This window comes from Enoplosus armatus, chromosome 22 (genome assembly GCF_043641665.1).
Source record: "Enoplosus armatus isolate fEnoArm2 chromosome 22, fEnoArm2.hap1, whole genome shotgun sequence".
Classification (NCBI taxonomy): Eukaryota; Metazoa; Chordata; class Actinopteri; order Centrarchiformes; family Enoplosidae; genus Enoplosus; species Enoplosus armatus.
The window spans coordinates 17,311,831-17,600,188 of NC_092201.1; the positions used below are offsets into that span (position 1 = coordinate 17,311,831).

Consider the following 288,358-nt stretch of genomic DNA (forward strand, 5'->3'; position numbering starts at 1 on the left):
CAACAAGTCAGTTGCGACCCCTAAAAGCAATGTAACAGCAGCAGCAGGCTCAAACCGACACCTCTTCGACACGCTTCACAAGGAGGTTGCATCGGATTGCACCCGGCCGTTTGACTCGGCTCTCATGTTTGCTTACCTAGAGAGAGAGATGGGGGGGAGGGTGGCCTGAGGGCAGACAGCACAGAGTCCGTCGACAACATGCTGAACATCTGGTGTGTCCCCTTGCGGCCCGACCAACTCGTTGCGACTCCTGTTGCGCCGAGGCCAGCTGGTCACGGGGGTTGCTCTGGCCTGCTGCTCCTGAAGCAGAGCCCGTCTCGAGTCTGAGCCGTTGTGCCCGGGCACACCGCAAACAGCTGCTCACAGCCCAAAAAAAACAAACACAAACTGACCTTCTCCCTTCGCAGCAGGCTGAGAGACGAAAGTGAGGTCAGTCGCATGTTCGTGTGCGACCACGACCGCGTGTAAACGTGAGAGGCCCCTGCAGCCAAACAGAGCCCTTTGGCCCTCTTTGAACACATTGTTTTGGCTTTGCAGCACATTTATCGTTGCAAGGGTCGGTCTTTTTTTTCCTAGCAGTAGACCTTTTGAATTTTTCTCAGTGATTCAGTCAGCGGAAAACGCGTCAGTTTTGACATTTACGACGGCGTCACCTTGAATCAGCGCAACGAGACAAAAACCAGACCGGAAGGCGAGTCCTTCTAGCCCACAGCGGACCGGGACGAAGTAATAGCTGATCCTACGGGCGCGTTTATCGCAGAATTTAAGCACGTGGTTGAAGTGCTTGAGCCCCCTCTACGATGCGCCTTCGGTGGGCATGTTGGTCAGTCTGCTGTTCCTGCCCTGTTAGTTAATCAGGAATTATCAACAGGTCAGAGTCTTATGAATTATGGCCAATGAGCCGCTGTTGAATGTTTACATTTTTCAAAATAAATGGCTTTTTTTTTTCCCTGCTGTACCGAAAACATAGCAAACCGTGACCCCCAAAACCGAGGTACAGACCGAAACTGTGAATTTTGTGCACCATTACACCCCCTAGTGTGGGGGGGATGGCCTAGAAAAATCATGCCTTGTCGTATTTAATATCTTAATGTTAACGTCACACATCTTATTTTAACTCACAATTGTAGATGGGCTATGGGTTTGTTAGTTCTTCAAGTGTGTGTGAGAGAACTTCACTGTTGACATCCCATAGTGTGTGTGTGTGTGTGTGTGTGTGTGTGTGTGTGTGTGTGTGAAGCCGAGAGTGACTGGTCGTAGCAGACGGGTCAGCAAGTACATGAGGGGCACTGGAGCGATACAGGCAGACAGACCGCCTGCTGTCCATGACTGTGCTCTGCACACACACACACCTTTTTTTTCGTTCCTATCTCTATTGTCTTTCTTTTTCTTTCTGTCTCTCACACACACTCAAGGCGGTGTTTATGTGTTGGAGCTGTGTTGTGTGCAAGTGTACGAGGTGGGAACTGGGGAAAAAAAAAAAGAGAGGAAGGAGAGCGGAGGGTGTTTTCTCCAGGGGAAGTCAGATGAGAGCAGCAGCAGCAGAGAGACAGGGTGGAGGAAGACATGAAAGCGCAGACCAGCGGCCTTCAACGCTCTTCTCCCCTCCTTTCATCTCCTTACGCTCTCCCCATCATCTGGCCTGTTGCACTTCGCCCGGCTTTCCTCATCAGTGCCACTGTTAGGGTTGAAACCCACTCTGCTCTCTTCCGGCCCAGGGTCGCGTTTCCCCCTCAGCTGGCGCGGAGAAACACCGGCAGCCGGGTAGAACTTAATCAGGCTCTCTCGCCTGCGCCACACAGGCTCTGTAATCACCTCATCAGGCATTCAGAGCTCGGTATGAATCACCAGAGACCCGGGGAGGGAGAAAAATTAAAACACCTGCTCTTTCGGTCTCCATCTCTCTCTCTCGGCTTCCTGCTGAGCTACAAGGGGGAACTGCCGGGAGGAACTATTCACCATCAGCTGTTTGAAATGTGAGCGATCCCACCAGAGCCGATTTCTGCATTTGTTGAGAGTGTTTTTTGTTTTGTTTTTTGGTGCTTTCAACGTCTCATGTTACAGCAGCTAAACACTGCTAGAAACCGGAGGAACACTGAAAGTGCTTGTTCCCTGAAAGATGACAAGATGGAACAAATGCCTCAATGCATACAGTATTGAAATAAAAAAAAACTATAAAGTTAAAAGGTGTTCAGTCACTCTCTCTCTCTGGTGACTCAGCTCAGCTGTAATTACTTCCTGGTTGAAAGCTCACAGAGAGAGCAAAAGCCACGGAACACAATCATGGTGCGACAACTCTGTTGCATTGTTGCCTCATAAAAACAGTGCTTCCATTTAATTCAGTTCAATTCAATTCAACAGGCTTTAGTGTGCCAATATAAACTATATGCAGTGTCGAATGTGTCCGCGCGACAAACAGCGATGCGATCACTTACAGATTTGGAGAGTTGACGGTGGGGACCTGAGGAAAAGACACTGCATGAGGCAATAGGCACGAGTGCATGCAAGTGTTACAACAGGAGGTTAGTTAGTAGGTAGTTTGGTCCGCTGATAATCCTAACCCCTCACCTGTCACCGTTATCCTTCTGGCGGGTCGGTTTCTCTTTTATGTGTCTTGTTGAAATTAGAAATTTTATATATATATATATAATTACCATTTTATCTAGCCCTAGGCATGGCCATCAATAATTTAATGAAAGTGTTTTTTTGTAAATGCTATACTTCATTTTGGATTTAACTTACATAAATGACAGTTAACTACTATGGCTGGAAGGAAGCGAACAAGCAGGTGTCCTCCACTGTGGTGTCATTATTACAGCTGGCTGGCTGATTGCCACTAAACGGCGATGGCACTCGTTATGGTGCGGCCTGCCATCCCGAGCATAGGGGGCTTGTTAAATATTACCCGCAGTGCTATAGGTTGAATAGGCCATTAGAGGCGAGGGTGATTAGAGTGGCACTCGGCTATGAAGAGCACAGAGACGCCTGCACTTGTCGAGCCCCTCAGGGATACAGCATAAGGGGGGCAGGCAGTCAAAGCCGCTGGACGAGGAAGACTGACAATATGCAATCGCACGGAGTGATTAAACAAGGCTAATGCAATTAAGTGCTACATGAAGCAGGCCGCTAAGGAGATGACCACTTTGTAAAATGATTAAAGCAAGCCATTACGAGGTGGAGATGGTCAATAAAGTTAGGGCCAAAGAGGCATTGTTTATAACGGCCACCCAAGGGTTTCGTCGCTTCCGTTTTTAAAGGACTAAAACGAGTGCAGATTTAAGAGCTAAGACAAATTCATGAGCTCGCAGATCTGATTTATGAAACTGCCACACAGCATCGAAATGAGCCCTGCTTTGATCACTGATTAGAGGCATTACGGCTGACTTACTTACTTTTGATGCTTCAGTGCGCCGGGCCCTTGGAGGAGAGCATATCTTCAAACTGCGTGCTGATATGTTTGCAGACACAGATGAATGGTTGTTTTTCGCGGCTTTAGATTGCATGCTTATATGGTATTATTGGGGCGTTAATTATGGGAATTCACAATTATCACAGCCGCAGGCGGAATTACACATGGTTTAGACAGTTATCTGAAGTTAGGAGTGTTTGCTGAATCTGACATGGCGCACTCGTACGAGCCCACCGTACGAAGAGAGAGTTAAGATAAGAAAATGTTCTTGCATGAGGCCCATTGTATACCGTTACTTATATACATATGTTATACAAAGGTAGTGGTCTGGTTCCATGTCATTTATTTTGGAAGATGAGGCGAAGTTGAGGAAGCTCACAGCCAGAGGAAAGAAGCTGCTCTGAAGTCTGGTGGTACAGCAGCAACATACTTCTGTATCGCTTGTCAGGCGGCAGCAGGGTGAACAGGCTGTGGCTGGGCGGGTATTGTCTCTTAGTATCCTTTGCTCGGCGCAGGCACCTCACCTCTCCAATTTCACTGATTCTTGAGGGCAGCGTACCAATGTTCTGGGCGGTTTTAATCACCCGCTGCAGAGCCCTCCAGTCCTGGGCCTGTGCATGTAATGTTTTCAGTCAGGGTGCCTTCTATTGCTCCTCTGTAACAGTCAACAAGAACTTGGCGTGGGAATCTTGCCGTTTTAAGTTTCCTTACCAGTGTGGAGATGTGTGATGTCCATGACAGAGTCTCTGTGATGCTGATTCCCAGGAACCTGAAACAAGACCATACTCTTTATAATATTATTTACAGAGACCCAACAGTTCCCACCATGAGCAAGCACTTGGCAACAGCGGCAAGGAAGAGCGTCCGTGTGTGTCTCTGTCTCCTTTTTCTTAAAATCAACGATCAGCTCCTTGTCAGCAGACACCTCACCGATTGTGTGGGGAATCCCCTACAGCTCACATCCACTGGGAACAACCAGGCCTGCCCGCCTTTGTCCCTGCAGTCATTCACCAGCTGCTGGTATTTGCTGGTCTTCCTTCTGTTGACCTGAGATTACCACATCTGGCCTCAGGGTGGTGGACAGAACAATTTCGAGGGTGTTGGAGCCTCCTCTTAGCAGGAAAGATATGTGGTATAGCTTCTGCTTCCACAGGTCGGTCCATGTGAGGTGTCTTTTAGGGAGGTCCCACCTTGTCCAGACTCCTTGAGAACCAAGCTCGACAGCTCTGGCTCTCCTCGCTTCCTCCTTCAGGTTCCTCACTTCTTCCTGGACAATGGTTCTTCGCTCCCTTGGACTCGCCTTCACCCACTGCTGGTGAGATGTTGCGAGGCCTTGTCTCCTTGGGCAAGGGTTTCCAATTAGTCTGCACTTGGGGGAGTTGTACCCAAAACGGATTCCAATTATCCTGAGGGAATGCTGGGCCTGTTGGTGTTGGTTGCCCATTTACGCCTCTTTGACATGGTCAGGAGTCCCTGTATGTCATTGTGAGTCTGCACTTGGGGGAGTTGTAGCTGGCCAGATCTTATAAACAGCCAAATTGATGTGAAGCTTGCAGGGATTCCCAAGCACCTAAGATGGTATTTGTTGATCTTACTCTCCACTCCCTCCACAGTTGTTATGGGTACCTCGTACACCGTCAGCCACATAAATCTTGGCAGCAGGCCATGTTAAAAGCAAGCCACACTTCTGGGTCTTTCTCAGCCAGTTCTCTGTTTGTTTTTTTAAGGTGCTGGGGATGTTGTTCCTATCTGAGAGGGAGTTGTCACCACTTTCCCAGGCACGTGATGGGATTTTTCTCAGTTGATGGAATTGTTTCCCCTTGAACAAGCAGCTTGAACCTGTTGGGTCGCTTTCCTGTCTCTGATCACCAGACTCCGCAATTTCATGGGCTTGAAAGTCATCTTGAAGTGGCCATTAGGTCAAGCTGTGCCAGAACCCATCTTGCTTGGACGTGTTGAAGTAGTGATGGTGAAATCGTCCATGAATCCCCTGATTGTAATGAAGACAATCAATCAAATGACTGTGTAATTTGAAAAGGTGTTGCTCATAGGGATTAACCCACAGGAATTATCACCAACTTTGCAGTTCACCCTCAGCTCTACGGAGCTTTTAACCTCTTTTAGGTCATTGATTTGGTTTTCCATCCCACAAGCTCCCACAGTTAGCGACTCACTGGTGAGCATACCGGAGCATTTAGCAGCTGAAGAGCCAGATATTTTGTTGGTGGAGACCAAAACAGAGCCAAAAAGGAGAGTGCATATTGGACTTACATTCATCAGGTGGCCAGAAACACTACCCCAAATGAAAGCTGATATTGAGTTGTGTTTGGGGAATGTGTGTGGGCAATTCTTTTGTTTTTAACTGGTTATGAATACTGATACCTCTATATGACCTACATAAGTAAACGAGACCATCAGCGAGAAGATTGGAAGAAGATTTCTATTTCTATATATTCTTAATGCCTGTCCTCATATCCATTTCTCCAAGACATCAGACGATTTACGGCATGCAGACCGGAAGCCTATGTTTACAGTTTTACAATTTTTTTTTTACAGTTTTGCAGTGTACATTAGCCAGTTAAAAGGAAACAGGAGGAGATTTTTCTTGTGGTTATCACTGGTAATGGGGAAGGAACAAAAAAAAAAAAGCTAGAAAAGGAGAGTGATAGAGCACGGGCGAAACAACGCGAGTCAACCTTGGTCGGTCATTCAACAGATGGAGGGAATTGTGGGATTTGAAAGTGAGGTGGTGGTGGTGCACATTAGAAATGGAGACTTCATTCCGGGGAAATACTACTGCTTTTATCCTGATGGGACGCCAACATCAACACAAAATGAAAGCTCCTGGTAGTTGCTTTAAGGTGGGTCAGATGTGTTTTTAATCTTGCTCATCTGCCCCATAGTGGCCAAAATGTATTAATCCAGCTTTAATTCTAAAATAATCTGCTAAAATGACGAGCTGTTTGGATTTTACATGCAACTATTACAGCTGTTAATGGAAGGATTTGTAGCTCGGTGCTTTTGAAAAAGGAATAATCAAGGAAAGAAACATCAGTAAAATGGAAAGTAATGCCGTGCTGTAACATGGAGGAGACGTCGATAGTTATTAATCAGGTGCTGCTTTAGAGTGTCACTGGGAGTGTCAAAGTTCCATTCAATAGCTTAATAAATTTTTTCCATTAGCCTTAATTAGAATGAAGTCAGTGATGATTGTTGCTAGGATGGCACAGGGACAGTTTCTTTCCACAGGCCATCACTCTGATGTTACAGCAGTGACATAGTGTAATAACCCTGTAACACGAAACATCCACTGTACCCACAAATTATTGTTTATTATCATCATCATCATTGCCAAGTATAAATCTAAGCGTGCTGTATATACTGTCATATCCACCTACTTCATGTATATAAAGTAGCCCGTTACATTAATCATTCTATATTTGTTCCAGCACTCTTTGCACTCTGCACCATTGCACTATTGTATTATTGTTTACAATTTACAGAAATAGTTTTACTTGTATATGGAAATTGTATGTTGTTCATTGTTGCTTTCATATATATATATATACACACACACATTTTTATCTTTTAAATCTCTTTTATATCTTTTTAAATTTAGAAATTGTATGTTGTTGTTCATTGTTGCTTTCATATATATATACATATACATATATGCATACATACATATCTACATATATACACACACACACACACTCATTTTTATCTTTTTTACTTCTATGTATATAATACTCAAATGTTTTTCAGTCAAATTCCTTGTATGTGTACTTGGCCAATAAAGCTGATAAATAAATGTTTTACTGACTATTTAGATATATTGTGGGTACTTGTTGTCATTGTTGTTTTTATCATCATTGGTAGTTTTTAAAAAAAAAATGTATTGTTGATTAGTTGTTTCTTTGGTTTTTTTCGTTCCCTTGTGCCTTGGATTTTTAATTACATAATTGTGTTACATTTTGATGTAATGTTTACTTCGTGGATCCCAGGAAGAGCAGTTGCCACCTTGGTAGTGGCTCATGAGGGATCCAAATAAATGCATTAATAAAAAAAAAAACAGCTAAAAATAATCAGAGGCCAAATCAAAACGATTGCAAGTAGAACACAGCAGGGAAGGATTTTTCTGTGCCGTGTTTTGGGGATGCTAAATAATTCTGCAGCGCTGTCAAAACATGTGGAATCACTTGAGCGAGAGTAGTACGTCGATTCACTGGGAGAGTAAAAAAAAAAACAGTCTCTAAAATTGGCCTGCTTCTCCACCTGTGCGCCCTAAGCCATCCATCCATCCATGTATGTGGGTCGTTGCCTCTGACAGACGCACCTCTCAGCTGAGACAGCCACGCGGCATAAACAGTACATCACATAGCTTCACTGTCACGGTGAGGGCTTGTTATGCTTCAGCTGTGCTCTCCTTAGACTTTCGCTGCTGTCCATATCTGCCTCTCCACAAAATCCCCCCGAAAAATGTCTCATTTCAAAAAAGGCTGTGACGGGCTCCCTGTTGCGTCTCTCTATCGAGGGGGTGCCGTCTTGTGCTCTCCTGCCGTCTCTCCCCTCCTCTTTTCCATACATAACATCAGTCACCGACTTTATTTTGCTTGCACAGTGTAAAACATTTTAAGCTAATTTAACTTAAAAACACTTTAAAGCTGGAGTGCGGGACTTTTCCGTATAAATGGACGTCCTTTATGTTCAAGCCGCTGCCAAACAACTTCAAAAGACGCTAATTGAGATCACCGCCGGGTAAATCTCTGTATTTCGCAGTGTACGGATTCTTTAAATCTGGTGTCTGTGGCGACATTCCCACACTGGTGCACCAGTGGTGATGCGTTTTACCTCCAGCACCAGCAATGATTGGTTTGCCAGAGCCAGGTCCTAGACTGTACTCTATCACAGAGTTAACTGAACAAAACTGCCAAAAAAATCGCGTTAAACTTGAAACATTAATTGAATCAAGCACAGCCGTACTGACTGGCACTATGGTCCATTTTTTCCTTTTCTAGGTCCACTCATTGCTAACCATAAATTGGCTGTGTGACAAATCATGGATGGGCCATTTTCAGTTTACTTTGTGAGCTAAACTTTTGTGAAAAGGTAATGGGAACTGTTAGCTTCCTTGAAGGTACAGTAGGGAAAAAAAAGCATACTACCTTCTTTTTTTGTTACAAGGAAATTAAAGCCAATGGCTGCCTTGAAGGTAGTAAAAAGTATACTGCAGTAACTTTTGTGAAAAGGTAATGAAAACAAATAGCTTTCTTGAAGGTACAGTAGAAAAAAGGGTACTACCTTCATTTTTTTGTGTGAAAAGGTAATGAAAACCAATGGCTGCCTTGGAGGTAGGAAGAACTATACTATCTTCATCGATTGTCAAAAGTAATGTCTACATTGAAGATATAATACAGTAGCATAAAGGGAAAGGGGTTGAAGTTGATGCTATCTCATGTTTAAGTGTCAGTAAAGAAAATCTGCAGAGTTTCAGCCATCATGCAATGCCTGCTGGGAAGTACGAAAAATCCAGTAGGCCATTCATCCACCTCTTCATCTCAAGTCACACGAACCCATGATTATAAAGTTCTAAAATGGGTCTAAAAATGATATCTAGAACTTGATTTGAAATAATCCTCCTCATTGGGTATAAGAAGCCAAAGAGACCCTCTCATTAATCGCCATCGCAGCTATATGTGGCCGATTCTGAACCAAGGACGAATCCAACTTTTTTTACGACTCCATGCATCACCCAAACCAGTGCGCCATGAGAGACTGAGAGTGGTGCCGCAAATCGACTCAACCCTCAGTGCTTGCGTTGGATGTGGTGGGGTTTTTTTTGTTTTTCTTTTCTTTACTTTGCCCTCTGCAACTCTCTTCTTGATAACACCCACTGTGTTTCTTCCTCCTGCCCTCCCCTCTTGGCATGGGAATGCTCATTACTGCTGCAGCAGCATCCTCACTTGGCCTAGATATGTCAGCCAAAAAAAAAAAAAAAACCCATCTTCCTTTTACCAGCCGGTGTCATTCGCATGCAGGACAAATGATTACAAAGCTTGCAGAGAGAGAGAGAGATGGGGAGGCAGAGACAGAAAACTAATGAAGGAAAAACAGATTCCACCACTGCAGGAGTGGATTTCCTGCAGTGCCATCATGGCCAAGGAGCCACAGAGTGGGAATGTACACAAACACCAATAAAGAAACCCTCTGTTGACAACCCCACATCCCTAAACCCCGGGACAGTTCCTCTGTGCTTGGCTGCTCTTTGTTGTCCAGCACATACGCTCACACAGGGATGAAGAAAAGAAGCATTACAATGCACAAGCTGCAACAGAACACACACAGGGAATACCAACTCAGAGGGAGGAAAGGAGGCCAGAGGAGCGACTGCATAAGAAAGAGACTGTGTACACAATTTGGAGAATGAAAGAAGAACAACTTACCATCGGACGCCATGACTAACTTTTTGGGCGCTGAAATCCTTCCCGTCTCACAGCTCTGCAACATTGTTAAAGGACCATGCGGTGTATGTTTTAGCTCCTAAACTTCAAATCATGTTATACTTTTTCCTACCTTCAACACAGCCATTGTTTTCTTAAAATTGTATAAGTAATCACACTGAGCATAGTCTGTATTATATCTTCAATGTAGACATTACTCTTGACAATCGAAGGTAGTATAGTTCTTCCTACCTTCGAGGCAGCCATTGGTTTTCATTTCCTTGTAACAAAAAAGATTAATGTGGTATAAGGTTTTCTACTTTACCTTGGAGGCAGCCATTGGTTTCCATCACCTTGTCATCATCATTATCATTTTTAGACCCATTTTAGAACTTTATAATCATGGGTTTGTGTGATTTGAGATGAGAAGAGGTGGATGAATGGCCTACTTGGTTTTCGTACTTCCCAGCAGGTATTGCATGAGGGCTGAAACTCAGCAGATAGTTTTCTTTACTGACACTTAAACATGAGATACACTTAAACACTGCGAACCATGATGTTAGCATCAACTTCAACCACTTCCCTTCATGCTACTGTATTATATCTTCAATGTAGACATTACTTTTGACAATCGATGAAGGTAGTATAGTTCTTCCTACCTCCAAGGCAGCCATTGGTCTTAATTTCCTTGTAACAAAAAAACTTATGTGGCATAAGGGTTTCTACTTTACATTGGTTTCCATTGGTTTCCATTACCTTGTCATAAAAAATGAAGGTAGTCTAGTTTCCCCTACCTTCAAGGCAGCCATTGGTTTCCATTACCTTTTCACCAACAAATTAAGGTACTGTAGTACACCTTCAAGGCAGCCATTGGCTTTAATTGGCTTTAGTGTAATTTCCCCCTCGGGGATCAATCAAGTATTTCTGATTCTGATTCTAATTTCCTTGTAACAAAAAAACAAGGTACTATTCTTCTATCTACTGTACTTTCAAGGTAGCCATTGGCTTTCATTTCCTTGTACCAAAAAAAAAAATGAAGGTAGTATCCTTTTTTCTACTGTACCTTCAAGGAAGCTATTGGTTTCCATTCATTCTCCTATGAAAAATCTACACCTGCATTACCTCGCAATGGAAATTAAGGAAGTATACTACTTCCAATCTTCCAGGCAGCCATTGGCTTTAATTTCCTTGTAACTTAAAAATGAAGGTAGTATGCTTTTTTCTACTGTAGCTTCAAGGAAGCGAACGGCTTCCATTACCTTTTCCAAAAAGGTACTATAGTATATTTTTTACTACCTTCAAAGTAGCCATTGTTTTCCATTACCTCATTGTGGAAATGAAGGTTGTATAATTTTTCCTAACTTCAAGGCAGCTGTTTCGTACAGAACCACTGGGAGTTCGAGCGTGGTAAATAGTGATAAAACAGTGTGAGTACCCAACGAGCAGTGCGAGCCCCTTGTTTCTCCGTTGTAAGGTGAATACGCTTTGAAGACGCATTGAAATATCTCAACAACTGTAAGATGGATTGCCGTGAAATTATGTACAGACATTGTTACCCACGGGATGAATTGTAACAACTTCAGTGATCCTCTTGACTTTTCATCTTGCGCCATCAGGTTAAAATTTGAAATTGGTTGGCTTTATGATGAAAATATGTGCAAAACTAATGACGATCCCATCAGCCTCAGCTGTACTTTGTGTTTAGTGCTCATTAAACAAGAATCTGTGGCAACACAGGTAGCTCTCCTCGGAGCTAAACGCCAACATCAGCACGCTAACGTGCTAAAAATTACATGCTCAGAAGCTGATTTGCCAATAAGAAGCTAAAACACCAAAAGCACTGTTTAGTAAAAGGTAGGATGGAATAACAAGAACAACTCAGAAAAATGTTACATGAACTTTTATGATTTTCTTAAATTAGTAAGACAAAAAAAAACAAAAAAAACCTGCTCCTCCCGAGATCCCCCTCTCATTTGACATTTCATATTTCATATGACTTAACAATGGGATGGTACAAGTCTTTGACCATGACCTACTCGTCCATCCGCAGTCTGTATACAAGGCACCCTGACAGAAATCGGGCTCTTCTTGCTCCTCCCTACGCCCCTCGCTTCATGGGATGATAAAAAAAAAGTGTTCAACTATAGAGTGATAAAGACGAGCGCTTACGGTGCGTACGAACACACACTCCGCTGTGGTTTTATTTCTTACAGTTTCTCAAGAGACGCGCGCAAACACAGTTACTTAGTCACAGACCAAAAGACTGCACTGTACAAGAATTAAACGAATTTTGCTGGTCAATGACAGTTATATTCATAATGCAGACCTTTCTCTGGAGTCCACACACACACACACACACACACACACACACACAATCACAGCAGTCCTGTCCTGGTGATAGGAATAGTTCCAGTAGGGGCTCTTTGCAGTGCACAGGGTCCCAAACTGACATAATGCCAACCCCAGCCCCTGCTACTCCCATCCAGTTCTGATGGCACCCTGGGACCTGGTTTTGGTGGGATCCATCAAGTCTGATATGGTCTGATCTGGACTGAGATCATTCAGATTCGGCTCAAATCCACTTCAGGTCAGGTCAGGTCAGGTCAGGACCAGCTCCTCTCTCCTTCGCCCCCCCCCCTCACCTGTCCTCTGATTCTGCAGTCCGTCGGCCTCGCCAGCGCTCTGAAAACACAATGAGATTCAGTTGAACTTGGGACAAGTTTTTAAAGGCTTCTCTAGCCATTCTGTTGCTGGTGGTCATTCTAGTCTCCCACATTTACATGGGTACAGTACAACTATAATATATATATAAATACATTATAGTGCACACTGCCTCTAACGCTTTAATTCAACGCGTTTTAAGATTTACTTTAAGGAAAAAGAGTGGCCTCTAGAGAGTGATCTCATGTCTGTGTGTTAAGAGAGCTGGAGTGGCTAGCCTAGCATGGAATAAAGACTGGAAGCAGGGGGGGAAACAGCAAGCAAGGCTCGGCTCTCTTGCTCCATATCTTATGAAAAAAAAAAACACAAACATTTATAATAACCCTATTGGTCTTTTTCTTTTTTTTTTTTAAATGGGTCACAGACACTCGTCCATTCCAAGTAGCACATTTTAATCTTGTCGGTTAGCGGTTAATGATCGGTTAACAAGGGTCGGCTATTGGTCAGAAAAAAGTTGGAAATCTCCACTTAATACTATGAAAACTGTGACAAAAAAAAAACAACCTTCAGGCCAATGTTCCAATCATGAAACATCTCTAAATGAATGTATCCAGCATCCACCCCCCTCCTCTGTCTGTGTCCCTGTATCTCCCTCTCTGTATTCTGCAGTGGTGGTGTTGCCTCTCACCACTGTCCCTTGGTGGCAGTGCTCCTCCTCTGCTGTGAGATGCTGTAGATCTCCTGCAGCTGTTTCTTCTGGTCATCGCTGAGCGCAGCTGTTAAACACTGGTACCAGGCTGCATCGGTGTTCTGGACCCCTAACACACACACACACATACACACACAGAGGGCCAAAGAGAAAGGTTACAATGTGAGTGGTGTTTTCACGCAGCTACAGTCGCGATATGCAAGGATGAGTAAATTAACTGATTAGTTGACAGAAAGAAGACTCAAGAGCAAAAATGCCAAACATCCTCTGGTTCCAGCCTCTTAAATGTGAGGAATTGCTGTGAGACAACTGTGCCAGTGTTAGCATAAGGTCCAGGTCGAGTGAAAAAGGGTACTCTGAGCCTTATTATAATAAAATATTGATGGGAACTACGGGTCCCATAATACTTTGGAGGACGTATACAGGAAGCAAATGCTGCCATGGATTCGGTGAGTTAGCTGTGGGCTATAACTTGAGCCCCGCTGACATGATGATTCTCAGAAAAAAAAAAAAAAGGCAGCTTCTTATAACTTGCCGTGACTTCTATGCAGATTTATGGACGTTTCTTCGCGATGGACATCAGAGCAAATGATATCCTCAAAAAAGTGTTAATTCCCACTGAATCTAAAACTAAGTGCATCTTATGCTTTATGCGATTTTTCCAAGTATCTTAATTGCCTCCATGAGCTGTGTGGTCGCGCACATCTGTCTCTTTCAACAGGTCTGTATGACCTAACCTTAATTTTTTATTATTAATTATTACTTTAGTTGACCCCTCTCGTCTCTGTGTTTGTGTTCGGGGTGTGGAGAAATGGGGAAAATCGGCGAAGTTTCCCGATTTAGATCAGGAAATATCCGATCAAAGAATAAGGTGGATGTCATGCTTCAAAAGCAAACCAGCCTTAAAAGATAGCTGGGAAAAGGAACGAAAGGACATGGGACATTGACATTTGCGTGATGACTTACGGAGGAGGGCGGAGGTGAAGAACCGATACTCGTCCTCCCCGTTGTCGTAGTCCAGAGGCGTGCTGTACTCCTCCAGGGGCGTTCCCTCGAAGCCGTCGTCGTCCCAGTAGTCATCGTCGTCTTCGTCGTCATCCTCGCCCCCCTGGCCCCCCTGGCCCGTCGGCATGCTGGACTGCTGCTGCATGGAGTTGCGGTTCTCGTTCACCTCGTCCTCGTCGCTGGGAATCTCCTCTGTCCATACGGTGAAAAAAATAAAAAATAAAGCCATTAGGACCAAAGGCTTCTTCAGAATGCCAATTCTCTTTGGCCGTTTTTGAAGGAGAAGGAAGCTCCTGGACGAGCACACGGGTGCACAGGATACAGATATTTATCTGCTTACAGATTCCCAAGAGAAAAACCTATTCAAATAAAGAGGGGAAAGACATAAATCAAAATTTGACATCAGTATGCTGGACTCAAACGCTAGGTACCTTACTGGCAGCGAAGCTAGGCTAGCTACCGAACTTGACTGCTGTCAGGTCAGTCTTTGTGGTCCTTGTTATCTTTTGATTTTTCAGATGGCGGTCTTATAATTGATGGCTTAGTGCAAAAACAAAAAAAGATTGTTTTTTTGTTTTTTTTAGTGCTTCAGATTTTACAGATCTACGGTAACTTTTCTCAATGTGAATTTAAAGGAGTTAAAACAAGTGCTGATGACTGGGGCTGAACAATATGGGGGGGGGGGGGCAAATTATTTTTGCGATTATTCTGACAAATATTGCGATTTTTTCACTGACAAAATGATAAAAATGATGATGACGTGATTTTTGCTGGGGGTCTGCACGAAACAAGCACCTCTGTAGCACCACAACGCTTCGTCTACAATGATGCGTTGTGACACATTTTTTACCCTTTATCACAAAAATTGCAGCTCCTGCGATTTGGATATTGCACTATTGAGATTTCGATAATATTTCGATTGATTGTTCAGCCCTACTGACAACAGTGGCTACGCTGAAGCTTGTTATGGTTTGGAACATTTTGTTCTGAACACGAATACACCATTCTGAGCCATTTAATGCGGTGAAATCAATGCATTTTTAATACCAGGCCGCAGGAGAAACCCTTAGCCGTCACCGTAGCGCTAAGTTAATTTATCAGTCTGCCCCACAAGCAGTAGACAAGGTTTCGGAATCTAATTCCTTTACGCTTGACTTAAGCAAAGTAGAGCCAGTGGGGGGGTGAGAAAGTAAATGTGGTGCGGCTAATTTGCGCTCAGGGCTGAATCAAGATTTGAGCAGTGGAAGATCCGATGTTGGCAAAAATGAAGAATCTCGTTACTATTGCCAATTTCTTTCCCTCCTGCCCTTATTTTACATTATTGATTCTACGTTAGTTCCTCCACCTCCGTCCTACACTCCGTCTCGCCACTTTCTTCCATTCATCTTTTTTACTTTCCTTAAAAATCGCCCTCGTCCTGATCTTTTCTCACCATTCTGGTCTTCATCCTGTGCCCCTGTGCGGGCCAGCAGGTCTGGTTTGTTGATGAGGCGGGAGGCGTAGAGGTGTTTGAGGCCCAGAAACAGGAGCAGGATGGAGGGGACGATCTGGGCGGCGACTCCCTCCAGCACCGCTGGCCGGCCGGGCAGCTCCATGACCACGCTCAGGCCAATGATGCACATCTTGCGGTCGTGGAGCCTGCGGAGTGGATCAGAGGGAAGACTGAGAAGGAGGGCAACTGAACGGATAAAGTCCTAAAAGACTCTTTAAAGAATCCACAAAAACTTTACTGTTTAGTTGCAAGGTATTTACAGGCATTAAAAGAGACACATTTGTATTATTTAATTTAACAACCAAAATGAAGACACAAATCTGACAAAAAAAATGTCTGTTTCCAAATTAAAACAGCTAATGAATAACTGGAAATAATGAATTGGCGACTTAAAAATAACAGTAAAAAAGGTTTTGATGTGTATTTAGTTGTATTAAGCACATGAATATTGCCTTTATATTACAGTACAAGCACTTATATAATAATTTTGGGGGAATGCGCTAATTTGCCTTCTTTCTGACAGTTAGGTAAGAAGATTGATACCACTCATGTCCGTGTTTAAAGTACAGAGCTGGAGTCAGGACATGGTTCGCCTAGCTTAGCATAAAGCAGGGGGGAAACAGAGAGCGTGGTTCTGTCCAACAATTACAAATACACATACCAACACCTCTAAAGCTTTGTTCGACCTGTACACAAACAGAAATGTAAAAAAAGACAACTTCTGGTTAGACCTTGCCACATGTCTCTGGGATTACCCTCCTGGAAATTGTAGTTCCACTTTCTTCCCGTAATCCCTTTTTTGCTTCTTTTACTGCTCTTCTGACATTGTAGGCTCCCGTTTTACAATTGTCCTTGTTGCCAGACTGCAGCTCTAAGTTCAAGGATGCAGTGCGTGTGTTTATGGCATCTCAGATGGTTCCGGTAATCCACGGTTTCTGGGTGTGGAATGATTTAACTGTAGTTTTGGGTACAAGTTTTGTTTTACAAATTAAATCCACCACAGACTCAGTGAATCCATTGATGTCATCTGTAACGTGCTCCAGACTATGTCATGTAGTGCAGACTGTAGGGCGGCTTCCGATTGACCTGACATTTCCTGACCTCTCGCGTCGTAGTTTGTTCACATACTTTGCGGGCAGTGATTCTGCTCTGTAGCCATTTTGAACGGCGTGTCGCAGTGTTTAGTCGCCTTGTGGCGCCGTCAATATGTTGATGGAAGTCAGGCATGACCTTCTTAAGGTTAGCCTTATTTAAGTCTCCAGTAACAATGCCGGAGTCCTCCGTTCTCTCAGATAGGTATACAGAAAAAGAGTCACCTGATTGAATGGCACTGTCCGGTACTCCAGGAATAAGCCAAGTTTTGGCGAAGCCAAGGACATTACATTTCCTGATATGCCGTGGGAGACTGATGCGGGTACGGAGGTCGTCCAGTTCAGTATCCCGCGCCTGTACATTGGCTAGCAGGATGCTGGGGAAGAGCAGGTCCGTGTGGCCAGGATCGCAGCCGGTGTTTAATCCCTCCACGCTTCCCTCTGGGTTTCCTCCGATGTTGAGATGGATGCGGAGAAGGACGCAGGTATGGTCTTGTTTGTCTGTGTGGTTGGAATTGCAGCAGGTGTTTATCCCCTCCACTTCCCCCTCAATGTTTACATTTGAAAATCTCAACCAGCCAAGTAGCAGAGTCAGCAAAGGGGGGGGGGGGGGTTGCAAAGCGGAGAGTTGACCTTTTCCCTATGCTCTACTCTGTTCAACAGCTAAAGAGCCAGATATTTTTGGTGAGGCGTTGGTGGAGACCCAAATAAAGAAGGAGGGTGAGGACTGGGCTTGGTGTTGCTCTGTGTCAAAAGGCAACTGTTTGCTACCAAAATAGCAGGAACTACCTTTTAGGCACCATTCAAAGCAGGGAGCTTTCTCGAAGAGTTCAACTCTGGTGAACTCTGACATGCAAATTTGTGCCACTGACCAATTGCAAACTGTCCTGACATTGTTGACCTTTGAAGGAACAGAGAACCATAGATTCCAAAATGAAGGAAGCTATTAGTAGTGTCGCACCATCCAATTATGACCTACCAATTATAAAATATGTCTCTTTTGAATCAAGTGTTTAACGAACAGTCTGGTTAGTGACTGAGAGCACAAGTAGTCACTCTGTCACCAAGCTTTCAGCAGCAGCTATTTCATGTCGACACGCAAATTCATTTTGTCGCATCACTTTCTAGTCAGACTGGGCAAAATCAGTCTACCCGAACTAATTAAAAAAACAACCGAAGCTTCCCCCTCACCCCAGGAAGAACTCTGTGTCGTTCATCCACTGGTTGATGAAGTGGGCAGTGATGGGCTGTGGGCTGTGTTGGAAGTGCATGTTGTCCAGAGTGTGGATGAGCAGGGCCGGGTTGTAGTACAGAGCAGCGATGGCCACCTGCAGGCACATGGTCCTCAGCTCGCTGGACTTCACCCCCCGCATCAAACGCTCCAGAACTGCCTCCACAAACAGAGGGATGCACTGCAGGTAGGAAACACAGAGAGATCAGGTTGCCGTTACTCTTACAGTCCAACTATTGGTGGGTCAAACCGTAGTGAGAACTTTTACTTTGCATTTTGTTTTAGGTTCACGCTGTTCCGTTACAAGCAGCTGGTAAGCAACAGTCACAGAGACCTCCAACTTCATGTAACGTCACAAAACCAAGTAAGAGATTTCAGAATCGGATTCTAGTCACTGTAACTTTAGCCAAGTGTAAAGGATTTGCCTGTGTGTTTACCATCTTTCATTTTCAAACCAGTTAAGAATACATGAAATAATACTGAATACTAAAGTACCAAGACCTGCATCTGGCTATTATGGTACCACCAATATATGAATGGCATTGTTTTCACCAGGAGAATAAGATCAGGATTAGGTGCAGGTCAACTAGAATATAAAGTAGAGTATAAAGTTTTTTGCACGCTTCTCCTTGAAATATTGGTGAATAAAATAAAGTAGTGGTGCGAGTGCTGGTCTTGCTGTAATATTATTCTAACTGCATCCGCTTTAAGACTTCTTCTCTCCTTCTTTCAAATCTTACGCTTTGCCTGTTACTCATGCAGTGAAATTGGTGTGCTCCATCGCCCACCAGGTCTTCTCGGGGAATTCTTGGAGGAATTAAAACATCTTACTCTCAAACATCCCTGAAGATGGCCACCCTGCTTGTACTTCTCAGTGACTTCAACATCCAGACAGACAAGTTAACGTCTGACTTATTACTTTTACTTCTTGTTTCTCACTCTCACCCTCCCCCCCTACCCACAAAGCTGGTAACAACTTGACCTTATATTCACCAGGAACTGCTTTACCACTGATCTCTCTGTAACTCCTCTTCATGTCTCTGATCAGTTCGTCATCTCCTCCTCCCTCCCCGTCTCAAACTCTCAAACCTCTCTCTTCTACACATTCAGTCCCTGTCCAGCACAACCTTCTCTCTCCTCTACTCTGTCCTCTTCTCTGGACTCTTTCTGTCCTCGCAGCTCTCAGCAGGCTTGCCCGACCCCTCGGTTCAGTAGTGGTCTGACTTGGTGCTGACCAAACCGCCCTGTGGGCAGTTGAAAGAAAATGGTAGAAATCCAAGCACTCTGAGGACCTCCTTGCCTATCAGTCTCTTCTATCCTCCTCATCTGCAGCTAAAAGCTCTTTCTTTCAATCTAAAATTCAATCATCCTTCTCCAACTCTCAAAACTCCTTCTACCAAGCAACCCACCTGCTGACACCACCTGTCCTTCATCCACCTCTTCATCTCCTATTCTAACCTCCTTTTCACCGCTCTTTCCCAACGAGGTACGAACCCTGGTTACCTCCCATCCCCCAACAATCTGCCCTCTTGACCCTATCCCCTCTCACCTTCTTCAGTCTACTGCTCCTGACCTCCTTCCTTTCCTCACCCACTTCATCAATACCTCTTAGACGACTGGTCATTTTCCAAACACTCTAAAAGCTGAGAGAACCCTCTTTTAAAGAAACCCACTCTCAACCCTTTTGATGTAAAGAATTACAAACCTGACCTCTCTTCTTCTTCTTAAACACTTGAGCGTGCTGTCTTCACTCAACTCTCTGCATATCTTCACCAGAACAACCTTCTTGACCCCCAACAGTCTGCTTTCAAGGCCGGCCACTCAACTGAGACTGCCCTCCTTTCTGACACAGAGGCTAGAGCAGCCTCCCTCTCCTCCATGGTTGTCCAGCTGGAACTTTGGGCAACAAATCTGTCTGATATCTCTCAGTGGATGTCTTCACACCACCTGAAGCTCAACCTAGACCAGACGGACTCTGTGGTGTCCTCGTCTCAGACTGCAAGGAACCTGGGTGTGACACTGCTGACCAGCTGTCCTTCGTTGCCGACATCATCCGGAACATCCCGCTCCTCCAGGTCCTAACCTTTCTTCCTAAGAGTCTTCCTGAGACTACGAACCCTGAACCATACACCCCAGCCCGTCCACTGCGCTCTGCTACTGCCAATTGGCTTGCTGCTCCCTCACTACGAGGACCCACCTACTGCTCGACAAAAGCACGCCTGTTTGCGGTCCTGGCTCCACAACAATGGAACGAGCTCCCCATTGACATCATAAGTGAACCTGATGAAGCCAGGTGGTGAAACATAATAACAAATATGCCTTCCAAATATATGCAACTTCAAATTCTTTTCTTAGTCATTAGTCCTAGTCATTTCTTAGGTAATATCATTCTGGTTTGTGTACGTGTAAAATCAGTGATTTCCAACCGGGGGTACTTCTGCAGTTGCCAGGGGGTGCCATTATTTAATTAGCAATGTTCAAAAGCATCCAGTTTAAAATTAGCTCAAATAAATACATTTGGAACATGACTGCTCATGTCAATGAAGGAGTGCTTCAGAGTTCATCTGACAGGACGGTTGGTGTACGTCAGACAAAAAAAGGTTAGGAACCACTGAGTTAAATGTGTGATGGATTGATGGTGGTCAGATGGTGACTGATTACATAGAAATGAAGGTCTGTACTGTGTGGGGCTGTTTCTGACCTGGTCGATGCCTCTGCCTCTGCACTGCAGGATGATGACCTCCAACAGTTTGGCAGCGTGACACTCTGCGTCCTCACCTGCATCTATGGTCAGCACCTACAGCAGGTCAAAAAGAGTTGACCAGTCAAGACTCAGCAGCAACACTGAGAAAACAGGATCCCTGTTCACATTTTATGTAACTGTGAGCAGCAGGTGAAGACATTTACAGCCTGACCTTTTTGCACATGCTGTAGATGACTTCTAAGTGCTTTGGGTTGGACAGAAGCATGTCTGTATCCACGGTAACATAGTTGTGCAAAAGAGGCATCATATCTGTAAATCAAACACAGACCAACATTAACATGATCACCATTTTTTCTAGATTGGTGAATCAACACGCAAACAGCAATATTTATCTTATAGGCACACTGCAGTTGTGGCACAATAGGCTATGTGTGGGTTATTAGACAGAATAACTTATAATAATATAATAATATAATAACTTTACTTATATAGTGCTTTTCAACCTTAACGGTTCCCAAAGCGCTTTACAGTTCAGGTCTCATTCACCCATTCACACACCGATGGCGACCACCATGCAAGGTGCTGGCCTCCATCGGGAGCAACTTGGGGTTCAGTGTCTTGCTCCAGGACACTTCGACGTGACGGGGGGAGCCAGGGATTGGACCCCCAACCTGCTCTACCCTGCTCTACCTCCCGTACGACACCCATGGTGGTGCAACTTACATTGTCGGGTGTAATGTAAGTTGAGAGAGTTTTATAAAGGTTTCCTACGTGTGTATTTGTGTTTATGGGAAGAAGTGTTTATTATAGTTAGAATTTAAAGGTACAATGTTATTCATCGCCAGTGTCATTGTTATGCAGTAGCACCAGTGAATCGCCAGTAGGTGTCAGTGTCACTAAGCAAGCAGTATATGGGAGTCAGATAAGGAGAATCTCTGTGTAAAATGCTGTGTAGCGATGTGTGTGAACCCAAAGTGATATTTTTGCATTTTGCAGATAAGCTGGTGATGTTATTTAGGTGTCCTGCGCCAGTAATGTGTTTGCACTTCTGTGGCACTGTGTTTTGTTCTGTAAGTGTTTGTTAGCAACTGTATTAACTGCATAAGTTAGTAGTGGTAGTAGTGGTGGCTAGTTAGCAGCTAATGGGAGGTTTAACGCCCGCTATTGTAGTAAGAGCGCAGAGCAGTAGTCTTGACAACAAGCCCTCATGTGAGAGAACCCCCATCGCTCATATTAGCATTAATTATGACTGTCTACTATTGTTATGTTTACTATGATGTTAAGAAATATGGTGTTATTCAGTGCGAAGATCATTTGAAGGGAGATGGATGAGACACATCACCCTTGAAAGAGTTGAGAGGTGGTATAATCTTTCATTTTTTGTGCATTGGTGGTATTTTGTTATTGTTTATCGTGAGCGAGTCAGACAAGGAGAATCTCTGGTGGTTTACATTGACACTGCAGCAGACTTTGTGTACCAGAATCAGAATCAGAAATATGTTATTGGTTCCCCCCGGGGGGGAAATTACAGAAATCAACAGAGTGTCTCCTGGAATACTTGAAAGTGTTAACGAGTGAGCGAGTGAGCATGTGAGCGCATTCACGCGAGACACACCTGTGAAGTAGTCGAAGCAGTCGTGCTGGAAGACCTCATACAGGACGCCCAGGAGCTGCCACATCTGGGGGGAGATGGTCTGACAGGTGAGGCCAAACGCCAGCGACAGGATCTCCTCGTAGAACTCTGCAGAGGACGGGGGAAAGGACTGTTAATGAATCTCAAGCAAGCACGCACACACATCCACAGCGCATCCTGTAGGTGGGGCAAGTGCAATAGGTGTTCCGAGTTTCAATTCTTTTGAAATAAGAAACATGACATAGTACCAGGACCAGGGGTTATCTTTGTCAAGAGAAAGAAGCGACACAACGGGACGACGGGTGCACGGAAGGTACACACAACGGAAGCGGCAGTCAGCGACAGTGATGATTTGAGCAAAACATTTTCCATCAAGAGAAATAAGTACATGATGACCGCATGTGGACAAGTCAAAAGGCAGTTGTACTTTATGTTCATCTCAAGTTGTATTTTGTATTCTGACATTAAAGAGAGGAACCAGGATAAAAAAAAAAAAACATTTGCTGCCATGTACAGATAGAAAACGTCTTTCATTGCCAGACGTGTCTCCACACTGCAGAGCTGAGCTGTTTGTTTCCCCTGTTTGCTGACACAAACGGTGGACGGTAGCAGTTGTAAAGAAGCTGTAACACCACTGAGGAAGATCTTCAGTGTGATTATGAGGAATGCGCTGGTGTGTTCAGCTCCTCCTCCCCTACCTTGGGGATTCGTACAATAAAGTAAAGGGGTAAAGAGCACAGCTGTGTGTCTGCATGTGAGTGTGGTATAGATTTCCCAGAGAAAAATTGTCTTTATCTTTCATTTTGGTCATTATGACCATCACCTGCTGCGTTATCTGCCTCTGCATGAACACAGCTTTCCATTCTGGCAGCAGGGGGTTATCAGTTAATCCATTCATTAAACTGAGTGGGGAAGGATCCAATCCTCTGCAAGGCGAAAGTGCTCCAATTACCAGGGCCATACACACACACACGCTTTAATATACATCCACACACACACGTTGAACCTGGTATTACAAACACACTTAGTCCTGTAAATACGTTTTTGGTACGTCACTGCAGTGTTGCTTTGTTTGTATATTTGCGTCCTGCACAATAAGCCACAACACCCAAGTAAACAAAGAAATAACAGTGAGCAAAACTCAGAACAGCGGCAAGCTGCACTTAAGAGTGACAGGCAACAGAGCAATCTAATTTAGAATCCTTTTGGCTCCGTCAAGCGCTACCAAGACAACCAAGACAATAAAACCTAACCTTGGGGACATTACACAGACTTACATTCACTTCCCGGAGACTTACCCTAACCGTAACCTTAACTACTGACCCAAAAACCTGCTTTTTAACCAAAATGAAATAATAACAAAATAACAGCAAGTTAGCTCACTAATGCCCCTCTCAAGGAGACCAGCACATACATTTGCTAGCATGTTTATTTCCAGAAAACAAACACTGGCAGTGCCAGATATCATTCAAAATGACGATTTACTGTCTTTTGCTCGACAAGAACAAGAATTTGAGGGAAAATTCTGTAACATTCTGTCGAACTTTTGGTTGTGAGGGAAAGTTAGTTGGTTGGTTTCTTGATGGACAGATGGCTTTTACTTGTCGCTAAAGTGATCTCTAACAGCTGCTAACTCTGGCTGCCTTTTCCTAGTTAGCTCAGTTCTCCGTGCAGCTGTGCTAGCGGTACTAAAACACCAAAACTCCACTGGTGCTCTGAGCTCCCGGCCCGGGCAGAGTCGGCTAAGCTAATGGGACCGCTAGCTGCACGGCTAACTGGTTAACGGCAGCAACAGTTAGCAGCTGTTAGCCATTACTTTAAAGCTATCTCTCCATCAGGAAGCTCACAGAGAGTTGAGGCAGAGCAGGCCGGAGGACACCAGAGGGAACACCAGAAAACAATTTCTCCATGAAATATGATCCAGTTTCACCAAAAATCAGTGAATAAAGTTATAAAAGTTCTGTGTTTTTGTACAGTAATCAGCGAGGTCCATGGTATGGCTAGTCGACCCATGCTACGGCTAGTCGACTCATCTAATGGTAAGTTAGCAAGTTATGTTAGCCGACGTTACTTGCGTCCTTTCCATTCAAATGAAATGACATAACGTGACTAAACGTAACGTGAATAAAACTTTCAATACATTCCCTTGCACGTGGACATGACTTCTGCGTCACGTCAGATAGATTTTTCACCAGCGATGGTGGTTGTTTAACAATGAGGACAACAACTCCCATGATCCCGCGCTACCTCGCGGCATCATCAAACTACGCCTTTGGTTATAGTTTTGATTGAGAGAATACTAAATGCTAAATACAAATGCAGAGAAATGCAGCTGGTTGATTAACTGTAGAGTTTTAAAAAGTAGCCTTCTGTCACATGACCACAGCTTTGCACTCAGTAGCTTCCCCCTGAGACTCTTCCCCCCCACTGCCAGACATGGGATCATCTGGCTCTACAAATGGTGGCAGTGTGCAAAACTCAAACGTTTTGCAAATGTCACCGTAGAAGCTGAATGAGAGTAGGCGGGTGTGTGTGTGTGTGTGTGTGTGTGTGTGTGTGTGTGTGTGTGTGTGTGTGTGTAAGTGAGTGTGTTCGCGTAAACACACTGTACCGCCCGCGCGCACACACCTGCCATACCTATGATGGGCTTCTGCAAGACCAGGCCGATCACCTGCAAACAGATCCCCTCCAGCTGCTGAGTGATCTGAGAGGGAGAATGAAAAAAAAGATACGGTGTCAAATATCACGTTGCAATACTGTGACAGCGAGTTCAAGTATTTTCTGTGTGTGTGTGTCTGATACCTCCTTGTGGTCCTCCATAACGGTGAGGATGGTGTCGATGGTGCTGAGGATGCCCAGGGCCATGACAGTCTTGTCCTCGTTCTCCTCATACTCCTCACTCTGAAGGACCCTGGTGAAGATCTCCGCCTACCAACACACACACACACACACACACACACACACACTCTCAGGGGTTACACACACTTCAGAACAACAGTACATTACATCCTCTGCAGTAACAGACAAGAGACGTCGAGATCACGAGATAGAAACACAGAGCATCTGGCAAGTTTCAGTGAGCCTACTGAAGGCTATCTGTCACACACGAAATCATACGAAATGTGTGTGTGTGTGTGTTGCGTTCCCACCAGGTTCTGCGTCATGTCCACAGCGATGGCGGCCACCTCCTGGTTGTACTCGCAGATCATCTTCTGGATGACGTTGGTCAGGTCGTCGTTCTCCGTCTCTTTCACCACGTGCAGCAGCTCCTGCATGACCGGCCGAATGTACGGCCTGATGTACAGCTTGGCTACACACACACACACACACACACACACACACACGTAAAATCCTCTTATTACAGTAAATTGAATTTTATATTATAATACAATATCAAGGCCGCACTGAGAAGTGCATGAGATTAACATCAGTCGCCTCAAGTGTGTTTCGCAAAGGCTACTCCTTTAAGCGTGTACGCATTTCATTGTCATATTTGCACTTTTTTTGCATTAGCCCTCATATTCATCCAGTAGCTTGCATCATCCTTTCACAAGTTTTTTTCACGGCAGAATCCCACAGCAGTATCAGCCAATTGGAAAGGTTTTGATATTTGGTATCAACTTCAAAAATCACTGCAAAAACACCCTCATTCCCCCCACGGACCTTGCTCCTGGTTGCTGACCAGCGTCTGCAGAGCGATGGCGGCTTCCACCTTGACGGGCATCTCTTTGTCATCGATCAGATCTTGTTTGACCAACTCCACGGCGTTCCGCAGCACCAGCTCATCGTGGAAGCGCAGCGGGCTGAAGCAGTGGAGCACCCAGCACGACTGCCGAAACACAGCAGAGGAAAGCACAGATTCAAAGTCAAAAAAAGTCCATCCATGGTGTTTTTTTTTTTTTCTCACAGTGTCCACTGCTGCCGTCTGCGACCCCCCCCCCCCCCCCCCCCCGGGTGTGTCAGTGCGGTTTACGATACATCTGTGGTGCTGGAGAGATTGAAACACTGACTCACATTGACTGAATGGACCACCCAGCAGGACTGTAGGGGGAGGAGAGCCGGTGGAAGAGTTAAAGCAATAAGAAAATGTATTTTAGCAACAAAAACAGCACAAAATAAAAACAAAATGCTCCACGTGTACACTCCCCCCCCCCACACACACATACAGTAGAGGCAGCCTTCGGCAAGCTGTGCACCAAGGGCTCATGGTGGCACTTGAGGGCACCCCTTACTGGAATGTAAATGTGGACATTAGGACCATGTATCTATTGGCCATGCCACGATTAAGAATGTCATTTCTTCAGCAGCAGTGTGGCGCCACCTGCTGCAAACAACACAGCACTAGCTCAAGTCAAGTCTAACTTGTTACACGTCGAACGCCCCCCACCCCCCCTCCATGATACCTGTCTTTATGCTCACTGACTGTCAAATAAAAAGGCAAAATGGCAAACAAAAAAAAATCTGGGAAAAACAAGAAAGAAAGACATAAAAACACTGTGTGAGACGTTGTAAGGGGGGGGGGGGGTTTAAGCACTTAAAGCAGTGTCAACTGCGAGAACAAATGAGATTTCAGTTTAAGTTGAAGAACTCGATTTCAGTAACAAAACGATCCAATCCTGAAAAGGAGATTTTAAAACAACACAACAAAAGTATAAAGTAATTGCAGCACTTTGCAGTGTCGATATGTCGAATTTGTTTAAATGAATGATGAACCGAATAGCACTTCTTTATATCTCACTCAGCAAAATAAAATGCAATTAGTCAATAACAATTACAAAGATATTAGGGCCAGGCATAAGGCTTTTTTTTTTTTTGTATAAAGTCGAAATGTCAAGACTAAAAAGAACAATTCAAGATTAAAGTAGAGAGAATAAGTCAATACTAGCCTTTGCGTAAACATAATGGAATAGGTTGCTTTCAGTCACATAGGCCTACTTATAGGTTGATAGGTTGGGTATAGGTATAGGTCGACTCCATGTGCATGTTTTAGCTGCTGCTATTCTACACATGTGGAAACAGTGTGACGTGTCCTCTGTTTTTGCGTGTTTTCAAACAGTTAGTCTCTGGTTTTCAGTCCCCCAAACGGGGGGTTTGTCATACGGTATGAGTGGGACACCACCGCATCATCAGAGATTCTGGCTGCCTTTCATATCATTTGCACGAAGCCCACTGAGCTTTAAATTACTTTCTGATGCCGTAACCATAATGTCGACTTTATTCTTGAAATGCAAAAAAAAAAAAAACAGAGTACAAAGAGATATATGATGATTAGTCACAGTTATTAAACCTCAAAAGCTCAAATATCTCAACAGTAAACTGCGTCATAACGGCAAAACTAAAAACTGATATTTCCATTTTTGTCACTTGTCGCTTACTGTGTGTGTGTGTGTGTGGGGGGGGGGGGGCGGGTTCAGGGTCAGGTCAGGACTTTTCTGCATCAAACGCATTCAATGGCCAGTGTGAGGAAATAAACACCAGTGCCCACAGTTACACTGCCCTCCACCACAGCACCAGCAGAGGAACCACACTCAAGTCAGTTCTTGGGATGTATGCATGTACGCTATCTGGGTTTAAGCCCAGGGGAGGGATGGGATGAGATGGGAGGGTTCGCTCACCCTGGCTCGCAGGTAACCCATAGGGGAGTTGAGTAGAGGGAAGACGTAGTTTTGCAGCATCAGCTCCATCTGTTCCCTGTACATCCGCTTCTGTGGGACGAGACATGTGCGCACACAGATGATGAAAAACACATGAGAGGCAGTCAGATGATGACTATAACTTTAAAAGGCTCTTTTCCGAGTGTTTTCCAAGTAACACGCACACACACACACACACACACACACTGGTGTATATGTGGATGTGGGCACCTTCAGTAAGAGCTCAGCCAGGGCTCCGATGCAGTGCAGTGCCCCGTCCTTCCTGCGGGGGTCAGCAGAGGGGTCCATCAGTATCTGGTGGCAGAACTCCATCATCTGAGGAAGGACCTGCCAAGAGGAGCGCACAAAAAAGGTGACATGTAGAAAAAGGTTGAGGCAGAACTCGAAGCTTGTTGAAGCGGACTCCTGTCCGGGGGAACCCACCAAAGCCCTGGACAGGCTCCATTGTGCAATGTGCAAAACTCAAGCTGCCAGAGTTCTTACCCGCACCAAGCCCTGGCAGCACATCACCCCCCAACCCTCATCTGCCTCCACTGGCTACCGATCAGGTCCCGACATCTCATAGAAAATCCTCCTTCTCACCTACAAATCCCTCCACACCCTTCCCCCTGCACCAGTACCTGTCAGACCTCCTCCACCCCTATACCCTGTCCAGGAACCAAGCGCCTTTCAGGGGACCCAAGGACATTTTACATTGCCTAAAAGGTGCTATACAAATGCGAGCTATTATTGTTATTATCATTATTATTATTATTACTTGAGTCTTTGTGGCTGAATGGAACAAGCTGAAAACAAAACATCCGACACATCATCGCCTTAGAACAGAGGTGTTTTTAAGTAAGTCTCAGGTCTTGGCTATGAAGTCCAGAGTCAAGTTTCAAGTCCTAAATGTGGCAGCTTTAGGCTAACATTACTGTTGGCCACGCTTCATTCACAGACAGCTAACATTAGACATTTCAGATTGGTTGCTGATTATTAATTTTTTTTTTTTTAAAGACAAAAGCATTTAGGCGATCCAATCCTGGACGCAAAGACTTTTGACGTACAGCTCTGCGCGTCGCCTCAAACACCGGACGAAGTCGGCAAGGTTTTGCACGTCGACATCCACTTGTTTTTTTTTAGCATATTCTTTCTACCTGAACACGACGACCTGGAGTGCCCGTCGGTCCGCACTGCCTAAACACAGCCTTCCCTCCCACTGGCGCAACGCGATTGGCTGATTGTCCTGATTGTGATTTTGTCAATTCAAGTCCAAAGTCACCAAACTCTCAACTGGAGTCAGGTTGGAGTCCAAGACTAGTCCAATATTCACTCTCTTTTAGCCCCGTTTTAGTCTCCACTGTCTACTGAGGGAATTATCTGGCTTTTTTAGCCACTAAATGCTCTATTATGCTCTACTCTAAACTAATTTCGCCTGCTGTTCGCCTCCTGTGTAAAGCTCGGCAGAGAGCGTACAGTGGGTTTATCAGAGCTTCTCCTGCAAAACACAGCTGCATGCTGCGCGCTGGAAACAGAAGCTGGTGAGAGGGTCGTTTTGCAGGCCAAAGAGAGTGCCAAAACAATGAGCTAAAAAAAAAAAGAGGCTAAAAAGCTCCATGGACCTGAGGAGAACTGCAGAGTTCCACCTTTCACATTACACTTAGGAATCGGATCATTTGCTAATAGAAAAAAATACTGATTAGAGCAGCTTTTAATATAATATAGAGGAATAAGCATTAAAAGTAAAGAAGATTGGCGTAAAAAGCACTGTGGTAAAAAGGTCAAATCATAAACCCAATGTAGTGGTGTAAAAGTATATACTCCTCCTCACCTCCTTCCTCTTGCGGGCAGCTTTACACAGGAGGCTCTGGGCAGCGGTGGCTGGCAGGGCGTGGTCATCATAGAGGTCTGCAACAGAGACAAAGCCCACACTGACAAAACTCGGGACAAAACAACACGGGGTCAAACAACATCCTTTCCCCACCGCCAAATACATCGGCAATGATGCAGCTGAAAGGCATTTAGTAAACAAAAGCCCATTCACTTTCTGTGAGTCTTTCCTGTACTCCAACTTAAGTTATATAATAAAATAATAATGTTTGGTGTCTTTTTTTTTTTCCAGCACAACATCACCTATATGACCTGACAACTTTTACCACTTTGGCATACTGTACCAGCATGTTGGACCTCAAAAACACACCAAACAAATACAAAATCGGATTTGAAAAATGTTTTTTTTAACTGTCAAAACCACAAACATGCTCAGTGAGGCATTTCAAAGGTTGCAAACCTTTTTTTGGAGGGGGGGGTTGCCTTTATTATATCGAGACAGCTGAAAACAGTCAGGAAAGGTGTGTATAAAGGGTATAATATCACACACGGGAGCGTTGGGGGGTACTCACTGAACTTCATGCGGATGTACTCATAGGGGTCTTCCTGCCATAGCTTCTCATCCTCGTCTTTGTAACACATGAGGGGGAAGATGACCTCCTGGCATATGGCCTGTGAGGGACGAAGGTCGAAATAAGCTCAGGAGGAAAACTGTGGCGGCTCCAAATGACAATCAGCGACAACGAGAGCAGCGCAACACACAACGACGTGACGCTGCATTCGCATGGACTCGGGCAGACGGTGGACGGGTAACACCTTCTGGACGGCGCGGGGAAAAACAAACAAACAGTCCGACGGAACGACAGGGCAGCAAAGCGAAAACACAAAAAAAAAATCAACAGATCAATAGATAATGAAAATAATCACAAAATAATCTTAATCAACAAGAAGAGTTTTCATGAAAAAGAGTGAAGGTAAACGTAATTTTTAAGTGTGCCATATGAACTCCTTCAAAACTTGTCAGCTTGTCAGGTTTTAGAACAGTTCCAGGAACTAGAGGAACTCCACTCGAGAGCTAAACAGGGAACTAAAAGTCCCCCCTTTGCACAATCCCGTCTGCATTTCCACCACATGAAAAGACATGTTTCGTGGCGCAGTTTTCACACACACACATGGGCCGGCGTTCCTTCTTCTTTGTGTTCACTGTGGCTGTGACTCTGATGCAACTAAATCTAGTCCCTGGTTCTTTGGGGTCCAAACGCAGGTTGAGGCCCCGAGTTCTTGGGTTTCCTGCGGTTGGAAACGCCCTAACAGTCGATACACCCTGAGACCTGATGAGAGGGAACTGACAGAACCTGAGCCAGAAGGAATTAGAACCTCGCCCAACCTTAATCCCATTAGGTCTGGTCTGAACAGGTTCCCAGATACTCAGATGCAAAATGATCTTCTCGATATAGTTATCCATCAAGAACTGAAATTGTCATTACCCGCCATGCCTGCCCTACCTGCATGTGTGGCTTCATCTGCTTCCAGGTCAGTGAGTGCGACAGGCCCTGGTTGAGGTAGTTGAGGCACTGCTGCAGGACGCGGGGAGTAATGTACTGCTTCTGCCGGTGCTGGTCCACCACCTTCAGCAGGACCTGGACAATACAAACACAGCCGACGCCGGGACAACAGTGAAACTCAAAACCGGTCTACCAACATGGACACGCGAATCCATTTTCAGTGGCCCATGAAGAGCCCCCCCCCTACATGAGGTTGGTAATAAAACAGTTTAAAATAGCAGATTAATTACATGTTGCATCTGCATTTACAAAAAAACAATAGCAGCGCACAATTCGTGCTGAGAGGTCCTCGCGCTGCCGCACAACAGCGCAGGTGTCGTGACCAGTAACAAACAGAATCGTGCAAGGGGAGGTGTCCTTTTTGAAACTGAGCATGGGGAAAAACAAAGACGAGTCCGATACAGCCGAGTACCGTGTACCTCCAAAAACTCCAGACGCTCACAGAGGCGTTCATGCTTAACGGGTGATCTGTTGGCCGTACTCTCCAAAACGCCCGTGGAGGATCGTCATGAACCAACATGGCTGCGCTCTGCACTAGAGCTTGTTGTTGCTGAGGAAGAATGTATCCTTTTTTTTTTTTTATCTGTTAAATGTGGTGGCGGTCTCGCTCCATGAGTTCAGGATCACATGGCTGTCCCTGTGGTCTCTCGTGGAAGGGCCGTAGAGGTAACGATGACGTAATTTTGGGCGACCATAAATCCACCTGCATCACGATGTGGTGTCGTATGCGTAAGTTTGCCGATCCCTGATCTAAACCAGCATCTTCGAGTGTCGGTGACTCATGCTTACCTGCTGTATGCCCATTGCATATGTCTTCAGGAAAAAGTCTGCAAACTCGAAGTACTCCTTCGTCACATTGCCAGGGCTCCCATACCTGTGATTCAGAGCAGAGGTGCGTGAGCCGGCTGGTGACGTCGCCACGCTAGCCGCGAATCCGCTAGTCTGGCAGCGTGACTTACCGTTCAAACAGTCTGGTGATGATGCGTAAAGCCCACTTCTTACACTTCCACCACGCCAACTCAGGACGGTCATCCTCATCAACTTCCAGTGTCTCCTAACACACACACACACACACACACACTTTATGTTCAGTTTTAGAGCTTGTGAATCCAGCAAAAGAACAAAAAAAATCCAAATTTACCAAAGTACCAAAGTTGAATGAATTACCAAAGTAACATTTTAGGTTATTCAGTTCGCTACATAGATAGAAACATAGGCATAAAGCCTCATGAACTAAATGCACATTTAAGAGCACCATCATCCCTACTGTCAGTTACTGTATCTGGCCATCGACGGTATATAAAGATGGCCAACGCGTCACCACTTCCTCCCCACCGTACAAAGATGAAGCCAAACTCCCCCGGAATACGGCCGCTGGCGTCTTGCTCTGGTGACGCCATTTAGAGCCAGAGTCTGCGCAGTGGTGATCGGAGGGCAGAGCCACGAGGTCAAGGTCCCACCCATACACCCGCCCGACCCAATCGCAAGAACACCGCAGTCAAACTCAGCTGTCAATCGTGACGTCTCACCCCGTTTTTATAGCATCAAATAACTAATTAAAACCAAACTGATCAGAAAAATGAACACTTGAATAAACATCAGCTTGATGAGACCTAAAATGACGTGTACTTTGATTTTTTTAATGTGGCCCATGTCCCATCCACTAACATGGAGGGGGGGTAGATCCTCCATTCTTGTCAGACACTTTAACATCTGCGGCCCGTTATACCAACACTGCACTGACCGGTAACGTGGCCTGGTCATTGATCACTGATACCAAATCCACACACAAATCCATAGGCGCACAAACAAAAACATACATACAGACATAATCCATAAAAGAAAACAAAAAAAAAACCCGGCCACATGTCTATGTCGTGACGGGACATGTATTATATATTCTTTAACATAAAATTAATGTTAAATCCCCTCCAAGACGTGAGGTCATTCATTCATTTCCAACACGGACAAAGAGACGCTTTTAGCTTCTCGTTGTCCACATCGCCCACGTTTTCCCCTCGTCCGAGTTTGTTTTAATGACATAACGAAGATGTTTTGTGATACAACAAGATGAAGTGATATGTTGTAAAAAACGGAATCGTTTGGTATGTAGCAATAGCAAGAAAATATGTCATAATAACATTTCTCTTTATAATGACAGACTGAGCTATGTATTTTTTTTTTTTTGTCAAGGTGGCAGCAAAACACTGCTGTAGGTAATCGTAACGTCTTTTGATGCCAGTTCAGACAGGATGCGCTATAAAAATTGTTAGTAGATTGCAGATTCAAGAACAGGGAAACATCCCCTAATCCCCTGATGTAACCTCTGCAATCCCAAAAACAATATTCCTTTCTACTGGTTTGTTAAAGGTTTGTTCTTAACAGTAAGAAGTCACTGTAATTCACTGACGTGTGTGTGTGTGTGTGTGTGTGTGCGTGTGTCTTACAGCGGGGACGTCTCGGTCCATTATGGCTCGGAGGATCTCCATCCACTGAGTCATCACTGTGTTGCTGATCAGCTGGAGAGGCAGCGAGTACTGCAGGACAGCAACGAGGTTAATGCTGTCGTCATGACACACACAAAGACCTTTACAGGAAGAACATCAATGCCCTGATATTATATAATAACATTATAAAGAGGACGGTCTATATGTAAAATTGATGATATCAAGAAACTAAAGTACTTTCTGTTCTCTCGCAGGCTACATTACTGATGGACTTTTTAAGGGTCCCATGTCATGCTCGTTTCAGCTCTATGTTTTTATTCTGGGACTCCACTAGAGTAGCTTTGCATGACTCACAGTTGAAAAAAGTCCTTTTTCTCTTTTCCTGGCCCTTTCTGCAGCCCCTCAGTTCCCCCACTCTGTCTGAAACAAGCCGTTTGAGACAAACTGAACAACCTCCTAACACTTGAAGAGTAGATCCTGAGCAGAGTGCTCCGATAACTTAAGACAGACTGAGCGGGTGGATGAGCTCGTCCCTGTACTTGGTGGGTGGTGCTGTGCCTGGATCAGACGACCTGCTGAGGTCGGCAACTGTATAGTTGTGACATCACAAGCTTACAGTAAGTACTGATGATTTGTTTTAAAAGGCGCAGTTTCTTAATACTGGCTGTGTTTCATTTCTCCGTGGACTGAGCTTTTTTTTGATCCTTTCACAGTATTTATACAGCACCCAGACCTGCTGTATAATCAAACAAGGACATGGAACCCACTTTTAACAATCTCCTCAGCATCTTAAAATTGGCTCATTCACAGTGTTACCGTTTCACTTATTAGTTATCTTAAGAAAGTCGACCGAGCAATTGACTTTTACACAATAAGTGACTTAGGTTGCTTATTTAGACCTGAGATCTACTTCTTCATAAAGATATTATGAAGAAACATATAGTAAAACAAAAACATGCAGGAGGAATGTGAGGCAGATTTTCTTACTTATACACTTATACTTAAATTGACTCTAAACTGTTATGTCAACAACAGTAGCGAGTCAGTTTGGCATTGGACATTCTGTTTAAAGCAGTGGTCTCTCTCGCTCCCTCTCTCTCTCTCTCTCCTCCTATTTGGAGGTTTCTGCCTCCACTTCTGCTCCAACATTACTGGATCCTGCAGTCACTGTTCCTGGCTTTCATCATGTGCTCACACACACACACACACACACACACACACACACACACACACACACCTGTACGAGAGCATGGAAGATCTTGAGGATCTGTTTCTGGATGAGGACAGAGAAGATGGTTGCGTCGGCCAGCAGCTGGCTGATTAGCTGCTGAATCCTCGGCAGGAAGATCTGCATGGCTGCCAGTAACGGCTCCCTCTCGTCTGCCTTCCTGTACCTGAGGTGCGCGCACACACACACACACACACACACACACACACACACACACACACACACAGAATGAAATGACATAGAAGTATCTTAGAGATAGTTACATAAAGAGCTACTGGAAGGAAATACGCTTCAGTGCTTCCTTCCTGATCCTCCTTTAAGATAGGATTCAACAGCACACCTACCAACAGTAGCTACCAAACTGTTCCTTTAGTGCTTTGGTTATTTTGGCAAAACATGTTACGCTTTAATCTGAAACTACAGTCTACTTTAGACCTGGGTCCTGTTTGGCAACAGATGGCTTATGCCATAGACTCACAATGGGACTAAGATAATGTGCGGTTGTGATGCGAGGGCTTATAGCTCCCCGGGAGGGACGTTCAGAGTGGTGAGGTGGAACAGAGGAACACGAACAAGTCACTCACTCGTATGTTTTGACCAGCTGGTAGAGAGCCAGCAGGCTGCCGTACCAGCTGCCGCTGTTCTGAGACTGCAGGTACATGCCGATCTTGTCCACTACAGCGGTCCAGCGGCCGGGGAAGTCGTGCTTGATGATGGCTCGCAGACACATCGTCAGCTGGGCGCTGCAGACGGTGCAAAAGAAAAAAAACAAAACATGTGTTATTGTATCAGCCAGTTACCATGGTTATTCATTCGGTGTCTGCATGTCATTCAGGATCCCAAGTTTGCATCTAAGTTCAAATCTAAGTAAGGTGCTCAATTTAGATTTTTAAAGCTGGGAGGCAGTTTACAGGTTTTAATGATGCTCGGCTAAAGAGATAAACAGGCTGACGCATTACAAAAAGCCAAAGCATCATACTTTGTCGAAACAGGGGCAGTAAAAAAGGAGCTGCAGTTATTAGAAATGGAAACAGATTCGTCCTGAATGACAGGGTGGTGTGTGTGTGTGTGTGTGTGTGTTATGTGTGTGTTTTCAGTCTACGTACCGTATGGACTCTGGACAGCGGATGATGCCCTCCACTATGTGGTCTCTGATCTGCTGCCGGTCGTTCTCGTGGATGTTGAAGGGAAAGACGACCTCACCCAGAGACGGCTCCCTGTCCTGCCAGTACTGGCTCACCATGTTCTTCAAGTAGATGGCCGCTACACACACACACACACACACACACAAGCAAATGTCTTGAAAAGTCTAAAAGCCAACAGTGAACGTATCACAGCCTGATGTATCTTCTTCCTTTGCGGCATAGAAAGCTATTAAAAACACATCAATGAGCCCTGGCTGACATGTTCCTTCATTACCACGAACACACACTCTGTAGTTTATTTTGACTCAACCACACACACACACACACACACACACACACACACACACACACACACACACACACACAGACACACACACACACACACACACCTGCTGCCCCAAAAACTCACTAGAGCGCCAAATGTGTATTAATCCGCAACTGAAAATAGTCCCCAATAACTGCACCATTTCCTCCTGTTTGAGTAACTTTTGTTAACATTAACAAGAAATAGAGAATAACACCAGGCATTTCCTTTAATGGAGGTGACAGCACATGACGCTGTAAATGTGCTGAATTTAGTTATTATAAGATATCCCACTACAGAGACTGATATAGTAATAAAAAATAATCTGTGTCCTACCTGCCTGGCGAACAGGAAACTCCACCTGCTCCGACACAATGATCTGGAGCAGGGTCGGGGCGAAGTTGATGATCTTGTAGGACTGAAAAGACGCAGAGCAGACTCAGTGGCGCAAACATGACACAAATAACGTCTCTGATCATCTGTTATCGAGACAAAAAAAACACGTGCTGAGGGCCCACATAGTGACATCATGTAACACTAGTCACACTACCCATCACGTAACGTATCTTTTTTTTATTTTTATGAATCTGTCAAATCAGATCACCTGCTAGAGACCAGAAAAGAGATGAGAGAGAGAGAGAGGATGAAGACACTGTTTCATTTTTTTTTTTTTTTTAAAAGAAAAATCATTTAAGTATTCTCTTTCCCCACCTGCAGCACCTTGAGACAATACATAAAAAAAAACCCTCATTAGGTAGATATGCTGGAAGATAAGGTTTGTCTGTTTTATATTTGTAAGGGTGTCCATTTAGAAAAAAAAAGACATTTGAAAAAAAATCTTCAAGCAGGTTTGAATCACTGCCACACTGTCTCAAGCTTACAAACATTTTATAATGTAAAAAAAGGTACACTTGGTGTTTCCTTAAAGATAGACACCAGTTTCTTTTTATTTGGTGCCTATAAATTTTTATATATTTTCAGGCCAAGAAATATATAAATGAATAAATACAACTGATCCAAATATTTTCTACGCTACCAACTTAATTCCTGATGGAACGTGGGATGTTCCTCTTAGTAAACTGCTTTCAGGACAAGTGGTTCCCAACCTTTTTCTTAAGGGAGCCTATTTTACCATTATACGGTGACGACCCCCCATGTAACAGCATAGAACAATTAACTGTATGATGAACCCAAATAGTGAACGCAACACCTGCAGGAAGTGTGTGTAAAACCCGCAACTTACATAAAATTCTGAATAGCTATTTCAGACGACTTTTTCCTCACATTTTTAGGAACACAATTCTATGTCCGCATTATGATTTTCTTTTTAATTTCACAATCATACATACGTTTTAATAGTCCAAGCAGTCTGGCTTTGTAATAAACAAATAAATAAAAGACATAAACTTCTAAAGTAACCCTTAAATGTAGTTGCCTTCTCCACAGAAATTAATTAAATGCATGTATATTATAGTTTATAGATATAAAAATTCATACACCCTTTGGCGACCCCCAGGTTGGGAACCACTGTTTTAGACCATCATGTAGGAAAACATCTGGAACAGTAGATTTCTGACAAAAATCGGTTATCATCAGTTATTTAGTCTTTTTTTTTTTATTTAGCCTATTCTGATCCTCTGTTGTATTGGCGGCGTACATGCTTTCAAACGCAGCGTTTCTGTGAATACACTGTTGACGTGAGAAAGTTTGGGGACGTTACGTTACGTCACGTTACGTTACCACAGCTCCTGACGGTCCGTGATGGCTGTCAAATCTGACTCCTATTGTCTTCGACGCAGCCGCCTGAGTCAGTGTTTTGGGGGGGGGGGGGGGGGGGGGGGGGGGTTAGTCAAACTGCTGATCTCGGGCCTGATATTAAACTCCCAAACCAGGGCTTGACGAATCACCAGGCCGAAGCCGAGCTAACAAGATCACCGAAACACGACATGCCACCCCCCCCCCCCCTCCCTCCTTCCACAAACACCGGCACCATGTCTGGCCCAAAACGGTCCATGATGCCTCCCCCTCCGATGAAAAAAAAAAGAAGACAAACAAAAACAGCCAACTACTTTAGCTCACCCACCTGATTGAGTTCATTCTCCGCCGCTATCCTCAGATTAGGGTCGATGGTCCCCTTCAGAGCCTGGATTATCCGGTTGGGATCCATCTGTGTTCAATTCCACGGTTCCTTCTGTGTTTTCAGTGTCACACACATGTAGCGTTAGCTTGCGTTTCTGCTTTTAACGTTATATTCAGCCAGGCGTTTACGGCTCTGCCTTCAGCTGTGTCCAAACCTCCAAATCTCCCCAAAACTTCCGGCCGCTGCCTTCAAAATACAATGCTCACCAGCGGGGGGATCATCACAAACGTGCCGGTGGCGGCGATGCGTTTATTTTGAAAGGCAGAGCAGCTTTTTGTTTTCCCTCCTTTAGCACTCCGGCTAGCTTGGCGGAGGACCGTGGCCCTGCCCCGTTTTACCGGCAACCAACTGTCGGTGGACGTAAAGCAATGTAAACAGACAATTTACGTTTTGTTTTTTTTCGATTCTTCTTTGTCGACACGGCCGTCGGGAATCTTGGAATCCTGCTGCCGCCTTGAGTGCTGGCGCCGTCACTGCTAGGAACTCGTCGGGATACTGATAACGGGTACATTAAAGATTGAGGCCTACTAGCTATCGATTTTGATTTTATAAATGGAACCTTGGTTAAAATGTCTTCTGAACAGCAATACCTTTTGGTTTCATATCCACACAGATATGTTTAAGAAATTCCACCCCACATTAATACACCAATATGGAATAATAGATACATTACGGTTAAAAACAAGTCACTGCCACAGATCAAACTGTCTCAAGCTTACAAACATTTTATAATGTTAAAGGTACCAGTTTCTTTTAATTCTCTGCCAATAGATTTGACTATTTTCAGGCCAAGAAAAATGAAGAAATATATAAATGAATAAATAACTACGAATCCAAATATCTTCTACACTACCAGCTTGATTCCTGATGGAATGTTGAATGTTGCTCTTAGTAAGCTGCTTTGGACCATCACGTAGGAAACATCTGGGACATGCAATTGATTTTGAATGAAAATAAGAGTGACATAAATATGGAAATAATATGCTAATTGATAAGGGTACGACATAGAACCCAAACTGCTGTGTGAGGTTAGATAGACAGCTTAAAGAGAGACGTATTTCTGAATGACTCATCAGTTAACGTGTGAAGAACAAATGATGGTTCAGTAAATCCGTCACATTTTATTAATCAGTTATTTAGGGGCCATGCTCGTCTTATTTAGCTCTTTTTTTCACCAGCAGGTCATTTTGTATTGGAAACTCTGATAGTCACAATTCCACCCTTCATTAATACACCGGTATGGAATAATAGAGACATTACGGTTAAAAACAAATCATTGTATAACAAGAATGGAGAAAGGCATTTGGTTGGTGATTTGCTTAGTCGATAATAGTGGTTGTATCCTATCATAAGAGAATTTCTGCCTCAGATATGGTTTAATTGGCAATCGTAACATATTTAAACCTATAACTAAAGCCTATTATACGTTTAATTCAAGGAATCTTAACCTCTACTCCGATCACCCCCTTGTCTTCCACAACTTTTTGTTGGTGGCTGTGACTTTAATGAAGTCAAATTCCCGTACAAAACAATTCGAAATTAGTTTAAATGCATCTCATACCCTTACAGAAACGCAAACTCGCAGCAGGTGAGCCCTGTTGTCACAGAGGCAGCATGGTTCAGGTCTTTTATCCAGCAGAATCAAACAGGACTTGTTTAAAAGCTTGCAGGCTTTTTAAATGAGAGTTAATCTGGAACTTTCACTGCTTTCACCTGCAGGACTGAAGTTAAATGACGTGGAGTCTTTCTTTCTGAGGGTTAGTATTAGCATTTTCTTTTTTTAAATGAATATTTTATTTATTACATATGGCCAAGATCTGAGACCAGCACCGTGGCCAGTGCTTAATGTGTAAACCAGGAGTCCAGGATCACGGAGAGGGTGCTGGTCCGGCGGGTCACGGAGTGCATCAAAGATCCACAGAGCCTGGAGCACATTGGACAACGCCTCTGTGCTAGCTGTTCAAACTAAACTGTCCGGTTGCGGCAGGATCCGGCACAAATGAAGTCCTGGGTCAGGCCGATTAGCAGCAGGTACCCCACGCAGGTGAGAGCTTCTGGCAGGATTCGAAAATAAAAACATGACAATACAAAAATTAATAATGGACTATTATTAGCCTATAATTATTAAAAGGGCTATTATCCTAGTTTCATTGATTGATGGAAAAATAGACATGACTAAACACAAAGTTCTGTTTACATTAGTTCATAATGTCACAGCTGCATTATGATTTAATTAATTAGGTCAACTAGTTAAAGTAGATCAACTCTGTGTGTGTGTTTTTTGACAGTGTTTAGCTCAAAACTCCACTGTGTTCTGTCTCACAGGAGCCACCAACAAGGCTATAGGTTAGAAGCTTTCATTTTCAATGAAAATGTTGGTTAATGCTCCGTGAGCATAAGGAGTAGTTGTTTCAGCAATGTGCAATTTAGGTTATAGGCCAGAAACTAGGGTTAAGCCCCAGAATATCACGTTGAGCCATAATTTTGACAAAAATGGCTTCTATTGCAGTTTGGGAAATTGGGAGAGGTTATCCCAGATTTCAGATAGATTTTCTATTTAGCTGTGCAGCCCTGTCACAAGGGGTGGACAGGTGAAAAGGCCTACAGCCCTAGTGCCTGGAAAATTATGCTGTAGACAGTTGCACGTCTAATTTAAACGAGACATCCATCCGTAATTGTAAAAAGCATGACAAATCAAGATGAAGGACCCAAACTTCACTGCTCATCTTTTATTTAGGCACGTCAAGGGACCACTTCCATCTCTCCAAAGTAGTCCGTTAGTGCAACAGTTTGGCCTCAAGTGTTCAACACCATACCCACCACCAAGAACACAATCTTTCCTTCCTCAGCCACACACACAGCAAGGTGAGACTGAATGCATAGGAGCCCAGCATCACATAAAGTGCTGATAGTAGAGTCAATAATAATAATTCATCCATTCATTCACTAGCTGTTTAACATCTGGTCAGTCATCCAAAGCCATTCAGAGAACAAGGCACAAATTCATAACATTGCATTGAGAGTTCTCACTGAAATCAGTGACCTGTGGGCAGAACAGGTGATGTGCTACAGTAGGATTAACAGCATGACGACATGTTATCAAGGCCCAGTTGTACTAGTATCACAGTAAGGGAGCACCACCATCATGAACTACACATTAATGGGGAATCAAGTACATTTGGTTTAGGTCAGTCACCATTTCAAATGTTGAAGCTGTGAGAACAGATCATACCATTTGGCCATTGACACTTTGTTATGAATGGGCTTTATGGTGAAAAAAGGGCACTGGCATGCAGCCTGACCACGATACTGAAGTGTCAGTTTGATCACCATGTATTACAACGCAAACAGTCCACACAGAAGAGGGCCGTTTGATCGACAACACTTCAATCCTGGTACAGCAGGAAGCCAGAGAAGGTGCTGTACTTCCAGGTGCTGCCATAGATGGCGCCACGATGCAGCCGGAGCCACACCTGGTCTCCTTGGAAGAGAGGCAAGATGGCGTGGTTGCTGGCCGTCTCATGATCTGGGGCTCCGTCGTTGGCGTACGCAGACACCATCACCTCCTCGTTGCGCATGAGGTTAATGTAGAGCGGCACGTTGATGGCGAGCTTCAGGATGTGGAAGATGAAGACGTAGGTTCCATTGACGGGGCAGGTGAAGCGGCCGATGTGGGTGTCGTACATCTCCCCCAGGTTGCTGTGCAGCTGGTCGAACACAATGGGCTGGTCAAGGTTGCCCGGGGCGAAGTTGGCTGTACGAGAGGCGGTGAAGGCCACTCGCAGTGGCTGGGATAGTGGGTAGAGTTGCATTGGAAGCAGGGCGGTGTGATGGTGGCTGTGGGGAGTGAGAGGGACCTCCACGGTGGAGACAGACAGAGAATCCCCATGACCCGAGTCCACAAGTGTAAAGGCTCCTTCTCGGTCTGGGCTGCTCACCTGGGAAGAGTCACTCCAGGCTGCTGCAGAGTAGAGATAAAAAAAAAAAAAGTAAAAAAAAAAATACACCAAACAGTAATTCAGGATTCAACTGGACTAAACACCACAAGTTTGAAAACACCCTGTTAGTTTTCCATCTTGACCCTTTTAGCTTGAGCAGATCTTAGTCCGCTGTTGGCCAAAACAACTACACAGAGACCCTTTAGGGGAAGTGCTCTTGGTCCACTCACTAACAAATTCTGGAGCGGTTCGTTTGAGGTGGGAACATGACTCAACCTCTGAACCAACTACAAGGGTACGCTAGGCTTGAGCCAAATGGCTCCTGTAGCCAGGTGCACTTTGCATACTGGGATACAGCTGCTAGCAGCTTGCTGGAGAATGACTCAAAATCTGATCTGGATTAGCAACGAAGTAAATTGCCTTCTTGATATCTGGGCAGATAGGACCTTCTTCCTCTGCAACTCATCCAGAATGCAGAAGCTCACTTGGCTTACCTTTAACCTACCCTGGTTCTCCCACACTACACCGCTCCTTTGCATCTTGCACTGGCTGCTCAAATCCGATTCAGGCCCATCCTACATCCAGGATATGGTCAAACCATACACCCCAGCTACTGCCTCACTACGAGGGGGGCCAAGCTACCGCGCACAACCGTTTGTGGTCTTGTCCACATGGTTAAATGCACTTATTGTAAATCGCTTTGGATAAAAGCGTCAAATAAATGTAATGATGACATGCAAAGCAGCACTCCACTCTCATGACGGAGGCAATCCCTTCCAGCTCTCATTCTTAGGAGAACTTGGGAAGGAGCTCTTGCTGCAAACACCTGCTTTAGGGATAGATTACCATTTGGAACTTTGGAGTTAGAGCTTGTGTTCTTACCACTTGAGTTATGCCTCCCTCCTCCACGTCTATAGCCGTGTTGGTATCCAGAATCCTGAGAAAATACCAGAGGGACTATAAAACCTATACAGACAACGAAAGCAAGTCAGCACTGGACTTGAACACAGGGCTGCTTGCAAGCATCCTAAATCGCAGCAATCGTACTTGGCTGTAGCATGCTAAGATACATGACGAACCAATGAACCAGTATTTTATGATAATTTGCTTAATTACAACTGGGGCTTTATTTGTGGTTTTGGCCATCATTAATACCGGTTATGATAACCTTGTACTGACCAAAATAAATGCTGTGACTTAGGAGTCCGTAGACTGTAAAGCAGTCAGGTGACCAGACAGATTGTAAAACAAGTTTAGCCAGATGATCTAAACCACTTTTATTTGGAGGTAAAACTGAAAGAGTATACCCGACATGTTGCCAATAATCCCTCACTGCACAAAAATCAGTATGTGGATAATTATGTTGCCAGTCGAAGCAAAAATTCAATCTGTAAATGGTGATGGATATTTACAGTGGAGTAATAATTTTGCCGTTTGCCTTCGTTTTCTCTCCTCTCATTGCTTGTGTTCCATGTCCTTTTCAATGTTATGTCACACTCTCTGCTTTACTCTATTACAGATAGGAACTGTGGCCAAAACGACAAAAATGCAAAGTTGTAAGAAATGAGCATTCTTCAATGTAGTTATGAAGTTGTGCACGAGTCTATATGCCAGCCAGACTGAGTAGTGATAGGTTCTCAGCTCGTGTTGTAATGTGTGATTGATCTGGGTTGGGATACTCCATTCAGCAGATCAGAGGAAAAAATACATTAGCGCCAAAGGTTTCGCCTTCAGATAAAAACAACCAAACACAAAATCTGACACCCAAGCCCTCAGGAATGGAATTGGCCTTGTGTGGAGATTTTTGCATAGTGGCCACAGTCTGTATTGAAAGTCACATGACACCCAATATACCGTTCTCTAAATATATCCATGGACATTAACCCTAAATGTCCGGTTCCCTGGGCCTGGTCCTCTGGGCTACTGAACCAGGGACAACTTACAAACAGCCTATTCTAATGTCTGACTGGATTCCCTGATAGCCTCTTTGATCTATAATCCAACATAGTTAAAAAATTGATTTTAATATACTAGTCACAATACTTCATGAGTCCCAGAGGCAATGAGGCCATTACATACAGAATAAAAAGGGATTTACTTACTCTAACGGCATAAAGGAGAGGGCCAGAGTCCCTGAAATGACTCTGGGGGATATAGGATCCTCCTGAGGAGTAGAAATCAGTGTTTAGCTTCCGAAAGATTAATTTCAGCCCAAGATTTAGCCAGGATGTGACACGCCTACAACACCTGATCCTGAACAGATGTCCAGCAAAAAGGAGGGGAGGGAAATGCAGGAGTGGGGAAAACCCAAAAGAGGACAGGAGAGCTGAGGATAGATACCTCGATGCCAACCAGAAGAGCGAAAGGTTTGTGCCAGTCCCTTGCCACCACGTGCCATACCTCTCGCAGATCCTCTGGTGTAGTATGTTTGGCCATGTCGACCAGTGCTTCCGCCCGACTGGCCAGGAGACAGGAAGATCTGACCACCATTACCCACCGTATAATCTGACTGGTACGCTGGAGAGATGACACAGCACGAAACGGGTCTCAGACAACTAGCTGTTGACCATACAGTCCATGTGGGTTTAGAGTTTAGAAACACAAAAATGTGATCAACATACCCGGCTGTGGTTCGTCCTCTGAGGGAGCAAACTCAGGTGGTGTTTGGGTACTGGCAGTGCTGTACCTGGGCTCAGCGAAAACTGCAGAATCTGGTTTGTAGTTCAGTTCCCCATTCTGAGGTAAGGAGGTATTCACCTTGAAGATCTACAGTAAGAAGAAAATAGACACCAAAAGAAGCTTGTAGAAAGTGTTCAAGATTCAGATCTAGACATAGTGGTTAAGATTGTGTCTGGATCTAAATAAGACAGACTGTAGTTCACATCTGCCAGAATGTATTCTTGACTTCATTGTGCTTCTGTGCTCACATTTGGTTTGTTCGGTTTGCAAACATGCAAAGTAGCATTTCCTTTCAGGTACGGACTTCAAAAACGTGTCTTACTCGATCTGCACAGGAACATTTGGGACGTTTGTCATGCTGTAACTGTAGTATGCGCTCCTTCGATGATTGAAAGCATTTGCATTTACACTGACATGACACATTTGCTGACCACCACCAAATGTGGCACAAGCAGTTAGAACCCAATTTACCCCATTTACACTCCATGTGTCTTAGCGGATCAGATAGCTATCCAATATCAAAATAGACGGGTGTAAATGCAACAAAGTAGCATTAGAGTCCGACTGAAATTCGATTGAAAAGACATACATGTATTAGCAAAAGTTATTATTCTTAGCTATGAATGGCATAAGGTACATTTCCATCCCCTATGGGCTGAAGTAACCCTGATTTGCATGTTTTGCTCCATTTGTCATTTCAAGGGTCTCATATCCGCATAATCTGTTAGAGTGGATGCTTCAATGCCTGGACCCCCAAGTCTGCAATCTAGCAAAATGCCATTGAGAAGCAAACATGCAAGTTCTCAATACAACCAAAGAGAATACCAGCAAGCTACACCAAAAGATCCCATTTCTACCTGGTGTTAACATGCAATCCGTTACTGATGAAGGAAAAATACAGGTTAATGACGGCATCTAGGAGACGGTCTAGTAAATGCAATCTGCAGCAAAATAAGAATTTGCACATCATGTTAGAATACGCCAATCTCCGCCTCTCCCAGATCTCAAGCTGCCCAGCGACAGGCTACAAACAATGCTTTCTGGTTAAAAAGGAAAAATACCCACACCCAGGGAAAGCTATGACGTGCAAGATAAGGGTCACATGACCCAGTGGAGTAGCCAAGCTAGCACAAATGCTAGAAGGCTTCTCCACTGGTGTCGATTAACTGACCCTCGCACGATGTACCAATCCCTTGAGTGCATCCCGCATCGCTTCCCTTGACCTGAGATGCACCATGTTTCTCCACCTACCCGGAAGTCAGTGGATCCAGATACACATACTGCTGTAGTAGGAATTGAACCTACAGATTGTTGGGCCTTGATAGCATAAACCCCAAAAGAGAATGACGTATAGTTTTGGTAAGACTTACTGACTGGATGCTCTGAAACTGCGCAGGCGTCAGAGTTTGCCTACTGGGGGGTGTAGAGAAAGTCTGTCCCTGAGGTGGGGTGGAGGTGCAAGATGCCACCCCGGCACAGGGGGACTGCTTCCCTGACTCAGTTACTGGCGTCTGGAGCACAAAAAGGTTAAGAGTTACATTACAAGCATAGACAAACACTTCATATCAACTTAAGTGCTTTTTGTCTGTTGACATGGCCAAGAATGCTCATTTACACGAGGGCGGCTCTTCTCCTCCAGACTGACAGAGATGGTCGACTCCCTGCGGTACAGCGGCGGTGAAGGAAACCTCTTTTTTTCCGCCAACTGCAGTGGCTCCTGCAGAGACAACATACCTTTAACTGCTTAGAAATGCAGGGTTATTATGTTGCATCTCGTAGTCAATGTGCAGCGGCTTACATGAGGTAGGTCCTTTGGGGAAAGCTCCAGGTCACAGGTCTCCAGGCACTGATCCCCATTTGTTAGACTGGCTTTGCACTCCATAAGCCTGATAGGCAGTGGGGTGGACTGAGTGGGGGGGGGGGGGGATGAAGTGATGACAAGTCCAAGTGATTTTTATTTAAGTCACAACTGGCTTATCACAGATAGAAAATGGAGCTTACATGCATTGCTTTGGGCAGGACATCAACTGGGCTCCTCAAGTCTGTATGAGCTGGTTAGTTGGGGGGAAAAAAACAAAAAAAAAGATGATCAAGATATTACACAAGTCAAATTTTCATATCAATTTAAATGCTTGAGTGCATTTGCTGTCCATACCCAGTACCTTGATGGTTTCCAAACAATGTTTACATTCAGTGCTTCTTACCAAAACACATTGGGTGCGAGTTCCAAACAAGACAAAGAATTGACAGCAATGCAAGCAGCTCTATTTAGGCACAGCAGTGCTTTGAGCTAAATGCATTGGTACTCAAACATGCTCATAATGACAATGCTAACATGCTACGGTTATCGCCATCTTCGTTTAGCATGTTAGCATTAGCCAATTACCATCAGCCAAAACTAAGTGCTGTTGAGGCTGACAATGCCATTAGTTTTACCAGGTATTTAGTCACAAAACAAGTGACAGTCCCAGTTTGTCTGAGAGTGTCCCGGTTTCGAGCAGGGTGTCCCGAGTCCCGACAAATAACATAACACTAAAATGTCACGGTTTTCACCAAAATGAAAATAATTACAATACTGTACTTGTTTGCAGCGATTTGTCTGTATTTGTGTTAATGTCTCGTTGTCACGGCTGTTGCTAGGCTATGAGTAATTGACAAGCGCTTGTTGGTCTTCCTGAAGATATGGTCAACCTATGTATGTAGCCTATGTAAGAGCATTTTTGCCACCAACTGTCGATCAGTTGAATAACGTGAAACCTTCGGTAAAATATATATTTCCATCACACGGATGCTCCTCTGTGTGCACGCGTGTGTCAAACATTGTATTGCATTAAAGCTTGCAGTGGAAAAGATGACATATGACACAGGGCCTGTGCCACAAAGTGAGATTAGTTAGATCAGGCTTTCTGGTCTCACGAAGCTACCCACTTTTTAAACCGGGAGGTAGACCACCACGGTGACCTACAATGTGCGAGCAGGTTAACTTCAGATGATCAGATCAAGACCTGTCAACAGCCTGACCTCTGGAAAAACCAAGCTGTCATTCCTACAGGATCTCCACACGGACAAAAAGAGTTTAGAGTAAAGTGACAAATAAAGCGCAAAAGGTATTTTTAGGTATTTAAGAATAATTTCGCTGCGGCAGGCTTTCCGTGTGTCCTCTCTGGTTTTAAAAAACAGAGCTTCTGGCAAACAGGGATTACCCCAATAAATAAAATGACAATTATAGCTGCCTTTTAATTTTAAAGTTTAAAGTCTCTGTAGTGTCAACGCTTTTACACGTTTTTCCCCCAATCACTGTAGCTCAGAACATTAGGAGACTTTGTGATAGTTGGAAATAAAAACTAAACCCTCTGTTGTCCATTAGAAAAAAGTTATCCACGCACTGATAATTCGCTCCCGTGATTAAAGAAAGTAACATTTCAGTCAGATCTTATTCTGTTCTAGTACTGGGATTATCGTGTTTACATTTCACCTCCATTGTTAGTCTGGCTCTCTTGGCGTAAGCACCAAGATGAAATCGCTTTGTGATACAGGTCCATGGTCTTCCTCAGCAGATGGGTCACAATTTCAGATCCATTTCCAGCTGATGAAGACCATGTGATATGGTTTAAAGCTCGAGAAAAAAAAAAAAGTCAGTAAGTGGACCCGAGTTGGGATCGTCAAGCTTGTTGACCTCCAAGTTACCCAGAGGAGAGGGAGATCCAGACGGCCGTCTCTTCAGTCTGGGGTGGCCATTAGTGGGGGAGCTCTCACCATCCAGAAGAGAGTCCTGAACAGGACAGGATCATTTTAAACCCTCTTCAACCAATCTGACTAAATACTTAAACCAGTTCCATCTTGTACTGGGTGGTAAATATGTTTGTGTAAAAAAAACAAAAAACAGCCCAACTCCACCTGCATGAAACTGAAGGAGCCGTGGATCTTTGTCATGAGGTCCTCTAGGTGCTGCTTCCTCAGGACGGGGTCTTTGGGTAAGGCAGATGGAGAGTTGAAAACCTCCACAGGCATATCCATGTGAACTGCCTGCCAGGAATCACAAAAAGGAGAGTTCACAAGTCGTTTAGAGAGGTCCATCAAATTTTAAAAAACTTTCACCGTTTTGTACTCACCAACTTGCCATGTTGCTCTCCTTTGGCTCGCCTCTCTTTTCTCTGGGGAGAATATGTATTAATTATTAGCCTTCCTGATAAATCCTGAGCTCCATCAGAGCAGTCTTTAAAAAAAAAATAAAAAATTATATATATATATATATATATATACTAAAATTTTCCTCTGTCCTGTCGGTACGGTTTTCAGTAGACCGGAGACAATTCTTACTGGCATGTGTCAACCGGTACTTTGTATTTTTTTCCCCCCTCAAATAACACATTAAAAAACACTATGTTCAGTCATTGTTGTCGCGCTAACATTACATTGCCTGGCTGAAGGCAGCTCGGGAAGGTCTGCGCGTCACGTTGCCTACAACTTACTTAAAAATAGTTCCATTGTAATCATTCCGCCCAGGCCCATTACTGGCCACCTGCCTGGTGTAGACACATGCATTTGAATCGATACAGACTACAAAGTATGCATTCATCACAGTATTATTATTATCTTTGGCTAGTAAACGCCATCTGAAATTGCACAAATTATAAAAAGATGCAATACAACTTTGAGGAATCCAAAAACAAACAAAATAAATTTAAAAAAGTGATGTACTATGTGCAAGTGTCTTTATTACTCCTACCACCACCACTAGGAGGAGCTAAAGTCAGGAATTGGCTACACCCCAAATCCTACAGATAGGGGCTTTAAGTTGAATTCATTGTGGACGCCAAAATCATGAATGTGATAATACAAATCGGCCACGCAGCCTACACATCAAGTTATCTCATATCCATCCATCAACACAATTGCAATGTCCAGTCCAGGGCCCAAGTCTGATGATACCACACCTGTTTGCAGTCAGCAGATTGTTTCTTGGTGGTGACTGGGACTTTGGGGATGAAGGCGGCAGCTCCTCTCCATGGTTTGTGGACCGCGGCTTGGGGCGAAGCGGGTCCGTCCGAGAACTCCGTATCCCAGCTGTCAGGAGGCTCCCGCTCCCTCATGGCCTGGAAGTCCTCCTTCCAGTTCTGAGTGGTCGGGGTCTCCACGTCAGTCAGGTACAGTCTGTTGAAAAACTGCCATATCACCAATAGAGCATCAGTGGATCCTGGAGCATGCTTACTGTCACACACACACAGTACTGAAATAAAGCTTAAAAAAAAACAAAAAACGATTGATATCAGTCTTACCTCCTTCTTGGGAACTTGATTTGGTTTTGAGGCTGACCGGAGCAAAAAAAGAAAAAAAAAGAAAAAGAAATATGAATCTGCAATTCACCATATTCAGACGAGGGAAGTGGTAGAACACCCGTAGGTCGTTTAGTCACACAGTAAATGTTAGCATCATCTTCTTACTGCTGTGGCTGGTCGAGCTCAGCAACACCTCTGGAGACTTGTTGGGTGGAGGCGGCAGACAGCTGAAGTACTTGCAGTTCAGCAGCCTGGTGAGCTCCTCTTTCCACAGCTCAACTGAAAAAATTAAAGAGTCAATTAGGAAGATTGCACTTCATTACAAAAGTTGGTCCTCCAAGTTTTTTCCTTCCCTTTTTTAGCAACGTCATGGAATTCTGAAGTCTCAGCGTTATTCCGGTTATTAGTGCAACGGGCCTCATTCACGATGTTTGCACACAAATCCGGGACGAATTTAGAATCGCCCCAGACCATGAGTACGCAGAAATGATGAAGGCCCGGCTGTTTCCAAAAACTTAAAAACACCTTTTAACTAAAATGCAAAGCATATTAAAAACGCAAATAGCGAGCACGCACCCGTCAATTGAGAATGATTCTGATTCGCTGACATCTGCATGGTGGGAACGACTAAATTGGCTTTTTTTTTTGCGCAAATTAAGTACTTTTCTTCCGACATATTGAGTGAATTAGGCCCAATGTTTTCGTAGCTGATGGGTTTTAATCCTCTCGGCTCCAAGTCATAGCAAAACCGTTGCTTTGCAACTCCTCTTCAGATTTAAAAACAGTCCCCCTTAGAGAGATCAATGAGATGACTAACTTTACATTTTCACAAAGTGTCTATTAAACTATTCATGCAGACTTGAAACTGGAAACCATTACATTGCATCACTTAAAGATGGAGATTTGTTTAATTCTTCAAAATTGAGCGAGTCTCATAATGGACAGGTCATTTAATACATTTGATTAAATGACTCACTGCTCTGGACAATTTCATACAATTCAAATAATAAAATGTGAATTAAGTTAGCCCTTTTTAAAGCACCACCCTCAAAAATGTAAAAAGAGCACATAGTTATGCCCAAGATAACTACATCCAAAAAACTGACTACATTTGCCATCTGCCTTTGAAAAGCTGAAGTCAGCTGCATGTTTAACAGAAGTCATATTGGCCTGGCTCCACAAAATGACATACCAAGTATGGGCTCAGACGTCCATACTTTTTTTTTTTTTTTTTTTTTTTTTAAATACTCACACGTGGATCCAGCCGCAGGCTTGTCTTTGCCCTCCAGCAGGTCCATGTAGGCCAGAGCCGCTTGTTCCATCTGCTCCTCTAAACTGCAAAACACAGCGCAGAGAGAGAGAGAGAGCTGAGGTCATCGAGGAGCCCAGAGCCCATGGTGTGACAAGAGGCTCCCTTTAAGTCATTAAGTCAAATTATATGTATATAGCACCAAATCACAACAAAGATCTCATGACACTTTAAATATAGAGCAGGTCTAGGCCATACGCTTTAAAAGTTCCATTTAACTGTTAGATGGTATGTTGTTGTTTTTTTAGCTCATTAACTAAATTTTGCATACACCTGGCCCTTCATGCAGGCCCTCAGTTCACCTGAAACAAGCCGTTTGAGCTCCTGTCTCTTTAAGCCCCCCCCCAGTCTGTGCCTGGAGCAGAGATACCATATAAGGACATCCATGCCTGTCTGACATCAGATAGACAAGGCAGTTGGAAAAAAAACTGAAACGGAACGTTCAGAGCAGTCTAAAGCCTGAGCTTTTGGCTCACAGGGATTACGTTTACATACGTTTACCTCATTGTTTGGAAACTTTGGCCACGTTTAGTATGAATATCCGACATGACAGAAAATAAGGAAAAACATAATAGGTCCTCTTTAAAAAAAATAGTACAGCTGTCAGACCTGTATTACACTCAGGGCCAGGTCCAACACAAAAATGTAGATCATATTTACACTTAGCCACTTCATCTGGTCAGGTGGTTAAGAGTAAATGCAACCAATAAAGCACTAGGAGATGGACTGAAATCTTATTGCACACAGCACAGATGAGCCGATTCAGAAGCAACACACTGTGCCAGTTTTCACTGAGATCGTCTTTTCTACAAAAAAAAAAAAAAGTATGCCATCAGAATAACTTGAATATATTCAAATTGATGGAAAACAAAACAAAAATACAGTAACGAGATAGGAGCGCAGCACAATTTTTGCTCAGTTATTTACTTTTGGCAGAGCTGGCGGCTCTTAAGCCTCTGCTGCTAAAACACTGTTGGTTTTGGTTGTTTGTAGAATCATCCTCAGTCATGCAAAAAAAATGACTGGGCAGAAAGTATAATTGCTGAGTCACTGTATAGTTGAAAAAAAAATAGACCTCATCAGCTCTCTGAAGATATTATGGTCACTGTAACACAGGGTGCTACAATGACCCCGTCCCCACGCCCCCCCACCCCACCTCAGTCGGTTATCCCTCTCGACTCCCAGCAGGGCAGCGAGCTGACTCAGGCTATGCAGCTTCTGGGCGGGGATGTGGGGCGCCTGGTTTTGTCCAGCCAGCAGGTCTCTCCGGACACGCTCCTGCTGCAGGCTGCGGAGGAGGTGCTGCACCTGGAGCACGGTGCTCAGGCGCCTCCTCTCCGCCTCCGCCTTCGCCACCTGCTCCTTCTTCACCACCTTTTTCTGGGCTCTCAGCAACTGCAGCAGCAGGAGGAGGAGGAGGAGGGGGGGATTGAAAAACATTCCACAATTAAGAGTTTCAAACTACGAGGTTGTTCATGCAATGCTTTCAAAAAAGATCCATCATCAACTGCACAAATGTAAAGTTTAAGACTTTTCATATAGTGCTGAAACTGAAACTACTGCTAACTAACAAAGTAGAAATCTTGGGCTATGACGCTATTTAAATAAATATCGCAACAAATGTATAAATATTCAGATATTTCATTTTTTTTTATTACATTTGATACACATTCATGTGATCCTTTTGAAAAGGAATAGTCCGACCACAGGATTATTTCCTTTCTTGCCCAGAATTGGTCGAGAAAATAGTCTGCATCTATGGAGCTCGAGCCTTGAGTTGATTAGCTTAGCATAAGGGACTGGAGTTCAAAAATACAAAACACATCTAAAAAGCTCACATATTCGCACGTCGTCTTTTTAGTTAAACTGTCAGAATTCAATCTTAAAGTCAAGTTATGCCGTTTAAATTTTTTTTATTTTTTTTTTTAAAAGCACACCATCAACGAAGGCAACTTACAATAACTTGTTTTCATTTTTTGATTAATCTGATGACAAAGTTCCTCATAATCGTTCAACGGGCCCCAAACCACGAAGCTGGTGCTAGTAGTGGCTGCAACTAACGATTAATCTTCTGGTTATGGTCACGATTAAAAAAATAGATGAATCTTTTAAAATGTCAAAAAATAAATACATAAATAAATTGTGAGAAATGCTTGTCATATTTTCAGAGAGAGGCCAAAGTGACGCCTTCTTCAAAATTGCTTCTTTTGTCCAACCAACGGTCTAAAACCCCAAAGACTCGTTATTTTACTGACAAAGCAGATGCTCACATTTAAGAAGCTGGAGCGAGCAAACGTTTCAGTCAACACCAAAAGTGTAAAAGTGTAACCATAAGTGCTAATTTTCTTTCGATCGAATAATCGATTTCAAGTAATCATTGCAGCTCCAGGTGCTAGACAACTAGTTCCAAGCACTGCCTCAACATGGATGAATACAGTGCAGTTTAATGCCGTGCATTCCAGAAACCTAAATACTTCATTGCAGATTTCAAATAATCAGGGTCTTTGTTCCAGGTCGCACATTCATGGCTACATTTCATGTCTGACAGTGTCCGGGAACACTGACGGGGACAGTAGTCCACCACAGTCCTTACATTCTGAGTCAAGGCGTCCAGGGTTTTGTGCAGCTCCTGTGCGAATGCCAGGTTATGCAGCACCTCGTCATATTTCTCCACAGCCGCCTGGGAAAACGAAAGACAAATGGGCAAAAACCTTGGACCACCAACCAACCCCCCCCCCCCTTCATCCCCCACCACACACACATCATTTGAACAGATCATATCTTTGTTCAGGTCTTACCATCTGATCCTTGTTTAGTGCCTCGCCCTGGTTCAGCCTCTTCTTGTAGTCTTCTAGTTTCATCTGGGGGGGGCACACACACAAGATACAATCACTAAAATCCAGCTTCCCTACCCGTCACCCACTCTGCCCCGTCACCCTTCCCACCTTCTTTTTCTCCAAGTTGCGGACTTTGTGTTTGAGGCAGATAAGACCGTCCTCTATGTAGGTTTCGTAGCCGTGGTAGGCGGTGCAGGCCTCCAGGCTGAGCTGCAGGGCTTGCAGGCCAACAGGCGAGCCCACGTTCGGGCAGCCGGCCGCCGCCGCCGCCGCCGGGTCCTCCCGTCTTTCCTCCGCCTCCTCCGAGCGCTCGGGCGGAGGAGTGACGTCCAGGGCAAGGGAAGGAGACAGCTGCACCATGTTGAGCTCCACACTGCAACACAAGGGAGATGGGGACACATTTGGGTGAGCCGAGCCGCTGCTGCTGCTGAGCGCCCCCCCCTCCCTGCAGCTGCAACACAGGAGAGATGCTGCTCGTACCGGGGCTGAGTGCTTCCACAGTAGATGGGGATGGACTCAGCCCAGTTTGGGCGGCAGCCAACCCCGTGACACTGCATTTACAGCGGCCACGGCGCAGCGTGCTCTCTCTGGATGAATCATGAACGCATAAAAAAAATAAAAAATAACACACACACCACGGACGAACAGAGGAGCTTCTTTGGACAATCTTACGACCCTGCGTGCATGTGATCCCCCCCCACCACCTCCTCCACCTCAAGAGTCATACCTCCACTGACGGCTGGGTGAGAGATTCATCATTGGGTATTTAAGCAGGATATCATGAGCAACGGAAGCTCCGGCATCATGCTGCAATCAAGTCTCGATGCCATGCAGACTGATGCAGTCGATTCAACCGCAAATAATTAAACTTAAAAACACCCAAACTTTGCATCAAATGTGCTTTGAAAACCCCCCCAAAAACAAAGACAGAAGGGCTCGAAACTTTCGCTCCATATTTGACCGCATTTCGCCGCACGCGCGTCAGCATTTCCAATAAAAAACAAACAAACAAACAAACAGCTGACCCACCTCGTGTCTTTTTCTTCTTTTTTTTTTGACTCGTGGCACGTTAAATCCCCTCACATCAGGAGGAGCAGCTGGACGCGTCCCGGAAGGCAGTCCCCGAAGCCGAGCGACCCCCCCCCACTTTTTTTTTTCTTTTTTTTTTTTTCAACCCACCCCCCCAACAAAAAAAAAAGCCGTGATGTTTTTTCGCTCGCAGAGGCCACGCCGGCGTCAGCGCATACCTTTATATACCCGCACCACGGGCCGGGCACCCCGTGTCGGGGGGGGGGGGGGGCACAGGGCGCAGGCACGCTGACAATCCACAACGATCACATCCGGTTCTGGCACCTATTATAATCAGCGGGGGGGCATTCAAATCCAAAACAGTGTTAACACGTACACAGTTATTGGTTTACCACTTTGTTCATACAGTATACATACAAATGACGCATTTGGCAAATTATAGCTGACCTCGGTTCTCCGTGTGTACACAAACATGAGGGAGACACACACACACACACACACACACACACACACACCTGCTCCCATCAGGGGCCCACGCGGGTGTTAAGTCCACTGGTGTAATGGGAGTGTGTGTGTGTGTGTGTGTGTGTGTGTGAGCTCACCATGGGTGTGACTCTAAATGCCACACAAATGCACACACAGATTTAAATTATTTTTTTGTTTGTTTTGTTTGACTTTATTCAGCTTCCCAGGTCTGATTCTCCTGCTGTGCCCTCATGTGGTGGAGGACTGCCACTACACCAAGAAGTGACCTTCCTGCACTGCTGCTGTCAAACAACTAAAGCCACGCGGTTAGATAGTAAGGCGAAAGGTTGGTGGCGCAACATTCATGACATTCATGAGTGTACAATGCATTGAAAGTGACACATGGTGACTCTGGGGGCCCCTGGGGGGGCTGAGGCCCTGGAGCAGTGGTGCAAGAAGTATGCAGATTTACTTTAAGTAAAGTCCTACATTCAAAATATTACTTAAGTAAAAATACATGTATTAACAGCTAAATGTACTTAAAGTACAAAGCTGTGCTCCATCTTTCATCCACCTGAAAACCAAACATCCACCTTAAGCCTCTGCCTGCCAGCCTGTCCCACCCACCACTTATAGCCCCTTTCACTCAGCTGCAGATCCAACCTCTGCCTCCACCCTACAGGCGCCATCTGCTGCCTCCAGCCTCTGTCAGCAGCTTTTACCAGCCAACCACTGCCCTAGCCCCCAGATTCAGCTACGTCCTGAACCTCCACCTGTCAGCCCCTGCCAGCAACTACAGCCTCCACCTGCAAATTCTGACAGACAGCTGCAGCCCAAACATCCACCTACAGCCCCTGCCAGCAACCTACAGCCTCCACCTGCTGATTTTGGCCACTGCCAGCAACCTACAGCCTCCACCTGCAGATTCTGGCAGACAGCTGCAGCCCGAACATCCACCTACAGCCTCTGCCAGCAACCTACAGCCTCCACCTGCAGATTCTGGCAGACAGCTGCAGCCTTTTACCACCCAACCTCTGCCCTAGCCTCCACCTGCAGATTCAGCTACGTCCTGAACCTCCACCTGTCAGTCCCTGCCAGCAACTACAGCCTCCACCTGCAAATTCTGACAGAAAGCTGCAGCCCAAACATCCACCTACAGCCCCTGCCAGCAACCTACAGCCTCCACCTGCAGATTCTGACAGACAGCTGCAGCCCAAACATCCACCTACAGCCTCTGCCAGCAACAACAGCCTCCACCTGCAAATTCTGACAGACAGCTGCAGCCCAAACATCCACCTACAGCCTCAGCCAGCAACCTACAGCCTCCACCTGCAGATTCTGGCAGACAGCTGCAGCCGGAACATCCACCTATATAGCCCCTGCCATTAACCTACAACCTCCACCTGCAAATTCTGACAGACAGCTGCAGCCCAAACATCCACCTACAGCCTCTGCCAGCAACAACAGCCTCCACCTGCAAATTCTGGCAGACAGCTGCAGCCTTAACATCCACCTGTGTCTATCTGATGTCAGAGAGGCATGGATGTCCTTATATGGTATCTCTGCTCCAGGCACAGACGAGATGTTTATGTTTATGTCAAGGTTGCTGGATAACATTAGGTTTACAGTTTGCCTTTGGAAATTCTTCCAAAGACTTCCGGAACTTGGCCGGGCCAATCAAAAGAAAGTGTGGGGGGGGGGCTTACAGAGACAGGAGCTCAAACGGCTTGTTTCAGACAGAGGGTGAACTAAGGGGGCTGCATGAAGGGCCAGTAGAAGATAAATCAGGACTTTTTTGAATGTGAATCAGGCAAAGCTACTCCAGTGGAATCCCAAAATGAAAATATAGAGCTGGAAATGAGCATAATAGGTCCCCTTTAAACAACAAAATACGTCATTTGTTCTTGCCATACAAGTGTTCTGTCATCTGATCCCCCCTATCAGAGGGGCCTTACAAAACTGTTGCAAATCTCTGTTGAAAAACGCATCTGTTTTATGATGTGAAAAAACACTCTGGTTAGGTTTAGGCACGAAGAATGACTTGGTTAGGGAGAGATCATGGTTTGGGTTAAAATAAGTTAAGGTTGGGGGACCTTTGTCGTTATGGTTACAATAAGAAACCCTTGGCTAAGGTCTAGGTATAGTCCGATGTTTATGTTCACCATTATAGGATTTTAAAAAGTACTCCACCAACTTACCATTACAGTCCCATAACAGTCGGACTCACAACAGTTATAAACCCCCCCCCCCCCCCCCAAAAGGCTCAAAATTGATGCTGCAGAACCAGAGATTTTTATTCCATGCATTCTTCGTCCATGTCAAAACCTGGTGCCTACATTACCCACAATGCAACTCGACCACTGGTTGTGGATTCAGGTGTGTTATGCTAGTAGTGCGCTAAATGTAGCCTGCAGCAGAGGGGGCTACTGGTGGTCTGGTCAGCTCACTTCTTTCTAACTCTTTCGCCCCAACGGATTTCATTCATCTTCAGACTTATAGTCCCCCAAACCGACGCCATCACTTTCAGGACATTTCATCAGACTTCACACAGCTCCCTCTGCAGATGCCAAAGCTTTTATACCTCTACATTAAAACACATGCGGCCATACTCCCCAACACCTGGAAACAAACTTCGATGTGTAAAATCAGTGTTCTCATATAAGACTCAACACCTTTCCTATCTAATTCAACATGCAAGCATAGAACTACCAATCCTGTTTGTCTTTTTTAATCTCAATTCTCTTTTTTTTTTGGCAAAAACATGAAAAGAAAACGGTCCTTTATGAACTCAGCCCGCCCCCCCCATCATACACATATATTTGTTATCCTTTTTAAACTCTTTTTCATGGACAAAGTGAAGGAACTGGCGGGATAACATTTCACCGTGATTGCACCTCATATGACCAATAAACTTGACTGAACAGGAAGGACTTCATAAAAACGACGCTGGCTGGCAGGCAGTAGGAGGTGGAGCATAGCTGGAAATGTTACAGGATCACATTCTTCGGGTATAACTGAAAGTAAGAGGAAATTCGCCGGAGTTCAACATTCACTGGTGAGTACAGTCCACTATATTTGCTGTTTAAACACGCTGAGTGAACAGTATATATACTGTAGGTGATGTAGATGTTTCTGTTGTTTCATTTTGTGTTGACACTTCATGTACAAAGATTTAAGTGAAATACCACAATGTAATTCAGAATAAACTAATATTCTAATACTGACGTTGTTAAGATACTCATGTTACACGTTTTTGTTATTTCACATTTTTATATTGGTCTCATATCTAGATATATAATATGGCAGCTGCCAGCAGTCTCCTCTCTGAAGAGCAGTTTCTGTGTTGCATCTGTCTGGATGTGTTCAATCATCCAGTCACCATACCATGTGGACACAACTTCTGCAGAGACTGCATCGCGCAAGAGTGGGACGTTAACGGGAAATACCAGTGTCCCATGTGTAAAGAGCTTCTCTACAGGAGACCTGAGCTGCGGGTCAACACCGTCTTATCTGAGATGGCCAATCAGTTCAGGGAGTTAGCTCAAAAGAAAGCCAGCAGTGTCGAGCAAACCCGAGCCAAGGCAGGAGATGTTCCCTGCGACGTCTGCACTGAACTCAAACTGAAGGCCCTGAAGTCCTGCCTGATGTGTCTGACCTCCTACTGCGAGACTCACCTGGAGCTTCATCATAGACTCCCAGGCCTGAATAGACATAAGCTGATTGATCCCGTGAAGAGCTTGGAAGACAGAATGTGTAAGAGGCATGACAAACCCCTGGAGGTGTTCTGCAAGACCGACCAGATGTTTGTGTGTCGGATGTGCATCGGGACGAATCACAAGAGGCATCACTTTTCCCCTTTGAAAAAAGAATACGAGCAAAAGAGGGCTACGCTGGAGAGGAATGAAGCCAAGCTTCAGCAGATGATCGGGGAGAGGCGACTGAGGATTCAGCAGATCAAACAGTCGGTGGAGTGCAGCAAGGAAGATACAGACAGAGAGACAGCAGGCAGTGTGCAGGTCTTCACTGCTCTGATCCGGTCTGCTGAGAGAAGCCTGGCTCAGCTCATTGACATGATTGAAGAGAAGCAGAAAACAACGGAGAAACGGGCTGAAGGCTTCATCAAAGAGCTGGAAGAGGAAATATCTGAGCTGACGAAGAGAAGCGCTGAGGTGGAGCAGCTCTCACGCATTGAAGACCACCTCAAGTTCCTCCAGAGCTTCCCATCCCTGAACCCACTAAATCCACCCACTAAAGACTGGACAGAGGTCCGAGTTCACTTGTCACGCCAGGAGTCTGTGATGAGAGCCATGGCTCAGCTGGAAGACACGCTCAGCAAAGAGATGGAGAAGCTGCGTGCTGACGTCAAGCTGAGGAGAGTCCAGCTGCACGGAGTGGATGTCACTCTTGACCCCGATACAGCACATCCAGCTCTCGTCCTGTCTGAGAATAAGAAACGTGTCAGTTGCGGCGATGTGAAGAAGACTCTCCCAGACAATCCAGAGAGATTTTCCTCAAGTCCCTGTGTCTTAGGAAACCAGGGTTTCTCTTCAGGCAGATTTTACTACGAAGTTCAGGTTAAAGAGAAAAATAAATGGGATTTAGGAGTGGCCAGAGAGTCGATCATCAGGAAGGGACATATTGCAGCTAGCCCCACGACAGGCCTTTGGGTTATATGGCTGAAGAATGGAAATGAGTACCGAGCTCTTGATGAGCCTGGTGTGTCCCTCTCCCTGAAGTCGAAGCCTCAGAAGGTGGGGGTGTTTGTGGATTATGAGGAGGGTCTGGTCTCCTTTTATGACGCAGCTCACATCTACTCCTTTACCGGCTGTAACTTCACTGAGAAACTCTTCCCGTTCTTTGGTCCTTGTACTAATGATGGGGGTAAAAACTCCGCCCCTCTGATCATCTCTCCTGTCAATCATGCCAATTAGACTTTTGTTTTGATTTCCACAAGGCCAGACGCTGTAAGATTATAGAGTGACGTATTTTTGCAGGCAAACCCGGAAATTAGCTTCGCCGCTGGTTCCCTCGACACAAACACGACGAGATTTTTCCATCCAGAAAATAATCTCTGTGGCAAAACAAAAGTTTATGGTACTTACACATTTTGTTCAGCAAGATAATGTTCACTAATGAGCACCACTTTTATGATTTTTGAAGCATAAATGGAATCGCCAGAAGTATAAAGCTAACATTAGGCTACAAACGAACTACACCCCGGTCGCATAACTTCAATGTCACCACCACTAAGCTTCACTTTTAAGAGAATACAGATAGATATAGATATATAGACAGATAGATATAGAGTATAAACGCAACAAGGCTGTAAAGGGGGACTAGTGAGTAGATGACTTTCCGTGTTCGGCACGAAGACGTTTAATGTCTGCGACAACCTCTGTAGTCTCATTTAGCCGCTTGTTAGCAACCGCCTTTTTTAAATCGCATAAAAGCTTCCAAATTCACGAGTGGGGTATCTACTGGCGTATTTTATGTCGTAGAACAAAACGTTGAGGCTTATGATAACCACAGACCTTATTTCAGGCATCTAACCAAAAACCCACTGACTTCCAGACGAGGGAACCGGAAGTGTAAAAATGCTGACTAATTTCCGGGTTTTAGGACGCCTTCCTGCGGCACTCCTCATTCCTGTTTTCTTTATCCCTTAGTACTGCATATCCCATTACATGTTTCTTTAATGTGTCCTATTACTTCCACAATATCAATTTCCAAATCATTATTTTGATCTAATGTGTTGACTTTATTGTCATGGCATATCAAGATTTGATCAAATAAATAATCAGTAAAAGGAAAAGGCTAAGTCATTTTGGGTTTGGGTCTGTCCCTCTATCTTTAAATGGTTTGGAATGTGACTGTTTGACTCTAAATCCCAGCAACACAGAGTTCCTGTGTCAATCTAGTTCATGAAGAATGATTTCTTTTAGGATTGGTCAAACTGAGCTCTAGATACAGCTGCATTTGCAGATACAAAGGTATGTCAACATATAACAAGACAACAGTCAAACATGACAAATTACATTTATTGAGTAGAGTAGAAGTAGAAATTACAAGCATGTATAAAAATACAAACTTTACTTTTAGAAATCTCTCTGCAAAATTAACCATATATATATATATATATATAGAGAGAGACAGACTACTAAAACATCTTCTCTAGTTTAAGTGCAGACCTACATCACATGCTAATGTAACTAAAGAGAAAAAAAAAAAAGGGACAAGAATCTCTCTACTAGAACATTTAAATACAATGTTTTAGAGAACTAAAGCGGAGTTTTAATACAATCATATCCACTGTGTTCTGGCTATATGGCAGCATTGTACAGACAATGTATTTCTGTCCACAGAAAGCAATGGATTTCAGTGTAGTGAGAAATAAAATATTTTAAAGGATAAGTTAATAAAGACCCACATTTGAAGCAACACTTAAAATTAAATATGAAAATAGTGTCCGACAGAGTAAAAGCTCTTGATGCCGTTACAAAAGCTGCTGTTGGTCTGTGGTACTACAGGCAATTTTGTTGAATAGACTAAATTAATAAAGTTGTTCAGCATCTGTGCTGCTCCTCAACAACCGAGGGGGCAGCACTGAAAATACAGTTACGCTTCAGTTAACAGGGCACTTACTGATAGTGAGTACATGGTTTGCTGGCATACCTGAATCTCGGAAATGTCACCTTCTGGCAGGAAATACTACAAAGTTTCAGAAACGTCTTGGTATCTTTAAAAAAAAAAAAAATGAAGAATGTCGACAAATTATTTTAAAACAAAAAGTCCAAGAAAATGCATAAAAAAAAAAATAATAAAAAAAAAAACCCCACGCTTCTGGTATCCCTGAAGTCTGATTGGCACAGCAGCACAAGATACAGCTCTACCTGACATTTCCTTTATGTAAATTATTCAAAGTTCCACAACACGGTTCAAATGGAGGACATGGAATCTGTTACTGGACAGATACTTGTTTCCATTTATTACAAAAATATATATTCAAGCTGTACAACAAATCACATCAACAAGGCAAATTTAGCCCAAAAAAAAACAAAAAAGGAGGCGTGGTAAAGCTCATGCAAATTACTCCTAACTTCAAGTAAAGTGAGCCGCAGAACACAAATCAAACATTCCTCTGAAGGCCTCAAACTAATAAAATATAAAATTGAAGGCCAGATCCTCACAGCTTTTTTTGGTATATGGGAAAAGACAAAACAAAAAAAAAACAGGGCTTATTTTTATGATATCGTGAGAATATAAATAGCTCCTGAGCCCCTTCCAAAAAACGTGACAAGAAAAGCTGCTGAAAAAGGTGGCAACAACGCCGCAGGGAGTGCCTAACGCCGTGTTTCGTTTCGTGTTGTTGCCACAAATCTTCCTGAGGCGTTTATTTTAGCTTATAATGGTTCACTAGACAGTTTCAAAACAGCTGCAATGTGGACTGGTGCTGAGAGCTGGACGCCCTCCCTGAATATTTGTTTGTGCTTTTCTTTTCTTTTTTTTTATGATGTATGTGCACCATAAATCTATCCTTTGTAACAACGATTCAAAAAAAAAAAATATATATATATATTATTTACACTTAACAAGGACATGAGCACTATGTACAACAGGGAAACTTCATTACTTTTTGGGTAAAGATGCACTATTAATCTACTTCTATTGGCCAGTATCCACTTTAAAAAAAAGTGTGTATATATATATATACACACACACACACACACACATACATATACACACACACACTTTTTTTTTTAAGTATATATATATATATATTTTAGTGTAATATATTTTTACTGCTTATATTTAGCCAATTGTGTTCTTTTTGAGGAGTGCATCACATGATTAATGTCAAACCAGCAATAGAAGCTTCTCTGTCTTAAAACAAACAAACAAAATAAATAAACCTAAACCTCAACTTGACGCCCGGTCACAACAGCATTGACAGCGGCAACATTTTGGATTGAAATCGCTGCAATTGAGTTTCTTTGCAATGCACATGGAGCTTCGGCGTGGACTGTTTTGACAGTTGCTGACAGTGGCTGTAATTTTTGTCACTATTCAAACTACTGTTCAAATGTTGGGGGGACAAAAAAAAAAAAAAAAAAAAAAAAAAAGATATTCTACCGGCAATATGTTCAAATTCAAAACTTCACACTCTCTATTAAGTCTCTAATGGAAGGGTGTTCCTAAAATGCACTGCACCTCTGACCCACTGTTTGCCTTGTTACTTAATCTGTAAACTAAGCTATTGTTTGAGAAAAGTAATACCCACTTTTCATTTTTTTGGATTCAACTCCATAAATGGGGGGGGGGGGGGGGGGGGGATATCATGGATGGAGGTTAGGCTGACTTTGGGAAATACAATTTACGTTAGCTTACCGCTTATTGAGGCAGTGGAGGCACCACGACTGAATGTGACAACGTGAACTATAGTTTGATTTATTTTTTTGAATGTTTGCATGAATAACTTGCATGTTAGTCCTCATTTGTTAGGACTAAAATGTTTTGAAGTGACAGCCCTATCGTTTGATTAGCGCCTGATGGGGTATTATGGCTGTGCCAGTGCTAGCATGTTGCCAGTTAGCTCTCCAGCCGCAGTAGCTTGCTACGCTTCCAGAGTTTTGTTGTTGTTGTTTTTTTGGGGCAAAGATACGCAAATTAACTTTTGCTGTGCCACTTTCTGGTCTGACCGGGTTCTTGATCCGTCTCATACCTTGTGCTTTCTCCTCTCACAATGCATGCTGGTATTGGTCAATGCGCAAATTCAGATCCTTTTTGAGAGAACGAAGTCGAAAACTTTACGGAGAGCTTGTTGAGTCAAGGAAAGGAAAGGCAAGGAGTGAAAGGCTGCTTACCAGTTCATGGCTCCATCCTAAGAGGAAAAAGGGGTGAATTCCAGAGGTCTCCAGTTTTCCAGGCAGCATTCATTGATCCAGCATTTCACACAGAAAGCAAAATAAAAGTATTTACAAAAAAAAAAAAAGACTATCTCATAGCAAGCCAAGACACTGAAAGCAGAACCAGTCCGAGGATCCAGTCCGGGTGCTATCAGAAGATATTAAGAAAGTCTGGAAGGGTTGCAGCAGTTTGTAAAAGATGAACAACTACAGTGGGGCTTTGTTTCGGACCATTTGTGTTGGTGTATGTGGTTACTGTTACTGTTTGTCTGCCCGTGGAGGAAGACTGCGCCAACCCTGCGCTGCCATCGCTGTGCTTTGTCACCCAGCTTCCTCCTCCTCCTCCTCCTCCTCCTCCTCGTCTTGTTTGGGTATGGGGTGTGGCGACATGCTCACCGAGTCCTTTCCTGTCGCCTGCTCTGCCTCCTCCATCTCCTCCATCTCCCCACCTTCTTCCTGTTGCTGGTGCAGTTTTGGTTTCCTCTGACAGCAGGGCTTGTACAGGTGGGGATCGATGATGACTTCTCCGTAACGTCCCTTGTACACAATCCCACAGCACACCTTCTGTCTGAAATATCAAAACACGCTGTCAGTATATAGAAGTCTGCATAGCCTGCAATACAAGCACCTTTGGAATAAAAAAGATGCTTCAGTTAAGAGTCCTTGGAGGGAGAATGTTACCTTTTCCAGTAGGTGCGGTCCAGGAAGGAGAAGGCCTGGGAAGGGGCAGAGCCAGGCGAAAGTTCCATGTCAGAGCCCTCGTCCGATTGGTTGCTGTAGCTGGGAGACTGAGCGGGCGAGGCACTGGAGGTGGTGCTGTGGGCGTCTGAGTCTGAGAGTGACACAGACAGCGCTGATCAGGACACTTTCGACTTACATTAAGAGACACACGGTAGCAGTCCATCTACCCAGAGGTGTTAGAGGCCTCAATAGTTGTGTCAACACTGGACTGTACACAATGATATTAACATTTCCATCTACTGGTGAAATAAGTGGTGCTGCAAATACACTGGCACCTAAAATCATCATCAATAATCACGATCATTTTTATCAATATTGAGATCACAATTATTTGTTGATTTTAAACATTTTTTATTGCACTTTCACATTCAAATAAACAGAGTACTTCTGTCACTTCCATGTTGCGCTACATTCCTGCTTATGTACAAATCTCTGCATCAAAATAAGATGGGTCCTTAATCACGGTGCATCTCCTGGAAGCAAAATGTAAATCATTTTGTACCAGTGCCGTTTATGGTGACGTGCTGTTCAGCGTCGCTGGTATGGAGTTGACGCTGGACGAGAACAGGGATTGAGTGAGGTAACGCTAGCGTACCGCAGTTTGCGGTGTTTTGCACTCTTTGCATAGGATTTGTTCTTGCGGATGATGAATGCGCTTGGTTTGATGTGCATTTACATTTAATTGTGGGAAGCCAAAAGTGTAGTGCTGTGGTGTAGTTCAAAAAAAGGCCCACACAGAGGAACACTAATTCAGTTCAAAGTTGAGGTTGATAATGTTAGGACAGAAAATCACCTAAAAATCAATCCAAAAGAAATGTAGTAAGGATAAAGGGACAAGTCTTGTTTTCAGACAAGGGTTCATATGATTTCTGGAGATGGTTCATGACAGTTGTATAGGCTTTATCTCCAATGATACAATCTTGTATGCACATGGCTTCTCAAACTCAAGCCGTGTCTATATTACAATCTGCCTTGAACGCTCTTAAGACATCTCTGCAGAACCTCAAACTTGTACTGAATGGTGATGAGACAAAATGAGCCCATCATTCTATTTTACATTTTCCTGATATCCATACACATAATGGTTCTGAAACTGAATTTGTACCATCTTAAAAATGATATTACATGGGGAAATGTGGAATAACTGGCGCAGAATCTAAGTTTTTTTTACATCAGAATAAATGAAGTACAAGATAGAGCTTAAATAAAGTCCATAATTATAAAAACAGTCGTGTGTTAACAATGTTATACTACAATCCTTCACACTACACCAGCACTAAATTGGCTTCTTACTGTTTCTCTTCAGCTCACTCTGCACCCGACTAGTCTTGCTTGGCCTCAGCTTCTTCTTCAGCTTCTTCGTCCTAAGTGTGGCCTTCATGCTCGACCCAGCTTTCGCGTCGACCACCTGAAACCACACAGGAGACCTCTATCTAGCCAAATAATGTAACCAAAACACTCAGAAATGCTCAATATAAAAAGCGACATAAAAAAGGTCTACAAGTGTAGTGGCGCTGGATGCGTCCTTACATGATTCCAGTTCTTCTTGGATCCCGCTGGAAGTTTTTTCCATCGCTTGACCAGGAGGACACAGGCGTTACAGATGTCCCCACAACGCACCTCACCCAACCTGCAGGGACAAGATGAGAAGAAAGATTCCAGATGTTATACACCTTGCTTGTATTTCAGCCAGACTGCATATAAAGATGGACGACACGTCTCCGCTTCCTCCTGCTGTACAAAAATCAAGCCAAACTCTCTCGGATATGGAGACAACCAGAGTTCTGGTTGTTAAAAAACAACCAGAGTTGACAAAACAATAGCGAGTAAAAGACATCAGTGATAAATAGTAATTAAATAAAATGTCACAATAAAAACAGCAAACGATAATGATGTCCACACATGTAAAACAGAATAAAAACTTGCAAGATCAATTTATAAAATAAGATTATAAAAAATACTAACATATTAAAAGATTGAGACCACTATGAGCAACCAAAGGCCAGTGAAAACATGTATGTTTTGAGTTATGACTGAGAAGTATTTTAGTATCTTAATTGTCTCCATGAGCTGTGTCACTGCCACTGCTGCAACTGCTTACAAACTACGATAACTGACTTCCTGCTTTGTTCAGAATAAAAGCATGGTACCTGTCCCTCTGGTTTCACTGATCAACAACACGCCCCAAGTCGACCACCTGGACCTGCGGAAGATACTGTGGACTCACCCGAAGCAGGTCTTGAAGTTGGTCTCGTAGCGTTTGCTGTCGGTGAAGCGGGAGCTGGACGACTTGGCTCTGCAGATGCAGCAGCCGTCTATGCTCCGGTACATCTTTGGCCTGTGGAAGCCAAACATCTACGGCGACACAGGGAGAGAAAAACATACAGTTAAAGGGGATCTATTATACTAATTTCCAGCTCTATATTTTCATTTTGTGATTCCACTAGAGTAGCTTTGCATGGTTCACAGTTCAAAAAAGTCCTGATTTATCTTCTACTGGCCCTTCACTTCACCCTGTGTCTGAAACAAGCCGTTTGAGCTCCTGTCTCTTTAAGGCTCCCCTCCCTAAAAGCCCACTTTCTTCTGATTGGCCGGCCAAGTTCCGGAAGGCAAACTGTAAACCTAATGTTATCCAGCAACGTTGACATAAACATAAACATCTGGTCTGTGCCTGGAGCAGAGATGCCATATAAGGACATCCGTGCCTATATGACATCAGAAAGACACGGCGGTTGAAAAAACTGAAACGCAGCATTCAGAGCAGTCTGAAGCCTGAGCTTTGAGCTCACACATACACACACACACACACACACACACACACACACACACACATATACATACATATGACAGAAAATAAGGAGAAGCGTAATCGGTCCTTTTTAAACAAAAGAGGATGCCGCCGTTTCTAAAACTAGAGCTACCAACTTGACAACTCCAACGGAAAGATTGGCCAATTTCATCCTTTAAGAACAGATAAACAACAGGGCTGCAACTGACCATTATTTTCACAAATCGAGGAATCTTCTGATTATTTCTTCCCATTGAATCGATTAATCGTTTGGCTTACAAAATGAATGTCCATCACAATTTCTGTAAGCCAAAAATGATGTCTTCAACTGTCCTGTTTGTTTGTTTGACCAACAGTTGAAAACCCACAGATATTCAGTTACTATCACAAGAGGGAAAGAAAAGCAGCGCATTTTGACAAAAGCTTGTCTGTGTGGGTATTATGCGCGTTTACGTCATATGCCATTTAAGCCCCCCCCCCCCCGCTCCTGCGGACATGGGGGAGAGGAGGAGAGGTGTGTGTGTGTGTGAGAGAGAGACAGGGTATCAGGCTGAGCATCAACGAGGAGAGAACAGCGCGGCCCAGCTGCCTCTTACGCAACCGTGGTGCTGATGCAACTGGAGGGCTCGACATGTGGGAGCTGAACATCAGCTCCCTCATCAAGAAAGCCCAACAGAGGATGTACTTCCTGAGGCAGCTGAGGAAGTTTAACCTGCCACAAACAATGCTGGTTCACTTCTACACTGCCATCATAGAGTCCATCCTCACCTCCTCCATCACTGTCTGGTACGCTGCTGCCTCCACCAAGGACAGACGCAGACTGCAGCGTATCATCCACTCTGCAGAGAGGGTGATCGGCTGCAACCTCCCATCTCTTCAGGACCTGTACTCCTCCAGGACCCTGAGGAGAGCAGGGAAGATCGCTGCCGACCCCTCCCACCCCGGACACCATCTGTTCGACCCCCTCCCCTCTGGCAGGAGGCTGCGGTCCATCAGGACCAAAACCTCCCGCCACAAAAACAGTTTCTTCCCCTCTGCAGTCAACCTGACAAACTCACACTGACACACACCCCCCCCCCCCAGAACACAAACACAAGTTATACGTTATATTACGTACATCACCCCTGTCCCCCCTGCGTTACATTAACGCACCCACCCCCTACTGGACACTTTACTTTATTCTGGTCACTGCACTGTTTGTTATTTATCTTATTTTTATTCTTATTTTACCTTTTAAATTCTACTTATTTGTTATCGAAACAATAACACCTTCAGACCACGGCGAATTCCTTGTAATGTATGTTACTTGGCAATAAACAGTTTCTGATTCTGATGTGGCCGGGATGGATGTTGAGGCGAGGTGATCGACCTTCCACCACCGAACACATCCACTCTAAATCGATAACGTGCAGGTTTAAAAACACGTATTTTACTTCAGAACTACAGAAATGTTCAAATAAAAACAGTTCAGGGAGGTATCTGTGGTGTTAACTGGAATGTGGCATCGAGTTGGGCTGTGACATCGTTTAAAAGATCTCATGCGCGGCGCCGTGCGGTGATGCCGGCAGCGGTTGTGTAATCCTGTCCCGACCACAGCCTGGCACGTGGCCAGGAGGATGGACGCGGGAGGCGACGCGATGCTCTGCAGGCTGCCCATCCTCCAGACTGACGTGAATACCGTCGGTTACCGCACATGGACAATGTTGCTACGCACAATCACCTACGACGTAACGTTAAAAAAAAAAAAGGGAGAACGTGACTATGTAGTTAATACGATTGGGGTTTATTGTGCTTGCTTAGGCCCACTCTTCCTCAGGTCGCAACGTGGAAGCAGCACTCCATTATCGGACATTGCTTTTACTGCTAAATGTTATGACTGGGGGTCGCCCCTACGCAGCCAGTCCACTATACTCAAACATGTAATAACCCAAAACCTCTTCCGCCTTGTTTCAGGGGACTTAAAAATGATGGTGGACTCGTGTTTGGTGAACAGGTCGCTGTGGAAGAAGCGGGAAATTATGCCAAAACAATGAAAGTATATGGGATTATCCGGGCGCGTTCGGTGTTGGGCCGCGAGAGCCGGACTCCACGCGAACACACGGGGTCTTTGTGTTTGAACAAAACGAGACCAGATATATAGTCACAGCGCGGCAGAACTGACGGCCGTTGGGTCAGGACATGCATTCGACACTTTATGACGCCACTCTGTTTGAAATGTTCCCTCAGAAGGAGGGCTGGACGCCTGACGCAGGAAACACACCCACCACCCCGACAACAGAGTCGAGCCCAGCTTTAACACATACACAGCAACGTTTAGCTACACGCTTTCATGAAACGTTCATATGCGTTTAGCAACTTTGACATTTAAACTGAATTCGTTTGGAGCAGGTAACTTAACAGTTAGGCATATCCGGACAGTCAGTCGGTCTTGTCCGCCCCGGCAGAGTAACGTGTGCATGGCGTATGAAAAGCACAATAAAGTTAGCTTATAGCGAAGTGTCTTGAGTTGAAGTAATGTTTTCTTAACTAACCGAGCAACTAGCTAACGTTACCCCGCTAACGATACGAGCATCGTCAGACGGACAGACAGACATAATGGATGTAACGTTACAGTAGTCTTTTAAACAACACTGCGCAGGAAAACAAGCACACAGCATCACCAATGTTACATCAATTGTTATCAACGTTTTAGCTATAACAAACACGAACTGACTTCAGGTCAGCTGCTTTTAAGGTTAACGATTTTTGGGAACGTGAGATCAGAAACATTATCCTCCCGTAACTTTACTGCTGCACGCCGACGCCGAGCCGACCAAAACACTTTTCTTCCCACCACAAAGTCAGAAAACGTACTTACCCTGTTTCAAAAGTGATAAGCTGAGCGGCTCTCGCTGGTGTCATGTGCGGGAGATAGAGCTCTTTTCACAAGTGGCTCTCATTTAACATTTAACAATGCCGTAGCAGACCATCAGTTCCACCGCTGCCCCCGCCGAAGCGTCGAGACGCGGCAATGACAAAATTCCTTTCCGCTTGGCGGCTTCAAATTAAGACCGGCGTCATAAGCACGCAACTCGGTCACGGCTTGGAGTAACGACGATACACTTATTTTGAAGGATATATTATTCGACTTCCGATTTTGCAATGGCCATGAATGGCTAACTTGATGCAGGCAGTGTACCTGTAGTAGAAGCGTTTACGCAGGCGCGCTACGCGACTCCCGCGCCACCATTTTCTTGGCTTTCTTTATACAATCAGCGTAATTTGCATACAGCTGTGACGTCTGCCTGCGTATACACATTGCGATACCCAAATAAGGAGTGATATTTACGCGGGAAAAGGAGGCTGAACCCGTTGCTATAGAGGTCGCAGTGTAGGCAAGCTGCCAGGAGGTGGCTCTGATTACACGTTTTATTTTCTTCTTCTTTTTTTTTTTTAAAGTTTGGTTTTGCTTCATTTTAGTAATCAAGGAAGCTCTTTCTTTACCATGGGATCAGCATGTGTGACAAAATCTCTCAACTCAAGGCCCACTTACCAGCTTTTCCCAGAACTTTCAACTATACATCACATCATTAACCTTGTATATATCGTATGATGATGTGGTAGGCAGCTGTGTAGGAACATGGAATAATGCAAAAGAAAGTGTTGAGCCCTTGCAAGTTTTTCAGTTTCTGCAATGTTTCGATGCTTCTCTCTTGTCAAAACCTGGCACCTACATTACCCATAATGCCACTTGGTTGGAGATTTGGGTGTGTTATGCTAGTGGTGGCTAATGTAGCCTGGAGCCTCTAGCCGGCAGCAGAGGTGAGCAGCGGGCTACAGAGGTCTGGCAAACTCACTTCTCTCCAACTCCACACAGACAGGTGTCATTCATTTTCACATCTACATTTACTTCAGACCCAACCGACGCCGACATCACTTGAGGACATTTATCAGACTTCACACAGCTCCCTCTGGAGACAATGGAGCCTTTACACTACTTTTAAAACACACAGTGGAACTCCCCCAACACCTGGAAGTTAAAACAACTCATGTATGTTGAAATGAATAAAACATATTTATATTAAATATAAGATAAAAGTTAAGTTGATTCCACTAAATTCCTGTATGGTTTCCCACCATTTAACATTTCTAATGGACATACGCACACACATAAACACCGGACGCCTTTAACACACGGGGTGTTTTTATTGAAATAGGCATAATAAATATCACAGAGTAGTCAGTCCAACACAGACATGAAACTCTGTTTGTTCGGTGGTGTTCTTGCCATGAGCAGGACGCACAGCCACCGCTGTCATTTGCATTTCCTGTTTTCCCGTTTGAGCCGACGCAGATGTTAATAGCACTCGTCACATGACACGTTCATGTAACAAATTCACTCAGTGAGCAAAGTGTTCAGTAGTCTAAAGAGGAATATCAATTGACAACAGTGCATGTCCTCCTCCAGAAGTCTGCCCTGTTGCCAGCAAAGAGATTGTACACAAACAAATCCAGGACGAGACAGAGGAATCCGTTATTGTGCTTTGGAGCCGTGAACACAGTCCTGCAGGTGAGGCGCCAAGGGCACAGCAGCGGGAGCACAGAGGGTTGAAACATGAGGAAATAGTGGTTACTGCTTTAAAAGACATGAATGTTTCCAGTTATTCCGCAGGCTTCATCAACCTTAAAATACCAGTGCTACAGTCAGCCTGCCATGGATTAATATTAAATTAATAAATACACGAAATCAAGACATTCAAAAGCAAAATGACAGGCTGCGTGTCCTTCACAGACTCAGTACTGAAAACAGCAAAAACATACTACAGGGAACTGGGGTTGCAAAGATGTCCACTTTTTTTGTCTCCTCGAAACTCACCTACCATCTAGAATTCATGAGAGAGGGTCACAATAAATACAGCTCCATCTACGTGTCAACATGCACTAATGAGAATATTTACACCATTTCTCAGAAAGGATTCATTTAGAGAGCCATAAGTGGCAACAGTGGCAAAATCTCTCATGCAGCAAAAGTTTAAAGGGGGGGGGGCAGATTGTTTCCACCCATCTCCATTGGCTGCCGCTAAACCCCCCCCAAAAAAACAACAAAAAAATGCAGTCTGTGTTTGGAGGAGTTGGGGGTTGAATAAAATGATTTCATATCATAAATGACAGAGGTTGTGTTGCATTCACGTAATATGGGAGTTTAAAGTTTGAACTTCACGCACTGATCTCAAATGAATCAATTTTATGCTTCAAGTTCCCTGAAGGATACGGCTCATAGTCTGTATTTTTTCTTATTGCCAACAAATCCCATGAAAAGACCCAAACCAACAATGGATGCCTATGTAAGCCAAAACATAAATAAGTAAACCCCACAGAAAAAACAAACAAACATGTCTTAGTGCAGTAAATTCCCATTTGTGAGCCAACTGTGTATTAATCCACCACTGAAAATAGTGCCCAACAAATGCACCACTCTCTCCTGTTTGAGTGACGTTTGTTAAAAACCACAGTGAGCAGATGTTTTAGGCAATTACTGGGCCTTTTTTAACAGCAAAATGTGTGAGATGTTTTTAAATATGTATGTATTTTACCGCAGACCGGGTTGGGAAGTATTGAGAAATGGTGACTTTGGTTTTGGTCTTTTCATTGAATTTGATAATTAAAAAAAATACAACATAATACCAGCCTTATCCTTTAAAAACTAAGTATTACAGCTATTATTTTTATTTTTATTCAACAACCTGAGTTGAGCATACAGCTTTTACTAACTAATGTTACTTTAGTTCAACATGTTGGGAAATGTGTATTTTGTTTTTTTTGCTCTTTCCAAGAGTCAGACGAGGAGATGGATACCAAACTCAGGTTAGCCTAGCTTAGCATAAAGACTGGAAGCAGCTGGCCTCGCTCTTTCTGCATGGAAACAACTTTAAAGCTGTATTACTTACAAGATGTACCTTGTTTTTAACCTGTGTATAAACAGAAAACAACAATTGGCGGCTTTAGATGGAGTAAAATACTTGGAACTATTTTTGGCAAACAACAGCCAGACACCATAGTGAAAACCGCTCACTGTCTGTATGTGGGAGCGCGCACTATAAGGTTGGAAAGGCAACTGCACAGAACCCCCCCCACCGCGTCTTGTTTTTTTGCCAAGCTAGGCTAACCACGTCCTGACTCCGCTCTGTATTTAAAACACACAGACTTTCTGGAAGAAAGTCAATGAGTGTATTTCCCATAATGTTGAACTTTCCCTTTAAAAACACTGATTAAAATCGATCTACAAGCGTACATCGTTGCATACAGTTCATAAACGTTCGTGTTACTCATCTAGTGGGAGGTCAAAAATCGAGATTTATATAGTTTTAAAATGTCTGTATTTCCAGGTTAGGAGCTCGTGGTTACACCTCTATGGTATGACATGAATGTTGCATTACAACGCTGAAATTAGTGGTTTAAATTAATCTATGGAAGGATTCACTCAAGATGTTCCCTAAGTGGCTGACTCACTCCAAACTCTCTACTGTTACTGCATTTATATTCCAGTGACTACTACATTCATTTAGAGCACTGGTTCTCAAACCCTTTCAGTGAAGTGGCTCGCCCCCCTCAGTTTGAGAACCACTGATTTAGAGAAAGTAACATTTTGCTTGCTTGCTTGGCTTGACCTTGGGAATAGTTGTTTCTTAACTCAGGGCCCACTTACTAGCTTTTGCCAGAGCTTTCAAGCACAAAGTTCCCGAGTCAACGCCATGACAAGCTCCGGGAAAAAAGCTAGGTAGTGGACCTTGAGTTCAGATTACTCAAGTGGCGATTTTGGCAAACTGTTTCACATTATAAATTATAAATGTGTAGCCTTCACATACACACACACCAGAGCACATACATCCGTGAAGTATGACACACACTCGGACACGGCATTTAAACAGCCAGGTCGATGCCTGAAGTTTGGTAGGAATGTCCATGCAGCCACGGGTGAAACTCCTGACTCTAAACCACATCAATGGGATCAGTTTTTGTGTTCATCCACAGGCTAAAAGCAGAGAAAAATGCCCAACGCAAGTCCAGCGAATTAAAGGAAAGAGGCACGGAGAGCTGGTGACTCCACAACACTCCGCTGTATGAGAGTCAGTCGGTTACAGAACAGAACATCCATCGCTCAGTCTCTTCCTGAGGTCGTCTCTTCTTTCCACATCCCATGGGCATGCTAACGCTAACTAGGGTGCGGGGATGGTGGCACCGTAGTGGTCAGTTGCAGGGAAAGCGAAGAGAATTTATCACACAGTTTATCTAGTTGTATCTACCGAAAGGAGGGCTAGGCTATACAGCTAGCACACGGGAAATGCCTGCTGCTGCTGCTACTAACACTTTATGGAACCACGCCAGTCGCAATCTTTCACCCCCTTCATCCTTTTCCGTGCGATGCTTTCAGTACACTATGAAAGTAAACTTGCAGAAACTTTAGTTAGTAAAATCAGATTAGCATTACATATTAATGCTGTTTTGTTTGTGTATTTTAAAGAATAAGTCTGGTGATATTCTATATTTTTCTTGCAGTCATCAAATTCTATGAAATGACCCAATGACCCTAACTGACGGCTGCCTGGAAGATAGGAAATCAACCTGAAAACGAATGGTTCTGGAAAATTGTACACAGTAATGTGACGTATTTGGGATTTGTAGTTAATGTTAAGTAAAACATGATTAAGCACTGGTTGTAATTTACTTAAAAAGGGTTTTTCAGAGCCACAAGAGGGGGTAATAATACTGCATCCAGGCTTTAAGTTGATCCAAAGCCCCGACATCTCACATGAAGTAGTGGAGCTTCTTTTGCTTTGGTAACCAAAACTTCTGTTCACTTTTCATTTCTTGTCCTGCACTTCCTCCTTTCCCTGGTCATGTGTCTAATCCCAGAGCCAATCAGCTAAAAGTGGGTGACGTTGGCGGTAGTGAGGGGAGGCTTTGGAGGAAAGATGTAGAGCTGAGTGGCAGCCAGGTGGTCCCTTCCTGGGGTCTAAAGGTCAATGCCTTTGACCAGCGAGGCCTCCAGCGTGATGGGGAAGTCGTGGAGCGTTTCCAGCACTCCGATGAGGCCATTGACAGTGGTGCGGTCTCTGAGCAAGGCTGTGTCTTCGTACATCCGCAGGATCACCGGGCACTCCACCAGCAGGGGGAGCCACTGGGGCAGCAGACGGTCTCTGCGGAGCAAACGGTAAGATGGCATTTCTACATCTGTGGCAGGAGCACTATATCAGCAGATACTGACCCTCAGTAGAAGGTCTATGTAGCACATGGTGCCTGAGCCACACCTCTAACCTCCTCTTCATTTCTTACAGCAGTGGTAATTAATGTGAGTATAACTCCTACACACACACACACACACACATACATACGTTGGTGTGATTATTCATTAAAAGTCCCACATGTGTTTATGTATGTGCGTGTGTGTGTGTGATTAGCACTGCTCAGTACTAATTATTAATAGATAAAAATAGATACACATGGGACCGGTCTACCTGGTCTACTGTGTCCCACAATGCAAAGCGCTGCCAGTGGTGCCACAGATATCTCAATTATTATGACTCTAGTATCATCATCATTAATTTATAAAACCTGTTCATCACTATCATATCACATATTTGATCATTTACACATTCCTCTGTTCATTATACGTATAAATATTGTGATACATATTTCCAACCCACGTTCGTCGTGAATACTATACACATTACATCATTATATGGCAGGCCGGTTCTACGGTAGGTGAACGACAGCAGCGTTCTCCTGATACTGACCTGGCCCCGAGGCAGACCAGCAGCTGAAACTTCCCATCCTTGCCGATGTTCCTCGGAGTGGAGTTGATCGCGTTGACGTAGTGGCAGAGTGACTGACAGGTCATCCCCAGGGGCTCCGCGGTCTCCTGGAGGTCTCCCATCTGGTCAGCCGACTCCATGTAGGCAACGGCCTTCTCTGCAGAGGCAGGGGAAGGACGTTACAGCCTCAGACAGTTCCTTTTTACTTCCACGTCTCCCTCATTCTGCAGCACTTGTCGCACGCAAAGCCTTAGACTGCTCAACCAAAACTGCAGTGCTGCAGGTTAATAACACTGAGGTCGCAGCACACACACTTACCCAACACAGCTCGCTACAAATGTTCATTTTTGACTCCTTTTGAAACCTAAAATTAAACACTGTTAAACAGTTCATCTCATCAGCAGCAGATGGCGCCGTCCCCCACACTCACCCACAAAGTCCCACACAAACACAGTCTTCTGGAAGAGCCGGGCAGACTTGAAGCCGTTGTGGAAGAACTGCTCCAGAGCTGCCACCAAGCTGTTCTCTCCGCAGAGCAGGACGGTCAGGCTGCCCCTCTGCGTTAAGACGACAGGGAAAACACACAGAGAGAGAGACAGAAGTCATCACGATGAGGGATGATAGAAGTCACACAAGATCTACAAGGAGCTGCTGAAATTCACTTTCAGCTCTTTAGTATTACACTTCCATTAAGTTGGGGACCTCAAAAGAGACCAGTTTAAAAAACAAAAGGAAAAAAGAGGCCACCATATCTTTTAGCCCCCTGTATGGGTCAAGCACCTAAAAACATTAGATCCTACATTTCCCATAATCCAATAGCGATAGTGTCTTTTGGCTGGACCCTCCCTGCCTGGCAAGCTCCCGGATCTGACACTCTCTTTCTTCTTTAAACCTGCAATAACATGACGTTATAGCAGTTACAGAGGCACACGACCCTTCATGTGGAGTGGCGTTTGTGTCACCTGATAAATTTAAGTCAATATTGACTCTCTGTTAGCTACGCTTTTGGTCTCCACCATCTCCTAAGGGAAATATCTGTCTCTTTAGCTGGCAAAATGCTCCGCTATGTCCACCAGCTGGTCTCTAACTGTGTCTGTCTGCTGTTTGCTGCTGAGCAGGTGGTGGACAGTGGCTTTCCCCTGAGAAACATGAACCAGAACAGTAACGTTGCAGCCAGACAGATAAACAATGAGGCGAAAGTCACGAGAACGCTCCGTAAAGATTCAGCTGATAATTTGCTGGAGGTTCATCAGCAACCACTTTCACATTGTTTTCACACTGACAAACGGTTATAATAAACTATCCATTACAGCTGCTTTAAGTAAAATAACGACTTGTGAGATGTATTTGCCGTCAAACCTCATCTGTGCGTCGGTACAGTGAGATTCTTTTTCCAGTTGTCGAAACAAGCCTTCATCCTTTTATGATGTAATCCTGTCGCGTCTATTTTGTTGGATTCTTATTCATTTCCCTGCAAACAATGGTGAATGTTCATTGTGGGTGTACGTTTCAAAAACGCTGCCATGGTAAAGTTCATTGCCTGCAGCTGCCACGACTTCTACGACCTCTAACTTCTCCCCCAATAAGGTGCTGGTTTTCACGCTACGAAGCTTTGTTTCTCCGACCTCGGGCAGTTAGGAGCTACTTTCAGCCGGTTGGACGGCCCCTGAACACGAGTGGAGATGACAAATCTTGGCAAATGCCAAATCTTTACATAGTCCTGTACATTATCTTTTCACTTAGGTTGTACAGAGTGTAGGGATAAGATAAGAGATAAGATAAGATAATCCTTTATTAATCCCTCAGCGGGAAAATTTGCATTATTCAAACAGCATACAGGATAGTGCAATAGAGACATAAGTAGAAAATCAAGATATTATAAATAAAAACAATAAAGACTGTTATAAAAAAGCTACTAAAACTAAAATTTAAAAAAAGGATATGGAGCATTTGAAGATACTCCAAAGAAATTACATCACAATAAGAAAAAAATATAGGCACTGGCAGACCACTTCTACTGCAGAGTTCAAGCTTTGAGGAGCGAGAGAGTCTGTGATTACACAGAACCAGTGTTGCCTGGTCCATGGCCTATTTGTGAAACACCACATCACGGCCGAGAGAAATGAAATCCACACAGTTTAGTGGCGTGAAGGGTTCAGAGAGAGAGAGAGAGAGAGAGAGAGAGTGCAGCAGTGATGCGTTTATTCATTGTCAAAACAGAGGAATTCAGACTCCGCTGAGGATGGGATCAGTCACAAACCTCTTTCTCTGGCTTGTGAAAGTGCTTGACGATGTTGTTCACAGCCTCCCCGATGGCCTCTTGGATTTGGGCTGAGGTCGGCTCTGGAATCAAAAAGAAAACAGCTGCATCAGTATATAAGCGCAGAGAAGGAAACTGTGCTGTAAACTACACTGTTAACAGGGCCAGACACTGGGGTCATGTTCCTGGTATTTGTTTGGGACCTGGGTGTGGGGGGGGATTTAATCAATTAATATCATACACATGGTAGGCACTTTACGGGTTCATTTTGATCACTTTTAGGCCAAGGGTTTACTAAGTCTCCACCATAATTTCCTTCCTGGCAGAGAGAGAGCTTTGAAATATTGTGTCTGGGGTTAAAGGGGGTAAATCAATAAACTGATACATTAAAAAAAAAGCCTTTATTAATTGATTACTAAGGGCTGCATGTAAATGGCAGATTAATAAAATTCTTTAAATGATGAATTAATTATTATCCAAAAATGTTCTTAAAAAGTAGACTTTTGATCATTCTGTTTCCTCACCATCTATCATATCCCATCTCATAATTCTGTAGTCTCCTGCTTTAATACTACTTAATTTTCCATTTCGTGCTGGCTTTCTCAAACATCTACAACTCTGTCTGATCACAAAACTGTAAATGTTAATGCAGGAGACCAATGGATTTTGAGACAAGCAGCAGCAGAGTATGGAATACCAAAAAAAGTGAAGTTTAAAAAAAAAAGAAAAAAGTATCCATTTTTATCATCCAGCATTTAAACAAAGAAAAAGTAAGTAAAACTATTACGTATTTTTATGTGCTAATTTAATCAACAACATTAAAATAACTTAAAAAAAATGTAAATCTCCAAAAGTCTGTAATTGTAACAGCTAAAGAACATCTATTATGTTGAGAAATAAAACAGTTTTATCTTACAGACTGTGAGACATTGGTTAGTTGAGTTTTTAAGCATTTGGTATATAAATATAATTTAACAGGTAATTCGAGGTAGATTCTTATTTATTTTATTTATTATTTGTAGTATTTTTTCAATTTTAAATACTGCCCTGACTGTTGTTTTCTCCTCTCTGTACATAAACTCCACTTCACAAATAGATACTGACTGTATCCTCGTCCAGACAGTGACGTGATGCTGATGCGCCTGGTCTGGGATGGCGAGCGTTGCAGGGGGGGTGTGCGGCAGCCTCTCCCAGAATCCTCCTCTCCACTGGGAACCACCAGTTCACCGATCAGGACCCTCTCCAGGCTGCCGTCGTCCACCCCCTTACCGAGCCACCGACCACATGGAAACCTGGAGGGACAGCAAAGATGACAAGGGTCTTTTTTTCCTATTTTTTCTTCTGCTAACACTAATTAGCAGTAAACACAATGTGCAGCCGAGACTGATGGGAATGTGTTGGACAAATTCAAGCGTTGACCTGATGATGGCACTAACCAATCCAATAGTTGTCAAGGTATTTCAATAAACTAAAGAGTCAACCTCATGTGGGCGCTAGAGGAAAAGTCGGGATCACCAAAGTCAGTAGGATTCGTCGTCTGGGGACCATGGATAACTGTACCAAATTTTGTGCCGATTGTATGTTGTACATTTGACGGGATAAGAGAAAACTTTGACCTGCTGGTGGCGCTAGAGGAAAATTCAGAGAATCCTCTAGGGACCTTGAACGTAAATGTTCTTCACTTATATAGCACTCTTCAACCTTCACGGTTCCATATGTCGGCCAGAGCCAAAGTGGTGGGCTAAAAAAATGCGCCGCCTCCACTCACCTGTAGGTGTGTCCTGTGATCTCATTGCGCACCATGACACAGTCCACCAGCCACTTCGCCAGGAGGCCAGCGTTGTCATGACCCAGCTGCGCAGTGGTCAGCTTCCCCAGGTTCTGACACTAAACACAGACGCACACACACTTAATGTCACCCTGTGATATCAAATCCTACTTTATACAACTATCACTGTACAATCAGTTGATCTGTCTTCCCATGAGCGGAAAAGTGGGTACTTCTGGACTGATTCTACTGGACTGTCTTTCATTATGTTAATAGTTTTTCAGTTAGGTGAATATAATTATAAGATCACAGTTTTCTACATTTGTCTTCATCTTAATTCCCTGCTTAACTCTGATGGATTCCATGAAAACGAGAATTTGTTGAATTTAACTGCTTGATCCTTTTCCACACTTGGTAGCTAACAACATCAAACATCTATCTTTAATCCAGCTCTCTTCGTAGTTTTAAGCGGTGCTGATAATTACAGAAATATAACAATACAGACCAGCATTTAGATTCAAGAGCGCGACTGTAGCTGAACTGAAGGCGGTGTTCTATTCTGCAAACACTTTCTAGCAGGATAACAGATCAACTATGACCCAATGCAAACTACAATGAGGCGCCGACAGGGAAACAGGCACGGGACAACCGGAGGAGAGGCATTTCAAGGGACAGAGACAGAGGGGATAATGGATGACAAGGGGAGCAGGGGCTTCCTCTAACCTTGAACAAGGCGGAGATGTGTGTGTGAGGCCTGAAAGCAGACTGAGGGAGATGGAAACACTTGTTAAAGACACAATGGATGGACAATAATAATAATAAAAAAAAAACAACATTGCGGCGCGGCGATCTCAGAACCAAAACAAGCGCATCGTCCATCATGCAAACCGAAGAAAAACAAAAACAAAAACATCACGACAAACAAGACATGCAGTGTGAGGAGGACAGCACCAAATCAGAACAGAAGTTATCTTATGACGCTTCACATATAGAAGAGGTCTAGCCATGAGCGAGCACTTGGCGACAAACCCTTTCAATAGTCTGGCTCACAGGATGTGGGCTGCTGGGATAACACCCCCCCCCCCCCCCCCCCCCCCCCCCCAACTTCCACTATCTGCGTGTAACTGTTTTCAAAGTCTGTGGTTTTAACGGGTCCAGTGAGCTCCTCCAGAACTAAAGTATAGGTCGGCTTCACCTCTAGGACAACGACGATCACTTTACGTCTGTCTTATTTTTAATTTAATTTAGTTAAAAGCTACCTTTATTGAAGGGCATGCATAGTGTGTGTGTGTGTGTGTGTGTGTGTGTGTGTGTGATGGTGACAGAGGAGGTAAACAGAGGGAGTGTAACTGAAGATCATGCCTGAGTGTCTGACACACACACACACACACACACACACACACACACACACACACACAAACCCGACATCACGCACACTCAACTCATCACGGGTGAGAGGTCAAAGGTCACACGACTCACATCAAAGGTCATCTCCAGGACGTTTTTGGGGATCTGCATGATGCCCGAGTCTCCCAGCTCTCCCGACACACACACCCAGGGGTTGGAGGTGGTCATGGCGTTGCTCAGCTTCTTGATGGGGATGATGACGACTCGATACGGGATCACTGCAGGAGCGCGCGCACACAAACAAAGACACAAACATGTCAGCGCCAGAACAGAGAAATAAACAACTAACTTTAGACTTCATGTAGGTCATCCAACTGGGTCAATTTAATTATGAAACTGCAGATTCAGGACAAACGCGCATCAGCAGAGGAGCAGTGCACACGTCTGCATGTGCGGTGTGTGTTCATTTATCTGAATGGGAGGCTTAGCTGGTCTGTGTGCAAAACACTGAGCTGAATAATACATTGTTGTTTTAAAAATCTTTGATTAAATAGCACATATGCCCTCATGGTTTATTCATACTAATAGCTCAGCCAGCCACTGATCCACATTCAACTCCGTCCATCAAGCAGCTGACGTTAACCAAATAACTCAGAGAGGCCGAGCGGGAGGAGAAGGAGTTTTTGGAAATATGTACAGTCATGGAAAAAATTATTAGACCACCCTTGTTTTCTTCAATTTCTTGTTCATTTTAATGCCTGGTACCACTAAAGGTACATTTGTTTGGACAAATATAATGATAACAACAAAAATAGCTCATAAGAGTTTAATTTAAGAGCTGATATCTAGCCATTTTCCATGGTTTTCTTGATAATAACCAAAATCACTTAAGTTCTTACATCAATAGCTTTGGCATTGTACTGCCAAAAACAGTGCTTTTAGGCATTCCATGTTTTCTTTTCTGTCTGTTTTAGTCACATGATACACACAGGAGTTAGTAGTTGATTGCATAACCATTGTTTTTGATGACTGCAGCCATGCGTCTTGGCATGCTCTCCACCAGCTTCTGACATTGTTCTGCTGTCACAGCAGCCCATTCCTGTTGCACAAATTCAAACAAATTTGCTTTGTTTTTGGGCTTGTGGTTCTCCATTTTGAGTTTGATGATTTTCCACAGGTTTTCCATTGGATTTAGATCTGGTGATTGAGCAGGCCAAGGCATGGTTCGAATGTTCTGGTTCTCCATCCAGGCTTTAACTGACCTTGCCGTGTGGCAAGGGGCATTGTCTTGTTGGAAAATCCAGTCATTCGAGGCAGGAAAGAGTTTTCCAGCTGATGGAAGAAGACTGTTTTCAAGAGTAGCCCTGTACATGACCTGGTTCATTCGCCCTTCACACAATTGCATTTGCCCTGTTCCACCCATACTGAAACAACCCCAGATCATCACTGATCCACCCCCATGTTTTACTGTAGGGGCAAGCCAGTCTGGTTTGTAGGCTTCTCCAGGCTTCCTTCTAACCAGTAAGTTGGCTGGAGTGGGCATCAAGTCAAAATTGGATTCATCACTGAAGAGAACCTTAGCCCAATCATAAACAGTCCAATCCTTGTGATCCCTAGCAAAGAGTAACCAGGCCTTCCTCTGCCTTTCGTTGATGAAGGGCTTCTTCCGTGCCCTGTGTGACTTCAGACCGGCTTCAAGAAGTCCACAGAGAAATGAAACACAGCCAGTATTCAGACGCTGCGCCTTTAAACGAGGACTTCAGGACTTCCTGTAAGGTTGTGATGTGATTGAAATGACCATAATATAGGACCTTTAAGATCAGTAGCTCAAATCTGTTCGGCTTGTGAATCTTCACAAACAACTTTTATTTCTTCTCTTCATTTTTCTGTAAAAACGGAATAAAAAACCCCCAAAAACCTTTGTGAATCTTTTTATTGGCTGTGCGTTCCAGGCAATATGTTGTTAGCAGGAAACGCCCAAATAATCTTACATTTGGACAGCAATCCTTCATGCCACGTGCACCCAAACAGGACTTAATAATGATGAGGATGAAAATACAACAATGATGATGGAAAAAGCCTGAGACCCAAGAGAAAATGTGTAGATGGTGGGGATGCCTGTACGCATGTCACCAGTCTCCTCTGCTGCCTTTACTGCTGAATCCACACGCCCGTCACATTTGGAAGGTATATTTTCATTTTGTGATTCCACTGGAACAGCTTTATATGATTCTCAGTTCAAAAAAGTTCTGATTTATCTTCTATTGGCCCTTCATGCAGCCCCCTCAGTTCACCCTCTGTCTGAAACAAGCCGTTTGAGCTCCTGCCCCCCCTCCTCCCTAAAAGTTCACTTTCTTCTGATTGGCTGGTCTCTGGAAGAATTTCCAATTATTAACCTAACGTTAATAAGCAACGTTGACATAAACATCCGGTATGTGCCTGGAGCAGAGATACCATATGAGGACATCCGTGCCTATCTGACATCAGATAGACATGGCGGTTGAAAAAACTGAAACGGAGCGTTCAGAGCAACTTTTGGCTCACGGGGATTACTTTTACATACGTTTACCTGACCACGCGTCAATTCTTTCCTCACCTATGAACATTTTGGAAATATGAACACACGAATGAATCCAACAGACGTTCTTAATTTGTTCCGATTAAATGTTCCCTTCTCAGATTCTTTCATTTTATATGTAAAATGATAAAATGTGTTTTTTCTTTTCCTCATTTGATTTTGTCTTTATCATCATACAACCCGTCCAACCCCAGGGCTGGGAGCCACTGGTTTAGATAACAGAGTTACACTGGACGTGCTTCAACCAGGAAGAACGATGCTGCTATTACTACGACTACTACTCCAGTATTGACATTTTCATTAAAAACTGTGGACTGCAAGTCATTTATACTTCCCTCTACTTTCGATCACGTACATTTCCTCCTCACACACTGACTTGCCACAACTGACCTGAGATGACCAATAAAATGATTCCGCTTGTTTGACTTTCACACACAGTTTGTTGTGTCTTGCCAGCCAAATTTTCGGCCCGACTTGTTGTCGCAACAGAGGCCTGCTGAGGGACAACTCACTGATGGTGGTAAAGACGCTGGTGAAGCAGAAGTAGTCGACAGCGTTGAGAGAGAGCAGGTGGAAGAGGAACTGCTCCTTCTCCTCCTCACAGCGCAGGAAGGCGTAACGCTTGTACAGCTTCCTGTAGACACAGCGACACCACAGCTCATCATCATCATCATCATCATCATCATTATCATCATTATCATCTGCTGTTCAAATTGCCGCTAGCTTTGGGACACACTGAGGAATGAAATTAATGTTGGGACTGGGTCAGACAGGTTTGGGCTTCACATGTTGTAGTTACAGATTTGAATTTGAACTAACCACTCAAGTAAAAAATACACTTTTTTTCCCCCATCCATACTGCTCATACAAGACCACTGATCTGTTTCCGGTCAGGGTCTGGGTCTGGTGTTTAGATCATAGACTGTATGTAAACATGGACGACATGACAGCTCCCTGAAAGTGGAGCCAAAACGTCTCGGATCGCCTGCCCCCCCTGGTGGCTGGCTGCAGTATAGATCATGAACCCCGCCCACTCCATTCTATGTTAGCGGATGGGACGTGGACCAAACAAAAAAAAAAAAGTACACATCAAATACATTTTCCTTATCACGCTGATGTTTGCTCAAGTTGTTCGTTTTTCTGATCAGTTTGGCTTTGATGAGTTATTTGATGCTATAAAAACGGGGTGAAACGTCATGATATGACAGCTGAAACTGACTGTGGTGTGTCGTGATTGGGTCGGGCCGGTGTATGAGCGGGACCTCAACGTCACCAGCGCAAGATGGCATCGGCCGTGTCCGGGATATTTTGGCTTCATTTTTGTACAGTGGGGAGGAAGTGGAGAGGCATCGGCCATCTTTATGCGCAGTCTATTCTTTACACCGACTCATCTTTCAGGACATGCAGTGACATTAGCGCGGCTGCGTCTCGGGGTTTAGAGCAGCCCTAACCTATCAAAAGCACAAAGTGAGTGCATGTTTGTGTGTGGGAGTTTGGTGGAACTTGCTCACTTGGTTAAGGCTTGACGGGACAGCAGCTGTTTGAGGTGCTGAGAGAGCAGCTTCTTCTCCAGGGACAGACGGATCCAGGCCCTCGCTCGTCCCACATCTGTCTTTATCTCTGACATATTCTGGATATGCCTGATGAGACACACGATGGGAGAGATGTTAGATAAGAATACAGGCACATTGGTGAAACCCCGCCCATCACTCTGATGTTCCTGCCTATGTGCTTTTACTTCAGTTAGTGTGTGTGTATGAGCAGAATCGATCTATTAGGTCCAATAAAAATGTCTCCAACAACAGTGTGCTACGTTGGTGTGTGCACGTTAGACACAGAGGCAGAGGAAACCAGAGAGGCACCGAGTAAGCCAATTTCTTTGTAATGAGTGGGGTGCCATCTTGGAACACTGTATCTCGCCCATGTCAGGATGTATACAGCAATATATAATGATATAAAAGCAATTTTGGTGGCGTATTAAGAGACGGAACGCTAACAGGACTGCTAATAACGCTCATTTACATTGTCAGTTAATCTGCGGATTATTTTCTCAATGTATCCCTTAATTGTTTGGTCTATAAAATATCATGACAAAGTACCAATAACAATTTCCCATAGAGCAGCAACATTTTCACGACTTGTTTTGTTCAACCAACAGTCCAAAATCCAAAGATATTCCCTTTTACTATCACGGAAAACAAGAATGTTTGGCACTTTTTTAAAAATAATTTTTTTAGGATTATTGGAAATAGTTATTAATAAATTGAGCTCAGGTTTTGGCATCAGAAAGACACTTCTGAAATCGGGTTACTGCAAGCGGGAAATCATTACAACAGTGCGTATAATCTCTTTGACTACCTGTTCCTGAGATTATCCGTAAATTCACCTTCAAGCGCTGAACGAACCCAGACAGGAAATCACCCACTCATGAGGTGTGTTAGTGAGGCGTTGTTGTTTGGATCAGCTTCAGTGCTCCTTGTGTGAGGAACTCTACTGGAGCGATGAACAAAGACGCTCCCTCATTTGGAGTTTTGGTGACAGCGGTGGAGAGCCCTGTCTAACTTAAGTCTGGAGTTTGCTGCGTTTGCTGCCGCCGACCTTAAGAGACACCTCGCCATCACGTACCTCATGTCCTGTATGAGAGACACGCGTAGGGACGGCATCCCTACGGAACAATCGGACTTCCTCCTCTCAGGAACGTGTGACACTAATAGAGAGAGAAATGCGAGATATGACGGCTTTGTTTGCGCTCAGAAATGTGCGTGAGGGTATGCAGGGCAGGACAGTGTGTTGTTACCTGGTGACTCCGCCTGCTGCTGCTGCTGCACCAGCTTCTCCTCTCGGGCCTGGTAGTGCAGCAGGTGAGACCACAGGGCCGACTTCCCCTGAGGGGTCAGGGAACCAAAATCGCATCAAACACACACACACACACACACACACACACACACACACACAGACACACACACACAGACACACACACACACACACACACACACACACACACACACACACACACACACACACACACACACACACATACATACATACATACATACAGACAGCTAATGCCTTCAGTGATGGACGGAGAGATTATAAACCCACAAAGAGGATTTATTCAGGCAATAAACTCTTAGCCTCAATATCCAACATGGTCACAAACACCTGATTAACCCCAACGCTTTACTAGAAATCTGATTAAGAAGTTTGTAATGCACGTGCAACGCTTTGTGAAAGTATGAAGCTTCACTTGTGTTTCCCTGTGTGTGTGTGTGTGTGTGTGTGTGTGTGCTGACCTGTTTGACCTGCAGCCCGTGGCTCCAGATCCTCTCCAGCAGGTCACACAGGCTGGCGATCAGGGTGTTCTCCTCCAGTCCGGTGATGTTGGCCTCACCGTGGCCCAGCTCCACCGCCTCCCGGCCCATCTTCTCCACCAGCATACGCTTGGTCTGAACACACACACACACACACACACACACACACACACACACACACACACACACACACACACACACCAATACACGAACACACTTTGTTACAACAATACATACACACAGTTTGAAGAGATAGTCTGGATATAGTCTGCCAGGTTTTGTGAGCTACTTTCAGGTACTGGGTTGGGTGTTGAGTTCTACAGACCATCATCTGGAATTGTTATTATCTATTTTTGTATTATTGTTGAAGAATGCTAGTGTAGTCTGGTGCTCAACATAGCTAAATATTTCCAAAATACAGAGAGCATTATTCTATTATTATTCGACTGAAAATAGATTGATGGATAAATGAATAAATAAAATGCTACTAAAGCCTACAAAGTGGTATTTCTAACCCTAACCCTAACTATAAGCAAACTAGGACGACAGTTGAGTCTATTAGTACCATTATGCCGGCCTTACACCAAACGACTTTTCAAACGATTTCACTGTCGCAGACAAATTTCCAATGTTTTAGTGAGAAACCTGAATTTTTTGAAACGGTTCGCCTCTCATTCCCACGGCCTTCTCCCACTAACACAGCGCAGCTAACCAACGGAGGCCGGTAGCGAGTTGAGCTGACAAAATTCAACATGTTAACGCTTGTACGGAAATACAGTTTATCTTTATGGATTATATTGATGCCGAATTGACAAGAAGACTGTCGAAATACAAAGCCCTTTATCTTGTATTTCTAGAGTGATGTTTTTTTTTATGGACACTTAAGGATTTTTTAAAAAATGTTATATTTCTCAAAGGGAGCTTGGTGCAATATATTCCCTGGAGAGCGCAGGGAGCTTTAATTTAATTCAAACTGCTAATGTATTTTTTAACCTTTTGTAACCACTTTTGTAGACACACTAGGTAACTGCTTCAGTATGATAAGGTTGTCTGACTTTTACTGTTGTAAAATAAAATAATGTGCGTATTCATTACTGACTGGTGGCTGATCAGGCTAATTATCAGCTAATTGTACTCAGTTTCTATATATATGCAATAACCCTAATATATGCATTATGTGAGGGGGGGGGGGGGTGCTATAATTAATAATCAACAGTTTTTGTATCTCAGATGGAAATTTTTAGTTTCTAATATCTACTGTCGGACATGCTGTGGTTGTGCGTTTCACCTTCATGCGACACTCCTTGAGCAGCCCCTCCACAAACTTCCAGTTGGTCTGGGCGATGACGGCGGGCGACAGGTCCGACAGTTTGGGCTGGCGAAGGTTCTTCCCCAGGCTGCGGGCCTCCTGCATGTACTTCTGAAGATCACCAAACAGAACATGCACTGAACAACACAGTCATGAAGAGAGATCTCTATGTCTGTTGTGTCTTATTTATTCTTCAATGCACGCACGCAAAAAAGGTTGTCCAACAGTCCAACACTTCAAAAGGACTGGATTTCTGTGAGTTAACGGGAAAGGGAGCGAAAAGCCAGGGTGTCCTTTAAAAAACGTGTGTGTGTGTGTTGGAGTGTGTGCTAGGAGGTGAGCAGGGTTCTCACCGAAAGCCTCAAAGTGCTTTCTCTCTGCTTTGCTTTTTGTCAATGTTTGGTTTTCAGCTCAGAAATAACCAGCGTTCATGACAGTGACATTTTAGGCTGAAATCTCTGTATTTCAATGGAACTGCTGCCATCAGCAGTTTTTTTTACTATTTTCAGCAACTGACAAAGTCATAAAACAAGTCATAAAAATAAATAAATAAATAAAACCACCTTTTGAGTTGGTTTGAACCCGTCGCTGATCGCTTACCGCAGCGTGCTTTTGGCTGTCGGTCACAGTCTGTCAATCAACGCAAGGGGTCTGACATGCCGTCTAGCCTAACCGATGTAATGGGCTGAAAACAGAACAGGTAAGGATAGGCCAATTATGTATAATAATGTATACATTTGCTCCCCCTGTTTTAAAACATTACCAGGCGCCCATGGATCTCTCCGTGTAGTAGTTTTTAGTGGTAACGGTGGAGTCAAATTCAGATTGCTGAATTCAACACGAGGGATTGACAGGAGAACAATGCCTGCATGTAATCCAGTGCATTTTGATCTCATAGATAAAAAGCGATGTGTTTGTCACAGTAAGAAGCAGCTACAGCGAGCTGTTAGATGAACAGTCACCACCGTCATCAGACCTGAGTTTGTTTGCTGCACTGTAAACAGACGCAGCAGCTGCCCGAAGGTTGGATTTCCGACAAAGTGGCGGCTCTATGGTCGTTTGCTGTGGTGTTGAACCACACTCGCTGTTACCACGGTAACCGCAGTTGTCGCCAAATCAACCAGGGCGAAACTTTCTTTTAAGGAAGACAACTTTTAAACAATTCACAACCGAAAAGTGGCAGGAGAAGGGAAGTATAAGACAGAGCGTTTCAGTGGGAACCCTGGGTAAGAGTGTAAGGTGTGGGCTGGAAGTGTGGGCTGGGGGTGGAGGGGTCTGTGAGAGGGAGTCCACAACACAGGCAAGCTCCTCCACATACCAGGCAGGACGCAGAGGCGGATTTTTTAGGCGGTTTGAGAGGCGGAGGGGACGCATTGTCCCACTCCCAAAATGCCATGGAGTTCTGCAGGACCAGACAGCCCTCCACCTGCTGAGGAGGAGGAGTAGGAGGAAGAGGGGTACCACCCAACCCCAGACCGACCGGCACACGACACACGAGCAGACAGGAACAAAAGAGAAAGAATGGAAAAGAAAACAGAAGGCGGCATGCACATGAAGTCTTAAAGAAAAGGGGGGGGTAGGGGCAAAGAAAGCTCAAACAGAATCCAACAGGAACTGTGATGCCATGAGACATACAGAGAAAACAAAGACATGCTTGTACACTACGTAACGTTAGAGAGAACAGAGGAGGGGAGAGGGTCTTCCAGAGGCCGGTTTCGGGTTGTTTTTTCTACCTCTTTCAGGTCGTTGTCGAGGTTCAGATGCTCGGTCTGTTGTCTGTGACGGTCTTTCCTCCTCTGAGCTGTCGCCGTCCTGTGAGACCACCTGCAGTCAAAACAATGTGGAGTCAGACTAGCTGTGAATGCCCTTTGAAATACAACGTGTTAACACGTTGCCATGCACACAAAACGGTCTCCTCTGAGTCAAATCATCGCTGTCTTGCGTGATCTCTTTGACGCACTGCGAAGGAAAAGTACAGTCATCCGTCTCATTGTCTGTGTGTTAACTTCGGAGCTGAAGTCGGGACATGGTTAGCCTAGCTCAGCATAAAGACTGGAGTCAGGATGGAAACAGCTAACAGCTGGCCCTGTCCAAAGTGGAAAAATAGGCAGACCAGGGGTGCCCAGGTTTGCCTTTGACCAGGGATCTTCGCTGAATGTCATCCCCATCCCCCTCTCTCCCCTCATTTCCTGTCATCTCTCTACTGTCAGGTGTCTAATAAAGGCCCCTTAAGAAAAAGGTTGGGAACCACTGATCTATACTAATGTACGTTTATGTACATATCACTGAAAGAGCACCAATACACCACACCAATTATAAGAAATTACAGTGAATACATACATAAGTAAAGAAATACTATTTGAAAGCTGGAATTAAATTGTATTGAAGACACACATTCACTTCAAGTTATTTGAACTGCTTTCTAAACAAACAAAATGTCTGATACATGAAGCAACAGCCTGTACGTAAGTGCTGGTGCTGACTTAATCCGCTTGTTTCACATGTGGATTTCAGACATGAAGCGGCGGCGGACTCACTTGTTGCTGGGCGGCCCCGTGTTGAGCACGTCGGCCTGCAGCTTGGGGAAGAATCCCTGCTCGTACTTGCCCTGACCGATCTTCATGTCCAGCAGGTGCGGGTGGATGGCGGTGTGGTCGATCTTCATCAGCCGCTGCTCGATAGCTTGAGCTGTGGGGGAGACCATCAATCCAGTTCAGTTCAACACTCTGGGCAGGATATTGAGCGTGGCAAGTTTTATTGCACTGGTTTGATCTGATCTGAGGACATTGCAACAAGTCGCGTTCCCTGCACCTTCCCTGTTCTCAGATCCCAGATCTCAGCAACTTGGCAAACGCGTCCAAAATGACACACGTTGAGACTGTAAGCTGTAGTAGGCTGGAATTATCTTTTGATTTGACCACGGTGCAAGCTAAGCTGGTGCGATCACATGCATGACGGAGCAGCGACATAAGACAGGTGTAGCCATGGCCACTGATTCGATTTAAAAACCCTCCTCTGTGCCCCCTCCTGTGAAGGACGACAAGTGTGATTAGGGGACATTTCAGCTGGAGTGTGAACGCAGCCATGTAAACAAATGGAGAACAAGACCTGACAAACGTGAACGACGACACTCACACACACACACACACACACACACACACACTTCTCACAGCCTAATGAAGCAAGCGTAACATGCTCTAACAGCTGCTCATTTGCCAAGAAGAAAAACCTGGCTGGACAGGTTGTTTGCATTATGAAATCACAGATGGAGTACGCTGTCCTCTCATCTCTCTCTCTCTCTCCCCGTGAAGCATTCCTTACTCCCTCTCTTGCCCCCGGGGATCCAGAGACACACTCTCACATAGACACACACACTGACTTCCCTCTGTGTCCTTCACCTGCTTTATCTTCTCTTCACACAGCAGCAGCAACAAACACACGCCACTCTTATCGGCCGTCTGTCTGGTGCAACTTTGCCTGTTTTCGTCAAACTCTGTCTGGGTTATGTCGCCCTGCTCGAGCAACGAACTTGTTAACTGTGTCTGACTGAACTCCTGAAAGGCTGGGCAGTACCTGCATGCACCCCCCCCCCCCTCCCTTTACCTCGCTCGGTCCATTAGCACAAAACCAAGTGTGGTTCACAAGCACACAACATGCACGGGTACACACACACAGCAAATAATAAAAGAGATAGCGCAGGGAACAGCTCCGGCTGAAATGACTTATGGGAGATAATTATCTGAGCTACAACACGCTGCTAAGCTGAGAACAGTGAGCCAAACTGAAAGCTGATACAATCTCTGTGACTGTTCTGCCATGTATATCTAACACTGTAACCGTGACACTTTGACACCATGCGATCTCTCTGATACATCAGTTTCAAAACTGTTTACAAAGCGGTTTCAGTATGAATCCATAAACATTCCATCACATCACATTCTGCAATTTTGTGTTCGTTCGGGTGGATGGTACATTTTCTGACCCCCTACTGGTTCAGTCAACACTGAAATATTTCAGATGGACAGCGATTTGGATTTAAAACCTCATGTTTGTTTTAAAGTTGCTCATCAATATTTCTACACTAACAATGGGGGGGGGGAAAGAACTATGTCTCATTGTGACATTGTTTCGGTTTCACAAGTCTACTGCTTTGCTTCAAGTCTCACGGCACTCATCCACCTGGTTTCTGGTGAAGCCACTGTACACTACCTGCATGATTATTACTTCCGCTTTCCAAAACTTCTGTTTTTATGCAGCTTAATCAAAACAGGGTACACTGTGCAAATACAACAGCTTTACAAGTGCCGGTAGGTGTAGTTTTTTGAACTTTGGACGCAGCCAGGCTGACCGTTTCCCGCAGCTTCCAGTCTTGATGCTAAGCTAGGCTAACTCGAGTACTTATATCTACATACCTGGAGGATTGCATGTGTTTCAGAATTAGCAGTGTTCACGCAGTTTGGAATGAGCGAGAAATATCAATGTCACATTTTGTTTAATATTAATTTCTTAAATATGATTTCTTCCCAGTGTACATCATTACTAAACAACTTTTCTATCAAGTGTCAGGTCAGACATGTCAGCTATATTCCTTATTACCTCTTCTTCGATCTGAACCGGTCATATATTACACCTGGCAGTTAGTGGGAGTAGATAATCGAATCTCTACGTAAGAACGATTTTGTGTGGTGCAACCTGTTTTAATTCAGTGATGGATGAAAACCCACTTGGTAAACTTACGCACACTTAGTGCAGCCCAAGTGAACCTGCAATCCTGCTCTTTTACAGTTTGAGGAACATCAGTAAACCACAAACAAGACACACGGCAGCCTCACAGATTCCCTGTTGGCCTCCAACAGTCTGAGTCAGTCCTGAGTCTGACCTCCTGCCTCGCACTGCACATTCAGCACCAATTAAAGGCTTAACGGAGGGAAAGCCGAGCAGCACTAATTGAGAAAATAAGGGAAAAAAAAAAAGGCCTGACCAAACACTCCCGCAGTAAGACGTGTCAGAGAGAGAGGGAGAGAGCTCTGTGGGAGAGAGTGATGGAGCGTTTGCTGTGTTTCGGGATGCAGAGAAATGAGAAGCGGGCTTTCCTGGTCACTGGGGAGAGCCGAGCTGCTTCCAGACCAGAAATGAGAGACAAGAGGGGAGGGGGGGGTCTTTATGTGCGTTTTTGAAAAGTTGCAAGTCGCAGTGCAATCCCGTCTAACCTCAGCTAATGGATGACATGCTTTGAAGGACGGACAGACGTGCAGCATGCTGGTCAATGAGTGTCTTTGCTGCCATCAATTAAAACCATTACCTTTCTGGATAAACCTCTCCAGCCGCTTTTGTTCCAATTATGAAATCATATTCCCCGTGTCTAACTGTCTTAGAGACATGGTTTATTGAGTTGTTTATTGCAATATATGTATGCGTAAACAGTGCATCCGGAAAGTATTCACGGCGCTTCACTTTTTCCACATTTTGTTATGTTACACCCTTATTGCAAAATGGATTAAATTAATTTTTTTCCTCAAAATTCTACACACAACACCCCATAATGACAATGTGAAAAACGTTTTTTTGAAATTTTTGCAAATTTATTAAAAATAAAAAACTAAGAAATCACATGTACATAAGTATTCACAGCCTTTGCCATGAAGCTCAAAATTGAGCTCAGGTGCATCCTGTTTCCACTGATCATCCTTGAGATGTTTCTGCAGCTTAATTGGAGTCCACCTGTGGTAAATTCAGTGGATTGGACATGATTTGGAAAGGCACACACCTGTCTATATAAGGTCCCACAGTTGACAGTGCATGTCAGAGCACAAACCAAGCACGAAGTCAAAGGAATTGTCTGTAGACCTCCGAGACAGGATTGTCTCGAGGCACAAATCTGGGGAAGGTTACAGAAAAATTTCTGCTGCTTTGAAGGTCCCAATGAGCACAGTGGCCTCCATCATCCGTAAGTGGAAGAAGTTCGGAACCACCAGGACTCTTTCTAGAGCTGGCCGGCCATCTAAACTGAGTAATCGGGGGAGAAGGGCCTTAGTCAGGGAGGTGACCAAGAACCCGATGGTCACTCTGTCAGAGCTCCAGAGTTCCTCTGTGGAGAGAGGAGAACCTTCCAGAAGGACAACCATCTCTGCAGCAATCCACCAATCAGGCCTGTATGGTAGAGTGGCCAGACGGAAGCCACTCCTTAGTAAAAGGCACATAGCAGCCCACCTGGAGTTTGCCAAAAGGCACCTGAAGGACTCTCAGACCATGAGAAACAAAATTCTCTGGTCTGATGAGACAAAGATTGAACTCTTTGGTGTGAATGCCAGGCGTCACGTTTGGAGGAAACCAGGCACCGCTCATCACCAGGCCAATACCATCCCTACAGTGAAGCATGGTGGTGGCAGCATCATGCTGTGGGGATGTTTTTCAGCGGCAGGAACTGGGAGACTAGTCAGGATAGAGGGAAAGATGAATGCAGCAAAGTACAGAGACATCCTGGATGAAAACCTGCTCCAGAGCGCTCTTGACCTCAGACTGGGGCGACGGTTTATCTTTCAGCAGGACAACGACCCTAAGCCAAGATATCAAAGGAGTGGCTTCAGGACAACTCTGTGAATGTCCTTGAGTGGCCCAGCCAGAGTCCAGACTTGAATCCGATTGAACATCTCTGGAGAGATCTGAAAATGGCTGTGCACCGACGCTTCCCATCCAACCTGATGGAGCTTGAGAGGTGCTGCAAAGAGGAATGGGTGAAACTGCCCAAAGATAGGTGTGCCAAGCTTGTGGCATCATATTCAAAAAGACTTGAGGCTGTAATTGCTGCCAAAGGTGCATCAACAAAGTATTGAGCAAAGGCTGTGAATACTTATGTACATGTGATTTCTCAGGTTTTTTATTTTTAATAAATTTGCAAAAATCTCAAAAAAACTTTTTTCACGTTGTCATTATGGGGTGTTGTGTGTAGAATTTTGAGGAAAAAAATGAATTTAATCCATTTTGGTATAAGGCTGCAACATAACAAAATGTGGAAAAAGTGAAGCGCTGTGAATACTTTCCGGATGCACTGTATGTATGCATATATGTTATACATTCATGAGAGTTCATACTGTAATGTAAATGTTAAAATGTAGTTCTCTTTAAGTGAGCAAAGTGAGGAAAATGTGTTTTATTTTGAAGGGCACACCTAGAGCATTATGGGTAAGGATCTAACATGGATGCACAGGAAGAGTAAACAATACGGCCCCCAAAGGAAACGTATTCTATACGCGGTCCAAGAGGCACACATGGTAACTGTTTGAGTGGTTTACCTTGAGTGATATTTCCCTTTGTATAGAAGATGTAATACGTGTCAGCGGTTTGCTTATTACTTCACATTTCTGTTGTTGTAGCTTGAAATGACGGAGAGATGTATGTTTGAAACTTTTTTTTTTTTATGTAGTTTTCACAGTGTCTGCTGTCGAGTGAGAGAGAGAGAGAGAGAAATAAATCTTCAAAACACATCTGTATGATGCGTGGCCGTTCTTTCACCGGACCGGTGTAGTTATACCGCGCAGTAAAGCGCACTCAAACACGTCCGAGCACTCGCGGCTCTCTCTGCTGAGCTTACCAGACTCCTTGAGGATGGAGCACCTCTGGTAGCTGGAGGACCGGAGGCTGGGAGCGCGGACGTTGTAGAGGCGGGCCTTGTCGATGCGAGTGTCAAAGACACGGAGCAGTGGCTCCTTCTCCTCCCACTGAGACATGATCTTGTTGTCGATGAAGGTGGCGAACATCTGCGTCTCGATGAAGTGGGAGAGGAAGGGCAGGTAGGGCTCCGGCTGGTCGGACAGGAACGAGGCCTGGAGAGGGCGCCAGCGTAAGCACAGAGAAACGGAAATGTATGCACTGTCATCATTCAGGCAAATTAAAGACAACATACACAAAAGAAAGCAGATTCAGTCATTGACCACCTGTTTGCTGTGTTTTTTTTTTAATACAAACGCAACATTTTCTGCTGCTTCAGAGCAGATACAGGAAGCTTGGAGTGTGTATTAACAATCTAAAGCATGGCAAAGGGGAAAAGGGGCTTTTAGTTGGCCCACCATTTAGATTACGTCTGAACTAAACCAGCATTTTATTCACGCAGAAACTTTTCATCTCCGGCACCGTAGTGGATAAATCTAAACGCCAACATTGCTTTTTTTTTTTGGTCTGGATGGAAAAAACAGAGCTTTTGGAAAACAATGCAGCAGTGAAGTCAGAAGTCAATTTCCTGTTGCTTAACAGGTGGACCAAATCTGTCGACAGAAACAGAAAAATATGTAAATGAGACTAAACTAGTTAGTTGGTCTGTATTAAAACACAGTGTAGGTGATCACGGGGCCCGTCGGTCCCACTACTGTGGCTGGGATGCACAGTTTGATGTCGCGAACTGAGATCTTACCTGAAGAATGTGTCATTTTCAAGGGTAAATCAAGTTTTAACGCTTAACCAACTTAGTGTGGATGACGTCGAAGGGAGCTTTTTTACATCAGGGGCCCGGGCCCGAATCAGAGTACGCTTGACCCCAAAGTCCAGTTTGTTTGATTGGTGTCAACACTGTGCACCCATTGAAAAGGTGGTCTAGGGTACGGTTAGGGTACGGTTCGCCTTACTAAAATTTACATAATGTACTACTGAAAAAGGTCAACTTAGACGGTCCCAAATAAAAGCCTGCTTTTCACATAAGCTGATGCAAATAACTGTTTGGGAATATAGGGTACAAATGTTCATCTATTCACAACAGCAGACTATTGATGGCATTTTCCACAACTCACAAGGGAAACGTGCAGCACGTAGTATGCAAACACTGTCACTTACAATTCCTACACTGCTCTGAACGCAGGTCACAGCTACTTCAGATGACCACAGCACTCTGTTTTCACTCTCTGCAGCACGGGCCCAGTGTGTCTGAGAGAGGAACCTCAGAAGAAATACGTGGGTTTTTTTCTGTGTTTGATTTAGTCACCTTGTCGAAGTTGTGCATCTGCTCCCTGTTGGTGAGCCAGGACTCCAGGTCAGGGGCGCTCTGGATGACAAAGGCTTCATAGTCGGCAAACATGGTGGTGAAGCGGCTGGCGAACACCTCTCTTAACTGGATGTTGAGCTTGGCGTTCCTTAGCTCCTCCTCGTGAGCTGCTGTCCGGCCTCCTTGCCCCTCAGTGCCCTGAGCTTTGACTCCGGCCCTGAGGGCATCCACGCGGGCCACCGTTACTCCGGTGCGTTTGGTCAGTGCCTGCAGTCTCTCCAGGGTGGCGTTTCCCTGCAGCAGCTCCAGCACAGCCAGCTCCTCCCCTGCCAGGTTGCCGTTACGCCCGTCGTCCTCTAGCTGCCGGAGAGCGACGGTCTTGCGCTCCCTACCAGGGGTGGAGGGGGCGCTGCCGGGAGTGCTGCCGGGACTGCCACGAGTCCGCGGTGGGGCCCCTGTGTTGGCCGAAATGCCAAAGCTAAGCAGCACCTCGCTGAGCTCCTGGATGAACTCGGCCTTGTTGGGGAAGTGGGGAAAGTCCTCTGGAAGCTCGATGGCGTGCTTGTCAATGTCAACAAAACACAGGTTGGCCTGGGAATGGGAAATATATTAATATCACAACAGTGTAGCTCAGGAACAGACAATGATCCCTATGTATACGATATCACCGTGATGCACATTTCTGGCACCACGAGAAGGAAATCAAATCTCTACATCACTGACAGAAGATGACGGGGTGGGACAGGTATTATCAGGAAGTGTATTGAGGATTGGGAGGTATGATGGGGGTTGGGGGATGTAGAGTATGGAGAATGTAGGTCAGTGTGTGATTGATAATAGGACATTGTTGGAGATCAACCTAAATATGATACAATGGAGTTAGAATCACATCATCATATGGGATTAAAGCAAAACCTCTGATAATACTAGAGCTCTAAACCACTCAAAACCACAGAAATGGGAATGCACTTACGTATGCATGCCAGAAAACGTAGGCATGAAATCAAATTCAAAACAGGTAGTGGTAGAGGACCTCCAGATTGAGATTTGGAGGACAGACCTCAGTGTGCAGCTACTTTGTCAGAGCCCTGAAGCTGTACGTTGACAAGAAGATAATGAAAGCTTCTTCCTTTGAAAAGGCTGCTGCCTGATACTTGAACCCCTGAACACAACACAAGTCAGGAACCAGCACATAGAACTATTTGTTGCCGCTAAACCTTTACTCTTCCATAAATAAGACTATGTTCAAAGTTCTGCGTCTGTTTAGGCTCAGACACTTTCTACCTTTCTATGTTATCTGTATTCTGTAAAAACCTCATTTTGTTGGTTGCACTCAGTTTTTGGGTCTCCCTACGCTGTGTGTTCGGATGCAGGACAGGAGTCACCGTCTCTCTTTCAGCAAAACGAGCACAGACTCATCCGTCCGGTCAGATCCAAGGCTCCATCCAGACCGAATCTGCCGGGCTGCGGCGTTTAGCGCAGGGTTGTGCGGCTGTGTAGGAGTGACACTACGTGGCCCATTTGTGTGACGTCACAACATGACGTCACACAAATGGGCCCCCCCCATCCAGACGGTGGTGGTAATGCACGTAAAAGCAGCAACAAAAGAGAGGAAGGAGGAGAACTTTAACCACTGACCCGGGCAGCTAGTATGCCGGCTCGTACCAGTGATCGATTAAAAATGCACATTTACTTTCGATAAATAACCAGGATACGAGGCCCACCATGACCGTGCGGTTTAAACTGGTGTACAAGGCCAAAGACTACACGAGAAACACAACGTGTTTTGTTTATTCATGCTGCTAGCGTGCGAGTATGCTGGTAAAAGGTAAACAAGGTTTACCTTGACCCTCGTGAGTCCGATCGGCGGCCGACATGATTGGCCACCGCAGCATGACGTCGGTTTGCGTTTCTCCAAAAGTTGAATCCGTCATTCAAAATGAATGGGAGGACTGGCATTTTTGCCACAACGCCGGATTTGGTCTGAATGCCGCCTATGTGCAGTTCATTTACCCTCTGAAGGACAAGATTCACAGATTTGGGGGACGATAAAAAAAAAAAAAAAAAAAAGAAAAAAGAAAAAAAAAAAACATGCTGAAAGAGCTTGAGCAAACCCTACATATCAAAAACATTTTTGTCTCCACAAAGGTTGCCCTAATTTGTATCTAAAGTCCACTAGGAGTACTTGTATATGCACAAGGAGAGAATAAAGTAGGTAAGGGATGATAACAGTGCCACGTAATCTTGTCTGCTATGCAAACATAACCAATGTTATCATTTGACCTCAGGCCAAAGGAAGAATACCTGGACTGAAGTACAGGGTTCAAAAAGGCAAACCATGTCTGGCTTTAATTCCTCTCATCATCATCTCCCTTCGGTTTTGCTTTAAGCCATTCTTTCATCATCAGCCCTTTTCTAGGTCAGCGCCACTTCAAAGGATCATCCAGAAACACAGGGAGATTCACCAGTCTAGGCGGGGGGGGGGGGGGGGGGGTGTACCCCATATGGGGGGAGGAATGGGGGGGTGAGAAGAAGCAGGCGGGCTTGTGGGGGCTCCACAGAAGCATCCTGTGCTGGCTGGGATCATTAGCATCCATACGGAATGTGCTGGATTAACGAGTGCTGGGAGTCGGGGGATGTAAGCAAAGCCGGAAGCTGGCGAGCCTGGATGTTCTGCTTTGTTAGGGCCTTATCTTGCTTAAACACACGAATACACACACACACACACACACACACACACACACACACACATTAACTGCAACCCTGCATGGGGCTAAACAGTGGTTTAAATCCAGTGCACATTCAGCTCCTCGCTGTCTGACAAGTGTTGGGGCTTGAAATGAAAAGGTAACAGACTAAAATCCACTTCAAACTCTCTTTGCCTTGAAGTGAATTTGTAGACAAACAATAGGTGATTCCCTGTCCTATTATGTGTGTGTGTGTGTGTGTGTGTGTGTGTGTGTGTGTGTGGCTAGAAAAATGACAGGAGGTGGTTTAGAACAGAAAGGTGTTTCTCTGCAGTTTCCTATCTGTCTCAACAGACGCCTGGTAGTCTGCCTGTGTGTGTGTGTGTGTGTGTGTGTGTGTGTGTGTGTGTGAGAGAGTGTGTGTAGGGCTGTTGTTCAGGGTATAAACTACTTTCATTGTAGTTTATATACTCACCAAGCCTTACCAGAGCCTAAACATAAGCTGACCTCCAATCACCATAGTAGCATTAAACCATAAGCTTAACCTCTAAGTCACAAGTCCAGAGTCCAAATGAAAAAACTACAAATGGAAGGCCTTTCACACTTGCCTTTCTTAGCCCTGGGCTTATCTGAACCCAGAGGAAGCCCAGGGCTAACAACCTCGTTTCACACTAACCCAAGACTTACAAAAAAGGCCCAAGCTAAGGATTCAAAATTAAAAAGGCGCGTCGGCCGTCTTTATATACAGTCTATGGTGGAGACCTTTACACAGCCCACCTCATCTCAGGGAGGCTCGGAGAAAGGAAATGGGTTCGGACATATCTGATGAGTTCTGGGACTGATCCATTCATGCTAGACTTCAGCTAGTACTGTTTAAGATAAAGCATCTCATTCATTTCTCAATTAAATGACTCCTACTGTGAATTTGGTAAGATCCCTTTATTGATGCGACTCGGCTGTAACTAACTAGTGTATGTTGAATTATGTGCCCCTCTTGAGTGCTGCTTAATGTACAGTTTATTTGAACTAATTTTTAAAATGGTGCTCATTGTTCATCTACACACTGTTGTGCGGACAATTGCATTATCGCCACAGCAGCTGTGGACACTGGAGACACAGCACATCTGGGCATGCATGGACAATTATTCGCTGCTCAGACAAACTTGTGTTTGTCGTGTGTGTCGGGGTGGGGGCTCGTGTGGAGTTGTCTCAAAACTCCAAAAAAGAGAAGAAGTTCGGCATTGGAGGAATAGTTTGAAATTGTGGTAAATACGCTGGCTTTCTGTCCGAGGGTGAAATGAGAATTATGGAGCTGGAGTCTGGAAGTGGTTAGCCTAGCTTAGCATAAAGTCTGGAAGCAGAAGGAAAAAAGCTAGCCTGGCTCTGTCTAAAGTTGAATGGTAAAATGGTAAATGATCTCACTTATATAGAGCTTCTCAACCTTCACGGTTCCCAAAGCGCTTTACAGCTAAGTCTCATTCACCCATTCACACACCGATGGCAACCGAGCTGCCATGCAAGGTGCATGCAACTTAGGGTTCAGTGTCTTGCTCAAGGACACTTCGACATGTCGCACAGGAGGTTATCAGCTTTACCTCCCGTGCGACAGTGCTAACCACTGCGCCACCATGCCGCCCAACAAGTTGGGTGTTGTTTGTTTCATCAGTGCACAAACAGAGATGTAACAGCAACAACAACTTGTGGTTTTATGGGGAACTTCGTGCTCGGACTAATTCCTGTCGAACAACAAAAAGAGATACAACTTGCTAATTAGCGAGCCTAAGAGTTGTGTGGATTTTTCACCTTTGCATAGAGACAGGCTAGATGGTTCCTCCTGCTTCCAATTGTTGTGCTAATTATATCAATATTTTCATCAAAGGGAATAAGTACATTTTCCATAGAACTGGAACTCTTTAGCACCTTCCGTGGGAGACTCGTTCCTCCCAAATGTACAACGGAGCGCCACAGGAAATCATTCCTGCCTGTGGCCATCAAACTGTTCAACTCCTCCCTCCCTGTCACTGGCACAGACTGAAAATCTGGACCTGCCTCTACATATACTACCTCACTATTACTTATTCTTAAATGTCAGTGCAATACATATATAGTCATACACAATAGTGCAACACATACATATATATATATACATACATATACATTGCTGTTGTATATATTTTTTACTTTTATTTTTCACATAAATTTTGTAAATGTGTATATATTTTTTTTGTATTACTTATTTTTATATTTTGTACATACTTTTATTTCTAATTTATGCCACTTTCTACCCTTGAATGGGAGCACCGGTACTGTACTGATTCTGATTCCTTTACGCCTGCCCCACAACAGGGTTTAATAAGTCCTGGGCTAAAGATGGGGCTATCCTGTGGTTGAAGTGTGGCCTGACGGTAAGACCAAAGCTAAACCGCGGTCTTCAGGCCTAAGCTGAAAAGTACTAATTAAGAGTGAGATACTAATTTGTTATCCAAAGTAAAATAAAATATCGCAATCTATTCAATTAATTATTATTTTCATTGTGGCTTTGAACCTCTCAGGACATTTCTCACAGTGGACATGTTGACTTGTCATTAGGTTGGCTGTGTACCTCCTGGGGAAGCTCCAGTTTGGAGCGGTCTGTGCCCTCTTTGGACTGCAGGCCCATCAGGTAGGGAACAGGAGCGTCCAGGAAGTGGAGGAGAGAGGCCGGCAGGATGGGAACATAGACGTGCTGCCACTGGAAGGGAAACAGCAGGGTGGTGATGCCCTCGGCCACGGTCATCAACCGCTGGAAGTCTGGGGGGAGGAGAAGGAAGCATGATGATGTGAGGGAACAGATCTCCAAGCTGTGGCTTCACCTCGTAGGATGGAGGAACACACATCTGGCAAAACATGTAGGTATGAAGTACTGTGCACAGCTCGAGGAGCTCTTTAAGTAAAGGTCATGATGTTTAACTTGAACCTAACACCTCTGATATCAGTCTGATGTAATCAAAGTTAAAGGGGTGAAACAGTTCAAATTTAAAAGGTCGTGACCGCTACATCTTTTGCCTGATTTTGACACATTTCAATGGTAGTTTCTGAGGTTTCAGTGCACAGTAATGAGCCTGACAATCAAAGGTGATGACATATATTGTTTATGTAATTCCATGTTTTGGTGCCTGTTTATTGACTTCTGGGGGGGGGGGGGGGGGGGGGGGTATGGAACACATACGGTATATGTGAGAGAATGCGCAAGAGAGAATTTAATCAAGTGATTCAAATTGAATCTGAGAGTGAGTTAGGGTTAAAGACAAGAGGAATTACATTCTGATGGATTCTTTTCACGTGTGTGTGTGTGTGTGTGTGTGTGTGTGTGTGTGTGTGTGTGTGTGTGTGTGCGTGAGTGAGAGAGTACTGCCTCTAGCATTGAGTTCAGCAGCAGTTTCATCAGATCTATCTATGGTGGCCGGAGCGAAGAGCCCGCACTACCTCGAGGAATGAATAAAAAAAAGGAAGAAGAAAACATGTTAGGGTCATACCAATTATCCTTCTTCTTCTTCTACTTCTTCTTCTTCTATGACCCCCTGACCTCTTTCTCGGTTCCACTCATTCCGTCTAATTCAATTAATCCACACGGATTTACATTCAACAGGAGGAACTGGAAAAGAAGCAGCTGCTCTGCTGTTCACGCCTTCTTCTGGCGAACTCTGTATCTTCTTTTAAAACCCTCACTTTTTTAAAAGTGTTGATTTTAGTAACATTTTAGTTCATTTTACTGTCTTTGTGTTTTATAATGTGCTCATTTTATGGCTTTTACGTTGTGTTTAACATGTTTTGTTTTTATTGTAAAGCACTTTGTAACTGTGTTTTGGGTGCTATATATATAAAGTTTCTTATGATTATTATTATCATTATTATTATTATTCTTGAAGAGTGTGTACATGTCTTTTAAACACACACACACGAAATTCACTTTGCATGACCAGCAGCTCTAATGATCCAGAACAGATAAAAGTGGGCTAATAAGACAAGTTCATAATGCAGGGTACACACACACAGTCCAATAAATTAGTGTCAACACACTTTCTTTTTCCTTCCTGTGTTTGAAGAAGTGACAGCGAGTGTGTGTGTGTGTATTCATGATTACCAGTGCTGAAGAGAAAGCAACAGGGATGATGACAGCCAAACAGGCATGCTGTGACGGGAAAATTCAATGTGTGTGTCTGTGTGTGTGAAAAGCAAACACGTCTCTTTGTTCTTTGCCATAACTGAATTCTAAGATACTTTCTCACAGGTTTCACATTTACGCAACTTTCACCTTTTGTGCGCCGTGTTTTGTAGCAACTTGTCTCACTCCACCATGTTGGGTTGGTGCCGTAATCTCCATCTTCATCCATCTGTACACACTCACTGTGCGACCCCCTTTTACGTAATCATATTTGTTTTTCGAGATTCAACCACTAACAAATCTACGCATGTTTATTTTCTTTGTGTGGGTCTCATAGCAGAAAAGAAAATGGATTTCAGGGCTGGCTCAGGCCAGCCCCTAGTTAGGCTGCTATAGGCCTAGACTGCTGGGGGGGGGGGGACTTCCCATGATGTACTGAGCTGTCCTCCTCTCCCTCTCCATCTTTACACATTCATGTCCCACCAATGCATGTTACTAACTTTATATCTTCCCCTAGAGTTTCTTTGTGCTTTCTCGTCTCGCAGGTTCCTGTGGATCGTGGTCCTGGCTGCTGCTGCCATGGGCCCGCTTGACTCTCATCACTACAGTTATTATTAGTCATATTTCTGTTTTATTAATGTTGTTATTGCTATTATTAGTCATATTTCAGTTATCATCACATCTGTAACTACTATTATTAGTCATATTTCCTCTGTAATGACATTATAAAGAGTACGGTCTAGACCTGCTCTATATGTAAAATGTCACGAAATGGCTTTTGTTGTGATTTGGTGCTATGTAAATAACGATGAATTGAAAGACTGCCAACAATTTTCTCATATCCCTCTTCAATAATCTATTTCAGTATTTTATTAAGTCTTCGCAACCTTGTGTAACTCGTAAATGTTTCATACGCTAATCTGACCATAAACATCCAACAGTGGTAGCGCGTCATAGACGATGTGCTCCTGGTGGAGACACGTTTCCTCAGGCTCTATCATCAGTCTCATCAAGTCATGGGATGCCAGTAAAGTGCGCACAACATGCTAATGCGCGACACGGGTAAAGGAGGCGAACGCATGCTGGACCGGGTATTCCTTAGCTTCTTGTCACTTGTGTGTAGAGATTACATTATCTCACCTAATGATTAAAAACACTAAAATAGTGGTTGCAAAAGCTACAAATGCATGTTTAACGTCAGGGTTCGTTGCCGTTGACCTTCCTCCTCCCGGCAATTCTACCCCCAAGCAGCGTTGATAACAGCCAGAGAAGCGCTTTCTCTGAATCAATGCTACGAGTGCACGACAGTTTCCTCTCATATGAGATGAGTTAACCTTTACAGTGCTGCGTCGACGTGCTAGTCAGCAGCCACACAACCGCACACTTTCACTCCCACTGTAGCAGGGGAGAGTCCGAATAATGGATGAAGGGAAACCAGCAACGACTTCACGACTCCGCCGAGGGGCAACCACTGTGAATGTAAAATAACACATGGGCAGAGGAACGGATTGACTTGTCCCTCACCTACACCCTACCGTGACTGTTGTAGGTGTTTTCGAGGTGTTATCTAAGTCCGTCTTTTCCATCTAGAACTTCTCCGTCTCGCTATCTTCCCATCTCATTGTTTCATTGGAAGATAGAGATAGAAGATAGGCCACCTCTCCCTGTCTGTGTGACTGTATGTTTAAGTCTGCATTTGCTGTCTTGCAAGTCTGAACAGATCTACCTGTGGGGTGTACCGCGCGGGAGTCTGACTGAAACAACTCTCCACCCTTCATGCTCACATCACACCGGGATAAGTTTGGCCCCAGCGCCTCAGGCGGCATCATTAACACGCCACTGTTATAACCTGACACGTCTCAAAAAAGCGCCTCTCCTTCGCACCTCATGAATTTCACCCTCTTCCCTTTCCTCACACTGAAACAGATCAAAGCTCACACTGCCAGGCCTCATGCGCAATAAGCAGAAGATGGTGAGAAAGGAATCCAACGTGCGAGGGATTTTATTCTCCCCTCTGAACTACGTTGAACATCACTTTGGTTACAGATAAGAAACACTTACAGGTGTGCTTCTTTCAAAAAGGGCTGATTCATCTTTGACAGCCTTTGCTGTGGCGCCAAAGAAACTCCCTTTGAAATATGACAAGCACAAGCACGTAATGATTTGGAAAGCAACAAATCTGATACGGCAAAGCGCAGCACCGCAGAAAGCCCCGGCAGAGACAGGACTTCAAGGACGGTGAAAAACAGGACGGGACATGTTGAGTCATTGTGAAACTGTAACGGTGCATCAGGGACTGATAAACACAGGCAGCTCAGTCTCACAAGGGAGGAAGCAAGCCGTCTGTGGTGAACAGCTGACATTCAAATGCAGAGACGGTAGACTTTAGCTCAGCTGCACCATGATGATGATGATGATGATGTGATATAATAATAATTTTAATTTTAATTCTCATTGTCTTATACACCATTGTGTAGTTTTTGGCATCTAAGAAGCCTTCAAACTGTGCCCCATGATCAGAGGAGACGCTCGCCTGTCACTTTCTACCCCTACCTGTCACAGCCAATAAATGCGTGAGAGAAGGACAGGTAGGGGCTGTCATGGTGTAATTGCTTGTTGATTGATCAGGAGGAGCGTGGGAACATACGGTGGGCCAAGCATCTCATTAACATCCAGGGGACGTCCTCCCTCTGTCTCCCTTGTGCAGGGTTCTTCCCCTCATTACAAAGAAATTAGAGCTCGTTTGGACGGACGTGTCACGCAGTCAGATTCCCGATTAAAAATTTACACTTGAACAAAAACAGTGTGATGCCTGGTTTTATTCATTTCCCTCCAGCAAGCTATTGCCTTTGACAATGACAATGATGAATAAAAAAAACTGGAGAGATGATGGGATCAGAGAGGACCAGGCATGGAGGTGGAGGTCCTTGCTCTTTTTTCTTTTCCTGGTCCACTGAGACAGCTTCAGTTAACTTTTTTTTTTTTTTTTTAAACACGACTTTCTCTCAAATGTCCCTAAATGTGGCAGACAGGCCGTCCTAATTCATGACATGTCCTGACCTGTTTTATGTTTTATTTGACACTTTGGCGCTATGTGCTCATTGCTGTGGTCGTTCATTCCCGGCGTACAGGAGTCAGGATATGGCTAGCCTTGCTTAGCATAAAGACTGGAAGTGGGGGGGGGGGGGGGGGGGGGGACTTACCTGCTAACCTGGATTTGTCCAGAATTCAAATATACACCTACCAGCAATTCTAAAAGCTCAAGAGTAACAGGTTGTATCTGGTTTGTTTAATTCATGCGTTACATGCTGGAACTACTTTCTTGACTAACAACAGTTTATCCATCCGCCCAGTTCTTCTGTGCAGCACCTCCAGCTATAGTTGATAGAAGACGTCCGCAAATTGTCATTTTACATTTCAGATTGTGTAGGGTTCTGTTGTGTTTGGCCATATTCCAGCTCTGTACTTAACATACAGACACGAGTGGCATCAATCTTTTTGTCTCACTCACAAAGAAAACAAATTAAAATCACGTCTTTACCCAACCACACACACATATTTATTATATTTAGTGTATTCCCCAAAATGCTGAATTACTTCACTTTTGCTGGAAAAATGTAACATTAATGCTTGTGTGCCAGAAGATTATTACGTAGACGCTAACTTTTCACAGTTATTAGCAGCAATGCCTCAGTAGTACAGTATGTCCCACGAGTCAAAACACAATCTGTCCTGAAGCTGCCTTCTAATCTCACCCAGTGGCCTACTGACAGCCAGAATCTCGCCCTCTGAGCTGAGCCAGCCAATCAGATAATACAGTCAGCCAATCAGTTTACAGCATCTAATCCTCAACCCCTTTGGCGTCATTACGAGCAGTGGCTCCAGCGACACACCATCTCACAATGTGGTGCGAAGGCTGAGGACACCAGACGGCAGTGCTCTATTAGGGTGGACGAGTTGGTCGAATGGAGAACCCGAAAACACTCCTGAACTCTTGGCAGGAAAAGGGATGTATCTAAAGTCAAAGTAGTGGCAAGATAAAATAATTTGAGGGATTGAACCTGACCAACAAAACATTCTGTAGTTTACTAATCTGGCCAGTCTGTGATGGTAAATGGACTTCACTTACATGGCGCTCGTCAACCGTAAGCAGGTTCGCTGCTGTAGATCTAGCTAGGCTGCCCCAGATGGTCACCTGACTCTTGCCTTGGCCAGGTCATAGCAGTCCTTGATAGTCTCCCAGATCCTTTAGTTTGAAGGCTTCTCAGACACGAAAAGTCTTACAACACTATGATAATGTTACGAAGGAGACAATCTTTTTAATCATCAACCGTGCCATTGTCCACAGCCAGCATCATTTGGACACATATGACTGACATATGATTTCAAGGACCCAGTTCAGAATGTTTAACAGCTGCACCTTCTGATTCTGGCTGATACTTCTTTCATACAAGCAAGTTTACCCTTTTCGAGGAACAGCAGAGTGGATTCACTTGTTCACCTATCGTAACGAGTGTGCACCACGGGAACGGGTCCTCCTATGTGCATGCTGCAGAACACTGTAGATACAGGGATGTATTTTGGGGTTGTGGATTCGCTAACCTTTTTTTATTTACATGACTCATGCAGCAACAGCAGAAACAAACAAGCTGCAGAGAAGGTGTGACAGTGTGCTGCAGACTGGAGGAGGCACAAAGTGAAACTGAGAAAGAGTAGGACAGCGGAATGTAGGACGAAAGGCGATCTCAGTCCACAGAGTAGTTCAGTTCAAGTAGCTGCACTGTACGTGATGGTAATGTGCACCAACACAACCAAGCAACACACGCGCACACACACACACACACTCCTACAACAGTATCTCACTGCAGTAGTGAATAATGGATGAAGGGAAACCTAGAAGGAGGAAAATCTCATCACTGTGCATCTGAGTCTTATATGCGGCTGAAGCCTTGGGGCACCTCAGAGTTTGCCGATGATCACTTGGGACCATTTTCCTTTAGTCTCTGAAGCACAAAGTTTTAACGGGACACGGGTAAGAGCATAGAAGTACATAGGGAAGTACAGCCAGTGGAGACGTTTTGAACAAAACGTCTCCACTGAAAAGTCAAGACAGCCACAGACTCCTACTCCTAAACACAGCATCATAACGTCTACATGGCATCACCGCCTGGTGCCTCTCCTGGACTATTCATTCTCATAATCAATCATGTCTTCGGTTACTTGATAAATTGACAAATGAGGTTCAGTAAAGAAATTTGATTTTCTGCCCCCTGTGCAGAAAAAGTCGGATTGGCTATGATCCTGACTGTATTTACATGCTTCCTTACCTTGTGAGTACAGGAGGATCTGCATCTCCAGCAGGGTGCAGGTGAACACCTGGACCAGGTTCTCCACTCCCAGCAGACTGAAGGCCTCTGCGAGGGGGAAGTCAGCCAGGGGCAGCTCCCCCAGCCCAGGCCTCTGGCACACGATGGGCTCGTATACACCGTGGAACTTGAGCGAACGTCCCGGAGCCGGAAGCGGCACCTCGTACAGGACATTGTGAACGTAGCTCTCCAGTGGCAGTGGGGGGGCGGTGGCCGCAGTAACAGCCCTGTGCAGCTGCAACAAGAAGCGGCGGCAGGCGTGCATGAAGGGCATGGGCGTGATGAGACACAAGGCCTTGGACACGTAGAGGGTGTCCCGCGATGAGTCGTAGCCACCCACCCGGCGAGATGAAGACAAGGCGGATGAGGAGGTGGGGGAGTCGGCCTCGTCCAAACTGCTGGCCAGAGAGTCCATGCTCGAGGAGGATGAGGAGGAGGAGGAGGAGGTGGAGGAAGGGGGGTTGGTGGAGGCATGCTCTGCATTGTGCATCTGGTAGAGGGTCTCCATAGCAGAGCAGATCTGTGGGCTGGTCACCTCCTCGTAGAAGGTGTGGACGAAGCCGTAGGTACGAGAGCCATCCTCCTTTGTAATGATGAAGGAGTGGAACTGCGGATCACGCTGGTCTGCCTGCGTCCTGAACGACAGGCCTTTGGGCATGCACAGCTGCGGGGAGAGGGGAGGGGACAGGAGTCAATCACCACCTCAAAAGCAAACCATTGTCAATTCTAGTTCAAACCACGTCTTTACCAACTAAGAGTACTGAAAGGACTTGAAGACGTTTGACAGAAAGTGTTTTTTTCATGATGATCGCGATGTGGACTTTCCAGTGATAGACAATAAACCATTAACTCATTTAATTCACATATTCAATGCAATTTTGTCCAAAGATTTAACTCGATTAACAAACCCAGCCAAGTTTCATCGTTCATTCTAGACCTTGGAAACAGCCGTTAACACAACAACCTCATCTCAAGGTCTATTTAATAGCTGTTCTGGGGCTTTGAATCACATCATATCAGATAAGATTCTTCATCTGATGAAGATCCTTCAAGCAGGTCCTCAGTGGGTGTTGGAGTCCCTTTGGATCAAGTTGCATCGGAGTATTCGAGGTATTAACTTTTTAGTCAAAATTAATACAATTCATACTGCGGGGGAAGCACGACTGCCTGCACCAAATTTCACTGCAAACCATTCGGTAGTCACCAAAGGTGTCGCAGTGTGAACCGCAAGTGTCAGCCTCAGGAAAAGTCAGAGGATCACCAATGTCAGGGGGACTCATCCTCTGGAGAACACGAATGCCATGGCAATATCCATCCAACAGTTTCTGAGTAGCGGTGGACCAACAACCCCATGGTCAAAAACGACATCGCCGTCCCTCGAGCCACGGCGCTAGCGTAGCTAAAAATCTGAACTGGTGTTGGTGTGCAAATCAAACAAAAACCCAAGAACATGATAGATTTTTTTACATTTTCTAACCAATACAAGTTTAAATGATGCCATGACTGATGTTGGCGGTGTGTGCTTGCGTGTGTGATGCTTTCGTGGCCAAATTCACATCAACCGTTGACACAACCACCCAGTCGGCAGCAAAGCCTGCAATAAATCCGACTTATTAGCCTCATTGCGGTTATTTGGCTGCTGAATGCTCTGAACAGGACTGGAGACAAGAACTGCTCAGTGCCAACACACATAAACATGCATTTCAAGTGTGTTATTGCTTACTGCTCTGCAAACACACATACATATGTATGAGCTTTAGAGTCTGCATACCTGAACAAGCTCATACATTTACATGAGCAAGATTGATTTTTTTTTTTAACCTTTTTTATACTTCACTAACAAAACACTTGTGACATTTTACCCAGTTTTCCGACTTATGCACATTTTGTCTTTACAGGGAACAAATGAAACACACCCAGCTTGTGTTCCTTATTTAGCTTTGTTGTCTCGAAAACAATTATATTTCATGTGCTTCACCTCTCGGCTCTCGGTGAGGAGCATGCTCTGAAGCTCACACGCTGCAGCGATGAAAATATGGCGAGTGTCAAGTAAATATCGACTTGTTTAGAATCGCTCAGCTACACAAGTAAGAAGCAACGACGTGACGTTCCAGGCGTGACGTCGGAACAAATATACATTTGACCTCCGTGACGCAGCAGTCACAGTACAAAATGACCTCATTCGGCTTTTTTTCCCCTGTTTTTTTTCCCCCGTTTATGTTGTTGTTGTCATGATGTGACAAAGGAATGAGGACAACAGGAGAGGGAGGAGGAGGTGTATATGGTTTATTGTTTACAGTGCAGGGAATATGCTGAGGCCTTTATTAAGCAGTAAGCAGCCTCATCTGTCGGTAGAGGTCAACTGGAGGTGGGGAGTGGAAATGTACCCCCAACTGAACAGGGGGAAAGTAAAACTCCAGTGGTCCAGTCTGGGTGGAAAAATAGCTCATTAGGCAATATTGTATGATTTGTCTTAAAATACTGGAGGTTGAGAACAACGCACCAGGCTCCAATATCTCATCAGCAGGTAAAAAAAACGACACCTGTGTAATGTCGGTTTAGCTTTATGTTAGAGGATGAACCTCACCAAATGTCTGAATATCAAACGTGTGTCCAGATTTGGCCAAGTCATGACGAAGAAGGTGTCTGACACCTCCCATCCAAATTTTAGTGGAGCAAAAAAATATATATATTGGATGCCGTTTGCACCTGCTCAGAGTGCATTATCGGTTCATATCTAAATAATATTCTTATAGGACAAATTATAGGAATCAGTTTCTATAGTTCTTATGTGCTGTATAAAGATTCCAACAGCTGGTATTCAACCAATTCAACCATAGAATGAAAAACTGCAGAAGCATAGAAAATGTCTTGCCATTTGTCAGTAAGTATTGCTCGTTGGTTACAATGATGCAGTGCACCAGAAGGTCAAGTGCACCAGGTTCGGTGGTTAGTGGTGGCAGACATAAGTAGTTGTGGGCTTTACTGGCGTGCCTGTGCAGGAGGTGTGATTACCCCCCCCCATCCTCCTCATTGCTCGCCTCGCAGCAGGAGGAGGAAGAAGAGCCGGGATGAGGGCATTCCAGAGAGAGGCGGAGGAGAGGAGAATGGGAGGAGCAGGTGATGGAGGTATGAAGGAGGAGGAAGAGCGGGGGCGGAAATGAGGGGCAGTGGAGGTCACAAGACATGGAAAGAGAGAGAGAGAAAAGATGCTGTTTCTACAGAATGTCTCTCGGCCGTCATCCCTCGACAGCTCGCAATCAACTGGGTGTCGGGTTTCAGACGTGACGCTGCTGCATAATGGCCCGTTTCCATGCCGATGTAAGGCGAGAACCGCAGCTGAATTATTCAGCAGTGCTGACGCCAAGGCAGGTGGAAAAAACAGGCAGTGACCTTCCATCGCGAGAGAGAGGCACCCAGAGCCTAACACCTCACGTGCACACACAGACACACAGACACACAGACACACACACACACACAGAATCCTGTCAAGATCACCGAAACTGACAATTTAGGCCTCATCAAACACTCATCACACTTTTCAAAAACAAATTCATGGACTTTTCAATAACATCTCAAGGTCTGGCTTTGTGAAATAGATGGGGAATTTGCATATTAGGACATGTCAAGAAATGGTTGTTGTCAAGACGACCTGGGGTTTATTTTTCACCTCTGAACATCATACCTATATCTTAATATATACAGTGCATCCGGAAAGTATTCACAGCGCTTCACTTTTTCCACATTTTGTTATGTTGCAGCCTTATACCAAAATGGATTAAATTAATTTTTTTCCTCAAAATTCTACACACAACACCCCATAATGACAACGTGAAAAAAGTTTATTTGAGATTTTTGCAAATTTATTAAAAATAAAAAACCTGAGAAATCACATGTACATAAGTATTCACAGCCTTTGCTCAATACTTTGTTGATGCACCTTTGGCAGCAATTACAGCCTCAAGTCTTTTTGAATATGATGCCACAAGCTTGGCACACCTATCTTTGGGCAGTTTCACCCATTCCTCTTTGCAGCACCTCTCAAGCTCCATCAGGTTGGATGGGAAGCGTCGGTGCACAGCCATTTTCAGATCTCTCCAGAGATGTTCAATCGGATTCAAGTCTGGGCTCTGGCTGGGCCACTCAAGGACATTCACAGAGTTGTCCTGAAGCCACTCCTTTGATATCTTGGCTGTGTGCTTAGGGTCGTTGTCCTGCTGAAAGATAAACCGTCGCCCCAGTCTGAGGTCAAGAGCGCTCTGGAGCAGGTTTTCATCCAGGATGTCTCTGTACTTTGCTGCATTCATCTTTCCCTCTATCCTGACTAGTCTCCCAGTTCCTGCCGCTGAAAAACATCCCCACAGCATGATGCTGCCACCACCATGCTTCACTGTAGGGATGGTATTGGCCTGGTGATGAGCGGTGCCTGGTTTCCTCCAAACGTGACGCCTGGCATTCACACCAAAGAGTTCAATCTTTGTCTCATCAGACCAGAGAATTTTGTTTCTCATGGTCTGAGAGTCCTTCAGGTGCCTTTTGGCAAACTCGCGGCGGGCTGCTATGTGCCTTTTACTAAGGAGTGGCTTCCGTCTGGCCACTCTACCATACAGGCCTGATTGGCGGATTTCTGCAGAGATGGTTGTCCTTCTGGAAGGTTCTCCTCTCTCCACAGAGGAACTCTGGAGCTCTGACAGAGTGACCATCGGGTTCTTGGTCACCTCCCTGACTAAGGCCCTTCTCCCCCGATTACTCAGTTTAGATGGCCGGCCAGCTCTAGGAAGAGTCCTGGTGGTTCCGAACTTCTTCCACTTACGGATGATGGAGGCCACTGTGCTCATTGGGACCTTCAAAGCAGCAGAAATATTTCTGTAACCTTCCCCAGATTTGTGCCTCGAGACAATCCTGTCTCGGAGGTCTACAGACAATTCCTTTGACTTCGTGCTTGGTTTGTGCTCTGACATGCACTGTCAACTGTGGGACCTTATATAGACAGGTGTGTGCCTTTCCAAATCATGTCCAATCAACTGAATTTACCACAGGTGGATTCCAATTAAGCTGCAGAAACATCTCAAGGATGATCAGTGGAAACAGGATGCACCTGTGCTCAATTTTGAGCTTCATGGCAAAGGCTGTGAATACTTATGTACATGTGATTTCTTAGTTTTTTATTTTTAATAAATTTGCAAAAATTTCAAAAAAACTGTTTCACATTGTCATTATGGGGTGTTGTGTGTAGAATTTTGAGGAAAAAATTTTATTTAATCCATTTTGGAATAAGGGTGTAACATAACAAAATGTGGAAAAAGTGAAGCGCCGTGAATACTTTCCGGATGCACTGTAAAGTGTGCCATTCAAGGCCACACCGGACGTTGTTGGAAAGCATCTGAGCTGCTTCATTTTCAGCGTTAAATCAGTTTCTACTGTTATTTCTGCGCTTCATGTACAACAGCTTTGTCAAATGTACCAAAATATCAGCCGGATTACTTTGATTCTGAAGAAAAAGTCTGGACGTGAAGCTCTTTTTTAATATGATTTTAAAGCAGACTCATGGATGTACATCCTCAGGGAGCATCTGATTCCTGCAGTGTGTGAACAATGTCTGCGAGCTCTGATTCAGAGCTATGACTCCGACAAGAAGGGGTGCCACTTCTCCTTGTCAGAAACGACTTGCCTTTGCCTCTTTTCCACATTTCATCCTCAACTCCTCGACATGAAACATCTAAATTGAGACAACAAAACTGAAATAGGACGGTGTTATCAATGCAGCCCTCTGTGCAAAGCTCTCTAGGCAATTCCACAGATATGGGAGGGGATGTATCATCACTCTGTTACCCAGGATCCCTTGAGAAGGCCCAGGGTGTCTTAATGCAGGGCCTATATGCTCAAAACGCGTGGTTTCTTCCTTAAAAGGAAGCCCCCAAACTGCTAGTTTTTAAATAATCCACAGTCTGTTTTCCTCTGTAAAGCCCACTGGTCTCTTCCTGTCCTGCTGGAGGTAAAAATAGTTCTGATCTAATCAACCCCCCCCATACAACGGTACAATGCACCTACCATGTTGACGGCATCCTGGTCGAAGGGGTTCCACTCCACGTTCTCAGGGTAGCGTGCCAGAACTTTGGACTTGAACGTCCTCTTCAGGGGGCTCTGCTCAAAGTTTTCACCTACACAGACGGGAAGACATAGGGATGATCAGGGCGATGATGTAGCCGTAACACAAAAAGGTCAGACCTGTGACTACCAGTCGGTCCTGCCAAGCCTAACACCTCCAATACAAACCATCTTTATTACACCAAGCTTTAAATATCCACACACAGTTTCTGTATGTTGTATAGTTGAATGTTTCTGGTGCGAATGATCAGGAGAAGTGTCAGACAGAACATATGTGAAAGAAACATGGAAGCTGTGTAGAGTCAGGGTTTGTACAGGGACAGAAAAAAAGTAGCCCGGGGGAGGATGACCTCATGTGCAGTGTATGACACTCAACAGCCACGCTGACTGCATGCATGACATTCCTCTTGGTCAGCAGCTGGACTGCTCTACATCCCCCTGCCCCCCACGTCAACACAGACACAGACACACACACACACACACACACACACACACACACACACACAAGTCAAATAAGGCTGAAGTCTCGTGTGTCTGTTTTGGTCCTTTCCTCACTTGTGTCAGCCTCCAATAAAAACACGTAATGACCAGCTTCTTTGACATTCAATGCCATTAAACTTATAAATGATGAGGGCACGTTTCAGCCTCATCATTCCAGCTTTGAAATATGTGTCATCTTAAGTCACGTCAACTTTATTTATATAGATATCACAAATCACAATTTGCCTATGTCTTTAGACCCTCGATTTGAATGAGGAACACCCCCCCCCCCCCCCCCAAAAACAGGGAAAAAAGGGAAGAAAGCTCAGGAAGAGCAGCAGAGGAGGACGGACAGACAGGAAATACACGTTGTGTACAGAATAGATTCTCGGGGTGTGCATCTCTCCCTTATAAGACGATCCGATACATATCCAGATACATGGGCTACGTTACGATTCAGGGACGATGCATTTTAATACAGAATGATTTGATGCGATACGATTCAGTGCCATTTGATGCGTTCTTAACACTTGTTTAATGGAGACATTAATTTTCCATTATAAACAATTCTATAAACGCAGCATTGCTTACCTTGATTTAACTGACAACAAATCCTGTAACAACAAGCGACGTTCAAAATGCCTATGTGACACGTTTCTTCAAACAGGACTCCAAAGATGAATCAAATAGGTATGTTTTGATGAAAAACTAATTGAGGGCGTCTACGAGGACAGCTATGTATTATCTCACGGATGCACTCAGCTGAGAGTCGCCAGTTAACAGGGTCACTTGTTTAACCAAAACACCCACATAGGTTTCACCATGCCGTCTCACCGGGTGAGTGTATGTCCTAACCCTAACCCCTACTACGAAACTTCATCGCTGTTCTACAGACCTTACAAATGGCAAGACTTTTGTCCAATTTTCCTGACTTATTATGAAATACGAACATCTTACAAACTTTAGATTTGATGGTGCACTATAAACCGTGTCTGCGTTTTGTTTTTTACCCCGCAAGCAACGCTACGCTAACGTTACTCTCGTAACGCGAGAGTCTCGCGTTGACCTTTTAACGAGAGAGGAGACGCTGTGCAGATTTAGCATCAAAATTTCAGTCAACCAGTTTGTAACTTTAGAATCAGGCCGTTGACCAGTTCACGGTACATTTAGATCGATCCAGGGGTCCATGTGTCGATGTAGTGGCATCATTAACGTCCAGATTCCGATTCGAATCGGTGAATCCTCACACCCCTCATAAGTTCACAACAGAAAATCATAATATACAGATAAATTGTAAAAATAAGTAAGGAGAGTGGATCCACGATAACTATGATGTGCGTGGCATTAGCAGCTATATTGTTTATCATGTTCACCGTGTTAGGATTCTAACACTTGCTAATCAACACTAAACACAAAGTCCAGCTGAGGCTGATGGCAATGTCATTCGTTTTACAGGTATTTAGTTAGAAACCAAAGTGCTGGACAAATATTCATTATTCAATTCAATGATGATGGCGCTGGATTAAAAGTCATGGAATCACCAAAGTGATAACAATTCATTCAAAGGGGGGCCATGAATGTATGTACCAATTTTCGATCTATCAGACAGCTGTTGAGACATTTCACTCAAAACCAAGAATGGTGGCGCTAGAGGAAAAGTCAGAGGACACCAGTCATTAGGATTCATTCTCTGGGGACCATGACTGTCGGCTGATGGTGCCCCAGGTGACCGCCTAGCTCACCTGCACCTAAACGGCCCCATCTTCTTCCATCTACTGACATTTCATTGTGTATGTGTGCGTGTGTGGTGTCTGTGTCATAGACGGTATATATAGATGGACGACATGACAGCTCCCCTGAATTGAAACGTCTCATGGCTGGCTGCAGTATAGGTCATAAACCCCGCCCCCTCCATGTTAGCGGACGGGACATGGGTCAAACTAAAAAATCAATTACACATCAAATAAATTTCCCCCCAAAGATGGTTCCTGTCATTTCAGGTCGTTCTTATCACGCTGATGTTTGTTCAAGTGTTAATTTTTAGTTAATTCGTTTGGTTTTAAAAACAGGTCAGCATGACGTCATGATTGACAGCTGTGATTTGACTGTGGTGTGTTTGCGATAGGGTCGGGCGGGTGTATGCCCGGGACCTCGATACCGCGGCTCCGCTTGCCCGATCACCACTGACCCTGCAAACTCTGGCTCCGTCACCGGCGCAAGGCGGCAGCAGCCGTAATCCGGGAGAGTTTGGCTTCATTTTTGTACAGTGGGGAGGAAGTGGAGAGCACAGCAGAGACAAACTGTGTGTGTAATGCAGGGGCGGCCATGCTGGTAGTCCCATGCCCAACATCCGTCCACCAGAGGTGGTCATGTCATCTACTGTCTCACCACATCTATTCCTTCAGTACAACTGACTCCATCACAGGAGTCTTGTGTTTCTCCGACTGTGTATGCACCACTGAACTACGTGATTGGGGAATACAAGCTTAGTGTGCCGCCGGGCTTATTCCAAATCGCTCTCGAGTCACAACGTCAGCAAAACGCTTTATATGTAAAATGGAAACAATTCAAACTGTGTGTCCCTCAGCTGTGTGGTGACAGGAGGGATTCCCACAGGGGAATGTTTAAGGGAAAATCCAGGCATATATAGTGGTTATGATATCGTGGCAGTAGAAACAGCACTAGTTCTGGATAAAATGAGGGGAGCAATAAAAAGGTTCAGAAATAAAAGTATTTTACATAACCTTTTACATTTGATTTGTTGGAATCTTTTTTTTTTAAATTATTATTATCATTTCTTCGCTTCATTTTACAGGTCGGTAATTTTCCTGAAACGAACTGTAATTATCGGGACAATAGAAATGTAACCTCAAGCATATGTTCATTCCTTCGTGCATTTATTACTTGAATATATTTGAATATGTGTTGAAGTGTCTTCTTGCTTTCGGACTAATTCCACGTTTGCTTGTTCCGCTAACCTGCTTTGCACAGACTCATGACTCCCTCGGGTTTACGCTAGCAATTACTTTGAAATAACAGAAGAATTTAGAAGAGTGCCAATTGACCACTGTCTCTATTTTCCCATTATTATTGTTCCAGGAAACTTTTTAGGACATGATTCAGAAATTACGGTCCTGTTTGTTTGCTGCAGCTGTGTTGTATATGTATTATTGTTTTCGTGGTTGAACATTTGTGCTTTGCTGTTGTTTAGTCCAGGAGGGACATCGTAGATGTACAGAAGAAAAGGCTCTTGGGACTTCTAATGAAGGATATCTGCTATCCTACCACATACCATACCACACCACAAGAGGTCAACTACTAGACTAATGATCCGCGGGGCCAAAGCCTTTCTGAATCAATTCAATATAATATCTTGATTTATTCCCAGTGGGACAATTAAAAAAGATCATAGAGTCTTGCTCAGGGGCACTTCGACAGCTGACTCAAACCTTTCCCCTGATGTGGTGATGGTGCTCTGATACTGGGGTCTGTAATGACTCTCGGTGGGCTACGAAATCTCACTGCTAATCCACACGCCATTCCATTTTCGTCTCGGTGGCCAGGTCTCCGAAAGTCCCGGTGCAAGGTGGAGACAAGCCGACATTGATTTCAGATAAGTGAATGGGGCCCTGTAACTGGGAGCGCCGGTGCTTTGACTGTGGACAGTTTGGGCCTTTTTTATGATTAGGAGGGAGGTCAGAAGGTTACTGAAGAGGAGCGCAGGATAAAGGAGGACGGGCAGACTGATCGTTTTGTACATTTAATCATTGATCGGTGGGCCCCGTCACCAGATCAATAAGGGTTTTGTGTGAGGATATGGCTATAACACTATGATTATTGTAAACGGGGGAACCTTAATTCCTTCAAGACTCAACACCGTCCATGTTTACCTGTTGTCTCGAAAAGTTGACAGAACTATATACTTCCAGTCTTTGGAACTACTTTGGAGTGTTTAGCTCCTGTCAACGAAACTCAACACTTCCTGCACAGATGTTTCACATTAAAAGTCAGGCTGCAACTAACTAATTTTTGTCTATTGTCCATTAATCTGCCGACTCTTTTCTTAACCGGTTTTGTCTATAAAATGTCAGAAAACATGCTTGCTAGCATTTCCCAGAGTTCAAGGGAACATCTTGAAAACCCAAAGATATTCGGTTTCCTATCATGTGTGACAAAGAAAAGCCTCAAATCACATTTTTAGAGGCTGGAACCAGCAAATGTTTGGCGAAACACTAATCGACTTATTGCTGCAGCTGTAATTAAAAGCTTTCCAGGGGCCCAAAAGAAATAAAAGAAGCTTAACATCATTCAAAAAGGCACAGCAGAGTAGAATTACTATGACTTAGTGAATACATAATGTACTTGTGTTATTGTGAATTTACCATGTGAGCCATTAAATTACAAGTCCAACAACAACAATGGAGCTCTATGGCACAGAGGATACATCAGGCTGTGATACACACACACAGTACCAGGGCTCATTATCGATTAGTCTGCTGATTACTGTCACGATGAATCGATGAATCGTTCAGTTTATAAAATATCTAGAAATTGGGAGAAATGCATACTACTTGCACAATTTCCCAGAGCCCAAAGTGACGCCTTCAAATTGCTTCTTTTGTCCAACCAAACAGTCCAAAACCCCAACGACCCTTCATTTACTGTCAAAAACGAGAAAGAAAAGCAGCAAATCCTGACGTTTAAGAACGCTGGAACCGGCAAACGTTTTTACATTTTTGCTTGAAAAATGGCCGAAATGATTTATCGATTAACAAAATACTTATAGTCATTTTTTTTTGCAGAGCAATCGATTAATTGAGTAATCGTTGCAGCTCTACACAGTACTAGTAGAGATGCATTCAATGCTGGTTTGGCTCTGCACATGGCATTTGTTAACAATGACAAGCATGTGGCATGTCACCAGACTCTTAAAATGTTGAAATTCAATGTTTCTCACTAAACTGCACTGCACTACTACTGTATATGAAGGTTGAGATAACATGTACAACACCTGTTATTTTTGATAGCAGCACAACAGCCTCAAGTTGTTGTCAACTGATTTAAGAGGATATCATGCACACTTACATGGGCTCTCTGTCTGTCTATTTCTTTGTCTCTCTCTCAGAAAACGCACACACTGATTTCACTTCTTGGCTGTGTGGCCCAGGAGGTCCAGGAGGGCTTTGTGTCCTCTCAAAGCAGGCATGAGGAGGACGACCGAAGCCCCCCCTGAGGCCCTTAACCATGACAAACAGAAGGCGACAGGGAGGGGATGAAGAAGGGAAGAGAACAAGCTCGTTTTGTTTTAAGACCTCCATCCTCTGCGTTTATTAACTCCCAAAACTCCAGTCTGCAAGCAAGCAGGGACAGACGGGGTTCGGATGAGGAGAGAGGCAAAGGTTTAAAAGTTGTCAGCTATGACCAGGGAGGACGAGAGGGAGTGATTTTGACCCAAACACTGTACCAAAAAAGGAAGGAAAGAAAATGAAAGAGGATGAAATGGATTGAAGGAGGTGGTGGAGGAAGAGTGACGCACAGTTTTTGTTGTTGATACTGTCAGCTGATTTCTCTGTGATGATGACTTTGCGTGAACTCAGTTAGTCAAGTCTGTTTACTGGGATTGGGTTCTGACAGTGATTTGGGTTCCACTTTGGATCCATTTTCAAGCTCCAGGGTAATGAACCTCAGCGTAGAGAAGAAATCATGCAGGTGACACGCTCCTGTTCTAAGGTTAAATGCGGCGTTCCACAAGGATCAGCACATGGGCCCCTTTTTCCTCTGCATCTGCATGCTACCAATTGGCCATATCTTCAAAAATACAAGATAAATAGGCACACAGCCAATGACAGCTCTTAAAAAGTGGAGATTGCTGGTTGGAAGCGCGTCACTGGATGAGTGAAAACTTCCTAATTTGAATGCCAAGAAAACCCAAATGTGTGTGTTTTTGCATGTAAGGGTATTTGTGGCTCTGATGTTTGACAAGAATCCTGATGTTGCAACGATTATTAAGCTCAATGAAACTCTTCCATTTTTTTTTATTGTCGATTAATCTGCCGACCATTTACTTGATTTATTCATGAATCGCTTGGTCGATAAAGTGTCTTGTTTTGTCCGACCTTTTCTGAATAGGAAACTAGGGACCACCCTTTTTTTTTTTGGAGCGAGGAAAGGACTCCAATTTGATAAGCGGACTCAATACTGGATTTGGATCTGATACAATGCTATCAAACCCCAACCCTAAACAGTTTTCAGAACTAGTTTGCATGCAACCTTTCAGTTGATTAGAGGGGTGATGAGGAGCGTAACTCTAATGACAATCAGTTGTGTATTATTAAACAGCATGAGTCGTAACCCAGACCTTGGATTTTTGTGTGTCTGAGGAAATCCTTATCAAAAACTTTGGAACTATCAATCTATACTGGGACACACACACATTAGATTACGCAATTTACCAGGTGTAAAGGGACAGTGTGAGGTGTGGCACTGTGTTATGAAGGAGGGGAGCGGTGGATGGTGTTTTTACCTGTGGCTGCAGTATCGGGGTCCCTGCCTTGGCGGTCTGCTTCTAGCCATCGGTACAAAGCTACGGAGCAGCCACATGCAGAAAAACAAGGAGCAAAGAAACAAAGAAAAACAAACAAAAAAGAAAAAGCGCAATGTCAAACCAAATGCACACAGACAAGCAAAATTAATAAATGCACGAGAATGAGTAGAGCATGAACACGACACATAATCAATAATAAACATATCGATAACACAACAGAGCATGGCATTTAAGACGTAACACACATGAATGAGTATTAGCATTAGCACTTTTTACTTTTCAGTGTTACTTTTTATTAGACACTGAACCACCGACAGCCAGCGCAATTAAAAGAGATCAGATGGCCTAATGATGAGGCAAAGGCCATGTCACAAAATTCAGTGCAGTGTAGTGCAGTGCAGTGTGTTAGATGTAAACTGTGGGTCATCGTCTTTTCTCTAATGAATATTTGGTCTTTCAGGGAGTCAAAAGTGCCATTACCGAGGTGCAAGACTCACTGAAAAATGTAGGTGATGCATGGAGTGGAGCTGTGAATGACGCAGCAGCGGGTGGTGTTTAGTGTTAGTGAGCGGGCAGCTTTTTTGGAGGCGAACCAAGCAGCAGCATTTGCGCAGCAACAAACATTTAGGTGGGGGGGGGGGGGGGTCTCAGGTCTCAGTTGAACGTCTGGCAGAATCTTGGAAAATCTAAAATATCTCCATTTGATGAAGTTCAAATCAGTTCCTGTACCTTGTGTCACGTGGGTTTCGCCACCAGCCCCGCCCCCTTTAGGAGACAAGCGGCGGGTCCTGAGTCTATTCACTCCAATGGGAGAAGTGGAACGTGAGCACAGATTACAGCCGATTCTTTCGCCCCCCGCCCACTTTTATCATTATTATTTAACTGTTTCCGACCCTAAATCCAGCTTTAGCCTTTGTGACTGTCTTAGCCAGCTCAATACTCCTAACCCCCCCCCCCCCCCCCCATTCCTCGTGGATTAGGTTTTTGATGTTGTTAGTGGTTCTCCTATATTGAGGACACTATAGATATATATATACACACACATATATGCGGGTGTGTGTGTGTATATTTCAACGAAGTGTTGGCCACGTATACACTTGAAACCTGTACAGGACTACGACTGACACGTTTCAATCCAAAATGTTGAGCAAGACTCCATACTGCTGATCTTTACGGCACACACACACACACACACACACACACACACACACACCTCCCTGTCAGCATTATGTAACTCTAGAACATTTATTTAAGTCTGCTTTCTCTGCAGTTTTCTCCTCACTGTGCCTCCCACATCCTTCAGTTCTTCCTGTGTGGCACAGTCTCTTCAACCAGCTCACCCCCCGTCTGTTTCTCTTCCTGAGATCGCAGTAATTAGCGCCGCACTATCGTCCTTCGGGGTCAATCCGATTACAGATTTACATTCGGCGTGATCTACTCCACCATTCATATCTCTGAAAGAAAGGGTGGAACGTTTTGGATCTGCTCAAGTATGCTGAGAGCAAGAACAGTCGCTGCTCCGCCCGTAGTACTACGACAATGAGTATAAATGTGAACACGTACAAGCTGTGGAAAGGCAAATGGACCTGTTTCACATGGATAGACACAGGAGAGTTTTTTTTTTTTTCACTCTCGGGTCTGCCCTGGCGCCTGGGACTCAACTGAAAGTCTCACCAGTCATTCCGCTCTATGTTGAAAACAGTGCAGAAAGGGAGTCAGAAGGGAGGGAAACCATTCGTCTGCTGTGCGAGAGGAAAACCACACAAACACCATTATCTGCCTCTAAACGTCATTTTCATTCTCCGACTTCCATTCAACTTTCACACACACAGACACGTACTGTGAAAAAAAAAATATATATATACATTTTAGACATATTCTGGACCATGTAACCGGTCTTCTGCTTTGGTTGAGGTCTCGAACAAACACACACACTCTGAGAGACTGCAATGACCAGTATTGGCATGAGATCAATGAGTGGCAGTATTAAGCTGATTAGGTATTGGTCGGCATATACTGCTGCTCAAAGCACACTGTGCTTAGGCTGATGGATTAGTTACCGACGCTATTTACCATCTAAATGGCACCATTCAATTCAGCTCAATTCAGCTGGATTGAATTCAAAGCGCTTTATTGGCATCAAAAGTTTCAAAAACAATGTTGCCAAAGCTTTGAAAATACAATTTGTCGGCACACAATAACAGTAATAAGAACATTACCACGATTAATATGTCTGAATTAATTGATTGTGTGTGTGTGTGTGTGTGTGTGTGTGTCCCTCAGGTGGTGGCATGTTGATGCATTTCGGGCGGCGTGATCTCCTCTGAGTTCTAATGCCGAGACCACTTTAAACTCTTTCAATCCGAACTGACACTCACTGTGCTCCTTATTTCGTTGAGTGTCTCTGTCTCAGCCTCGCCTGTCCCAGCAGTGACCACATGTCCTGTTTTCTTTTCTTTGCCATGATGACATCGGGGGGGCTCTTTTCTGGACTCTGGAGGGCTTTTGGACTGGAGGGTGTATCATTGCGTTCAATGATATGATTAAAAACACATCATTTTGACTAAATCCCACATACACCGTCCTACTCCCCCAAATACTCACTAGAGCACCAAATGTGGATTCATCCGACGCTGAAAATTGTCCCCAACAAATGCACTATTTCCTCTAGTCTGAGTAACGTCTGATTTAAAAACTACAGTGAGCAGCTGTTTTAGTGAAATAACTGAGAAGTCATGTAAAGTAAATGAAACTATATATTTCAATTTAAAGATTTACATCTTCATTAGGAACCACACACAGGAAGTGAGAAAGTAGTGAGAGACGCACTAACACACTGTTGGACAGGAACCAGGAATAGAGATCATATTTATATGTAAAATCCAGAATAGTTTAAAATGCTTCTCCTCACCTACAAAGCTCTAACTGGTCAGGCACCATCATATCTCAAAGAGCTCACAGTTCCTCGAGTCTCCAAAAGTCGAACAGGAGCCGGAGCATTCAGCTATCAAGCTCCTCTCCTGTGGAATCGGCTCCCAGTTTGAGTCCGGGAGGCAGACACACTCTCTACTTTAAGAGTAGGCTTAAAATTTTGCTTTTTGCTAACGCTTATAGTTAGGGCTGGCTCAGGCCTGCCTGGACCAGCCCCTAGTTATGCTGCTATAGGCCTAGACTGCTGGGGAGACTTCCCATGATCCCTCCAATGCATGTTACAAACTTTATATCTTCCCCAGAGTTTCTTTGTGCTTTCTCGTCTCGCAGGTTCCTGTGTATCGTGGTCCTGGTACGCCTGGCTGCTGCCGCCATGGGCCTGCTTGGCTCTCATTGCTACAATTATTATTATTAGTTGTAGTTCTGTTACTATTAAAGCTCTCTCTACCGGTCTTGCATTTGGCTCATTTAAATTCACACTGTCACCGCAGCTTACTGTGTAAAGTGAAGCCAGACTGACTTGGCATTGACGCGTTTATTTTTGGTGACCCTCTAAATAAGTATGAGCGTCAGTCCAGGCAGTTGACGTACAGCATGGCGACGACAATACCCGTCTCCTTGAACACGTAAACCCTTTCGTTTTGGGGGTCATTTCCTGTAGTTGGCTTGGCCTCCATTCTCACTCTATATGTATTTATTGTCTATCAACAGCCCTTTTTAACTACGCCACAATGGTTTATGTGTACAATATGCACTCTGCAGATTATAACCGGTATGTCTAGATGAACATATATTATGTTGTAAAAAGTGGCCCAGCCGACTTCTAAGCTACGGCAAACATCAATGAGACAAAGTTATGTGTGTTACGTGACTCAATAATGACCCCCCCCCCCGTGAATCGAATTAATCCAGATAAAGCTTGCATCCTCGGTCGCAAACCCAATGCTATGAAATATCCCCATAACTTTACCAAATAGCCTGAATAGAAATGTTGCCACATATGCAGCAGTATTCAACAGAGGTTATAAAAATGAAAAAACAAAACAGAAATATGTACACTAAAAGTACATTTTTCTATGAGAAAGCAAGTAAATAAAAGTTTTTATAGGCGGGTCCAGGGGAACCATTATTGGACAAGGATACAAATATGTGCACACATTAGTTAAATAGCTATTTTACGTGATTTTCAGTCACTGTAAGACCAACGTTCAATGGGAAACCACACACACACACACACACACACACACACACACGTCATACACATAAAGCCTTGACTCACAATACAGACTGGTGGAACGCTTAACTTTCAATCCCACCGCCAAAGCCGAGTGAGGCATTAGAACAATCTCTCTCCCCTCATCAAGGTGTAAGTGTCTGGGTTGCCACGGGATACCTCCGGGCTGAGAAAGCAGCTTCGACATTAAAAGTGAACGAGTATGTGTATGTGTGTGTGTGTGTGTGTTATGAGGGCCCCCCGATGGGGAAACCCCTGTGGACGGCCCTCGCCGCCGCCTTAAAAAATTTAATTGCAAAGCAGCGGCGCAACAGTTCAGCAACAACAGGTCGATGAAGCCTGTGAGTGTGTGTGTGTGTGTGTGTGTGTGTGTGTGTGTGTGTGTGTGTGTGTGTGTGTGTGCGTGTGCTCCGTCTCTAACTGCCTCTTCCCCTGCTATTCTCTTTCACCGTCTCCTCATGAAGCGTCACACGTCTGGTTCTCAGCAGATTTTCTGGTTTCCACTTTTTTGTGAATACATTTACCCAAAGAGTTTCACTAGAGCCTGAAATTACCCCAGAGTCTTATATATAAAAAAACAAAAACAAAAAACAGGCTCATGACAGCTTGACACAACACAACACAACCCATGAGCTCTTCTTCTAAGAGTCAATTATGGCCTATCAATTGCTATTTTATTGATCAATTGTAAAATCATAATTTCCCAGCACCCTGGGTTGCGCCTTCAAATTGCTTCTTTGGTCCAAACAACAGATGTTCCAGCATAAGCTGCAAAACATTAGCATGTCCAGAAGTCAGGAACTAAACCAAAAAGGAATCAGGGACTAAATTTCATTTCTGTAAGATAGTGACAGGTGTAAAAAAACAAAAAAAACAAAAAACAAAAACAGTCCCTGCTGCAGAGGTCGGACTTTCTGAAGGGTCAGGAAGGTTTGCAGGGTTGAGCGTTGCTAACTGGTCCAACGCAGACGCTGCGACGACCACAACTTGTGTACCGCTTCATTCACAGACCTCTCTAGATGTCGCGCAAAAAACAAAACAGGAATGTCGATCGTCATAAGCCAACATGGCTGCACCCTGCGCCGGAGCTTGTTGTTGCTGAGGAAGAATTCAGAGGGGCACGTGACAGCTTGACGAGAGACTCGTGATGGCGTCACCTCTTTTTGTATCACGGCCCCTTGGCGCCAGGGACACTGCGTCAAGCATTGGCCCCCATTTAAGGGAGCGAATGAGAGGGATAAAACTGAACAATTTGCTAATATCTTTAAAGCAGTTATAAAAAGGATAACTGTCAAGCACTCAGAGAGAGCAGATCGTCCACTTTGCGAGAGGGGTGTTCTGGAATTTTCATTAGCCTCAAGCTAATTAGCTAACACTGGCTAACTACAACTCCCCCTACCTCTGCCCCCCACATTACTGGTGACAAACATCAAAATAATGAGGTCATTTTCCATCAATAGACACCCACACAGCCAGCTCAGCCATGTACCCCCCCCCCCCCCCCCCCCCCCCCCAAACATCATCAGAGCCACAAATCACTTAATACACATCTAATTACGTGCAATGGGCCCCAGGAGGACGTCCCCACAATACATATACACTAGTATGTGAATGCACAAACACACACACACACGTAGACTGTATATACAGAAGGAGGAGAGCGAGTGTGAGGCAGCATCTCATTAGACATAACATGTTAAAGCCCCTAAGCCCCTTACCAAGCACATACTGAGGGGAAAATACCCAATTACAGCACACACACACACACACTTGCAGACAAACACAAAGAAACACAGAGGAACTAATCATATGTTGGCCCCAGACCCTGATGCATAATGTATGTGGAGCCTGTTGCCCTGCTGAACCGGGCGATCAGACGCTCTGCTCTGGGAGTGTGTGTGTGTGTGTGTGTGTGTGTGTGTGTGTGTGTGTGTGTGTGTGTGTGTGCAAGAATCGGTCAGTCAGCGTGTGTGTCTGTGTGTGGCCTCCGCTGACTGACATCACTGTGTGTGCGTGTATGTGTGCGAGTCCTTCCGAAGCAGAGATGATACAGTAAAAAATAACAAAAGGTACACCAAGTGTGTATTCGTGGCTTTGAAAGCATGGGCTGTGGCCGTCATCATTCACAGGCCCTGTGGGCTCACATGTCTTCCGCTACTTCAAAAGCATCTGTCTGCGCTGAAACCCTGAATATCTGCTGAATGCATTGAATCATCCCCCCTCAACGCACAGGGTCAGCCATGCGGGAAAAGCAAATGCATTCTGGGCACAAAGAGCCTGCAAAGTACACACACACACTCACCACAAAAACAAACAAACAAACAAACAAACAACACATTGGTAAAAACAAAAAAAAGTACCCATTTATCACTCATCAAGACAAGATTTGACACTCCTCTGTGCACATTGTACATATGAACATTACAAGAGACGGATTTAAAAAAAAAACAAACGGTTGAAATCGTTTCAACATGAAGATCAATCTTGGCCAAAGCCTCACTACTAAGTCAACAGGAGTTGACCTCCTGCTCCAATAACGCTCATCCATTTGGCTTCACCAACACATTCCACCACCCAGTGCTCCACCAGCAGCACCTGCTACAACTGGGCAGCCGGCCTGGCTCCACACACACACACACACACACACACACACACACACACACACACACACACACACACACACACACACACACACACACACACACAACAAAGCATCCAAACAGCTCATATGAGCACAAAACACACAGTCAACCTTCTCCTTCTCTCTTAATGGGGCTAGCGCCCGCTGAGCCAGGCTGATCTGCCAACGCCTGGCACTGGCAGGGTGAGAGCAGCACTCCGTCTGTCTCCTTGGCAACGGGACAACTAAAGATGGGGGCTGTTGTTGCTGGGGTGTTGGTGCGGTTAACACATTCTAATCTCTTTATCATTATGAATTATCTTTACATGGTGAGGATCAGGGATGCAGGGAGCCAGGCTGAGTCAGAATGAGATCACAGGGCTAATATGTCTGTGTGTGTGTGTGTGTGTTACAATGGTCCAGTGTCACAGTGCCTGGGCTAAGCTCACTCTGTCGGCCCTATTCGGCATGCCATTGGCTGGGAGCAGGACGCTGCTACCGTGGTGATGTCATGACCCTGTCACGCTCGTCAAACACTGCTTTGTTCTTTTATTCACTTAAAAAAAGAGGCGGAGGGAGGAGAGAGATGGAGGGAAGAAGAGGGTGAAGAAAAGAGAAGGAGGCTGGGGCAAGAGGTGTCAAGGGCGGTTGGACTCATGTGTCCCTGTCCCCGCTTCATGACTCACTGACAGTGAGCTGCAGTCAGCCGACTGCATTAGCAGATTAGCAGCTGCTGTTTTATCTACACCTTGTTATGAGCTCACTCTGAGAACTGACTGATGACGGGAGGACAGACAACCCCCCCCCCCCGAACGTACACTGAATGAGGCAGCATTCACACACGCAGGATCATGCCTGTGCGCGGGGGGGTTTGGTCTGTGTGTGTGTGTGGGGGGGGGGGGGGTACGTTCCCCCACAACTCCATTTATCCCCATTAAGCTGCGCGGTCACCACAGCGGCACACGGTCCAGCATTCTTTGCTCATGAGTCATGACACAACCAGTGTCAGCAGGCTGCCACCATGGAGAGCAGTAATGAACAGTAAAAAAAATAATAATAATGATGATGCACCCTGGTTTTCCTCATGAATTTGCCCATAAATATATTTTAGGAGCACAGCAGTTACATAAAGTTAGATAAAAAAAAGTTGTGTTTGTCGTGTTGTCCAGCATTTAAATAAATCCTGTTTAAATGTACCTTTTTACACCGCTTTCACACCAGTAGTGCCATTTTATCAAATAGAACTCTTGTATTTATCTTGTGCATCATTTCATACACGCTTCCCCAGTAATTTTTCAGCACAACGTGGATTTGTCATGACAGTGATCCCACTGGTGAGCCTGACGAGGTTGAGACTAATAAACCGAGGCAATCCAGCACAGAGTCCTACGCCGGGCACCCGTTCACTGGGTACACCAGATCAATACGCAGAAAAATGCAAGAAAGGCAAGCAACGTACTAGATTCGGTGCGACTCCACAACGGACAGACTTTAATAATTGAAGCAACAAGGCCCGATACAAACCCACATGCAGCGCAAAGTTTGACCGCATCGGCAAAAAGAATATTGTGAATGTGAATATGAGGTGGCGGGGGGTGGACTATATCAAACAGGCAGGACGTAGCTGTCAGCCGATGGCAGCTGCTCTCACTGCAGCTGCGAGGCTGAAACGAGGTGGTGTCCGTGATGTGCCTGACGGGAGCGAGAGAATAAGTGTGTCTGTGTCTGTCAGGCTTATGATGGCTTTAAAAAGTTCATTACGGTTCATCCAGATGTTCACAGAGGAAAACTAGAAGGGAGACAAAGAGCCGGGGCGCAATTTTTTTTTTTCTCATATAAGTCACCAAAGACACTACCTGCTTCCACATGACTGTTGTTTGCTCTAATAACACTGCTGTGTGGGCTGAAGTGTGGGACATTTCTCTTTTATTTTGAAAAGCCTAGCGTTATCCAGTGGGGGATCTGTTTAGTTGAATGTCGACTCAGGAAGCGAAACGGAGAGAAACGTTGTGGAAGTTTCTTTCAAAGACAAAAAAAGTGTTTTGTGTGTGTGTGTGAGGGAGATATGATAAATTATAAAGTTATAGGAAATGAGTTTCAGTGCAATTTGTTGTTTTGTCTGCCTAAAAATCTACACTACACTACCACGTGTTTGGTATCAAATTCAAGAGGAAGTCGTGTCGAGTCGAGACAACTTGTGATTGTCAATTTCTGAGTGTTTTTTTGAGGTGAGGTGAGGTTTGTTTGTATGAAGTGGAAAAATGCTCAGTCTGTTATACTTTGCTGGGGGTTTTTTCCCCCCGTTTGGTGTTAAATTCCTGTCAATGAAACTCAATACTTCCTGCACAGTTGTTTCACATTAAAAGCACTCCAGCTCAAATGGGCATCACCTCTTTTTCTGTGTTGACTTTTATTAATGATAGCTTAACACTAATAGAGTTAATCGGTAAACTAGGTTGAATAATGACAGGCTTTTAATGAGAAACATTTTCTTCAGTGTTTCTTCAACAGCAGCTTAACACTGATTGCAAAAAAAAAAAAAAAAGGTGCAAAGTATGAGCTTTTGAACTACATTAGTAAAGGAGAGCAGTGAGAACTTGGGTTGGGTATGGTTTAAATTAGATCGATTCCGATTCCAATTCCGATTCTGCTTACTGACTACAGTCCTTGGTTCCGATTCCAGTATTTGTGAGCTGATTTCTGATGTGCTATGACGCAGAAAAATATCAAAGAAGGCTAAAGTTGATGGATACTGGTGTGAATAACCAGATGTCAGTATTATCATGTATTTTGCGTACCTCCACGGAGGTGACCCCTAACCACCACAAATCATCCACTTTGTCCTTACTAATCTTCCCCTTCGTGGCTAAAGTGAAAGGAGTTTCTGTACTAGAGAGGAGTCTCTGAACCGGTATCTAAAAATATATATATTCGATATATATTTGTAGACATCATCTATTTACCTTCGATATAAAAAGGCGAATGTCAGTGTTTTGTACCTGAGCAGGAGACGTTGCTAATGCTAACGTTAGCTGTATTCTGGGCCGAACGCAACGCATCGAACACGGTGCGTTCCTTCAGATTCAGGTTCACTCAAAGTTAGGAACCGATGGGGGTTCGATCCCCGGCTCCCCTCGTCATGTCATGTCCCTGAGCAAGACACTGAGTCCTAAGTTGCTCCTGATGGAGGCCAGCACCTTGCATGGCAGCTCGGTCGCCATCAGTGTGTGAATGTGACCTGATCTGTAAAGCGCTTTGGGAACCGTTAAGGATGAAAAGCGCTATATCAGTGAAGACCATCGAAATGCACGCGCCTTATCAAATCCACGGTTCTTGACAATTTTGAATCTGTTCCGTTCTTGATACCCAACCCTCGTGGAAACATGATCTTTGTTGGCAGAGGTGACAAAAGCAGCATCGACCAAGCCCCTGTGTTGTCTGAATGAATAGAGAAGATGAAGGGAGAGTGCAACGGGCATCACGCGAAAAAGAATGTAGCTATCCGCAAGCGAGGGATGACTAAAAGAGACAGAAAGACAGATCCGAGACGTGTCGCAGCGGGGTTACGGTTAGGGGTGTGGGGGACGAACGCGAAGCGAAGGGCACAAAGGAGAGAGAAATCAACGTGGGGACTACAAACCTGTCAGACTGTCAGAACTAAGAGACGGTGCGAGGAGGAGAAAGTGAAGGGGAGCGGACAGCCGTGGCGTCCGTTTGACGTTTGACTGCGCAGGACGGAAACGCCGCTGCTCTTTTAGCGGACATGACAACATAGTAACTGACTGCAGCTCACCCTACGAGACTGGATGCCTGGACCCGTGAAAGAGAAAAGCCAATGAGCAGTTTTGGCCAGTCTCAACAGAATGTTACACTGCTGAAGTCGCACTCGCAGCTGAATGAAGCACCCTTCAAGAAGGAAGAAGGACAAACTTCCCTCTCTCGGAACTTCGCAACCATGGTTTCGCGTAGACTAATGACTCAATTGTGCCATTGTAACCAACGTTCTTTATTGTAATTGGACTGGAATGTGATAAAAAAACGGTTTGGTTTGTCCTTAAGTAATGTAAAGACAAGGATGATATTGTTGAAGAATGTCCGAGCATAAACGCCATTTCTTTCGTTTATGTGGAAGAAATGTCCAAAGGTCAATGAATGTCTTTAAGGTATTAAAATAGCATTAAACGTGCTGAGGCCATTATTCAATTTGAGAATCGGATCGGTCATTCCTCTCATCACATACCAGGGCTGAACAATGAATCGAAATATTTATCGAAACTGCAATACGGCCAAGCGCAATATCCAAATCGCAGAACCTGCAATTTTTTTTTTTTTTTGATAAAAAAAGGTCAAATGTGTTACAAAACAGCATCCTAATAAAGTCCTGTAGTTCTGCAGAGATGCCCTGGCCTAAAAATCTGGTTCTCCAGATGTAAGAAAACATGTTTGTTTAGTGTAGAACAATGGTTTTGTTTTCCAGTGACGAAAAAAAAAAACTGTGATCCAAAACATGACTTGGCCGTATCGTGCAGCTCTATCTCACACATTTTGCTTTAAGTGGAACTGAGTCACTTGATAAGTGTGTCTTATTCTTGACTTTCAGGGAGGACATTTGTCACTCGTAAACTGGCTCTTTCGAGCATAAATACAGGCCCTGGTCTGGCGTTAAAAAAAATCTGGGAGCCTCCATTTTTCCTTTGCAGCCTGACAATTACACAACCTCAAACCAACCTTAACATTCAAGCGCAATGGAAAAACCTCTCCATTTTTACCACTCCTTTTTTTTTTTTTTTAGCATGAGGCTCTCCCAGGGCATGCTACAGAAAGTAGGTGAAGGCTAGATATTCAGTTGGATGTACAAATCAGACTCTATAAATACAGTATTTATCATTCAGTGTCAGATTTGAAGCAGCCCTGAAGAGCCTCTTCAATCACTCCTACAGTATAGGGCCAACTCCAAGAGGCCCGCGGCAGAACCATCTTTTGATCTTTCGAGAACATCAGTTTAAAAGGGCACAGGGTTTGAGGGGCAGTAAAACCAAGGAGCCGTCCATGACTTTCCATAATTCGGCCGGGGAGGAGGGGGGGTTTCATGGCCAGAAAAGGTTTGCTTCACGGATCGGTGCTGCCGCTACCTCTTTGTGGCTTAAGATCTTGATGTTAGCACAATACCTGAAACACATTTTATATCATTTATACAATCTGCGGATGAGTTGAGAAGTCAAATAATCTCCTAATGCCCATCACGACCTCTCAGAGATCAAATTGGCGGAAACAGAAAAGGGTCGGAAATCATTTGAGAAACTGGCACCAGGATAAGCCAGGATTGATAAAAGGACTTAAAGCGCGAGTACGGTGACGTTTTGTATTTTCTTATAGTCGACAAATCTCATGAAACGATCAAATCAACAGTGAATGTATCTACCACGGACTGTATGCAAAGATGGCCGACGCATCTCCATTTCCTCCCCACTGTGCAAAAATGTAGCCAAACTCTCTCAGATACGGCCGCTGCCATCTATGCGCCGGTGACGTCGTCTGGAGCCAGAGTCTGCGTCAGTGGTGATGGTCGACCACGCGAGGTCCCACCCACACACCCCGGCCGACCCAATCGCGAGCACACCACAGTCAATCCCAACTGTCAATCGTGATGTTTCACCCCCTTTTTAATAGCATCAAATAACAGAAACCATCATTGGGAAAAATGTATTTGATGTGTACACACACACTGTAGTTTATTTTGACTCAATCCCACATACACCCTCCTGCTTGCCCCAAATATTCACGAGAGCACCAAATGTGGATTCATCCACCGCTATTTCCTCCTGTTTGAGTAACGACTGATTTAAAAACTACAGTGCAGCAGCTGAGAGGGTAGTTAAGTCAGAGAGTGTGGAGACGGACTAACACATTGTCAGTCTTTCCATGGGATTTGTTAACAAAAAATATATCATTAATTATTCCTAAACAATTGATACATATTTTAAATTCTTTCTTTTTTATTAGTTCTGGCTTGTTAAACGATGACAGTCAACATAAATGACTGCATGTAATCAGAGGGAGAGAGGATGAGAGTCAGTGGCGCAGAGATTTTGGGCACTCTGTTTAGCTCATCAGCCCCCCTTCAGCGAAATCATTTGTCTTGCTTAAATGCTCTCCTGTCTCCATGGCAACCCCCGTGCATAATGGAGGTTACGTCATCCCATCTGAACCCAGGCATGTTAATGAGCATTGCCTCCGAGGGGGCCCCTCAGCTCATCACACAGGGCTACCTGAGTGCAGGGCGGCTGGCTTGACAGGCAGCGGATAATGCTAGTGATGGTTTATAATGGGTACACCCCCCTCTGGCCCCTACAAAACCCAGAGCCCTGTAAGAGGGGGCTGCTTGGAAAGGGAATGATAAAGGCTTGGAGCAGAGATAAAAATAAAACAAAAAACAGAGACAGAGTAAAAGATAGAGTGACAGACACAGACATGTTTGTTCAAATGGCCCTAAGGATAAGAGTGGACATTAAGAACAGTTGCATAAGCTACTTCAGCCGCGCGTCCCATACTGCAGCCCTCAAGCAGGGCGGCTGATATAATGTGAACGGAGAGCTGAAAAGAAACGAGAGGACACTGGGAGCAGAGGATGTCCTTTTAAACTCACGGGAGTGAGTGAAAGCCGAAGACGACAGAAAGTTCACCAAACTCCCTGAGGTACAAAAACAACCACTGAAATGTGTGTGTGTGTGTGTGCATCGGGCTGCGTGTTCAGCGTGTATGTATGTATATAAATTCACATCTGTGTGCTGCCAGCTACACTGGAGCCAAGGGACACAGTGCACGCCCGTGCATTTCATGCAAATATTCAATCTGCTTGAAGCTCATCTGTCAAACTAGCTAAAAAAAATGAATAAATAAAATACATCTGTCCACACGAAAAGATCTTCTGCTTTACATACAGCAGCTCACAGCTCAGATAAAAACAGATGTGAGCACTGGGCTGGTGTGTACGGAACAGTTTCAATCCAAAGTACTACTCTTACAAAATGTCAAAGTGTAACAGCTAAATACTAGGGGTGTTAACAGTTTGCTAAGTACCTTTTGTACCGTTTTGGGGTCATAGTATGCAGAATGTAGAATTTAACATTTTTGTCATTTATTTTGAAAGATGTAGACATTCAACAGTGGCTCACTGGCCATATTTCTTATTGTAACAGTTAAAGCACGCCAATTCTCCAAAAATTAAATAACTCAAACGGCAGTAATGCTCCATCCAAGACTCTGATAATTCCTGAGACGCAGCTTGTGCTGGTTTATACAGAGCAGGCACAACGGACTGACTAACATGCACACTGAAGGCACATTGTAGCGGGGCTCAACCACTTTGACCATATGTTTAAATTCTGTATTCTCTATGACCGAGTATGGTCGCAAATCTGCAGCAATAAACACTGTGCATCTTTCAATTAAAACATTTTTTACATTTTTTTTGATCAGCAAGATTAAATTTTTTTTATGAGTTAAATATAAGAATAAGTGAAATGACGGGTGACTAAAACCACAATGAGTGATAGTACTTTAGAGATCAACGGATGAACAAGAGGCAACGAATGTAACAAAAAAACAAAAATCAGCGAGTAGCATTTTGTAGTAAAAAACTGCAAATCCAGAAACAAGAGATTTTAAAGGTCCTATATTGTAGAAAGTGAGATGTCCATGTCTCTTATTATAAAGCAGGTCTGGGTGCTCTATAAATACTGTGAAAGGATCAAAACGCTCAGTCCACGGATAAATGAAACACAGCCCATATTCAGACGCTGTGCCTTTAAACGAGCCATCAGGACTTCCTGTAAGGTTGTGATGTCACAACTATACAGTCACCGCCCTCAGCCACGCCCCCCAGCAGGTCATCTGCTCCAATCACAGCACCACCCACCCAAATACAGGGATGCTCATCCACCCGTTCAGTCTGTCTTAAGTTATTGGAGTGCTCTGCTCAGGAACTACTCTTCAAGTGTTTGGAGTTTGTTCAGTTTGTCTCAAACGGCTTGTTTCAGACAGAGGGGGGAACTGAGGGGCTGCAGAAAGGGCTACTCTAGTGGAGTCCCAGAATAAAAAGATGAGCATTATATGGGAACTTTAAAGCTGTATTCATTGATTTCTGTGGGTTCATCACTATGAGTCATTAGATCCATTGCCAATATGAAAATATTGATTAGTGCAGCTTTAAGGCCTACCCAACTTGTCATCACTCATAAACACATCTGGCGTGGAGCTTGGTGTTCCACTCTCAGCAGTCCGCCCAGCCATCTGTAACTGCATCACCTGCCATCGGCCTAGCTTCATCTCATCAGGCATGTTTGAGTTTCCTTTCCTGGAGCCAGCTTTAAGTCGGATTCGTGATATGGTACATTTCCCACAATGCCTTTTGAGAGAATAGGTGTGAACTTGTTGCATCTGAACGGCAAAACAAATGGTAAATGGCTGCATTCGTACAGTGCTATATCCCAAGCTAAAGGCCAACCCAAAGCCAATTTGGACATGCGGACAGGATTGCTGTTCCGTCACATTTTACCCTTTACTCCGCTGCTATAAACAGTCAAGCGCCTGGTTCAGAAATAGCTGAACCAGCCTCTCTAATCTGCCTCGACAAGTCCACCGATGGCCCAATTACATAAGACGATGTGTTCAGCGAAGGAGGGGGGGGGCGCCATCTGGGCGGGAGTGAACGTGACCCAAACTCAATCACACACACAAAAACGGAGTCAATGCATTGGCGATGATGTGGTGCTGGAGCAGATTTGAGCTGTTTGTTAAACACATTCGGGGGGAATTTACGTTGAGCAGCTGTGCGCTGTGACATAATCATGCCAGGCCAATGCCTAATGCTAATAAGGCTAATTGATATCAACTGTTACTGATTATTCAGTCATTTCAATTTGATGCAATGCGTAGTTGGGGTTTGTAGGGATAGTTTAAATAAGTAAATAAGAAAAAATACATTATATGTAACTCAATCACTTGAACTCAGTGAAACCGAAGTAGACACCATGTGATGTATGTATAATTACGCTCCTTCTATGACACAATATGATTCAATCATAGGGGTGTACGTCTCTCCCTTTTAAGACGATCCGATACATATCTAGATACATGGGCTACGATTATGATACGATTCAGGGACGATGAATTCGGTGCCATACGATGCAATCTGATACAGTTGTTTCATGTAAGCATTCATTTTCCATTATAAATTAAAATAAGCCAATTCTATAAATGCAGCATTGCTTACCTTTAAATGGATACTGTATATTTCATAAAGGACCAGGGAGTATTTCTGTTGCTCAAACAGACAACAAATGATGTAGCAACAAGCAGCGTTCAAAATGCAACTGAGTATCACGTGGCACGTTTCCTCAAACAAGTCTAATCAAATAGGCGTGTTTTCTTGAAAAACGAAACAAAAGGCAGCTACGTATTATCTCAACGCATTTGGCGGAGAGTTGCCAGTTAACTGGGTCGTTAAACCAGAACACCCTTATAGGTTTTACCACACCGCCTCGTGCTACCGCGGTACTTCATTGCTCTTCTACAGACCTTACAAATGGCCAGATTTTGGTCCAGTATTCCTTCTTATAAAATACAAACATCTTCAGATTTAACGGTGCACTATAAACCGTGTCGGCCATGTTTTGTTTTTACCTCGCGAGCAACGCTATGCTAACGTTACTCTCGTGACGCGAGAGTCTCGCGTTGACCTTTGACCTTTTTACGAGAGTGGAGACGCTGTGCAGAATTAGCATCAAAGCTTCAGTCAGCTGGTTTGTAACTTTTAAAATCGGGCCGTCGACCGGTTCATGGTACGTTTAGATCGATCCAGCGGTCCGCATGCTGATGTAGTCACATTTTTAACATTAAAGCCGGATTCCGAGTCGTACCAGTGAATCGTTACACCCCTATTCAATAGCAAAGACATTGCTGGCTTTTGCTGATTTTGGCAGCTGACAGGACATATTTTGCCAACAAAATATATGCCAACTTCTTCACTTCTTTGCTGTTTCTGGGCACAGACTGCAGGCTGTCCTGTAGACTCCTTGCCATCAAACCCACCATCTTTCAGTGGTGGAAGAAGCACTCAAGTCCTTGTAAAAGCACAAAGCGCTCATTCTGCAGAAACAATTCCCCTGTGACTGATACGTTATTATATCCGATATTATCAAATGGTTAATACTGACGCATCAATGTCAGAGCAGCATTTTACTGTTGAAGCTGCTTGAGGTGGAGCTAGTTTATCTACTTTAGATACAGTCATACTGCACTTTGACAAGTTCTGCTACACAAATCAGTTTGAATTTTTTGGAAACTATTATCATAGAAAGAAATAATAACTAAAACACAAAGCATTGTCCTGTTCAAGCTTCTCTGTCATGGTCTTTAACAGATTGTGATGTGCATTCTTCCTTATTTTCTAAAATAAATTGAGAAAATAATTCAGCTGAACTTTCCCTTTGAATTCAATTCCAAGCACTTTCATCATTTACACTTACTCTGACACTTCAACTGCTTTCACCTGTCAATTAACAATTGCACTTATTCTTCAACTGAAATGTCAACGTACACAACAACAGACATTTGAAGTCCATCTCTTGCTCTTCAAATGATAACTCAAACAATGTCATGTTCTCTCAGCACTTACACTTCAACAGTTCAACCGCATTCTTAACTTACACTTTAAATGAAACTTAAAACTTCTTCAGCACTCGATTGCCATTTCAATTGAGGGGTTTGTAATTTGACTGCAACTTTACTTGCTTCAGTATTTTCAACAGTTTCAGCAGCGGACACACATATTTCCATCAGAAAACTGAAGCCTTTTGTAGTTACGGCCCACTCAGAGACTTCTTTTAGATTACACAGTGGCCCATGAATGTCAGTCGTCTAAATGAACGATTATTACAAAACTGTTTTTCTACATTCGTTGCCCCAAGCCATTGTTCATGTCTCACTCCACTTCTTGCAGATGATCTCTCCTTCACATCAGTTACACTTTAGAAAGTTATGATTGCCAGCGGTGCCTCTCATCACTGCTGTGTGTGTGTGTGTGTGTGTGTGTGTGTGTGAGGGCCACCGGGGAGCTGTTATTCTCTGCTGAGCCACCTCCGGCAGGCAGCCTGAGGACAGCCTGCGGACCCTCCGGACTGGATATTTCTGCTGCAGCAGAGGGAGGTCACAACTAGGTGGTTTCATTACACACATCACTGGTTTGATTCAATACATTTCCTGTCCATGGTGAAGATGTATCAGAAGAGGGAAAGAAAGAAGGTAGAGAGGATGAAAAGGTGAGACCAAGACAAAAAAAAGGAGACAATTCAGTCCATTCTGTGATTTACAACAAATAAATATAGTTTGGAGACATGGACATGACATGGACTAGCTTATCTGATAGTGGTCATGCTTTGTTTACCCCGCCTTATCACACAGACCAGAGGTCAGTGGATGAGTTGGAACTCAAATCAGTGAGAGATCGAAGTCCAACTAAACAGCCAGCTAAAACACAAACACACGCACACACACAACTTCTTTTCTTTCTTCTAGAACAAGTGGACATGGCCAGCCAATCACAGGTCCTAAAACTGACACACACGTTTTGCGTTTGTAGCTCACACTTCATATCACCTAAGGTTAAATAAAGTATCGTCTGTTATAGGTAAAAAAACAGCGACTTTATAGACTAGTTTTAAACATTTATTGTATATATATATATATACTGTGTGTACAGTATATGTGCATGAGAGGAGCTCAGTTTGCATGACTGTGAAGCATAACAATGCCCCAGCAGCCTCTGTCAGACACACTGTCGCTTATTACTAGCTTGAAAACAATTATATAATAATAAATACATGCATTCAGCTCTGTAATGCTCAGGCTGTGTTAATGAAGTATAATCCGGTGTCCGCTTTGTGTGTCCAGCATGGCTTACGGTGAAGTGATGACCTGTCAGCAGGCGGCAGGGACCCTGAACCACAGCGCCTCTAATCTGTCATAAGGGGCCTTAGCCACCGCTGCGCAGCGTATCACAGTTATGTAAGGAGATTTACAGCCTGCCTGACATAACGCCGTGCTCCGCGCTCTTACAATGATGAGGTTCGTTTTGAGCTTACGTTGGCCTGTGTGTGTGTGTGTCACTGGGGGGGGGGGTATTATATTATGGCATTAGATTCAGAAATCAATCAGAATGAATGCAGGCTCATTAACTATAGCTGTTTCAGTCGTGGTTACAATCTGGCCAGCTTGTTTTCCCCGGTCATGCTGGTCAGGGTCAGGTTGGCCTGTGTACAGCCTCATACATACAAACATACGGGGCACAGAGTGTACCATCACACTAATCAACACACTAATGGGCAAGGGGCTAGGGTAAAATGGGGAACAAGAAGAAAATAAAGGAATAGCCACAGGTATGGGTAATTTACTGCGTTTTTTTTTTTAGATGAGGAACATCTAAGGAACATATACCTACATATACCCACAGTCTTTGGAGGGTATTATTGAAGATAAACAGCTGCTGCAAACTGTCATTGACTGTTTGATATCCAAGTTGAACAAATCCCGTTAAGAAATACATTGCCCAGTTGACGACGATACATGCTTGCAGCCCCAGTCCTTACTTTCAGGTCCATTTGTCAAAATGCCAGAACAACACACTATTTAATATCATTATAAACACTGACACTGTTGGTGGAGTTTAAAAGCCAAGTGAAGTGGCTAAAAGCTCCAGAAGAAATCTAACTAAGTGGACCAACAGTTGAGAATTCTTTGTCAAACTATTTCCAAGGTCGAGAATGAACCTTGAGGCTCAACAACAAAGGATCCTCATATTCAACTGTGAATATAGTAAAATGCAATAATCAAGTCATCGACTAATATAAGGAAGCACAGTGAATAAACACAAATAAAATTTTGAGCAACTACAGCGCTCCTCATCAAGCTAATGACCCAGAGGTAGAGGGGGACACCTATCTTAGATCCAGTTCCCCTCACTGGATAGGCCCACTCTTGACAAGTGGAAAAGTATTCAGACCTGCTTCCCGAGGCTGGCCCCTCTAGTGAGGCACTGTCTCGGCTGCTTTTGATCAGTAATTAGCCTATTACAAAAGTCTGGCTACTGTAATAGTTATAAACTCTTACTCTACACAAGGGATCTAGGCTGTCATGCCTACTAAAGGTTCTATACAGCGGAGGATTGTGTGCGAGACCCTTATGAAAAACAAAAACATTTGCTGCAGGCCTAATGGATCACAGATCACAGTCCATTCTAAAAAGTACATTTTAATCTTGTTGGTTAACATTTAATAATCGGTTAACGAGGGTGGACTATTGGTTAAAAAAAAATACGCATCCCTAGTTAAATGTGAAGAAAGGGGTCTGGTAGACAAACATGTTTATATGCCTTGAACGAAGGTATTGTATAGAATTGTTTTGGTAAGGGCTTTAACTAACATAACTAACTATTTTCACTCTTGATTCATCTTTTCATCTATAAAAATAACGAAAGGTAGGGATGTCCTTTTTAGGAGGCCGATCCATTAAAATATGCTCCGATTGGCCTGAGCGGCTTAGGACATTTCTAGTCAAAGGTGGTGTCGTCTAATTGCTTGTTTTGTTTGTTGCCAACAGTCCAAAATCCAAAGATATTCAATGTATTATAATGTAGGGGATAGAAAAGGAGCGTACAACTGAGAAGCTGGAACAAGAAAAATTGGGATATAAATGGGGAAAAAAACATGAATGAAAGGCTGTAGTAGTTGAGTGTACGTTCTATATTGTAGCAAAGGATCACTTCTGTCATACCCTCGCATTGAGCTCTCCTAGTCCATTCTGAAAAGGAGTGGATAGTGGAGGCCTGTTGTCCTCTGTTCACTGAGCCTGAACTCCTTTGATCAGTGAAGAGGAAGAAGCAAGAGAGACGGGCCACAGAGTCCTACACCTCTACAGGTAGCCGCCCTTGGTGCAAAGAATTCACTGATGAAAGACAACTATTATGTTTCACAAACGGCTGTCCTTCAATACAACTCCAAGGTATGAGATTTTGTCCAAGGAGAGTGCAGAGCCGAAAACTGTGAAAACCGCCCAACAAGCCACGAGAGCGAGGACACAAAATGAGCGGAGGCCCAGTGTGCTCAAACTTTCAAAGGACACATAGTGGAGGGTGTTCTATAGTTTGTCCCTGTGAAAAGGTACTGTCATGAAGCATGAAGCATCAGCTTTCCGGGAAACACACGAACCTTTATAATAAAAGGATGTTCATCATATGCATTTTGCATTTTCAGGGATCGAGAGATCAGAAGTCTTCAGGATTCCAATGGAAACACAACTTTTCTGGTGTTGTAGGCAGTTAACGGACACACATCTCTGAGCTTATTACGGCGTTTTAGCTGAGAAACGGAACAACACAGGCCACAAGGGAAAAGTCAGTGATATTTTCAAATATACCTTTAAGTGCTTGGACGACATGACGTGACATTCTGAGACGGCACCGCAGGGTAACAACAGGCATGGTTTTGGGGCCGAACATTGAATATGGACTAGTACAATATAGTACAAGTCAGCTGCAATTTTCTGATAAAGGTAAAATGTGTCACAACATACCATTATGAATGAGGCTCCGAGGTGATTCAATTGAACAGCGTCCGAACCCCCCCACCCCCCACACACACACACACACACACACACACACCTTTCCAAAGTCTATATTTGGGGGCTCATCTGACAATTTTTGTAACTTTCCAAAACCAACTGACGAACAGCCGTGTCTTTTTCGTTCTACGCACAACTACTTCTGCCACCTTTTGTCTAAACACCATGAATGCCTTCGAGGAGAGACTGTCAGAAAGTGTACACAGTTATCCCCATTTCATCGATTGTTGAGTCTGACCCCATCTCTATGACATCAGGCGCTCAAGACAGGCTGTTCAGGACAGCCCCCGAAGCCCCCAGAACCTCATCTCAATGCAAAAAAACAAAAAAACACAAAACAAAAACAACAGTCAAATTGAGTTTCCATGGTCATGTCAAGCTCCAACCGATTTGTGGGCCCCTCTAATAAACCCCCAACAACCCCCGCCCCCAAAATACCCCCTGATTCCTTTGTCTCCTTCCTCTCCCAAAGAGAGAGAGAACATATGGAGCTCAGGGTCAGAGGTCGCTCTGTGAAATGGCTGCTCACGCCTCCCAAGATCGACTGCTCACTTTGCCGTTGGAGATGGGTAGGCATTTGCAAAGGGATGCAACCAGTCAGCAACAGCTAGCTGCATCTTCTGGAGGTCGTCAGGACCCGCTGACTCCCAGAGGCAGTACGATCCATCATGACTGCTCCCCCCTCAACCCTTTGAACTTTGACTAGCACCACATGGCAGACTCCTCTATACTGTATGGGTGTGGGATGATGACGACGATGTGGCAGCACATCCCTGACACTCTTGTCAGGCTGGTTTAGGGCTCTGTCAGGACCTTCAAGTTAACATGGAAAACACAAATGCATCCTTTTTTTTGTGTGCGTACAATCGAGTGCAACACCATGAGCACCTTTGAGGAGAAACTGTCTGAAAATCCCCATTTATAGGACTCAATACATCAGGACTACGAAAGACACGGCAGGCTGTTTTGCCCCAGCTTCGGATGTGGACAATAAACGCCATCTGCATTTAGACGTGGTTGGACAACGTAGTTTGCTTGAAGCTTGTTTGTCCGACCAACAGTCCAAAACCCGCAGATATTCATACTATAATGACACAAAACAGACAGAAGCAGCAGTCTGGAGAAGCTGCAACCAGAGAACGTCTGGCATTTTCGCTTGATAATTGAAAATGAGTTCATCTTGTCGGCTGTTGTACAACACTGACTCAGGTTAACATGGACATTTATTGTTCTTTTTGTTAATTTCATAATGTAGATATATGTTTTTATATATATATATATACTTTGCTTTGAAATTTGGAGACCTGGCCTCCTCTTAATGGAAGCCATTTGTCCCTAAAATTGGTCATAAAATCAAGAGCCATTAACAAGCTGACCTACAGTGAGAGGCTTTATGAAGAAAGACAGGAGGATGCCGCTGGTCAAACATTGCAGGAGGAAGCGAGAGGAGTCATGGTTATGAGCATGAATGTGTGTGTGTGTGTGTGTGTGGAGGAGACAGTGGTGAAGCCTGGCCGCCGTGTGTTACATTACAGCGATGAGTTCAGTGTAGCCTGGAGGAACTGTCTGAATGGATTACTCTAACAGGCTTAACAGCAGCCCGACCGGGCTAACAGAGCACGAGGCAATGAGCGAGCGGGGGGGGGGGGGGGGCAAAACACAGAGAGATGGACGAAATCACTACAGGGAAGAGAGGAGGAAGGAACCGATGAGCCATGAAAGAAAGAGTAAGAGAACTCGACGCTAGACGAGTCTGTAGCAAAAGCACACGTGGCGAAATAATTAAATTCCTCCTTTACAATAAAACAAGTGCACAGGGATTTGAGCCTTGCTTTATTGAACTTTGAGCATTGTAAGTGCCATACACTATTACCTGCCCATTACCCAGGCATACCATTGTTAGCATAAGTCAGTGTTAGCTACCCCCTGTCGTCATTAGCATACGTCAGTGGCCGGTTTAAACGTGCAGCCTTTGTGCCGACTGACTCCCACGCCGGTCTGCATGGACAGATGGCCAAGGCCAGAAGGGAGCTTTAGCTGCTCAAATCTCTTTGTGTCCTGCTGCAGCCCCAGGACGCTCCCACCTCAGCCCAGCCAGCACACCTCTGTGCTCCAGCCATCTTTAAAAAAAGCTCCCAAAAGGCAGCAAAGAAGCTCTTTGGGCAAATTGAATATTAATAGCCAGAAATGCGTCAAACAGGTGCGCTTTAGAGTTACAAATCGGTCACATTCATTTCATTTCGTTTTGACGAGACGTCAGCCTGAGAGCACAGGTCGTCTGGAGTCACGACAGTCCGGTAAACTGCAGTAAAACTCACCAACACTCTCTTTTAAAGCGTCTGACTGTCCTCTTCTGTCGAGCCGTTACATTTAGCCCGTGAAGGTCTGGAGCTTATGGGAAATGGTGTTCATAAAAAGGCAGCAAAAAAAAAATAACATAAACACTGAATAAACAACATTAGATCATTTTTTCGAAAAAAAAATTACTGGACACATGAAGCGAGCCACACAACATACACGGCCTGGAAGTTCCAGTTTCACTTTGGCCCTCTATAACTGGACTTTCACAATGTAGACACTTCACACAACGACAAAATTCGAATGTACCAGGTGCAAATATTGTGCTACCATTGTGGCTTTTTTCCACAAATGCCCTGTCATGTCTGAATCAAGCTGTAAATAACATTCATTTAGCTGGCACCTATATCCAAATGAGAGAAAGCCATTACATTACCAGATACAGCGAGTTAGGTCCATGTGCGTGAAGGGCTCATCAGCCTCAAAAGGCATCGCAGGCCCACATCTGACAGGAAACAAAGACAACCTGCTTCCCGTCGGCTTGGAACAGCTACCACCATAAAAACCCAGAAGAAACCTTGAGCGGGAAAATGAAGAATCTGCCTCTTTGACTGGGTGCAAAGCGGGCAAATGACATTGTGATTGGCAAAATTAACATGAAACTGCCTTCAGCTACCCACTGGAAATGGCAGGATTACAAGCTGAGCTCCATGAACAATATAAAACAACTGGTTAATTCTATTGAATATCATTTGGATTTTTCATGATTGCGTTAGTAACACCCCACGTGTACAAACTCCAAGCTATATATTAAACAAAATCTTAAAATCCCAGTTCACAAAGCAGAAGTCTAGCTGTTCTAAAAGACATTCGCCATGAAATATACGCGTTGAAACTTGTCAGAAGAGAGGAACACTTTGCCTCTAAGGGGAGTTATTGGCGCCTGGTTGGGAACCGGAGGTGGTTGTAAAATCCCTGTGCTTCAACCAGCCCCAGGTGATATCAACTTATTCACATACGGATGACGGCCAATAACTAACCTGGGATAAAACACTGACAACAGCTTGTCTAATTCAGTGTGACCAAAAGTTGGGGGGGGGGGGGGGGGTCGCTGCTGCCAGAGGGCAGTGGATGACGCTCGGGCGTCTGAGACGCAGGAGGTGTGAAGGACGGAGACACAGAGGAGGACGCGAAAGGAGAAGGGAGGGGAGTAACAAGGGGGAGGAGGGCGACGATGACGAGGAAGAAGGAAGAGAGGGTCTGATGCTGGCATGGAGGACACCTGACAGAAGTGAAACCTAGCATCTGTTGCTTTCGGAGGAGCATCGTCATCATCACAGCCTCCCCTGTGTGTGTGTGTGTGTGTGTGTGTATATACTGTACATCTGTGTGTGTTCATGCATGCATATCAGTAACGAAACATGTAAACAAGCATGAATGCTTTGTCCCACCTGTAGACAAATCACAGGATTTCATCATTTTACTGCGTTTTCTTGGATTTCGAGGTGTGGACTGTTGGTCGGACAAAACAAGACATTAACTCGGGGGGTATTTTTTAAAATCGACAAAAATTCTGAATACGTTTGCGTTTAATTACCACATGCTTGGTGCGAGGCTGCAGAGAGAGGCAGAAGGTTTAGCAGCACACATGTGGAAAACAAACCATGTCTGCCGCTTTCCTCCTTAATTACTAGTTGATTCATTAATTGGCCAAAAGACGGAAAATCAACTATTTTGATGGCTAATTAAAGATGCATTCAAACAAACAAACAGAAACACAGGTTTGTTGTTGGACTGCAACCATCATGCTCATAGATGTAATAATGAAGTCTCTAAATGCAGACTGGCGTGCAATCACACACACAGCACTGACCTCATATCTCCATCTACTACTAGCACGCCCCCCCCCTCAACTCCTCTCACCTTTCAAACTCCACAATGCTGCATACTAAATGCCTCTGGTGTTAGAATGCTGAGACTATTTCAGGCTCTGTATGCCAGCCAGGGTGTATTTATACCACTGAGGCTCAATGGAACGGTATGGGATGGGGGTCTGGACTGACAAAGTGGCTATTTATGGGAGGAATTAATCCAGCTAAATAGCAAAGAGCCCAGAATCTATGACAGGGCACAAGTTGGAACAACGGAGTTACATACTGTATGATCTCGTAGAGAGTAGAATCACACACACACACACACACACACACAGACAAAGAGAGAGAGAGAAGGCACTGTAAACCATGAGGGAGCCTGAGGCAGGTCTACAGGAAGTCTGGCCCTCTGACTAGAACAATGGGCTGAGGGAAATAAGGCCGCACTGCCACACAAAGAGCAGGGAGGAGGGGTACTGCAGCCTAAAATAAGCCAAGGCATAGAATGCTGCTTGATGTGGGTCACTGCAATCATGGCTGCCTCCAACTCAGGGTACAAGAATATGTGTGTGTGTGTATTGCATTGGTGTCGTCCAGTGATGATGCGTCATGAGGGAGGACAGCAACAGGCCTGATCAGAATTGTGGGGGGGGGGCAGCTTTGAGGATAAATATGAAGGTGAGGGAGACATGCACTTTCCTTCTTTCTCCTGTTTCCCTGGCCAGGATGACGGAGATTTGCGTCAAGTGCGACACGCACAGTGTCGTTGGCGCTGCGTCAGCTCATGTTTGGTGTTGGTACCACACATGCACCAGACGAGTCATACCGGCGTGAGACAATGGTGTACCCCGTTGCGTCGAGGTCCATCAAACCACAATGACGGGGCCCCTTGAGGGCATCAGTTTGTGGGCTTGCATAAAAAGAGGGACGTGCTCTGGGGGGTTCACTCGCAGATGTTTGCACGTTTTTTTTTAGGTTTAGCCGCTGTTTCTTTTTCCATTCTGAACCCGCCATCCAGCAGGAGTTGAATCTAACCAATCAGCTCGCTGGACGCGCAGGTCAGTGGGACTGCAAAACTGGGATCCAGAGAGCCAGAGTTTTTTTTTTTTTTGTTTTTTTTTTTAAACAGGGGTCAAAATTATTTGTCCTGTACAAAAAGTTCAGTAGAACATAAAACAAAGAGATACTAATTAATTAATATGCATGTAACTCTGCACAGCAAAGTCAGTTCCTTTGTTCATGTATGAGTTCAAAGTGCTAAATCTGAGTCTGCCCAAGTCCTGGAGGGCTGGAGTACTAGCAGTTATGATTGTTTCTTTTCATCTTCTCAGAACATTCTTGTACTCGGTGCATGGGCCAAAACCTTGATAAAAGGAAGGTATGTGGTCTTAAAGCAGAGTTGTACATTTGACAGGTTGCAGCATTGCAATATGGACCACATGAGTAGCTCAGCTCATCGTGTCTGGGGAGAACAGCCCCCCAGCCCCCTTTGAAGATGTGTCACTTAACAGTGACTGTATGTTACGTAGATCATTTAGATATCTCAATCACTACCAGCTCTGTCAGCAAGTTTAACCGATTAATGGTTTAGAGTCTTCATTTTGTAAGAGAAAAAAAGAGGGTTTGGTGGTTTCCTTAGTTTTCTACAATGGTATACTTAATATTTTTGGATTTTGGACTGTTGGTTGGACAAAAAAAAAAAAAAGAAAAAAGAAATTTCACCAAGAAGTCACCTTGGATACTTTTTTACTACGTTTTTAACTTTTACAGACAAACTATTCATAAAGAAAAGAATTAGCTGATTAATCTGTGGTGAAGATAATCGTCAGCCCTAGTTTAATCCCCATCACTGACTGTTAACTTGTCCCATAGTGAAACCACACACACACACACACACACACACACCAGATGCTCAGCAGGTTGGGGTGATTGGGGCATATGAACTCGGTAAGGTGAAAGCTTATCACCTTAGAGATTTGCTACAGTCTTAGCCCCCCCCCCATCCTTCCAAACTGACAGAACAACCAGAGACACAAACAAAGTCTCACACACAGCAACAAACACACAAAAAACACTAAAGGACTCTGGAAAGCGTGTCACTAAAACATGCTGGTACAGTTTGCTTGACACCAGGCCACAAGTGTGCAATCACGGCTCACTTTCAACACACACACATAGACTTTGCTACTCTGAACTTTGGCCAAGAGACTCAGTTGCACAGACAGAAGCTACAGATTGGACTGTGACGCAACACCTCAGCAACAGGGCACACAACCCTCCATGCTGTCAGCATTCAGAGGGTAAAAGCTTGTCAAAAAAAAAGTAACAGCTGAGCCACCACAGCTGCACTGGCAGGAGTCTCAGCTGAGGAGGATGATGGCGAGGGAGAGAAGAAGTCTCTGATCCCTGCAGATAACCACAAGAACAGGAATCCTGCCATCAAATCCGTCCGTCCATCCGGGCAGCGGCGTAGCAAGACATTTGCAACCCCTTGAATCAACACTGTTGTAAATAAAACACCCATCCGGCGATCATCGCCACCTTGAAATGCACATGTAAGGCAGCCTTACATGCAACTCCACTTTTGCCCATTTCACCTGCAAGACTCACGACAACATGTCTGCTCCATGACAGGGATTTGATTTGTAGGGGTCCATTTGCTGGCAAAGCTCATTCAAATGGCTTTAAAGCAAGTAGAGTATGAGTCTGTGTGTTGTTGACCAAAGATAATGTCCAATTATTGGGAGAGTAGTAGCTTCACTTTGATGGGTTCAGAGCAGTAGGCTGCAAGAGGAGCGCAGGAAGCTGAGATCAGATAAGAACATTTACTAAAGATGCTGGTGATCCTTCACTCTGTTGACACAGGAGAGGCTCAGCTACCTTAAATGACTCCAGTTCCTTTGGGCAGAGGCGCTGCTGACACCTCGATGCTGCGAAACCCTTCCTCCTGGTGTGTTCATCTACAGTGCTTATTTACCGTATAACTGACTCTGAGAAGGGAACCATGAGCTGTAATATATTATTGGGGGGGAGGGTAATGGTGTGCATGTGCCATTCATGGCGATGGAGTTTCAATGATTAAAAAAAAACAAAAAAAAACTTGACCCAGACCCTGTCGGTTTAGGTTTCTGACCGTCACGTGTTTAGTGTTTTGTGTCATAATGTTGCCCATTACGGAAGATAATATGCGTGCATTGGCTGCATAGCGGTGGAGTGATATTTTTAGTCAACAATGTTCCTAAAATGTGTTGCGGCTCTGTCTTCTTAAATCACGGAGAGATTTGCCAAACCAACAAGATGCCACTGAACAGAAAGCTCATACCTGCCAACTCGTCCGGTTCCAGTCCCGTTTCTGTGTCTATCCCACAAATGACAAAGTAGTGGGCGAAGCGGCAGGGCGCCACGCCGGACGCCGCGGAGCTCCCACTCATCCCGGCTTCGGTGTGCAGCGCTGTCCGCTCCTAGTTCTCCAAGCGACACATTTCCAAGGGGTGGGGAACAAAAAGTGAAAACTGGGGACACTGCTTTTCTGTGTCGGTTCCTAGCTGTAAATACGAGCTACGTAGTGTGCCAAAGTTGATTTTGAATGTTGTTCCAGTGATAGTTCGCTCTCGGCGGACCGTTTCAGCGGAGCTTCCCGACACACTACTGCCTGTTGGAGGAGAGAGCGCTGTGAACCTCCGCCGCGGTGGAGCTCGGAGGAGCCGCCTGGTAGGGCGGGATATTCAAATCTCGTCCCCCATTCAGTCCGTTCAGTCTGTTCTCTGACACAGTGTGTTTTTTTTTCTTTTTTCGAACGATGAAACAAAAAGAGGTTATTAGCCCCAGTCCGTTCTCAGTCACGTCTTATTTCACGTCACCGTGCAGCTACAGGCATGTACTGTTTCGCTGTTTCACATTACATCCATGGTGCTACGCTTAGGGACTTTATCGCTTTGCGGAAGAATACAATCAATCATTCCTTCCGTTTGTCATCAGCAGTTATTGGCCAGGGACGTTTATTGGCGCTGAGAACAAGCTATGGGGTAAAAATGTTTTGACTAAATTTAATTACTAACAATACATTAGGCTAAATAAGAATGATATTACAAAATATTGGACACGTATATAATCATTTACAGACCAGCATGGTTGTTGTGTGGCTTTAAACATATGAATAAAACAAACAGCAATGGAAATGGGAATGTTTCAAATTAAATTATTTTACTGTGGTTGCTTGGTGTAGCCCACTTTCTGTGGCCAGCGCATAAGTGTGTCTTTTTAACCCTTACATACTGTTCATATTTTATGCCATCACAGTATTCCCTCATAGTAAGTGTCTATACCAAATTTTCAACTACAGATCTATTTAGAATGTCTAAATAGCCTATTTCACATTAATAAATGTATGATTAATCCTTAATAAATGTTTCAGAGAGCAGGGAGAGTGTATTTTTTAAGTTTTACAATACTCGTTTTTGGAGAAAAATATCATATATAATAGTATATAAATATAATATATATAATAGTATAATATTACACAGTATCATGTCCTGTTTTACATAAGACATAAAAACATAAAAGTCATAATGATTTAAATATATCTTATTGAATTTGAAAATGGCATGAACATTCTGGAACTGTTGGAATTTATAATATAACCATGTTTAACCATTGCAATCATGAAACGCTGTCCTCACTGCTATATCATAAGAAATCATAATTATCAATATTAATTCAACATTTACCACTTAGAACACAAAACATTAAATAATAAAATGCTTAGTTTCTGCTTTCAAAGCAGTGGTAGGAAACTTTACGTGTGTGGAACTTGCATGTGTTTCCCACAATTGCAGCCGGTTGTCCCTGTTTTGCAGTCCTTTGTAGGGCTGAAGTTGCCTCTCCTTCTCTTCTGCCCCCTTGTGTTGGCTTCTTGTGTGAGTTCTTGATCAGGGCCAGGCTCAGATCGCTGCACTGCCCTTACCAATGCTGCTGAAGCTGCTGTGTGGGGAAGCTGTTGTTGCTTTTGCATGCAAGAAGTCACAAGGGCCTTTCCAAGCTCCTCCAAAAAGAACCTCCTCCAGTTCCTCTTACTTGCCCTCCAGGTAGGGTTCAGCTCACTCCATATGACATCCATGGTCTTCCATTCTTGACCATAACGATTGATCCCCTCCATGTTTGTCATTGCAATGACAATTTGTTCAATGGCTGGAGGGAGGAAGAGCTGGAACGTTGACAAAATGACAGATGCATGGGAGATGGCCAGTCTTGTGGGTCCTGGAGTCATTTGAATTACATTTTCCGGTGCCATCCTGCCTGCAACTTGATGTGGAAGTGAGGAGGAGCACTGTTTTTCGACATAAACGTCTGCCTTGCTGCCTGCTCCTCTCCATCAGAGGGGCTGGAATCAGTTTTCTTCCACGTTGTCTTCCTGCTCTGACACATCCTCCTCCAAATCACTATCAACCTCCTCATCTTGGGAGATCAGATCAAGGGCCTGTTGCACACCAAGTCTTGCTGCCATGAAAAGATGGGTAACTAAGTTAAGATGGATTTTCCCCCAGGCGTTTAACTATGTTATGTTATGTGTTATGTTATGTTATGTATTGATTCATATGAAAAATGTATCCGCTTTTGTGGTCCACTGGAACATACAGGAGGCTGCCTGTAGTGGTCAACAAAAACTTGACCAACATGGACATTCATTCTTATCATTCCATAAATAATAACTATTTACTTTTGTTTCTATATCATGTATTACAACTATTACACAAAACCCCATCTTGTAACTTTGCCATGCAAGATGGTCAACTATTGGGAAAAATAAACAAATGTTAAATATTGACAGATGATCGACAGCTGCCATCACAGCTGTTGAAATGTATGATACAATCTGAATACTATGTAGTACCACAACAATTTGTTAAACATGTAACCACCATGACTGGCAATATGGCTACTGCCACTGCTGTTCCTAATCAGACCTGTCACAATATATGGTTTAACACAGTTCAACATCTAAAAATGGAGAGCAACTGTTAAGTCCAAGATATGATATGTCTCCCTCTAGTGGTGTAATAGAGGTACACACAAGCCATACAGCAAGGGATCCATTCAAGACTTTTTATGGATTTTGCCATTTTAAAAAGTACAACATTTTTCATTGTAGCATGGTGTAATCAGAGCTTAAAGTTTCAAGGTTAGACAGTATTCAGAGCAAAAACATTTAATAACTTAATGCTGAATTTTTTACATTTTGGAGGTAGCTGGTAAAAAGAACATTTGTTTCCAATTGACACCAAAACAATGACATTACCACAAATGGCTGATATAACATATTTGCAGTATGTGTATATACATAAATACAGTTAAAATACAGAACATTAAGTTTTTTCTAATTAGGTATAAAGCAGTCATTGTACTATACACAAATGTTTTGGAGAAACAAAGACAGAATCAGTTACAACAATAATAACTGCTGTTTTGGCCCATCAATCACATGGAGTGGGAGTGATACAAACTTGATTCGTAGACACTGGGACCTTTTCCCTCACAGATGGGGACTTGGAGGGGATCTAGTCTTCCTCTCTCTGCCAGGACCTACGATGAAAAATAGCGGGGGGGGGTGTTACACCTGTATCTCAGAAACCAGAAAACCTGGTGAAACTACATAGTGCATTGGTGGCTGTACAACAACAAACAATTGTGCATTGAGCATTGTTTGGGAAAATGTTTACGATCACCTTTTGTTGGCTTTGCCACTATTTGCTTTTCTGACCACTTGTATCCTTCACCCACGGAGTATCCTATGGTAAGAAAGAGGGTTGGGAATACATGTTAAGATTAGAGACATTAAAAATAACTTTTGATTAGACCATCATGAATTTATTAGGGCAATTAAAAATACATTTTAGAAACTTCAAAAGAACACACTTTGTTCCTTTGGGGCTTCCAAACTTCTGGCCTTTTTCAACTCTCTGGCAGCAATCTGGGTCTTCTTCATCAGGGGGGCTGCAGACTTGTGGGGGTTGTGCCTCTGTCCGGGTGCCCTGTCAAAGTGACTAGGTCCTGGCCTAGCTTTCCTACCCGAATTATGATTCGTGGTTCTCAAGTCCTCCTCCATCCCCAGGCTAGTTTTTCTGTCTCTCCTGGTTGGGTAAAAACTATCCTGCCAGTCTTTGATCACTTGATTCCTTGCTGATGATTGCATGGTTGCAGAAGATGATAGGCCTTTTGTGGGAGTGTTTGGATGATCTAATGTTGAGGGGTAGCTACAAGAGTGAAACCGTTGTAGTTTGGATGAAGACAAATGTTGTCTGGGAATAGATGTACTCTGCTTAGATTTAGGAAGACTAGAGGAGGCGGCGGTTTCGCCAAACTGAGACAACCCTCTTGAGGAGGCTGAGCTTTGTCTGGCTTCAGAAAGCTTTCCACTTGTGGAAGGCAAGCTACTCAAGGAGGTGGACAAGCCTTCCAGGCTAGGTAACGAAAGTTGTCTTGAAAACAGTGTGGGTTTTGTTACATTGGCCTGAACCGTATTTTTTGTAGCATGGTGTCCATCATTTGCAGGTTTTGAGTTGGACACAAATCTTCCTTTTTTATTTCTGTACAAATGCCTCGTATCCTTTTCAAAGGAGCCAGTCTGTTTTGTTGGTGTGGAGGTCTTTGGAGCCAGAGTTTCAGCTTTGCTCTGCCCGTGGACTCTAGATTCTTTGACTAGTTTTAAGTAGTGAGAAGACTTCAGAACAACAAGGCGAGGAATCACAGTATTGGCACTCAAAGTGGAGTCTGCCTCCTTGTCCACAGACTGGGGCTGCTTCTCTGGTGAATATTTAGATGCCAGTGTGTTGTTTTCAGACTTTTGGTTGACAGTTCCACAATGATGATCCACAGTTTCAGTTGAACGTCTGTTTTGTGTAGCAAATAAGGAATCACCACTGTCCTCTGATCCTGAGTGTATATTCTTCACCTTCTTTTTGCTGAAATTGCCTTTTTTAACCACTTTGTCAGAATTGGGGAAAAAGATTCCTCTTTTTGAGGTTGTCCGTTTGATGGTCTTGTGCTGAACATGCTCAGAGCCACCTTTAGCGTCAATCAGGTGTCCACTCTTTTTTATACTGTCTGACAGGTCAGAGCATGCATCCAGCATCACTTCTTTTAACTGTGTATCATGAAGTTTAGACTGGTGCTGTGGCAGTGATGAGTCTGCAGGAGACAGCCTGGTTTCTTGGGGTTTTTCCTTATAAGTTCCGTAGTCACTGTCCACAGTTTCAGGTGAACGTCTCTTTTGTTGAACACATGGGGCATCACCACGGTCCACTGACCCTGAAGAGAATAATCTCTTCCTGTTTGCCCTCTTTTTGCAGTATTGGTCATAGCCATCCTCTGTGTCAGAGTCAAGGATTATTAAAATTTCCTTTTTTGTGTTCTTCAGTCTGTTTGTCTTTTGTTGAACTTGTTCAGAGACGACTTTGGTTTCGATCAGCTGCCCACGCTTTTCTGTACTGTATGACAGGTCAGAGCATGCATTCTGCGTCACTTCTTTAAACTGCGTATCATGAAGTTCAGACTGACACTGTGGTGCTAGTGAGTCTGCAGATAGCGGTCTGTTTTTTTTAAGTGTTTCTTTTACAGTTCTATACTGCCTGCCCACAGTTTCAGGTGAATGTCTCTTTTGTTGACTACGTGGGGTATCTCCACTACTCTCTGAGCCTGAAGAGAATAATCTCTTACCATTTGCCTTCTTTTTGCAGTTTTGATAAACTTCATCCTCTGTGTCAGAATCAAGGATTATTATTTCATCCTTTTTTGAAATCTTTTCTCTTTTGGTCTTGGGTTGAACGTGATTACAGCCAGCTTTGGCTTCAATCTGCCGTCTAAGTTTGTCCAACTTCCCGGTTTGACCTTTTTGCACATTTGTAACCTCATCTTTGTCCTCTTTTTCAGACACAGGATCTTCTGTCTCCAGGGGCAGAGGTGCTGACCTCTTCAAGAACTGCCTGGATACTGTCAAATAGTTGTGTTCTGATCCAGATGAATAATCACAACTGTCTTCAGTTTCACTGCTGTCTTCAGGCCCAGAGAAAGATTCTGTCCTGTTCTGAGGTGTATGTGGTTCTCCCTCAGAGTCAGATGGGCTCCTGCCCGATGCCACCTCAAATGTATTCTTAAATTGTACAACTTTCGTATGTAGAAAGCTCTCAATTGTGTCAAACACCTCTATCTGAGAAGAAGCATGAGCTGGTACTGGTTTTAAATGTAACTCGCTTGTTGTGGGACTTGTGTCACACAGCATTTCTTTGTCTCCAGTTTCACCATCATCTAGCAGAACATTTTCTGGGCCATTCTGGTCTTCATCTTCTGGTTCAAATTTAAGGTCTGACATGCTTATAGGTATGACTATCCAGTCATTAATCTGATCATCAGTCTCATCTTCATCTTTCAAAACAGAGGAAGGATTACATGAAATAGAGTGATTTGTTTGCCATCCCCGATGTCTCTTACTGTCACATTTAGGACATAAATCTTCCGTTTCAACAAAACACAGACAAGAGAAATGGTGTGCTATATCAAGTGTTTCCGTCTTGGGTGAAACCTGCTTCTTTGGAATCAGTTTCTCATCTGAAATGATTTCCATCTTCATCTGAGCCTGACCCTGCACATGTCCATAGCCTTTATTTTCAAATGGCGACTGCTTATTGTTGTGTTCAGGTACTTGTGTAGGCGTAGGCCTCTCCACAGACATATTCTCAATCTGTGGATTTTCATCTTCACTTATGTCTTCAAAACATAATGCAAAGTTTAATTCCTCATGATCTGTGTTTGGGAGTTTTTTGGCCAGCTGTGATATGTCTTCATCATCTGAAATGTCTTCATATTGTGGATCTTTTAAAATTTTCACAGAGCGTGCTTCCTCACCCTCCTTGTTTTCAGATACCACTGAACCTGACTTGGTTTGAAGATCCTCTGACACATCAGTCACACCAGTCAAACCTTGCACATTGTCCAACCCAACTGTTTCCAATGGTTTTAGGCCTGTATGTCCTTTCTCCTTCCCGGTTATGTATTTGGGAGCCCAAAGACCACCAGGAACTTGGTCTGTGTCATCCAAGTTCTTGTTGATAGTTACCCGAAGAGGCTTGTACTCTTCTTGTGACGAGCTGCAGTTGTGCGTTAAACTGGGGTGCTTCTCAGTCAGTTCATCGAAAGTCACTCCAGGCACTGTGGTGAGAACCACTGGAATCTCATCTTCATTCTTTGTGCAAGTGGCAGCAACATTCATCATAATTCGTGGATATTCTGTGGATGTAAAGAGATGAATATTATGTAGATCCCCATTCCAATATTGTTGCAGTATGACTTTAGAGAAGTTGTCCACCTTTGCAATGGTCTCTACATTCTCCAGACTAGCAATCAGCTCCTTTAGTGCAGCTAATGAATAATGAAGAGTGGTCATGCCATTCTGCAAGTACTTATCATACCATTTACTATGGAAACCATCATCATTGCTACGGACAAATGTTTTATCTTCGTAGTCATCTAAACAAACGTGTTTGTCATTGCTATTTGCAGGCACAGTTACATCCAAGTGTTTTTTTACTGGCAAATCAAAATCTGCCGATGCACTCTTCTCAACAGATTCATATTTAGGAGCATGTGTTGAGTTTCCTACAGCAGAAACTAGTGTACCTGTTAACTCAGCATTTGTTTTGCTGCACTTTGAAGGGTCCTCGTCAAGTGCTTGTCCAACTGCGGCACTGCACTGCCCAATCACAGCATAGTTGAGACTTTGCCTCTCCACATCTTCTTTGACAGAGGCAGAGGTTGTGGGGACATTGGCAACACTGTTGGACTTTGGCATGACGCAGTCAGACTGGAGTGTGAAGTCCCTGTCATTCGTGCAGAAATTCCTCCCCTTATGAGAGTGGGTGTGTCCATAACCTCTATTTTTCTGAGTTAAAGCGGTCCGAAAATATGCAAGCCTTTTTGAAATATAGTCTTGTATTTGGTCATCTGTAGGTAGTTCCGTTTCTCCAACTGTCGATACTTTGTCTGTGGATGGCTGGCTGCTGGGAGAGGGAGAGGAGACCTGCTTCTGATGGGGGGTGGAATGAGTTCCTCCTGAATTATCTAGTTTTTGTGTTCTAGTCGGTCCACAGTTTAGAGCAGCTAATGAACTTCTCACTTGCTGATTCTTGCAGTGTCTTTCATCTGAAAAATTATCACTAGTATTCAGTTCAATGTTGGCACTAGTTTCCTTTGACAAAGAAGACCGGGTGGTAAAAAAGGATTTGAAATCTGGAGGATTTCCTTTCAATAAGGCACGCAGCAGTGGGCAAGATCTCCGTTTGCACTCAGGCACAGAAGAACGTAGATCCTCTGAGGTAAAGCTCTGTGCTGTGACTCCAAAGCCATCTCCCCGAGGTGCTGCAGAACTGGTAACAGCTGATAGGGTACAATTTAAATGTTGTCTTTGCTGCAGTCCCATATTATTGTTCAAATTTTGCTTGGAATCTTCCTTTTGTTGTCCACTGTACAGGTGTAACATTGTTGTCCTGAGCTTATGTGAGAGCACCAATGTTACTGGCCCCTCCTTGGCTGCATGGACATCCAAATCACATTGCATGTAGAGCAATCTTTCAAGTGATGACTTCAGTTAAGTGCTTCTCAGGTCTAGGAAATAAATAAAAAAGGAAAATTAGTGGTTGGCTGGTTTCACGTTCAATACACAGGGTTTCCCCCAGAAAAGTTGTTCGGCCTGGTGGCAAGTATCTTTTGACACGGGCCGGCGTCCCGGTTTGGGGGATTTGCAAACATGACAAAGTAAGGTGTCGTTAGAAATAAATCATTTATTCAACACACATTAAAAAAAAAAAAATTGGCCCAGAGGGCGGACCATTTAGGCCCGGTGGGCTGCCGGGCTTGCAATACACTGGCGGAAACCATGATACAACACATAGGTCTCGTCCACGAGGGAAACTTATCAACCATAACTTAACGTGAATCCTTTGTCTCTGGTTCTGCTTTTGTTTCGACTTAGTCCCCACGCTTCGGGGGAAGAGTTCCTGAACTTAAATTTGGGCACTGCTCAGGAGGTGGTACTAAATCTAAGTTCCAGGTACTCTTGAGGGGAAAGAAATACAAGAGCTGATTTGCAACATGGCAAACACCACAATTAATAATGCAGGACGTATTTAGATAAGCATTACAAGGACGTTTTTTTCAAATATATACACACATTCTGATTCAGAATGTGATGTGCGTTTCCCTGCCTTGTTAGGTCTCTGTTGTCTCCGTCTGTATTTTCAAAAATCACATTTTGGTAATGTTTTTAATGTATTGTATTTCCAGTAGCGAGCAATTTTTCCCACCAAGTACTAGGGCTGCACAACCAAACGCTGTGTCACCATTTTATTTTCTCTTAAAAAAAACAAGCTCAGAAATGACTGTGGCGCTGCATTCGACAGTTGGTTCAACAGTCTCTTCAGTCTCCTTTCAGTCTTTGCATTCAGGAGTAAACTAAGCAGTTTCTTGGACTGTATGGAGAAGAGAGAGCAGGACTGGCAGCCCACAGGGACAGCCACATGATTCTGAACTTGTTTTAAACCCCCTGGCGTTTCAATAGACAATACTACAACAGACTGCCTGTTATTACTAGGACATATTTCACATAATAAAGCCCTTTCTATCAACTGTTTGAAAAAGAACTTTGCAGAGCCAGCTTTTTTCTTATCACCGCTGCTCAATGACGCTTGGGGAGGATGCATTCTTTCCTCATATTCCTGTTACAGTAAGGAATATGGCGAATGAGCCACTGTGGAATGTTTACATTAAAAAAAAAGAATGACCAAAATGTTTTCTGCTGTATCGAAAACGTACCCAACAGTGATCTCAAAACCAAGGTATGTACCTTACGCCGCTACTTATTGGATGCCCAAAAAAGAAGGCCTTGTCATATTTAACTTACATGGGTAGTAATGTTAGCCTCGACACCTAACTGAACACTGAAAGTGAGCTAGCTAGCACACACAGCTAGACAAGCTAAACAACACACGTTATGTCTCTACGGTTTTCAGTAGAGCCCGACCAATTGGCCTATCACAGATGTGTCGTGGGAGTGTATATGTTGTTCAGTGTTGGGTACCTGCTAATACAGAGGATATATTTACATAAACGTTAATCCGAGATATGGGTGTCAGTTTCGTTTTAATTTTCCTTTGATAGTCCGACAGCCATTAACCTGTAACTATCCAGTTAATTTTTAAGAAAAAACACAAAATGACGTGAAAATACAAGACGCGCGTTCCTTTTAGTCCGGCTTTCAGTGTCACGGTGGTGGGGTGGCTGTGGCTGCAGTGCTTCACCAGCCTCCCAGCAGCAACAATCAGGAGAGACACATAACTGTTGAGGCCGTCGTTGATGGTCGATTGTGTGCGCATGACATGAGACAGAGCGCCAGGGGATGCGAGCGGGGGAGTCTTTGCAGTTATCATGGACGCAGGCCAACAACAAAGATAATGGTCATGTAGCTTTCATTTAAGAGAGCTTCCCACCTGTCGGTGGCTCAGAGCTAAATTAGTTTGTCTGCCCCAGCTAGCTTGACTTTTCACATCCTTCTCCTCAGTGTTTTTCAACGTGTTTAGTTTATAACGTACTTAGGTTCGAGGTACCAAACTAGCTCTTTGAATCCCTTGCCATCTACATATCGGTCTCAATATTCGGCACACAACCTGGGTGATGGCTTCGGACTGGCGCGCATCACCCCCCCCCCCTCCCCCTCCCCCCAGCTAACAGCGACGTGATCTATGGCTGCGAGCCATCCTCAGACATGGCAGCCGTGTACTCGTTCTTAATGTGGTACAGCGTAATGCTAGTACTACTACTGAACTGAAGAGTAACATCACACAATTTAAATTTGACTTTGTTGCCTTTCTGGAGGAAATGATCCCACACCAAACTTCGTTTAGCGCACTTAATTTTTAACTGCATAAACGGTCAAAAATATTTGTGGTAGTTAACCGATTAACAGTTTACCGTTAACATCCCTAATCTGACACAATGAACCCACTGTAGCTTTCTAAATCCGGCCCACCTTATTATTCACTAGCTACTTTATCCAAATAATGAAGGCCTTGAATCAAATGATAATTTGTTATTCATATGATATGAATGAAAATGTATCTGACAGAGTGCGACCACTGAACCTGAGGTGACGCAATGTGCTGTTGTAGGGACTACAAAAACACTTGCAGCTGGACAGCGGTGTTACAGAGTGATGACTCTTTTGCCTCATAAACAATCTTTGGCAGAGTACAGACACCAGCTCTCAGAGAGCACACAAACCTGACAATTATAGTTTTGGCCTCAACTGAAATCACTGAATTAATGTTATTGAGCAACAGCTGCTGCCAATGACGTTTGTCATTTTAACCAATGAAAGCGACAGTCGAAGTGAAGGCGAGGTAACAGCTTTGTTGTGGTCGCTTAGCGGATCCGTGTATTTTGCCAACCCGATTACATGGGCGAAGCAATTTCACATTCACGCACCAATTTTCACTCACATTTGGATCGAAAGGCTCGGCTTAGCCCTAGTTTTATTATCGAGTCTCTAATTGTTGAGTTGCACCAACACACACCGTCCTCCTTATGTCCGCTGGGGTCTCTCACGACGTCCGGGGACTACTGTGAATCCGGCATCGATTCTGCCATCTCACTTCAGGGCCTCAGCAGGTGTTCTTCCTGCAGAGCTCCTGTCAGGATAAAGCCAATGTCCACAAATTAGGCTTCAATTGCGGTTTATGAATTTAATTGTTGCAGAAATTCTTACCCTTTGTGCTCATAACTGTGTAATCACCTCTATTGACCTCTTCTATTTTCCCTTGTGTGAAAGATGGATGTAACTATCTCATAAAGACAGAGGCTGCATCCAGGGGAGGAAGTGAATACCAGAGAGGAACAGAGCATTCGGTTCCTCTCCTCAAGGCCATCTCCACTTGTCTGATAAGCAAAAGAATTGTCTTCAATGAGTGTGATATATGTCAGCAAGAATGCAAGCCTCCACCCATCTGGCATTATAAAAGTCTCAGGTGAACTCTGTATTTTTGGAACATTTGCACTGCAGACCCTCTCAGAACACCATTTCAGACGGTGTTCCTGAGTTTGTTTTAGAATTTTCCTAACATTAATGCAGAAATAAGGAGGGCAAAGCATACAACTCAAAAACAACTATGATTGGAAATTGAGAATATATGAAAACCTGAATAATTTAGTCGATGCTGAACAGTCCAGTGTCCGTATTGGGAGAGAAAAACAGCCAGGCCTAGCAATCCTTCCTTTATTGCCGAACTGAGGAACGTGTAGAAAACCCCACGATCTTATCCAAAATCCACAAGGTATTTCAAAAGTCCACAGTCCGTGTTGGCAGAGTGAGCGAAAGAACGCTAATGCAAATCGCAATCCACAACTGGTTGGAAAATGGTTAATCCTCCCAATGCTCGACCTTCTTCATTTTACAGCTGTAGGCTTGTATCAAAGTCCCTTTTGGTGCTCACCAACACCGCCTCGCAAAATGAACAAAGTCCAGTAAATTAATCCTCTGAAGTGGTCAATCCAGTAAGGTAATCCAAACTTGCTCAAAGATCTTCAAGGGAGAAAGAACGTCGACTGCTCCCGGACTCATTCTTTTATACTACACATCGTCGACAAGATTTGCGTCGTCGAGAACATTTTATGTGTAACTGTGTGTGTGTGTGTGTTAGTCACTTTGGCAGATTTGTGTGCAAGTGTGTGCGGTTACACGGTTGCTGCACTTCCCCCTTTTGCCTCTCCCCCAGACTTTCCAACCAGATGTCAGAGGTCATGATTCTGATCTAAGCAACTTTTACCCGAGAGTTTAACTTTACTTGTTCCTACACATTTTTGTATTATAAATTCAACAATACAAAATCAATCAAGCAGCAAACACAGTCGTGTCAATAAATCACTACATTCATATGTTACTCTTGATACAACGACTAGTGCATAATCATCTCATACTTGTTTTGTGGTTACATGCTCTTACATGCTCTACACGCAGTAGGAAATCAACTGACACCCCCAGCCACAGGGAGAGTGTCTCTTAGTCCCAAGAGTTTTTTGTGTGTGTTTTTACCATAAGCAGGCCTTTTGTGCTCGCTCACACGCTCACACACACACACACACACACACACACACACACACATTAACCAGTTGAAGGCTATTGGGTCCATAACGTTAAAAACACTTTGCCTTTTTTTGTATTCGCCACACATGGTCATGTATCTTTGTGGGGACGTTTGAGGTCCCCAGCTGCAGGCAATTAATCAAAGACAAGGAGATGCCATGATGCTAGCTTCCCCAGGTGGTTCAAGTCGACTTAAATGGAGGTCTCATTAATTATTCATGCCAACTACAAATGCGACGAGGGACGAGGAAAGCGAATAAAAACAACGTTACCACACGTTCTCTGAGAAAAAGAAACAAAAAAAAACAAAAAAACAAAACAAAACACGGTGACCCGGTTTTTGTGTCTCAAAGTAAACGAAACCGAAAGTGCGTCACAAGCAGACGGACGTGCATTATGTCAAATAAATGCTTCTTGGCGTGTTCGCCGTTTCTCACGTTTAAACAAAAGCTTAAAAGAAAAAAGAAGAAAAAAAAACAGAGTCGAAGAGTGCTCTGGCGCTCTACGTTACTCACCGTATCTCCGCACGTCACCGCTGTGAAGGTCCTCTTAAGTCAAATTTCACCGCGTAGCAAATGAGAGAGATCCCATCGGAAGCGTGGCTGTCAGTTGACGCCCGAGAGTCCGAACTGAAAGCTCCACAGGTCAGCGCGGAGGGCGGCAGCCGACCGGAGTATTATATTACGCTCAGCGTGAGCTCTGATTGGTGGTGGGGGGTTTGGAAGGGGTGTGTATCAATGGATGAAGAGGGCTAAACATGAAGTGAGCTTCAAGCCGAAATGTAATCGCAACCCGCGCTTTAGACTCCAATAAGGTTGTATCTCAAGTGTACTCTCCTTTGTTATTATTGTTATTATTATTATTATTATTATTATCATCATCAGATGTATGAATCTTAACTCTGAAGGTGTTGCTGAAGGGAAGTGCATGTGAAACAGCCACTTGTCTCTAGTAAAGAAGTCTGCCCCGCTCATTTTCAATCTCTCTCTTTCTCTCAGTGTCATCAGAAGTCCAGGTCTGGGCCAGAGTTTGAGTCTTGGACCTCTTCACCAACACTTAGTCTTCTGTAGGACTAAGTAGCTCTTGGAGTCTCAAACAGGTTCACAGAATTCACTGGAGACGATCAGAGTTCGACGCAAAGGAGTTTTATTCTTCGACAGAGATAAGAACCAGAGCCAGTCCCAGAATCTGACTGGGGAAATGTGTTATGCACAAGTTCTTACATAGTCCAACAAGCCCTGCCTTCTGGTGGGGGTTTTCTCCACCTTTTTTCTAAAAAAAAAAAAATTCATCATTGCTGGGTAAATACTGGTGTAATCTCTCTCAAATTTGGGATGGTCCAGCCCCCAGGCATGTCCAGGCATATCTCTGATTCCAATATGTTGGGGATTTTCCCGCAAATGGGCTGGACTGTTTTTTTTTAAACCTTTATGATTTTCAGTTTACATGCTAAAACAAACACAATGTCTTTATTCATGCAAACTTAACACTAGGTATGGATATAGTTGATTATGCGGAGTCCATTTTACTATTTATTTTTACTATTTACTATTTACAGAGCACTTTTTAACTTCAACACCGTCTATCTGCTTGTGTGTGTGTGTGTGTGTGTGCCTGCTTGTCTCTTGCTCTTGTGGTGGAAAACCTACTTATTCTAAAATATTACTTATAATCAAACATATATCTATTGTCCTCATATAACCTTTGTACGAACTGCATAATGTGTAACCACTTGCTAATTGCAAAAAAAAAAAAAGCACAAAAAAGGCACAGTTGATTAAAGAACAAATTGGAGAGTCAGAGGAAAATTCTAATTGCATGACACTAGAAAAGTCACTCAGTCACTCAGAGGGAGCAGACACAGCAACAGAAACAAGGTGTAGGCGAGGAGGTCCAATTGTGTAGAGTTAACCAGAGGAAAATGGCGCTAGGACAAGAGGTCCTGTTGAAAAATAGTTGACTTAACAAAAGAAAAACTGCAGTTACCCTTAACCCGAGGGGAAAGAAGAGAAAATTAAACTAAACTAAATAAACATTAAATTTAGAGTGAAACGAAATGAAACATGCTATTATTGATGACTATTCTCAAACGCAAAGTCAATGTAGAAAGACAAGGCTGGCAGCAGCAGTGCCGCAGCAGCAACGGGAAGGTGTATGAGAGGTTGATAAAGGAGATAAGGAAATAAACAGAAAAAAGGGCAAAAGGCTACCCGAAAATTCCTACTTAGGGCTGGCGCCCAGTTTCCTCAGCTGAATCATTCTAAAATACATGAGCCTTGAACTAGATGCATTGGGATAGGAAGATAACATCATCCTGGGCTTTTGCCATATGGGCAAAACCCGCAGACTAATTTATTTTTCTAAAAACAATGCATAACATTTAAGGACTTTTTGTGTAGTGTGTAGTGGGAAACACATTCCTTTCTCACCCTGAAGAGTTCATTTTAGGTCACAGGCATTTGCTGTAGTGCCCTCTGACCCTGGCAAAAGGACCATAGCCTTTTTTAGGTGTTCTCAGCGGTGTGCTTTCAGCCGTCTGGAATTACTTTACTTTTACTACTTTTATCATGGCCTTGTTCCCTACAAGGTGATGACCGTCAAAGAGAGTGACGTATGTCTTACAAGTGTTCACATTCCTTGCTGTACATGCTGTATAAAAGCAGACCACTCTGAGATGCAGGACGGTCAGCCGGGCAAGAGCAATTGAGTTGCTGTCGGGGCCGTCCGTCTGCAGGCGTGAATAAAACCACAAGAACTGCTCCCTTGTTGCCAGTCTTCTGTTTTCCTAAAATTCCCACGACAAGTGTCAAGTGAGTGGAGATCTCTCCCTACCCTAACAGCACAAAAAGTCTGTTTATGATAAAAGCACACACAAAAAACTCTTGGTACTTTCCATCAAAAGACCAAAAGGGACCCTCTCCCTGTGGCTGGGGGTGTAAGTTAATTTCCTACTGTATAAGATAGTGATAGAGCAACACACAGAGCATGTAACCACAAAAACAAGTATACAAGATGATTAAGCACTAGTCGCATCAAGAGTAAAACATGACTGTCGTGATTTATTGATGTGATTATATGTTCACTGATTTACTGACTTTATAATATAAAAAGTATAAAAACAAGAAGTTGAACTTATGGGTGAAAGTGATTAGATCAGAATCACGAGTTTATCATGACCTGCGACAAAGAGTGTCGGCTGAGCTGTACATAATTTCGTCCGGTTGGAAAGTGCGGGAGGAGGTAAAAAGGGGAAGTGCAGTAACTGTGTAAGCACACACACCTAAAGGTTATTCTAGCCTATCAAATTAACAGACCCTTGCGACTTATTTTACTAGTTCCTAAAACATTTCCTAGCACCCATACCAAATGCACAGATCACTAAGAGGAGAGCTGCCGTTAACGGGTGTGGCCGGTGACAATATCAGGCACAGTACTACTCAGCCTGGTGCTACACCGGAGAAAGCAGGGTGGACGTTCATATGAAGGCAGTGAGCAGCTAGGCGTGTCTTCTCGCCACCAGCTTGAATAGTTTTCAGCCACCCTAACCAGGTGATACCGGTAGAGCTGTGAACTCGGACTCTTTAAACCAGGGGTGTCAAACATACGGCCGGAACCGGCCCGCAAGGAGGTTCTATCAGGCCCGCAGGATGAATTTGAAAGTGAAAAAATCCATAAAAGACTTGGATTTGATTTTCTAAATTAAATGCTTTTCAAGAATTATCCGCTAGGGGCGCACTGTTTTGGTCAGAGTAGAAGACACGCCGCATCACTGAGACAGACCAAACAGCAGATGGTATCAATGCGCCATCTGCTGTTTGGTACAACGTTGTTTCTACCCTGTTCTAAAACAAAGGAAAGACATGACATTTTTGTTATTTATAGCTGAGTATGCTACAATTTTAATGGTCCGGCCCACTGGACATCTTCCTAGGCCGTATGCGGCCCGCGATGTGAAATGAGTTTGACACCCCTGCTTTAAACGGAGAGCTGGTCCAGTACCGCCTGAACAGGGGTTTACGGGGTATCTAACAATGCCAATGACCAAAATTACAGTAATAGGAGATTATGAAAAATTGGACAAAAGATCAGAGGAAGACATTCTCCACCCAAGGCCACTAGCTCAGATCAGGGCACCTATATCTAGCTATTCACACAAACACAAGAACGAGAAGTGGAGCAAGAGGAGGATACAGTAAGGAAGCAAAAGAAAAGATTTCCAAAGCAGAGACAGGTGTTAAGAACTCAGGATGGACCCAAATGCAGGACACTGGCCAAAGCGTAGCTACCACTTAGAGTTGAAACATCAATCTGGCGACGAATGGTTGAGGAGCCGGAGAAGATATACTACAGGCAGATGAACTGATGAGAGGCAGGTGAGCAGAGTGGGAGATGATGAGCTGATAGCAGACAGGTGAGTATGGAGCCGGGAGCCAGGAGAAGGAGGAAAGGGGGCCACGCCCACACAAACAAAAAAAACACAGAGAAACTGACTGGGGAGCACTGGGAACACAAGGAAACACTGGAAAGTTAGCTAGGGGGTTATGGCTGTAGCCGTGACGTCATTGCATTGACGTGCCAACCAGGGTGGTCTCGGTGGAAGTCCCGCATAAGGGACACGTCCAGGATGTTCCCAGCCAGGTGGACCCAGCTGCGCTCCTCTGGTCCATAGCTTGCCCAATCCACCAAATATTGGTAGCCCTTGCCCAAGCAGCACATGACCAACAACCGCCGAACAGTGTAGGCCAGGTGCTCGTCAATAATACGGGGAGGCGGAGGAGGAGAAGCTCGAGGGCTATAGGAGACAGGCTTCAATAGAGAGACATGGAATGTGGGATGAATCTTCATGTGAGGGGGAAACTTGAGCCTGATGACGGTGGGGTTAATAATTGACGTAATAACTCTTATGGAAGTTATGATGCTCCTGCAAACAATAGCAATAGTAAACTGTCAGACACATAAAAAGGACTTTTTGCTAGAAACTAGAGGCAACAATGCAGCAGATGAGGTGGTAAAGCTCACTGCAACCTCAGATCCTAAAGCTATTATGGTGCTGACCACAGAGTTAACAAATGAAATCACTGAAAAAGATCTGTGTGGCATACAGGACGCCGGGCCACAGGCTGGAAAAGACCTATGGAAGCAAAGGGGGGCGTCTCAAGGCCCTGATGGAGTTTGGAGAAATCATAATGGCCTGGTTGTGGCTACCACAAACCTCTAACAAGGAGAGATACCACCGAGTATCCCTCCTTGTTCTCCCTTGACCGAGGGTCCTCCAGGAATGGTGGCACTGATGCTGGTGATAGTGCACCTCTTGCAGATGGTACCAATGACAGCAACCCAACCACAGCCTGTGACTCAGGCTACCCCTGAGAGCAAGACTCATCCCCAGACCCCCATACTCCAGGATAGTCATCGCAAACACTAACTGCACAGGACCTCAATAAGGAAATGACTGCAATATGGACTAAAGATGTATGTTCAGTGGAAAAGTCTTTCTGGCAAGGGAAGGGTTATCGGTTTATCCCTAGTTTTATTATTATTATTTCTGAGTCTGAACACAGTATAGAAACAGTAGAAAACAGCCTGAGAGCTAGCTGTAGCAACACTCTGACTGTCAACTAAAATGGATGAAATGAGAGTATACAAGTATACGTATGGCAATCGAGAACCGATTTTCATACCATTGTTGTGATTGTTTACATCCCACCCTCTGCCAACCCGAAGTCGGCATGTGATGTCATTCACTCCGCCATGGCCCATCTACAAACTCGACACCCGAATGCATTCATTGCTATTTTGGGTGACTTCAACCACGTCACCATGCCGGACTATGCTTAGGATGTTCTATGAATCTGTGGTGGCCAGTGCTATCCTCTATGCTGTTGCATGCTGGGGCAGCAGGCTGAGGGTAGCGGACTCCAACAGACTCAACAAACTGATCCGCAAGGCCAGAGACGTTGTTGGGGTGGAGCTGCCACTGGAAATCATTCCTGCCTGTGGCCATCAAACTGTTCAACTCCTCCCTCCGTCAGACACTCAGAAGAAACAGACTGGAAATCTTCTACATATACTACCTCAATATTATTTATTCTTAAATGAATAATTCAATAGGTTATAAAGAATTGAAAACGGAAATCTGTTGTATTTCCTGCATTAGGAGATATTTTCTTCTCAAAATAAATGCTATTTCAATCAAATCTTTACAGGTCAAGTTACATGTTAACATAGGAGCCCTTCTTGGCTATCACCTTCACAACTCTCCCATCCATTGAACTTGTGAGTCCATGTATAGTTTCTGCCTGGATTTCATTTGCATATGCCAGAATTGCCTCCCAGAGCTGCTGTTTTGAGGTATACTGCCGCCCACCCTCATAGATCTTCCTTTTAAGGATGCTCCACAGGTTCTCAATAGGGTTGAGGTCAGGGGATGATGGTGGCCACACCATGATTTTCTCTCCCTTTATGCTCATTGCAGCCAAGGACTCAATGGTGTTTTTTGCAGCATGGGATGGCGCATTGTCTTGCATGAAAGTGATTTTACTCAGGAAGGCACGGTTCTTCTTTTTACACCATGGCAGGAAATGATCAGTTAGGAACTCCACATATTTTGCAGAGGTCATTTTGAGACCCTCGGGCACCCTAAAGGGGCCCACCAGCTCACTCCCCATTATTCCAGCCCAAAACATCACTCCACCACCTCCTTGCTGACGTCGCAGCCTTGTTGGGACATGGTGGCCATCCACCAGCCATCCAGAACTCCATCCATCTGGATCATCCAGTGTAGCACGGCATTCATCAGTGAATAAAACTGTTGGTCTTCATGTATTTCTGAGCCCACTGCAAACGTTTCTCCTTGTGAGCATTGGTTAGGGGTGGCCGAAATACAGCTTTATGCACAACTGCAAGCCTCTGAAGGATCCTGCATCGAGAGGTTCTTGGGACTCCAGAGGCACCAGCAGCTTCAAATACCTGTTTGCTGCTCAGCAGTGGCTTTTTAACAGCTGCTCTCTTAATACGATGTATTTGCTTGACAGAAATCTTCCTCAATACACCTTTATCTGAACGAACCCATCTGCGCTCTGAATCACACGCATATCTTTTCACAGTATGATGATCTCTCTTAAGTTTTCGTGAAATTTCCAGTGTTTTCATACCTTTTGCAAGACATTGCAATATTTCACGCTTTTCATCTGCAGAAGGATCTTTCTTTCTCCCCATATTGCATAGAACCTGTGACTTGCTTAATAATGTGGAGCAACCTCCTTAAGTAGTTTCCCTTTAATTAGGTTCAGCTGCCAAATTAATTATCAAACCTGTCTGAAATTGATGTCAGTGTTTTAAACAGACAGGAGAAACAACACAAGCGAAACGTTTCACTGAAAAACAAAAAAACAAATGTTTATTTAACTGAAATCCTACTTGCAAAATAATTTGGAACACAGTGTATGTATGTATGTATGTGTATATATATATATATATATATATGTATATATATATATGTATATATATACACACATATATATATATATATGTATATATATACACACACACACGTGTATATATAGACATACATATTGTTGAGTGTTCCACCTGTGTTGTGTTCGAGTCATACCCTCACCCCCCCCTTTTTCTTCTAAGTAACACTTCAAACTCAGTTGATAAGTTCAAACTAAGTTCAGCGAATAAGGACAGGAAGTGCGTTAAACCGACCTCTTCTCCAAAAATGTCTCTGAACAGCCTGTCCCTATACATTCTGCTAAACTGACGTTTGGTAAGCACAGATACGAGTCTTGGTTTTTGCATCTGCCTGACACCCTGTCAGAGAAACCTCACACTTGCTAAGCAAGGAAGATGAGGTATTCGGAAAATGTGGTTTATGATCTTAATGTGATGAAGCGATGTGTTTCTCAGAAAATAACCGTTTTGAACCCCTGACCCCTTGGAGGGGGGCCAGGGGTATTAAAGAAAAGGAAGAAGAAGACAGAAAAGCGGGTGCGAGCGGAGAAGACCTGTCACCTCTGACTGACTGACTGCTTAGGCTTTTGCCTTAGTTGTTCGTGAGACTTTGTTACCTGATTGTTGTATTTTCTTCTTTTTGAACATTTTGTATCCATTTACTCTTTTTGATAAAACTCCAATAAAATTGGGTTGTACTTTGTACACTCCAACCAAAGTCCTGTGTTGCTCCTCTCTGAGATCATCTAAGTAGCCTCCCTCAGGTAAGAAGACTCCTCTCCTTGAGATATGCTGACAGTAGATAATAATTTGGCTTTGATTAATGAATTTTAAGAAAGCTGCTATGTATATATTATGATGTTTAACATGGAAGGACATGTTGAAAAGGTTCAACTCAGTTGTCTGATGTTTTGCTGCTGCAGTGGATTGTTTGGTGGTTACTGTTGAAGTTTCTAAGTAGTTGAGACACAGGGAGGGATTTCCTAAATTTATCTCTAAATTGTGAATTAGGGATTTGGGCATTTGAGGCGGCCCAGTGTGAAACCAGGCGAGTGTCCGCCACCCTTCACTGTGGACCTCCCCCGGAATTGATCTTTTCCTTCAGGGGTCTTACTGGGGTACCACCAATCTTCAAACACCTATCACACACAGATATTCCTGCTAATATCCGGTCGTTGGCACATAGTCAACTATATAGGCCATATTGTAATGATATTCCGGGAACGTAACCAGGCTCCCTCAGCAGGCTAAGGCGGTCTTGAGTGTGAAAACCTAAAGATTAGGTCGTAGAACAGCCGTCACTCAATGCGATATCCACGTTGGGTGGGGGTATCGGTTGTAACACCTAAGAACCTCTTCAATATACATTGCTGTTGTATATATTTTTTACTTTTATTTTTCACTTAAATATTGTAAATGTGTATATTTTTATTTTCCATTTCTTATTTTTACATTAAACATTAACTTTCGGAGCCCCGAAGTCACTTGTCTCACAGGTGTCTTGAATATAGTATGGCTTAAGCAAGTTCACATGACACAGTTGAGAACATTTTCTCCTATTAGGTGTGGCAATCAAATAGTTCTGATCCGAAACCTGCTCCACAACGGTGTATGGACCTGCAAATTTCGCCTGAAACGGCAAACCCTCCAGTGGCAACAGAGCCAATACCCAGTCCCCAGGGCTAAACTGACGATCTTCACTATGGCGGTCATACAGCCTTTTCATATTAGCCTGAGCACACTCCAAATTCTTCCGTGCCACTTCCACAGCCACATACAAACGATGACAAAAACCATTCACATAATCCACTAAATTTTTTAGGAGGCTCACTTGCAACCAAACCATCCTGTACAACAGCTAGAGGACCACGCACTGTATGACCAAAAACTAAATCATTGGGACTAAAGCCAGTGCTTTCCTGGATGACCTCTCAAGCTGCCAGCATTAACCAAGGCAGTCCCTCCTCCCAGTCCCTGCCCATTTCCACAACATAGGCACGCAACATAGACTTCAATGTCTGGTGAAATCGCTCCAGAGCACCCTGACTCTGTGGATGGTATGCTGACGCACAGTTATGCTTCACTCCCAGCTGTCGCAAGACCTGTTTAAACATATGGGAAGTGAAGTTAGAACCTTGGTCACTCTGGATCACAAGTGGAATGCCAAAAATGGAAATGAACTGATCTAAAGCTTTAACCACTGCCTTTACTGAAATGGAACGCAAAGGAAAAGCTGCTGGATATGTTGTCGTTTGGCACATCACAGTCAACAGGTATGCACAACCAGACCTAGAGGGAGGCAACGGCCCCACACAATCTATGAGTAAATGCCCAAATGGTTGGCCAACAGCTGGAATAGGACAAAGAGGTGCAGGCCTAATAACACGATTAGGTTTATCAGTGAGCTGGCAAGTATGGCATGCCTTAACATATTTGGCCACGTCGCTCTTCAGCCGAGGCCAAAAGAAATAGCGTAAGACACGGTCGTAAGTTTTCTTTATCCCCAGATGCCCACAACTATTATGCGCTGTTTGCAACACCACCTCACGGAAATTTCTAGGTACCACCACCTGAAAAACTGCCTCCCCCACACAGTCTCCAACACAGGGCACCCACTTACGTACCAACAGGCCCTCTTCAACAAGGTAGCCCTGGGCAACATCCTGAATCTCATCAGCAGACAAAACCTCATCCCACAGAGCAGATATTGACAAATCAGACTTCTGACTCTTCATCCATTCCTCTCTTGAAACTGACTGAGGAAGCTCAGGCAGTAAAATTGGATGCTTGGTGCACACTGTGCTTGTCTTATGACCCCAAACATCCTGATCAGAACCAGCCATGATACAACTCTGAGCCCGCGTCACAGCACAGACTGGAAAAACTCCTGGAACCCTCAAACTGTTCTCATCCAGCTCCTTAAGTGTCAGCGGCTTGGAAACAACCACAGGAGGCGGCACACTGGCCCACACAGCACTGCCAGCTAGGTCATTACCCAAAATCATCACCATTTCATCCAATGGTAATGCGGAGCGCACCCCAACAGACACCACTCCATGGACCAGTTCACAATCTAGCACAATGTTATGGCGTGGCACAGGAATTAAACCCATCTCCATACCCTGCATCAACACAAAATCCCCCGTTGCTGTCGCAGGTGAAAAATGCAGCACTGACTCCACAATAAATGAATGTTTAGCCCCCGTGTCACGCAACAACTTTATCGGAACACGTTTCTCACTGCCAACAAGAGACAAAAGCATTAGTAATAAATGGCTCAAAACCCGAGCCGTTCCTTGAACTAACACCCACCGGTTCTGCCCCTGCAGTAGTGGAACAAAGCATAGCTGGAGTATATGATGGCAACTGACGCTTAGGTTTTGATTTTAAAAGTGGACACTGATCCTTCCAGTGGCCCTCCTCATGGCAGTAATTGCACACCCAGGCGCCCTCAGGTCGACCAGTAACTAAAGGCTTACGCTACAGACCTTGTTTTAGAAAATTTCCACCCGTGTGGGAGTTTACAAAGCTATCATTCCCATATTCACACTTCTCTGAAAAAACACCTTTGTGTGACAATACAAAATCATCTGCCAATTCAGCTGCTTTAAGTGCAGTAGAGGGTTTCTGTTCGTTAACATAAGTAACAATGTGTTGAGGAATAGTGTTTTTAAATTGCTCCAACACCAACATCACAAAGGCTGTCAAAATCATCAACTTTAGCAACTGAGCACCAACGATGAAAATGAGATGTCAAATCATGAACAAACTCCACATTTGATTGCTTATCACCTATTATCCAATTCCGAAACTTCTGCCGATATGCTTCAGGAACCAATTCATACACTTTAAACACAGCAGATTTCACCTTTTCATAGTCTAGGTCAGGTTCAGCACATCGCACAGTAAGCCTCCTGTGCTCTCCCAGTACGAACACACTGAAGCATGAGTACTCTGTCAGCATCTGGCCACTTCTTTGACTCGGCCACACGTTCAAAAAGGGTGAAGAAAATATCAGGGTCACGCTCGTTAAATTTCGGCACCAAACGCAAGTTAGAAGTCACATCAACCCCATAATGACCAGAATCAACCAAACCAGGGTTCTCTGTACCAAACCCAGCTGAATGAGACTTACACTCACGAACTAACTGCAATTTAGTCTGCTCTACTTCTAGCTTTACTCTTTCAGTGCCCAGACGAATACTCTCCAACTCAAGCTGCTTTTCAGTTTCTACCTTTAAACGCAATTTCTCCTGCTCAAACTGCATTGCTAACAACTCTTTCTGCTGCTCAAAAGTCAACCCCGCCGACTGCACCCCCACTGGTACAGGTACCGACACAGGTACCGGCTGTGACAAGGCCCGGTGAGGCTTACTCTCCTCTAACACGCCTTGCTCAAACAAAGACGACAATAATAAATCCTGCACATCATCTTAACATTTTTTCTCAGACATAATTCCATAATGATCAGCTATTTGAAATAACTGATCTTTCTTGCAGCCATAAACAAACGCCGCCGTAACACTGCTGCCAAACAACTCAAAGTGTGTCTCCCCAAAACCCACTGCAGCCTTACAAAGCATGCAGGGCAGTCAAAGCCAGCACTCAGCTGGACCAAATCCACTAATCAGTGCAATTAACACCATGTGCCCACTGCTACCTAAGGCACAAGAAACAAACTTAACATACCTGAATGGACGAGCCCCCATTTATTATGACCTGGCTCAAGATGGCCACAACAAAAGGAGAGACGCACAAAGGATTGAAGATTAAAGCTTATTTTTATTAACTTAAATCAAATCCAATTAAAGCCAAAGATAATATGGGGTATGAAAATCAGTAGAGTCAGCGGTGAGTGAGTGATGCATGCGTGAATCATGTCTGTGCAAGTGTTGCAAATGCAAACCAAAATCCTAAAAGGGGAAAACTAAAACACCAAGACCAAAACCATGTGTGTTACCTGCAGAGGCAAGCAGAGAGTGATTACAAATCAGCCAGCTCTTTAATAACCTGGGAACACTGGGGCCCACAGGTGCTCCTGATCACACCAAGCAGCCACTCACACAACCAATAGAAATAGACCACTTAGAGCTGCCTTCAAGATGACCTCAGGGGTCATCACAACTGGTAGATCAAAGCTTATAGAATTAGGCAATGATGTGCAGATGGAAGAAATAAAACACGGGGCTCTCACAGGCGTTCGGGCGGAAAAGGTGTTAATCTCTTTAAAAGATCTAGACCAACTCCTGTTAAATGGATGAAGGAAATCAATAATGAAGAGTTAAAACAAAAATTAGTCGAGGAGAGTAACACCAACTATAAGGATAAGTTGAGAGAAATTTTGTGGATTAGTACATGAGAAATTCACACACACCATCAGAGGCCGAACACCTCCCCCTCAGCCACAGCACCCACTTCCACCAGAGTGCTTAGAGGAGCGGTCCGTAAACCAGATAAAACGTGGAGGTTGGTACACAATCGAATAGCCTTAAATGCTAGATCATAGATGATCTAGATGACATATATTTCACTAATGACAATGAGGAAGAGCATTTGGAGCTGCTGAGAGAGGTAATTATCCGCCTCACTGAGGCAGGCTTCAAAATAGGTCTCAAAAAATGTGAAGTGGCTAAATGTTCCTTAAAATTTTCAGGATTTGGAATAGCGGAGACAGAAAGAGCGGTTACGTCAGAGTACAAAGACAGCATTTTCCCAACTTGCAGCGCCGTTACACAGACTAAAGGGAGCATTAAGTACAGGACAGCGGGTGCTCACAGCGCAATATGTCGCAGCATGGCATTTTGAACGCGATTGATCTCGAGCAGAGAAATCCAGAAAAAATGTTTAATTGTAAATATGCACCTAGAGCAAGAAGCAATCTGTAAAAATCAAGGGTCAGAGGTACCGTGTATAATGTCTTCTTATACGTTTAAACCTGCTGAGCAAAAATACACATGACAGGAAAAGACGCTGCCAGGCACACACAAGTATCACAACGCGCTCCGAGACGTTGCACAGGAAGCACCTGTTTTCATTCTTTTTTTTCTCCTTTCCCCTCGCTCAGCACAGCCTCAAAAGCTAAGCGTGTAGATGCAAAGGGCACTAAACTCAAGATGGGCAAAATGGGATCTGATTTTAATATAGACAAACGATTCAGTTTTAAGCAAGATGGCCAGATAGTGCCAAAACTCACCAAAACCAAAGCCCGAACAAGAATTCAGAAACAGAATGGTTTGTATTCACTGATGGTAGCAAGCAGAGCAGTGACGGTGAAATGTCTCAGTGGGCCTATGTAATAAAGAGAGGTGAACAAACAGTACGGAGCAAAAGAGGGAGAATCCCAGGGTCAGCTCAGTTATACCTGAGGCTTTGTTACTTTGGAACAAGGCATAAAAGTACTTGCTTTTGTTACTGATTCTGCTTACTGCTATTGTAATGGAACATTTTAATATTCACTATAGGACTCTGTAAGGTAACTCATGCTTGCATTGCAATAGTTTTTTTCTATTATTATGCTCTGACCTGCTGCAGTCAAACAGCCGGACCCAGATGTCCGTTAGAGGAAAAGGGGAAGAGTGCTGCTGCGTAGGGATTGCTGTTTGGAGCATCATTTTGGCCTGTTTCCTTTTTGCTGGGATTAGTTGTTCACTTCAAGTACTCTTATGTTTTTTTGATGAACGTAAAATGATTGACGATTGCCTAGTGGCTGTCGAATTTACATCTCACTCATTTTGTGCTTCCCAAGTTCTTGGTTCACAACATTAAAGATGACACCAGGTCTGACGTAGGGAGAATTTTAAGGCAGGCCTGGTGAAGACCTCCGTCATGCAGTCGTGTATTTATGCGCTGGCTGTGTTAGAAAATAGCCATCCGCAATAAAGGTTATTGCGGATGGTCCTCGTGTCTTTATGCTTACAGCATGGATTTCTTTTATTGAAGGGTCAATATTTTATAACCGGGCCATACAGCGCACAACGGCTTACTAGTGCTGGAATGCGCTCCGCTGGATGTGACGTGTGTGTGGAGAAGACCTGGTCCTGTGTAGACACACGCATGTGCGGCGTTTTGTGTATTAAATGCTGTGTCAAACCCATTGTACAAGTCTGGAAAATGACAATCTGATAATGCTGGACTATGCTACAACTACTCACATGATAAATCCTGAAGACAACTGGGACGGGTGCACCCCTATGACTACAGAAGTGATTTCATGGACGGATGCTGAGGGCCGCATTGTGCTTCCAGACGACTTGGGGGATAACTTGCTGCCTTGTGTCCGCGATGGGCTCTCATACCGGTAAGTTGGTACAGGGAGCCTGACCCCTTGTTGGTTCGTTACTAATAACGGTCAAGTTTTTTTATTTATAATATCACCTAGAGTCAACAGGCCTCCTGAACTTCAGGACTCCCCAGATGGGGGACCTTGGTCCACCTCGCCGACCCCAGGGGATGACTCAGATACCTTGGATTGTGGGGACTGAAATTCATCACGCCAAACTGGGTGGTTGAGTATTGAGGATTTTGGTGTATTTCCCTCTTGGTCAAAGCTTGTTGGACCGATTTGAATGTTTTATGCTGTTATGATTTTAGCATCATTTTGTAATCTTTGCATTTATCCTGATTTTAACTTGAAAATGTTCATTTATGTTTCACAAATTTTGATCTCAAACCATGTTTTTACCTTTCTATAGTTGGTTATTTGCTGTGTTTTCATCCTAATTATTTTTTTGCCTCACTTTGTGTTTTTCCGTTTACATGTCTTTAATAGTTTCCAGTTTAATCAGTTTCCTGAGATTACTGGTATTTCATTAAGTTGTTGTTTCTGTTGTATACATTCTTACAGTATTGTTGTATTGATTTTTATTTATGTACGTGATCTATGAGACAATTACTTTTTGCATTTTCATGACAACAAAAAAAATAAAAAAAAATAAAAATTATATGACGATCTTACTCACTTTTTTGGTAATTATATGTGGTTTCTCGTGTTACTCATTTTCATGGATATGTTCAAACTTCTCTTTTGGATGTTCTGCAGTTGGGGCAGATCACTCCATAAAACTTGAACCGTGAACACGGTCACGCCGGTAGCTGTGAAGGGGCTGCCAGTCAAACGGCCAGGCGGTAGACATGATGGAGACAAGGGTTTGCGACGGACGGGCATGTTTCCCCCCGCCCTCTCACTTCCAAGTAACAGTTCAAACTAAGTTGACTTAAACTGACGTAGAGGGCTTGTCACTCAAGATAAATATGCCAGAAAAACAAACCGCGGAACAGACAGTTTGTATTTGCAACGAATAAGCCGTGTGGTTTCTGCACCTGACTGATTAAGTCTAACAACTGTGCTGTGTGACCTCACATATTGTCATCCAATAGCTAAGATGATGTTCTGTTGTTTGACCTTTTATGGACTCCCTGTACACCCAGAAAGCCGAGGGGGGGCTATTGCTTTTTAATTCTTACTCAGTTTGTTCACTTTATTTTGTATTACTTCTTTTTTATAAACCAAAGTCATGTGTTGCTCCTCTCTGAGGTCATCTAAGTAGCTTCCCTCAGGTAAGAGGACTACTTTCCTTGAGGTAATAATTTGGCCCTTTAATTAGTGAATGCTGATGAAAGTTGCTATGTTTATATCGTAATGTATACGTTGGATTGACATGTTGATTGGGTTCAGTTTGGTTGTCTGAAGCTTTACTGTTGTTGTTATGTTTGGAGCTAAGGTTAAAGGTCTCTGAATGCTTTGGGTACATTGTGGGTTTTCAAATTAATCTCTGTTGAATAAAAAGTGCTCTGTATTATAAAATAGTAAAATGTACTCAGCATGTCAACTATATCCATATCTAATATTAAGGTTTGTACGAGTGAGGAAAGCTGTTTGTTGAAACATGTAAACCAGACAGTTAATAAATTCTTAAGAGCCACCGATTTCAGCCTCAGCTGTAGGCTGTAAATCCAAAATAACTGGGCCGCCGATACTTGGGTCAGCAATGTCTCTGCCAAGTAGGAAAGCACCAAAAAAATCCTGGACATGCCTGGGCAGGGGTATGGACCATCCCGAATTTGAGAGAAATTACATCAATATCTACCCAGCAACGATTAATTATTTTTAGGAAAAAGTTGGAGAAAAAAACCCCACCAGAAGGCAGGGCATGTTGGACTATATAAGAATTTGTGCATAACACATTTCCCCAGTCAGATTCCGGGACTGGCTCAGGTTTTATCTCTGTTGAAGAATAAAACTCTTGCATCGAACTCTCTGGTCTCCGGTGAATTCTTTGAACCTGTTTGAGACTCCAAGAGCTACTCAATCCTACAGAAGACTAAGTGTTGGTGAAGAGGTCCAGACTCAAACTCTGGCCCAGACCTGGACTTCTAATCGCCAACATCTCTAAATTATAAATTAGGGTTTAGGGCCCTGAGGCTGCCCTGTAGAAAACCAGGCTGGTGTCCCCAGCTTCAGAGTGGAGCTCCTCCAGTATTGATCCTCTAATGGTCTTGCTGAAGTACCACCAATCTCCAAACACCTATTGAACACAGATATTTCATTTGCTATCCGGCTGTTGGCACATAGTCAACTATATAGGCCTGAAGGAAGAGGTACTGCGGGAACGTAACATTGTTTCCAAAACAGACTAAGGCCGTCTTGGGTGTAGATTTTGGAAACCCGTTCGAAAACCTAAGTGATAGGCTGTAGAGCAGCCGTCACTTAGTGTTATATCCACATTGGGTGGGGGTATCAATTATAACATGTAGGAACCATTTCAATGTATAGAGTTTTGCTTCTTGGATGTATTTTCCTGTTTTCTATTGAAAGTGTACGAGCATACAGAATTTCTTCTAAGGATTGTTTCCCGATTACTGAGGGGGGATAGTAGCACTATCTTAGAGCAACAAGATTGTGTTTGTTTGTACACAAGTACAAGTACAAGTACAAGAACCCTCTGTGATCTGAAGGAATTCTACTGTGGAGCTGAAAAGCAGAAAGCCTATTTCCACCCCCACCGCCCACACACATTCCAGTTGGCTATAGTCCCTCAACTCTCCCCTCCCTTTCCACTGAGGATCACACAGTAGGATGTTAACAGATTATTACACAAAAGACACGACAATTACTCTTGGGCCAGATAACCTTCAAAGACAGGACGTCTTGATGATGAGTTATCCGATTCAACACGTCGGAGGGTTCGATCAGTCCTCCCTGCTGTGAGGGTGTTGCGACCCCAAGTTGGTCTAGGGGAGAGGGGAGTAACGTAAAACTAGATGAAGATTAGGAGGAGTGTCAAGGCAATTTTGCAATTCCACTCTGAAAAAAGAGGAGTGAGACAAAAAAACCTTTCCAGTATTGTCACACTTTAAAAATGTTCAGTACACAAGACAAACATCCAGATGGGAACTCCCTTTATACCTTGGCTCAGCGCCCCCTCTGCAAGGTAATTTCTTCAGCACACATCTTTATCTGGTTTGCTGCCCATCTGTGGCGCTGTGTCATTTTGCTACACATTCCATCAGCCTTGGTTCTCAGAACAGCTCACAATTTCCACGACTATTCATCTCAGGTCACCTTCTGGTGACATCCAGATGGGAAAATACACTCAAGGTTTTCTACCTGACAAATCCCAATTTAACCCCTGGTGACTTATTGTATAACGTCCGTGCCCCTCCAGCTGATCAATGAGACTCCTTTTTCCTTCTCTGCAGCCCCGTGCATCTTGAAATCCTTCTTTGTGTATAAAAACTGACCTCTCCTCTACTCTGGGCTCACTCAGTTCCCTCATCTGACTGTGCTGCTCCTCGGAGCAGAATCAAGAGCTTTGACGTGGCCTGCAATATGGCGGAACAGGATGACTTCCGGTTCAAGCGAGGATCGAGGAAATATCAAATAAGAGAATGAGATCTAAAAAGTAGACAGTATATACTTGCTATAATTTGAAGTAACACCCCTTTAAGTGATTTCTGAATAAGAACCTGTATTACATTAGGGTGCAGGAGTAGACTATAGACACATGGAGCAACACAACAGGAAAGAAAGAACGAACAGGAAGGTGGGCAGAGGGAACTGTACACTTGAATGTCATAGCAGCGCTATTTGTCCCAGAATCATTCATGATACAATTCCAGTTTAGCCAACAATGTTTTTTATTGCTTCTCATTTGTACAGTAGTGTTTTGGTTTTAATCACTGGGTTTGTAACACTAGCAGTTTTGAGAACAACGTTGTAATCATTTCATTGAAATGAAAAAAAGGCAACTGGAGGCAAACAAGTTTCGCGAGCTCCCAAAATCAATTGGAAAGTAGATGGTAGAATGGATGGATGAACCAGTTACAGAGAGTGTGAAAGGAGAAGCACAGACAAAAAGAAAAGATAAGTTTACATCTCTCTGTAAAAACCAAACTGCAAACTTTCCAGTGTTGTTGAGTTGATCATACGATCTGTGTGACCGGGCAGTGCTCAGGCTGGTCCAGGAACAGTGTCTGGAACATGTGGTTGTAGAAGGAGGGGTGGTAGAGGCAGGCCCGTGCGCAATCCGGGCTGAAGTTCAACTCCAGGATCTGAGGCTGCATGACCCGGTCACCTGACACAGGATCAGAACACACGCAAATTAAATAAACAAACAGATGATTAGGGTGATTACACAGGACAGAAACAAGTGTTTTAAAAAGGTGTTAGTATCCTATACAAAGAAATCAGCGGGTAAAACTACTGCGTATTTGAATATATATACATATGTGCAAACTTTACACAGTGATTGGCCAGGTGTGTGTGGAGGTGTGAAGGTGAGCACGGTTTGAACGTCTCTCTCAAGCTCTTTTTAACTTGTTCACAGAATTACAACTGAATTCAACACTATGAATGCATAAAAAAACCTATGACTACACAGGACGTGTTCAGGCGGCCTATGTAGAGAGCTGGATTCATTCAAATAGAGTGGTCGGATGACACATCGTTTGGACTCGTTTGCTTTGATTGTGCTGACACTGATATACTTAAACTGGACCACATTAACAGTAAGTACATGACTCACTGGCTGAATTGGACCAAATTCAACTGATTTGTCTCCTAACCTTTGTTTCCTCTTTCTCACAGCAGTAGGCTTTATTTTGTTCTCAGCCTTCATCCATGTGTTTACATAAGGGAACATAAAGGTTCCAAGCCCAGCCATTGCGCCAGGCGTAATAGAACCTCATAGATAGATAGGCAATAAGGATTTGAAAAATTTGTCGAATAGGAGCCAGAGCCTTCAGCTATCAAGCTCCTCTCCTGTGGAACTGGCTCCCAGTTTGGGTCTGGGAGGCAGACACACTCTCTACCTTTAAGAGTAGGCTTAAAACTTTGCTTTTTGATAACGCTTATAGTTAGGGCTGGCTCAGTTATGGCTCACTGAACAAAAAGAAGAGGGCCTTCAGAGCTGGCAACAGAGACGAGGTGAGAACGATCCTGGGGGAACTGAAGGTAAAGATCAGGGAGGCCAAGGAGAAGTACAGGAGGAAGCTGGAGTGGAAACGGGTTACAGGCCGACCAACAACAGAGGAGCTGAAGGCAGTGTGGTAGTTCAACAAACTGAATCTGTTTTTCAACAGATTTGACTCTGTGGGCCCTGCTCACCCCCCCCATGACTCTTCTGCTGTCTGCCTCCAACCTTCACCTATTCCACTCCCCCCTCCCCCTCCCCCTCCTGCTCCTCACAGCCCCCCACCCCCCTGTGAAAGCTTTCCTCACACCTCGTTCCCCACTCCCCCACCGGTCATCTCTACAGTGTGCTTCACTACTGACCATGTTAGGAGACTGATGAGACTCCACTCCAGCAAGGCTGCAGGCCCTGATGGTGTCAGCCTCAGGGTGCTTAAAGCCTGTGCCCCCCAGCTATGTGGAGTACTTCACCATGTCTTCAACATGAGCCTGAGTCTTCAGAGGGTCCCCGTGCTGTGGAAGACGTCCTGCCTCGTTCCTGTGCTGAAGACGCCATGTCCCAGTGGCTCCAAGGACTACAGACCCGTGGCACTGACCTCCCACATCATGAAGACCCTGGAGAGACTCGTCCTGGAGCAGCTCCGGCCCTTGGTCAAGCCACACTTGGACCCCCTTCAGTTCGCCTACCAGTTTTTCCAGTGCGTTCAACACCATCCGTCCGGCTCTACTGGGTGAGAAGCTGGCGGAGATGCAGGTGGATGCCCCACTCGTGTCCTGGATTGTCAACTACCTGACTGGCAGACCACAGTATGTGCGCTTACAACACTGTGTGTCAGAAAGAGTGGTCAGCAACACCGGGGCCCCGCAGGGGACTGTCCTCTCTCCCTTCCTCTTCACCATCTACACCACGGACTTCAGCTACTGCACTGAGACCTGCCATCTTCAGAAGTTTTCTGACGTCTCAGCAATAGTTGGATGTATCAGCAAGGGTGATGAGGAGGAGTACAGGGTTGCTGTGGACAACTTTGTCGCATGGTGCGAGCAGAACCACCTGCAGCTCAACGTGACAAAGACAAAGGAACTGACTGTTGATCTGAGGAGGACCAAGGCGCCAATGACCCCTGTTTCCATCCAGGGGGTCAGTGTGGACATTGTAGAGGATTACAAGTACCTGGGAATTCACATTGACAATAAACTGGACTGGGTAAAGAACACTAATGCCCTCTACAAGAAGGGCCAGAGCCGTCTCTATTTTCTGAGGCGGCTGAGGTCCTTCAACATCTGCCGGACTATGCTGAGGATGTTTTATGAGTCTGTGGTGGCCAGTGCTATCCTCTATGCTGTTGCATACTGGGGCAGCAGGCTGAGGGTGGCGGACTCCAACAGACTAAACAAACTGATCCGCAAGGCCAGTGACGTTGTGGGGGTGGAGCTGGACTCTCTGACGGTGGTGTCAGAGAGGAGGATGCTGTCTAAGCTGCAGGGCATCTTGGACAGTGTTTCACATCCTCTCCATGACGTACTGGTCGGACACAAGAGCACCTTCAGTGGGAGACTCATTCCTCCCAAATGTACAACAGAGCAACACAGGAAATCATTCCTGCCTGCGGCCATCAAACTGTTTAACTCCTCCCTCTGAGTGTCAGACACTCAGGAAGAGACTGGAAATCTGGATCTACTTCACCTGTTCATATACTACCTCACTATTTATTCTTAAGCACCGTTAAGGCCTTTCCTGATGTTATCGTCAGTGGTCGGCCTCCCTTGCTGTGCGTGATGTTCAGTAATTGGCTCCCCCTGCTGTGTGTGATGTTCAGTCCTTGGCCCCCCCCTTTGTGTGATCCTCAGTGGTCCTATTTTTTTGGTTTTACCAACTGCCTACTGTTCATGCCCGCTTCTCTTCTCTCTACTTCCTCATGTTTTCTGTCTTTCTAGGCCATGTTTTTTAAGAGTTTAATAACTGTCAGGTTACATGTTTCATCACACACAGTTCTTTTCTTACTTGTGAAAACCTTAATATCAGATATGGATTTATTTGATATGCTCTGGAAAAGCAGGACTTTTATAGGTATCTACAAAGACGCACCTTACATGGAGAACTAACAGAAGCTCAAATGCCTAAGAGAAGACATGGAAAACAAGGAAAATGGGCTCAAGGTGTTAAAGTTTGAGAATATTACTGTGAAATCTACCTACGGGCTAATTAATTACGGAATTAGTAAGGCGTTCGAGGGACTTGTTAACCTAACCCTGACCCTGACCCTAGACCCTGGCCTCTCTTTTAAGGTAATAGCCGCTTGTCATTGGAAATGCCATGTTGGACACCTGCTTTTGTTGGCCTTTTATAAGTCTTTTTAGTATGAACACCTGAGAGATCGAAAGTAGAGTTATGACCCTTGAAACAGTTTGGGCTGATGCTCCAATCCCCTGAGGCTCAAAGCATAATGTTAGTAGATATTTCTCTACCTTGGCGAAGAATGAATGCTCACCATTTTCCCCTGTACTCCACTTCAGCATGAGGTCGACGGCATAGATCGCCCGGGACGATGGGTAGGGACAAATACCATACGGAGCTGGTCGAGACGAGGCTGCCTGGAAGAGTTCCTTGAACTCTTTAAACAACTCTGCCTATGAGGGGTAGGGAAAGGAAGGAAGGGAAGCAAAATGAAGAGAAAGAGAAAAAGGACATGACAAAGATAAGGACCTGAATAACACAAGGAAAAAACAGAAATAAGCCCTTAGAGACAACGTAACCTGTGGTTGAGGCTTACTGATTGACTTACACCAGAATTGCTCATCCTGACACAGAATGCTTAATCAGGAGGTGTCAGTGCTTTATAGATTCAGAAATTTCATCCCAACATCTTATTGGCCCTTCAGGTCCAATAAGATGTTGGGATGAAAAAAATGAGCTCCACTGACAGGCCAGGAACGAAAATTGGACTGAACTGTAGGTTAAATTCCTTCACTCAAGAAGTTCCTCGAAAGTTCCCCTGGTTGAAAAGGGCTAAAAGTGTACACTTACCTCCACCTCCTTCCACGGATACAGTGGGTACTGCTTCTCAAACATGGGAATGAACTCATCAAAGTGCACCTAGAGGTAGAGAGATAGAGATTCAACTCATTACAAGACTTTTAACAGTTAACAACAGAACCTTCATGACTACTGATCCAAGCTTGCATTAGGTATTCATGTCGTACTTATGTCGTAGACCATAGTGACCAGAACATGTTCTTGTGACAACAGATTGATTTCACAAATAGGCCGTGCTAAGGTAACAGGCAAAACAACAATAAAAAAATACCTGCTTAAGCTCCACGCCGTCTGCATAGTTCATGACGGTGAAGTGCTTCTGGTAATCATCAAAATGGTCCAAGGAGAAAGGTCTAGATAGAAGAAACAAAACTCAAGTCCAGGCACGAGTTCACTCTCTACGTCAAGAGAAATGCTTTAAAACTACCACTACACTACCAATAAAATAGTTAATGAAACCAATATCATGCTGCGTTTGACGATGACATCAAAAACAAAATGAAGGCATGTCAAGTCATGAGTAAACTCTTACATTTGAGAGTTTTCTTGACAAATCGTATCGTTTATCGCCACACTAGCAGCATGGGTCTATCATTTCCACTACAAATGGACCAACAGCCTATTGATACCCACTTTGGGCCAGATTGAAATACTTCGCTACCTTCTTGGATGGATTTCTGTGAAATTTGGTCCAGATATCTATGGCTCCCAGAGGATTGAATTCACAGCGTGATAATAACAACGATTAACGGGCTGAAAGGGTGTAGGGCCACCACATATTTTGTCACTGTTCTGTGACACTCGTTAACCCCATCCTGACTGAATTCTTTCCTATTGCTGCATTTGCTCTTCACTGGGGGTTCATAGAATAGTGTAAAACCGGGTGTAGACTGAAGCTGAGGCCGAGCACTCGTCCACAAGCGCATAATCGCAATGGGGAATGAGGGGGTAACGCCCGCCCACCCCCCCCCCATATATCAAAATGGAAATTTGTTCTCCCTAATATTTGTAATAACTAATCAACAAATGCCTCCAAAAGCTAAAAGAAAGCAAATGTTTTCCCCTCAACATTTAGTGTTAAAGCAACTCAAAAACACACTGGATGTTGTTTTACGTGTCAACTAGCAACAGTGAACACAACCACTGTAAGCGGCTGGCAAGCGCATGTCAGATTTCTTGGCCATTCTGTATCCTTCGAGCGGCATGTTGATCACTCCCAGGTCTACTGCGCAGGTAAAAACACATGACGGACGAGATGGAGGAAAGCCCGTACCGTGCAAGTTATTGTTTACTCATTGTGTTGTCCCAGTCAACTTGAAATGTGAAATTTGGAATTGCCCAATTCATTCTTAAATTATGGCAATAAAACCTATGAGAAACATGGTCATCAATTCTTGAGTTATGGCTAAAAATGTGCTTTGTGATTCAATAAGGGATTCGTTGGCTGCTAAGTTTAACAAATTCGGGTATTTTAACAAGTTGGAGCCGGATCCAAAATGACACCGTCTATCACAACCCATCCCTGTTAATGTATGTGTATGCATGTAGTACCTATTAGCAAAGCGCAACCAGAAGACGTTGTAGGCATAGAGACGCAGAGGCTGCACAGAGCGCAACATTAGCATGTAGCGAATGTCAAACTTCACCATTCCAACCTCCTCTCTGCTGAACAGCACTGGATCTTCAAGGTACTTACACACCACCTGGAAAATAAAGACACAAACACAGGCATGGACACTAAGTTAGATAAAATAATAAAATAAAATAATTAAACATCTGTGTCTGAGTCAGTACTGAAATGCTTGCTGGATATGTAAACAAACTATGACACACACCCCCAGTGACACGAGAGGTCAAGTTCCACTGAATCTGCAATAAGGCTGGGCAATTTATCAAATTCTAATTTCAATTATGATTTTGGCTTCCAACGATTATGAAAACAAGATAATCGAGATCAAACAATTATCGCGCCGCTTCTGTTTTGCAATGATGCTCTCGTTTTGTCTTGCATTATAAATCCAGCGCACCCCTTTCCTTTCATTTACGGTTCCCTAGTGCTCTCAGATGTAAAATTAGAAGTATGGAGGAAGGGTTTGAATAAGGAAATAATGTTGGAGGTGTAGCGTGATAAGGATGGTGATGATGAATGATTCTACATCTTTCATTGAGAAGGAATGAACCTTCCCTGCAGTGTTGTCCACCTGGCCTCTCTGGGTCAGGAAAACAAGATCTGTTGGGACTCAAAGATGAACGTTCCCCAAACACCCTGTCTTAGACGATATCTTGGTCATAAAACAGACCTCAAGAGTTGGACGCCAATGGAAGTCAAGTGACAATTTGCCAATTTAACTGCTAATACTCCCACATTCCAGGACATGGGCAGACGTAGACTCAGTTCATCAAGAACTCATACAAGAACAAAGAAACTGACTTTGTAATGCAAAATTTAATTTACTAATCTAAAAAAAAAAGAATCTTTTTGCTTTAACTTTCAATTAGTACTTATCCTACTTCAGGCCTCATACCTGTTACCACTTTACTTCCAATGGGTCAGTCTCAATGAATCTATTAACATGAGTACTTATAGTCAATTGTTTTCCTAGATCCATCCTCCTCGATTATGTTTTATTATCTACATTTTGTCATCATAACTGTACATACTATGTTTTCTATTGTGAATCTATCCTGTACAAATGACATCCATTTCCTGTCTGTCCGTCCTGGGAGAGGGATCCCTGCTCTGTTGCTCTTCCTGAGCTTTCTTCCATTTTTTTCCCTGTTAAAAATATGTTTTGGGGGGAGTTTTTCCATATTCAAAACAAGGGTCTAAGGACAGAGGGTGTTCTATGCTGTACGGATTGTAAAACCCCTGGAGGCAAATTGTGATTTGTGATATAGGGCTATATAAAAAAGATAAATAAATACATACACAAGTATTTATTCAGTTACATTTTTCCTACATGTATCATAAAATGCAGTTAGGTATCCATCAGTTTAATATGTACATGGTCTTAGGTCTTAGTTAGTCTCTTTGTTATGTTGGTACCTTTGGCGTACTTTCTCTTTGTCTAATTATGTAGTCCAGGTTGTTAGTGATGTGTGTGTCCAGTCCACGGGCCAAGTTCCAGGGCTTACAGATCCAGTGGTTGTCCTCTCCCCTGAAACACATGTCAATACATCTTTTATGAAGCCAGTCTAACGTCGAACTCCAGGGACAGTTCTGAGTCTGAGGCATATCATCTTCAAGTAGGAAAGAATTTAACTTCATCTGCGAGAGGTCCCTCATAAACTCATAAAGTTTGTGTTGATCAGACCATCTAATAGTTGCTGCAAAAGCTGTTTTTGCTTATATGGAGTACTATTCAGTATCTTGAATAGTATATTGATGTGATAGTGATTACTAAAAAAAATACTAAAGAAAACACGAGATTCCAACCTTTGTTGTCTCAGCTGATAATGCTTGATGAACTGTGGCAGCTCTGTCTGGAGGTTGAAGGTCTCTGGTAGCCAGTCAGGTGTTGGCCCGCCTTTCACTCTGCGGGCCACGGCAGCCAAGCAGTCCTTTACGGTGACGATGCTCTCGCAGGGAAACTGGTTAAGCATCACGTAAGGTCGCTCCTCACTCAGCTTCCTGTCAGAGAAGTTGTTTCTTATGAGTCCATTTGGAGCTTAAGAAAAGGTAACGACAATTGATTGTATCAAAAAAAGTTGTGGTCTCCTTTACAGGGGTGTGGACTTGGCATGGAACTGAGTCAGACTTTTGAGTCAACATTAGCCTTTCCATGTTGTTTTTAGAGAGACCTCTGTCCACTGTGAAACAGCGGAACAACATGGTCTGATGAGGAGAGCCGGCATTCATCCCACTTTGGATGGAGCGGCTCTCATATCTAGAAATCTGACCGACTTTATTAGTGAACCAAAACTGTGACAACCCAGAGTCCAGACCAGGAGGCAGAGTCGCAGTCCTACACGCTTCTCTGCGCTTCCATTAGAACAGTTACCCACCCAAAACCCCATAATGACTGTGTCTGCCCCCCGACCACTTAAATTAATTCAATCAAAAGTAAACAGGAGGAGTCATAAATAAAAACTTAATAAAAATTAAGACCACTACTGCTATAGGCCAAAACAATAGGAAAATTAAGTGTGGACTGTTAAACATCAGATCTCTGTCATCTAAAGCTGTATTAGTAAACGAGTTAATATCAGATAATCATATTGATCTACTGTGTCTGACAGAAACCTGGCTGTGTCATGAAGAGTATGTCAGCCTGAATGAATCCACTCCGCCCAGTCATACTAATACTCACATCCCTCGAGGCACCAGCCGAGGAGGTGGAGTTGCAGCCATTTTTGACTCAAGCCTGTTGATGAACTCTAGACCTAAACTGGATTATAACTCATTTGAAAGCCTCATTCTGAGTCTCTCACTCCTAACCTGGAAAACACTGAAGCCAGTCTTATTCGAGTTTTTATCAGGTTTAGTCCTTAAAACAGACAAAGTCATTATCGTAGGGGATTTTAATTATTTTTTAATTTTTGGTACTGCATTTATCTCTTTATTGGATTCGATTGGCTTCTGTCAGAGGGTACAGAAACCCACTCACTGTTTTAATCACACCCTCGACCTGGTTCTGACATATGGACTTGAAATTGAACATCTAATTGTCTTTCCACAGAATCCTTTGTTATCGGACCATTATTTAATAACTTTTGAATTCCTATTACTGGACTACACGCCATTAGGCAAAAAAGCCTACACCAGATATCTATCTGATAGTGCTGTAGCTAAATTTAAGGACTCCATCGGCATTAAATTCAATGCCATGTCTCAATATAACTGACGACTCCTATGCTAACCTTCATCCCTCTCAAATGGACAATCTTGTTGACAGTGCTGCAGGCTCAATGCGACTGACACTTGACTCTATTGCCCCTCTTAAAAAGAAGATAACAAAACAAAGAAAGTCAGCTCCATGGTATAACACCCAAACCCGCAAATTAAAGCAATCAGTGCAGAAACTTGAAAGGAAATGGCGCTCCACCAAAGTGGAGGAATCACGTTTAATGTCTCTGAGACCCCATCCCAACCTGGCTACTTAAAGAGGTTTTACCTTTAGTCAGCACTTCTTTACTAGACATGATCAATCTGTCTTTATTAACAGGCTACGTACCACAGTCCTTTAAAGTAGCTGTAATTAAACCTCTTCTTAAAAAGCCCACTCTTGATCCAGAGGTTTTAGCCAACTATAGACCTATATCTAACCTTCCCTTTCTCTCCAAGATTCTTGAGAAAGCAGTCGCCAACCAGCTGTGTGATTTTCTACATGACAGTAAGTTGCTTGAGGACTTTCAGTCAGGTTTCAGAGCTCATCATAGCACAGAGACAGCACTGGTGAAAGTTACAAATGACCTTTTAACTGCATCAGACAAAGGACTTGTCTCTATACTTGTTTTGTTAGATCTTAGTGCTGCATTCGACACCATTGGCCATCATATCCTATTACAGAGTCTGGAACATTTAATTGGCATCAAAGGAACCGCACTAAGCTGGTTTAAGTCGTATTTATCAGATTGATCTCAGTTTGTACATGTTAACGATGAATCCTCCATGTACGCCAAAGTCAGTCATGGAGTTCCACAAGGTTCTGTGCTTGGACCAATACTATTCACCTTATATATGCTTCCTTTAGGAGATATCATTAGAAAACACTCCATACATTTTCATTGCTATGCGGATGATACCCAGCTATATTTATCGATCAAGCCAGAAGAACCTCATCAGTTAGTCAAGCTCCAAGCATGCCTTAAGGACATAAAGACCTGGATGACCTGTAATTATCTGATGTTGAACTCGGACAAGACAGAGGTTATTGTTCTTGGCCCTGAACACCTCAGAAACACAGTATCTAAGGATATTGTTACCCTAGATGGCATTGCCCTGGCCTCCAGCGCCACCGTGAGGAATCTCGGAGTTGTCTTTGATCAGAACATGTCCTTTAACTCCCACGTAAAACAAACTTCAAGGACTGCCTTCTTTCACCTCTGTAACATTGCAAAAATCAGGAAGATCCTGTCTCAAACAGATGCAGAAAAATTAGTCCATGCATTTGTCACGTCTAGGCTGGATTATTGCAATTCCTTATTATCAGGCTGTCCCAATAAGTCCCTGAGGACTTTCCAGCTGATCCAGAATGCTGCAGCACGTGTACTGACAGGAACCAGGAAAAGAGATCATATTTCTCCCGTGTTAGCTTTTCTGCACTGGCTCCCTATAAAATCTAGAATAGAGTTTAAAATCCTTCTCCTGACTTACAAAGCTCTTACTGGTCAGGCACCATCATATCTTAAAGAGCTCATATTACCCTATTACCCTACTAGAGCACTGCGCTCCCAGAATGCAGGGTTGCTTGTGGTTCCTAGAGTCTCCAAAAGCAGAACAGGAGCCACAGCCTTCAGCTGTCAAGCTCCTCTCCTGTGGAATCGGCTCCCAGTTTGGGTCCGGGAGGCAGACACACTCTCTACTTTTAAGAGTAGGCTTAAAACTTTGCTTTTTGATAACGCTTATAGTTGGGGCTGGCTCAGGCCTGCCTGGACCAGCCCCTAATTATGCTGCTATAGGCCTAGACTGCTGGGGGACTTCCCATGATGCACTGAGCTTTCCTCCTCTCCCTCTTCATCTTTGCACATTCATCACAGTCCAATGCATGTTACTAACTTCATATCTTCCCCGGAGTTTCCTTGTGCTTTCTCGTCTCGCAGGTTCCTGTGGATCGTGGTCCTGGTACGTCTGGGTGCTGCTGCCATGGGCCTGCCTGACTCTCATCACTACAGTTATTATGTTTAGTCGTAGTTCTGTTACTATTAAAACTGTTATTGCTATTATTAATCTCAGCTATTAATACAGCTGTAACTACTATTATCAGTCATATTTCCAGTATTATTATAATTATAGCTGCTGTTTCTACTGCTAGTGCTGCCATACATCTCTGCCCGTCTGTCTGTCTGTCTGTTGGTCTGTCTATCTGTGTCTCTACGTCTATCTCTCTGTCTCTTTCTGTCTGTCTGTCTGTCTGTCTGTCTCTCCCCCTCTCTCTTTCTCCCTCCCTCTCTATGTCTCTCTCTCTCTCTCTCTCTCAAACCCAACCGGTCAAAGCAGATGACTGCCCACCTAGAGTCTGGTTCTGCTCGAGGTTTCTGCCTCTTAAAAGGAAGTTTTTCCTTGCCACTGTCGCCAAAGTGGGAACTGTTGGGTCTCTGTAATAACATCATAAAGAGTTGGTCTAGACCGGCTCTATTTGTAAAGTGTCATGAGATGACTTTTGTTGTGATTTGGCGCTATATAAATAAAACTGAATTGAATTGAATAAAAATGGCTAAATCTCTTCTTCTTCGTCCTCTTGGCTAACTACAAAAATGCACATCACATCCAACATTTGATAACGAATGGACAGCAAGCCCAGCTGACCAACTCCCAGAAAAGGATGCGTTGGATGTACTCTTAGATTCATCCCAGAGTTTAAAATACAGGTCTACTGTAAGGTTAGTGGGCCTGTCGGACAGAAAATGGCACTGCACCTTTAAAAAACGGGCTGCACTGGTGTGGGCCAGGAATTCCCATTTGAGTTCATTATATTCATGAGTTTGGCTTATTGGACAACAAAACAATGCATGAAGACAATCATTTTAGCCAACACAGCTAAATGCAGCACTATGAATGACTTCCTGAGCCTTTTCTCTGTGAAAGGGCTGAAACTATTGACAAGAGATTCAATATCTAAGAGGAGGTAGAATTGGTCGTGTGCGCTGAGCCACCACAATTCACCTTCTCAACATTCTGCCCAATGTGGGGCACGAGTAAAGAAGAATTATTTGCAGTGTCAAACCACAAGGACCCACTAGCTGAAAGAAGCAAGAGTCTCTAACTGGTAAAAAACGGACCAAAAAAATATCACTTAATCACAGCTTGTAAAGTATACGGAGCAACCCTAATACTAGGTATTGCATTTATATGGCAACCAGAAGCCCCCTTCCAATCAATCTGGGGAAGGATTACTGCTTCCTTGGGGACAACACTGAGATATCCTATGTCAAAGTGTCATGTCTGGAGCATTCTGATAAATATCAGGAAATATGGCAGACTGAAAATGAATTTAGCACTCTTGCTACCAGACCAGATAATATGGTGTTTGGGAACACTGAAAATGCAAGGGTATATGTAAGAGGAAGAGATGCTGTTAACAGATTTCTGTTTTGCAAAAACAGGATACCAACGATCAACAGGGGCTATTGGGAGAGAGTTTCCGGGGTACAAATCCAGGAGGAGCCAAAGGGCCCAAACTCCATGCCTTGTGCCAATCCCCCCAGGGAAGAGGTCAAGGAAAAAGAAAAAGGCTGAGTGAAAAAGAGAGGCTGCAGCTGAAGGCTGATCAAGCAGTAACAACCCCCCAGCAACCCAATGAGTCCATGGACACCACTGCACCCTCCATTGCAGGAGAAATTGCTAAACCCTTTGACTTCAAGGCCTTCTGTAGAGAAATGGAGGTGGATTTTGTTATACATCCTCCAATGCCCATGCCCGGGGACCCATGTGAACCCCTAGGGCCAATTCCAACGAGCTACGCCGCTGTGGTGAACCCTCCTGCTAAGGAGCCACTACCCCAGAGTGACCAGCCGCATACTCCCCAGCCACAACTGGTGGGCCATCAGTGACATTGTCTGCAATGGCCCATGAGGACAATCGAGGCATGCAGAACTTCGAGGTTGAAAGACCCAGAAATTGGAAAAGAATCACTTGGTGCAGATCAGGGATCATCACCTACTTGGGGCCCCTGAAGTTGAACCCTTATATCTGGATCTGGTGGGGGAGTGGCTGGCTGACTCTACCTTGGTGGCAATGAGACCACCGACCCAACAACGAAAGCTCAGGGTTGTGGTTTACACCTACAAGCATAATCTTGGCTTAGGAACTCATGGTGGCATTGTTGAGCAATCCACATGTGTTGTGTCCGAGTCATACCCCCCCCCCCCCCCCCCCCCCTCAAAGTAACAGTTCAAATTAAGTTTAACAGTTCAGGTCAAGTTCAAGTATCTTCTCAACAAGATGTACTTGACCTGTTTCCCCAATACGGGGCCAGACTCTATGCCTTTATGCAACTACTAAGACGTATTCATTTACTCTTTTGATAAAACTCCAATAAAACTGGGTTATATTTTGTACATTCCAACCAAAATCCTTTGTTGCTCCTCTCTGAGATCATCTAAGTAGCCACCCTCAGGTAAGAAGACTACTCTCCTTGAGATATGCCGACAGTAGATAATAATTTGACTTTGATTGGTGAATTTTAATGAAAGCTGTAATGTATATATTATGATGTACAACATGGAAGGACGTGTTGAATAGGTTCAGATCAGTTGTCTGATGTTTTGCTGCTGTTGTGTTATGTTTGGTGTTAAGGTTAAAGTTCTCTGAATATTTGGGACACAGAGTGAGATTTCTTAAATTTATCTCTAAATTATAAATTAGGGATTAGGGACTTTGAGGCGGCCCAGTGTAAAACCAGGTGAGTGTCCTCAAACCGTCAGAGTGGACCTCCTCCAGTATTGATCTTTTCCTTCAGGGTCATACTGGAGTACCAACAATCTCCAAACACCTACCGCACACCGATATCCCTGCTAATATCCGGTCGTCGGCACAGAGTCGACTATATAGGCCCTAAAGACGTGGTATTCCGGGAACGTAACTAGACTCCCTAAGCAGGCCGAGACGGTCTTGTGTGTAGATTTTGGGAGTCCGTTCGAAAACGTGTTAGGTCGTAGAACTGCCGTCACTCAATGTAATATCCGTGTTGGGTGGGGGTATCGGTTATAACATCTAAGAACCTCTTCAGCATCTATGACTAAAGAGGGATACTTGTAAAAGACTCTCTCATGATGGACATTAATCTTGCACTTTCAAAAGAGGGTGTTGAGTAAATGGACTGAAATTGAGTGAAAGATGCTCTGATTAATGTTAATGTGTTTAATGTTGTGTTATGCTTGCAAGCTTAGGAAATGAAAAATATCATGTTGTATCCATATAAGGTAATAAGTTACTGACTACAGGAGGCAGGAAGTTTGAGGTGAGCAGGGACTTTCCACTGTGGTCAGGAAGCTATAGAAGTTATGACTAACAAGGCAACGTTAGAACAGATGTATATCCGGACTGGTAGCATAAATACAGATACAATACATGCTGAAGGCTTACAAGCCTGCAGGAGCTTTCTGCTGGCACATGCTATCTCTTAAACGGAAAAAAAAGAAAATAGCCTGAGAACTATCAGCAACTCAGAGATTAGGAACAACCGAGATAAAAAAAAAACAAAACCAAAAAAACAAACTCTTTTCATTTTTCACCCCAGATATTGTACAACAAGAAAAATTATTGTGAATTCCAATATCTGACTTGACCCTCTTGTAATAATTATTTCTTTCTTCTAAAACATAGGTCACTAACAGGCGGACCGCGGTCCGAGTCCGGACCCAGATGCCGTCCTATACGGGTCCTACTTCAATATATATCACACTTAATCACAACGAAAGTTAGACATTACGATGTTCTGGACCTTTGCTTGAGGAAATTTTCTCTAACTGGACCCCTTCGAATTTTAGTTGAATACCCCTGTTCTAAAATTATAAAACTGGACTTCTTTTGACCATAAACCTCTTCTTCTCCTGTGCCTCTGTCCAAGGCCACACAACATCTACAGATATTCCTCGTAATCAGGTGAACTGGGAAAGCCTGGGAATACCAGGGACTATCTTAGACTCTTTGAAAGAATCCCTGAATTATAGAACTCCTCAACATGGGAAAGGTGGAACTGAGCCTAATGATTGATTTCAACTTCATCGGATCCAAGATAAAAGAATCTCCCTTTCAGTCACTAAACCAAAAAAGGTCTTGAAAAAGTGTAGTCTGAAACCCCTCCCAAAAAAATGGTGGCTGAAGCATGTCTGGAAAATTCCCAGCAAGTGGAAACACCCCAAAGATTCTGGAGACATTGGTATCAGGAATCAAGTCTGGACTTTGTCCAGCAGGGGGCTTCACCATATCAAGTTCAGAGAATATGACACCATTATTTACAAAATGATGATAGGATAATTTTTTAGGAAAAGGTAGGCAGGGAGCCAGCTGTTTATCTCTTGTTAAAGAATAAACTCTATTGCATTGAACTCTGATTATCTCCAGTGAATTCTTTTGAACCTATTAAGACTCCACTAGCTATACAACCGTGCTGAAGACTAAGTGTTGGTAAAGAGGTCCAGACTCATACTCTGGGACTGACCTGGACTTTTGACTTCCGACAATTCGCTGTGAAACAGTACATATCGTTTTTAAACAAAACAAAATGCTACCTAGTGCACTGGATTTACTGCCCGTCATTTTTTGAGCATCTGAAATCTGAGTGTCACTATATAGTGCCGTAAAAAAGAATCCCTCATTGGAACGAAAAAAGTGGTGTCCCTGGCATGCACACTATTTTCTTGCTGATAGATGTGTAAATTACAGACACTGACAACACTGTACCTGTCAGTGATGATGCAACATGATGATTCATAGTGTCCTGAATATCAATTACAACCAAGCCTGTGTGTTTATTATGTAGGGAATAGCAAACGAGTGGACAAGGGAATGTTTTCCGACATAGCCTGGCTGTGTGGATGAACAGTTAAATTGGATTATCTATGATAATTCTGCTTCATATTTACCAATAATTAAATAATAATAATAATAATAATAAGGATAACTGAAGCTAAATTCCCACAATATGTCTTGTATTTTGTCTGACTGATGAAAGAGCTCCGATGAGCCACCAGGAGTGTGTGAATGTATGTTGTGTGGGTGTGGCTTTGTTGCTGACCTGTAGTCTTTGATGTGATTATAGCTCCACATGATATCAGCCTCGTCCTCTTCCTCAGTCATCTGGAACCGTGGGTGTGTCAGGTTATTCGTTACTTGCGACATTTCGGAGTAAACCCTGAAAGCAAAGCACAGAACGGTGAAAAGATGTGGAAAACGCTATGAAATAAGTACACAACAACTTTTACACATAACGTAGTGGGTTAAAAGAAAATACACAAATGCATGAATGAAAAAAAAAAACAAGAGTGCAGGAAGGCAGCTTATGAAAGTATGAAGGAAGCAGCGACTGAGTCAACCTGGGCTGTAAAACTGAGAGATGCCTTTTGATTAACACTTTATTGAACTTATTGCAAAAGTACATTGCTAAAGGAACAAGAAATTCAAAATTGGTGTTAACTGTGATCTTTACCAGTGATCTTGTCATTAGCTATTAGAAGTATGTCAATAACTTTCAATTACTTCAATATTTTTCTAACTATATTTTTATAGTCATTAAGTCTGGTTTTGGTCTTTGTTTATTATGTTGTTATTATGCTAACATTTGCTAATTAGCGCTAAACACAAAGTACATTTGGTATTTGGTCATAAACTAAACTTTTGTGGCGCTACATAAAAAGTTAAGACCAAAGTCAGACGGATTCATCCTTGAAAGTTGGCGCAAAGTTTCATGGCAATCCATCGAATGGTTGTTGAGACATATAAAACCACAAATGTCAACCTGCTGGTGATGCTAGAGGAAGTCAGCGTTTCCCATACATGCTGAATCCTGTACCATGTAATTGAATCTACAGTGGATACTAACCTTTGGCTTATGAGATCTTTGTCTTGAGAACAAAAGGTATGCAAGATGCTAACTGAAAGAAGCAACCTTGGACCAGAGGGGTAGGACCAAGCAAAGGTATAAAGAGAACAGCTTCCCATCGGTGTGCACACTGCAAACTAACCTTTGTCTTGTGTACCATGCCTACTTACTTACTTACTTACTTGAGGATTTTGTCCTTGGGCACAGTGTGGGGTTGGATTTCCACAGGAAGCTGCTCCTTGTTCTCCTGTAGAATGGTCTGGAGAAACAGATACAAAAGGACATTGAAGACCTAACAGTGTGTTTTACCAGTGAGGGAATCGTGTTTCGTTCTACTCGTGTCCTTTTCCCACCAAAATATAAAATGATCCATGTGTGGGTAGAAAATATGAGGTATAGGGGTGCACTCGTTTCTAGAAGGTATTGAACTCAATATGGTATGATTTGTTTGAAAGGGATGTGGATGATTAATCATTTCTGTGCTTGACTTAGTCAAGCACAGGAAGTCAAAGGGTAAAGGGAGCGCTGAAAGGATCTATACTGCTACATTTCAGACAAGACACATCACAGCATCATCACTATGACCTTTTATGAAGAACAGTGCAAGGACAGGATAGACAGGAAGAATATGTACGTGACCAACAAAATACATTTTCATATGTGGAAACAAAAAAGGTCAGGGATATATGGCTAAAATCAGGGGTCAGGTTATTAAGAATAATATCTTTAAAAATATCAATATAATCTGTAATAATCTTGAAAACTTTTGGTGACCCCGTAACCTTTCCTCGAGTGTATGGTTTGGTCAACCCTGACAGGGGAACAGTTCCGAGTAAGAAGTGAGAATTCACCAATTGAAGACTCATTTTACTTACTGCATTTCACACACTCCAGTCATCATTTTACCAGATAAAATGTACCTTTTATACACAAAACAAATATGACACAAATCATTCACATTCTGTACTGTAAGGTAGAAAACAATCTAAAAACTTGATGGAAATGAATACATTGATAACCTTGTAAAGAAACTGAAACTCAAACTAAGTTTTTATTTTCAAAATACGTTCCTTTGCAGCAAGAAAAACCATTTTATTTTTGAACTTTAGAACAAGAACTCACCACTGTAATTCATACGTGCCAACTGGATGGATGGAGAACCGTTAGCGTGTATCTCTCTGCTTCTTGTTTAGATTTGTAAAAAAAAAACAAAAAAACTCCTGTTTCTAACAGCTATCAGACCAGATCATTTTCAGCGTCACTACAGTCTGCACCGTAGGCTTGGAATAATTCAAATGATAAACTTCATCTGGAAATACTGCCTTCATAATCAGGCATTCATGTGTGACAATCAAAAAAAATGTTTCATGAGGAATGTAATCGTTTTTACTAATCACGTTTTATTCGTCTTATGTCTCTCAGGTTGTGCTGTGATGTGTGTTATTATGTTATAACTGTGATACCTATCTTACGCTGTCATATTGGCCTCTCTTGGAGAAAGAGATCATGTATCTCAAGAGATTTCCTATCAAATAATAATAATTAAGTAAAGGTTAAACAATTAAAAAAAAAACCCGAACGAATTCACTCTGCATAAATTTACATATGTGAATTAACACGCATTTCTTTCATTTACCAACAAAATGTGATGTGTGTGTGAAAATGGTTTCAGGCAAAGGAAGAAGTCCATCCAACGCGACAAAGCATTTTTATGTCCCTAAGCTAAACTAAATCTCTTAATGCTCAGACATTGGACAGTCATTGACCACGATCTGAGTAAGAACTGAGGAAAAGTTGTTTTTCAGTTTACAGCCTTTTCAAAAAAATTTGCATGATTTGAATGAGAGGTGGAGGCTAAATCCCAGACATGCAAACTGGCTGGGGGTGAAAAGGATTGTATAACTAATAAGAAAAAAAGCAAAAGTTGCATTTAACTGCTGATTGACCAATATAAAGAGAACACTCATATAATTATTAAACACAAACCATTAACACTAACATTAGTTAGTGATTGCAAGCTAGCAAAATAGCCAGCTGATTTTGTTAATTGATCTGGTCTATCGTTTGCTATAGTATCCAACATGTTGAATGGAGGATAGGCTAGTTGATGTAAAAATTAGTGGCGGAAAAATGTCCTTACATCTCAATTTTGTCCCCTTTTCTTCTGCTTTTGATAAGAGCCAGCTCATGCATGCATTACATGTTGTACACATAACGTGTATTCCTTGCGAAATGGTGTATTCTGTTGAGGGGTCACATCCAATTTACTGCGACTGTTCTCCGTATATATTTACCTGCTCTTCTGACAGGTCTGTCATAGATCAATGTGTTTACACACATTTAAATGTGAAGAACAATGTAGGACCGTTGAACCTTTGCCACCTCAGACGGTACAGATAGGAGAAATTTCCAGGTCTGGTCCATCATCATGGACATCGCATGTAACAATGTGGTAAAATTAGACAACTAGCTAATGTTGCCTCAGTTGTTGATTATCTAGCTTAAGCTAACGTTAGCCAACAACGCAGAAAGGTGACAAGTTTGCATGCCTGTACAGCTATGTTCTCTGCAAATTATGCTTTTGCCTTTTTTCAGCCAGAGCTTACCGTTGACTCACATCCATCCATTGCTTGAATTTTTATTCAACTTCTTCTTTGTTTCCTGTTACATTTTGTCCATTTATATACCAAATCAAACCTGCAAATGCTAATCGAAACAGGTGCAGTCATTTGTGCTGTGTTGTGATGAATTGTGATAGCCCTCACCTCGTAGTACAAGTCCGGGGGCTCAGTGGTGACACTGCTGAGCTGTTCTAGATCGGCAGGTATCCATGGTAACAGACGGCATCGCCTCACCAGGGGGTTTGTCTCTCCATACGTATAATCGCGGGTTACTTCATCTGTGGAAATAAGATATATGATTTTGCTGCGTGGAAATCTCTCGATACTATTAGTATATTAAAAAATAAATAAATAACCATTTTGATTTCACTTCACTGGATCCCCATCAAATTCAGAATCCAATTCAAGGTTCTTGCGATCACTTATAGAGCTCATGGTCAGCCACTTCGGGGTCTACTGCAGCCCTATACTGCCAGCTGGTCTCTAAGGTTCTCTGATCAGGGTCTGCTGGTTGTCCAGGAATAAAACTAAAGGGGACTGTGTTTTTGAGGTTGTGGAGCCTAAACTTCGAAACACTCGGTGGACACTGGAAGCAGTTCAGACCCACCTGTATGCCTGTATGTAATTTTCTACTTTCTATTGACTTTTATTTTCATTTATTTCTATTTTATGGTGTTTTATTCTTCTTAAGTCTGTATTATGTTACGATGGTTGCGTTATCTCTTTTGCAAAGCACTTTGTGATGTTCTGCTTTTGACAGGTGCTGTATAAATGAAGTTACTTATATATTGTTGAGTGATCCACCTGTGTTGTGTCCGAGTCATACCCTCTTTCCCCCCTCTCTCTTCTAAGTAACAGTTCAAATTCAGTTTAACAGTTCAAACTAAGTTCAGCAGTTAAGGTCATGATGTACTTTAGATGACCTGTTCTCCGAATATGGGACCGGACGCCCTGTCTGTAAATTCTGCTAAATTGGCAACTGAAGGTACAGCTACAAGCCGTTGTTTTTGCACCTGCCTGACGCCCTATGGAGCCAGAAACCACAAACGTTCGGGCCTATAGGTGCCCCTCGCTAAGCAAGGAAGTTGAAGCTCATGGAAAACATGGTTTATGATCTCATTGTGTTGTCAATCAAGAACAAAGATGTTTTTCTTAGAAAAAGACCCCCGACCCCCAAGAACAGGGGGTAAAGGTGATAAAAGGAATAGCAGAACAATGAACTGGGGGGGGAGACCTGTACCTCTGACTGCTTGGGCTTTGCCTTAGTTGTTTGTGAGACTGTGTTACTTGATTGTTATATTTTCTTCTTTTTGAACATTTTGTATCCATTTACTCTTTTTGATAAAACTCCAATAAAACTGGGTTGCACTTGGTACATTCCAACCAAAGTTCTGTGTTGCTCCTCTCTGAGATCATCTAAGTAGCCAACCTCAGGTAAGAAGACTCCTCTCCTTGACATAGGCTGACAGTAGATAATAATTTGCCTTTGATTGATGAATTCTAATGAAGCTGCTATGTATATATTATGATGCTCAACGTGGAAGGACATGGTGAATAGGTTCAGCTTAGTTGTCTGATGTTTTGCTGCTGCTGTGGTATGTTTGATGTTTTCTGAATAGTTGGGACACAGGGAGGGATTTCCTAAATTTATCTCTAAATTGTAAATTAGAGATTAGTGTCTGCCACCCTTCCGTGTGGACCTCCCCCAGTATTGATCTTTTCCTTCAGGGTCTTATTGGGGTACCACCAATCTTCAAACACCTACCACATACAGATATTCCTAATATCCGGTCGTTGGCACATAGTCGACTACATATGCCCTGTTATGATACTCCGGAAACGTAACTAGACTCCCTCAGCAGGCTAAAGCGGTCTTGCGTGTAGATTTTGGGGGTCCGTTCGAAAACCTAAGGGTTATGTCGTAGAACAGCGTCACTCAATGTAATATCCATGTTGGGCGGGGGTATCGGTTGTAACATCTAAGAACCTCTTCAATATTAAAAAGAAAAATCACCACTTATCCTTTAAAGTTCTTACTTCCTGGTTACTATCTGTGTTGTTGAAAATGTACTTTTTTGTCCACCTGCCACTGTGGGTGGTCTATCCTCCAGGCTGATTTTCCCTACTATCTTTCTTACCTGGACGTGGCATTTGGACGGTTCGTGGTCTTTTATGGCTTCCAATTTTAGGTTTAGCCCAATAATGAAAAGTATTTGAGGTGTGTCCACCATAGTTATTTTTCCCAGCTGAAAATGCCAGGTGCTCTTGTGAAAACACCCAGCTGGGAGCATTTCAGAGCACTTTGGAGGCGCAGCGTTTTTCTTCTGCTGTGATGCTTTGGTTGCTATGACACAGAATATCCGCGGAAGTATGTGTTGCAAGTAGGCTGCCTAATTTTGCAGATAGTTTGTGCTGTCAACAAATACTGTCATGTAAAAATGTTGGAATGCTGGAGTCTGGAATGCCATCTGGTACAGACATGGACACTCAGCAGTATTAATTTCTCATCACTGTTGTTCAGTACTTTGTGGTATTTGTCCCGCCTCTCCTCCACTGTGATTGGACAGCTGGGTACATAGTGACAGTGACGAGCACAGCGTTTTTACCCAAAGTTGAATGTTTTTCAACTCCGCAGAATGCGCAGAGCTCAGCACAGAATAGATGCTCAGCGCCTGGTCGCACTGCTGGCGTTTGTAGCAGAGTGTAAATATGCAGCGCTCCCATTGCAAACAATTCAAAAATACGCTCAGCCCCAGGAAAATATGCTCCAGTGTACCACTGAAACGAGCAGACTCGTGATTCAATCTGCGAATGGCACAAATCGCTGCGTAACGCTACTTTTATTTCATCCGCCACTGTGGCTGGTAGGTTGAGCAAATTCACCCTAATTTCCAACCCTGGTGTGTGGATGTGTGTCTGCTCTCACCTCCTCCCTGCAGGTCCTGCAGAGGCCAGAGCACAGAGTAGGCCAGTTGGTCCTGAATGTAGAAGAAGGGCGCCATGCCACAGCTGGGCTGGTCAGAATGCTGCACCTGGGAGCCAAACTCATCCATAACGTACCACACTGGAACCTTCTCCTCTGCAGACTTTACAAAGGAGACACAATAGGAGGAAAGGAGTGAAGTGGAGGAGGACAGCGCGACGCCTGAGACTACTTCCACAGTGTTGTTTACATCTGCAAATGCACTTTTTTCGTTCCATTTCATTAATTTAGCAGATACTTTTGTCTGAAGTGACTTACATTACAGTGCAGTTAACCTTCATGGAAACCAGAGCTAGGCAGCGTGTTGCTGTCTTAGATCATAAGTCAACAGTCTTGAGGTGCAGGGGATGCCTGCCAGGGGAAGCTAACTTGGCTTCAAATCAAGTCCAACTGAAATCCCATTTAGTCTTCCCTTTTGTAGTGAACCTTTTCTGAAGAACTTAGTTCGTAAACTGTATTGTTAGAAGTTTTTTTTTTATCATTAAAAGAAAGAAAAAAAGGTCTTTGGGGGAAATATCAAAAATGCTCCTTTTCATCTCGGTCAGCTGGAGGGGCGTGTCCCTGTCTGCGTTTGATTGACAGCAGATGGCAGGCTGCCAGAGTGCTGGTGTTACACCATGGGGAACCAGAAACAAAGGCCCTGTTTACAGGGCATGCGTCCTGTGATCCGATCACAAGTGGACAGCTCCAAGTACGTCTGCACACCGGTCCTTCAATGTGGCCCAGGACACACTGCTAAAAGAATGTGGCCATATGTGGCTCAGTGTGACTGTCACTAATTAATTAATTAATTAATTAATTAATGCAAAACTAGGGGAGCGCCATCATGAAACCAAAAAACATAAATTTCTCCCTTTAGGTTTATTTCCTTATGGATCTAACAATGAGACGGAGGATCATGCTTTCTAATGTACCCCTTGGGAGAGGTGATAAGTCTGGTTGTACTTCCACAAGCGCTCCATCACCAGCTCCACCACGTCTGGGTCAGGGGCCTCGCCGTGGAAGTCCACCCCCATAAGGGCGGCCATTCTAGGCAGCAGGCCGGGGATCTGCTCCAGCTGCTCGCGGGCATGGTCCACGCGGTATGTCCAGGCGTGATCCACCAGGAAAACACTGCAGGCAGCACAGTAGGAAGATGGACAGACGTTCAGGTTAAACGGCTAATTTTAAAAACAATTAATTTAAAGTGCATTATTTATTTAAATCAATATATAGCCATCCATTTTTTTTTAAATGAAGGCTGACTGTAAGACTCAATTATAGAGCTCCAAAGTGTTCAATATTAACTTAAGGAATAATTATAAAATACTCACATGGATAAATTGTGGGAAATATATACAGTGGGGCAAAAAAGTATTTAGTCAGCCACCAATTGTGCAAGTTCTCCCACTTAAAAGATGAGAGAGGCCTGTAATTTTCATTATAGGTATACCTCAACTATGAGAGACAAAATGAGAAAAAAAAATCCAGAAAATCACATTGTCTGATTTTTAAAGAATTTATTTGCAAATTATGGTGGAAAATAAGTATTTGGTCAATAACAAAAGTTCATCTCAATACTTTGTTATATACCCTTTGTTGGCAATGACAGAGGTCAAACGTTTTCTGTAAGTCTTCACAAGGTTTTCACACACTGTTGCTGGTATTTTGGCCCATTCCTCCATGCAGATCCCCTCTAGAGCAGTGATGTTTTGGGGCTGTCGCTGGGCAACACGGACTTTCAACTCCCTCCAAAGATTTTCTATGGGGTTGAGATGGCTAGGCCACTCCAGGACCTTGAAATGCTTCTTACGAAGCCACTCCTTCGTTGCCCGGGCGGTGTGTTTGGGATCATTGTCATGCTGAAAGACCCAGCCACGTTTCATCTTCAATGCCCTTGCTGATGGAAGGAGGTTTTCACTCAAGATCTCACGATACATGGCCCCATTCATTCTTTCCTTTACACGGATCAGTCGTCCTGGTCCCTTTGCAGAAAAACAGCCCCAAAGCACGATGTTTCCACCCCCGTGCTTCACAGTAGGTATGGTGTTCTTTGGATGCAACTCAGCATTCTTTCTCCTCCAAACACGACGAAGTTGAGTTTTTACCAAAAAGTTCTATTTTGGTTTCATCTGACCATATGACATTCTCCCAATCCTCTTCTGGATCATCCAAATGCTCTCTAGCAAACTTCAGACGGGCCTGGACATGTACTGGCTTAAGCAGGGGGACACGTCTGGCACTGCAGGAATTGAGTCCCTGGCGGCGTAGTGTGTTACTGATGGTAGCCTTTGTTACTTTGGTCCCAGCTCTCTGCAGGTCATTCACTAGGTCCCCCCGTGTGGTTCTGGGATTTTTGCTCACCGTTCTCGTGATCATTTTGACCCCACGGGGTGAGATCTTGCGTGGAGCCCCAGATCGAGGGAGATTATCAGTGGTCTTGTATGTCTTCCATTTTCTAATAATTGCTCCCACAGTTGATTTCTTCACACCAAGCTGCTTACCTATTGCAGATTCAGTCTTCCCAGCCTGGTGCAGGTCTAAAATTTTGTTTCTGGTGTCCTTTGACAGCTCTTTGGTCTTGGCCATAGTGGAGTTTGGAGTCTGACTGTTTGAGGTTGTGGACAGGTGTCTTTTATACTGATAAAGAGTTCAAACAGGTGCCATTAATACAGTTAACGAGTGGAGGACAGAGGAGCCTCTTAAAGAAGAAGTTACAGGTCTGTGAGAGCCAGAAATCTTGCTTGTTTGTAGGTGACCAAATACTTATTTTACAGAGGAATTTACCAATTAATTCATTAAAAATACTACAATGTGATTTCCTGGATTCTTTCCCCCCATTCTGTCTCTCATAGTTGAAGTGTACCTATGATGAAAATTACAGGCCTCTCTCATCTTTTTAAGTGGGAGAACTTGCACAATTGGTGGCTGACTAAATACTTTTTTGCCCCACTGTATATGAAACGATGATTTGTGAAATAATTTAAGAAATTTGGGTTTTATAGGACTTTATTTCATAATATTTGTCATGTTATGTATTTACCTGGCAGTGGTGTAGTCACCGCCCTCTTACCTTTCAGCCAATCACATGTCCCCTGCCTCTTAAACTGGCAAGCTCAACAACTGCTACCAGATTCTAGCAGTAAGCTCCTGTTAGCTAGAACAACTATCTAGCTCCTGCTGTAAACAAACACAGTATAAAGAAGCTAACATCTTTTGTGTATTTAGCTTAACAGGCACTACATATGCTACCTACCTATGTTGGGTTGTGAGCTCGATTTATTACTTAGCATCAAAGTAAACAGCCAGTGTTAGCGGCAGCAGCTAGCTGGCTAATTCAGAGTTCCCCCTGCAGCGTTTCGATTCTAAAGATGTCCTCAGAGAAAGATATACAATGTTGAGCAATCCACCTGTGTTGTATCCGAGTCATACCCTCCCCCCACCCTCTCTTCAAAGTAACAGTTCAAATTAAGTTTAACAGTTCAGGTCAAGTTCAAGTATCTTGTCAACAAGATGTACTTTAGGTGACCTGTTTCCCCAATACGGGGCCAGACACCCTACGCTTGCAGTGAAAAACCACATACGCACTGTCGCTTCTGTGCCTGTTGGCGCCTCGCTAAACACAGAAGTTGAAGCATGCTTTGTTGAAGTCAAGCATGGAAAATGTATTTTGTGGTCTCACATGTTGTTACCCAATAGCTAAGATGTTTTTATGGATCTCTGACCCATGATAACAGGGGGCAAGGGTTATAAAAGGAAGAGCAGAACAAAGGTGCTGCACCTCCAGTCACCAGTCCGTCAAGCTCCTGAAGTTCGCGGACGACACCACCCTCATCGGACTCATCTCTGGAGAGGATGAGTCTGCCTACAGGTGGGAGATTGACCATCTGGTGACCTGGTGCAACAGCAACAACCTGGAGCTTAACGCTTCAAAGACAGTGGAGATGGTTGTAGACTTCAGGAAGAGCGCAGCCCCACCTGCCCCCATCACCCTGTGTGACTCTCCAGTGGACACTGTGGAGTCCTTACGTTTCCTGGGCTCCATCATCAGCCAGGACCTTCGGTGGGAGCTGAACATCAGCTCCCTCATCAAGAAAGCCCAACAGAGGATGTACTTCCTGAGGCAGCTGAGGAAGTTTAACCTGCCACAAACAATGCTGGTTCACTTCTACACTGCCATCATACAGTCCATCCTCACCTCCTCCATCACTGTCTGGTACGCTGCTGCCTCCACCAAGGACAGACGCAGACTGCAGCGTATCATCCGCTATGCAGAGAGGGTGATTGGCTGCAACCTCCCATCTCTTCAGGACCTGTACTCCTCCAGGACCCTGAGGAGAGCAGGGAAGATCGCTGCCGACCCCTCCCACCCCGGACACCATCTGTTGGACCCCCTCCCCTGCGGTCCATCAGGACCAAAACCTCCCGCCACAAAAACAGTTTCTTCCCCTCTGCAGTCAACCTGACAAACTTACATTGACCCCCCCCCCCCCGAACGCAAACACAAGTTATACGTTATATTAACGTACATCACCCCCCTGCGTCACATTAACGCACCCACCCCCTACTGGACACTTTATCTGGACACTTTATTTTGGTCACTGCACTGTTATTTATCTTATTTTTATTTTTATTCTTATTTTACCTTTTATATTCTACATATTTGTTATCAAAACAATAGCACCTTCAGACCACGGCAAATTCCTTGTAATGTATGTTACTTGGCTATAAACAGTTTCGGATTCTGATTCTGAAGGCTCGTGGTTCTTCTCTTCGGTTGCCTTTTTCGGTCCCTTGGGGTACTTGGTTTTTGCTTAATTGCTTTTGTTCCCTTAAGTTTTATATTTTCTTCTTTTTAAACATTTTGTATTCATTTACTCTTTTGATAAAACTGGGTTGTATTTTGTACATTCCAACCAAAATCCTGTGTTGCTCCTCTCTGAGAGTAGCCACCCTCAGGTAAGAAGACTACTCTCCTTGAGATATGCCGACAGTAGATAATAATTTGACTTTGATTGATGAATTCTAAGAAAGCTGCTATGTATATATTATGATGTACAACATGGAAGGACGTGTTGAATAGGTTCAGTTCAGTTGTCTGATGTTTTGCTGCTATTGTGTTATGTTTGGTGTAAAGGTTAAAGGATAGAGAAGATTTGAAGATGGCGCCGCGGATGGCTGCCTCGGTCTGTTGGAGCAAGCCCAACAGAGGATGTACTTCCTGAGGCAGCTGAAGAAATTTAACCTGCCACAAACAATGCTGGTTCACTTCTACACTGCTATCATAGAGTCCATCATCACCTCCTCCATCACTGTCTGCATCGCTGTCACATATTATTTATCTTATCTTATTCTTCTACCTGTAAATACTCAACTTTTTCAATTTCAAAAATTTACCTTTACTTTTTTACATGTTTGTTGTCTGTCAGATTATATGTTAAAGCACCATCAGACCACGGCAAATTCCTTAGGGATTAGGGCCTTCGAGGCGGGCCCAGTGTAAAACCAGGTGAGTGTCCTCAAACCGTCAGAGTGGACCTCCTCCAGTATTGACCTTTTCCTTCAGGGTCATACTGGAGTACCACCAATCTCCAAACACCTACCGCACACAGATATTCCTGCTAATATCCGGTTGTCGGCACAGAGTCGACTATATAGGCCCTAAAGACGTGGTATTCCGGGAACGTAACTAGACTCCCTAAGCAGACTGAGACGGTCTTGTCCGTTCAAAGTGTTAGGTCGTAGAACAGCCGTCACTCAATGTAATATCCGCGTTGGGTGGGGGTATCGGTTATAACATCTAAGAACCTCTTCATGGCGCCCGAGCAGGGACCTCGTTAGAGTTAAAAGGGAGCTCCAGGTCCATAGATGTATAGCTGGGTTGAACCTCGTTTTACACGAACGGTATTCGAGTGTTTCAGTATTTAAGTGATAGTGTAATTTTGCGGGAGTGAGGTGCCCCGTAGGTGCTGGCTCCTGCGCAGAGAGGCCGGGAGCAAACAGATACCGTGCAAAGCTAACAGAGACCTTAAAAGAGCCCAGTGCAAGGCACCTCTCACCTCAATGTAGCTGAATCCGTCAGAGCATCCTACATCACTCTAGACGCCGGTCACAAAGCGCGCTGTAATACGTCAACGGCCAAGGAAGGGCAGGTTAAGAAAAAGGTCCATAGCTGGGATTAGGATAGAGCTTAAAGAAACTAGCTTTTCCTAAAGGGAAAGACAGGCTTAAAGAGAATAGCCTACAGCGGTGAGGTAGACATGGCTTCAAGGGTAGGTGCATACTGAAGCCACTGACTACCTGTTGTGTGGGAATAGGGAGGTGGATCAATTAGCTCAAGGGCGACCAGCTGGCCTGGGTCCATTGAGATTGATCATGCCTAACAAATGGAAAGAGGGAAAGAGTAATCTAGTCAAAGTACCACAATCCAACCACAGACACTTCAGTGCTGATGTTGCTAGGGCCTTTACACACCAGATCTATTTTAGGAAGCATTTACTCATCTGTGCAGACAAAGGTTCAAGTGAAAAGCGTGTCTTCCCTCTGAGAGCAGCTACAGGCAGAACAGTGGCAACAAAACTAGCAGAGCTGTTGATCCAATATCCCTCAATCCAATCCATAAGAATCTATAATGGCCCACATTTTAAAAACACTACAGTTACGCAACTCTTAAGAGTCAAGAGGTGTACGACAAATCTGGTCTGTGCCTTACACGCCTGAAACTAATGGTGTTGCTGAAAGAGCTGTCAGAGCTGCAAAGAATTGGATCATAAAAAACACACCAAACAATTGGGACACCCCTGACAATTTGGTTTTGATGCATGAACACATTCAGGGTCCTTAGGGAAAAGGACACCGAGACTCAACCTAACCCGAGTACTCTTCCTTTTCAGGTGGGTGATAAAGTCTGGGTGAGCTAACAAAGAAGCTCTAAAATCTAAAACTGAAGGGGAAGACACCATCTTAGAGGTAACTAAAAATAACATAGCTGTACTTGAGAAATTCGGTCCAGTTCGATTCAGGCAAATTAGAAAAGTAAAGTAAACAAACATGGCCCTGCCACTTACTGCATGTGCACATGCAATCTGTGGATTGGTGGTCCTGGCTCAAGGAGAGGATATGTCGTCTCACATGGTGGGGAGAGCCATGTCAGGGGAGGGTATGGCTAAACAGGGCTATCTCAGAGAAGAGCAACAGGAACCATTAATCGGGACGGTTTACACACCTGGTGAATGTGTGCTTTGTCAGACTGTGTGTGCTATAGTGAGGTGGCACGGTCCTCACCGTAGTAAGCCATCACGGCTTCCTGATGGAGCTCGCATGCATCTTCCTCAAGACAATGTTGTATGGGGCAGAGAAGGGGGAAGAGTGCTGCTGTGTAGGGATTGCTGTTTGGAGCATCATTTTGGTTTGTTTCATTTTTGCTGGGATTAGTTCTTCACTTTCGAGTCTAAATTGCTCAAAGCTTGCCTAATGGCTGTCGAATTTGCATCTCATACTTTTTGTGGGATTTGGGTTTTTTCGAGTTCTTCTCGAGTTTTTCAACAGATTTGACTCTGTGGGCCCTGCTCAACCCCCCCATGACTCTTCCGCTGTCTGCCTCCAACCTTCACCTATTCCACTCCCCCCTCCCCCTCCTGCTCCTCACAGCCCCCCACCCCCCTGTGAGAGCTTTCCTCACATCTCGTCCCCCAGTCCCCAGGCTGACGGCACTCTTCAACCTGATGACTCCACCCCTCCCCCACCGGTCACCTCTACAATGTGCTTCACTGCCGACCATGTTAGAAGACAGCTGAGGAGACTCCACTCCAGCAAGGCTGCAGGCCCCGATGGTGTCAGCCCCAGGGTGCTTAAAGCCTGTGCCCCCCAGCTATGTGGAGTACTTCACCATGTCTTCAACATGAGCCTGAGTCTTCAGAGGGTCCCCGTGCTGTGGAAGACATCCTGCCTCGTTCCTGTTCCAAAGACGCCGCGACCCAGTGGCTCCAAGGACTACAGACCCGTGGCACTGACCTCCCACATCATGAAGACCCTGGAGAGACTCGTCCTAGAGCAGCTCCGGCCCTTGGTCAAGACACACTTGGACCCCCTTCAGTTCGCCTATCAGCCCCGACTTGGAGTGGAGGATGCCATCATCTACCTGCTCAACCGCGTCTACGCCCACCTGGACAAGCCGGCGAGCACTGTGAGAGTCATGTTCTTTGACTTCTCCAGTGCGTTCAACACCATCCGTCCGGCTCTACTGGGTGAGAAGCTGACGGAGATGCAGGTGGATGCCCCCCTCGTGTCCTGGATTGTCAACTACCTGACTGGCAGACCACAGTATGTGCGCTTACAACACTGTGTGTCAGACAGAGTGGTCAGCAACACCGGGGCCCCGCAGGGGACTGTCCTCTCTCCCTTCCTCTTCACCGTCTACACCACGGACTTCAGCTACTGCACTGAGACCTGCCATCTTCAGAAGTTTTCTGACGACTCAGCAATAGTTGGATGTATCAGTAAGGGTGATGAAGAGGAGTACAGGGCTGCTGTGGACAACTTTGTCACATGGTGCGAGCAGAACCATCTACAGCTCAACGTGACAAAGACAAAGGAACTGACTGTGGATCTGAGGAGGACCAAGGCGCAGATGACCCCTGTTTCCATCCAGGGGGCCAGTGTGGACATTGTAGAGGATTACAAGTATCTGGGAGTTCACATAGACAATAAACTGGACTGGGTAAAGAACACTAATGCCCTCTACAGGAAGGGCCAGAGCCGTCTCTACTTTCTGAGGCGGCTGAGGTCCTTCAACATCTGCCGGACTATGCTGAGGATGTTTTATGAGTCTGTGGTGGCCAGTGCTATCCTCTATGCTGTTGCATGCTGGGGCAGCAGGCTGAGGGTGGCGGACTCCAACAGACTAAACAAACTGATCCGCAAGGCCAGTGACGTTGTGGGGGTGGAGCTGGACTCTCTGACGGTGGTGTCAGAGAGGAGGATGCTGTCTAAGCTGCGGGGCATCTTGGACAATGTTTCACATCCTCTCCATGACGTACTGGTCGGACACAAGAGCACCTTCAGTGGGAGACTCATTGCTCCCAAATGCACAACTGAGCGACACAGGAAATCATTCCTGCCTGTGGCCATCAGACTGTTTAACTCCTCTCTCTGAATGTCAGACACTCAGGAAGAGACTGGAATCCGTATCTGTATCTACCTCACCTGTTCATACACCACCTCACTATTTATTCAAAATGTTTAAGTGCAATACATATATAGTCACACACTTTAGTGCAACACATACATACATATACATTGTTATTGTGTATATTTTTACCTCATTTCACTTAAATACTGTAAATGTGTATATTTTGTATTTTCATTTCATTTTTCATTTCACCTCATTTCACTTAAATACTGTAAATGTGTATATTTTGTATTTTGTATTTCTTATTTTTATATTTTGTACAAACTTTTAGTTCTAAATTATGCTACTTTCTACTCTTGAATGGGAGCACCGGTACTGTACAATTTCCCCCCGGGGATCAATAAAGTATTTCTGATTCTGATTCTGATTCTGATTTATCCACAATATTGAAGTTAACGCCAGGACAGGGCAGGAATCATTTTAAAGCAGGCTTGATAAAGGCTTCTCTTACGCAACTTTGTATTTTTGTGCTAGCTGTCTTAGAATATGGCAAAGTTATTGCAGATGGTCCTTGTGTCTGGTTGCTCACAGCATGGATTTCTTTTATTGAAGGGTCAATATCTTATAACCGGGCCATACAGAGCACTCCGCTGGATGTGATGTGTGTGGAGACGACCGGGCCCCATGTAGACACTCATGCATGTGCCGTGTTCTGTGTGTTGCCTGCCGTGTTAGACCCATTGTTCAAGTTAGGTTTGAGATTCAACATGCCAGATTGGAAAATGACAGAATTATAATGGACTACGCTACAACTATTCACATGATAAATCCTGAAGACAACTGGGACGTGGGATGTCCTCTGGCCGGATGGATGGAGGATGACGGACGTGTCGTGTACGCTGACGACGTGGGGGATAACCTGCTACCTGCTGAGGGGCTCTCATACCGGTATGTTGGCAGAGGGAGCTTAACCCCATGTTGGTTCGCTACTGATGACGGTATACTTTTTTATAACATATCACCAAGAAACGACAGGCCTCCTGAACTTCAGTATGTCCCGGGTGATGGATTCAGTTACCCCCCCGGATACGTCGTACTCTCCCAATCAGCCAACCCAAGGTGGTGGCCCTGTTCCCCGTGACTATGAAAACTGAAATCTGACTTGCCGATCGGGATGGTTGATGTATTTCTCTCTTGATTAAAGTTTTTTTAGCAGGTTTAAATGCTTCAAGTTTTATGCTGTTATGGTTTTTAGCGTTATTTTCTATTTTACATTTATCCTGATTTTAACTCGACAATGTTCATTTATGTTTTAAGTTTTTACTTCAATTCATATTTTTACCTTATTTGTTGGTTGTTTGATATTTTTATCATTTTATCTTTTTTGCCTTAATTCATAGTTTTTCAATCATTGATTTTTGATTCTAGTTTTTATATTTTGAAATTTCATTTTTCATTTAAGGGTTTTTGTGTTTTTGAGATGTGAAAAAAAAATTAAAAAAGGAAAAACTGACTATGATCACGCCGGTGGTAGCTGTGACGGGGCTGCCAGTCGGAAGGCCAGGCGGTAGACGAGATGGTGTGATGTGTTTACACAACTCCGTGATGGCGAGGGCGTGTTTTGCCTGCAATGTCTTTTACCCTGACCAGCGCCACCACTTCCTGTCTGATGGGGCTTAGGCAATCCACCTGTGTTGTGTCCGAGTCATACCCTTTCCCCCCCCTCTCTCTTCAAAGTAACAGTTCAAATTAAGTTTAACAGTTCAGAATCAGAATCAGAATCAGAAACTGTTTATTGCCAAGTAACATACATTACAAGGAATTTGCCATGGTCTGATGGTGCTTTAACATATAATCTGACAGACAACAAACATGTAAAAATATAAAGGTAAATTTTTGAAATTGAAAAAGTTGAGTATTCACAGGTAGAAGAATAAGATAAGATAAATAATATACGAATATACAACAATAATAACAGACAGTGCAGTTGGCAGTAGAGTGACCAAATAAAGTGTCCAGTAGGGTGTGGGTACGTTAATGTAACGCAGGGGGGACAGGGGCGGTGTACGTTAATATAACGTATAACTTGGGACACTTTGGGGGGCAGCTGTTCAGTTCAAGTTCAAGTATCTTGTCAACAAGATGTACTTTAGGTGACCTGTTCCTCCAATATGGGGCCAGACTCTATGCCTTTATGCAACTGCTAAGACGCCAGTTAAAGGTACAACAACACGCCTGTGGTTTCTGCATCTGCCAGACACCCTACGCTTGCAGTGAAAAACCACATACGCACGGCCGCTTCGATGCCTGCAGGCAAGTGTTAGGTCATAGAACAGCCGTCGCTCAATGTAATATCCGCGTTGGGTGGCGGTATTGGTTATAACATCTAGGAGCCTCTTCAACAACACTGTGAAGATCAAAGAGACAGACCGAATTTCTCTGTGGTTGCTCAAGGCAACAGGAGCTAGCTAACAATGCTGACACAGATTCTTCACTTGATGTTGAGAATAAGTTCACAGGCCAGCCTGCCTAGCCAGCTAGGCTAATCATGAGCATGAGCAGGCTTCTTAAGGTAAGACTTGAGCTAAAGAGGTTAGGTTACTGTGCACTGTGTTTATTTACAGCAGCAGCCTCAGTTGGTTGATTCAGAGTAAGATTAGCATTGTTGCTGCTCTAGCTAGCTAACTGGCTAAATTTGGTAGCAGTTGTTGAGCTTGATAGCTTAAGAGAGGCAGGGGGTATGTGATTGGTTGAAAGGTAAGAGGGCAGTGACTACACCACTGTCAATGTGTAAATACAAGACATGGCAAGTATTATGAAGTCCTATAAAAATTCCATAATGAAATAAAAACAGGCTTTAAAAAAGGCATTTTGAAATGTCAATAATTAAATAAAAAATCATATAAAAAAAGAATGATGAAATAACTTTAGTTAGATTTAGTTGAGTTTATAATTATTTCAAAACATTTTGGGTCATTTAGATATTTTACTCAATTTATTCATATGACTATATATTTCAAAATGTCTTTTATTTATTTAATATTCAATAAAACACTGCTAAATTCCTGTCACGGGGGCTTTTTGGGCCTCTGGCGCCCTCACCTGGTCGGCTCTGAGGCTAGCAGTCCACTCTCCCGGGTCACCACAACTTTACAGTTGATCACTGCTCCGGGATTGCCCTTCTTCTTATTCTCCCCATTCTCTCCGTCTTCTTCGTCATCGTCGTCTTCTTGTTGGAACTGCATGATTCCGAAAACTTCCCCCGCATCATAAATCTATGACATATAAAAAGAAAATGAAAAAATATTTTGTCATGGAATCACCAGACTCCTTGGAGAATTTGTCAATTTAAAGAATGCTTGCTTCCCGTCTTTAGCACGCACTACTGCTTTAACGCGTTAGTTCCACTCTTCAACCCGGCACATATCAGATAAACCAAGCAGTTCCTACAAGTGGGCGTGTGATCCAACTATAAAGGTCGAACTTTAATTGAAAAAAACATGACGATTGGTGCCTAAATTCCATGCCGAATTTTACCCCGAAGACATATACATTTGGTAAAGGGCTTTAGCCATGCTGTATCCGATGTGCGCATTTGCAAATAATGAAGGAAAACTGTAGCAAATCCCACCGAAAGATGTTCTGACACTTGACTGATGATTTCAGATTTATTACAAATCTCAAAAACCACCGTAAGAGCTGGTTACAGAACACAAAACAACAAATATAGCATGTCAGTCACCTTTCCATACGTTTTTAGAATATTACAACCTAGCACACATTAAGCTAACACTAACTTAAATAAACAAACGGTTAGAAAGACTTCAAAATGAATTCAAGACACAAACAACCTCTGAATATCACAGTATTATAACAGACACTAACCTTGTGCCTCTTCGGGGGGTGCTAATACATCAAACTTTTCACTCAAAGTGCCTTAATTTTGCCGTTACTGCAGGAACTTCCTGTACATATTCAAAATAAAAGCCCTTCTAAACCAAACAGGAAATAAGAAAATGTGTGCTTAAACAGGCAAAAATACGTAATAAAAGCAACTAAAATATTGTTTAACTGGGCTATCTCTTTTCTAGGGCTAAAACATAAATTGGGTTATTTACAAAAACTTTACGCGAGTTTGGCATAATACCCTCCCTTATGACAGGACGGGACGCAGTGGAGCTAGCCGACCACACGTTAGCCGGTGTTTCGATTTAAGGAGTGACCCTGTTAAAAACTGGTTGACTTTCAGCCGAATGCGTCAGTTGTTGTCGTAGTTACGACAGCTGTTGAAAACTTCAAGAGGACACGTAACGTTGGGTGTCCTCGTAAATGCCCCTTTGTTTAGTTTTTCATCAAAACACACCTAGTCTTGTTTGAGGACACGTGTCACGTACTGACACTCAGTTGTTGTTTTGACGGGATTTGTTGAAAACAGGAAGGGGGCAAGTTGCTTTCAACAGTTGTCGTTGCTACGACAACAACAGACGCAATCGGCTGAAAGTCGCCAGTTGACATGGTCACTCTTTAAACCGAAACACCGGGTATCGAGTAGTGCTGGAAATAGTGTTTATCTCGAATAAAGGGCATATCATTTGCCATAACTTGCTAGTAGCCTTATTTTAATACACACTCAACCGAGTGAAAATATATGACAAAGTGTATTTTGCTGTTGAGCTGTTGTTTATTCCGCAGTTACTGAAACACACTGCAACACGTGTGACACCTTGACGTATGATGCCTTGTATTGGCTGGATGTTAACGCTAGTTAGCACAACACGGACCTCGTTGGTGATTTTGTGATGCAGGCTCCTCCAGTAGATTTGGGGTATTCCTGAAGACTGCAGGGCCCCGGCGTGAAGGGCCTCAAAGGCTCTGAACTCCTCATCCTCGCCTCCATTCATGGTTAACGTCATAGGGTTTGTTGTCACTATATTATCATAATAAATTGCTAGCTATAGCAAGATATCACTCACGTGGAGGTGGGTTCAGCAAACCCGGAAGAAGGAGACTGGCTGCTTAGTCAGCAGTGCATTGTGGGAGAGTTGTCACTGTACGTCTAATTTACATGCAAGAACATTTAAACCTGCATGAATCCACATTTTGACGTGAAGAAGAGTTCACAAGAGAATTAATGAGCCATTATGTGACTTTTTACTCCACTAATGCTACATTCGAATTATTACTGGAGCCCCTCTCAAGGTTAACCTTTCTACACACTGCACACACCGAATAAACTCTTCATCTTAACAATAGCAATATTTGTCAATTTTGAGCCTTAAGCGACTAAAACAAAGAAATCTGCCAGTGAGATAATTTCAGCCTGTTTTAACAGAAGTCAATGCTGATTTATTTTTAAAAGAATCTATTGGAAACAGTACATTTTACCGTTTTATTCTCTTCTACTTGTACTTAAGCAAGATGTTACTTTGTCACAGTGGTATAAATACTTCTTCCAACACAGCCACTGCTGTTTTCTGTTAAGATCCAGATTCTTGTCCGGATTTCTAATTCCTTATGAACTAAGCAAATTCTTGATTTTATTCTTAATCATATCAGATTAATAAGTACACGTCAATAACATATTTCTGTACCACACATTCCGGTGTTTTCACATACTGCAACATGTGCATGCCAAATCGTGCCTTATATGTGTAAAGTTATGTACTAATAAAGCTTCAGAATATCAGACAATTTCCGGATTATACAAATAACTGTGTATTTCTTAGTCAGTGGTGTGGCACATTTGTATTCAAATAAATAGAACAAACAAGAGTTACATCCCAATTGAGCATTTAAACTTTGAAATATAAATGTTTATTGACAAATGGAATTATGAACATTTCATAAATACACTCACAAAGCTTATTGCTGGCAAGCCTCCAAAACAGGGAATAAAATGTTATTTAAGTAAGACAAACAGTTTCAGTCAGAAAATGAAATTTCAATTCAATGAAACTGTAATAAAAGCATCTTGGGCTGAGTATCATGAATGTTATGTGCAGCTTCCTGTACATTAGTACAATACATTGCCCTGGACATCCCCACATGTATTAATGTAATGCCGTCTCTTGACTGACTCATTTAAAGCATAAGTATAAGTAATTACTCACAGCAGAGGGAAGTGGAGGAAAGGTAATGCCACTTTGATGATGTTTTTAAAATATTTTTCACAATATCTCTTAAGATATAACTTTTAACTCTTACTCTTAAGCATGATTAGATGTCTTTACAGCTGAGGTTGCTTTCACACCTGTAGTTCCGTTCATTTGCTTCGGACAAAGGACACATTTGATACATTTCTTTCAATTTGGTTCAGAGACATCTCGTAATATTATTGGGGGATAGTCACTGTGTTGCCAGATTTCGCTTGCTTTTTAATCAAGAACTGATAAAATACATAACACGTCTCCCGGTCCGGTTTCGCAAATATATTTTAGACTGGTCTGTAGTGTTAGGCCTGTCCTAATTTTGCACTTAGGTTTAGTCTAACACACGTTAAACAGTTTCACACTCAAAAAAAGACTTAAGTCTAAAAGTTAGCCACCCAATTTTGAACCAAGGGCCGTTTTTCCATAGTAACAATCAGTGACACCTGCCGACCGGTGGCACCAAATGACCAAAAAAGAAGAAAACATGGCTCATAATTGGGTTTTGGTTAATTTTGGAGCGAGTAACGGGACAGGAGAGAGTTTTTCGTGCTCAGTAACCGGTTGGATATGTACAGCAGCGAGGACACGATCAGCTCAGCTCTGTACTGCATTGGAACTGCAAGTTCTTTTGGACTGTTACACTCTTCACTGAATTTTCATGTTTTTATAAGTTTGAAATAAGTCTTAATTACCCAGAATTCATTTGTGTTCTTTGAGCAATGGACAAATTTAGACATCTATCCGAAGTCGTAATATTATTTTGATCTAAACCTAGTTTGTCTTTGTGAAACCAGGCCGTTTGAACTGCTTTTCACGTTCTGAAGTATCAGGGATAATCCCTGCTAAAGCATATACGTGTTACCATGGTTACCAATTGGTCTTGGGTTATTATATAGATCAGTGGCTCCCAACCTATTTCTTAAGGGACCCCATTGTACATACACTGACAAACCCCACCGCCCCCCAACCACATACAATTACAAAAAAGGGGAAAAAGTTACTTAACAACTTAACTTAATACATAAAGTAATAACTTTATGTATATTTCATTATATTCATTGCATAAAAAACAAAAACAGCACAGTACAACTGTACAATTAACCTAACAGTGAACTTAATACCTGCAGGGAGTTGCGTAAAACTAGCAACTTGTATAAAATTCTGAATAGACTATTTCCTGTGGATATTGCAATGTATCAGACAACTCTATGTCCGTATTATGATTTCACTATCATACATACGTTTTAATAGTCCACGCAGCCTGGCTTTATAATAAATAAATAAAGATATAAACTTCTTCACAGAAATTAATAAAATGCATGTATATTATAATTTTATATACTGTATATGTATATAAAAATTCTTACACCCTTAAAATCAAGAGGGCTTCACAACCCCCCCCCCTCCCATGGAGCTTTGGCAACCCCTGATGGGAGTCGGGACCCCAAGGTTGAGAACCACTGATATAGATCACGATAGGAGATATGCATCCTTGATAGTTCACAATCAGTGGATTATTTAATAGGCATCTAGCATGCAAATTCAAGCTAAAATCACACATCTACTATCACAAAATCCTGCGTCTGCTTTGCTATCACACCAGAGTCCAGTTAACAGGTTTCACACCAGCCTAAACGAACCAAACTAAATGGCAAAAGCACCGGAATGTGAAAGCGGCCTCTGTGCACTCCTGCAATATAGTATTGCATTTCCATAAAGACAAAAAAACATAATAAAACTTTTCGTCCCTTGTATGGGTAAAGTTCAAAAATCCTGGATCCTGCACTTCCCATTACAACTTGGTAGTGTCTTTCCCTGCCTGGTAAATGCCCACGCCTTTCAAACTCCATACTCACCAGTTGTCAAAGTCAGTTTACCAATCCTGTGGGCTAGTTGAATGACTTTACGGTGTACAATTGGTGAAGTGCTTCTTTAAAAGGTTAGTGAAAATGGTCTTGGTTAAATAAGTCAACCCTGTGAACCCTGGTCTCCAGTGTCCAAGTCATGTGCTTTATGAGATCCAACACAACCGCCTTTCCACTCCACTAAAGGTTAACAGTTGATATAAATCGCTCTCAGAAATGACTTGCATATGTATGCGTTTGTGTAAATACTTGAAATGGCATTATCTTATACACAATGACATTGTCATCATTTCCCAGCATCCACAACTGAGCATCACTGAGGGTGGAAATCCTTTGAATATGGCTTCAACTTCACATCTTTAGAAAACATTCTTTGGCATTGCTCCAAACTTGTATTCCCTGCAGGTGGGGTAGAGAAAAAAACCCACTTTTATCATAAACATGAAAACTACAGTTGTCCTGTAACCGTCAGATAGCTGATGGGCTGTTCTGTACCTTTTTGCACATGCTGATTTGCATGACAGCATAGTTGATGAGCGCTTCCCGCAGATCTTTGTCTTTCTGGTCCTTAAAGCGCTGCATGTCCACCCACGCCCTTTCAACATGCTCTCTGCAACAAAACACATCAAATAAAGCACACGCACAAGATATTATCTTTAAATCGGCTCAGGACACAGGCAGGATTTTTTGCTAACAGGGCTGCTCTCACACACAATGTGCCAGCGTTAAGCAGCACACACGACTCACTCGCATTCGACCGTTTTCTCCTTGACTGTCTCTTCACCCTCTGCTATCAGCTCCTCCAGCAGCTTCAGTCGGGCCTCCCTCTGCTCAGGTGCCTCTTGGCCAAAAAGCTTGTTGGTCATGCCCTTGAAGGAGAACGTCCGCACAATCTGAGGGGGACGTAAACACAGAGAACTACGTTACGTTCAGAAGTTGTTAACATCAAAGGCCTGACCTCGGTTTGGCATTACAAAACCAGCCATCACTGCTCAAGAATAACAGGCGAGGGAAGAGTAAATACATGTATAACATGTATAACATTGAGTACAGTGTACCCCTGTAGCCAGCTCCTCACGTTGCTGCTTCTTGGAGATGAGGTCCTGGAGGCCATCTCAAGCTCAAACTGGGTCAGCTCATGTTTCCTGCACACTGCCCTGCAAGAAGTTGCAATAACATCATCAAAAGCTTAGATATAATGCCGAAATATCAGACAGCGTGTACGTTAGCAAGAAAACAGTGGCAAAACAAGATGCTCATTGTAAAGCTCTGAGAGCTTACGTCTAAATCACGGAAGTAGTGATGATGAGATGGGTATTTCAGTCCACAGGATTATTTAAATAAGGACTTCATTTACAATACGCACGCCTGAAATGAAAAAACACTTGGCCTTGAATGGTTGCAAATGTTGCGCCTACTGTAAGCGTTTAAAACCCACTTTAATGAATTTAGCCGCGCTAATAGTACACACACATGCTGCAGGTGTGTGTACTATTTAGCGCGGCTAAATTCATTAAAGTGGGTTTAAACGCTACAGTAGGGAAACATTTGAAAACATTCAAGGCACCAAGGTACTTTATCATTTCAGGCCCCGTACAATATTCCTATGATGTCCTTATAATATCCATGTGGGAATGAAAACATTATCTTTTGTGACTTTAGCGTAAGCTTTGCATGCTTTACAAATGTGAGCTTCGCTTTAATATTCTTAAACGTAACGTGTGATATTTCGGCATTATATCTAAGCTTTGTGAACTTATCAACTTATTAAGAGCAGTGTACAAAACATCCAGGAAGGAGGATCAATAGGATCAGCTATTGCCAATTAATGTTAATTCTGTGAGTAACTTGAAAACAGGCCGAAAATAAACTAGTTTGTGGTCTCCGCAGCAGGTGTCTGTTCTCTGCCAAAGATTGCTTGTGAGGGAAGAAGCTCCACTCCGTAACACCACTGTTCAACCGTGTTGTCAAAACAGTGTGTCTGTAGTTCCAACAGCTCCAACAGAGTGAGACATCTTCTACCCAGTGGATCGCGTCACATCAATTTCAGGAGTCACATTCTCCTTGTTACATTAATTCATAACAGATGAATAATTCAAGCTTAGACACTTGATAGTTTTGAATCAGGCAGCTTGTGAAAAATAAGCTACTGCTGCTATTTCAGTGTGTCAGATACATATTCAACCGACGTTTAAGTAAATTTAAGTATCGGATCGGACTCAGTATATATACCCAATAGATCATAAAACTTAAAATATGCCTAATTTTGATTTATCATTTGACACAGTAACATGTTCTGTTGTAGCAACACAGTAGTGACTTTATGGTATTTTTATCATCTGGTATCACTATAACATTATAGGGACTGTCTGTACAGCCTCTCCTGATAACGAGTAAGCTGACTATTCATAACTATTATCAGTTTACCTCCATGAAACTAGAGGCCTTCATTTTTGCTTGAGCTTGTTGTCGCTTCATGGGCAGAGAATAAAATCACCCCGTGGTATTTACCCATGCAGGTGAGGCTTAATTTGCTCTTTGATTTCTCTTCTTTGGGGCGAAGCGTTTCAAATTTCCTTGCCTCAGTCTTTCCTCTAGATGCTCACTGGTATCAAAGGAGCCTCTGCAACTTCGTGGCAGCACATACATAAGATGACTCAATTTACAAATGAAGTTGTGTCTCAGACCTTAATCGAGGACAGTATAATGTTCATGCAAACAGCCTTTAAAATATTTTGTGAAGATGTTGCTAAAATTGCGTCTTACCTCAGAGCTTCAGCATAGAAGAGATATTCTTTCATTTGGTCGGCATAATGTTCCTCTTCTTCTAAGATATCATCTATTGAGGCAGCATATCTATGGGTGTGTGACAAAAAAAAATCTTAACAAGCAGAACAGCTGGTAGTGGTAGTAACAATCCTACAATCCTATGTGTTAAATATAGAGAGAATATCTGTCGAGGAATTGCATGAAACCACAATAACAGAGATACACGGGATTATGACAATGCAGGGAGTCTGGACTCAAATACTCACGCGTCCATATGATGGCCGGCACTTTGCAGTCCATCTCCCATCTCTTTCTCTATGGCGCTCCACTCACTGCATTGCAAACACACACACACACGCATTTGTAAATTAGCAAGGAGGAGTCTGTCACACATACTGCTACATTTGAAAGAATATTGTCTTGAAGAAAGTTTGAGGTATTCTTTTCCAAAACTGGATATGCAGTGTAGAATTCATTTCTATTATATGTAAATACATTTGTTGTTATTACAGTATGATGGTCACATTTAAACACTCCTGAATTTGGGGGGTGAATAACATTTTTGGCTTGGCAGCAGCAAAGTGGGGGGCCAGCCCTAGAAACGGAAAGTCTGTCGTTGACATTGTTTGACACTTAAAGTGGCCCCCTGCTGACTGTTACCTGTTGTTACCATTCAGAGCACTGGTAATGCAGATTTGGTGATCGGAAAAAGTTGATCCCAGGGTGATCCCAATCCAATTTTCTTTGAAAAACCCGTAGAAAAGAAAGACGGATTACCTCATCCTGGTTAGAAAAAGGGATTTCCAAATCTGAATCATTCTGATCCAGATTCAATTTTCTTAACAACTGGCTCCAAATTGAAGGTCTTAGGGATAGATGGTGTTGTATGTTGTACAGATTGTCAAGCCCTTTACAGTGAAATTGTAATTTGTAAATTGAATTTTGGACTAAAATTAATCGACTTGACAATGGAAACAAGACACATTCATCAACAATTCAGGTCCATGTTTTTAGTCATGCACGGATACATTATCATATGCTTATTGCCAAACCTGAAAACTCTCCCATAGTTTCCATGGACCTTGTAAACACCGTAGAGTCGATCTGCAACCCTCTAGAAGAGACACAGGAAATACATGAAATTAAGTGTAAGAGATATAATGAATACACACACACATATATATATATATTATGATTTCCAGCATAAGGAGCCCAGTAGGTGTCAGGATCTTTTTCTATTTATATGCACAAATGAATAATTTGTGCCCTATTATTAGCTGTTGCGGTGCCTCCAAATACTGAATCCATTACTTCATATTAATATCATTAGGTTATCATGTTCATCATGTTTCTCCTTGTCCCCTTAACACTATGTGTTGCTATCACTGACGTTTCAGAAATACTGTCTGGGTGTCTGCTAACAAGTTCTCCATATCAACTTGAAAGGTGACGACATGTCAGTGTTGTGTTCACTATCTGTTTCCGCTGCCCCCAAGTGGCCAAAAATCAGTTAATGCAGGTTTAAAGATATAAAGCAAACATGATTTCAATCTGTGTGTGTGTGTGTGTGTGTGTGAGAGAAAGACAGGCCGAAAGAGAGACTTACTGCTCGTGCTCGGAGCAGCTGAGATGTGTGAGACTGCAGCTCATCGCTGTAGTGTTTCATTTCTGTGAAGCGTCTGAGTGAGAGAAAATAAAGACAGTGATTCAAATTTTCTTAACTTACCTTCTACCCAGTTATTCAAACGTGTATATGTATATATGTATGATATTCATCCTTTCATTTATTTTTTTACAAACTTTTATTTCCTCTGATGGATCTAGAGCTGCAACGATCAATTCTGCAATGAATCGTTATCGTAATTTTTCAAGGAAAACATTCGATGGTTCCAGGTTTTCTAATGTGAGAATTCACATGGGGTTTGGACCATTGGTCGGACAAAACAAGACATTTAATGATGTCACCTTGTGCTCTAGATTATTGTGATTGGCATTTTTCACTGTTTTCTGATGTTCTATAGACCAAATGATTAATCGAAAAAATATTAATTGCAGATTAATTGATAATGAAAATAATTGTTAGTTGTGGGCCTAGATGGATCTACATGTTGAGTGGGGCACCTTTCACAAACTGAAAAAATATTCTGTAATTATGCATCTGCTTCTGGATTGGCCAAGATGGATAACACTTATAAACACCCTTCTACCTACAAACAGTTGAAGAGGTACTGCACACTTAAATTTGTTTTTTGAGCTGTAAACTAACTGATATGATTGTACTGTGACGAAACACATCAATACTGATGTTAATATTGACATTTCTTACCAAATTTATAAGAAATTGTGTTGAAAATGCATGTGTTCTACTGTTTTAAACCGGCCCTGAACCTTGCAAGGCCAATGCTGACATAGAGCTGACTGGTTGGGACTTATCTATGTTGTGAAATTCATACAAAAAAAGAATGTTAATTCCAACTTTAAACGCTCCAACTTTAAAATGTAACTCTCTGTATGTATGTATGTATAAATGTAACATCTGACGACATTTGAATAAAACTGAGTCCCTCTTACAATGTGTTTAGGAAACACTAACTTACTTATCTGGATTTCTCACCCTGAAGGTGGCACTGAGAGCTCTCAACCTGGAATCTGCCTGCAACAGGAGTAACAGCAGGTGGTCAAGCTCTGTGAGCACAAACACTTATTTTTATGAAATGCCTGTGGGAACAAAGAGATACGAGCCACACAAATGTCTAGTACCTTTGCCTGAAACCCTGTCTCATACACCACTTCCTTCCAGCCGTGTTCCTGCCACACACAGCATTTAAAAAGTTATTCAATTAGCCACTGATCTGTAAATGATCACTTGAGCTGCTGGACTGACCCAGAGCTGCAGTGCGTACCTCGGTGAGGAAGTGGTAGAGGATGTTGTCATTGGAGAGGACTGGATGTGACGCCACACGAAGTAGAAAGTTCTCCAGCCCAACCCTGCGGCGCTCCACAAAGTCTGGGTCCATGTTGTCTGCCGACAGCTTGTGCCACACAAACTCTGCCTGCATGCAAAAAAAAAACAAAGAAACTACTTTTTTCGCAGATTGTTTTTCTTTGACTTCATCAATGGTGTGCTTTGGTTCATCAGTTTTAATATATATGCCACTGAGATGAATAAGCATGTGTAAATCTTCTATAAAAACTGGAAAGCACTGAGCTACTGTCCAATTACTCTGCTATCGGGTTTTTCAAGAGTTCGTTTAATGATCATTTTACAACACAACGAACAACAAATTTACATTTGTAGTCTCTTACAGCTACACATACACACACAAAAAACAGAAAAGTATTAATTTTGATAGCGTGAGGGGGATGAATTTAAAACTCTCACTGCCTGGGGAAAGAGGCTGCTCTGGAGCCTGGTGGTACGGCACCGGATACTTCGGTATCACTCGCCAGATGGCAGCAAGGTGAAAAGGCTGTGTTCTACACAGGCACCTCTCCTATATCACTGATGCTTGGTAGATGAGTACCCACAATGTTCCAAGCGGTTTCAGTCACGTACTGCAGAGCCCTCCCGTCCTGGGCAAGGCACATCCCATGCCGATTTGTAATGTTTCCAGCCAGGATGGTTTCTATTGCTCCTCTGTAAGTTGACAAGAACTCGGCATGGGGATTTTGCTCTCTCATGCTTCCTCAAGAAATATTGCCGTTTCTGGACAGTGGCCGGTCTTCTGGAGCTGACTCTTTGTTGAGGAGATCAAACGAGCATAGAAGATGTTAAGCTCGGTTGGAAATGTGGTCTCACATATGATGGGGGCGCTCCTGCTTTTGTAGCCTGTGACGCTGTTATCACCTGGCATTAACATAATTTTGCTGTCCCTGTGTTCTCATACGGAAGGGTTGGAGAGGTGCTTGTAAAGGTGTACCTGCATGGCCAGTCCAGCGTCCATGTTGAAACGAAATGGTCAGGGCACGTCGCCTAGTTCCAAAAGTTCAGAGGTGCACGACCACGAGCCGCAACAACTTTATTTATTTAGTTTTTTGGAGCATGGACCCTCGCGCCGGGGACACTGCGTAAAGCATAAACCCCGCTTTACGGGGTACTCGGCTGTACTGAGGATGAGGTGTCGACCCGGGGCTGGGATAACGTTGACTCGGTGGAGCCACAAATGTTAGACAATTTTTACAGCCAGCCAAATACTGAAGGTGATGGCGATTTTTTGGCTTTTACCTTTCCTCCTTGACATTATCCCTAAATGTCACAAAGGAAGCATCTGTGTTACTGACTGTTTGGATAGGTAGGTAGGTTGCTCGGTAACGTTAGCTTGTGATAGTTGGAAGCGTCAAGTGTTGATCGTCACTCTTTGTACAATTAGGGTAAAGAACACTGATCTCAGACCTGCTGTTGTCCTATAATGCGTTCACGTTTTAACCACCGGATGTTGCTGGTGAACTTTCCAACCATTGTATTTATGTTTGCAACCGAGACGCCCCACTGTAATTGTATGTTAAAAAACATCTTAAATACATTTTTTTTTATTTAAATCCTCAATGCTTAGGCTTGGCGGTGATTTATAAGTGTCCAGGGTCCGCTGTCCATAACTTACAGCAGAAAAAACACAGATATCAGCAAAAGAATGTAAGCAAAGCGGAGAGCAAGCAGCAAAGCATCATGCCTTTATTTCTAATTAGTATATCTGATCATATTTCAGTATGAAGCCTCCTTCTTTTCTGATCTGATCTACACTTCCTGTATCTGTTTCAAATTTCTTGAAGATGAACAGGTGCGTCCTCTGAGTATCACTCAATAGGGTTTGGAAAGCAGAGCCACACTGAACTCACCCGCTTCTCAGGCAGAGGTGGGACCACGATGTATGGATAGGTAACTATTAGGTAGTTCCGCAGCAGTTCAAATTCACTGTATCTCCTCCACAGAGAGTCAGGGGCTGGGTTACGACCTTCAGCGACCGCATCCATTGGCCTTTGAAGATTAAGCCACAAGACAATTTTGTTAAGAGGTTGCGCACAGTGACAAAAAACAGATGTAAACTCATGCAGCACATAGCTAAAACAAGAGGAAGTAGAGCTTAAAACATCTCAAGAGATCTCAACCCGCAGCATCTCCTTTCAAATGACTGATAAGGGGTTGTTATTCTCACCGTGTTTCGATGAGGTACACGCTAAACGTCTCCTGCATGTTCACTGCATTCTTGCCACTCCTTTTCTCAGCCTCAGCAACACAGATCTCCATTCTGCGCAGGAGAGTGGAGCCCTCTTCCACCATCTGAACCATCACATCACAGGGATCATTAATAACCTCTGGAAACAGCTCTTTGTACGACAGTCGGTTCATTCTTTCCACCCGTCTGCTCATTCGTGGTCCCACTGTTTTTCTTGTTAGGCTTCTAGCTAACAGCGGTCCATATGAACTACAGAGCATTATTTATTAAGCAAACTAATGTCAGCATGGAAATAACAGCAGACTGGGTGAGTTATATACAAGACCTCATTGTCCAATATGACGAGAACTATTTCAACGGAAAAAATATTACCCGAATTGTGCCTAATTAATGTGTATTAACTTGTATTTAGCTAACGTTAGCTTGTCTACAACATAATGTATGTTGGTTAAGATAGCTCTGCCCCGAGCTTCAAGCTGTTAGCCTACGTTAAATACAGTGTAACGTTAACAGTTAACGTTAACTCAGCCATTTTACAGCTAAAACGGGAAGGGGGTAGGCTACTGTTTTACCGTGTTGTTCAAGCTGTTGCTCCCGTCAGCAGCTGTGTGGTCCGAATCGTCGTCAGTGGCCACTGACTCTTCCCGTCCATCCTCCGCCATCCTCGCCTTTCCTCCTGATGTTGTTGGTGAGCCAGGGCGCATGCGTAAAGCGTCACATTAGCCAACAGATGTTAAGGGTTTTCAGTCATATTTTTTTTCTCCCGGAAAAGCGCATTAAGCTAAATTCAATACATACATTAGATGGCATGGCAGGTTGTCCATACATCATAACATGAAGACGTGTAGCCTACATTGATGATGTTACTGCTTCCGCAATTGATGATTAAAATTCAATTTTCGGCGTGGAACGTACTTTTGTATGTGTACAATACTTTTGTGTGTGTGTGTGTGTGTGTGTGTGTGAGACAATGACATGAACACCTGGCTAAGAAGGCTGAGAGGGAGGAGAAAGAGGCTAGTCTCCTAGCTAAGGAAAACACTCAAACAGAAAAGACCTGACGGAAGAGATGTTTCAAAGCTGCTGACAGGAGAAGTGAAAGAGTGTGGACTGACTGTGCCCTCAATTTCTTTACGAAGGAAAATAAGGAAGCTCTCCAAAAAGAGGTGAAGGAGCTTTAGAAAATGCTACCAATAGAAAAGGGCCAGAAAGAGGAGATTTGTCTCAAAGCCTGCAAGAGTGCACGTTGCAAGGACATGGAGGAGAAGAAGGGGCTTTGAGGCAAATCAACTAAGGCAACTAGAAATGCATGGGCTTAAAGGGGACCTATTCTGCTCATTTCCAAATCTATCTTTTCATTTTGTGATTCCACTAGAGCAGCTTTGCATGATTCACAGTTCGAAAAAGTCCCTATTTATCTTCTACTGGCCCTTCATGGGGCAGAGCACCTAATTATTCTTGGCTGAGCGAAGTTGCTGCAATATTTTCTGTTTGTGATTTACATTCTATTTTCAGGATTCATTTCAGCGATATTCAAACAAAACACTATTAAGTATACATGAGGAACAATGGAAGGAGCAGAGTTGGAAAAAGAGAAAAGCTTAGGAATTACATTCAAATCAAAGACTGAAACACTAATAAATCACAGGACAATCTGCAATTATTGTAAATACTTAGGATTTATTCTCATTAGGATACACAAACACTGATTTTTTGACATATAAAATTGTTACATGATCTATAGAGTAATAGTGTTCTGTCTTTGAATTTGTGGAACTGATATGGAATGATCTGTCACGTGGCCATCCTGGTTGCTGTTGTTGTGGTCCAGTGTCACCCTTTGGTGCGGGACACTCAAATAAACGAAATAATCCTTTTAAAATGGGTTAATCTTAAGAGAATAGCACGGTGCATTAACAGAGGTCAGGACAGTCAGCATCAGCGTTTCGTTTTGGCAACTTAAGTCATAACAATAACCTCTAAAAAGGCTTCGTAGTTGTGTCAAAAACATACCAACACCGTCATGGAGATCTGTCGCTGGCTTCACACATGGAGAATAGAAGTACGTATTGGTTTGTAATGTTAGTGACCAGTGAGGAAAGTGACCCGTCTTATTTGGTAGCTTTGTTTCAATATTTAGAGGAAACTGTCAAATCTTTGACATCATCTCAGTTAAAGGACACTTTAGATTATTAGAACTTGGGTCTTATTCCTGTAGTTTTTCTAGCGGTTATGATAACAATCTTCTCACCAAAGTAATCAGCAGGGCTGAGTTCCGGCTGTAGTAATAGCCACTGAGGGAATACTGTCAATGATAACTTCCCTGTTAAAAACAGCACACAGATCAAGTATGTATGTAAAGTAGGTTTAGAAATGAGGCAGACCTCCAATATGGCTGCCAGAAATTGCATCATGTACCTGGAGGTATCACACAGCTGTAAAAATCAATGATCAAAAGGACAAACAGTCGGACAAAGAGAGCCACTTGTGGAGAGACAAAGGATTCTTGATTCAATTAACTGTATTGGAATGAGGAATGGATGCTGCGTTTGAGTATATTCTAAACAAACAGGCAGGTAGGGCTGAAGTTTGACTGTAAAACTAGACACAATTCTGTGCTTTACATTAAAACAGGCCATAAAAAACATCCATCATCCTGAGTTATTTGCGACGTTGTACTCCAGAGCACTCATTCAAATATAATACACTGGTGCGGCCTGGAGTGTTCAGAGTCAGAGATAAATGTGTGTTTCCTTGAAACATTTACACACCAGTGCTCACTGGTTCAAAATGTTTACCATCCATCAATCCACCAGCTCCTCACAGAGAGCGTGGAAATTTGACCACATCATTATTAAAGTGCAGGTCCCGAAACATTTTACTGTGGGGCATGGTCGTGAGGTTCATCCTGCGAACCGACAAAGAAGCAGACTTGTTGCGGAGAGGACGGGGCGATGTGAGGATGATGGTGGGAGAGGGATGAGGAGGAGGAAGAGGATGTAGATTTGGGGATCTCCCAGTAGCTGCCGTGGAGGTCTAGAGAGGAAAGAGCAGGCAGGTTGTCTCTCTGCATTGGTTCATCGCACTCTGTAGGTAGAGGCGGCACACTCAAGCATTTCCTCAGGCACGGCTCGCTGCAAAGTCAATTACACGGGATGTTTAAGAGTTTATTTCACTTATTTAAAACAAGATTTGTGTATAAAAGCAACAGGCAAGAAAGTTCAAGGCCCCCGGGAGTCAGGCTTAAGGACTCAGTATGCTTCAAACGAACTAAGTGGTACGAACATTGTCATGGTCGTCATCTGACTATGTCTACAAACAAAACCTGCCATTATAGAGGGGCAAGACGCGATGAATCATACGAATGTAGACAACAGCGCACACTTTCGGACCGTCTCTCCTGAAGAGCATTCACGGGGTTGCACAATATCTTTCCTTTGAAATTGTGGATAGCCTTGTTTGTAAGCTTTTCTGGTAATCAGAACCATACTGTTCTGTATAGTTTTAAGAAGATATCTGAGTCTTTAGGTGGGGTGTGAGTCCAATATGGGTCAGCTCTAAGGGCCCCTGTCTCCTGAATGGTTGGTCATTCTGGCCGTTAACTAGCTAGAATTAACCCTGAGGTGGGCCCTATCTGTGACAAATAAAAAGGTGCCCCTGCCTCACTCCTTCATATGTTCTGGTCATGCCCTTGCCTAGCTGAATTTTGTAAATCTGTCTTCCAAACCTTCTCTGGAATCTTCCAATTTCTCACAACTGGCATTCCCCTACTAGAACTGATTTGGCCCAAAACCATACAAGATACGCCGGCCTTCACCTCCCTCGACGAGCTATACGTTTGAAACTTTAAATGAGTTCAACCACTGAACGATCGGTGTGGGTGAGGGGGTGGTGCGAGTTAGGGCCGCGGCGACGATAGCTATAGTTCATAGCTCACGGTTCATAAATGCAACTCATTTATGTGTTTGTGTTAGCTTATGCTGGCTAAACTGTTATTGTTGTAACTCAACTGCCACAGCGACCAAGTTCTTCCTGTTCTGGCAGAGGGCAGACCCTGATTTACATGTAGCCAGCTAAAACAAAGCAATCAGGTTTGTGATCTGGCCAACAGAGATGCATATATGTGGCTAAGTGAGACAACTGAAACGAAAAGTGTTAATTGGGCCTGAGTAACTGCTCCTAACTATTATTATTATTGTATCTTTTGTTTTTATCTTAATGTTATGTCATTTTCATATACAATCTTCTTGGTTTGTAATTTGCGGGTTGGATGCCTGGGGTTGGGTTAACAGGAAAAAGATAGCTTTTGTAAAATGCGTATTTGTACTGTTCCACATTGATACTCAATAAATAAACCATTGATTCCACTGTATGTATGCAAAATCATCTGTCACCTAATGGAGTTGGCTGGTGCTCCTTTCCAGGCCTGTCGGTACACGTCACCTGCCACCCCAAACAGCCAGCGCACGTCCGCCGGCACCTCTGGGATCCACTCCACAAACCTGGGGCACAGTAGAAATGATGTTATATGAACAGGCTGTAAAGTGATGTTTATCACTGAAACAGGCAACTTGGTCACGGGCCAGAGATGAGTGGAAATGAGGTTTGAGTGCAGAACTCACCTCTGGGCCACAGAGTAGGCCGACTGTACAGGAAGTGTGCATGGCATGAGCATGTAGGAGGCCACTCTCACTGGCAGCATCTCGGACACCTTGGCGTACAGGCCAGGTTTGTCTTGGCAGGCCTCACAGAACACTGACAGACACAGCAATTATTTACACAGCAGTTTAAAGAGGCATTGCCTAATCTGTGACCTTCAATCTCTACTAAAATCAGTATATGATCTGCATTACTAAAAGCCATTAGAGTCTGGGATGACGCCACACCTTTCTTGATGGGCGTAGGCAGAGCGATCTGCTCATCCAGCCACCAGTGCTGTTTCCGCAGTAGGCGGAGCCTCCGGAGCACCCACTCTTTCGTGGTTTCCGTATGCTTGCAGCAGCAGTTGGGCGGGCTCTCTGCCAGGGAGGGGCCCGAGATCGGATGCTCCAGCATCAGCAGGTCTGCCATCAGTGTCACAGTCCAAAGGTTAAGCCAGAGACTGACAGGGATGCATCATAACTAGGCACACCTATTTGAGAGTCACCATGACAACACAGTAGTAGAATACTCACCGTTCTCTTCAAGGAAGCGCAGAGCATCCTTATAACCACTCTGACACATCTCAGCCAGTACCTGTGGAGAGGAAGGCAGTACTTTCTTGAGTACTTTCTTTCTTATTACATCCATCACATAAATGGTCCATGATATGCTTATCAGTTTAATTTCCTGTTTTAAAAAATGAATTAACTGGAAACAGCAATTCAATTTTCTGTTATTGTTGTTGTTCTCTTATTGTTTCTGGTGTTTCATGGTGGCGCAGTGGTTAGCACTGTCGCACGGGAGGTAAAGCTGGTTAGAGCGGGTTGGGGGTTCGATCCCCAGCTGCCCCTGTCATGTCGAAGTGTCCTTGAGCAAGACACTGAACCCTAAGCTGCTCCTGATGGAAACCAGCACCTTGCATGGCAGCTCGGTCGCCATCGGTGTGTGAATGTGTGAGTGAATGGGTGAATGAGACTTAGCTGTAAAACGCTTTGGGAACCGTGAAGGTTGAAAGGCGCTATATAAGTGAGACCATTTACCATTTCTGAATGTAGCACTTGAAGCAGCTAAATAAATGTAATGTATTGTTTTTTTTTTAAATACACAAGGGGCCTCATGCAGGAAGCGAAGTGCGAAGAAATTTCCTCTTATTTTTTTTCTTATACACGATTTGTTCTTATTTTGTCAGTACCCACTGATTTCTGGGATTCACCAATGTTTACTTATTTTTGCTCTTCTCTTAGGTAAGAGAAAATGTATTTGCTCAAAACGAGTGGTCGGGAGCACTCTTACCAAGACAAGAAAAAAACATCTTGTTTTCACAGTCCATAAATCGTTTGTCCAATGCAAGGAAATGTAAGTTTTAAATTTGAGGAACATAAAAAAAACCCAAAACATGCATGAATACAACATATAAATCACATTTAAGTGTGATTATACGATAGAGTAATTATAATGTTATTAAATTTGAGGTCTAAAGAAACAGAAAGAAATATGGGTCCATTGATCCCAGCTAAGACTTTAAAAGCACCCGGCTTTTTTCCTTCCATTTTCATGTCAAACCATTTTCTTTTAATATAGTTACTGTGCTTATGTTTTGCCATTGCTGTTTTTTTGTTTTTTTTTGGAAAATCACGTTGATTTAACAGTACCTCGATTTCACTACTGCTGAAGTTCTACTTCTTAAAGCCTTTTTTTTGGTGGCATCTCTCCAATTCTGGGGCATGTGCCTTAGTATTTGCACACGGCACAACACCTGCCCTTATATAGTGTTTAGGGGGCGTTACCTATGCTAATAACAAATCGCCTCCAATTTATGATCGAGTGGGATTCATCATTCAGCACACCTGGGTATTTAGATGGTTGGTGCATCTGGAGTTGACTTCTCTTATTTTTTTTCTCTTTAATAGAAAATGAAGAGAAAATATAAGAGAAATTTAAGAGATTGTTGAGATTAAGATGCATGGGGCCCATTGTTACGTGTGTTTCCTTTTTATGTCTGCATTTACTTTGTCATGATTAAAGAAAAAACATATGTTAAAACGACAAGTGTACAAGTGTATTGCATTTCAGTGTTTTCCATGGACATATAGACTGTATACGTAGCCACTGTGACGTCACACATTGGTTTGTGGATGACCATTTTGAAGCCTCGGGTTTAGCATTTTGGTAGCCGCCATCTTGGTTTTTTGGAACCAGTAGTGACCACATTTGGGTTCGAGAGGGTGGAGCTGGGGATCTGCTTGGCTGGACAACACTAAAATGCAATACACCTCTTCAATTCATTTTCTGTGCTGTGACATGATTTTAATGTGGCATGGAAAATTCTTGACACAATGAAAAACAATGAATTTAGCTATTGAAGACAAAAGCTACATTGTTGTCCCTCTAATATATGTTGACACAGTAAATTGAAATACATATAACAATGTGCATTGTATTTCAATTATTTCTTTGGGTTGATATGTTTTTATTTAGGCTTTTTAAATATTCTATACAAAACAATACTATACTTTTAATTATATTGAGAATGTGTGTGAAATCTGGTTACATTTCCAGATAAAGCACCAAGCCCAAAGGCAACACATTTGTTGTTCAGATATTCCTATCTGTTAGAAAGTCAACAAGACATAGATCTTCTATACAATGGCATTTCCTATCACTGTCATTGTGATACAGCAACATCACTATGGTCAGTTTGTTGTATTGCACAAGAGCAACTTGTCCAATAAAAGACAGCTCTGACATAAGCAGAGGTGCTCACAGCCAATCCACTGGCTTGAATGGTCAGACCAGGGGATCATCGGTCAAAACACACAGCGTTTGGCATTCAAATTCTGTGTTCCTATGCACGTCAATACAGCAACTGCCAAGTGTGTGTGTTTGTAGTGACAAGTTAACATAGCGGGTATGGGTAGACTTGTTTGTCATGTGGCGTGGCACAGAGAGGTAATTCCTCCCTCTAGGAATGCGGTAAGAACACTCAGACAGATTTGTACACCCAATTACATAATCATGGGATCCAGTTGGCATAACACACATGCACACGTGAGGGGAGCGGTGAGGATCCAGGCTGAATAACAACAACACAACACACACCTCTACTACCCCAACAAGGTCTAAGGTCGCCTCATCTTAAAAGGTTACCTAACAATCATCACAGCGGCAGGGAATATCAAGAGGAAACATGGTATAAAGGAGTGACAGCGGGTGAAAACAGAAGCAGAAGGTACATCCAGACGCTACTTCCTGTCACTGATGGGTAAAGGGAGCAGAGGAAGATTAAGCAGCGTGTCTTTAAATTGGAAACTAAAAGCAGTTGAAGAGTCTCTTGTAAAGTCTGCTGGGACAGTGTTTCACAGCTTCTGTACTTTAAACGTGACCAATATCATAAGAAACCAGTTGCAGGAGAAAATGTGGAAAGCTGTAGTAGTGTCCAAAATATTAGGACAGAGTGTTTGTGTTTGTTCGAACAATTTCTATATGTTTCACTTCAGTTATGTTGTCCATAAGCTCCAACATTCCAACAATCTAGGCAAAGCTGTGATACATGGACTCATGAACTTTTGTGCTCAACAGCGGCAACTGTGGCCACAAGTGGTAAAAGTGGTGTAAAAGAAAGATTGTTATTTCTTCTTACATAATCTCACAAAGCTGCATGACTTTTTTGGGCCACTTGGGGGCAGCAGAATAAGCTAAAACCACAACATATTTGACATATTGTCACCTTATAAAGTTCTACATCATCCAGCTACTTAGCTGCTAAATGTTCCACCAGCTAGTCGCTAACTTTGTTTCAAGTCTGGTGTGGGCAGTTTTGGGACTGAAAACCAAAACAATGTGCTCAACACCGCCTTAAAGTATATCCTCGCAGTCCAAGCAGGCCCATTGTGTGCCCTGCAGCTTCAACTGCACTTTCCACACCATCTGCAAAAACAGAATGTCCCTCTAATGCTGAAGCATTACCTACCTTGGGTTCTGGTGGGAACAGGGCCCTGCTGAGGCGGTACATGTTGCCCAGGTTCATCTGGATGCTGGTGTTGGTGAAGCACAGCTCGTGGAGGCTGGTAGAGTTGTCGCGGGGACAGATGTCACTCTCGCCAGAGAAGGGCGAGATTGTGATGGTGTTCTTCAGCTCCGACTGCGGCAGGTTGTCGCTGATCCCGCCATCCACGTAACGCTAAGGACAGAAATAATGTGTGTAAACTTCGACAAAGGAGACTGGAATATCTTCACTCGCTATGTCAATCTGTGTCATCACTGAAACATATGGGATATTGTGTGTACATATATCTCTCTGTATGAGTGATTATACCCATTTATTTATGTAATGAAATGCTCCAGTTAAATGAAAGGAGGGCTTTCTCATTTAAAGCGCTTAAAATGTCATGGAGAAGGAATTAACCTTATTCTAAGTGCCATTTGTAAAATCCCATTCGACTTAGCAGAGATAGTGCCAGCGGACAAAACGGGTGAAAAATGTAGCCTCTGTTAGGAACTGTCAGCCTGACAAAATATAGGTCAGTGAGGAAATGGAGGTCAGGATCATTCAATGAGGGTACAGAGTGTATAAATGTGTATTTCGACACTTCTACCTATATTAGTGAACTTCTTGCTGTAATATTGGATTGACTACATTTATATTGGGCCTATTTTAATCTCATTTTTAGGTGATAGTTCCATTGTTGTATTTTTACCACATTTTTTTTATTTATTTAATGCATTTTTGCACTTGTTTTGCCTAATACTGCAGTCCCAGCCATCCAAAGGGTGATCTCTCTTTGAATTGCATCTCCTTAGATTTCTTCAATCTCTTTTTATGTGTACTAAGGTTTTTGTGGAGTTGTTTTTTTTTTTTTGTCAATATTTTGGCAGTACTTTACACTAGCAGTTCTCTGTCAACTTTAGGTTTGGAGTTTAAAGATTTCTTTACTAGTCCCAAGCTGTATCGGCGAGATTTTAAATGCCTTTAAGTATGAGCCTGTGCGCAGGCTGATATCTTTTGTCTTTTCAAAGTCCAGCATCAAGAGTACAGGTTGGTTGGTCTAGACTAGAATATCTCAATAACTCCTGAATGGATCGCAAGCAAATATTAATTTCTTCTTGGAAACTGCATTTCCATACCTATATAATGGCATGCATACCTGTTATGTATAATAATAATAATTTATAGTTGTGTCCTTATTAAAAGACTCAAAATACATAAAGCTTTCAAGGAACCTTTTAAGAATTCACAGTCACATATCAGTTCCCTATTATTAGGGAACTATGTGGACCTGCAAAATTAAGTGTTATTGAATTTTGAACTTGAACTCCACAATACCAGTCGGTGTCATGCTTCAATGCACACTGACGCATGGAGTTGGTGAGTCACATTAAAACCGGGCTCTGAGCCAGCGGGCGGTCTGAGGCAGCAGAAAGTACACAATGTACAGAATCCACAGATAAGGGCTGCAGACAGAATATGTACATACACACACAGCTCTGTAACATCTAAACAGTTCAACTGAGTCTAGCAGCAGCTTATTGGACTTACTGTGTTCCCTGTGGTGTTTTGACGCTGAACTGTGGCACCAAGACTGAAACAACAGGCTCTGTTCAGGGTGAATAGAGGTGTTTGTCAGGGATGTCCTGTTTTGCCAGGGTGATTTACTGTGTGACTGGAGCTTCACTGCCTAAGACTTTTATTGTATCATTTTCATTTATTTATATATACCGCAGATTACTATTATTTAATTACTACATATTCATATACATGTACTACATCGTTCAATTATTGTATAATACTTCACGTCGTCCGGTTGATTACTCTTATCTTTTCTGATTGTGAAGCAGTTGACCTTTGCATTTGGTTAACATTTTGACACCTCAACTCCTTTTAATGCTTACATTTCAACTGCCTGCTCATTCAATTGTTGATGCTGAAATCTTTATTTTTTTCAAATTATATTTCATGTTATACATATGCTATAACATATTTTGGGTTACTTCTATCTGTCTTGATTGCGAAGCTCTTGTCCTCTGTATTTTGTTATTATTATTACAAAATTATTAGCATTAATTAATTAATAAAAATGGAGGTGATGAAAATGCATGTGAATTGAAAAATACAGTGGTAAAAATGGATGTGAAATGAAAAATGGAGTGATGAAATGATGAAACATGGCTCTGTTTTTCTCATGTCACGACTGTTTTAATCAAACCGGCTTTTAAATTGGTTGAATCATTTGATAATGTATCACTCTATTCATCATTTCGCATCCATTTTTACCGCTCTATTTTCCAATTCACATGCATTTTCATCGCCTCCATTTTTATCAATTCATTTTTGTTACTTCTACTCTTGAAGTACTCTTCAAATGAGAGTTCAGCTGCTTTCAGTGGATACACTTCAGCTAGCGCTTCAACTTTTAGCACTTTCACTTCAACTGAAACTGACGGTCATTGCAGTAAGTTTCAAGTTTCAGCCGATATATCAACTCTTTTCAATGGTTAAAACTCAACTGACAGCTCCTTTCAATACTTATATTTGTACTCACATTTCACTTTCACTTTCAAACGGACACCTGTTTTGTTAACTACATTTATTCATTGTTGTATTTTGAAGCTAGAATCTTATGATTATTCTTATTTTTCTGTCTTCAAAGCAGCGACTGCCGTTGCCAGGACTGACCTTTGTGGCGTGTTATTACTATATAACGTCATCTGAATCCAATCTGACTTACTTAGTTATGATCATGTATGACCTGGCAACAGAGGATAGGAAATAGGTCTGATTGGTGCTGCCTGTTCGCAGAGGAAGACAAACACTGAAACCCCAGCTCTGTCTATCTGAATTACATCGCAGTCAAAGTCCAACAGCTGATAAATCAAAACGAAGGCAATACTGGTATCAGAAACTAGGACTTGCAGCTAAATGATTAACACTGTTCTTTTTCTAAACATGCAAATGATCATTTGACTGATTATTTGTAAAGGAAAACAAAATGATCTAACAGTCTTGTACCTTAACATGTATTTTCCCTGTTGCATTTTTTCAGTGCAGTATTTCCCCAGTCCTATTTTCAGGTTTTACTGGAATACTGCCATATAATAGATATGTTTTTGGATCACAGCTGCACCCAAAGGCAATCCAAATTATCTTCAAATTACAGGCCATGATCTACCTTTAATACAACACTTCCACATTGAGACTCATGAGGATTTCCCTCTCTGATATCTGCCTTATTCCTTTTCAACTTTGCTTGTTGATGCATATCTAAAACCAGTCTGCGTGTGATTTTTTTAAAATCTATATTTGCCACTGAACTTCCTCCTTTTTTTAGTCACATGGGTACCTATGTCACAATGAATGGGTTTGATCACATGTAATGGAGCAAGCAATGTGACTATTTTAGGAGAAGATGTAAACATTGTGAAATAAAGTTTTGTACAAATATTTGTTCATCCCAAAGCTAAACCACAGACACTTACCACTCCTCTGAAGGATGGAGGAATCAGCCCGCAGTAGATGGGAATGAAACAGCTACAGATCAGCGCCTGTGGACAGAGCGCTGGGTTAATCCAGAGCATATCCATTTCCGGGCGGCATGCAATATTGTAATGGAAGCCCTATAGGCTCCTCCAGATTTAAAGGATAACCATGTCACCACCTCCCCGCACCTGGATGAGTTCCTCTTTGGAGCTAAACTCTGACACTAACACGTTCTCCCCGTCAGACACTCTGGTCAGCGAAACACACAGTCGCCTCGACGCCAGGACATGTGCGTCAGAGGGCAGGTCACGGTTCAGGCCAGACTTTATCACCTTGACCAGGTTGAAGGTAGGGTGCAGGGGGCCCAGGTTTCTCTTCCTGGCCTCTTTTGCCACCTCGATCACATCTTCGCAACATTTAGCTGAAAATGAGAAAGAAAGAAGGAGAAGTTTAGGCTCTGCAGATGGGACTTCGAAGCTACACCCCTGCTTTGAAGGTTCTCTGTGATCTCTGAACTGCAAACAAAAACACACTTCCTTGAGCGTCAACCTGTGACTGGATCAATATTCACTAAAACTATCAGGAGTCACTGACCAACAGTGACCTGGGCGAGCCCTGTTCCAAGCACTGAGCCCACGCTGAGTTCACCTCAGCTTCTTGTTGGTCGACACACATAGGTCGATCTGCATTCACACGTGTCTGCTGATACAGCCCTTGTGATGTCAGCTTATTCATGGGAGAGAAAGTGAAAGGGTGCCTCTGACTCACACTGTCCTAAGCAAGGGCAGGCATGTTCTCTTATGATCCAGTGGTTCCACGCCACTGTTTTCCATTTAAACACATACAGAACATATACAATATCAATGAAAGGCATTATAAGCCTACAGCACATTCTCTTTGTACGTTAAATGCCATGGTGATTGATTACACATATCTTACATCCAATCTTGTACAGATATGAAAAAGATCTACAGTATGTTTATGCTGCTTTGAACACTGAAAGCATAGTTTTTCTTTTTAACAATGACTTTTTATTTCAATTTGTACATAACTAAATGGAGTTATATTGCAAGAAGTGCATATAGTATATAAACACATTCATTGTGTCATTGATGAGAAATATCTAAAAAACAACAACAACAACAACAACAACTATATTTTGGTAAAATAAATACACTTTTGGGTAAGTGTAGTAACTGTTATAACATAATAACATGTTTCAATATATATAGTTTTTACAGTTACATCATATTAAAAAAAAAAAAAAAAAAGGGCCACATTTAAAATATATTTTTGAAGCAGACATTAAAAATATATATCAATAACAATACTACTACTACTACTACTACTACTAATAATAATAATAATAATAATAATACAACTGGCTCTTTAGAGGGAAGTGCCAATTTCCCCGCTGAGGGATTAATAAAGGATTGTCTTATCTTATCTCTTAATAATAATAATAATAACACAGGTCCTCCATATCCTGCCTGAAGTGTGGATAATAATCGAGGCTACCGATACACAGCAGTGCGTCTTACTTATAGATGCCTGGCTGGCGAGCACGGAGGCCGTCAGAGCACCGGCAGATGCCCCGTACAACTTGGTGGCCCCTTTGACGAGGTAGGGCGCTTTCTCCAGTAGGCAGCTCGCAACTCCGATGTGGTAAATCCCCAGGAACCCGCACCCGGCGAAAGACAGGTTCCAGCCGGCGTTTAGGTCGAACATGGCGGGGCATGCCCCGGCTGGAGAGCCCGGAGAGCGGATAGGTCACCGAGTGCTCTGCGGCTGAGGGGGGAGTCACACAGCTGTCACCCCTGCTCGGCGGAAAGAGGAAGACTGGAACACGATGAGGTGAAACAAGTGGCTTTTTAGAGGAAAGTGAAGGGAGGACGTACTGCTAATGACGCCTTCAGGGGCTGTCAGAACTATCACAACGCTGACATGAGCGGTCCAAGTAGTAGGCTACGTCCAATGATATACAGCCTACAGTATATATCTATGGGCTACGTCTATCAGGAACCCAAACATACATTCAGGTATACTATACATATATATGATATGGAAAACTAAAAGTTAACCCAAAAAAAGTCTGAATCAGAACGTGAAGCCACATGAAGCCACTGAATGTGCCTGTAGCGTGGCAGGCTATTTACAAACCATGAGATTTACGAGGAAATAGTAAAGGCAACGTGTATTATTGCGGGCATGATTGGATCAATGCACGTCTGTCAATTCCCTTTTCTACACAAGAGCCAATCAACAGCAAGGGGGTTAGACGAAAAGCAGTGACGTCACGAACCCCTTTAAAAAGGAAAAGAAAGAAAACACACACAAACCCCTCCCCCTGCTTGGCTTCTGTGCTCTTTGCCCAACAATTGCAGATTTCTCACTCCTGGTGAATGTTTCTATGGTGACCATGTAAAGGACAGGGCCTTAGAGCAAGTGATACATTTGGGTCAGTTGGGAAGTTTGTGTACTTGTGTACTTTGTGTCCTCGCTGCTTAGGAAACCCTTAGCTGCAATGGTTGATGATAGAAGGCTAGACAGAGGGCTATTTTCCTGTAAGTCACTGCACTCTGCGAGAACCAGCTGTGCCAAGACAGTTAAGGAAGTCTTGAAAAAGATTAGCTAGATAAACTGTAACATACTGTTCAAGACACATATCACAAAGCAAAGAAAACATGAATGAACTAACAATGAAAATAATACATCTTAGCCAATTGTCTATTGACCTGAGAGTATTATATTGATAAGGTCACTTGAAACGTTGTAGTGCACCATACACCGTGGTATCACAAGGTTATGGGTATTATTAATTACTATAGTTTTGATATTGGATTATTACAGTGACATTATGGTAATTAAAGAAGTATTTCCCGAAGAATATGCGTGATTGCTGTGCACATTGATGCTGATTGTCCTTAATGTATTGAGTTATAGATGAAGTGAGGGGGACTGGGGACTTTAACACACATTCGCATTAGGATGTAATGCATTGCGGTATATAAGTGGTAAACTGTACAGCACATCATAATGAGCTTATTCACAGTTGTTCATTGTGCAATAGTGATCATTTTGAAATGTAACTGAATGTGGGTTTGTGTTATAAATACAATTGGACTCAGCGGCCACCGATAGACTTGCATGCATCACATAACTTATCATACCCTATAAACTGTACGTGCCATCATAACAAGCATCTGAACAGTTGATCAGCAGGCCTTACTGAGCATTCTGAAATATGAATGGAGTTTACACTGTGTCCACACAGTTATGAATAGTAGTGAAGATTACGAATAGAAAGTCCACAGCACCCACTCTCACAATACACTCACAATTTGATAAATCATTCCTTTTCATAGGCTTAAAACTGACGTTCCTCATATGCAAATATTATGAAAATGCAGGAAATTGTGAATATCTGGGCACATATCGATAGCCTATGGACATTATAGTATTTGTATTGGTACAGTATATATATTATTGGTACTATTATTAGTAGTATTATTAATTTTATATTTATAAAAATCCACCCAATTAAAACAAGACATCAGTCAAAGTTAAAAGCACTCACAGCCTTTAGAGTAGGCTATTATACCAGCATGATAAATGGACGGACTATTAAATATCAGATGCACTATAAGACCTAAAAATAAGGGCTAAAGAATATTATAGGCCTACGATTTACGGAGCAACATTGTACTTGAGTGCCCTAGACCATATGATTATAACACAAAATTAGCATTATTACAGCCTTAAATATAATGTAAAATATATAGTATAATAGTTTTTACTGGAGTGTGTCGTTCTGTGTGTGTGTATAATGTGTTGGGAAACATCCGTCCTCTGCGGGCGCGCGCATCCTCGGGCCCGACGAGAGTGGTCCTGATGCTGGGCCTCGGGCGCGCGCATTACATCACTCCCCACCCGCGTGATTGGCTGTAGGTCAACTCGTCCGCCCGCCGAGCAGCGTCCACCGCGAGCATCAGCATCCCGACGCGAGCGGCAGCGGCGTTTCAAACCAACATCATCGCCATCATCATCCTCCTCCCCTTTGATTTCTTTAACTAGAAGCTGTTCGCGTGGGTGTTCGCGCGGGCGTTTTCTTTTTCTTGCACTGGCGGCTCACTTCGAGGATGGCCGAGAGCGAGGCAGACACGCCGAGCACGCCGATTGAGTTTGAGAGCAAATATTTCGAGTTTGATGGAGTGCGGCTGCCGCCCTTCTGCAGAGGGAAGATGGAGGAGATCGCCAACTTCTCCCTCAGAAGTAGCGACATATGGATTGTCACCTACCCTAAGTCAGGTAAACAAGCGTCCTCTGCGTCACCTTCCGCCCAGTGCTCGCCTTGTCTTTGGATTTCGACTGCAGCGGTGACTGCAGGCTTCCCTTGTGATTATTAAAGTTTCCTCCTATGAATAAAGCACAGAGCGAGCAAAGTTGCAACCGGTCCGCCATAGGGTTCATTTTGCATAACACACAGGCCACAGTCGTCATTAAAGTTGCAAATCAGGCCGTGTGTGATATTTAACAGCGCTGGGTGGGTCACAGTTATCTAATGCAATCCAACGTCTCCGTTTATGTTGCGCTTGTGCAGCAGGACTACATGTTATAGGCCTCTGTCAAGCGTGTATTTCATAGTCAGGTGCCAACAAATTGAGTCAAAGTAGCCCTAATTAATTCACGCCCGTCTGTGGTGCATCAGTCAGCTTACACGCACTACATCATCCACCGTAATCACGCGCGCTACCACGCACAGGATGGAAGTTGGTGATAACATGCAGCTTCGGAGTGCCGTTGCGCAGCGCTGCTGCAGGCCGGATGCCGTGCGCGGTGCCCTGCTGTGCACTGGGTGGGACCGGTCATGTGATGGCTGGTGGGCAGCTGGGGCTCGCCGTCGGCGCAGGCAGAAGGGCAGTTTGATTGTTGTCGTAGGAATTGTATTTGTTGTTCTGGTTTAGCGTCTCAGCAGCATAGGGTCACCTGTACTCCGTATAATGGAAGAAAGTCAACTATGCACAGGTAGTGATCACCAAAAGGGAAATTAATCAAGAAGAAACCTTCATTGACACCTTCTCCTCATGGGATTTCCTAATGAATTCATAATCAGAAACAGAATCAGAAATACTTTATTGATCCCCCTGGGGAAATTGTACAGTACCAGTGCTCCCATTCAAGAGTAAAAAGTAGCATAATTTAGAGTATGTACAAAATATAAAAATAAGAATTCAATCATTTTGATACATTTTAATCAATAATAATACATTGAACTGTGCCCTAAACACTGTGGCTATGGCCCTGGTTCTCATGTCTCTGGCACAATGATATTCACCTCTATCCATTCATGAAATGTTGTATTTCTGAGTAACAAGCCTGTTCTAAAAAGTAAAAACTATATCACAATCAGAATCAAGTTCATTGCCAAGTAAATTTACACATACAAGGAATTTGCTTTGGTGCATAACAATAAACATGGTATGTAGAAAATATAAAGAAATATAAAAACAAGCACTGCAAGTCAAGAAGCATACATATAAAATAGAAATTTGACAATGAAGAAAATCTACATAAATATGTACAATATACAGTTTTGTGCAGGCATGTGCAACATATGACGTTTAAAGAATATTTGCAATGTGCAAGATAGTAATACAGAATGCATTGAGTCACACGTGTGTTAGTGGGAAAGGCTTATAGTTCATTAAAAAAATGATTCCAGATCAGTGGGAAACAGTGCTGTTGAATCACTGTCACATCTTTACATCAGCCACTGTTAGTGTAGAAACAGATACAGGCATGGTAATAAGCGGAATTCAGTCATATCTTTGCGAAAAATTTGGTCTAGATGCTTGATGTAGTGATGGCATTTCCCCCTCACGGGACTTTATAATCAATTCAATAATTCTGATGAATCTTAATATATGATAATATATACAACTATTCCATAAACATTATGTCAGTCTATCAAAAATGGATGCATCTCCATTTAATTACAAAACACATATATATCCAGTGTGTTTCCCAAACTGTAGTGTAGTTGGTGAGCTACTGTTCCGTTTACTCCACCCTTACACCATTATATTTAATATAAAGTTAATGAAAATGGAAAATAAAGCTCTCTGACCTGAACAAGCTTGGTAAGGGTCAGTTGGCAAACTTGGTAGCGCATTAGCTTAGCTCGGTCACTAATGGTACAATAAGTTAGCAAGTGACTCCCGTCTCATAGCTGTCTGCAAACCACTGCTCATTTGTATTTGTATATTTGTAAATATTTTCTGTTTTCCCTCTGATGTCCTCCAGCTGCCTCAGCCCTCTGTGATTTACGAAGTTTGCTGATGGACAGATAGCTTTACTCGTTGCTAAAGTAACCGCCAACTGTAGCTGCTGTTAGCTAATTAGCTCAGTTAGTCGTGCAGCTAGCGGTCTATTAACCTCCTCCTCCTGGCGGTCCAAAGCTCCTGTTCTAGTAGTGTAAACACCAACACTCCTCTGGTACTCTGAGCTCTCAGTCCGGGCAGAGGAGCGCTAGCTGCACGGTTGACTAGCTAACAGCAGCTATACTTAACGGTTACTTTAACAACAAGTTGAGCTATCTGTCTATCTGGAAACCCTGTAAATCACAGAGAGTTGAGGCAGAGTGTTTCGTGTGTACTCCATCCATTTCAGTTGTTGTGGCGTCTTCTGGTTTCACACTTTAATGAGCGAGTGAGTGCATACATCAGTCGAGTAGGCGGTCCTTCAATGTGGTCCAGGACGCATTCACGTACTCACTGCTAAAAGAATGTGGCCATATGCGGCCCAGACCACCTCCGAATGGTATTAGAGCTGCCCACTTGTGAGCAGATCACCCAGGACAGATGTTGATACCAGGCATGAACAGTGCCAAAGTTCACCAATGTTGGCGAAACATTGTAGAAGGGTCAAAGGGATTAATGAGTGAAAGCATACAGTGTAGGACTTTATTTGAGCAATGAATAATGCTTGATGGGGTTAAATTGTGGGAATGCATTGTATGCAGATGTTAGTGAGTGGATCGCAGAGTGTAACTGCATCATACTGCAGTACACATTCTGTTACATGATACTGTGAGAGAAAGCAGTACAGCCTCCCAACTCTCCCATGTGTAAGAACATGCTGCTTCCTGTTTAGGCTTTGCCCTGCAAGCATAGATTTGTGCTGCATCCTCCCATTCTATCCAGAGATGCCTTGTGTTAACTGTATGTTGGTCATGGTTCATCTGGGTATTGATTAATTTACACTCTCCTGGAACTCAGAACCTTTCATTTTGACTGGGAAAAGAGTGGGATTCTCTAAATTATATCAAATAATAATGGGATAATTTCCCGGTATAGCAATTAAAAAAATAGCTTTAAAGGTTCCGTAAGGTGTTTTCAGAAAGTCCTTGTTATTAATGACACAGGTGGCTGTGAAGTCAACGGCAGTCAGCATCCTGTTGCCCATGCCTGCAGTCTGTAGGTGAGCGAGCTAAAACAAAGAAGTGACATACACCAGACTCATTTACAATCATGTTTAGAATAACGTTACTATCTGTAATGTTCCTATATTTTTATTTGGACCATTGGCTCCGTGATATAAACTAGCTTAAAATTTGCAAGTTACTTTATCAGCTAACGTTACGAAGCAACCAACGCCAGATCCATGCCATATAGCTAAGTTACAGCTAGCTGGCTAACATGTTGCATCGCTCTTGGCTAGTAGAAAGCAGTTGTTAGTTATACACTAGGGTTGCGTGATATGTTAAGTTTTTGCTAGTTATATTGTTAGCCAGCAAGCTAATGTTAGCCAGCTAGCTCTAACTGAGCTGCCGCATGGATCTGGCGTTCATGTCGTGGGCTGATAAAGTGATTTGCAAACGGTGAGCCAAGTAATCAGCCAGATTAGCCCTGGGAGTCTGGATGAATTAGCTGACGTTATCCACTCAAGACAGCATTTTGCTGCGTTAGCTAGCTAGCAATTCGTCCGCCTTAACAAGCAAGCTACGTGAACTTTGTGTTGGGCTCTGTGTTTTGGTGGGTGCCGGTCTTTTGTTGAGGGTAGCGGACTGAGCTGAATATGGAGCTGAAGAGAGGCCAAGCACTCGGGAGCGGGCATAACGTCACCTCCTTTGGAAAAAAACATCCTGAGTCCTTTACATAGAAATCAGTCCACAGGCTGTTATAGGGAAGCGAGAAAGTAGGGGAGGGTCTCATTTTTTAAGTCACGTGACACTCCGTTGTAGTGCTAGTTACATTGTTGTATATTGTTACATTTAAAAGCTTTAAAAGCTTGCAGTTTTTTCACTGCCAATCGTGTGAATATGGTATAAAGGAAGTCTTGAGTCATACTTCTCGCAGTAACTATGTTTCATGAAGGCAACGTGATTGAGGAAGGCCCTCAGCCTTATTTGGTATGCTGTCACTCATGATTCCGCACCCCTCACGTCAGATCAAGGCCAAAAGTCTGAAACGGCAAAAAAACAAGACCTCAAATATCAAATAAATAGGAACATGAAAACTAAAAATAAATTATTTATTCAAAAGAATTCCACAATTGAATGATAATTATGTTTAAACTGAAAAAAACTTTTACTATACTTAGTTTTTATTTTGAATACATTGTTTTATTTTTCAAAGGTCAAGATCACAACTTAACTTTCAGTTTCAGGTTTCAGTTTTTCAGTGACCATCTTTTTTTCAAGTTATCAAAACCATTGGCCTGGATTTAGCTCCATAGAGAAGCTGCTCAATCCAAATTGCTGCAGGGAGGCGGTTTCAAAACAAAACAGAACACTGGAAGTACGCAAACATTTCCAAACAGAATGCAATGCATTTGAACTAAATTCAGTGCATTACTTAGTTTTAATAGATGTGCCCATATTGACCAACGTCAGGACCTGTATCACAGCCAGTTTATGAAATGGCAGAGTCAGAGGTCACACCCAATCCCACATATTAGTTAGTAAATAAAAGCTGGACATTTCCAGGGAACGATGGTCTGATATCAAATCTGTTTTTTCAGGCTCAGAATCAGTGACGTCTGTTAAGACCTCCAGGGCTGAAAGTACCAAACCAAAAACATCAGTGTGGGCACAGGCACCAAGAACACGCGCTTTGTTTGTCACAGCCATCTGTGGAATGTTCCATCACATTTGTACACAAACACAATGAACGCCTGATCTGAACTTGATGTCCTGTCTGGTTTCCAAATCAGCACGCAGCTGGCCTCTCCTGTTTCTCTGCAGTTCTCTGCACGATATTAATATTATCAGGCCTGTAAATCCTGGTGATCTTCATGTTTGAATGTTTGATATTGGTATTGCTGTTGTGGATGGAGACAAATGAGTCTTGTGCTGGAAACCTTCCAAAAGGCATGAGATATACAGAGAGAAATACATGTCCACCAGGCTGTAAACAAGGGAGTTTGTCTTAATTGAACAAGATGATGAATTCATTTATATCCAAGGAAGGAGAGAAGCAGCCAAAAGCAACCTGAAGCTCCCCCTCTCTCCTGTTTCCTTCCCCCTCCTCTGTGTTGGTGTATCTACCGTCTTCTGGTGCAGAGGGAAAGAAAGCACATGGCAGGCCTCATGGTTGGGATGCTGCAGTGCTGTGATGCCATTGGCTCACATGTGACAGTCTTGGCCAATGGGATTTGCAAGACTCTATAAACCTAGGGTGGTGGTGGAGTGTGGGCTTGTGCTACGGTTTATGATGGCAGTGCATTTATGACTGTTTTGACATCTGCTATATGCTCAATCATGACTCCCAGCAGGCCATACACCTCTGCACTGCATGGCACATGCAAACACACAGAACACACATAAATCACAGAGGGCAGTACAATCTGGACCCTCTGCATGCTGTGCAAAATGAAAATGATGCACATTTAAAGAGGCACTCCCCTTATTTTACTGTACATGTCATGTGGGAGTACGACTGCTGCTCTGGAGGAGCTTTCTGAAGTCGGGGATTATAACCCTGATTATGTCATCAGGGTTATCTCAGTTTGGACTTGCAGACTACACATTTTTACCAACAAACAAACAAACATGGAGTTTGAAAGATGTGGAACCCCAGGCTGGGAGAGTCTAATGAAAGCTATCACATTGCATAATGGGAAGTGTAGGATCCATTGTTTTTGGAGCTTGAATATCTCATCTCTGCTGCATCGACTTTGACCGTTCTTTATTTAATCTGTTTCTTGCAGTCCGGTACTAAATCGCTGAAGTTCAATTCAATTCAATTCAATTTTATTTATATAGCACCAAATCACAACAAAAGCCATCTCATGACACTTTACAAATAGAGCAGGTCTAGACCGACTCTTTATAATGTTATTACAGAGACCCAACAGTTCCCACCATGAGCAAGCACTTTGGCGACAGTGGCAAGGAAAAATTTCCTTTTAAGAGGCAGAAATCTTGAGCAGAACCAGACTCTAGGTGGGCGGTCATCTGCTTTGACCGTTTGGGTTGGAGAGAGAGGGAGAGAGAGAGAGAGAGAGACAAAGAGAGGGAGGGAGAAAGAGAGAGGGGGAGAGACAGATAGAGAGACAGAAAGAGACAGAGAGAGAGATAGATGTAGAGACACAGACAGACAGGCAGACAAGCAGACAGGCAGAGATGTATGGCAGCACTAGCAGTAGCAATAGCAGCTATAATTATAATAATAATGAAAATATGACTGATAATAGTAGTTACAGATGTAATAATAGCTGAGATTAATAATAGCAATAACAGCTTTAATAGTAACAGAACTATGACTAAACATAGTAACCGTAGTGATGAGAGTCAGGCAGGCCCATGGTGGCAGCAGCCAGGCATACCAGGACCACGATCCACAGGAACCTGCGAGATGACAAAACACAAAGAAACTCCAGGGAAGATATGAAGTTAGTAACATGCATTGGAGGGAGATGAATGTGTAAAGATGGAGAGGGAGAGGAGGAAAGCTCAGTGCATCATGGGAAGTCCCCCAGCAGTCTAGGTCTATAGCAGCATAACTAGGGGCTGCTCCAGGCAGGCCTGAGCCAGCCCTAACTATAAGCGTTATCAAAAAGCAAAGTTTTAAGCCTACCCTTAAAAGTAAAGAGTGTGTCTGCCTCCCAGAGACAAACTGGGAGCCCATTCCACAGGAGAGGAGCTTGATAGCTGAAGGCTCTGGCTCCTGTTCTGCTTTTGGAGACTCTAGGAACCACAAGCAACCCTGCATTCTGGGAGTGCAGTTCTCTAGTGGGGTAATAGGGTACTATGAGCTCTTTAAGATATGATGGTGCCTGACCAGTAAGAGCTTTGTAGGTCAGGAGAAGGATTTTAAACTCTATTCTAGATTTCACAGGGAGCCAGTGCAGCGAAGCTTTACAGGAGAAATATGATCTCTTTTCCTGGTTCCTGTCAGTACACGTGCCGCAGCATTCTGGATCAGCTGGAGAGTCCTCAGGGATTTATTGGGACAGCCTGATAATAAGGAATTGCAATAATCCAGCCTAGACGTGACAAATGCATGGACTAATTTTTCTGCATCTGTTTGAGACAGGATCTTCCCGATTTTTGCAATGTTACGGAGGTGAAAGAAGGCAGTTCTTGAAGTTTGTTTTACGTGAGAGTTAAAGGACATGTTCTGATCAAAGACAACTCTGAGATTCCTCACGGTGGCGCTGGAGGCCAGGGCAATGCCATCTAGGGTAACAATATCCTTAGATACTGTGTTTCTGAGGTGTTCAGGGCCAAGAACAATAACTTTTGTCTTGCCCGAGTTCAACATCAGATGTTTGCAGGTCTTCCAGGTCTTTATGTCCTTAAGGCATGCTTGGAGCTTGGCTAACTGCTGAGGTTCTTCTGGCTTGATCGATAAATATAGCTGGGTATCGTCTGCATAGCAATGAAAATGTATGGAGTATTTTCTAATGATATCTCCTAAAGGAAGCATATATAAGGTGAATAGTATTGGTCCAAGCACAGAACCTTGTGGAACTCCATGACTGACTTTGGCGTACATGGAGGATTCATCGTTAACATGTACAAACTGAGATCAATCTGATAAATACGACTTAAACCAGCTTAGTGCGGTTCCTTTGATGCCAATTAAATGTTCCAGTCTCTGTAATAGGATATGATGGTTAATGGTGTCGAATGTAGCACTAAGGTCTAACAAAACAAGTACAGAGACAAGTCCTTTGTCTGATGCAGTTAGAAGGTCATTTGTAACTTTCACCAGTGCTGTCTCTGTGCTATGATGAGCTCTGAAACCTGACTGAAAGTCCTCAAGCAATTTATTGTCATGTAGAAAATCACACAGCTGGTTGGCGACTGCTTTCTCAAGAATCTTGGTTTTAGTAATTTGGTGAAGGTCAATGGGAGAAAAGCAATCTAAATATACATCAGGTTTTACAGCTGTTTCTGAGATTCTGGTGTTCGAAGGTAAGGTACCACCTGAAGACAGGAGGTGGTCAATTCTTTCTCTAATAGTTAGAATTTTATCATCAAAGAAGCTCATGAAGTCGTTACTGCTGAGGGTTATAGGAATACATGGCTCAATAGAGCTGTGACTCTCTGTCAGCCTGAAGTGCCCCTTTAAACGATATGATGTGACTGTGGTATGTGGCCTCACTGGGAGATATATATTTTCACCAGTAACATGTTCAAGTGAAGGCAAGAGCAGAGTTAACAACTAAGATAAAGATCTACTCTTTACAAGTATAGGGAAATATAAATATACGTTTTGGAAACATGTAGCTAATTAAAAATCTGCACTACTATGTGTCTTTATCAAAATGTAATAAAATGCATCCAGAAAAATGCTAATAACTATGTCGCTTATGTGCTGTATGATCCCTGAACTCCAAAACCATGGGCATCAATGTGCCGCTATATCAGCCTCTACTCTTCTGGTTTCAGGTTTTCCACCAGATATTGGAACCTGGCAGCAGGGATTTTCTCCCATTTGGCCACAAGAGCATTAGAGAGGTCCAAAACTGGTGTAGGTAGGTTTGGCTCACAGTCGGTGTTCCAGTTCATCCCAGAGGTGTTGGAGGGAGTGGAGGTCAGGATTCTGCTCAGGCCAGTCAAGTTCTTCCACGGCAACCTGGGAAAACCACTTTTTTATGGAGCTGGCTTTGGAAAAGCCTTCCCCAAACTATGGCAGTACCCTTGAAGGGCAAATCATTAAAAACACCCCCAGACCATTACTCCATCTCCACCAAACTTTACAGTTGACATTATGCCTTAAGGCAGGTAGCATGGCATCCGCCATACCCAGATTCCTCCATTAGACTGCCAGTATGTACTTAATTCCTAGGGATACTGGGCTGAATAAGAAGGGGTGTTCAATAGTGTTCAGTAGTCCTTCTTGGTTTGAATAGAAACTCTTTTGGTAGGTTCATAGCTTTTTTACACATGGAGATGATTTTTAATCCCTGGTCTCAATATTTTGGACTTTTATTTGTGTATCAAACACAACTGAACCCTTTCATGAATGCAAAATACATCATAACTGGTACGAATGAGAAATAAAAGTTTCTTTTAGAGGGAGAAAGCCTTTTCAGGAAACTGACAAAAATCTTACATGATTTATTTGGTTTCACAGCCAGCATGTGGCCAGCCTGAGGCTGCACATCTTCCTCTAAGCAAGAACAGCCAGTCTTGTTCATGTCACCCTTTTCTGCAAAACACTGGCAAGATAGCTTCTTAAAAATGTAGCAATGCTAAGTTGATCGTAGTCTGATAAGACGCTGAACCATTACCTTTACCTACAGAGCAACACAATGTTTCTGCCCAACTGATGAATGTATTGTAATGTATTCTCTGTTAGCTCTGTTTTTGGTCTCCACCAACTCCTGAAGGAAATATCTGGCTTTTGACCTGCTAAGTGCTCCCCCATGCTCAGCAGCTAGTTAGGGGCCGGCCCCTCTTGGAATTGCCAATCTTCTTCTTCTTCTTCCTACCAGGGAATCTGCCTTCCCATGCATGGAAATAAACAAAATTTTGCACATAGGTCCAGTCCTATGCCAAACTTCGTTGACTGGCATTGTGGGTCCTGATGGTGGCGCTAAAGCAACTGTCTGAAGTTTAAAACTTTCATAACGAATCAGTTGTACGTGCTACAGCTTTGCCAAAATTTCACCAAAATGTAGGCTCAGGAATGTTCAGATGCGTCATGCTGGCAGGAATTATGAAGACAACCTTGATACAGTGCATCTTCAGACTGTCTTCCACAAACGATCCTGCCAGAGTTTTGAATTATCAAAAATTGAGCCTGCATTGCATCAAAATGTTTCACCGTAAACATTACTGTGAACGGCTACTGCAAATTCTCGCTGCTCATGAAAATAAATGACAACATTTTGATGTGACTGCAGATGTATTGCGGTAAATTTCAGATCGGTATCTCAAAAGCTGAAGAGCATCTTTCAACATCAGTTTGTCGCTTATGGAGCAAGCAATCTTTGTAAAAATTTGCTGAAAACCGTTGCCTGCTGCTACTACAAATGAGGCTGATGGGAGCACAGTTTGTGGGACTGAGAGGAACTGCAGAGTACAGAACCACAGGTTGTGGTTCTTTGTGGTTGTTCGGTCCTTGTGTGACCACCTAAGATGCCCTGAAGTAAAATTACAGTGAATAGTTTGTCTTGTCTCATTTTTATTAATCCCCCGTGTACATGCCAAGCACTTTCATTGTTCTCTTCCTGCCATCTTAAAGTCCTGATAGTCCTCTGGCTCTCTCTCTCTCTCACCTCGTAGGCACCAGTCTACTTCAGGAGGTTGTGTATCTAGTGAGCCAGGGAGCAGACCCAGATGAGATCGGGCTTATGAACATCGATGAACAACTGCCTGTCTTAGAGTACCCCCAACCTGGCCTGGACATCATACAGGTAATGTAGCTGAAATCAATTCACTGATTTTGTTAGCCAACTTAACCATTTGGAGTTCTGGGCCTGTGGGGGCTTTTAGATTAGGATTTGCTAGTTTGCATTGTTGTGGGTATGCCTTCTGCTGGGTGTAGCAGCATTACGACAAACCCACACCTTGTTCGGATGTGAAACATTTCACACCACCACAATGAAGACAAGGCTTGTCTTGCTTGCAATCATAAAGACTGTCTGTGCGTTAGCGTAATAAGAACATAAGAAAAACTGAACAGCAAGGTTGCTTTAAAGGCTTATCACACAGCAAGCCTCTGCTGGATGATTTATATTATTTATTTATATATATATTTGTTCAAACAAAAATTGTAGACCTACAAGTCTGGAAGGGCCATAATGGCAAAATAATCATAATGACCCTGAGGCTTACAAGGTGCGAGCAAGGAAAAATGTGACTGGCTATCCCAATCTATTCCTGAATAGTGCGGCATTACAACCCAGCAAAGGTATAACTCTTGTCAGCTTTTTTTTGGGTACATTGCATTGTGTTATTTACTTAAATCCTTCCACTCTGGCAATGGATGAAGCACTTTAAAATGCATGGGAATGTATGTATATATGTATATATGTATATATGTAATGCATGGGTTGTTTTCTGAATAGCTTGTGTTAAACTAGATATCTCAGCACACATTTCCTTAAACTTCCTTTATTGTCCAGGAATCAAAAGCAGTAAACTTGTAACCACCCAACTAATCCCATTAAGACTGATTCTACACTTGAAGGTCAAATTACTCATAACTGTGACTGTGAGAACAGTTGTATAATGGCTTCCGTGGCTCTGCACAAAGTAACCCAGATGACGTTGTCGTGGAAACTGAAATATCATTTTCTTGCCTCATGCAGAGGAGAGTTGGTAATCAAATGCCAGGATGACACAACATTCAAATCCACACAAAGATCTGTAATTGCTTGCAGGCAATGAGTCAACATCAGTATTACAGATAAGAACTGACTAGAGACAGTCTCTTGTCCGTACTTGTAATACTGGACATGATGCCACTCAAATCGTCATGACCTTTCCTTACTGGGTCATTTGCTTAAGAATTTTCACATTCACAAACATTCACCACCTGCCTTTATCCTTGGACTTTTCCACATAGACACGCATCCTGTTGTTATGGGAAGATACATCATTCATTTCTCAGAACACACTGAAGAAGTAAGAGGGAGGCCTCAATCTCCCCTCCAGGCTAAACTCTTAGAATGAGCTTTCTTGTATTCAGTTTCACAGCATCGTTATTGATTTCATGGTGGATACAAAAGACACATCTTTTCATACTGAGAAAAGCATGATCATAGTGAAAAACACATAATCAATAATAGGAATTTCCCTCACTCAAGTTATCTCAGCTTGGGCTACATATTTATAACAGAAAGCCTGAGTTACAATCTGGGTTTTGACGTTTGAAAGATGTAGGCATTTACCAGGCAGGGTATGTAAGATCCTTTTTCTTAAAGGTTGATTGGGACTAAAACTCAGGATATCTCAAATTCGAGTCTGGCAAGTCCCCAAGCGTTTCGGAAATGCATTACTAAATCACTGGAGTATCTCTTTAAGAAGAGTGGCCAGTAAACTAAGCAGTACATAAACTGGGACAACGGTTGGCCACCACCAGTAGCAACTACCTAGTGTATTTGCAGTGAACTGATGTGCATTTCCATCCACTACTCTTATGTGAATATTATGAGTTGGGCGCGTGAAGATAAACAAGATGACGTATGACATTCCTTTCATGTATTCATTTGAGAAAGGTTACAGTACAGACATCTGAGTTTTTGTCTCTTCAGTGGAAGCTTCATTGGACCTTTAAGTCACATGCTTCATGTACCTCATGATTTATTCACTGTTTGTTACCATTGCACTTTTCCAAAGTTTTCACCGTAGCAAAGCATAAAAACTTAAGCACTTAACAGCTTGTAGTTAAAATGCCTTCAACATCTGAAACCTGAATGTGTTTCAACAAAAAAAGAATGGCTATGATAGTCACATATTGACCTTTGTCCTGCCCTGTCACCGAGTTTTGCTACTTCAAATTAGTCTCACATAACCAGACCTATCTCCACACTTTCAAGTGTCAAGGCTCAAGCCATCGTTCTTTAAACCAACACAATGGGTGGCGATAAGCCCAAGATGCTGCAACGGTGCCGTTGCAAAATAGTCTTGCGGGGACGCAAACCCTGGCATTAAAATGGTTAAATGCCCTCCCCACTGAAGAAAACGCCACGTAAAGTAAACAACATATGTACACTATATGATTTTTACAACATTTACTGTTAAAAAAGACAAACATAACCTGATCATAGATCTATCTATCAGCAGTTTACTGTGGTGGGCTCATTCTCAGTGAAGCCCATGACAAGCTATTCATGTTTGATCAAAATTGCAAAAAGTGCAGTGGGAAATTAAAATTACCTGCAGCCTCTCTCAGGCACTGTATTTAGATTTTACCAGAAGGTCCCCTCTTGCTCTTAATTTGCCTAAGATCAAGAAACGTTTTTTTCCTCTGTCCAATTAAGTTATTAAGAGCAAATACAAAATAATATAGAACTTAATATTTCACTTTATTTATATAATTGAAGATAGAGACAGAGACAGAGGAGGAATATCTCAAATCTGACTCTAATTGAAGGAGCATGACTCGATGACGTGTGGCAGAAGCAATTTAAGATCGAATTTTAGATAGAAGAAAAAAGATGGTGAGTATGAATGCACCCATGGTCCTTGTTGTCAGGGGTAGGACAAAGGTCAAAGGCCACCATCTCTCTTTTTTGACAGAAAGGGTTACATACGAAATCATAATAAATTAAATCATTCCACAACCAGAAACCAAGGACCACAACCATCCGAGATGCCATAAACACATGCACTGCAGGAGGCAGAAAGGGATTACTGGAAGAAAGTGGAACTGCAATTCCAGGAGGGCAATCCCAGAAGCATGTTGCGTGGTCTAAGGACTATAAGGACCCCCCCAGGACCAGACTGTATCAGTGGGCGGGTCTTCAAGCTATTTGCTGACCGACTATCGCTGGTGTACACATTGATATTCAACCTGTCCCTGGCTCAGGGTCACACCCACATGCTTCAAGAAGTCCACCATCATTCCTATGCCCAAGAAAACAAGAAGCCTGCCTGAATGACTACCGCCCAGTGGCACTCATCTCTGTAGTGATGAAATGCTTTGAACAGCGGGTCATGGATTACATCTGCTCCTCAATACCCAGCACACTGGACTTACTACAGTTTCCCTACCCTTCCAACTAATCAACAGAAGACACCATAGCGCACATCCTCCACACCACCCTGTCTCACCAGGACAAGAAAGGGAACTATATGAGATTGCTGTTGCTGACAAGCAATTTTATTTATATATTCCTGGGGAGAAAACATCTCCAAGAAATGGAGCTACAGATTATGTGTTCGTGAGTTTTTGAGCAAATAAGGCAACAACAGAGCATTCATATGAAAGTGAATTGCAGAGTAAAGACTAAAGTTATGACTACCTTTGTGTTTCCACAGGAGCTGACGTCCCCTCGTTTGATCAAAAGCCATCTTCCCTATCGATTCCTCCCCACAGCCATGCACAATGGAGAGGCCAAGGTCAGTCCACCGAGACTGGACATCACACATATAGTAGCCATGACTTGCATTACATTAAGATGCTAATTAAGAGGTTTTCATTTAGGTATGTTTGAGGTAGGTGTGACATATTAACAAATGAATATTATTACATTTAAAAACACAACATTAGTTCATTAGTTCAGGCAGAACATGTGCTTGCATTAGCATCAGCTGAATGAGCTTTGTTCATGCTTCACAATCACTGGCACATTCCTCAGCTGTTTGACCACCTACCAGCTAACTTGTAACGTGCTAAGCTATGGTGGTTAAGCTAGCCTGCTGACTGATGAACATCATGAATGACTGTAAAGAATTCATGTTGTTTATTTTATTTTATTTTTATTTGTTATGGGTTCAACAAGGACCCACACTGCATCTAGGGCCTGACCTTAGCTCAGTGCTTATTAGCATTTTTGAAGCTCAGCCCTGCCTCATTTTCCTGTGATAGAGATCTAAGCACAACCAACCTGTCAATACTGAACTGCTGCCATGAGTGCAACAAATATTTGAACCGTTGCATAGCACACGCCGAATATATCACACAGACAGAGGAACTAGTCCAGGTTAGCCAGGATGTCGATCCACATTACATCGATGTTGTAATATGTTGAAAATGTATGTATCAAATATGATATACATTAGGCGGGGGACTCCTTGAGAGGAGAGAACTGCCCTCTGGGGTGTTCTCCAGAGAACTAGATACTTTCAAGGGCTTTTTTTCTGTTTGCATTTGCACCGCCAATAGGAACACCAAAGTGACGTAAGCCGGCCGGCGGCTGGTATAGCAACGTCATTCACAAGGTTTTTTGATATTTGGTTGTATTTCCCGTTGCATAAAGCGTGGACTTCACTGTCGGTTCATTTGTCCGTGTTTACAATTTTTAAGGCTACCATTATGAGCTGTTACACATTTTAAAAATTATGGCGGTGATTCCGGTGCTGCATTGGTTTGTGTCCGACATACATTGATTGCAATGTACACTTATGTCACTCAAGGTTCCTCTTGAGCCGGGAGATTACGTACTCTATTCTAAGAACTATGGTTGTTCCCAGTTCTTGCAGTGCGAACACAACACATAGGTCTTTGAACTATGAAAAAGTGCCTCTGGTCTGCCTCATGTTTTGCGTTTCGTTGTAATGCATAATGTCATACATGCTTTTAATTATCTAATTAAACCAATTAGATATTAAAATGTCATCTCAGTAAGACATTTAAAAACAAACAGATTTTAGAGATTGAAGTACACTGTAATAAAATAACAGCAATTAATTAAATTGTTTAAAATACAATAGGTCAATACTCACAATATGCATATGTATATTTGCATTATATAAATACAACATAAGTATAGTGTATGCACATATAATATATATATATTAAAAAATATAACAAAGAAATATAAATAAATAAACAAATGCAATAGATAATGTAAATTCATTTCTTAAAAAAACAATTGAGATGAATAAATTACCATTAAAGTAAATGAATAAATGGTAAATGATCTCACTTATATAGCCCCTTTAAACCTTCACGGTTCCCAAAGCGCTTTACAGCTAAGTCTCATTCACCCATTCACTCACACATTCACACACCGATGGCGACCGAGCTGCCATGCAAGGTGCTGGTCTCCATCGGGAGTAGCTTTGGGTTCAGTGTCTTGCTCAAGGACACTTCGACATGACAGGGGCAGCCGGGGATCAAACCCCCAACCCGCTCTAACCAGCTTTACCTCCCGTGCGACAGTGCTAACCACTGCGCCACCATGCCGCCCAAAAAGCAGGATGTATCACATATGATGCGCGCAGAAAATCCTATATGCAAATTAAAGATTGATATTTTTTAATACATATGTATATATATTTTATTTTCTGATAATTATTTCATGTGTCAAGAAGAAATATTTATATTGTCTGCCATCTTGTTGCCAATATGCATCACGTGGACATCAACCATCAGCTCCAATAACCAAATTCTACAGGACTGTACTTCAACAACAGCATTCCATGGGACTATTATGTGTCTGACCGAGTATTGTTGTGGTTCTCTTCTAGGTGATCTACATGGCTCGTAACCCAAAGGACCTGGTGGTGTCCTACTACCAGTTCCACCGCTCTCTCAGGACCATGAGCTACCGAGGAACCTTCCAGGAGTTCTGCCGGCGCTTCATGAATGACAAGCGTAAGTATGTACCTATAGGTTACTGGGGGACTGGGACACTGGGACACTTCTGTCACTGTCCTCGGACTATTGTAAGTTCATCCAGCTGTCTCTCTCTCTCTCTCTCTCTCTCTCTCAAAGTGGGATATGGTTCCTGGTTTGAACATGTTCAGGAATTCTGGGAACATCGTATGGACTCTAATGTCCTCTTCTTGAAATATGAAGACATGTACAAGGTAACCTCACCGTCTCTTGTTTTTTAGCCTTTGTCTGCTAGCTCTTAGCTTCGCGGTATGTAACTCCAAGTATCACATGAACCTATCTCTGATTTGAAACAGGTTTTAAAATCTTAAATAATTAAATAATTTCTATACTTTTTTTGTGAATACAAATTTCAGAGTAAAGGTTTTTATATAAAAAAAACTAGATTTTTACAATACAGTAAATGCATAACAACATGTAGGTCATGTGCTACTTTGAACCAACTTCAAACCTCACCTGAGATTCTGTAACTCTGTCCAGTCTTTTGATTTGGCTTCCTGCTGTTGATAAGAGGGTGCTTCATGACCGAGCCACAGCAATGCTCTAACATGAATCTATATTTAAACCATCTCATCAACAACTTCCACTTTTTTTGGGGGGTGATTTTACAATCTGCACATGAATTTGCCAGACATTTATTTCACTGTGACATCAGAGCTCACCTGTCTGTGTGTCTCTCTGCAGCTGCTGCTGATGCCTGACTAATCAGTTGGCCAAGCTGTGGCTAATTTACCCTACTCTATAATATGCACATGAAATAATGGCCTACACAGTAATATCTCCTGATCCATGTGTGAAAAAGCGAAAGGGGGAGAGATGGCCTACTAATTAAAACTAACTAAACTAACTAACCGCTTCACAATGGCATTCATTCATCACCGTTCAGATGCTACAACTGCCGGTGCTGCCGCTAGCCAGCAATTCTTTCGCTCGTAAATAAAACAGGCCACTTTGGGCAGAAAACACACAAACCTGGCAACTCTACATAGATCTTACCGGTAGCACTGTATGGAGGTAAAATGACAAGATCATCTGAGATAAAAGTATTGGTAAAAATACTGACAATTAGGCAGGGCCTTGACATTGGTAGGCACGTGTCCTTAAAGCCCATAACCAAATCTACGCCTATGCTGACAAAGACCATGCATGTAGAGGAAGCTTCTCTTTTTTTAACCTTTTCATACTAGAGCAAATACATTTCTCCCTAAATCAAGCCCCCTCCCCACCACTGTCCTATAGCCATAACCTATTTTGACTTTTTCAGTTCGATCCTCTATGCCTCTTTTTGCAAGACGTGGAAGACACATGTATCCTATCTGTCTTTTGTACAGAACATTCTTGCGTAAAACTCTCCAGTCAAAGAAAAAGAACATAAATAACCAGATCAATATTTGCCCTTTGCCTTGTCAAAGGTTCCTTTTTACATTATCTGGTCTTATCATGTTTACAAGGCACAGACTCGCACATGTCCTCTCTTCTGCAGATAGGGTTTTTTTTTTTTAGAATCGATTTCTCAGAGCTGAAAGGAGAGGACTCAATTTGTCAACAATAACACCATTTTAAAACATATCTGAGATGCTGTATTTCTCTGTGTATTTTGGGGGCTGTTTCTCCTCTACTTGATATGAATTGCTGTAACAAAAAAAAGTCGCCACCTGGATTTAACTAAGCAAATAGGTAAGAGCCTTCCATTGGATAATTACTGCAATGATGAATATGTTTCAGCAGGCAACAACGTATTTAACCCTAGCTGATGCGGTGAGTAGCTTCTCATTTCTTAAACAACCATGTTGGAAGACATATCCTGTGGTCGTGGAAAGGATGTTAATCTGTTTCAGAAGGGTCAAATTATTGGCCAGAAAACAACTAAGGAGATTGCTGAAACTACTAAAATCGGGTTAAGAAACATCCAAGGCATTATTAAAATCAGGAAGGATAGTGGTGAACCATCATCTTCGACGATGAAATGTGGTCGGAACAAACTCTTGGATGATCATGATCGGAGATCACTTAAACGTTTGGTGAAATCATATCGTAAGAAATCAACAGTAGAACTGACGGCTATGTTTAATAGTGAAAGTAAGAGCATTTCCACACGCACAATGCGAAGGGAACTCAAGGGATTGGGACTAACTAACAGCTGTGTAGCCCTAAGAAAACCACTGATCAGTGAGGCTAACCGGAATAAAAAAGGCTTCAATTTGCTAGGGAGCATAAAGATTGGAATCTGGAGCAATGGAAGAAGGTCATGTGGTCTGATGAGTCCATATTTACCCTGTTCCAGAGTGATGGGCGCATCAGGGTAAGAAGAGAGGCGGATGAAGTGATTCACCCATCATGCCTAGTGCCTACCGTACAAGCCTGTGGGGGCACTGTTATGATCTGGGGTTGCTGCAGTTGGTCAGGTCTAGGTTCAGCAACGTTACGTGCTAAAAGAATGAGGTCAGCTGACTACCTGAATATACTGAATGACCAGGTCTTTCCATCAATGGGGTTTTTCTTCCCTGATGGCATGGGCATATTCCAAGATGACAATGCCAGGATTCATCGGGCTCACATTGTGAATGAGTGGTTCAGGGAGCATGAGACATAATTTTCACACATGGATTGGCCACCACAGAGTCCAAATCTCAGCTCCATTGAGAATCTTTGGGATGTGCTGGTGAAGACTTTGCGCAGCGGCCGACTCTCCCATCATCAAAACAAGATCTTGGCGTAAAATTAATGCAACTCTGGACAGAAATAAATGTTATTGCAGAAGCTTATCGAAACGATGCCACGGCGAATGTGTGCCATACTCCAAGCTAAAGGCGGTCCAACGAAATATTAGAGTGTGCAACTTTTTTTTTGGATGGGCAGTGTATTTGTGATGTTACAAATCATGCTTGTAAGGCCCCGCCTCTTAAAATCAGATTTTCAAAGAGCTCAGAGAAACTTTCCACTTTCAGCAAACAAATGTGAAAACAGCCCACTAGTGTCAAACTCTGCACGTACATCATTCTGCACAGTGAAGCAAAAACATCCAACTGTAGGAACAAGAAGAACATGTGTTTGAGCGGAGGGGAACTTCTGCAACAGACGTTTTTTGCATCAAGCTTTCTTTGCTTATGCAGTTGCAGACCACCACCATAACCCTAGGGTATTATTTAGTACCATCAATCATGGTGTTATATATATATATATATATATATACAAGATCGCAGACATCAGAGCCAATTTTGTTGAACTGGTTATGACTACATCTGTTATAGCCTCAAAGCCACCAGTGATCTCTCATTTTAAAGGAAACAATATAGGACAATGTAGTCTACAACTTGTCTTCAGAAAGAGGTAACTGACACTGTGGATCCCTTCATTGTCTCTATTATCGTCACTTTCCCTCCAGTTTTGAACATGCCGTTGTACCACCTCTGTTTAAAATTTGAAACCTTGACCTTTCGCTTCACACACAGACAGCTCTCCTTAAAGTGGCCAATGACCTTTTAAATGCAGATGCAGGGTTTAGTTCTTCTTGACATCAGTGTGGCCTTTGATACAATAGATCATGACATTCTCTCAATCCGTTTGGGGGATTGGATATCTCAGGTCCTGCTTTTAACTGGTTTCAATCTTATCTGTCCAATAGAAACTTCTCAGTACTGCTTGGTTGCTCCTCATCCTCCTTGGCTCACATCACTTGTGGAGTGCCACAAGATTCCATTCGGGGTCCAGTCCACTTCTCACTTTATTTGCTTCCACTGGGTCACATAATGCAAAAACACCACATGTCTTATCAATGTTACGCAGATGACACCCAGTTATATATGCCCATCATCCCTAATGACTAACACCCCTAATAGTTTTATTCCCCTGCATAATTGTTTAACTGAAATCAAAGACTTGATGCATCAAAACTACCTGCAGCTAAACAATAACAAAACAGAAGTCCTACTAATTGGTCCTTGGCTCCCTATACCACACGCTCTGCCAGAAACGTATCGCTTCGAGTATCGCGTTTAAGTCTAACCTCACCTTTGAAGAGCAGGTCAAGAGAGTCATTCAAGCTTGTTTCCGTTTCCTAATTACGAACCATTTCCAAAGTAAAATATTTTCTGTCCTTCAGTGATATGGAAAAGCTCATACATGCTTTTATTTTTTTAGATTTGGACTATTGCAAATTTTTGTATTCCTGGCTCAGTCAGAGGCAACTTGTTCAGAGTTCTGTTGCCAGGCCTTTAGTGGGCATTAACAAAAGGGGGCACGTCACACCGGTTCTAGCACCACTGCACTGGTTTCCTCTACATCTTGATTTTGATAAATAATTTACTTAGATCATCTAATCAGCTACTTCTGGCTGTTCCAGGTCCTATTCTGTGACCAGACGGGATTGGGCTTTTTCTGTCAAGGCCCCCAAAATGAAATGTGCCTAATGTTATACGTGTTCGTATGTGCACATGTTTATGTGCATTTGTCGAAGCATGTGTACAAAGTATGTATATGTGTGTGCATGCGTATGTGTATCTGTGTGTATGTATGTATGTATATATGTATTTTTATATGCATATTTGTTCTATCACCTTCTACTACCACTAGTTTACTACTTAATTAAGTAATTCAGTAGTTTTGTTTGCAATTTGTAACATTTGTTTTGAAAAGTGCCATATAAATAGAATGTATTATTATTATTATTATTATTATCCTGTCCTCTCCTCTCCAGGATCTGGGGACATTGGTGGAACAATTAGCCCGGTTCCTGGGGGTTTCTTGTGACAAGGCTCAGCTGGAGGGCATGGTGGAGAGCTGCAACCAGCTCATCGAGCAGTGCGGCAACTCTGAGGCGCTGTCCATCTGCAGGGGTGAGTGGCAGAGGAAATAGAAGAGGAAAAACACAACACTGATCAGAACCTCTAGTCTGCCAACTAGGCAGAGTTGTGAGTTTCTGGCTCCCTGAGCACGTCTGGGTGAAATAGCTGTGGTTGTAGCTGACACTGACACTGTGAAGTGGCATCTTCAAGCATCACATCCACCAAATGTGTCTTAAAACCACTTTGACTGCCTCTGTCATGATCTGTTCTACAGTTGTTTGTTGGTGTCCCATGATCTAGGTTGACTTTTGCCCATTTTCCCCATTTTCCTTTGTGCATTTTGCCTTTAATGGATAGTGACAGAGAGAGCAGAAAGGTGGGAGAGAGGGATGACAAGCAGCAAGGGGCCCTGGGTCGGAATCGAACCCAGGCTGCTGCGGTAAGGACAGACTCTACAAGCTCACTGAACATCTAAAATGTAGTCAATCCATTTCTTATTTCTTTTCGACACCCCAGAGGTTGTCGCAAAACACCAAATAAATCAGCATGAATCAAAGCAAAAATCAGTTTCAGTTGGATTAGAGGGATTTAGTATTGCCCTTCCACAAAATCGGAGACTTGCAAGATAGTCTGCAGATGGTCAAAATTGAAGCAACTGCGGACCAAAAAAGGTGGATCCTACAATTCCCATAATGCAACTTTAAAGCATCTATCATTAGACCCCCCTGCTTGGTAAAAATCCACATATTTCAAACTGCCTTTTGTTTTAAAAATGATTGTATTTATTGCTCATTTCGTCCACACTAAATGCTGCAAAGCAAACAAACAAACACATTTTGCCTTACAGTCAACGTCAATCCACTGTGTCTGCTACTCATCAATAAGTGGCCAAATGTCTGGACTAACATTTCATTTGGTAGCCAGCCCAACCCTACGTTGACCTTGTTATATCATTTATTTTTCTTTCTAAATAATTAAAGATAAATATGATAAAAAAAACAACAACATGCCTTTACAAAACATCTTGTGACGTCTTGGTTGGCTTGGTTAGCAGTACCATAACATAGCTTTCAAACTTACCCCACTGTGCATTAAACACATCTAGCTTACTTTATTTTAAGAAACAGCTGTCTCTGAACTTTGTCCCTAAGGACTACCAATTATACATTTTTTTCCAGGACACCTTCAATGAATTATTAGGAAATAACGAACCTGTAAATTAAAGCCTTACTGCAAGGTTCTTCTACTATGTTGTACATGGTTCTTATTCTGCTAAAGGCGGGGGTCACTGAGTTTGTGTATGGAGACTTATCTTAGGTCATTGACCTGTAGTGAACAGTGTGAATGCTTTAAGTAGGACGGGACACTGTATGGAAGCTCTACTGGGCCTGGTCATCTGATATAGTCTAAATACATTCATGACTGAACTCCCTCCCACATACTGTACACTATAATGAGATTATAATCTTGGAACAGGATCAGGATTAGACGGACAGGGACAGAGAGAGGAGTATTATTTTCATATTAACATAGTTTTATGGGACATTATGAAATAAAACTTGACATGAAATAAAAGTGTCATTGGGAAATATGCCATTACAAAATAAAAATGATATCCAATAAAGTTTTGTCACTATAAATTTTCATGACAAAATAACATTTAAAAATAATTAGTTGAGTTTTAATAATTTCTTGATGATGACAATAAGGATTTTACATAACTTTAACTGAATAATGAACTCTTTGGGTTTCCATAATTATCTACATAACTCATGGGGTTCTGTACATGGATATGAGTGAGTATGAGCAACACCATGTGGCTACATGTTGCATCTACACCACAGATTGTGTTTTAACCATAGGCTGTACATAGTCTTTGATTTCAACCTGCAGCCTGTTTTGGTGGAACCCTTATTCCCAAATTTGTTACAATTAATCAGTTTGGTTTATGTTACCATTTCTGTTTTAATTTTATGTTTTACATGGTTTCTGTCATGTTTTTTTTTCTGTTTTCCCATCACATGTGTTTTCTTTTAGTGCATGGAAGTCTGGTGTCTGGTCTGCTATAGGCTTAACACGCAGCAGGTGAGTCACTGCCACGCCAGGCTGCATTCACTCTGCGGCTGAAACATGTCGAATAGAATGCGATGTTGTCAGTACAAGAAAAACAACATCCATTATAATCTGTCAGATGAATCGTCAGAATTCATGTGGGTTTTACATTACTTTTATCATGCGGAAGAGTAACACTGTCATAACTTCTGACAATGTCAGTACTGAAGCAAAAACTAAATAGCAGTTTCAGGACATCTTGTGCAATTATTCTGATTTACTTATTGCGTTGGAACTGGAAATTTTGAACAGGACTCAGTGAATTCATTAAATTAAGAATTAACCCACCCAACAACATGCTGCTGAAAAGATGAAAAATTATATTGGACAAGCAGTCATCTAATACACATCTAGTTTTGCTTGATATCGTATAGTAGTATATTAAGGGATTTTTCAGGGAGTATCCGTATTGGTAGTAGCTTAGTAGTTGGCATCAGCAAATGAATCTGTTTTAGTCATATGACTTTTGATAATATGCTCTGCCCACTGTGGTAGTAGTGGATCTTACCAATCATGAGTCATAATCTGAAAAAAAGAAAAAACAAACAAACAAAACAACTCAGCAAACTCCATCTGTAGATGACCGTGAGATGCGTTTGAAAGCTCGAAAAAAGGCTAGTAAGTGGACTTTGACTGAAGATTATTTTCTCAACATACCACTTCAAAGGTCAAGCATTAACTTTCACGCTTAAAAATGAAATCACTTAGTGCATCACAAACTGAGTGAGTCGTGTTATCTTCAGGTTTATTTATCAATCTTTTGTCAGAAGACGTTTTGGCTTCTCTTCACTCCCGTTACAGTTTTTGTTGCAATACAATGTTTCAATTCAATTGACAGGGGCTTTATTGGCATGGGAAACTGATGTTTACATTGCCAATGTATAAATATATATGATGTATATATCTATATATATGATGTATATATCAATTAATGTATATATATATATATACACACATATATATGTGTGTGTATTGTGTTGCCAATGTTTCCATCTTCACTTTTAGTTTTGGTATTTAGGGCATGGACGTTCATTCTTGTGGTTTCCGTGACAAATAATTAAGACATGTTGATTTATTTTTGATAACGAGTCATTTCAGTCAACAGTTTCTGATTCTGATTCTGATTCAACATGTGAGGTGTGATTGAAAAAGATAGCTCACTTTCAAAACTGAGTGTGAAACTCAGATCATAGTCATGGAATTAACCCAAACCACGTTCGGAATAATTTGAGAGGCAGGACATCCAGGTTGTGTTGAAAGGCAGCTGAATGTTTATGTTTATGTTTATGTTTTCAAATTGTTCCCTCTCCCTGTGTATCCTGCCCGCAGGTCGTGTGGGTCTTTGGAAGGACGTCTTCACAGTGTCTATGAATGAAAAGTTTGACGCAGTGTACAGACAGAAAATGGGCAAGTCCGACCTGACCTTTGACTTCTGTCTGTGAGGAGCGCCTGAGCCCGCCCTCCCCCGTACCGCCTCCCTACTCTCCACACCCCTGATCTCCGTCAGTGCGGTCGACACGTGCACACTTCCTGCCAAAAGCCACACTCCTACATCTCCATTCAGCCAATCAGTCTGAAGTTTAGTGGTACAGTCTGGCAGTGGGATTACACTATAAGACTTTTCCCAGAATACAATCTGTCTCACGCTAACAAGTCATCAAAAGCCCCACCCTTGTGGACTGATCAAAATTAATTCAGATTTATTTGGAAGTTATTGAAATTTCTTCAACAGTTAAACCAAACCTCCCTCAACCCCTACCTCCACAGTATGTTCCCACTGCTGTGTATGTATATGTGTATATACTAACCAAGGCTCGAACGATATCGTTTTTTTAGGGGCAGATACCAATACTTTTGAGCTAAAGTATTGGTCGACATTTATATTCAAAACAATACGGCCATGTTCATAACAGGTATTCAAGCTATGCGCAGATATTTGTGACTGAAAATCACACGTCACTGCCAGTTCAGCCATTTAATTTTTCCATGTTATGGTTGTCCCTTTTTCCGAGCGAAGTTGCTCTGTCCGTTTTTTGCAGATCCATTAAGGCCTGGGTATGCTAGAAATGAACTAGTTAGTAGGAAGTGTTGTTCGGCCACATATAAAGGCAGAAGAAAAAAAAGATTCAAGCGGTTTGTTTGAGGCATGCTGAGGCTTGAAAGTCTCTTGAATCGTTCTTTGGTCTGGCCCTTCGCCTGAGACCAGTTGCCCTCGGGGAATGCTAACGTGAAGCTGTTGCCCCTGACAACCCAGGTACCAATTCTTGGAGGGGTTCGAAGGGTGTCTGGGCTGTGTGAGAAGGTTGGACATTTCGCTTTCAATGCGCCATTGCACTGAAAGGAGCCAGTTGAATCCTAATAAGGATGTGTGGAAGCCTCCATGTGCACATACTTCAGGCAGGTCCAACTAGGAGTAGACCCTGGGGCAGACCCAGAACATGCTGGACGGATTATATATCCCACCTGGCGTGGTTCCATTCAGAGGTGTGTATGGGCTACTTTGCTTAGTCTGCTACCATGTTATATGGTGATGTACGTCTTAGACCGCCAGCCCATGAGGACACCAGTATATATGATGCAACCAGAAATCCAATCTGTCGGGTTCAACTGAGGAGTGTGAAAATCTTTCTTTTGCCCTCATGTTTTTGCTTTAATTAGAGAGAGGAATAGGTACTTGGGCCATCTAGAAGGGCCATTTTGGGCTACTTGGACTGATTAGGAGACAGGCTCAAGCTGACCTTCTAGAGGCCACGGCAACAAATCCTGGACGGGTAGTGTACAGCGGGTTTTTCCTGCTGCCACAGGAAACAAGGTTGATGAACCAAAACAGTGAAGTTGCAACCCCCCCAAAACCAAAACTGTGAGCTAAAAGATGCTACCGTAGAGCTGCAAATCATGCAGTCAGTTAACACTTTGACTTGTGATTTGCAGTGTTTATCAGCCTCAAATATCTGCACGTAGCCTCAGAGATTCTCTTTGATGATTCTGGCTGTCAGGTGGGTAAACCCTCTGAAGCATTTACACCATCATGAGACGCTAAACCTCTCCAGAGAAGCCCAGGCTAATGAAACAGCTTTATGGTTAGTAACTCTGTAGGTCAGGTCACACACCTATTTATTGGTGGGGAAACCGGAATACATTACTGCCTGTAAGTGAGGAATGAATTTACCCAGCCACACCGTGCTGTTTAAAAGACGTTAACGACATCAGGCACGGTGGCTGAATAGGACTTCTCAACAGTTACACAATGTCTATGGGTGTCACCTGTTGTGGATGTGGATATATATGGATATATTATAACTGAACAAAATGCCCAAAGAGAATCACAGGTTTTACAGACAACACCAATATCTGCCCTTTAGTTTGTCAAACCGATATATCAGTCTAACCCTGAAACTGAGTGCATTAGCAGTTGTCTTGATACCGCAGTGTCTCCAAGCCAGGTAGACGCACGGACGCAGGTAACTGTAAGAGGTAACGCCAAACCCGCAGAGAGGAAGTCTATCACGCCTAAACCAACCCAGCAGTTCACTTTCACAGCTGGGAGACTGTTGTGTTGTTGATGATCATTGATGATTTTTTTGCTAAAAGTGCTGCAGGGTTTTCAGCCTCCATCACTGATTGTCCCTGGACACCTATGTATGAGCTTTACATGTGTGTATCTGAGTGTGTGTTGTGAGAGAGAACAAGAGTTATGTCTTGTCAGTGCTCGGGTTATACCACCAGAATGTATCAGGGTTCTCTGACTGACTTAGATATCACATCCAAGGATTCGTCAATCATCTTTAAAACCACTATGTGTAGAATTTAGAAATGTGCAGCTGTGGTGCTCTTCAGTGTTACTGTCTGACACTGAGATGAATGGGCTGAGAGACAGAGTAAGGATTTTCTCCTTACTCTGAAACAAAAGCTTACGCCATCAGAATAGTTATAATCACATGCAAATTCTACAGATAATTCTTACAGTTAAGGCACTCACATACTGGCACATTGAAAGAAAAATGTCAATAATGCTCCATACAGTGGATCTAAGTGTCAGAGAGGACCCTCCGGCTCTGGTCTCTCCTTTGTGTTTGGAGGCAGCTACGCTGCATGAGCTTGACTAACCTGGCAAACCAGGCTGAGCTGACTAGCGTGCTACAGCTGATCAACAACAACAGGTGCACTGCCAAAACTTTGAAAACTTGCGCTCTACAATTTCTTGGATTTTCTGACGTAAATAGATCGTTTTGACGGTACCATTGCGAAATCACGTACTATTACACCCCTTCATCGTGAAGAAATGTATCCTCTGGTGGTTAAAATGAGCAGCTGCTGCTCAGTTGCAGATGCAGCTGTGCCAAACATTGTAGACAATATATAATGTATTGTCTCCCTGGTATAAAGGCAGATTTTAGACCCTCGTCTTTAATGTAGACAAACATTTAGGGTGTTTGTGGACAAAATTAAAGACGAGGGGCCTTGACATTATTATTCTCTTTTTGAATTTAATTTAAACTAGAGTAAAACTACAACAATTATGAAAGATATGTGTACACAAAGACATATACATATATACGGAGACACTTACACCTAAAAAATACTCACAAATATGTGAGAGGTAGAAAGCTGAAAGGCCTCTCCTAAGAACTTAAGGATCACATGAAATAGAAAATGGACATGACATGACATTGCTGAACAGCACAGAGCTCCATCAGATTTTCCTCAGGAGGGTCAAGACTAGCTAACGTGTAGTGATGAATTTGATTGTTTTTTTTTTATACATTGTAAAATTTTCCACACCATAAAGCTGTTAGGAAGCCCCGGAAACCCCTCCTGGCCCCATGTTTCTGTGTGTCAGTTAGTTTGAGGCAATTCACGCAACACTTGAGGTGCACCAGGTGAGCACAATATGAACTAAAATAAAGTCTCAAAACGATTAGATAACAATGATAATTAGATTAGATAATAATGCAAGACCCACTTTCATTAATATTGTATCTTAGTGGTTTAAATCCCTAAACAAACCGACTCACACAGTGAGTGAACCATGGGCTTTTTAGGTGCCACTGACACTTTAATTCATTTCATATTCAGATAAAATTCTAATATGATTTTAACAAACTTGTTTACACTTTGCTACATATATGCATCTCCGTCAGCCACATGACAAGTCCCCTTAGAATCCATCTCGGGTTTCCCAGGCTACATGCGAATTAGAGTCGGCCCTCCTTCAGTCCCGAGGGTGGTGGTAATGCACCTGAAGCTGGCAAGAACAATGGCTAATTTCTGTGTATCACGGGGGCAGACTCTGTACAGGTATTTCAACAGACCATTTACTGACGTAGTTACACTTGGGAATAATAAAGGTTGAGCGTGCATCTTAGATAGGCCTCCCAAAGTGGTTTGGCAATTGGATTTCAGTCCATCCTCTAATGGTCAGCTTTTTGGCTATCAAATAGCTCTCTGATCCACCCACGACGCATGAAGTGCACAAGTGTAAATGGGGCTCTTGGGAGCAGTGGCCATGCTTTGCCTGGTTGGTAATCCACACAGGATTTTTTCCTGTGTGAAACCAGGCTACATATCCCCACTGATTGGTGAACTCTCTGTTCTGTCTTTCTCTCGGTTTTCTCATAAATGTCAGGTTTTGGCTGCAGGAGAGGACAGAGCAGCGTATTAACCCGTAACCAGCATTAATTTGTATTCTGCTACTCACTGTAGCATCACCACAGCAGCAGTGTCTGGAGTCAGACTACTTACCTGAGGCGTCACATACTACCAGTCCAGCACCTCCTCCTCTTCCTCTGTTGCCCCAGTGGTTTCCAGTCCACCAGACCAGTCCTTGCGCTCTACCAGACACTTGTGAATGTCTTTATTGTGTGGATGTAAACAACAACCTCAGCACATACTCGTCCTGCCTCCTCTTTACGGCTGCTCATTCTTTCTTTTCATTGTTCTTTCTCCTCTCTGTCGCTCTGTTTACAGCTGTTGGCAAGGCTCCTGCTGCCCATCTCCACTTGTATGCTTTGTTTGGGTTTTTATACATGCCTGTCTCTGTTTCCTGGGCGCCTTGCGTTGTATTTTACATGCTTTGCTTGCTGGTTTATTAATAAAGTTGTGTCTTCAGGCAATATCCGATGTGTTCTTTTTTCTTTTAACTCTTTAGTGTGTTAAATCTTGTTCCTGTCGGCTGCAAAAATGTGTTTACTGCAGTCAAAGCGCCGCTATCAGGAGAAATGGAAAATCTGAATGGAAAAAAAATAGATGTTACTGCCATGAAATACAGGCTGGTAAAAGAAATGAAACATAGTACAAATGGAAACCATACAGGGCTGGAAGGTAGGCAATCATCAGGTGGCACATGGACATCCATAATCTTTAAGACAAAAAAAAACCTCTTACACTGCAGTGTCGTCCCCATTTATTTTATTCCACATGGACAAGACGACGTTTCAACCACAAATGGCTTCTCAGGTTAAGGTAAAGGTGTGATCACACCTGTATATGTACCTTAGATGAGCTGTGAATACATGTAACATTTCATCAGTAAATCAGGTCATTGTTAAAATACGTGTGATTCAATATGCCAGATTAATGTTGGGTAATCTTACCTGCAGGTATATCAAAAGTCTTAATAGGCCCTTAAGACTTTCTCAAGGACCTTTTTTGGCAAGATTGAAAGAAGATATAACACAAACTTCTTCTTACAAATTGAAAAGTTGAATTCATAAGCAAAAAAAAATACGATACACTCAGGGGGGTTTGCTTCAACAAGTTGCTAAAACTTTGGTCTGGTATGAACAGTAGTCTCTGGAGGCTAATGTTAGCCAATGGTAGCAAACGTAAGGTACATATTGCTGCCGCGAGTGACATTACTGAGTCAGTGTGCTGACTCTTTTAGGAGTGCTACTGATGTTTTAGCATTTTACCATTATCCAGCGAAGTCACTTGTGGCCACGATGGCAATTGCTAGTCTTTTAAGTGAAAATAGCAACACCACAATGCAAATATACTCAATTTCAAGCATTGGAGAACCTCCAATAACGGATTGTTTGGCCACTTGGAGACAGCAGAAACACAACACTGACCATAGTTCAATATTTGTTCTTTTATCTCTGGTCTCTGTGTTCATGAACTCTTTTCATTAACTTATAAAAACACTGATCATAGCCACATTGAGTGCTAAAAGCACAAAAGTATTATCAGCAAAATGTGCTTAAAGTATTAAAACTAAAAGTTGTTATTTTGAAGCAGAATAGCCAGTGTTATAAGATTGTATATTATACTACTAGATTATTCATACTGATGCATTAAAGTGTGGACAGCACTTTAATGCATTGTATTTAAGATGCCCATTGTAGATATTTTAAATCTTAACCTGCAAAGTAACTGCAACTATGGCTATACTATAAAGTACTATAAAGTAGCATAAAATGAAAAACTCAGGTATAATATATGTAATTATAAATGATTCAGTAAATGTACTTTCCACCACTGTTATTGAACATTTCGAAGAGAAAAATATGTTGTTTTTTTGCATCCATGGTGACATAACAGGCCACAAAACCAGACTGAACAGATGAATACAGTATGGTGTGCTCACACACAAACACACACACACAGAAAGAGATCAGGTTCATGTGTTAACTAGCAACCGCAGTCCACCCTCCCAGTGTCATTTATCACCCTCCTGTCCTCCCCACACAGACCAGTTTCTCCCAGTATGGCCAAGCTGCTGCCACTTCACCCTGGTCTGGGACAGCTGGTCATGGGCCCGCAGCCCCACACGGCTCCGAGCAGCACCACACCCTCCTCCACAGCAAGACGGACAGGTGGGGGATCCAGGCAGACATGGATGGAGGTAAGTGGTTTTTCAGCCTTCAGTTTCCTGTGCTATATTTAGGGCTTTTGTATTATTTCATGATATTAATAGCTAATGAATATGTTTTATGTCAGCTGGGTTTCAGCCTGGCCTTGTTTGGTGCCACTTTCTAATAATAAAGAGTATCTATGTTGTAACTAATGGCCTTATTAATGGTTAATAGATCTGTCTAATGCCTTACATAGTAGTTATAAGCCATATTAAAAACACAGTGTGCACACACAGTGGATTGTTTAATTGAAATAAAATGTAATGAATTATATAGATCACTTTTCACTTTCACTTTCACATTGAAGGGTACTACTTCGCAGTTCACACACACAACCTGGCAACACTAAACCTTTTCTTGTAAATGGCTCATTAGAAATGTATAACCAGCGTTTTAAAAAAAATGCAAAATATATGATCCATAATACTATACTTAATAATGTATAGAGCCAAACACGTCTTCATTTCAGTAAATTGATGGTAATATTCTGTACACTCTCAAAATAGCTATCATTCTCCAGCCGAGTGTTGACACAACAAAAGAACTGGTCACTGGCACACCAAATAACAAATAAGTTGGACTCATCGTGGACAACAAACCCACTTTGGACCAATACGCTACTGATATCCATGAAAGAGATCAGAGCGCTCTGCTGCTCCCCTCCTCCACCCTGTTCCCTCTGCTTCTTCGCCATGCTGACCCTTTCCAACAAAGAGTTACTTAACAGTGTCAGTCACACCAACAGCAGAGCCCACCATGGCAAATTATACTAACCCCCCCATCGATCCACACCTCACATTATATCTGTCTGGCTGCATGTTTCGTCCCCTCTGCAGCAGCCCTGAACATAATATCTTGCTGAATACTATGTATAGAAAGTGCATGCATGCGTATGTGTATAAATGAACACATGCTCATCGTTTTGCGTATTTGTATGTGAGGCATGAACATGTGCAGATTGTGAAAGCAGATGTTACTCCTGAGAAACTCTCATATCTTTACTTCCCTAAAGTAGCCTCAAAGTGACATTAAATACTTCCTCCATCCTCATCTGAACCCCTCAGTCCGCCCAGTGACCTACCATCCGGGCCGGCGCCTCACCCTGATGCAGGTGGAGCCTCGGATCCACAGCAGACTGGTGAGCATCCAGTCAGCCTTAATGGCAGTGGACCCTGATGGGACAGGGCTGGTGAACAAAGATGAGTTTGGACGAGTCCTGAGGAGCCTGCTGTCTGCCAGCCAGAACCAGCTCGACACAGTGCTCAACGAGGTGAGGTGGGGGGCATTCATCTTCCTCTCTGTACACATGGAGGTCAGAGCTCAGAGTGCAAGGTCTCCCAAAAGCACTTCAGCAAGGCGGCTAGGGCTTGTGTCTGTGTAGCAAGTCCTTATCAGTTGGGCTTCAGTGTGGGACATCCAGAACGTTCACTCCTCTATTTCTGTGAGGGCCTTATTGTAAATAGTGACAGCAGTAGGTGCTTGTGAAAAACATCTGGACACAAGCGTTAAACAGCAGTAAAGTGACACCTTTATTTTTCCTTTTATTCAGTGTTCAATGTCAGAAGCTTTTCTTCAGTGTTCTGCTTGATGAGTTGGTCACACTGTCCAGCTAACAAGATGAAAGATTACTGGTTCAATCTCTGACCAGCTCTACCACAACACACTCCCTAAGCGATGGCACACGTTCCAGTCAGTATACAAGATGCGACCAAGATCTTCGATCTCTGCGCCATTTGTTCCTCCATTGCTTGACAGGATTGATCGATTGATTGTATTTATGGGTTATTAGACACAGGAAAAAAAACAAAACAAAAAACAACAAAATCCGAAGGATAACACTTGATAACACAAAGTGAAAACACTTATTCCCAACATCGTCCCAAGATGTTGGAAGAAAACGAAAACACAAAGAAACACAAGACATTCAACATAAAAACTAAACAACACAATCCCGATATTCAAAAGCACATTGCCACCATTTAAGAAATAAAGGATAAACTCCCACCTCAAAACAAGAACAGCTAAAGTAACAATATCATCGCAAATGTCATTATAAATACCCTGTTCCATAAAAACGTCCTAACCTGACTTCTATAAGCTCCTCTCTTATTCAAAAACATGATGTGTAACGGAGGGCTGTAAAAGAAAATAACGTCTGGTTACATTATTTACTCGAGCATTGAATAGATACTGAATAATATCAATTTGCATCACCTGCAGTTTGTTCCTAAGTTTAGCTGTCAAACCACTGTGCCGAGCAGGACATGCGTCCGTATCCATGATGACACGAACAGTTCCTTAACAGAAACGTCGAGGAGCCTTGTTCTGCGAAACAGGAACTTGAGTTTGCTGGCACAGGATGGACCAACCATCAGAAGTTCTGACCCTTGGCTCCCACCTCCCTGCAATAGACATACACACATTGACTTCGATATACAGTATGTGGCGCTTTTGGGTCCATTGCATTCTGGTTATCCAACTGGGAGAAGATCCTGAGGCAGATCTAGAACACATGAGAGGGATCATGTATTCCATTTGGCCTAGGATTGCCTTGGAAACCCCCTGGAGAAGCTAGAATAAGCCAGGGAGAAGGACTTGTGGGGTAGATTGCTCAACCTGCAACCACTGTGACCTGGACCCAGATAAGGAATTTGTTCTCTGGGCCTTTCGTTTTGATTCTGCCATCTTAGAATTTCCAGAACCCCCCCCCCCCTGTTGTTATGTGAGGTAGCATCCAATAGATGGCAGTAGAAGACCTTTTTTAAAAATCTCTTCCAGGCAGCTGACATTGACAAATGATGCTCTGTGGCCGTGGAGATGGCTCAGAGGAGAAGTGAGTCTGGCAGCTGTTAAAGCAGACGTTTTTGTTTGCACCTCTGTTGCGTTGGCTGATCCAACCCACAGATTATTCTTTGCTATGTTTTATTCTAAGTAAAAGATGAAGGAATACATTTAGAAACGCCTCTGGGCTTTGAAAGCAGCAGCGGTGATGTTGCTGGGTGATGCATCCATGAGGCCTAATGAGAGCGTTGAGGCCTTGTTTCGGGATCCCTTTCCTCTCTGGCATTGATCAATCGAGGGTGCACGTGTGTGTGTGTGTGTGTGGTGTATTTGTGGTCCACGCACAGTGGCGTAATTCCCCCTCTCCCTTTATCTTCATCTGTGTGCACGATGCCTCTGTCACTCCGCTACGGCACTGTAATCGTCTCCACTGTTCCTCTTTGTTCCGTCTCAGCGCTCATGCCTGACAGTTTGACTGCCTGTCTTTCCCACACAGATTTCCTCCCATAATATCAGCACTTTGTGTCTTGCACCCCCCCCCACCCCCATACACAACCCCACTTCCCTCCATCCCCTGCCCACCACCACCCCACACTCACCCTCTTATTCATTAAAGACATTGTGTGGGTGAGTGTGTGTGTGTGCTTTCTGGAGAGTTGCGGAAAGTTTACTTTCAAAGACTATCACTGGAGTAGCAGCTGTTGTTCTGGTGACATTTTGACGTCGCTTTGTGCTTGAGACAGTGAGATGCCACAACCCCCCCCCCCCCCCCCCCGTTATTTATTTATCTATCTGGTCTCATCCTTGCCACATTTTCAAAAGAAGAGATGGAGATCTTTTTTTTTGTTAAATACTGATCAATTATTAAATGTGCGCTGGTACACTGGGCCTGTAAAGGAGAAGCTTGCTTGAATAATTAGAGCTTAATGGGGAGGAGGGAGGGTCGATGGACAAAAAGAGATTAACAGCTGACATATCGGATGAAAAAGGAGACGCTGGTGACAGACAAGTGACAGTGAAAAGACAGAGAAAACCCACTGCATCACGAGAGCTCAAACTCTGTCCCCTCCCTTGCTAAATGTCTTTTGTCTGTGTATTCAGTGTGATTAGAATCCCTCTTAAATGTTGCAGCGTCTTGCCTACCTCCTTGGAAACACACTTTAAACACAATTTAAAGCCTAATATGAACCCACATTTGGCAATGGCGACTGATTTTTTCGGCATCGTGGAGAAATCTGTGCTCATCCAGTGAAACAATGGCAGAGACTGCGGACACGCTCCATCATCCTACGTTGTCGTATGAACAATACATCAAATGGCACATGTGTAATGTGAAAAGGGACAAACCCACAGAAAATGATCACCCAAATCTGCAGCCGTCCTCAACTCTATGGGGCATTTTAGCATCTTCCATTGCTGTTTAGATTTTACGGTCCACAACTTTGCCGTTTTTGGTTCACTCTCACAGCTCTCATCAGTATTGTTCCCAGCGGCTGTTCTCGGAGATCTCTGATAAAGCCACTGCGCAATACAAACAGCAGACAGACACAGTTAGGGACTAGCTGGTGAACATAGTGGAGCATTTAGCAGCTAAAGAGCCAGATGTGTTTTTTTTCCCTCAGGAGCTAAAAGAGAGTGAATATTGGATTTACATTCCTCAACTCCACATGAATGATCATGTCGCTCTGCGTCTGCTGGATGTGGAACTGTTTGCTAATACATTTGCCATATCAACTTTATAAGGTGATAATATGTTAATGTTTGGTTTACAGCTGCCCTCAAGTGGCTAAAAATCAGTTGATGGAGCTTTAAGACGTATATGGTGAACTGTGCGTGGTGAGTTCTGATTTCACCACTGATAAAAACAGAGCTGGGGCCATGCATAGTGATATATTGGCATTTATTGCAAATGCAGGGAAGTTGATTGTAAAATGATATCCTGTTCTTTTTTTTTAAATGTATAAATGAACATTTTGCACACCCATTCCTGCGATACCACAAGTTAATTTGTTTCTATAACAAGCACCACGTTCAAGAATGAAGGTGTTTGGTTTCTCCTGAGTTAGCAACGAGTCACAAACAATTTTAAGTGACATCCCTTCTTTTACTACTGGCACTACTGTGCCAGTTTGTGCCACTGTTACACTATGTTTTTACTCAGTGAAGGCCTCAGTATATTACAAACAAAATAGTTTGCACAACACGTTTGTCTGACCATGTGTTGTGTACCTGTTCTGAATGGGCACACTGGAAAGTCTGCTGTCACAGCCCCCTCCTGCCTGCATCCACCCCCTCTTGGATCTCTGATGTCTTTATAGTCTTGATGCCATAAGTCGTTCAAATGGGGGCGATAAACCCCTGCTACTTCCACACCTCCTAACACCTGGCCACACGTGATTGTCTGTTGTTATATATATATATATATATATATATATATATAGTTAAGAACAGTTTGCCTGTACAGGAAATACCAAAGTACAAATTTGTGTTAGAGTGCTTATTCCTAGCTTCTTTATCAGTTTAATGTCATTTGGGATGGATGATTTGAATATATTTGTCCTGACTGGAGGGTTTTAGCAGGAGTTGGAATATTATTAGCTATAGAGGGGTGTGAAGGGTCCTGTGTGAAGGCCGAACCAAATCGCCCTGGGACCATTTATTGGTATCTTAGTATTTACTGATAATTGAATTAAATATCTTTTCATGATTTCACCAAGCATTTTGTACACCAATCACATGTACATGGACTCCAATGACACTCCAGTGGTGTGAAACTGCTGTACGACAACTTTATTTGTTCCCACGACATCTTATGGCCCCTGCCCTCCATACTATCAGCCCCTGACCTCCGTGTCACCTTTAGCCTCATACTGAACTGCAGGTGTAACAATGCTGTCACAGGTATATAGAGCATGGAGAGCCCCCCCCTCCCCTGAGGTGGGGGCTGCTGATGGTGGTGATAATTGGACGGTGTGGTGTCTATAATAAGCCTCAATGCCAGGAGCTCCGCTGGGGACCGCTGCACTGGATTACACCATGGAAGGATGTAGGGCAGGGCAACAGGGACTGTACTTTGATTATGAGCCACCAAAATAGGTATACGAATGTGCGTGTGTGCGTGTGTGTGTGTGTGTGTGTGTGCTAAGTATTTGTCTGCTTGATTGAATGTATGAGTGTGTGTGTGTTTTTGTGGAAACTAGTTCTCTGATTTTGTGTGTTTGGGTGTGTGCCAACTCTTTACCAGTTTCCTTAAAGTGTGTGTCCATGCGTGTGTGTGTGTGTGTGTGTGTGTGTGTGTGTGTGTGTGTGTAAAACAGCACAAGGTCTGAACAAAAGCATGCCGCTGTGCATTCCCCAGGTGTGCCCTGTTCCAGAGAACAGCACCTAGTGTATTACCCAAACAGCCTCATCCCGAAAATTACTGCTCAACCCACCTGACGCCAGCCAGCCGCATCACCACGGAGACGCCATTACATGTGCCATTAACACAGACATTGCTGGAATGTTTGGAGGGGACTTGAGTGCAGGAGTGTGTTGGCTGTGGAGTCATGCCCCCCCCCCCATCATCTTCACCCTCCTCTTGCTCTTCATGTTTACCCCCGTCTTTGTGTTGTGTTTGTGGCTGCTGTAGGTGTGTGAGAGGAGCGGTGAAACAGTGGACTACGTGCAGTTTCTGAGGAGCTTCAGGCGAGCTCCCCCAGCCCACAGAGCCTGCAGCGGCCACAGCAGTGTGAGGTACACGCCACAACGGACCTTTTCTGAACAGGGAAGAGTTTGCATTTCAGGCATTTCGTGGCAGCAGCTGAACATGCTTTATTGAACTCTTGCTTATCTGTGTGTTTCTGTCAGGCGTGGTCCACAGAACACTTCCATGTCCCCGTCTGAGATGCAGAAGCATCTCAAAGATAAGGTGTGTACCCTCTGTTTCCCTCCAGTCACCTAAATGTTGGACAAGTTCATTGTAAAAAAAAAAAGCAAAAGAAATTGCTTCATGCTATTCCACTGATCAGTGGATTTGGAGTTGGTGGCAGCAAAGCGCCGAGAAACATCACAATGGGCCAGAAAAAGCCGGGTAAGGAGTGAGGTGCTAGCTAGCAACTATAGATGTGAATAATTCATTTTTTGAAACAACAAAACAAACAAAAAAAGGCTTTATGAGGAAGGAAATGCCTCAAGGATGCATGAAATGTATTTTTCCACAACAATGTTGTTGAAAACATGTCTAAAGGCCTCGCAACACCAGCATTCAAAAGTAAATCAGCACATCGTTGATCAATAGCACGAAGAGCCGCAGATCAACACGTTTATTAGTTGTGTTGCACCGTCTGGGTCAAAGTAAAAAGTGCTGCACTAAAGAGGACTGGGTTGCAGACAGTTATGAGAGGGGAGTGGATGGTGTGCAAACTACGAGCCCCGCGAGTTGTCCCTACGTCACTAAGCTTCCAGCACCACCTGTTTACAGGAGGACAGGCAATTTAGAGACTGTTTACCTTCGAGAACCCATGCGGGCTTGGAAGGATGTGAGGCGACAGCACTAACCACTGCACCACCGCACCGCAGCCTGAAAGAACACTGAACAAAACAGGCGTCTTTGAAAAACAAATGAATAAAAATCTTCTAATCACTAACATGACTCACACAGCAACCCCAGAGAGTGTGTGTGTGTGTGTGTGTGTGTGTGTGTGTGTGTGTGTGTGTGTGTGTGTGTGAGGGGGTGATTCATGTGGCAGCAGCCGTGCTTGCAGGGCCAGCTCTGGCGGAATTCAGACTCTACGTAGGAAGCATGACAGAATTGACTCTGGATTTGTGCTGCTTGTGTTCCACATATCAAACCAGGCTGTTCATGTTGCTGTGAGATGCAGAAAATTGACCAAATCCTCTCTGCGGATAAATGAATGCCTGAGGACTATCAGGGCTGGCCTTATCCTTACGACAGACATACGTGCATGTGAGTGTGTGTTGAACTGTATGTTTTGTGTGTTGGTTGCATTCAGGAAAAACATCTCTCACAGCCCACGTCCTTCAGTCAACACAATGCACAATTTATCTGTGGTCCATCCATATCCTCCTCTTCCCACGTCATGCCATTCTGTCTGTGCCGACCGGATTGACTTCTAGCAACAATACGGTGCCAGCCAGGGCTACAAAACAAGACAGGACAGTGTCACAGTGACCCACTCTGAGGAACACATCAGCCAGGCTGTCATTACATTTCAGAAACGAAACTCATTGGAGTTAGAGCCATGCCACATTTACATGTTCTATTCTGTCTGCTGACGCAAAAAACAGCATTTGATTTCTTTCTCTTTCGATTGAGAAGGGGCCCATGCTCGATACTAATGATAATACACAATAGTTGTGTGATGCTATTATTATTAACAATTTAGAATCTGTCAGAACAGAACATGGTGATTTTGTTGACCGTGGTTTGTGAAGTTTTGAGTTGGACAAAAACCAGCAACTCAGTGCACTGTAACACAACCACATTCTCAAAAATGATCACGTAACTGAGTCAAAACACAAACATTAATTAAGTAAGATAACTACATTCCAATTCCATTTTCATCGTATTACCTTTTACATGTAT

The 288,358-nt window shown here is 43.4% G+C and overlaps 9 protein-coding genes and 1 long non-coding RNA gene across 13 annotated transcripts; 2 read left to right on the top strand and 8 right to left on the bottom strand.

The window, feature by feature from the left end:
- Window positions 1-11,679: 11,679 nt before the first annotated feature.
- On the bottom strand, window positions 11,680-38,789 carry ipo8 (importin 8). The gene is made up of 25 exons (XM_070928786.1): window positions 38,611-38,789; window positions 36,864-36,945; window positions 36,185-36,341; window positions 35,663-35,821; window positions 35,088-35,244; window positions 33,851-33,940; window positions 32,363-32,457; window positions 32,193-32,277; window positions 31,344-31,478; window positions 30,411-30,510; window positions 29,840-29,916; window positions 28,240-28,356; window positions 27,991-28,080; window positions 26,039-26,204; window positions 25,525-25,685; window positions 25,178-25,303; window positions 25,013-25,079; window positions 22,358-22,483; window positions 20,954-21,051; window positions 20,740-20,835; window positions 17,999-18,219; window positions 15,657-15,862; window positions 14,186-14,416; window positions 13,199-13,328; window positions 11,680-12,531 (listed from the first exon to the last, which is right to left on the bottom strand). Coding segments are annotated over exons 1-25 (3,057 nt in total). The 5' UTR covers window positions 38,695-38,789; the 3' UTR covers window positions 11,680-12,530.
- Window positions 38,790-42,053: 3,264 nt separating this feature from the next.
- caprin2 (caprin family member 2) lies at window positions 42,054-55,078 on the bottom strand. Its single transcript, XM_070929093.1, has 20 exons — window positions 54,818-55,078; window positions 54,671-54,733; window positions 54,466-54,552; window positions 53,029-53,267; window positions 51,816-51,898; window positions 50,729-50,842; window positions 50,564-50,595; window positions 50,222-50,449; window positions 49,397-49,438; window positions 49,182-49,310; window positions 48,933-49,056; window positions 47,286-47,335; window positions 47,083-47,190; window positions 46,900-47,001; window positions 46,655-46,795; window positions 45,227-45,371; window positions 44,946-45,122; window positions 44,708-44,769; window positions 43,488-43,542; window positions 42,054-42,628 (listed from the first exon to the last, which is right to left on the bottom strand). The coding sequence occupies exons 1-20, from the start codon at window positions 55,067-55,069 to the stop codon at window positions 42,054-42,056; spliced, it is 2,808 nt and encodes a 935-aa protein (XP_070785194.1). The 5' UTR covers window positions 55,070-55,078.
- A 4,424-nt stretch (window positions 55,079-59,502) lies between these two features.
- Window positions 59,503-61,251, top strand: LOC139304757 (E3 ubiquitin-protein ligase TRIM21-like). Of its 2 annotated transcripts, XM_070928617.1 has the most exons (2): window positions 59,503-59,729; window positions 59,760-61,251. In XM_070928617.1, the coding sequence occupies exons 1-2, from the start codon at window positions 59,503-59,505 to the stop codon at window positions 61,132-61,134; spliced, it is 1,602 nt and encodes a 533-aa protein (XP_070784718.1). In that variant the 3' UTR covers window positions 61,135-61,251. The 2 variants fall into 2 exon arrangements, with proteins under 2 accessions (XP_070784718.1, XP_070784717.1); XM_070928616.1 differs by having other exon boundaries at window positions 59,503-61,251.
- A 4,176-nt stretch (window positions 61,252-65,427) lies between these two features.
- Window positions 65,428-71,613, bottom strand: LOC139305427 (SIN3-HDAC complex-associated factor-like). Its single transcript, XM_070929394.1, has 6 exons — window positions 71,493-71,613; window positions 68,075-68,202; window positions 67,378-67,477; window positions 67,141-67,255; window positions 65,788-65,938; window positions 65,428-65,674 (listed from the first exon to the last, which is right to left on the bottom strand). Exons 2-6 carry the CDS (start codon window positions 68,200-68,202, stop codon window positions 65,428-65,430), a joined length of 741 nt encoding a protein of 246 aa, XP_070785495.1. The 5' UTR covers window positions 71,493-71,613.
- A 4,760-nt stretch (window positions 71,614-76,373) lies between these two features.
- dennd5b (DENN/MADD domain containing 5B) lies at window positions 76,374-153,361 on the bottom strand. Of its 2 annotated transcripts, XM_070928857.1 has the most exons (22): window positions 153,253-153,361; window positions 124,280-124,339; window positions 117,220-117,329; window positions 111,130-111,832; window positions 104,261-104,448; window positions 98,972-99,562; window positions 97,592-97,823; window positions 92,538-92,688; window positions 91,734-91,824; window positions 89,980-90,111; window positions 88,674-88,826; window positions 88,178-88,265; window positions 88,006-88,087; window positions 86,892-87,020; window positions 85,893-86,014; window positions 82,935-83,080; window positions 81,456-81,574; window positions 80,792-80,979; window positions 79,688-79,770; window positions 77,858-77,984; window positions 77,410-77,584; window positions 76,374-76,812 (listed from the first exon to the last, which is right to left on the bottom strand). In XM_070928857.1, the coding sequence occupies exons 1-22, from the start codon at window positions 153,359-153,361 to the stop codon at window positions 76,629-76,631; spliced, it is 3,963 nt and encodes a 1,320-aa protein (XP_070784958.1). In that variant the 3' UTR covers window positions 76,374-76,628. The 2 variants fall into 2 exon arrangements, with proteins under 2 accessions (XP_070784958.1, XP_070784959.1); XM_070928858.1 differs by lacking the exon at window positions 124,280-124,339 and having other exon boundaries at window positions 91,734-91,851.
- Window positions 153,362-155,993: 2,632 nt separating this feature from the next.
- LOC139305086 (uncharacterized) lies at window positions 155,994-159,392 on the bottom strand. The gene is made up of 3 exons (XR_011599219.1): window positions 156,843-159,392; window positions 156,653-156,715; window positions 155,994-156,509 (listed from the first exon to the last, which is right to left on the bottom strand). It is a non-coding gene; the product is annotated as an uncharacterized lncRNA (long non-coding RNA).
- Window positions 159,393-184,683: 25,291 nt separating this feature from the next.
- On the bottom strand, window positions 184,684-221,393 carry ttll12 (tubulin tyrosine ligase-like family, member 12). Its single transcript, XM_070929125.1, has 14 exons — window positions 221,207-221,393; window positions 219,528-219,700; window positions 208,231-208,429; window positions 207,260-207,419; window positions 204,478-204,611; window positions 201,895-201,971; window positions 200,909-201,025; window positions 192,445-192,639; window positions 192,055-192,166; window positions 190,560-190,711; window positions 189,280-189,361; window positions 189,000-189,068; window positions 188,464-188,602; window positions 184,684-185,138 (listed from the first exon to the last, which is right to left on the bottom strand). The coding sequence occupies exons 1-14, from the start codon at window positions 221,336-221,338 to the stop codon at window positions 184,987-184,989; spliced, it is 1,893 nt and encodes a 630-aa protein (XP_070785226.1). The 5' UTR covers window positions 221,339-221,393; the 3' UTR covers window positions 184,684-184,986.
- A 3,356-nt stretch (window positions 221,394-224,749) lies between these two features.
- On the bottom strand, window positions 224,750-233,086 carry LOC139305205 (sorting nexin-4-like). Its single transcript, XM_070929151.1, is given in 15 exon segments — window positions 224,750-224,838; window positions 224,935-225,049; window positions 225,187-225,332; window positions 225,498-225,547; window positions 225,550-225,596; window positions 227,206-227,295; window positions 227,475-227,540; window positions 228,261-228,322; window positions 228,815-228,887; window positions 229,806-229,861; window positions 229,969-230,016; window positions 230,112-230,261; window positions 232,045-232,183; window positions 232,362-232,486; window positions 232,955-233,086. Coding segments are annotated over 15 exon segments (1,347 nt in total). The 3' UTR covers window positions 224,750-224,790.
- Window positions 233,087-234,061: 975 nt separating this feature from the next.
- pnpla3 (patatin-like phospholipase domain containing 3) lies at window positions 234,062-246,316 on the bottom strand. 2 transcript variants are annotated; one of them, XM_070928799.1, is made up of 9 exons: window positions 246,039-246,316; window positions 244,830-244,918; window positions 244,497-244,562; window positions 240,994-241,203; window positions 237,557-237,617; window positions 237,269-237,445; window positions 237,005-237,137; window positions 236,777-236,884; window positions 234,062-235,516 (listed from the first exon to the last, which is right to left on the bottom strand). In XM_070928799.1, the coding sequence occupies exons 1-9, from the start codon at window positions 246,223-246,225 to the stop codon at window positions 235,261-235,263; spliced, it is 1,287 nt and encodes a 428-aa protein (XP_070784900.1). In that variant the 5' UTR covers window positions 246,226-246,316; the 3' UTR covers window positions 234,062-235,260. The 2 variants fall into 2 exon arrangements, with proteins under 2 accessions (XP_070784900.1, XP_070784899.1); XM_070928798.1 differs by having other exon boundaries at window positions 244,686-244,918.
- A 2,320-nt stretch (window positions 246,317-248,636) lies between these two features.
- Window positions 248,637-273,579, top strand: sult4a1 (sulfotransferase family 4A, member 1). Its single transcript, XM_070929264.1, has 7 exons — window positions 248,637-248,805; window positions 259,238-259,368; window positions 262,940-263,020; window positions 265,094-265,220; window positions 265,341-265,435; window positions 269,938-270,076; window positions 273,467-273,579. Exons 1-7 carry the CDS (start codon window positions 248,637-248,639, stop codon window positions 273,577-273,579), a joined length of 855 nt encoding a protein of 284 aa, XP_070785365.1.
- Window positions 273,580-288,358: the final 14,779 nt, after the last annotated feature.

Excerpts from the sequence above, each read along its gene's own strand:
- ipo8 (XM_070928786.1), bottom strand. The coding sequence starts at position 38,694 with ATGGATCCCAACCGGATAATCCAGGCTCTGAAGGGGACCATCGACCCT. Across the intron at positions 33,941-35,087 it reads TCTTCCATGCTCTCGTACAG|TACTCGCTGCCTCTCCAGCT; the intron begins GTGTGTGTGTGT and ends GCTGTCCTGCAG. Across the intron at positions 25,686-26,038 it reads GGTCAGCAACCAGGAGCAAG|CCAAGCTGTACATCAGGCCG; the intron begins GTCCGTGGGGGG and ends GTGTGTGTGTAG.
- caprin2 (XM_070929093.1), bottom strand. The coding sequence starts at position 55,069 with ATGGTGCAGCTGTCTCCTTCCCTTGCCCTGGACGTCACTCCTCCGCCC. Across the intron at positions 47,002-47,082 it reads CCCCAAAGGACCTACCTCAT|GAGCCACTGCAGTTGGCGGA; the intron begins GTAAGCCGCTGC and ends TTGTCTCTGCAG. Across the intron at positions 42,629-43,487 it reads AGGGAGGCATAACTCAAGTG|CAGCCTGGAGTGACTCTTCC; the intron begins GTAAGAACACAA and ends TCTACTCTGCAG.
- LOC139304757 (XM_070928616.1), top strand. The coding sequence starts at position 59,503 with ATGGCAGCTGCCAGCAGTCTCCTCTCTGAAGAGCAGTTTCTGTGTTGC.
- LOC139305427 (XM_070929394.1), bottom strand. The coding sequence starts at position 68,202 with ATGTTTGGCTTCCACAGGCCAAAGATGTACCGGAGCATAGACGGCTGC. Across the intron at positions 67,478-68,074 it reads AACTTCAAGACCTGCTTCGG|GTTGGGTGAGGTGCGTTGTG; the intron begins GTGAGTCCACAG and ends TTGTCCCTGCAG. Across the intron at positions 67,256-67,377 it reads CCAAGAAGAACTGGAATCAT|GTGGTCGACGCGAAAGCTGG; the intron begins GTAAGGACGCAT and ends GTGTGGTTTCAG.
- dennd5b (XM_070928857.1), bottom strand. The coding sequence starts at position 153,361 with ATGAGTGGGAGCTCCGCGGCGTCCGGCGTGGCGCCCTGCCGCTTCGCC. Across the intron at positions 86,015-86,891 it reads TCCCGTCAAGCCTTAACCAA|GAAGCTGTACAAGCGTTACG; the intron begins GTGAGCAAGTTC and ends CTGTGTCTACAG. Across the intron at positions 79,771-80,791 it reads ACTGTCTGGACGAGGATACA|AGCCGACCTCAGCCCAAATC; the intron begins GTCAGTATCTAT and ends TTTTGATTCCAG.
- ttll12 (XM_070929125.1), bottom strand. The coding sequence starts at position 221,338 with ATGACGTTAACCATGAATGGAGGCGAGGATGAGGAGTTCAGAGCCTTT. Across the intron at positions 190,712-192,054 it reads AAAGAGAAAGTACGCCAAAG|GTGGTGTGTAAGTACCTTGA; the intron begins GTACCAACATAA and ends TTTATTTTCCAG. Across the intron at positions 188,603-188,999 it reads ATCCGTGGAAGGAGGTGGAG|GCAGAGTTGTTTAAAGAGTT; the intron begins GTAAGTGTACAC and ends TACCCCTCATAG.
- pnpla3 (XM_070928798.1), bottom strand. The coding sequence starts at position 246,225 with ATGTTCGACCTAAACGCCGGCTGGAACCTGTCTTTCGCCGGGTGCGGG. Across the intron at positions 244,919-246,038 it reads CGCCAGCCAGGCATCTATAA|CTAAATGTTGCGAAGATGTG; the intron begins GTAAGACGCACT and ends TCTCATTTTCAG. Across the intron at positions 237,446-237,556 it reads GCGCTTCCTTGAAGAGAACG|ACCTGCTGATGCTGGAGCAT; the intron begins GTGAGTATTCTA and ends CACTGATGGCAG.
- sult4a1 (XM_070929264.1), top strand. The coding sequence starts at position 248,637 with ATGGCCGAGAGCGAGGCAGACACGCCGAGCACGCCGATTGAGTTTGAG. Across the intron at positions 263,021-265,093 it reads TGCACAATGGAGAGGCCAAG|GTGATCTACATGGCTCGTAA; the intron begins GTCAGTCCACCG and ends GTTCTCTTCTAG. Across the intron at positions 265,221-265,340 it reads GCGCTTCATGAATGACAAGC|TGGGATATGGTTCCTGGTTT; the intron begins GTAAGTATGTAC and ends TCTCTCTCAAAG.